The following is a 288,358-nucleotide window of genomic DNA, read 5'->3' as shown; positions in this document are numbered from 1 at the left end:
TGGTAGTCCTTGTTCATTAATTTGAATGGCATTTAGTATGGATTCCTTTTCAGTTGGACTGAGAACATTATCCCACCAACCTTTAAGTTGACCTGTAAACCTAGAAATGATTATTTCTGCTATGGCTTGATCAGGTATGTTCTTGATCCGATGAGCATTGCTCACCATGGTCATTTCTTGGAGTTTGTTAGCCAGATTATAATCCGACATACCATCTATGTTCCATTCATATATGGTACCACTTTGGTAATTTGCTTGGGAAAATTCCCTTCTTTGTTCAATTTGAAGGTCTGGGTAAGTAGGTCTTGGATAATAATTATTGTTCATGTATGGGCTAGTAATAGCATTTACTTGTTCTTGCTCCTCCTCATCACTGGATGATTCAGAGGAATCCATTTGTTGGATGTTCGCCACATTGGAAGCAGAGCTTCCTTGTGTTTCCTTTTGAGGTGTATCAGGGACAATCAAATTTTGCAATCTTGTGGAAATTTGGCTTACTAGATCTCTGTTTTCTTGAGTATTTAAGTTTTTTAAACTCTTGTTCGAAATCGTGAAAGGTTTGAACAGAGTTGTTGTTGTTGTTGAGGAAGTACTAGCTTGATTTAGAGACGTTGGTTCAATAGGAGTGTCTTTTTGAACTAAGTTCTCTATTCTAATTAGTTGACTTCCTATGGTTTGTAAATACTGGTTTGTGTAATTTGTTTGTTCAATAATTTTCTTGGACCCATCAGAAACACCTTCAATGGATCTAAAAGGTGTTGCCAAGATTTTCGTGTTGTTAATTTTTAATTTAACATTTGAACCAGGAGGGTGTATTGTCTCTATGGTCTTGTCATCAGCCAATTTCCAGGTGTGGTATACCTTCTTGCTGGCATTGATGTTTGAAAAGGGTTAAGGAATGTTGTTATTACTTGTATAGATGTCTAAATATGTAAAGAACATAACATCTACTTTGATGGTTCTCATTTTATCATACCAGAGGTTCTTGATTTCTTGTTGTTTTTCTTTCTAGAAGTAGCTAAAAAACCATTCTCTTTTTTCAGCGTTCCTGGGTGAATTGAAATCTGTTCTGAGTTTGGGTTTGTCTATCTCATAGTCTTCTACTGTTATGACAGCAACTCTTGCTTCGTGTTGCATGTCAGTTTGAGTTGGTGAAGCTGGTTCATTTGATGGAGAAGACTTGTTAGACTGTTGTTCATAAATTCCTTGGGTGACATTACTGTTAATTTGAGTATGTAATCCTAGAATATGTAAGGACCTTATTTGTTCTTGTAACCTTTGGTTTTCTAAGTGGAGACTTGTTAGAGAACTAGAGGTTGAAACTCTACTTGGGACTTGACTGAGTTTTTCAAACTCTTCAGGATTTGGTTTTATTTGTTTATCTTTCCTCTGGAATGTTATAGTAACCATTCCGTCCTGATCTTGGTTTATAGATTCAATGTCACTGTTAGGTTCAACAAGTGACTCTGGGCAAGGTGCCTGGAGACACCATTTTGTCGGAAACTTAATGTCTTTCCAGCTCACTGTTTTAGGGTGAACTGTTCTTGAATGGACAAAGTCCGTTTCTATGAACGTGGTTTGTCCTTTGATAGTTCTTCTTAGAGCCTTGGGTCTTAAAGTTCTCATGGCCTTGTACTGGATTCTATGGATTATAGCAATTGGTATAGAACCTTGTTTCATCTTGTAACCACTTGTAAGGATGTTAACTTTTAAGGTATCCAGAAGATTTGCATCATTTAAGGATAAGTTTATGTCTGGGTAACAATTGAAATAAATTGGGCCTTTGTGAAGGCTTGTTTCTATCATCCCAAGAAGGGAATCATCAAATTGCTAACCTTTGATCCCTGAGAGCAAGCAGGAGGGCTACGTTGAGCCCTTCCCTGTGCAGGGGTTTGATGGCTACTTGTATAAGTCCTATATGGATATAATTAAAATCCTTTTTTAACTTGTTAAGATTTGAAGGGTCTAAGAGTTGGATCTCTTCCATATCTGGAGAGTAATTGATAGTTTGTTCTACGGTCTTGATAGTTTCAGTGAAACTATACCATTCTTGTTTGTAAACTTCTTTGGTTGGGACCTTAGGTAAGGTCCAGTTTTGAAGGGACTGGTCAAGGTCACTTGTTAGAACTTCATTACTAATTATTTGACTTGGCGAACTGAAATCGCCGACTAGTCTCGAAGACATGGTTCTACTAAGTCTACTCATAGTTATCGGAACATATCCCCCTAACTAAGGTATACTTCCATCCACCAAAGGGTGAAGGAGATCTTAGTTGCTAATTAACCGCAAACTGGGTCTTACCTCTTTGCCCAACGGCCCTAAAAGCCAACTAAAACTCACAACGCAACTCCCAGAGGACTGCCAGAAAGTAAAATAGAAAAGGAGAGAAGATCTTAGAACTAAGGGTAGCCTAAATAGAGTTAGGCTCTGATACCAGTATATATATATATATATATGTGTGTATTTCCTTTTAGCTTTTATTCCTGTCAGTTTTACTTTCCAATTTGTGGGTGTAATGGTGAATGTAATAGAACAAACTTATGTATGTATATATTATCATCATTCCCGTATCGCTACGCTTTCTCTTTTGTTATTATAATTGTAGTTTATCCGCGACACTCTGATCTTGCTTATGGTAAAGTGATGAATGTGGGATCGTGAATATAATAACTGCTTCTAGATCTGTGGGGTTTGGCGGATTGCCGTTACGAAATTTGGGTTACCTACCCAATCCTCCCAAGGGGTGGTTTGGGGTGTGACAAAAGTGGTGTAGGAAGCGGTTATCATCGAATCTTAGAGTACTTAGTATGGTGTACCTTACCTCCCCGGAGGTAGAGGTACAACAGGGAGTACCGTCGCCGTCTGATTTCACTTCAAACAGTATGCATGATGTGGTTAGTACAATGCAAAAGTCAGCCATACATGTTTTTTACACAAAAATGGAGAGAATATTCTTGCATTTAATGGTTGCATCTATTTTTCGAAAGCTTGACTGCGGATGGCGTTTTATTGCCCAAATGCTTCCCTACCGAAGTCGCCACTGTAAGTGTAGATACTGAATTTTGTCACCCCCCAGCGATGATGACAACAGGACATGGACAGACATTGGTATCTCTCTCAAGAAGGACTCTTGTCCCTACATCTAAACCAAATCACCCTAACATCCATAAAATGACTTATAAGACCCTTTTACCAAATGCTGAAGGAGGTACTGCTCAGCTTCCCCAACCACGGCGGAGCCCCCCAATAGAAAATTTTCTAAAGAGTCAAAAAGGAAAAGAAAGCCCATAGGCCCAGACAGAACCCCAATACTAGAGGAGCCCATTTGAGGCCCAAAATCAAGGAAAATTGGCACTGCGCCCCCAAGGTGCCGTGGACACTCCCACGGCACCGTGGGGACCCACCATGGCACCACTGTACTTTTTCCACGTCATCGTAAAGGGGTGTAATATCATCCTGCTAACGTCACCCATGGCGTCGGGAAAAAGTCCCCCATGGTGCCGTGGAGGACTTATCTGGCCCAGCTTGTGGGACACTCCCCCTATAAATAGGAGGGTCCCCCTCCCTTATTTTTCACAGTTTTTTCGGGCAGAGAAACCCTCCCAGCTCATTTTTATCCTTTTTTCCAAATTCTCTCCCTCTTGAGCGTCTATTGGAGCGAGACTCCAAAGGCATGGGTAGATCCTTCGATTACCCACTCGAGTAAAGTGTGGTTCTTATCCCGTAACTTCGTTATCCCGTCAGTGTACAGATAATGAAAAATCCCCTTCGCAGCCATTATTCTATTTGCATACAGATAACGAGAATCCCTTATATAGCCGTTGCTCTGCCTGAAGTGAGTGACAAAACCCATCTCATATAGTCCTTACTCTGTCCGACAAGAGAGAGGCAAGTCGATCGTCCTTCTCCACCTGAGCCATGGGACATCGCATATTTCGTATTTAGTGCATTCCATTTATTTCTTGTATTTCTTGACAGGTATCTGTCTCTTTCCTTCTTATTATTTTTGGAGTAATGTAGACAATTAAAGTAGTTTGCTTTAGTGTACATAGTAAATGATTTTCTCTTTGTTATGATTAGTGCATCATAACCTAGCCTTGCATGTTAGTATAGAATATATTATTAAGGGAGAATATTCAAAAAAAAGCATCTAGTAGAAAGACCGGTTTATCCGGGCGAGGTAGGTGCCTAACACCTTCGCACTCTCGTAACCTGACTACTTACCCTGAATCTCTGACCAGACCATACGGAATCACGTAGCCCTTTCCGCTAACCCCGGATGGAACTACACCCATTGGGTCCTAGGCCCTAATCCTAGGTGGTGACTCCATTTCTTTATGAAGTATGATCCCAATCCCCATGATGATATGTCAAAACGATACGCCGTTATTCATCGAAGCCAATCCTTGTCGCCATAAGGCTGAGGAACCCTCGTCACAAGGATCACGGTACTTACAGTAAGTACCGCGATCCTCGGGAGTCGAGGTTCCACCTTCGACTTCGGGTGACAGGAATTAGTATCCAATTGTTGTTTGACAACTTATCATGGGGATGGGGGTCATGTTTCATAGGTATGGAGTCACCTCCTAGGATTATGGCCTAGGACCCGATTGGGTAGCCCTATCCCGTGGGAATGGACATGGGCTACAAGATTCCGTATGGTCTGGTCAGAGATCAGGTAAGGGGTCAAGTTACAAGTATGGGAAGGTATTAGGCACCCATCTTGTCCTATTGAATCGGTCTTTCTATTCTAGATGCTGAATGTCAAATATTCTCTCCTCATAAAGTATGCTTAAAATGGTCATACTGGATGCATTCTATTTACAATATATACATCTAAACAGGGAAACACAAAAGATTACATTACAATGATGAAAGATATAATGATTGTACCTTCACACAAAAATTCCTTGAATATCAGAGGTCCCTTGGCTCAGGTGGAGATGGATGGACGTATCGTCGCCAGTTCTTCGGACAGAGTCCCGGCTTGATGGGGATGTTCTTTGTTATTTGTATACAAACAGAATAACGGCAATAAAAAGGGATTCTTATTACTTGTATGCGGACGGAATAACGGCTAGGTTGGGAGGGAAGCACCCATCACTCAAGTGGGATAATCGAAGGATCTATCCATTTGCAAGAATAAACTGCTCACCATGACTCAAAATGGCCCAAAAGGGGGAAAAGGGGTTGCACAATCTATTTAGAGGGCCTCCCTTGCCTTCTACTTCATCCAAATAGAGGTAGGGGGCCCTCCTATTTATAGGGGTGCCCCACAGATGACGGTGTCGTGGTGATTAAGCACGACGTCATGGATGACGACCATGGCGCCGTGAAACATTTTTCCATGGCACTGTAGGACATCACCCGGGTGATGTTTGTCCTTTTCCACGGTGCTGTGGTAAATTACCACGGCGCCGTGCTCCGTGGGCTTTCCTAGGCTAGTTTGGGCTTTTTTTGGGATTCTTAGGGGGTATGGGCACCATGTTTTCCATCTGTATCCTGTTGTCATCATTGCCAAGGGCGGTGGCAAATTTTTAGTGTCTATAGCTGTATTTACTCTTTATGGGGTTTAGTTTATGGGACCTACTTACCTTGTGATTCATGCAAGTGTGGGAGGTCCTCATGCACTATGGACCCCATCTATAACCTACCCTTATAGGTTGGATCATGTGGGTGGGCCCACAAGGCCCAACTTATGTTAAAAATGGGTTTTTAGAATCTTAACTTAGGATTACTGAGTTTTTGGGTTTAAGGGCTAAGGCCAAATAGGCCCTAGGGCTTTCACATACTATAAATAGAATAGTGCCATTCATTGGCCATTACTCAGCAACCTAACTAATTCATTAGAGAGGAAGAGAGAAAGAAGGAAGGGAGGAGAGAAAGGAGGAGGAGAAAGTGGAGGCCCTCCATTGGAAGATCTCCATCTTTAAGGTAAGATCTTCATCTCCCTTTTCCCTCTCTTTGGTTTTGGGTTTTGGGGAATGATTGTGGATGGTTTGAACCTTGAGTTTCATGTGAAACCCAGGTGGATGGCGGAGCTCTTGATGGTGAACCCATCATAAACCTCTACTTCTCTAGTAGACCTTAGTATCCCCTTTGAATCAATGTATGGAGCTTAAGGATCCTTTTTCTCCCAAAACCTAGGGCTAGACTTTGTGGGGAATTCACTCCATGGAACCTCTCAAACCCTTGATGGAAATAGGTCTTTGTGACCCTAGTAAGACCTAGGACACCTCCCCTTAACCTTTGAGACTGTAAAGCACAGTAGGGGAGAAAATATGGGGGTGAAGGCCTTTGAATTTCGGACCTGAACCAAGTCGAATTCTCACATGGATCCTCTTCCAGGAGGATCTACCCAAGAATCCGATATGGGCAGAATCCTACTTAATTTTCTGCTTTTGTTTGATATTCACTTGGATCTTCTCCCAATAGGAACCACCCAAGGATCCACCTCTGATGTCAAGGCATAATCTTAGGGGCAGCATGTGGGGGACCTTTGGGAACCTCCCCTTCTTGTTTTTAACGCTTCTTCACACCACCTTAGGCTTCTACGCAACTAGTAGGTGAGTGGGATTGGGATTTGACTTGATTTTTGGGGGAATGTTTTCATTTTGTATATGATTTGAATGCCAATTATCATGCATCTCTCATTAATGCATATTTACTACTATGATTGCGAACATGTTAGTGATGTGGAATGTATGGATGCGGTGTCTATTAGAAATGCTTGGTTTGGGATACGGTGTCAGGTATGCTGGCACCGAATCCCCCTGATATATTATTTCTTGCCTATCATGTGTCGTGTTATGCTGGTACCCAGGTACTAGATGGTATAGGATGTCAATGCGCCTAGGTTACCTCTCGACATGATAGCTTTATATAGTATTACTGCAGTTAGGGTTTTGATCCCCTTGCTACGACCCTTACCAACAGGGGTTAGGCGTTGGGTAATCGAGGCTCCCTATATGCCTGAGGAGTGATTCGAGGCCAGGTCAAGGATGACCATTGGTTATCGGGGTTTGCCTCAGGGTGGCGAGTGGCTTCTATTGGTGCGAGCCCCAATGTAGCAACTAGTTACGTTGGGGTGATAAGATAAGTGATCCGTGATGTTACCCGAGTTGTTGCAGTAGCAAGAACCTAGTAACTTAGACATGATGCTAGGTGGTTAATTGGTTAATAATCTCATGCATCATGGACTATATGTTATTGCTTATGTATTCCCTATCCCCTTGCTAGGTTCAATGGAGCTTACCCCCTTTGTGTACACCTTTTTAGATATGGCTACAGATGATGGATTTGTGGCGAACCTGGAGGTTCACTCATCTGATTATGATTTTGTTGGCGTGGAGGACCCAGAGCCTGTGACAGAGGAACACGGCGATGAGTGTCCATGTGATGACTATGCCTATGGGGCATACTGATTCAGAGACTTTACTTCTGATTCTTTTTGAGTTTATATCATTCATTGTATAAGCTTTGTTTTGGTAGTTATGTAATGGTCATTTGATTAAACACTGGATTAATGTATTACTTATCACTAGACAGATGAACATTATGTAACTATTACTTTATGCTTCTGTAACTCTGTTTTATCATTCGAAATATAATTTTCCTTTGTTTCCACTTTCTAGTATTATTGTGATGATTATATTAGCTTTTGACTATGATTCGGAACACTGCATTCGAGATCCTGATGGTGTGGGATGACATGTGTCATCCTAGTCATACCTCATTTATTGTATTTTAGCCCTTTTGAGATGGGGGTGTGACAAAAAATGTTGGGAAACTTCCTAACCTAAATACCTTATTTTACTGCATCATATGATGCAAGGTATTCTTAAAAATTGGAATCAATTGTAGATTTCTATTTTGCACTCCTCCATTCACTGACACCACCTCCCATTAAGTAAACCATCCCAGACGTGGGTTTTCTATCATCTTTGTCGGTTTGAAAATCTGAGTTCGTATACCCCAGAACCAATAACTGATCACATCCATAAACTAAGAAGTAATCCTTAGTCCTCCTCAAGTACTTGAGGATGTTTTTCACAGTACTTAATGCTCTCGTTTGGGATTTGACTGGTAACGGCTCACAATCCTTACTGGTTTATTGTGACAAGCCCAATATCCATCTTTGGCGATCTCTCATGAGTTTAATCTCTAGGATGTAGCTGGCCTCTCCGAGATCTTTCATTGAAAAAGTAGTGGATAACCATTGCTTAATCGATGTAAGAAACCCCACATCGTTTTTGATGAATATTATGTCATCCACGTATAGGATAAGATAACACACTATACTCCCACTGAATTTTTTATAAACACATGATTCATCTATGTTTTGATCAAAACCAAAGGATTTGATTGATTGATTAAACCTAATGTTCTAGCTTTTGGAAGTCTACTTTAGTCTATAAATGGACCGTTGCAATTTGCATACTTTGCCTTCTTCCTTCAAGGAAGAGAATCCCTTTGGCTGTGCCATATAGATATCCTCATCGAGGTATCCATTTAGAAATACGGTCTATACATCCATCTACCAGATCTCATAATCAAAGTGTGCTGCGATTGTCAATAAAATCCTGATGGATTTCATCATCGCCATTGGGGGAAAAGGTCTCATCATAGTCAATACCCTCTTTCTGGGTATATCCTTTTGCCATGAGTCTTGCTTTGAATCTTTCAACTTTTCCATCATGGCCCTTCTTTCTCTTGAAGATCCATTTACATCCAATTTGTTTTACCCAAACTAGTGGATCGACTAGAGTCCAGACCTTATTAGAATGCATTGAATCCATTTCAGAGCGCATTGCTTCCAACCATTTAATAGCATCAACATCCTTAAGAGTCTCAGAGTATGTTATCGGATCATCTTCCGACTCAAATCTTCTACTATTTTCTCATCATCTGTGAGAAAAACTAACCTAGTGGGTGTTCTAGATATCCTCCCACTACGTCGAGGTTCTTGAGGTGTTGAGGTTTCAATGGGTACGTTGCTTGGTCTCACTTCAGGGAGTAATGTTTCTGAGTTATCTAATAACTCCTCAATAACTACGGGTTTCGACTTTCTAGTGAGTGTTTCCTCCTCAAGGAAAGTAGCATGTTTAATTACAATGACCTTTTGGTAATTGGTGTCATAGAAGTAACAACCAATCGTGCCTTTGGGGTAACCCTAAGAAATAACATCTTGAAATCCTAGATTTCAACTTATCTGTCTGTTGCTTACGCACATTTACGATGTAACTCCATACCTTAAGATGTTTTAGGCTAGGCTTATGCCTTTTCCACAACTCAAAAAGTGTTTTAGCCACAACTTTAGTTGGAATCCTATTCAAGATATAAATTGTCGTCTCTAAGACAAACCCCCAGAAAGATAGAGGGAGCTCACTATAAGTAAGGATACTCCAAACCACATCTAATAGAGTTCGGTTGCGCTGTTTGGATACATCATTCTATTGTGATGTTCTAGGATTTGTTAGTTGATTAACAATCCCCTTTGATGTGAGATACTCTATAAACTCATCTGATAAATATTCTCCTCCGCGATCCGATCGCAAGGACTTGATATGTTTATCCAACTGTCTTTCGACTTCGGCTTGGAACTCCTTGAATTTTTCAAAAGTTTCTAATTTCTTACACATTAAGTAGACATATTCGTATCTAGAATAATCATTGGTGAATGTTATAAAGTATTCAAATCCATACCTAACTTGTATGTTTATGGGTCCACACACATCAGTGTGTATTAACTCTAACAAATCTGTGGCTCTAATACCTTTATTACTGAAGAGTTTCTTGGTCATCTTGCCTTGAAGGCATGACTCACATGTGGGAAAGGATTTGATTGTTAGACTCTCCAGAGGTCCATCCTTTACTAGCTTATTGATTCAGTCCATATTAATGTGACCTAATCTTAGATGCCACAGGTACGTTAGATTCACATGAACTGCTTTCGAATAGCCATCGCCATGGCTTCAGCTCCAGTGCCCATCCTCATGTGCACCTCATTTCTTTCCAATTTCTTTGTCTCCCTGAACCCTTGCAATATATTGCAAATATGGATAGTGGCGCCAGAGTCCACCAACCACGAATTAGATGGTTCAATAGATAAAATTGATTCATTAAAGAACATTTATATCAATAACTTCTTTAGGAGTATCTGATTCTTTCAACCTCTTATCTTTCACAATAGCCAGGAATGCACGACAATTTCTCTTCCAGTGACCCTCCTTCTTACAAATAAAGCACTTGCCACATGCTTTCTTATTGCCATCATCCCCACCCTTGACTTTCAAGGTTTTACCCTTGTTGCCCTTTTTCTTCTTCTTTTACTTGGAAGAAGTCTTTGAATCAGTGGCGTTCACCTCAGGCTCGTTTCCTTTTAGGGTCTTCTCTGCCTCGATTAAAGCATTGGATAATTCAGTCAATCCCAGTTGTATTTCACTGATTTGATAAGACATCCGGAAAGGAGCATATGACCCTAGCAAAGAGTTCAGAATGACATTCATCTTGCAAAGAAGATCGAATGTTGTCCCCATGGTCTCCAGCTTCTCAAACAGATTTATCATTTTCATGACAAGATTCATTACTGGGGACCCTTGGGACATCTGGGTTTTATGGATCGGGCTCACCACATCATGATGTGCATGACTGAGCTGTCTATTGAACAACTCCGCAAGCTTATCCATTTTACCCTCAGCCATCCTTATGTCTTTAACAGACTCCACTAATGACTTATCGATAGATCCCTGGATATATAGTGAGACTTTGGAATCCCTCACAATGAAATCCTCTTAGAAATCTATGCCTTCATGGTCATCATCCTGGTGGAGTTCTTGGGGAGGATCCTCATCAAGAACACTGTTGAGTCTTATTGCAGTTAGGAGCAACTTAATGCTCCAGTACCAGTCAACGTAGTTGGGTCCAGTCAATTTTGAATCACTTATAAGGGCCAATAAATTTGAATTAATGGTAGACATTGAATTAGAATCTACACATGTACAAGTAAACCACATGCATATTAATAACCATCGATAAAATTTGATCATACAATGTCAATGGTCTTTCATAATATAGGTCTCCCTCATGACCCAAAAAAATGAATTGGATACCTACAACCCTTGCATACATAACTTACCGTGTCAGGAATCATTATACACACCATGGTAGTATGGACTAATCTGTCCGCCTCATGGGCTTCCAATATTTTTGGCCACCTAGGTGTCATGTCCAGTACCTATTGCATTAGTTAAAATCATGGAATCATGAAAGATGGCCCACTGTCGCAGTGCTCTCTCACTAGCCATATCCTAACTTATCTAGATAGAGATAAATATAGATGATCATGTGATAATGAGCATGACAATGTCTTGTCGACGTATGCGGGGTCATATCGCACAACCTCTACACTTTCCTTCAATAGGAGGTCATGGATATGTCTACTAACCTAGACTAATCCATATCATACACGTATTGTCATAAAAAAGGGATGATGAAAAACTCTCACATCATATATAGATAACAATTAACCGTTAGCAACAATTAAAGTGATTATGGGATGGTGGCAATTGTAAATAGAAGTGATAATTAAACCCTCCCATAAAAAACTAAAACTAATGAATTTCTATGTATCATGGGTGCATCATTATGCCAGGATGTTCTAACCATTCCTCGTCCATTTCCTTCGCCCGATCAGATCTTCAAAGTTGGTGATTTGTATCTCCATAATTTTTTAGCACCACATGTGGATCCACATCAGCATGCCTTGGGAGTCCTAACTCCGCTAAATATTACAATGGAAACCTAGGAAAAAATTTTATACACTTTCCATAATGAAGAAACCCCGCATGAAGAAACCAACCCACCAATTGGATTCCCCATGGGGTGGAGTACATTTTCTTATAAAAACAAAAAAAAAAAAAAGAAAAAGAAAGGGGCAGAGAGAGAGAGAGAGAGAGAAAGAAACATCAAATCCACTCATAATCCCATAAAGAAACCAATGCATCACATGCATAAATACGCCATCCATTTTATTAGAAAATCAATCCCATAATCACATAGACAGTGTAACTTCATGTATGGGCCCACAATCACATAGATTATTCTAAAATTAAACCATCACATCTCATGTGACAACATGTACCCAAGCCCACAATTAGAAATTAATTTAATTCCAAGTGGGTAAAGATAAGAATCTCTTTACCCATTTCTTTATCCAACCACAAAACAAAAATAATAAAAATTAAATTCTGTTTTGTTTTTTTTTTTTTTTTTTTTTTTTGGGAGGGAAAAATTCATTGCCAAAAATCACTAGGCAGCACGCACACACTCGCACACCACTGGCAGCAATCCAGGGCACACGCAGCCTGCATAGGGTAGACCGCATGCAAGCTGCAGCCCTACACCGTGCACGCGTGCATGATGCCCACTGCCATGCTGCAGCTGCACGCCATGCGGTCGCCATGCGTAGGGCGCGGGCACGTAGGGACAGCAAGGTGTGCGCAGGGACATTAGGGTATAATTTTTTTTTTATTAATTCTGAAATATTGGGTTTTAAACGCCATGATGAAATAAAAATTAATCCAAAAAAAATTCATCATCTTACATGGGCAAAGTTGTTACAACAATCAAAACCACCCATGTGCACAAGGCAAGGTTGTTACATGAATAAACTACCTTATAACCACCCACGTGCCACATTGGAAAGTTGTTACAACTATATTAACAACCCATGTGCAATCATCCATAACTATATTCTACCACGAATATTTAAATAATAAGAATTGCATCCCATACACAATAATTACATCAAACAATTTAATTATGTGATATCCATGGGTGAGAAAGGTGGCTCTGATACCACACTGTTAGTCAAATAGCAATCCATAGGATCATCTCCATAGATCCCCTAGGAAACCAATAAGAAGCATCATTATGGGTTCACAAGAATTGGAAAGTCTGGATTGCCCTAGGACACCCAATTTAAATTTTAGGCTTTCCAATGGTCGTTCATGGGTGCCGTACTATGACCCTATTTAAATTTAGGGTTACCCATGGTCACCCATGGGAACCTTGGTGTAACCCAATCAGGATATGGTATGAGAAACCATATCCAATCCTTCTCTTTCTCATCCCATAAAACTATGGGATCTATAAGAGAGAAAAAAACTCATCTCTTTTCCATCCCATGGAAAGAAAGATCAATCCCATACCCAAATGTGCAGCGGAAAGAGATCGATTTGGGTTTCTTTTGCATCTCATGATTATCAAATAATTAAAAACACTAGAGGAATCAATAAGAATTTGCTAACCTTTTGAGCCCCAAGTGTTGCTCCTCCAATAGACAGTGGTTCTTCCTCCAATGAGCACACCAGGTAAACAGATCTAAACGTCCAATGGTGCAGCCCAGGTTCTCCAATCCAATCCTAAATCCTCTTCTTCAAATCTTCAAGCACTGATCTAGGTTTCCAAAACCCTAACCCTCAATAGCTAAAGAGCAAGCAGGAGAGAGAAGAGAGAGAGAGAGAGAGAGAGCGACAAAAATCTGGAGGAGGGGAGCACCAAAATTTGCCCTAGGTAAAAATGTGGTGCCCCCTCCACGTTTTGGGTGTTTAATTAAGTAGGGCTTTATGGATAAAACCCAGTGAGAGTCTATTTCTCTCTCTCCTCTTTGACTAAACCTGTTTAAACCTGATGAGCTTCTAATTGGTGAAGAAGCAGAATCTAATAGGGAATAGTTTAATTAATTATTTAATTTATATTTAATGGATAAATAAAAAAAACACCTTATCCAATAAATTAAATAATTAATTAATTAATTAATAAATTCCAATTATACCCCCACATAATAATTTATTATTATGTACCAACCCACCACTAATCAACATCACCATTATGGAATCTAGGGCATGTACACATGTACTGCCAAACCCCATTCCATAGAACATGTCCATATGAGAGTGTCGGTGTACGTGATCAGATCCCGCAAAACACGATAAAATGTTTTCAAATAAAACTACATATAATCTATCATTAAAATAGGTTTTGCAAAAACAATTTCTAAAACGACACTGAATCCATATTCCAATCCAACCATCCACAGACAATCTCTATCTTGATGTTCCCCATTCGGGCAGTGGTGACCATGTTGAGCAACTCTCTCACTCACGAAATGTTCACGTAGTCCCAGAACACAGGCTTTGACTGTCATGATTCTTAGTCATTGATGATCCAAAGAATGTGGTCACATTTCGGGGTGACGAGGTCCTCTCAGGTACAGGGTCTCTGTGACACATGTCTATCATAGCCTACATCTGACAGTAATACATGAGGTAATTGTTAGTCAAATAGCAGTCTATGGGATCATGTATCAAGCTAAGTTCACAAATATTGAATCTAGGTCATCTCCTGGTGACCCTAGGGCAACCAATTATAAACCATACTCCTGAATCTAATGAGTTAAAGTAAACGGTGTTATGGAGGTTGGTCATTCAAAAATGGACTCGGTGCAATTGAAAAAGAAAAAAAAAAGATCAAAAAAGAAATCATTTTCTTTATTCTATAGTGATTCAATGAGAGTTTCATTTATAAATGAAGTTACATGATATAGTTTTTATTATTATTATTTTGATAATAATCAGTCCCAGTCTTAGTATTTTTTTGAATGTTGGTTCCAGTATCCATATTGGCCCAAGCCTCAATATTGGCCTTTTTTATAAGAAAAAAGGGTTTTACACCCCTTGGGTTAACCCATGGCTGCCCATGGGTGCCCTATTGCCCATGGTCACCCATGGGAACCTTGGGGTAACCTAATTAGGGTATATATAATAAACCATTACCCAATGCTTCTCTTTCTTGTCCCATAAAATTATGGGATCCCTAAGAGAGAGAAAATTCATCTCTTTGCCGTCCCATGGAAAGAGGAATCCATCACATACCCGAATGCGCATCCGAAAGAGATCGATTCAGGCTTTTTTCACATCCCATGATTATCATATAATTAAAACAAGAAATTACTAACCTTTTGAGCCTCAAGCATTGCTCCTCCAATAGATAATGGTTCTTCCTCCAATAAGCACACTGGGTAAACAAAAACTTGAGCCTCCAATGGTGCTACCAAGGTTCTCCAAGTTAAACCTAGATCTTCTTCTTCAAATCTTCAAGAGCAATCCTGGGTTTCCAAAATCCTAACTCTCAAAAGCTAGAAAGCAAGAAGAATGAGAGAGAGAGGAAGCCAAAAATCGTTCAAAGGAGGAAGGAGCCGGAACATCCAAGCTCTGGCATCCCCCTCCCCCTTTGGATGTGTTTATATGGATAGGGTCTCTAAGACCCTATTTGGATATTTCCCAGTGTTATCTCTCTTCTCTATGACTTGAACTTGTTTAAACCTGATGAGCTTCTAATTGGTGAAGAAGCAAAATCTAATAGGGAATAGGGTCTCTAAGACCCTATTTGGATATTTCCCAGTGTTATCTCTCTTCTCTATGACTTGAACTTGTTTAAACCTGATGAGCTTCTAATTGGTGAAGAAGCAAAATCTAATAGGGAATGTTTAATTAATTATTTATTTTATATTTAATGGATAAATAAAATTAGCACCTTATCCAATAAATTAAATAAACTATTAATTAATTAGTAAATTCTAATTATACCCTCACATAATAATTAATTATTATGTACCAACCCACCACTAATTGTTGAAGTTCCTCAATAGGATTCAAGGAAGGTTCATCAACGATTCCACACATGTCAACCTTCCCCCGGCACTACCCTCCTTGGAAGAATGAAGTTATGTTCATTTTACATTATTATATTTCCAATTATGCCCTTGGGAAATTGGGTGTGCTAACTCTCTTGATTGATGTCTATTATCACTCACCTCACTTGTTTGGACCCACTCAAGAGGCCCTAACCCTGTAGGACCTTCAAAGTTGTCATTTGCGGCTGGTGGCTCTTACAGCAAGATATCTGGCGGATGATGCATGAGCCGCTAGTACATGAGCCATCAGATGTCAAAATGCTTCTCTGTGAAGCTAAGACCAGCTTGGTTCGACCATGCTTTATCCTAGGGCTTAGCCATTGCCTATTTTAGGCTATTTGGGACCTAAATGACTCAACTAGACCTTAAACCCATAAACATATGGTCTATTTGGGTTACACCATGTACCAAACCCATTTTGGACTTTAAAACCATTCCCAAACCAAACAAGGCCTAAGCCACTTAGCTAAACCCAGCCAAAACCCTACTCTCTCTTCATTTCTCTCATTTCACTACTCCAAGAAGGGGGGAAAACATGGAGAGCAAGAAAGGAAGAGAGAGGGTGCTAGAAGGGAGAAGGGAGAAGGGAGAGAGAAGAAGGGAGGTTCCACCTCCATTGAAGACCCATTGGAGCTCACCTTGCCTCCTAGCTGGCTACCTCCATCCTTGGCCCTTGGAGGTTGTGGGAATAACTATTTGGAGCTCCATTTTAGCCATTGAAGGTTCCCACTTGGTTGTTCTAGCTCACTACTTGGTAAACCCTCCAACCTTAGTGATTTCCTAGCTAGTACATGCTTAGATTTGATTGGAATCCATTCAATCTTGCATATAATCTTAGGGCTTTTCGTACTTGATGACATATCTATCTAATTGCATGCCTACTGCATCAATTGGAACCCTAGGCTGGGCTATTCTTAGTCCTATGGCTATAGTGCCATGAAAGCCCCATTATGGAACTCCATTTTCATGGATTTTGGTGTTTGGGTCAAGTCTTGCTTGGTCGATCCTAATTGGATCAAAACCAAGGGTAGGATAGCTTATTTGGAGACCCTTAGTACCCTCACACTGATCCCAGATGGTTGCTTGGCCATTAGCCAAGGTTTGACAACAATCCATGCCAAATCCTGAATTCTCAGACTCTGGCAGATGATGCAGCAGGCGACTGATGCATGAGCCGCCAGGAAATACAGAGCATGAGATGCCTAGTGCAAAATGTTGTTGTTTTGGGGGTTTGAGCCCCAGACCTTTGACCAGACCTCTTCTCACTTGTTATACATTTGCATATTGTCATGTTAGACTAGTATACACGTACGGGAGGAGCGTGCACTGTGCGGGACCAAAAGATACCTATACTTCGACTGTGAGTGGATCGAACACTTGAACTATTTTACGGCGTGTTTCTCATTAGGCATCAAACTAGTTGTGCATATTGATTTGAATGAATGATATGTATGATTGATCCAACCTTGTCTTGTCTATTAAAGAATTGGATATTAAACATAATGAAACATGATTAGTTATGCATGATGCTATATATGAGAATGAGATATGACTAACATAGGATATTATATATATGAAATTCTTTACAATGATTGATTGATGGATTTGATTCGGGTAGTGACCGATCAACCGTTATTTCGGTATCACACCCGCCGTATTGATACTTATTGTGGGTGTAAGCTGGAGAGAGGAGAGGGTAGTTGGCCTTCGGTTTAGGCATTATGGACTCGATCTCCAGGCTACACTCGCACACGCGAGAATATATATATTTATGCATTCAATAGTGATTTGCTGGCTAGGATGTAATTCACTCAGTGCTACAACCCTTCCGGTAGGGGTGTAGGTGTCAGACAAACCCATGGGTCCCAACTGTATTTTGAGGTAGCCCATCGTGAAGTCACCGCTGTATTTGGGTAGATGCCAGGACCGGGTATGTATTGGGGGCTCGCAGACAGCTCGTTGAGTGAGTCCGGTCTCGCGGGTTTCCTTAGTAACATAAGGTCGACATGGTCGGAATACCATCCATTTCTATGCCACCGTTATTTGTCATCCGTTTATGGTATCGTTTGTCGACGATGCTGCATGTGTTATTATAGTACTTGACCCGACTTAGAATCTTGTTGCTAGGGGGAAAATTGAACAAAAGCATTCATGCATCCTATGTGATGTGCATACTTTAGCATGCATTGATGGTGTACCTATTATGATATGATTGTGATTGATTTGATCGCTCACTGGGCTTGTGTACGCTCATCCCTCGGGAACCTTTGTTTTAAGATATGGATGCAGGAACGGCGTATCCAGTGGAGATTGACCCGGCCTATCTTGGTGGTGAGGATTATGAGGCTTGGGGTGGTCAGCCAGAGATGGAGCATGCATCTAACTACCTATGTGATGAGTGTGCTCATGAAGCACCGTAGTTCGGGCTAGGGGTCCTTTGATTGGGACTTTACTTCTTTCTTATTGGCTAACATTTTGAATTACTGTAACCGATAACCTTGGGATCTTATTTCTTTTCCTTCTTTAGATATTATTAACAACTATATGTGGTATTTAACTATTGGGTTGGAAACTGAAACCGTTATCCATATAAGGAAATTATCATTTAGAATTCCTATTATATTCAGATTGACTATTACATATTATTCCGCTACAACTCTGATTTCTGGTTCTTATGTTCTAAATAAGAACCCGGGTAGTGTACATGACACAGCAAAGCGTCGATCCTGTAGTTCGGTGTGGAATACAGGGGCGTTCCTGTCACATTTCCCCAGGTTGAGCGATGGGCATGTACACATGTACTGCCAAACCCCATCCATAGTACATATCCATATGAGAGCATTTGTGTACGTGATTGGATCCCGCAAAACACGATAAAATATCTTAAATGAAAACTACATATAATCTATCATTTTATGTAAAATAGGTTTTGCAAAAAACCATTTCTAAAACGGCACTGGATCCAAATTCTGATCCAACCATTCACAGACAATCTCTATCTTGTTGTTCCCCAATCGGGCAGTGGTGACCATGTTAAGTAACTCTCTCACTCACGAAATGTTTGTGCATTCCCAGAACACCGGCTTTGACTCTCTTGAATCTTAGTCATTAATGATCCAAAGAATGCGTTCACATTTCGTAGTGACGAGGTCCTCTCAGGTACAGGGTATCAGAGACACATGTCTATCCCATCCTACATCTAGAAGTAATACATGAGGGAATCGACAAATAAGATTCTTTACCAATGCACATTATGATGTGCACTCGCATTCGTACCTTGACATCAACATGTCTAGGCATACCCAATGCGACGACCACATGATAAGGGTGCCCAGCCCAAACCCTAGTCGTGACTACCATTTTAAGTAAAACTTATGGAAACATAATGCTCGAAAAGTTTATATCGCATGTGATAATATTAAACCAAAATGTATAACCGGTTCAATACAAAGTAAACCGGATCGAACCGAAAGAAACCGGGTTTGATGGATACATAAATCCAACACAAATAAGATTCTTCGCCAATGCACATCATAATGTTCACTCGCATTCGCACCCCGATATCAATATGCCTAGGCATACCCAATGTGACGACCATATGATCGATAAGGTTGCCCAGCCCAAATCCTAGTCGTGACTACCATTTTAAGTAAAATTTATAGACACATAATGCTCAAAAAGTTTATATCGTATGTGATAATATTAAACCAAAATGTATAAAAGGTTCAATACGATGCAAATTGGACCAAACCGGGTTTATTGGGCATATAAATCCAACAACTGCATCTACACACAAAGTTCAAATTAGTCATGGTTTGGGTGCAATTGTAACATGAAGCTTTGAGGAGATATCGAGTTGACTTGGGGAACTTTGGTTGCACAAAAAAAGTTTAGGATTGTCTTGTTTGGTGTGCTCGTTGAAAAAAGAACCACTATCTGGAGGAAGAACAACACTTGAGACTCTTCAGGTTAGCAAATCTAATCAACTCTTTTATGATTAGTCTTATATAATATGTTATCATGGGATGCGGAAAAAATCCCGAATCGATCTCTTTCCGCTACACATTCGGGTATGGAATGGTTTCCTTTTACATGGGATGGAAAAACATGTTCTTTTCTCTTTGTTATCTTTTCCCTAATTCTTATGAGATAGAAGAAGAGATTGATGTAAAAAAAAATTTGTTTTACCATAAATCCAATTTTACCAAAAAATTGAATGGGATGGACTAAGAGATGATCCCATGACTACCAACAATTTCTTCTCATTGGAAAGGATGATTAGATTCAATTTCAGTCATCTTCAATCATTTGAGTTGTGCTCTGCTATTTCTTCTTGTTTCTCTGATTATTTAAAAGTCCTTGAAGCAATCGACGCAGGAGTGCAATCCATTTCTCACTTGGAAGAAGTCAGATTAGTGTCCTTACTCTTCGAGTCTTTGGCACATTTAAGCATTTTAGTTTCCAATCTATCTAAGACTGAAAAAGGAGAGAACAAGTGTGAGGGAAAATAACAGCCGAAAACTGATCACCTACAAATAGGACCTTGCCTTAGTGCTTCCCCTTAATAGGCTTTCTTACACATGTAGAAACTTTCTATAATATCCAGATATGAAAACTTCGGCTAGGACTGGCCGGAGAAGGGTTTTTGGACCTTCGAAGGTAACACAGCAGAGCTGCAGATATATTACACTACTTGAAACCAAATCCAATCTATAAAGACTCTTTTATATATGGTTCTTCACACTCACCAGCCCCGAGGGTTTTTGAATCCAATATGCTCTCCGATTCACCTTCCAGACATCCAACAATGAAGCATAGTACGAGGCACTACTAGTGTTATACCCGCACCCCGGGAGTATAATTAATTATTAATTCTTCCCCGTGACGTGTAGTTATCACTGCCACGTATGCCGGTGAGTTGTTCTCACTGGTGGTCAAACCCAGCTATATTGACCATAGTACGAGGTTGCCTGTGGAAACTAGTCGGGACCACGGAGGTTGCACCTTGACGTGTCAGGGGTAAGTAGTTGACCAAATTTTGTTGTGTGCTTACTGCCCTCTCAAAGCCCTCGAAGTGTGGTCCAAAGGCCCTGACCTCTTATGGTGGGAACCACCTTCCTACTCGCATCGGAGGCAAGGTTACTGGCTGCCTCCGACCCTACATCCAATGCTGCTAACAAGGACCCTTGTGGGTGAGACCCTGTGGCTAAGGTGCTATTGGTGCCCTGCCATGTTTGACCCTACCCAAATAGACCCTAGGTTACACTTATGAGGCCTTATCCAAATAGGCCAATAAATGTGATTTCTATATGAGAGAGAGGGGTAAGACTATTCCTTAGTCTTTCTTTTTTCTTTCTCTTTCCTAACCTAATCGTGAAAGGAGAGGAGAGCTTTGAAGAGAGGAGGCGGCAAGGAGGAGAAGAAGGAGAAGGAAGGGAAGAAGAAGAAGGAAATGGCTGCTGGGTTTGGAGCTTTAAAGAGGGTACATCGTGTGTACCTCAAACCAGGTAAGCCAAGTGCCCTTTTCCCCCATTTTTCTCTCTTCCCCCTTGCTCGTTTGAGCTTGGGTGGTTCGTTGGTTGCAGCCCCAAGATGGGGATTTCTTTTTGGAAACCCAAAGGGTTAGCTCGAGCCATGTGTAGTTTCCCCTTGTAGGATGCTATCCCATTTCATTACAATCCTATAAAGACCTCTATTTGACCTCTTGCTGAATCTATTTGATTCTAAAGCTTCAACCACCAAAGAAAACCCCAAATCTGGATTTTTGAGCTTTTGATCCTTTAAACCCCCTTAAATCTTTGAATGTTGGGTGTTTCTAAGACCCAAATAGACTCCAAGACACCCCTCCCTTGTCCCTTGAGGCTTAGAGAACCAAATGGGACGACCCTGGGCTTTTAAAGACCTTGAAATCACACTTGGATTGCATCGGAGGCAAGACTGCGTGAGTCCGATGTTTGCCTCCGATGTGTCCCGAGCTGCAGGGAAGGTCGGAGGCAAGGTCGGAGGCAAGCTCTGAGTCCGACGTTGCCTCCGATGCAGTTTTTAAGGCTTATAACTTATGTAAACTGTGGGGTTTCTCTATGAGGCCTTCCCTACACTCTCTCACACTCTTATTCACTTCCATAGGCGCCAACATATGTGCAATGGAGTGATTTTGAGCGGGAATCGTTGCGCTTATACAAATTCCATTTGAAGTAATTGGTGAGTGGGTTTGGGTGACTGTTTGAGCTTGTTTACTATTGCTTATTCATGCATTTATGAATTATATTGTGACATTATCATTCAAGCATGATTGCATATTTGCATTTATTCTTATTCGATGATGATGATTTGGATGATATGGATTTGTGTTGGGTTACGGTCTTGGAAATCGGCACTCGGAACCCCGTATTACGTGGAATTATATATTGCATCTCATTCTTGCCTGTATGCGCCGTGTTGTGCTGGTACCCGGGTGTTAGATGGAATGGGACGTTGACACACCCGGATGTACCTCTCAACACGATAGGATTCATGTAGTATATCGTGGTTAGGCTCAGTCCCTATGCTACGACCCTTACCAACGAGGGGTTTAGGTGTTGGGTAGCGAGCACCTGCGCTGTGGAGAGTTAGAGAGGCCAGGCCGGGGTAGTAATGGTTATCGGGGTCTGCCTGCGGGTGGTGATGACTACGACCGGCGCGGGCTCCATAGTAATAATTGAGGTTGCATTGTGGTGAGAATGGAAGGATCCACAATGTCTTCCCGAGTTATTGCAGTAGCATATACCCAATGACTTAGCATTGTGTCTTAGGTGGTAAATGAATTAATAATAGCATGCACCATGGACTATTTGTGATTGTGTGATTGTGCATCCCCTTTTCTCTCTCACTAGCTCGGTGGAGCTAACCCCGCGTACACATTCTTTTTAGATTTGGATGCGAGATGATTCTTGTGGAGCCGAGACCGTGGATCGAGGATCATGGCGATGGTTGCCCATGATGATTGTGCCTACGGGTTGTACTTTGTTACTTGGGATCGTTCCCGTTTTATTATTATTTTTGAGCATTGTGCTTTGTATAAACTTTTATGTTTTACCTTTTTGGTAGCTACTTGATGGTCATAGGAATTTTGTAACTATGTTACTTATTATCATTAGCCAATGACATCTTATAATCATTTCATTTACGCTTTCGCAAACTCTGACCTGTCTTGGAATGTAATATTCCTTTGTCTTTCGTACTCTGATATTATTGTATTTTAATATTGGTTTATGACTGTGAGTTGGCCACTGCATCGAGATCCTGGCGGTGAGGTGGGATGACGCGTGTCACCCCAATCATACCCTGATATTGTATTCTATCCCTTGTCGGGATAGGGGTGTGACAACATGGTATCAGAGCAATGATGCTCTGCACCAACCACAGTCTTGCGGACTCTTGATTTACTCTCCACAATTAGGTTCTAAATTAAAAATCTTCAAGAACATAAATGATTGTGTGCAGACATAGGAGAAGACTGATTGTGGTGAAACAAGGACTTAGAAGATAATAGATAACATGGAACTTAGGACTTGAACCATAGGCTGTTAAGCTACAACTATGTAATTGCTTGGTTGAGTCTTAAGTAGGTCATAGATGGGCAACCATATGTTAAAATTCATAAATAATAATGAATCAATTATAATCACCCACAATTATCAACAATGAATTAAACAAGAAAGAATTAAGTAAATACATAGAGATACATATAAGATTAATTACAAATATCAAATTGTTCCAAATTTTCTTGGGAGGCAATCATATCCTTCCTATTTCAACATTCATGATTTCATCTATTCCAATAAAAACATATGACTCCATCCTGCTCAATCAAGAGATACCAATCTAAACACCATAATTGTTCCAGATTCTCTGTTTGGGCATAACTGTGCCTTTCCCAACTCAGAACGCAAGACCCCATTTGTTCCAATTCGAAACTTTTGATTATGGTTATCTCAGATTAAATATACAAGTCTACCATTTCTAAAAGTTCTCAGTTGTTCATTCTAAGATAAGAACTAGAAGAACTGATCTGGGATAACTTCAATTTGTTGAGAGAAAGTTGGGATAGTCATTTGCACCACCGCCACCATTGCGACCAAGAAAGGTGTTGATGTCATCTACCCCTCTCTCGATACCCTCTAGGCACCGAGTCTGGTCGAAGAGTTGATTCGTGACCTCATCGAAGCCATCCACCACTCGCAGGTTCAGCCGCCTGATGGTCGTCAGAATGTCAATACCTCCCACCTGATGAAGGTATAGGGATTCCTTCTAGGTGAACAATAGGTCTTTGCTCCTCCAATGGACATGTTGATAACGCCGACCAACTGTGCTGCAGTGAAGGCTATAGGAACCCCCTTGACATATGAGACAACCCGATAATTTTGTATGCCCGGGTTCTCGGTGTCCAGATTTGTATAGAAATGGCGAATGAGTTTCAAGTAGTATGGTTCAGGAAGGTTGAGAATGTTGGTCCACCCCAATGCCTCAAATCTCTGCCCCACCTTGTAAGCTTGAGATCATCCAACACTACATCCCGCCCTTCCATTATAATTCTGAAGCGGAAATAGTCTCAGTAAAGTTCTTGGCCCTCTATCTTTTGGAACCATAGTGGATCTAGGACAGTTGGTGCAATTTGTTCAACGCATGCACGTCGTGTTCTTGGAGCCATTGATTGTTTTAACCTGCAGCCAAAAGCCAAGTAGATAGCAAATTAATACCTTGAATGCTAAGGCCTGAGTAGATGATCAATGTAAGGTTATGAGGTTTAAAACCTAGCCCTTGATTTTCCCTTTCCAAGCAAATTAAATTACAGCAGGATTCTTAGGCTAGAAATTTCTGATTTTTTTATCAAATTGTGATCTAAGAAGTTGGGGAAAAAGGGAATGCATGGCCAATATGTGAATGCAATCATACATGATAGAGGTTAATAGCCATATTATGCCTAGAAAGTAATATTTTATACAAAACAATGGGTTCAAGCAAGAAATAGGTTTATTCAATCATGGAGCATGCCTTGAACTTCAAAGAAAATTTTCAGATTTTGTGGTTGGAAGTTTGAATCTTAGGAAACAAGTAAATATGGTTTGTGACAACTCAGAGAATGTAAGCTAAGCCCTATCTAGTAAGACCGAATCAAATATGGCAAAAGAGAAGAGGAAAGATTTTAAGGATTTTATCAACAATCATGTATACAAGAAAATATGTTTGAAGATAAGACAATGTGATAATTTTCTATGAGATTTTATGGCATGTAAAAGAATTAGATTTGAACTTGGAGAGTTTTCCCAGAATATTGTGAATTGAGAACTTTACCACAATCAAAACCTGAACATAATCCTAGTAAAATTCAACTAGACTTAATAAACATAGCAACAATCTCTAAAATGCTTGCAAAGACTTGAAAATTTATAAAAGATGCAATAATCAAACAAGGATCCAACAACTTAGTGTCATCGATCAAATAGGGCTTGATTTACACCTAAAAACCCTAGTTCCGACCAATCGGTTTGATATGAATTTGGTGTACATGGCCATGGGATTACAAGCAAAATCAAGACATGATCACAACTTGAGATGATTCATCCCAAATCCAAGAAAGAGAAAGTAGGAATGAGAAGAAAGTCATATCATGAACAAGTAAGAGTTGAACCTTGAGGCTTAAGATTACAAGAAAACCACCTAAGGGGAGCTTGAACGAAAGTCCCTGTAGAGCTTTTTCTCCCTGCGGTTATGTCCTTTTCTTTGGAGCCAAAAATGCGTTTTAAAACTCGTGGCTCTGTTTTGTTAAAATTCTACGAACAAACGAACGAACGGATCCACTTGTTGTGAATCCGTTCCGCACAAAACTCGAAATTATCATTTTAAAACTGTGCGGATCAACGAACAGATCCACACTCATGCATCCATTCGTAGATCCGTTTGACTTCAACTCTCTCTGCCTTTGAGACTTCTGAGACCGGACGAACGAACGGATTTGCATTCCACATCCGCCCGTTAATCCGCTCTACCTATTTTCACGGAGGAGTCACGAACGCACCCGGAATGCTGACGTCGCTTGTGAGTCCACCCGATTTCTTTTAAGATTTTGAGCCTATTTTGGAGACCTTTTGACCACACCTATATGTGATGATCATGTGCCTATACCCTAGATCGACCACCCCTGTTGTGTGACCCATTTGTGGGGACCACTTAAGTCTAGTTAATACCTTTAAATTGAAAGAGGTTAGGACTTGTACCCGACTGGGCCAGCTAATAAGAACTAGCAGGCATTGGTAACCGCTGTGACTCCTCTCTTACCTAAAAGGAGAAGAGTTACCCTTGAGGATGAAGATCCATAGACCCTATGAATGTAAGGACTCAAACCTTATGGATAGGGAAACCTAAATCTATGCGGGTAGAGACCCTTAAGGGGGTGCGTAGAATCTAAACCTGTGGGTAGGTACTAGGAAAGGAGAGTAATAGGCTGGTTTGGGCTGTTTATTTGAGTAAGCCATGAAGGTCACGTGTATTTGGAAGTCACTCATAACACCTCAAGCTAGTGACGACTCTATTTGAACTTTACTTGGTCCATCCAAACCTTGTTTAGACTCATAGAGAAAGTCCTACACCGTGATTCGACTTTCCAAAGAAAGGACTTAGCGAACCGTACCTGAGAACTTCTTGTTCTGGTGGATTGACCTAGATGACAGATATGTCCATAGGAATTTGAATGTAATTATTGAATCTATGCCTACATATTGGTGTGATATATATATATAGTTATCCCTTAGAACCTTGGACTTGTGTGACTAGAGTGATTCTCTGGTACTATAAGTATGACTTACCTCGACCTTGCTGTGAAACTAGTTGGAGCCCTGACCTTGGTTGACCAAACCTTAGGGTAATGAATAATGAATTTAATGACCGAGTAGGTTAATTTATTGAGACCTGCTTGAAGAGTTGACTTAGACCAAAACTATTAAAGGGTTATTGGTTCTCGAAAGAGGACTGATGTGGACTCTTCCTTGTGGGATAACTGTGTAGTAGGTTTAAAGGTTGTGAAAGTTGAAACTGAAGGATGTAACAAGACCTTCTCCAACGACAGATATGAATGGGGTAATGGATCACCAAATGCGTTCCCTCCGTACTGGGAGTGAACAATAGGAGATTCCATCAATATTCCAAATCATTCTAAAGTTGGGTTAGGTAATGAGACAACCAGATGTGAAAGCCTTCAGAATGTAAACCCTATGTTGGGTCATGGACAGGTTAAATCCTGTAACCCAAGAATGACCAGAGTACTGAAGGCTAGAGTGGTATCACCCGATCTGGAAGATCTAGGGAACCTTTGTTCCTTGAGACTTAACTTAGTAGTTGGAACCCTGTTTTCCTAGGGTTATTGTGAACCACACCCCTGTGGTAATGTGACCCTGTAAGAAAAAGAGAGTTGTGGAACCGGACTTGCTGTGACATGTAGGCACTGCCTCATCTTGACCCGACCTTTGACTTAGTTTAAGATGTGGGTGACTTGGGATGTTGTTATCCAACAGCCCTTATCACTTGAGACCCTAGCTGCCTCAAATTTCGGGGACGAAATTTCTTGTAAGGTGGGGAGAATGTTATACCCGCACCCCGGGAGTATAATTAATTATTAATTCTTCCCCGTGACGTGTAGTTATCACTGCCACGTATGCCGGTGAGTTGTTCTCACTGGTGGTCAAACCCAGCTATATTGACCATAGTACGAGGTTGCCTGTGGAAACTAGTCGGGACCACGGAGGTTGCACCTTGACGTGTCAGGGGTAAGTAGTTGACCAAATTTTGTTGTGTGCTTACTGCCCTCTCAAAGCCCTCGAAGTGTGGTCCAAAGGCCCTGACCTCTTATGGTGGGAACCACCTTCCTACTCGCATCGGAGGCAAGGTTACTGGCTGCCTCCGACCCTACATCCAATGCTGCTAACAAGGACCCTTGTGGGTGAGACCCTGTGGCTAAGGTGCTATTGGTGCCCTGCCATGTTTGACCCTACCCAAATAGACCCTAGGTTACACTTATGAGGCCTTATCCAAATAGGCCAATAAATGTGATTTCTATATGAGAGAGAGGGGTAAGACTATTCCTTAGTCTTTCTTTTTTCTTTCTCTTTCCTAACCTAATCGTGAAAGGAGAGGAGAGCTTTGAAGAGAGGAGGCGGCAAGGAGGAGAAGAAGGAGAAGGAAGGGAAGAAGAAGAAGGAAATGGCTGCTGGGTTTGGAGCTTTAAAGAGGGTACATCGTGTGTACCTCAAACCAGGTAAGCCAAGTGCCCTTTTCCCCCATTTTTCTCTCTTCCCCCTTGCTCGTTTGAGCTTGGGTGGTTCGTTGGTTGCAGCCCCAAGATGGGGATTTCTTTTTGGAAACCCAAAGGGTTAGCTTGAGCCATGTGTAGTTTCCCCTTGTAGGATGCTATCCCATTTCATTACAATCCTATAAAGACCTCTATTTGACCTCTTGCTGAATCTATTTGATTCTAAAGCTTCAACCACCAAAGAAAACCCCAAATCTGGATTTTTGAGCTTTTGATCCTTTAAACCCCCTTAAATCTTTGAATGTTGGGTGTTTCTAAGACCCAAATAGACTCCAAGACACCCCTCCCTTGTCCCTTGAGGCTTAGAGAACCAAATGGGACGACCCTGGGCTTTTAAAGACCTTGAAATCACACTTGGGTTGCATCGGAGGCAAGACTGCGTGAGTCCGATGTTTGCCTCCGATGTGTCCTGAGCCTGCAGGGAAGGTCGGAGGCAAGGTCGGAGGCAAGCCTGCTGAGTCCGACGTTGCCTCCGATGCAGTTTTTAAGGCTTATAACTTATGTAAACTGTGGGGTTTCTCTATGAGGCCTTCCCTACACTCTCTCACACTCTTATTCACTTCCATAGGCGCCAACATATGTGCAATGGAGTGATTTTGAGCGGGAATCGTTGCGCTTATACAAATTCCATTTGAAGTAATTGGTGAGTGGGTTTGGGTGACTGTTTGAGCTTGTTTACTATTGCTTATTCATGCATTTATGAATTATATTGTGACATTATCATTCAAGCATGATTGCATATTTGCATTTATTCTTATTCGATGATGATGATTTGGATGATATGGATTTGTGTTGGGTTACGGTGCCGGGAAGTACTGGCACCGGAACCCCCGTAATACGTGGAATTGTATATTGCATCTCATTCTTGCTGTATGCGCCGTTGTCTTGGTACCGGTGTTAGATGGAATGGGACGTTGACACACCCGGATGTACCTCTCAACACGATAGGATTCATGTAGTATATCTGTGGTTAGGCTCGGTTCCTATGCTACGACCCTTACCAACAGGGGTTTAGGTGTTGGGTAGCCGAGCACTCTGCGCTGTGGAGAGTTAGAGAGGCCAGGCCAGGGGTAGTAATGGTTATCGGGTTCGCCTCTGGGTGGTGATGACTACGACCGGCGCGGGCTCCATAGTAATAATTGAGGTTGCATTGTGGTGAGAATGGAAGGATCCACAATGTCTTCCCGAGTTATTGCAGTAGCATATACCCATTGACTTAGCATTGTGTCTTAGGTGGTAAATGAATTAATAATAGCATGCACCATGGACTATTTGTGATTGTGTGATTGTGCATCCCCTTTTCTCTCTCACTAGCTCGGTGGAGCTAACCCCCGCGTACACATTCTTTTTAGATTTGGATGCAGATGATTCTTGTGGAGCCGAGACCGTGGCGAGGATCATGGCGATGGTTGCCCATGATGATTGTGCCCTACGGGTTGTACTGTTACTTGGGATCGTTCCCGTTTTATTATTATTTTTGAGCATTGTGCTTTGTATAAACTTTTATGTTTTACCTTTTTGGTAGCTACTTGATGGTCATAGGAATTTTGTAACTATGTTACTTATTATCATTAGCCAATGACATCTTATAATCATTTCATTTACGCTTTCGCAAACTCTGACCTGTCTTGGAATGTAATATTCCTTTGTCTTTCGTACTCTGATATTATTGTATTTTAATATTGGTTTATGACTGTGAGTTGGCCACTGCATCGAGATCCTGGCGGTGAGGTGGGATGACGCGTGTCACCCCAATCATACCCTGATATTGTATTCTATCCCTTGTCGGGATAGGGGTGTGACAACTAGCTGGACTCCGAGTGGCCAAGGCCATCCAAGTCACCCACCTAGCTATCTGAGTGACTTCTAGCTCATAGTGAATCAGGTGAATGGGGAGTACGAGGCAAAGGATGATCAAATGGCATCATACATAACACGTGCTAGAGAGATGATCGGGAAGTTCGAGAAGTTCAAGATGGTTCGAGTACCAAGGATCGAGAACGCTGCAGTCGATGCCCTATCCAAGCTGGCAAGCGACGAGCTCCGAAACTTGGCCAGTGTTGTCTATGTTGAAATACTGCACGAGCCAATGTACCAGGAGAAGCAGGTCAATGAGAATGAGGAGGGGCCAAGCTGGATGGACCCTATACTCAACTACCTATAGAACGACGTCCTACCAGGAAACAAGGTCGAGGCAAGGAAGATAAGGATGAGAGCTGCAAAGTAAACGATCGTTGACGGGGTACTATACAAGAGAGGGGTCACCGCACCACTACTCAGGTGCCTAGGACCCAGGGAAGCCAAGTACGCCCTGGCAGAGGTCCATGAAGGGAAATGCGGAAGCCACATGGGAGGGTGAGCGCTAGCCTACAAAGTCCTCCGCCAAGGGTTCAAGAAGAAGCCATACAGTATGTCAAAACTTGCGAGCAATGTCAATTGTTTGCCCCAGTACCCCATCTACTTGCCACCAAATTGACATCCATCCTCAATCCCATACCATTGCCCATGTGGGGGATGGACATCCTGGGTGACTTCACGGCAGCATTCGGGAACCCAAAGTACCTGGAAGTCGCCATCGACTATTTCACCAAATGGGTCGAGGCTAAACCACTGATGAAGATAACAGAGAATGAAATGGAGAAGTTCGTCCGTGATAACGTAATCTACAGGTTCGGGGTACCCAGGATCCTAGTCTCAGACAATGGGAAGTAATTCAACAACCTAAAGTTCAAGGCTTTCTAGCAACTCTACAACATTGACTCTCGGCCTGTCTCAGTACCCAACCCACAGGCCAATGGTCAGGTGGAGGTGACCAACAAAATATTGCTAGAGGGAATCAAGAAGAGGCTAGAGGGAGCCAAGGGAAAATGGGTCGAGGAACTTCCAAGTGTTATGTGGGCATACCGAACCACAGTAAGGATGCCCACAGGAGAGCCCATTCCAACTGGCATATGGCACAGAGGCCCTAACACCAGTAGAAGTCCTTGTAATGTCCCATAGAGTCCTGTACTTCAAAAAATGCACCTACGACGATGGGTTTAGAGCGAATTTGGACTTCCTGGACGAGGTTCGCGAGAAGGCACTCCTAAGGAACGTGGAATACCAGTAACGAATAGCCAAGAACTACAACACCAGGGTTAGAGAAAGGCAATTCCACCAGGGAGACCTAGTTCGAAGGAGGGCTAGAGCATCACAGCCAGGGAAGGAGGGCAAGCTGTCAACCAACTGGGAAGGACCCTACATAATTTCCAAGTAGATACGCCCAGGGACCTACCGATTGAAAACTCCGGGGGGCAAGAAGGTAGACCGTGCCTGGAACTCAGAGCATCTGAAGAAATACTACCAGTAGAGTAGCAGCAGTCAACTTTCAGCCACAGTAGACAGTAGTTCACAGTAGGTTGCATTACTGTATTCCATTTACAAAATTCCATTTTTTAAGGATTTTAAAATTTTTTGAAGTTTGAAGTAAATATTTGGTTTTGGGCTACATCCGTCTACTTCTCGGCAGTTGGTCGAACACTTTCAAGCATCGAGGTCAAATGACCACCAAGGCATAATGCCACCAAGGTCCACAAACCACCAAGGTCCACGGACCACCGAGGTCAAATGACCACCAAGGCATAATGCCACCAAGGTCCACAAACCACCAAGGCGTAAGGCCACTAAGGTCCCCGGACCATCGAGGCGTAAGGCCACTGAGGTCAAATGACCACCAAGGCGTAAGGCCACCAAGGTCCCCGGACCACCGAGACGTAAGGCCACCGAGGTCAAATGACCACCAAGGTCCATGGACCACCAAGGCGTAAGGCCACCGAGGTCAAATGACCTAGGTTTAAGGACCACCTAGGCTCAAGGCTACCAAGGTTCAACGACTACCAAGGCCTATAGGCCATATACGAGTGACAAGCAACACACACACAAGAGGCGAGAACTCAATCACAAATATCAAAAGTAGGAGGCAACAATAATTACAAGCCAGGTTTGAAAGTTCCAAGTTCCACACGCACGAGAAAAAATACAAAGTCAAGGAACCTCTGCACTCTCCCCTAGGGGAATCACATCCTCCTCCAGAGGAGAAGCCATATTAGCCTCTGGCAGGAGAGTCACACCCTCCTCGGGCAGAGCAGCGCCCTCCTCAGGTGGAACAGCACCCTCAGGAACATCTACTACACTCGCAGCCACTGTGATCAACGGTATGTAGCCTAAAAATTGAGAGAGATCGTAATCAGGAGTCTCCTCGAGGACGTAGGCCTTCATGTCATAGACCCCCGAATCGTACACCTCTTGGTTATACTCATAGAATAGATCAATGATGGCTCAAGATTTTTGAAACTCTGCCACAGCTCGCTCACTAGCCTGGATCAGCTCAGCCTCATAACCCTGCCTCACGGTCCAGAGCTCCTCCTCCAAGGCACAGACCCTGGCACTCGAAGCTAAGCACTGGGCCTCCAAAGTAGCACTCCTAGAGGACAAGATGCTGATCTCCTCAGCCATCCTCCTCTCCTAGGAGATACCCTCCTCACGAGTGGCCCTCTGCTCCTGAAGATCCCTCTCCAAGCTCCGTAGCTTTCGAGCTTGTTGAATCTCCTGGAAAGCGAATCGCTCCAAGTGGAGTACCGCCTCAATAGTGCGGTGCTGGACCTGCAACCAAAGTCATCGTCAATAAGCCTCCAATGTACGAAGTACCAAATAGCAAGAAATCAGAAGGTACCACTTACCAAAGCAAGATCCCCGTAGAGGGACAGTAGTAGCTCTGTATGGCTCCTCTCCTGTAGAGCCAAACACTCAGTAGGGAGCCGGCCCTTGTCCAGCCACTCTAGCGCGACGCCGCCATCGAACAGAGAAGCACCCTCCTGGAGATCCCAAGGAAGAGTCAGTGGAGATAGAGTGGGCGGGTCCGTAGCTATACTAGAAGAAGAAACCACCCCTTGCCTCTGGAGGGGGGTGGAATGGAAGCACCAGGCACAGTAGTAGCAATAGGGTCAGTCGTGGAGCCTAACCCGGAAAGAGGGCCTCACAATGCCAGGAGGGTCGGGACCCCCTTCCTCTTGGCGCCTACAGCCATGACCACAATAGGAGGAGGAGTAGGGGCCAACAGAGTAGCAGCGTCCCCTACCCCAGCAGAAGAGTCATCCACGGGAATTACGTCCTGAGCCGCATCCCTTTGAGCCGCCCTCCTCCGTGAATTAGCACAGAAAAAGACAGGGTCTGGTCCCAAATCCACTGAACAACAAATAATAGATAAGAATAAGAAGCAAGTCAGCAGCGGATAAGTAAAAATGAAAGTCTAGACACAAGTACCAAGTACAGGCACGAGAACACAAAATTTACCAGGACTTAACTTCCAAAGGAATAGGAAAGACTTCGAGTCAAACTGTCGGATGTTGAACGGACCACGTCCCAAACACTGCTGGAGGGAGTTGCTATCGAAGTCATTCAACTCAAGGGGACAGTTCACACTCTTGAGGTCAATAACCTCCCAGGTGGTCCGCAACAAACATCAGGGGACCGTAGCAAAGAAAAATCAATCGCTCCAATACTTTATCGAATTGGTGAGCCCCTTAAAGAACTCAAAGTCGGCAAAGGGCCCGTTGAGTACACGACGAATGAAATGATACCATTCGTCATCCCCCTTCCTCAATGAATAGAAGTGCGAGAATAAAGGAACAGTGGCGGCACGCCCCATCCGAGCAAAGAATACATAGAAGCCCAAGATAACCCTCCTAGAGTTGGGAGTTAGCTGCCTAGGGGTGAGGTGTCAGTGGTCCAAGACCAACTCAACAAAGCGAGGGATGGGGAGGCAAAGGCCATAAGCAAAGAAAACTCTTTAAAGATAAATCTCATCCGCCCGTTCATAGAAAGCACGGTCGTCGCCCTCAGGGGAGCAAAGGACAACCTCGGGAGGTATATGGTATTCTTGGCGCAGGGATACTAGGTTCGAGGTTGTCAGGATGCTAGAAAACTGAGCCATCCTACTAGCAGGGTCAACAATCGAGGGCGCCGCCCCAGAGGTACTAGGACCCCTACTAGGATCAGAGTCACCAGAGACCCCCTCCTCCTCATCGCTGACAATAGATCTGAAGAAAGCCCATCAGAGGACCCCATAACCTCAGTGGCTGAGTCAAAGTCGCTGGGCGTCATGAACAAAGACGACGAAGGCTACTTACTTGGGCAGTACTCCCCCAATGCTAAGCTGCCAACCCAAGAGAAGAAGGAAAAGAACTGCAACGAACAACAAAGAAATCCGTCAGGCACCATAGAAAAAAAAAAAAAACATATTTTCAGGCCGAGGCGATACCTAAAAGGCCGCAGTTGCTTGCAATGAGGCTGAAGACACAAGGGCCCCAGAGATGCTGAAGGACGTGAGGCCAACGGGCATGAGATGGGCGTGAGGCTGAGGGCATGAGGCCGAGGACGCGAGGAACAACGGGCACGATGCCAATGGGCCGAGATGGGCGTGAGGCCGATAGGCTCAAGACCAATGGATCGAGAGGGGTGCGAGGCCAACAGGCATGACGGGAGGGGGGGCAACGGGCCCGAGACGGGTGTGAGGCCGAAAGCGTGAGACATGATGAGCGTGAGGTCGAGGACGCGAGGCACAACGGGTGCGAGGCCAACGGGCTCGAGATGGGAGTGAGGCCAAGGACGCAAGGCGCGACAAGTGCGAGGCATGAGACGGGTATGAGACGCTGATGGGTATGAGACGCTGACGGGCGTGAGAGCAAGGGCATGAGGCCAACGGGAACGAGACAGACATGAGCCGAGGGCGCGAGGCCAACGGGCTAGAGACGGGCGTGAGACCAAGGGCGCAAAGTACTACAGGCGCGAGGCATGAGACGGGTGTAAGGCTGAACAGGCGAAACGGGCGCAAGGTCGTGAACGGGCACGAGGCACAATGGCATGAGGCAAACGAGCATGAGACAGGTGTGAGATCGAGACGGGAGCGAGGCGACGAGGACTTAAGGACGCAACAGGCACCATAGACGTGATCAAGGTGAATGGACAAGGCTAGGCAAGCCAGCAAATGGACCAAGGGCTAATGGCCAAGGGAAGGAGAGACTATGGCAAGCAAGAAAGAGGCCACACTGTTCATTGTGACCCAAGAGCAAACACTTGAGGGGCGCAAGGAATGGTAACAAAGTCCAAAGCAAGGAAGAAAAAGCCTCCAAGCAAAAGAAAAAGCCAAAAAGTATGAAAGAGATGAGAGAAATGAAAAGTGAAGAATGAGGAGAGAGGAAAGGAGATATAACCAAAAAGAAAAGAAAAAGAGAATGAAAAGGTAAAAAATTGCAGTGGGAGGGATTAGAACCCTCAACCTCTCCCACTTCACTAAAAGATTCGTAGGAACACCCTCCAAAAAGAGTTTATTTACAGTAAGCCCCTCATTGTTGCAAAAATGGGAAAACTACTCTCTTGGATACTCTATTCCAAGAGAGTGGGGGGCAAGTGATAAACCCAAAATCACACCGGCCAATCGTGAACCACCATGTGTCCTGGGCCAAGTAGGACGACCATCCCGAGGCCGGCCACCTTACACCTCACTTGATTAGCCCGGATGGGAAAGGACCAACACGGAAGTCTAGGTACTACGGGCTACTACCATCAACAAAGAAGTCCAAGTACTACAGGCTACTACCATCAACAAGGAAGTCCAGGCACTATCGGCTACTACCATCAATGACCAAGTCCAGGTAATACACGCAGGCTACTACCTCCAACAACAAGATATACATCATCTCATGGGTACAGGGCACCGCCTACCAGCAACATGGTCCCAGATGGACTCATGCACCAAGGACCTTATCCAACACCCAAAGACGTACGAATGTCTACCTACCAGGAACATCCTCCCTACTGGGACTCTATCCCCCATAGGGGAACAACCAACCAAGAGAAGAATCCTACTACCTAGGAACGTCTATCTACTATGAGGGTTACTCGTCATCAACTGGGGCTCTCCACACCGCCACACTCCACTATAAATACGAAGGTACTCTACCCCATCAACCTATCTTGAATTCTAACTATTCATCGGTTTGCTCAGAGAGATCTAACTTAGGCATCGGAGAGTCCTAGGTCGGAACCACACCGGTTCTCCTTTATCACCCAGGTCCTTTTGCAGGTTACGACACTCGAAGGGACCACCAGACGATTTCTTGACGCAACACCAGGGATTTGTGGTGTGGAGTTCTCTGTGGAGGAGTCTTTCAAGATATCTAGAGATTGTAGAAGATCTTTCGTTGTGTTCTCATCTCCGTTTAGGTAAGACTTGAACTGTATCCATAGGATTCGTGATTTCTTGACATTGGTATCAAAGCCATAAGGTTTTGGTTTTTTTCATTTTGGGAAGAAAGAGAGTTTTTTAGGGGTTTTCTAGAGATCTGCAACCTACAGCGGAGCATGCTGTCAAGGCAGCATGTGCATCAAGCATGCACCGTAGCTGGCTGCCATTGCTACACAAAGACCAGCACACGCACACCAGGCATTGTCACACTGTTGGCCCCTGCACACTTGTCGCGATGCCCCCTGATGTGTCTACCCTTGCCACTGTGTGCATCCCCCTATCGCTATGTCGTCATGTGCTGCCATGCACGCCAGTACCCATCACGTCCTGCACCCCTGCTGCCATGGCGGACTGTTGCACCGCGCAACCCGGTGGCCTACTGCAACTCGCAGTGTTCACAGACTGCTAAACCCATGCGACTGTGATGGCTTGCAACCCTGCGCTTGCACAATGGCTGCCTCTCTCTTGTCGGTGTGCCTTGCACTATGCCTGTGCGCACAGTAGCAGCAACAACAGGTCGCGGCTGCAGTTGTCACGGCTGTGTGCCGCTGGATTGCATGTATGGCTACAACAATAGTAGGCCTTAGCCCGCGGCTGCAGTTGTCATGCACAGCCGACCATTAACAAAAAAATGGGGGGGGCAGATTCATAGTTTTTTTGGGTAAATTACTCCCTCTTCCTCTCGATGATGCCCGAATGACAAACCCCACCCCTGGATATTGGGTAATAACTCTGCCCTCCCCTGAACTCAAAAGATTCTATCAACCGCACCCATTCCTTCAAAAATGGCTATTAAGTGATAGAAAAAGACCATATTACCCAAATCGTTGTTAAGTGTTATAAAAAGACTATATTACCCTCTGACCTTCTTCTTCTTCTTCCTGCAACTTCGCCCCCAATTTGTCGATTCAAAAATAGAAAAAATAACTTGGCTTTGACCTGCAACTCCCATCTCGGCTTGGATCATCTACTTCTCGATCGTCGCCTACTTTCATCCACTACTATTAAAAGGGGGTGAACCGCCGTTCTCTCTCTTATCCATGTCAAGCAAATCTCCACACTCTTCATCCATACACCTCTTTCTCTCTCTTAAAACTATTTTGCTTCTGATCTTCCAAAAATAGAAAGATACCATCTGGGTTTCATTTTCTGTTTTCTTTTCTTCTCTCAGATTGTTAATCTCTGTTCAGAAAAAGGTTGAAAGCAAAGGGTTTATTGTTCGTTTCTTCCCGGTTTGCAAATTTTCAAAAAAAAAAAAAAAAACTGGTTTGTTTGGTCTCTCGTACGGGAAGAAATTTGCAGCGGTACAGAGAAGGTCATCGTATAGTTGTTGGGTTCGGATTGTTTCTTCTCTTTGGGGATCTAATTTTTCTTTGGGAACTGTTTAAAGGGGAGAAATTCGAAATGGGTCTGGCTGAAATTGGTCAAATGCCTTCACACATGTTAGATTTACTGAATTTTTCCCTGTAAACATCAAAGTTGAAGAAATTTTCGTTTAATTGGGAAACCTTGAAACAATTTCCAACTTTGGAACCAAATTTTGGTGGGCATTTTCAATTTCTGCAGATGTGTACCTTACAGATACAAAAAATGGGAAGCATCCTTCATGTGATGACACTAATACCATCGATGATGAAGGTGAATTAGAGATCCTTGAAATCACTTCACAAAAGCGTCAAGGCATGTTGTTCCCTACGGTACCAAATCCTCCCTCTAATTACAAGAAAAACCAGAGCTTGAATTGAACTTTCTGGAACAGTTTTACTCATGATATCATCTCTATGTATCTATTCATCAGGGAAGTTGGGAATCGGATGAGTCAATTAAAGAGGTAGCTTTGAGAGAGACAGAGGAAGAAGCTGGTGTAAGACGCCTGTTAGCACCAGAGTGTTCGAACGAAAGGAAGAAGAAGAGAACTTCAGTTCTCTTTTTCATTTTCTCTATTGTTATTAGTGGGGGATATTATTAGAATATCATAAAAATAAGGATATTTTGGGGTTTAAGTGAATATATTTAGGATGATGTCATCACTTAACAGCCATTTTTGACCGACTGGGTACGGTTGATTGAATCTTTTGAGTTCAAGGGAGGGGAGAGTTATTACCCAATACCCAGGGGTGGGGTTTGTCATTCGGGCATCATCGAGGGGAGGGAGAGTGATTTACCCTTTTTTTTAATCTATTTTAGGGTTTTGGCAAGAAGATGGGAGAAGAGAAAATCTCTTCACCCATATTTTTGTTTTTCCCTAATTTGGGGCATTATTTTGTGTTTGTAGACACAAATTTTGGGATTTTAATTGTCTATTGACATTTTAATTTTGCTTTAATACGTTTGGCAATAATTTTTTTTTTTTTGCTTGGGGTTCTTTGAGAAATTTCTTCAATCAATCCATTCAAGAAAAAAATATTTCTTTTTTGAAGACTCTTGAAACCATCACATCCAAGAAAAGAGATGGTGTTTTCTTGTTGTGGGTGCATCTCCCTTATCTTTATTTTCTTTCACATGGGATGGTGCACATTAACAATGAAAATCTTGACAAGAAAAAGAGATGACTTGTTATGGGAAAGAAAGTGGGAAATAAGGGATACTTCCCATATAGATTGGGATTTTTTTTTAGATGATCCCAACCAATCGAGATGTTAATAATACCCTCCCATGGTGGTATAGACTTAACTTGATTTGCTCTAATTTTAGGGATGCGTAATCAATCTTCTCCCACCAACCCATGATGTGCATATTTTTTGGGTGGAGATCTCTATTTTTTATGTTTAAGTAAGTGACAAATTTGTTTGTGTATGTGCGTTAGAGTTAGTATTTGAATGTGATACAAAATGTGGCGATAGTGATGTAGTAGGATTTTATAGGATGTAATTGAAAATATTGTAATCTTTTAAGGGAGAATGTTCTCTGTGTCGCAGCGCAGGCTGTGCCCAAGCACATGGGCCTGCCACTCAGGGGGCAGGATGGTTATTACACCCACCCCCATGTGCCTGGGCACAACCTGCGCTGCGACACAGAGAACAGCGCCCCATCTTTTAATTATATTTTTGAGAAGCCATGTAAAGGGATAGCCACCACACTCGATGTATGGCGTATTATTTTTATGGTTTGGAGACATCCATTCCTCTTTGTTTATTTATTCAAAATCCGTTAAAATCATACGTCCCAAATCCGCACACCCATGAGATTTGATTATGAGCCTAGCAAATTTTTTTGTCTTACTGTATGGAGTAGAGAACCATTAATTTTAACCAGGGTTTCTAGAACAAATTTTTAGATGTGTAATAAATGTCCTCTTTGCGCATTATTGAATGTAGTGATGGCCACCAAAATCATTGTAGCTGACCTTACTATAGGCAATAAGTTGGATTGAACCAATTATGACATATGGCATTGCAAGATTTAATATTTGCTCAATGAAAAAGACCACCAAGAACACCTGACCTCTTAAATGAAGAAACTCGATGAGGGTACAACTGTCCGACACTGTCAAGAAAAGGAAGCCTATGATGCTTGGTTTAAGAAGGATCATAGTGTACGTTTTATTATGCTTAGCCACATGCACGATGATCTGATTGGCACATATGAGAAATGTGAAGCTGCCAAGTCCATGTGGGACCAGGTAAAGTTAGACCATATGGGTATATCAACCCCGAGGTTAATGGCCATGACCTTAAATTTTGAGATGTATGGTAAGGATCCCAAGCATACCATACCTGAATACCTTAGGGTTGTTGTCAAACCTACTCCTGACTGACTGGGATTTTGGATGAAGGAAAGGAACCTGTGACCAGTCACCCAAACACACTATGGAGCATCACTCCAGTGGTTGAATTCAGTGGGGAACTCCCGAGGATGTCATCCTACATGCCTGTTAGGAGATGGGTTGTAGACCCATGTAGCTGCACTACTCATAGCCTGATGTACAGCTTAAACTCCAGGTACTCTCTCTCCTACCCAAATATGTGGTGCCCACACTTGTTCAGATGTGTATCAGACCTTAGAAGAGATGTTGGTGCAATGCCCAAGCCATAGGCCAAGCACCTGTGCAAGCCCAAGGCCAAACCAACAATGTTGTATTCACTAGGTGATGCACTGGGCGATTGCCCCAAGGCCCAGATAATCGCCCAGAGTGGCTGAAACTGTTCATTTGGACTCCAGACACCTAGGGACCACCTATACAGACCATGAACACCCTTTAGGGGTAGATGTGCATTTTAGGAACCATTACCCACCCCTAGAACCATGTGGACCCCACCAGTGCAGCCAGAATGGCCCAAAATGCACTCAAAAATGCATTCTTAAGAAATATAACCTAAGGCCAAACAGGCCTTAGTCAGCCTAGCACTATAAATAGAAGGAATAGCTCCTATTTTCGTCCTTGCTGCTGTAGCTGAAAGAGAAAGAGAGAAAGAGAAGGAGAAGGAAGAAGAAGAGAAGGAAAGGGAAGAGAGAAGAAGGAAGAGGGGACCTGTGCCGCATATTGAGCACTGATCCAGCTGCATACAAACTCCAGGTAATAAGCACAATCACTGTATGCTGCTGTTCCCTATGTTTGATCTCTGATCTCTGCTCCAATGGTAGTATCTCTGACCAGTAATGCCCAGAACACCATGGGAATGCCTAGGGAAGCATCAGATCTAACATGCATGACCATTGCATGTAAGATCTGGTCATAAAATACCAAGATATGCTGCTATTTCTACAGCTGAGACTGAAGTCAGTCTCTATGCTTGACTTCACTGCATAGTTGCACCCAGAATAGGCAATCTGGGCGTGGATCTCTGCATGCAATATGATCCTGGCATACCTTAGCATAGGATCAGTGATTTATCATGAAAATATACGTAAAGACTTGAACTGTATGCATAGGATTCATGATTTCTTGACATTGGCATCAAAGCCATAAGGTTTTGGTTTGTTTTCATTTTGGGAAGAAAGAGAGTTTATTAGGGGTTTTCTAGAGATCTGCAACCTGCAGCGGTGCATGTTGCCAAGGCAGCACGTGCACCAAGCGTGCACCGTAGCTGGCTGCCATAGCTACACAAAGGCCAGCACATGCACACCTGGCGTTGTCACCCTGTTGACCCCTGCACACTTGCCGCGATTCCCCCTGTTGTGTCTGCCCTTGCCACTGTGTGCATCCCACTATCGCTATGTCATCATGTGCTGCCATGCACGCCAACACCCATCACGTCCTGCACCCCTGCTACCATGGCAGACTGCTGCACCGTGTAACCCGGTGGCCTACTGCAACTTGCGGTGTTCACGGACTGCTAACCCAATGCGACTGTGATGGCTTGCAACCCCGCGCCTGTGTAATGGCTGGCTCTCTCTTTCTCTCTCTCTTGCCGGTGTGCCTTGCACTATGCCTGTGCGCATAGTAGCAGAAACAACAGGCCACCACTGTAGTTGTCATGGTTGTGTACCGCTAGACAGCATGCATGGCTACAGCAGTAGTAGGCCTTAGCCCGCGGCTGCAGTTGCCATGCACAATCGACCATTAACAAAAAAAAATGGGGGGGGGGGGGCTGGTTCATAGTTTTTTTTTGGGTAAATTACTCCCTCCTCCTCTCGATGATGCCCGAATGACAAACCCCACCCTTGGATATTGGGTAATAACTCTCCCCTCCCCTGAACTCAAAAGATTCTATCAACCGTACCCATTCCGTCAAAAATGGCTATTAAGTGATAGAAAAAGACCATATTACCCTCTGAGAGTTAAGTGTTAGAAAAAGACCATATTACCCAAATTGTTGTTAAGTGTTATAAAAAGACTATATTACCCTCTGACCTTCTTCTTCTTCTTCCTGCAACTCCGCCCCCAATCTGTCAATTCAAAAATAGAAAAAATAACTTGGCTTTGACCTGCAACTCCCATCTCGGCTTGGATCATCTACTTCTTGACCTTCGCCTACTTTCATCCACTGCTATTAAAAGGTGGAGAACCATTGTTCTCTCTCTTATCCATGTCAAGCAAATCTCCACACTCGTCATCCATACACCTCTCTCTCTCTCTCTCTCTCTCTCTCTCTCTCTCTCTCACTCACTCTCTCTTAAAACTATTTTGCTTCTGATCTTCCAAAAATAGAAAGATACCATCTAGGTTTCATTTTCTGTTTTCTTTTCTTCTCTCAGATTGTTAATCTCTGTTCAGAAAAAGGTTGAATGCAAAGGGTTTCTTGTTTGTTTCTTCCTTGTTTAACTAAAAAAAAAATTGGTTTCTGTGGTCTCTCGTACGGGAAAAATTTGCAGCGGTACAAAGAAGGTCGTCATATAGTTGTTGGGTTCGGATTGTTTCTTCTCTTTGGGGATCTAATTTTTCTTTGAGAACTGTTTAAAGGGGAGAAATTTTGAAATGGGTCTGGCTGAAATTGGTCAAATGCCTTCACACATGTTAGATTTACTGAATTTTTCCCTATACACAGCAAAGTTGAAGAAATTTTCGTTTAATTGGGAAACCCTGAAACAATTTCCAACTTTGGAACCAAAATTTGGTGGGCATTTTCAATTTCTGCAGATGTGTACCTTACAGATACAAAAAATGGGAAGCATCCTTAATGTAATGACACTAATACCATCGATGATGAAGGTGAATTAGAGATCCTTGTAATCACTTCATAAAAGCGTCAAGGCATGTTGTACCCTACGTTACCAAATCCTACCTCTAATTTGTTTACACCCAGATTTTGCTCCACTCTTTCACGCTCAAGAGAAGGCACTTGGCCACAAGGCACCCCGACCAAGTGGGTTGATCGAGGCATCATGGCCCTTTTCGGTAAAGGTTGGTTTCATCGGCCAAGACGATGGACGGTTAGTACCATTGACGATTTTTAGCAGTTTGGGCTAGGAAAGGGTGTTAGCCTGAACATGGCATGGTTGTGGCCGATAATCAAGGTAACCGTTCCTTACGGTTATCCTTACCATATAAAATAAGCAGGAGGAGCAAGGAACAGGGATCAATCAATCACACAACAAACCTATATTTTACTTATCTTTATTTTCCTTGTATGTTTTCTTTTCCTTTCATGATGGTGTGAACTTACAGTTTTTCTTGTTTTTACTTTATGCATCCTTACGATTTGCACTGTAGATTGTTCACGTCAAGTAATTTAAAGTGCAATTCCAGTCCATTGTCAAGGTCATTGGTCTATTATCGTTGAGAAGTCCTCGGAGTACTAGAGCACGAGTAGAACTCTAAGCCGCCACGACTTTGCCAGGTGTCTTGTTCTATTCCAGCCACACCACGCTGGCTGAAGGATTTTCAGTACAACATTTTTTGGCACACCAGGTGGGACACTCGATAGTGATGGTGGATACCAAAGCGAGTCAACGCAACAAGGATAGCAGCACTGATGAGTCTTATGGTGGAAATGCTGATCAACTAATCGTGCAGGGTGAGCTACAGTTGGATGCTGCTGTGCCCCCTTTCGTGGCTGCGCTGTTGTAGGGGCAGGCCCGCACGGCCGCTGAGACACAAGGGTGCCTGCAAACGGGGATAGCTTCCATGGCCCAGGCCTACAATGGCACCTAGGCCCGGTTTGAAGAGTTGGTTATGATGTTTTTGGCCTAACAGCGGCCGCCTTAGGTTACCCAACTCCGTTTAGGTCAAACCCCGGTCATTCAAGTTGGCAGTGCAATAGGGACTGGAATCGGTCTGCCATCCACCCAGGGGGTTTATCCCAGCGTCTTTAGTCAAGCCGGTAGTTCATCCAGCCAGCTAGCACATCCAAGTGGCGCGACGGTTAGGACCTCACCCCCTCAGAATGGGTTACTGCTCCGGCGTTACAGATCGGGAATCTGACTATGTCGGTCACCACGACAGGTCCAATAGCAGGCCCCCAGGCCATTGGAGGATAGCGCGTTGGGCAAGCGAGTACGAGTTTTTATCAAAGGCCGGCGGTGCCCAAGATGAATCTGCCAGAGCCAGAATGGCCGTATGTCGGTCACTTTCCCCCACCTCCCAACGAAGGGCAAGCGGAGGTCCAGCAGAGGTAGCCATTGGTTGTGGATCAAGCCAACCAGGTACTTGTTAATCAGGTAGATTTGACCCAGTTGATCCAAGAGCAAATTAATCCCTTGTTTTGGCCTATTACCCGGCCGGTGTATAGGAAACCTTACCCTGAGCATTACGACCAGTTGGATTTTGGGTATAATAAAAAAATCCTAGAGTTTGCTAAGTTCTCGGGAGAGGACAGTATGTCTATTGTGGAGCACATAGCAAGGTTTGTTGTCCAATGTGGGAACTTCAAGGCTAACGAAGTCATAAAACTTAGGTTGTTCCCAAACTCCCTGACCGGATCAGCATTTACTTGGTACATCAACCTACCTGTTGATTCGATCCAAACTTGGTGTGAGATGGAGGATCAGTTCCATGCCCAGTTTTACCGGATTGACCCCCTCGTCTCCATAGAGGATTTGGCACGCATGTGCCAATTGCCCAACGAGTCAGTCGCTAAGTTTGTCAATAGATTCAAGCTGGCGCGATACAAGAGCCCGACTATTTTACAAGAGCCAGAGTACGCTAAGATGGCTTTGGGTGGGCTTTCCTTCGAACTACGAAAGCATTTTGCTGGTCAGGAATTCCCAGACCTCGGTCAACTAGTAGCCCAAGAAACCAGCTATGATTTGCTCCTCAAGGAGGAGGAAGCCTGAAAGGCCTCGTCCTTAGGAACCTATTATAAGCAATCGGCTTTGGCGATTATGGGGCCTGCTACTCCCAATTCAGTCAACTTTTTGGATTTCGAGGCCAATGAGGAATGCAAGGTTAACATCGCCAAAATCATCTCGGGGAAGCCCTACGTGTGCAAGGCTCTATCTCCCATGGGCGAACGCACGGGGCTAGCCCACTGCCAAAGCCGACTCCGGCCAAGAACCTAGATAGTAGAACTTGATATTCTTACGACATATCCAAGGCCGAGTCAATTTTTGACCACCTCCTTAAGGATAAGCAGATCAAGCTGTCAAAAGGACATCATATACCTTCAGCCGAGGAGATCAAGGGTAAAAGGTATTGTAAATGGCACAATTCTTTCACTCATAATACTAATGGTTGTATTGTTTTGCGCATGGCATTACAGAAAGCTATTAATGACGGGCGCCTGAAGTTCCCAGACAAGGGAAATGGCATCATGCTGGTTGATGAGGACCCTTTCCCGCCGATCAACATGGTGGATGTTGACCTGTCAAAGCTGCGCCTGCTCAAGAGGAAGGAGCCGTTAGTCATGTTGAACCATCTCCAACATTTGTCTGAGGAGAAGAAGAAAGGAGTCGATCCGGAGGCCATTGACCCGCTACCAGACCAATGGTTCCAATGGGAGTTTTGTGTGCATTCCAAGAAGCTGTATGAGAATAAGCCTCAGGCAGAGTCGAGCGCTACTTCAGTGGACGATCAGCCAAGCGGTAGAGAGGCGAAGCTTGCACGGGCTGCAGGGCCTACCAAACAAGTCAGGCTAGGGCATCCCACCACTGGGTCTAATTGCAGATGGTCAAGCGAGTCCCTACGACAACCAGGGGCAAGGTCTGAAAGACGGTTCATTGAAGAAGGCCTGGACCGCCAGCCAGTCAGTAAACTTGAAAGAAGGCCGTGGCCACTGCCATCAGCATTGGCGCCAATGCGTTTACAATCTGCTGTTACCTTGCCAGAGTAGGAGGCGCGAGTGGGCTCACTAAGAAGGTTTTCCAGTCCCTATCCACCTAGGATGGTGATTCCCCAGTCAAGGACCGAGAGAGATTACCATTAGAATGTTGCGAGACATCCAAAGTTTCCTTTCGACCAAGGGAGGAGGATGACTAAGACCTAGAAGCGCAGGTGGCAAAGATAGCAGGAAGTAGCATGACGCCAGCTTGAGGAGCCTCCTAGCCATGTCGGTGTATTCCCATCCAAGGAGGAGCAGAGGCGATAGGCACACAAGGCCTCGAGGGAGAGTGATGAACAGGTAGGGGCCCCGTTCTTCGCAGGCCATCCTGAAGCCGACAAGGGAGTCAGCCAATAGATTGCCAGACCCTCTTCTAAGGGGAAGGAGAAGATATTGGGTGAGCCAAAGCCTATATCTCCCGAGCTGGGTAGGGAGTCTGAGGCGAGTTTCGAAGTGGATCAATAGCTGGCTACAACCTACCTCGCTTCAGCAGGGGAGGAAGGAGGCAGGACTGAGTCGGAGTCTTCTTCCCCTGAGAAGGGAACGCCCAATTATTCAGAGCAGGAGTACACCGATGATTCTAAGCTTCAACGATACATCCAGACCATGATGATCGGTACGGTTCCGGTTAAGACCCTAGTCTCATTGAAGGCCCTGTCCAACATGGTTTATGTCCTACCGCAAATGTACCAGTCAAGTTGTGAAGTGGTGGACATTGTTGATGAGGAGTTCGAAGAAGAGGATGGTGGTCCTCTGATTATGAGTGTTGATCCTGAAAGCGTGGTCGAAGGCCCCGCTTCTTATGGTTTGTTGACGATCGACGTAACCGACCCTGGACCTTTGGCTAAGGGGCAGTAGTCGACCCAGTCGAGCATGAGTTTCGAGAAGCCAAGCAAAGAGATGACACAACATTTAAAGCCTTTGTGCATCAACGTCCAGATGAACAGTAAGTCTGTTTCACGAGTTTTGGTTGATAATGGAGCCGCGGTCAACATATTCCCCTCAAGGATGATGAAGCGTCTGGGCCATGACGAGGCCGAGCTCCTGTCGGCAGACATCTCAGTTACCAACTTTTTGGGCAGGGCTTCCAAACCAAAAGGCATACTCCCGATTGATCTCAGGATTGGGGAAAAAGAATCCTTGACCGCTTTCTTTGTCATGGATGCCGATGCTAACTATAATGCTTTGCTGGGGCGAGATTGGATCCACGCCAACAGCTGCATCCCATCGTCTCTCCATCAGGTGTTGGTCTTCTGGAATGACAAAAGAAAGATCGAGTGGGTGAGTGCCGACAGCAGGCCTTTCCTCGTCAACGCGAATCACGCAGAAGCCAGGCTCTATGGCGGAGAGATCACCCCCATTACATTCATTGGTTAAGACAAGAACAGAAGATCGACAACGATGGCAACGACCTCGAGAGTGGCCGAGGATGCTGAGCAGTTGAGCTACGCCCTTTCTGGGCTCTTTAGGCCATCAGGCGTTGACGAGCTTACACTGAGCAAAGTTAAGTTTGATGGATAGGAGATCTAAGAAGGAAGGCATAGCAGTAGATATAATAAAAAGGCTGAGCCTCTACAGTCTGGAACAACGTTTGGTTCCGGCTCAGGCCCACATGGTCGAGTGCTCTGTAAATGGTAAGGGCCCAAGTCGAGGCTTGGAATTGAAGCACCTCCGGCAGGCGTCACCCAAGATGGAAGAGACGTTAGCTGAGGTCCAAGACCCACTCGAGGAGATTGATTTAGGCTCTGAGGATGTTAAGAGGCCGACGTTTGTTAGTGGCCTACTCGATTCGGGGTTCCAGGCTTCAATTGTAAACCTTTTAATGGAATATAAAGACTATTTTGCTTGGGATTATACCGAATTTCCTGGATTAGACCGGAGTCTTGTAGAGCATCGCTTTCCCATCCTGGAAGGGTGTAAACCGGTCAAGCAACTCCCTAGGCGCATGGCGCCTGAGGTGGTGGCAAAAATTAAGGACGAGATTGAGAGGCTTCTTAAGGTGGGTAAAGTTAGACCATATGGGTATATCAACCACGAGGTTAATGGTCATGACCTTAAATTTTGAGATGTATGGTAAGGATCCCAAGCATTCCATACTTAAATACCTTAGGGTTGTGAAGGACATGATCAGAAAAATAGAGGATGTTGGGTGAACCCTTATAAATGAGTGGCAGGTTCAAGCCATCATCAGGACACAACCTGATTCCTAGGCCCAAATGAAAATAGTTCTAACATACAATGACGGTATCAAAACTCTTAATGATATCGTCGCACATGTAGAACTGAAAGCAGAGCGTTAAGAGGCAAGCTGTACCACAACCCTTGTCACCCAAGTGGGGCAGCGCAAGACATCTAGGTCTAAGTGCAAGAGATAAGGCAAAGCAAGAAATCAGGATAGGGCACAGAACTAGGCACTAAGTGGAGGCAAGTCCATCAAGTGCAAATGTGGCAAGCATGGTGGAAAGAGAGACTTATTCAATGTCAAGTGCTATAACTATTAGAAGATGGAACACTTCACTTGTGATTGCACTGAGCTGAAGCAGATACCATTCCTATCCCACTCTCGTTGTACTTTTGTATGTACATATGTTTTGATTGCTCATATCCAGTCTGATTGGATTGTGGATACAGGAGCACCAAAACATATAACGAGTGTTCGAGGGGGATTTGTAGATTATAGGAAAATTTTGATGGCTACATGGGAAATGGCATGAGTGAAGAAATATGTGGAGTTGACACCTATCAACTCACTTTGTACACTGGGCTCATCTTACTTTTTCATGATGTGCTATATGCACCGAAAGTCCAACATAATCTACTTTCAGTTTCAATACTTTTACCTTTAGGGTACTCCTTTATCTTTAATGGTAGTTTGATGGAAATATGCTTCGATGGTAGTTTGTTTGGATAATGTTTATTTGAGAATGGTTTAATTAGATTTAGTAAATCTTGTTGTTTCTTCTTCATCTTTTGCAATTAATACTGATTATGACTCAAAATCTATCACTTCGCATGCTAGACTAGGTCATAGGTCATGAAAGGATGACCAGGTTAGCTAGAGAATGCCTCTTTGGCTCACTCGCTAAGGTCAACCTAGCGACATGTGAACCTGTTTAGCCAATAACGCCCATTGGAAGCCTTTTGGAAAGGCAATCTGAGCTTCCCAGACCCTAGAGCAGCAAACCAATGAATGTGAAGGCACGCCATGATGCTTCTTATTTTCTTACCTTCATTGATGATTATTCGCAATATGGTTATATTTATTTAATCGCTCACCACTACGAGGCATTGGATTGCTTTAAGCGCTTTGTAGCAGAGGTCAAGAATCAACTAGGTAAGAGTTTAAAAACTCTGCACGTTGAACATGGACGCGAATATTTATCTGAGCAATTTAAAGAACCATGTGAGGAAAATAGAATCATCAGGCAATTGATTATTCCTTACACCCCGCAACAAAATGGTGTAACAGAGCGAAAGGAATAGAACACTTTTAGATATAGTTAGGTCAATGATGGTGTAACCAACCTCCTAATATCTTTCTGGGGGGGGGTGCTCTTTTAACTGTTGCCTACATCCTTAACAGAGTGTCATCACACTCAATTCCCTTCACTCCTTATAAATTGTGGAAAGGTGCAAAATCCACCTTGGGGCACATTCTACCATGAGAATGTGCAGATTATGTTCATAGTACCTCCCATAAGATCTAGAAACTTAGCCCTATAGCTAGAAAATATATCTTTATTAGATACTCTGACAACTCAAAAGGCTACTTTATGTATGGTGAGCACCCTAATGGAGGAATGATAGAGACAGTCACGTAATGTAGACTTTCTTGAGATTGATTTCCCTAGCATAAGTAACGCAAGAAAAAATCTTGACCTTTTTGATATGGAAACAGATGAAAGCATCTCACCTACTCTTGGCAAGGGTAGGGAATTAATAACTCATCTTGTAATTGCCAGAGAGGATGAGAGTGATCATTAGCCCAATAAGAGTGTGCCATTTAGTGACAGTGTACAACCAAACTCTTAAGACACTCAAGATTCACTTGCATGAAGAAGCACACGTGGACAAGTTCCCTGTCGTTGTTTTGAGATTGAGGGGAATGCTCTCATATGTGTTCCATGGGATGAGGATGAGTTTGCTTTTGTAAAAGAAGTGTTATCCTCTCCAACTAAGAAAATGGGGCAAACTATTATAGAAAACAAATTGAGTTCTATAAGTAAGAACCAAGCCTAAGAATTAGTTGACCTTTCGCTTGGGCGTAAGGTCATTGGAAACAAGTGGCTCCTAAAGGTCAAATGCATAACAAACAATTCAATTGACAAGTACAAGGCACAACTTGTGGAGAAAGGATATACCCAAAAAGAGGGTGTATACTATAAAGAGACATTCTCCCTGTTGGTGAGAATGGCATAAATTTGCCTCATTCTAGCCATTGTCGTAAAATTGGATTTGAAACTTTATCAAATGGACGTTAAAACTGCATTTCTCAATGTAGAACTGGACAATGAGATCTTTATGGCTCAATCAGTGGGTTTTGAGGTTAAGGGACAAGAGCACAAAGTTTGCCATATCAAACATGCCATCTATGGCCTTAAGCAATCAACTAGCCAGTGGTATATTAGATTCCATCATGCCATTACCTCCATTGGTTTTGAAATGTTAGAAGATGTCACACCCCCAGTATGACTAGACCTAGTGGGGCCTATGACACCGGATCTAGCTGGGGACTGTGCAAGATACACATAAACATTTGCCTTTAAAGACATTCTATGTATGGATCATAAACATTTCATGAAGTATAAAACTCTTACTAATAATGATATCCATTCAAAATGATCCATAACACATAATCATTTAGAGTTCAAGCGGAAAACATCTAGTTTAGGGCATCGGAGTCAATACCATAAACCATAAATAAAACTCCTAAACCAACCTTCATGTAGCAACACTGTTGGCATCTAAATACCTTAAAATACAATCATCCTTAAACAAGTACAATCCTTAAGTAAATCCCAATAAATGTCCATGAATTTAAATTTAGACCTTAACTAGAACTAGAGAAATATTCAGATCTACTTTAAACGGAGTGATCCTATTCAATCACCACTCCCTTGCCCTTGTCTTATGCTCCTTTTTCTGTAAAAAATTAACAATACTGGAATAAGCTTTAAAACCCAGTGAGCAAGATAAACAATATGCAAATCTAAACATAGACATAATCCATGAATCCATAATCAATGCTAGGTAACATGCATCTTACATTATCCCCATTTTTCTTTAAATCATTAGTTACTCATTTTTCATTCTTTACCTTAGTCTCAGTTCCTCATTGGATATGGTGTCACTTGATGCTGGGCCGTGTCTTGGAAATAGCCTCAACGCCTCTCAAAGCTTTTGTATTGGGCCATGTCTTGACCTTAGCCTCAATGCCTCTCATAACACTTACATTCACCATTCCGAGTCATATATCGACTTAAGGCTTTAACTTACTTTCCTTAACTTTAAACTTTCATTGTAAACATGCATTGTATCATTTCATATACTATTCATAACATCTTGATCATGTATATATTATATAGGAACCTCATCATAAATGCATGCACAACATATGCACACATCCTTCGTATTTTTCTTTTATCTATTCATGGTTCCGTATGATCATGTACTTGTACAGTCATTTACATTATAATAAAGGCATATGGAAGCATATAGTATCATAACCTATTAAAACGTTGCTTTAACATTCCATTCACAATCCAACATTCATACTTACTTGTCATTCTAGCCAATCTCATTATACATAACATAAAAGTCATAATTCCTATCATATTAGGATTTACATACTTGTATAAAATCATACCTTCATTACTCATTTTATGCATACATGGTATATTATACTAGTATTCAACATGTCATCCATTCATTTGCATTATAAATCATATATGTCCAGCTTAAAGCTACATGTCCTAACACATTGAATATCGTTACTCGCCTTTTGTCGTATTCTTAGATTTCCAACTTTGAAAACGATCTTTGAGAGACCCTAAAGGTAATCAAATCATTGAATTATCAAGTGGTTTTGGTGTACAAAGACTGAATAATGTGAGGAACAATGCCATACACTTATTTTTTCAAAAATCAAAATTTGAGTTTTTGAGACCAGTCTGCCCAGAGAAAAATACAGCATGGATGGGATAACTTCACAGGGGTTTTTGGCCCTGTTACGAGCAGATTTAGGAAAATACCTATTTCACAAAACATGTGGCTACAGAAGTATTATTTCATCCAGAACAAAAATCACTCAATTCCGATATGAAACGACTGAAATATGGCATATTTAATGCACACAGGTCAATCTGACCGAAAATAAAATACTACTTAAAGTTTCCAAGCATGCTTTCAAGCAATAACGTAGCAAGAAATCCAAAATTAAAGAAACTTCATGAAAACTCATTCCAATATTGGGGATTTTGATCCCAAGCTTCCAAGCATGCTTTCCCCTACTAATTTCTGTGAAAACACAACTTAAAATCATTTCAATAACCTCTTTGTTTAATCAATTTAGGAAACACATATAACCTACCTTTCACTTAATTGAAAAATCCCCAAATTCCAAGAGTTCTTCACAAAGACCTTCAATCTTGCGTTACAATTTCTTCAATAAAGCAATAACCTAGCATTAGAATCATGTAATCATGCTATTAATACTAACAATCCTCTAAAACCCTCTCTTGAAAACAAAAATCAAACCATTAATATAGGTTTTCTTACCTTCAAATCATGAGCATGGATTTCCTTCTTCAATTAGAGCCTTAATCCTCCAATAGCTCCTTCAAAATGGCCTTGATAATCTTCAAATCTCTCAAATCCCCTCTCTACTCTCTCTACAACACTATTTACTTCACCAGATGAAAATCCCTAATTTGTGAATGGAATCTCATCCAAAGAGATTACTTATAGAGATAGCAAAGGTGTAAATATATGAACTTCTAAGTGAACTTTTCATAAAATCGAACCTAAAATTCTAACCCTAATGCTCACAACCTATAGTGAATTAGTATTTAGAATCTTTTTAGTGAGTTTTCTATAATGTCTTTGTTTCCCTGTTTCAAAATTGAAAAAGTTACTATGCACTTAAATTGAACTAAAAGTAACTCACAATGAACCAATATGAACCAAATAGTAAACCAAACATATATTTCATAAACTTTAAACCATAGTTTATAATTATAAACCATAATATATAAAAATGTACCATAGTATATAAAATCAATACATAGTCTATATACATAGGTCAAGGATTATAAAATTACATAAATACCCATACATAGTCATACATGACCATCAATCATACTCATACTCATATAATTCCTTATAAAACATGCAAAAAAATCATAAATACATGAAAATTTACTGTAAATTGGCAATATCAAACATGAAAATTGATTCCCTTCCAACAAGTCCAGTCATTCTATAAATCAAACAACAAACCAATATTAAAAGTTAAATTCTTGGGTTGGGGTATTACAGAAGAAGATCATTGTACATATGTTTAATAGTTTAAGGCAAGTTTCTTTATCCTATCTTTATATATTGATGACATCTTACTGGCTGGGAATGACATTAAGATGATTGTCAATACTAAGAAGTGGTTGTCCTCTACTTGAGATGGACACGAGTGAGGCCAATTTTGTGTAGGGCATGAAGATTGTGAGGGACTGCACAAAAAAATTCATTGGTTTGCCTCAATGGACTTATATAAAGAAGATTTTTGTGCGATTCCATATAAATTACTCGAAACCCATAGACACTCCAATGGACAAGGCGTGCATGTTAAGCCTAGAATAGTGCCCTAAAACTGATGGAGAAAGAAATCAAATGTCCAAAGTACCCTATGTAGCCACAATAGGTAGTCTGATGTACGCGATGTTGTGTATGCATCTAGACAATGCTTCGTAGTTGGCATGGTCAACCGTTATCAAAATAACCCAAGAGTATGTCACATGTTCGACAGCAGTTCAGGAGGCCGTTTGGCTCTAGAGGTTCCTTTAGAAACTTAGTATTTTTGTTCACTCATGCGATACTGTACTTATACACTGTGACAGCACAGCTGCGCTGACATTTGCAAAAGACCCCAAGTTCCATAGGAAGGCCAAACACATTGAGATACACTATCATTACATTTGGGACATAGTTGCGCAAGATGGAGTAGTCTTGAAGTATATCTACACTAGCACTTCCTAGAGTTGTTTTCATTGTTTATATGAGGAACTTAGGACTGAGGCAGATTTGATATGTATTTTTCCTTCGTTGGAAACTTTATTGGATGAAAATTTATTTGTATTCTTCTTTCCACACACACACACGCACGTACACACACACACACACACACACGGGTGATTCGCCATGGCGCTTGAGGATAGCGAGTAAGATGAGCCTATGAGCATTTGTGCTTTGTGACACCTTAGTTAGAACTAAGATGAGACCTTATCTGGTCGAATATAGAAGATACCACACTTCTATGTAGCTTGTGTAAATTCGGATGTGAAATTTCAGATAGAAGCCATGAGGGTAATTGTGCTAGAAACTCCGGTTAGGCGTTTGCCACAACGATTTAGACTTAGATCCATATGACTTTTATTTTGTGAGTGGCATGCCCATTTCAGTGCGAGTTACGCCATAACATGTATATCATACTGTATGTGCTAGTATTAACCGATAGTGAGTGTGATTGAATGGATCCCTGCTTCATCACTGTGTGTGCTACATGGATCATTTATAGTTGGTTCTATAGTACCCTAATTAACTGAGTAAGTCGGACACTTAAAGGTGGCCCTCCTATTTGTTTCTCTCCACTCCTAGGATTCCTAATTAGAGTGTGAATTTGCAAGGGGAGGGGGGGCTCATTATATATACCTATCTATTTTCAGCCCTAATCCTGGTTGTTGGAATATAATATCTCTCTCACACTCTCAATATTTCTCTCCAAGTTACTATTCTGTTCTCTGTGGGTTTCATTTGCTCCCAGGGATTTGTCGTGTGGAGTTCTCTGTGGAGAAGTCTTTTCAAGATATCTAGAGATTGTAGAAGATTGTTCGAGTTCGTAAAGCTTCTAATAACAAAATCCGTACGGCATCCTTCCGTTGCATTCCCATCTCCGTCCAGGTAAGACCCAAACTGTCTTAACACCCTCAATCACCTCTCTCCCATCACCATCTACGGATCATTATCCTCTCAGGTTCCCTGCCTGGTACAGTTGTCCGGTTCCTCTCATAGAGGGGGGGGGGGGCACAAATGACGACCTAACCCCTTACCCGAACACACTGCCCGGGTGAGGTTAAGTCACCATTTCTGCCCCTCCCCCCCCCCCCTATGAGAGGAACCGGACAACCGTACCGGGCAGGGAACCTGAGAGGAAAAAAATTCCACCACCTACACTGTCGCAAGTGCTTCCAGACATTGTTGTGTTGGCCTCCTCTTCGAAGAATAAAGAATAAATTCGAAAATATATTTTAAATATAAAGAGTTTTTTCATACCTGATTGTGCATGGTGTACGATCGTGCTTTAAACCGTTGGATGGGTATTATCTTGCACAGGACTGCACATGCTGCCATGGTAGATTGGTTTATTTTACTTATTTTGGTGATGTACAAGTTTACTAATTTCTGCAATGAATTTCTTTTTCTTCACAAAAAAATAATTTGATTATTGGTCCCAGCACCAGCTGATCCGCCCCAGATCCTTGAACAGTGCTGGCAAGTAACAGCCAAAAAATATTTGTCCAAAATCTAACCCCTCCTACAGAACAAATCCATAACAGAAGCCGCACAGAACGGAACAGAACAGGCCCTCCGAGTGCTGTTGCCGCATTTCTTGGTTTCTTATCTTTTGATTGCTCACCTTCTCCCTCTGCTAAAGTTGTAATTTGAAGACCTCTCATGAAATAGATTGACCGGTTTTAGATTTTGATAGGTAATTGAGTTGAGTTAGCTGCTTCGTCCTCAAGTCTCTAACTTGGGTCTCTCTGTCACCCATGGCGAAGGAAGAAACGGAGGTTCCTCTGCTCAAATCTTCAACTACAGGGACCGCTTCATGGGCTCAAACCCTTGGAAACATAATCGTTGTCATCATCGGCACCGGCGTCTTAGGCCTCCCTTACGCTTTCAGGGTCGCAGGTTGGCTTGCCGGAGCTCTCGGAGTAACCATCGCCAGTATCCCCGTTTACTACTGTATGCTTCTCCTCGTTCAGTGCAGGGACAAATTAGCTTCTTCTTCATCATCTGATGATGAATCCGATGTAGTACACACATATGGCGATCTGGGTTTTAGAGCCTTCGGAAAAAAAGGTCGGTATCTCACTGAGTCCCTTGTAGTTCTCTCGCAATTCGGAGGTTCTGTAGCTTATCTGATCTTTGTCGGCCATAACTTGTCGTCTATATTCAAAACCCACCAACTCAGCTTCACTTCCTTCATATTCCTTCTTGTCCCAATCGAAATCGCTCTTTCTTGGATTCGTTCCCTATCTGCTCTTGCCCCGTTTAGTATCTTTGCCGATATCTGTAACATTCTGGCCATGGTGATTGTGATCAAGCAAGACCTCCAATTGTTCGAAGGTTTTTCTGAGAGAAAAATGATAACGAGTCTATCTGCGCTGCCATTCGCCGGAGGCGTTGCGGTGTTCTGTTATGAAGGTTTTGGTATGACCTTGGCATTAGAGTCGTCGATGAGTGAGCGGAGGAAATTTCCATGGGTTCTCGCAATGGCTTTCTCAGGGATAACGGTTGTGTATGTATTGTTTGGGTTCTTCGGATACTTGGCTTACGGTGACCAGACAAGAGACATTATAACACTCAATCTACCAAATGATTGGTCTGCTACGGCTGTTAAGATTGGGCTCTGTGTGGGGCTGGCGCTTACTTTTCCAATAATGATGCACCCCATTAATGAGATCATAGAAGGAAAGCTGAAACAAAGGGAATGGTTTCAGAAACTCTGCCATTACCATTCAAGTAGAGGAGCAGGGGCAAGAGAGAGGGTTGTGGTGTATATGAGCAGAGCGCTTGTGGTGTTGGTTGCAGCGGTGGTGGCCGTGGCGGTTCCAGGTTTTGGTGTGTTTATATCGATGGTGGGAAGCACCGTGTCGGCGATGCTATCCTTTGTCTTGCCGACCACGTTTCATCTTATGTTCTGTGGCAGTTCTATGCGTTTGTGGCAGAAGGCATTGGATTTCTGCATCTTGAGTTGTGGGTTGGCTTTTGCTGTTTATGGCACTTACAATGTTGTATCCAAAGGGGACTCCAAAGGTGCATTTTGAGACATCACTTTGAAGCATCATGTATCTCTTCAGGGGTGTAGTTGTTGTTGTGCACTGGTGTTTATACAAGTTTGTTCCCATTACAAAGGATAAAGACACACAACAGAAGTTGAAAACAGAATCAAATTTCCTCTTGTAAGATGCTAGAGTCATTTGTTGGAGGGAAAAGGATTGGATTGAAGGAACTTACAACAGAAGTATTTGACGCAGAATTTGAAAGGTTGATTCATTGACATGTTTTGGTTATCGTTGAGGTCGGCTGGTCATTCTTAGCCTTGTCATTAGCTGAGACATGGGATTGAACCTCACCTTCTTCACTTTGTGATGTACAGAGAGCCATTGCAACTTTGTTAGATTGTTGTAGCTTTCCCTTCCTAGGCAGATCTGGTAGCAAAAGATTGATGCTGACTAGCCTTGGGTTGTTGCCCTTCTATATGTTTTAAAGAATTGCAATCTCCAGGCTCCAACTCCCCAACCCCCCATAGCTATGCAGTGTTCTTTAATTATGATTATACATTTGATGGAAAAGGTAGATGACCGACACCAACCCCCCCCCCCTTCCACTCCCCCAATTTTTTCAGCCAAATTAATCAAGAAAATCTTCCAACTAACTGTTTGCTCCTAAAAACCGTCGGTCCAGATCAGGCCGGGCCAAGGAGCCAGGATGGATGGCCTGGCTGCAAGCCGTAGGAGGATAGATCACTTAAAACACGATCTCATCCCATCACCCAAAAGTCGAGCCACGTGGCAGATGCTCAGAGGGCACTAACAGAGAGCAACGTCGTTTAAGGAACTTGAGAACACAAGGCAAGGTGGGCCCCACCATGGCCACAAGTGGTTAGGAGCAATGTAGGTTTGGTGGGACACGTGGCAAGCACTGGTTGAGGTTGGGAAATATGAGACCTAGAGAAATGGATTTGGTGGGGAGCAATTGCACGGACTGATAGGAAGAAGAGTTTATCCTATATAAGGAGGTTGACTGCTCCAGAAAAGGACAAACACACCTGACAGAAGCTTTATTTTACTTTACTTTGCATTTTATTTGTCTTTCCTTTGCCACTTGCTGGTTTTTGTCGTTTACTTGGTTTGAGAGGATGTACGGTCATGCTTTTGGAGTGACGTAGATGTACTGGCAGAGTCCACGCTCATATCTGGTATGATTGAAATATACATTCATTGTTCAATCTTGTTTATTCTTGTTTGTGTCCGTTGGCGCAGTTCTTTCTGTTGGCAATTTGCTAGTTTGTTCAGTTTGCAACCTACGTTGTTGGCTTAACCCAAAAGACCTTAGAGCTACTCAGGCAAGAGAGAGACCGACTTGCCTGGTTAGGAGTCAGATCAGGGTGTTTCGGCCTTGTTTGAACCTGCGCAAAGGTTCTGGCACGCCTGCGCTATTTGTACCACGTGCACTTTCCCCTGTGTGTGAGTTGTTACGATTTTTCTCGCCAACATTTTGGCACGCCCGGTGGGACCCTCATAAGCCAACGATTGCTATGGTCAAACAAAAGAAGGGACCTGGACGCCCTCGTAATCAAAAAGGAAATCATGGTGGATGAAGAGATGGAAAACCCTACGGCGGTCGAATTCACAGACCAGGCCGAGGACGAACCATCTGGTTTACATGGCAACAATACCAGTCATGACTCAGCGCACCGATTGGCAGTTGTGATGCACGATGCTATGGATCCCCTCACGGATAGCATACAATACCTAGTGGACGTCTTCAGACCCATTTTTGATGACTTACGACACATGATGGCAGCGGTCGATAAATCGGTCGCCAGCCAACAAACCCAGTTCGAGGAGTTTCGTGAAACCCCCCTCGCCCTAAGGCAACAAACCACAGTAGGGGCAAGGCCGCATGTGACGCTTGCCCCGCTTGATGGAACCGTTGCACAGACCGAGGGTGGAGAACTCGATATGGGCCGAACGAACCTGCCCCTACAGGTTGTATACGACGGTAGTTCTAGCCAAAACCCTATCATTGGGGATCCGCCTAGGTTTAGCTTGCCACAGACGACCTTTGTCAACCCCCTATACTAGGCTACCTCCGCCAGTGCCGTCAACCCCATAGGGAGCTATGTGGTAAACAGCCTCCCCTTAGGTGTCCCCAGCAGCGCTAGTTATGCGGCCGCCCTAGGAGCAAGTGGAAATCCCACAATGACTACCCCCATGGGAATACAATGGCCGACTGCCGCGAGTATTGCGCAGGCAGGGGGCACTAGACCCGGTCTTGGCCCAAGCAATACGGTCGCCACAGGGGCAAATGCTATCCCTCTAGGAGGGTACCTCCCGCAAGGCAAAGTAATGGTAGTACCAACACCCCAGGGAATAGGGCTACGAGGATAAATATCAGAGAGAACAACCTCGGATTTGAACAGAGGCTGGAAGTGTACTCAGGGGCCCAACTCGGCCTAACCAATCATAGTGGCCTATGGCCGGCCAACGTGGGAGGACAGACCGTAGCGCAAGGGGCACCGGTGACTATTGACCGAGAGGAGCTGGCTAGAATTATCCAAGACAGCATTAACCCTTTTCACAGGACGACCTTACGTCCTACCTATAAGAAACCCTACCCAGAATACTTTGATGCAGTAGACCTTGAGAGAAACCACAAAATCCCGGAATTCACTAAGTTCTCAAGGGAGGACAAGGTTTCTACTATTGAGCACATAGCCCTTTTCACGGTGCAGTGCGAAAACCTAGGTGGGTTGGAGGCTGCCAATCTTAGGCTGTTCCCCAATTCCTTGACAGGATCGGCCTTTACCTGGTATTTCAATTTACCCACCAATTCTGTGCAAAGCTAGCATGAGGTGGAGGAATTATTCCACACTCAGTTTTACCGCACTGAGCCCGAGGTCACGATAGGAGACTTGGCAAAACTGAGCCAAGAGCCAGGGGAAACCATTGAGAGGTTCATCTCCCAGTTTAAAATGGCTAAGTATAAGTGCCCAACCACCCTGCCCAAGGGCGAGTACGTGAAAATGGCCTTGGTGGGTTTGGGTTTCGAGCTCCGGGAAAGGTTTGTTGGCCAACACTTTGCTGATCTTGGTCAGCTGGTACTACAAGCCGTGCCTTATGAACAACTCCTGAAAGAAGAGAGCCAGTGGAAAACTGTTAAGAATAGTGAATAGTTGTATCAGGGGTATATATGTACATAACCCCTCTGTTGTGTATTCTTTTTGTCATTTGTATGAGGTCAAGGGCCTATGTGTAATAACATATTCTTTTCAATATAAACATGTTAGTCTCTTGTTTTGAGACATAACACACCAGACCAAAACCGTAGAGCACTCTCTATCTCTTTCTTCTCTTCTCCTTCTTCCACCCTAAAAGCTAACATGGTATCAGAGCTGATTCTGCTGTTTGCAAGTGTTTGAAGGAAGATTGGAGTGTGAAAAAGGTCCTCTTTCAATTAGTTGCTACTGCTGTTCCAAGGTCAGGTTAGGTTATCTTCTCCAAGCTATTTCTCTTTGGTTTGGAATCCAAATGGAGTGCTTCTTAGTGCTCTAGTTTCGTTTGGGAGTCCTCTTTGATTCCCTTTACTTCTCTTAAGCTGTTTGCAAGCTTTCATTCAATCCATAAAGATTTCGTGGTTGCTTTTTCGCCTGAATTTTCGCCACCTAGAGTCCGGGTTTGGCTCTGTGGTCTTCAATAGGTCTTTGTTTGACCATTGTTTATGGTCTATTTGCATCTTTTTTTGGTAAGGAACAATACTCATCCTTACTCCGCTACTGTTTGAACAATTTTTGAAGATCTATAAGTGTTTTAAGCTTTTTTTGGCCATTTTTCTGCCCTGTTTGTGCCTACTATTTTGCGCAATATCTGTTTGCTTGAAGTACTGCTATTACCCTAGCCTAAGTGATTGATTTCAGCTTCACTATGGGTGAGAAAAATGTTGAAACATCCTTACCCCTTGTGGAAACAGCTCCACCTCACTCCTCTTCCTTCGAGAGCCCCAATATCCAACTTCCTATTGCCAAACTTGAGAGCCAAAACTATTTGGATTGGTCCCACTCCATGAAATTGATTCTTCGGTGTAGGGGGAAGATGGGCTACATCAATGGTAGTATCAAGGCCCCCCTCCCTACCGAGCAAGGGTACTCCAAATGGGACACTGAGAACTCTCTTGTGATGGCCTGGCTTCTTTTCTCCATGAAGCCTGAGATTGGAAGAAGATTTATGGGCAAGGAAACTGCCAGGGACATTTGGGACAGTGTGGCTCGTATTTTTGATCAAGTTGGGGACTCTACAAAGGTGTACCAACTTCTCCAACCGATTATTAGCATGCGCCAGGGGAATAGAAGCATCTCTAAGTACTACAGTCTTGTTGGGGTCTGTGGGGGGAGTATGATCACTATAGAGACCTTCAGTTATACCCTGATGATGAGGTCAAAGTGCACCGGTTGTTTGAGAAAGAGATGGTCTTATTTCTCCTTGGAGGCCCTAATTATGACTTTGAGCCTCTTAGGGTGCAAATCCTTGGCCGCCCAAGTCTTCCCTCACTGGAGGAGATGTGTGGATATCTACAGAGTGAGGAGACCCGTAGGGGCGCCATGGGGACTGCTCCCACTGTTGTTGAGCACTCAGCTCTTGTTTCTTCCACCCCTTAAGACTCCACAAAGAGAGCTGATAAGGGGGTTGCTAAGGGAACTGTGAAGGGCCGATTCTTATGTGACCATTGTGGCAAGACTAGGCATACGAAGGACTTTTGTTGGGATCTCCATGGGAAGCCCCCTGCTAGTTCATCTGGAGGACCGAGAGGGCAGCGGAAGAAGGGGCCTAAGGCTCATGTTGGAGTCGTTGAATCTGATGAATCCTCTCTTTCCAAATAAGACATTGCTGCATTTCGCCGGATTGTGGCTCATCTGGATGGTTCCTCTGCTACTCCTCCTTCCACTGCACTGCAGGCCTCCTCCTCCTGTACCACACCTTGAGTCATTGACTCAGGTGCCACGGATCATATGACTGGTAGGTCTCAGCTGTATAAGTCCTATTCTGTTTGTTCTGGGAAAGATAAGGTAAAAATTGCTGATGGTTCCTTCTCTTCTATTTCTGGTAAGGGAGATATCCAGGTCGCCCCACTTTTACCTTTGAAGTCTATTTTTCATGCTCTCAACTTTGCCACTAACCTTCTTTCAGTTAGCCAATTGACTAAATATTTAAACTGCCTTGTCACCTTCTTTCCTACCCATTGTCTTTTTCAGGATTTGGTGACGAGGAGGGTGATTAGCAGTGGTCGTGAAGCTAATGGCTTGTATGTTTTGGAGACTGGTGTTTCCCCTGTTGTGCAAGCTTAGTCTTATATTTGTGGGCAAGAAGGTGGATGTACTCAAGAGGATATTTTACTCTGGCATCGTCATATGGGGCACCCTTCCTTTTCTGTTATGAGGGAATTGTTGCCACATTTATTTACTTCTTTTCCTGTCACTCATGTTTTTCATTGTGAACCTTGTCTATTTGCCAAAAGTTGTAAAACAGTTTATGCATCTAATGGTAATAGATCTACTTCACCTTTTCATCTTATCCATACTGATGTTTGGGGGCCTTCCCCTATTACTTCTTTGCGTGGCTTCTGCTACTTTGTTTCTTTCATTGATGATTTTTCTAAGGTTACTTGGGTTTACCTTTTGAAACATAAGAGTGATGTCTATGTTGCATTGAAACAGTTTTATGAGTTAGTGTCTACCCAATTTCACACTCGGATCCAAATTGTCCGCTCTGACAAAGGTGGGGAGTATATGTATAGTGGTTTGAAAACCTTTTTTTCTGACCATGGCATTATTCATCAGGTGGCCTGTGTTGATACCCCCCAACAAAATGGGGTGGCTGAAAGGAAAAATCGCCATCTCCTTGAAGTGGCTAGATCCCTTTAGTTTACCATGCATGTTCCAAAAACTTTTTGGTCTGATGCCCTACTCACTGCTGTCTTTCTTATTAATCACATGCCCTCTAGTGTCTTGAATTTCAAGGTTCCTCTTGATGTCCTCCCCTCAAGGTCTTCTTCTTTTTCTCTCCCTCCAAGGGTGTTTGGGTGTATTTGCTATGTACATATTAGCAAATCTGCCCGCACTAAATTGGATCCTAAGGCTCTCAAGTGCATCTTTCTTAGGTATTCCCCTACCTCCAAGGGGTATAAATGCTATTATCCTCCTACTCGTCGGTGGCTTCTCTCCAAAGATGTTCATTTCATTGAAATCATTCTGTATTTTTGGTCACCCCTTCAGGGGGAGTGTTCCTCTCTTGGTGGTGGTGTTGAGGGTGAAGAGGTTCCCGAGTTTGTGTCATTTCCTTTCTCCTCTCTTGTCCCTATTTCCCCTTTTCAGATTGACAAGGGAAAGAAAAATTATGTGCATACTATTCTTATTGATGAGGAACCTTTTGTGGATACTATTGTTGAGGGGGAGCTTCCTAGTGCACAGGAGAATAGAGAACAGGGGGAGCTACTAGTGTATACGAAGGATAGGAGAAATCCTTCTTTATGGCTTCCTATAAAGAAGATCTACCAAAATCCTTCTTCGTCTCCTCATCCTGAGCCTCCATCCATTGAGACAGGTATACCTTCCTCTACATTCTCAGACTTAGATCTTCCTATTGCCCACCACAAGGGAACTCGGGCATGCACTAATCCTATTGCCAAGTTTGTTTCCTGTGATTCTATCTCCCTTACAGGTATAGCCTTTACTGTGGCTATCTCATCCATCTCTATTCCCAAGAATGTAGCAGAGGCTATGGCAGATCCCAAATGGAGGGAAGCGATGAACACAGAAATGTTGGCACTTGAGAAGAATCACACTTGGGATCTGGTTGAACTCCCTAAAGGGAGAATCCCTGTTGGATGCAGATGGGTATTTACAGTCAAGTTCAAGCCTGATGGTACTGTGGAGAGGTATAAGGCAAGACTTGTCGCCAAGGGTTATACACAGGTGTATGGCATTGACTATCAGGAAACCTTTGCTCCGGTGGCCAAGCATAACTCCATTCGTGTACTTCTCTCAATGGCTGCAAATCTTGATTGGCCATTGTACCAACTTGATGTGAAGAATGTATTCTTACATGGGTGACCTAGAAGAAGAAGTATATATGTACTCTCCTCCTGGGTTCAAGCATCCTAGTGACAATGGGAAAGTGTGTCGACTTAGGAATGCTCTCTATGGACTCAAACAGTCTCCTAAGGCTTGGTTTGAGAGGTTCAGATGAGCTGTCCTGCAAAATGGATATACTCAAAGTCAAGCTGATCACACATTGTTTATACAAAGGAAGGACAGCATAATTACAGCTCTCATTGTTTATGTTGATGACATTGTGGTCACAGGAAACAGTGAAGCTGAGATCTCAAAGCTTAAGCGTTATTTGGCTCGGCAGTTTGAGATCAAAGATCTCGGTCTATTGAAGTATTTTCTGGGGATTGAGGTTTCATGATCCAAGCAAGGGATCAATGTTTGCCAAAGGAAGTTTGTTCTTGATCTACTTACAGAGATAGGCTACTTAGGATGCAAACCAATCTCCTCCCCTATTGAGCAGAACCACAAACTAGGGGAAGATTGTGGTGAACCTCTTGTGGATGCTGAAAAGTATCAGAGGTTAGCAGGTAAGCTAATCTACCTCTCACTCACCCTGCTTGACATCACCTATGCTATTGGAGTTGTGAGTCAGTTTATGCATGCACCCAAGATGGGACATCTTGATGCAGTTTACAGGATCCTCAGGTATTTGAAGTCATGCCCTGGAAAAGGTCTTCTCTTCTCTAGGAATGGTCACTTGAGAATTAAAGTATATACAGATGCTGATTGGGCTGGGTCTATTTCTGATAGAAGATCCACCTTTGTATACTGTACCTTTGTCGGCGGAAATTTAGTCACCTAGAGAAGTAAGAAGCAACCTGTGGTAGCTAGGTCAAGTGTTGAATCAGAGTTTAGAGCCATGGCTCATGGTGTATGTGAAATCTTGTGGTTGAAGAAACTTGTCCAAGAATTAGGATTTGAGACGACTGAACCTATGAGTCTATATTGCGATAACAAGGCAGCCATTAGTATTACTCACAACCCAGTTCAACATGACAGGACAAAGCATGTTGAGGTTGACAGACACTTTATCAAGGAGAAGATAGACTCTAAGGCTATTTGTACTCTTTTTGTGAAGACAAATGAACAAGTGGTAGATATCTTCACCTAAGGACTTGGCTCTAATCACTTTAGTTTTATGTTAGACAAGCTGGGTATGTATGACACATACCACCTAGCTTGAGGGGGAGTGTTAAGAATAGTAAATAGTTGTATCAGGGGTATATATGTACATAATCCCTCTGTTGTGTATTCTTTTTGTCATTTGTATGAGGCCAAGGGCCTATGTGTAATTACTTATTATTTTCAATATAAACATGTTAGTCTCTTGTTTTGAGACATAACACACCAAACCAAAACCGTGGAGCACTCTCTATCTCTTTCTTCTCTTCTCCTTCTTCCACCCTAAAAGCTAACCAAAACGGCCTCTATTGGGACTTACTATAAGGATGCCGCTGGACATGCTTTCCCACTCTTGGGAAATAGTGACAAAAAATAGGTGGATTACGTAGAGTTCGAAGTAGACGCCACCGAGATAGCAGAGGGCAAACCCTACATATGTAAGGCCTTAACCAGGCCGACTGACCAGGCCAAGCAGGCCGAGCAGTCAAAAAACGCACCCTAAAGGACCTTCGATTTGAAAGTAACATACTCCTTCGACATCTTAAAGGTAGAATTGATCTTCGATCAGCTACTCAAGGATAAACAGATCAAGTTGCCGCCAGGGGCACCAAATACCACCCAACCACGAGTTGAAAGACCAAAAGTATTGTAAGTGGCACAACACTCGTACTCATACTACTACTAACTGTGTGGTTTTGCAAAATGCCTAGCAGAAAGCAATTACAAGAGGACGTCTCCAGTTCCCAAAGAAGGAGAAGGGCGTCGTGGTGGTAGATGAAAACCCCTTCCCAGTAAACATGGTCAGTGTTGATTTCTCAAAGTTGGCCGGACCAAGAGGAAGCGTAGCACCAGCCTGGAACTTTAGGTAAAAGAACGAACAAGCCCGGCCAGATCCTTCGGAACAACCATGATGGTCTCAGTTGAACCCTTGGGCAGTTCCATTCCAGAGTAAGGCCAATAATGGCCGCCCAGTGGAGAATTCGTCCACGCAAGAAGGGGCAACCATGGGCCAGACAGCACGAAGTGGAGCCCGAGGATTGATAACCCCACCAGAAAGGCCTAGCGCACCCGTTATAGGCCTGTCTAGTAACCTGTCTACTCAGGGAGAGGGCTGATCTATGATGCCCAGAGGTGGGGGACGTAGCAAACGGCTGGTAACATACACCCGCAGTGAGCCCAACCCCCCAAGAGAGTCAAATGAATGGAGAGAATGGAGGGTTACTACGCCTAAACTGAACGAGGCGCAAAAATTTCACCAGGATGTTTGCTCTAATTGCAGTCAATTGATAGAGGATCGTCAAAGGGGACCCCGGTGCGGTCAGAAAAAACCCTGCTCAGCCATGGCCAACGGCATGCCTCTGAGACTGAAAGGAGGCCAAACAGGGCATCTAAGAGTGACACAGCAGCCGGTTCCTCTCATACATCTTGTACTTCCAGGCCGTCAGCCAAAGACCGACTCGGGAGAGTTTCAGTACGGCAGCGTTTGTCATACAATCAATGCAGGCTAAACAATACTCAGGGGGAATATTCAGAGTGGCTGGTCCCTCAGTATTATGAAGGACACAGGTCGAGGATGGTCCACCCCAAGGTGGATGGAGAAAATTGGAAGGTAGCAAGCTTTGAGCAATTCTTGATTTTCCTCCCTTAAGTTTGAAAAATCCGAAGAATGTGCAACTTCAGAGTTAACCTCTTTAGTGCCAACCTGCACCACCGCCATTCTCTAGGATAATTTCTTTTCCTTTGTTGACACAAGGACCAACCACCTCCTCCCCTGGACCGTTAAAAGCATTCACACCACCCTCACAGCATAAAGCTTCTACATCCTTCACGGGTTTACAAGGCAGATCCTTCAACATCACATTGCCTGTTATCACATGTGTCTTTGTAATTTTCAACGCATCACCACCACTATCATCAGCCACAGCCACCTTTGAAATTGGTTGAGCACCCTCACCAGCAACAGAAATCCCCAAAGAACCAGGTAGATCCCCACGCTTGTTGGCCGGCCTCCAGCGGCCTCCTACCAGGCCTTCGAAGACCACCCAGGTGGTTAACGAGCACACTAGCTTGAGGGCAGTCCCCTCCACCACATGGAAATCCCTCACCTCCTTGAGGTCCCACACCACCACGAGATGACAACACATCTCTATGAGAGGTAACACCACCACGTGAAAGACCCTCACCTCCTTGTGATCCAACACCACCACGAGAAGGACCCTCACCTCCTTGAGATCCAACACCACCACGAAATGAACCCTCACCTCCTTGAGAGGCAACCTCAACCATGCTCTGATGACCAGCCCCATTACCCAAAGTGGCGTTCAACACAAGATCTGCAGTCTGAACAACTGCCTTTCCTTTTGGAACAGCAGGTGCCTCCCCCACCAATTTGTTCTTTGCTAATTTTCTGCAGCCATCACGATTGTGGCCAAGCTTTGAGCAATTCCAACAGCACGAGGGAAGTTTTTCAAAAAGAACTTTTTGATAGAACCAATCCGCTCCACAACCAATCCACAGATTTTAGAAGGCAGCAAAGCTCTCAAGTTGACTTCAACACAAACCTTGACGAAATCAGCGTGAACAGAAAAACACAAAAGCACATGACGAGGATCCAAAGATGAGATGACCACATCCCCTTGCAAGAAAAGCACTTTCAGTAAATAGGTTTTAATGTCAAAAAGTGATGGCTGACCATAGCTACACTTGGCAATAAGTGTTGAACGAAAGGAGACCTTTGATCTCTCCACTACCTCTTTGGAAAAAAATACTGCAGGTTCTCTGTAGAAGCTCGAAGGCTTCTCAATCTCCACTTCAGCAAGCAGTGTGAAAAGGGAAGGCGTAACCATCACAGCAAAAGATACAGGCAGCCCTCCACCCACGGCAGGCTGCAAAAATAGATCTGGTGGGAACTCCTCCTGTTGGGGAGGAGGAGCTGCCATGAAACCCTAATTTTCTTTCATAACAACTTGATGAAATCACTTCTTTCCTTTCTTTGACTCATAGTAAAAATGAGTTTAATATCTACAAATTTACTGAAGAAATAAAACCATGAAAAAATGGATAATATAGTTAGCTTTGGATAAGTAGTGCATGGAGTAGAGATGAATCTATCAAAAAAACATGCCCATTGGAAATTGGAGACTTAATTTAGGCACTTGTGGTTAATATTATGGCTCTATATAGTGACATGCTTTGGACCTTCGAATGTTAAATGTCTTTTAGCCACCTAGGTTGATGAGAGTAACTATTCTTCAAAGTTGTCGATTCAAGAGATATATATATATATATAGATATATATGATACCAGTAGAAAACGAAGGATCTAACTATATTGTGCTTAAGTGTGTGATGAACATACAGAGAAAACAGAGAAAGCAAGCGGAAAATAAAATAATAAACTTGGAAATAAACTTGTGTGTGTGCTTAGTAGGTGCTGCTGATCCAATATGGACCCTTTGTCACACTCAGAGGGGGTAACCCTCAGCAATCTGCCGTTTTGTAGGCAGTCTTCTACTGTGCTTTGAAGGCGGCTGAGCCAGCCAAGTAGATATGAAGATATTTGAAAAATAAAACTTGAATTTTATATTAATGGAGAGATCTTGGATTACAGATGTAAGCTTGGAGATATGGACTTGGATACAAGTAAGGTTGCCGGAATGGTTAACTTACAAGTATGGATGAACAATCTTGGAAGCTTTAGATATAAGCTTCGAACTTTGGATGAACACTTGAGCTTTGGACTTACAGACTTTGATGACGGACTTTGATTACAATATTTGAAATAAAATTAAAAGTCTTGAAGAACTACTTAGTTCTTTTGATGTTTGAAGTTGGAAGAGAGTTGCAAAGTGATTTGCTTCTCTTCTCCCAAAACTTGCTCTCTCTCGAATGTGATCCGTCTTGGTCTTTTAAAGATGGAAAGGAGCAAGGAGCGAGATTCCTGGCGGGCTAAGGGCGGGCCATAGCCACGTGAAGGAGCATCTTGCTTTTGGCAAAGTGGTCTCTGCTTTTGGAAAAGCTGGCCGAACACGACACGGAATCGTGAATCACGGGCTTGCTTTCTTGACTTTGGCGGTGTGTAGGGCAGGGTGCACTGAAAGTAGTCTTGTCTTGGAGTAGTGGGAACACGTGGCATTCCATGTCTGGGGGATAGACTGTTTTCCACGATGTGTTCACACTGTTTAAACTCAAGTATTTAATTGCCGAGTTGTGGCAATAATGTGAGAGGAATCATCCTTACGTCACACCAACGTAGACATCCTTTTCCCAAATGGGTTGCCCGGATTGTCCTTTAGCTAGGATCCATGACCCGGGTCCACGGGTTTTAAAAATAGTCTTTTTATTTTTTATTTTTTATAAGAGCCCTTATAGGGTTTTGGTTGATCTGCGGGCCGGATGGTCAGCAATGTTGACCCGACCTCTTCCACGGCCCCTGTTTGCAGAGTGGGCTGAGGAAACTATTTCTGCTTGTTGGGTAAGCAGGTCTTCATGGTCATCAGGGTCCTGGGCAAACTGTCCCTCATGGAGATGATGGGACAAGGAGTCCATACTAAACCTTTCTTCTTCATCGTCATCTTCCTCGCTGGCTGGACCGAGTCGAGCAAGTTCTTCTTCAAGTTGTTTTCGCCTGAGGCGGACTTCTTCATTGGAACCTTGAGAGTAGGTAACTTTTGGAATGGGTTTTAACCCAGTAATGGCCTTGATGATTTTGTTAGTAGTGCAGTGGGTAATGTTACACCCATCCCACCATTTTACATAAAATATCCTTGCCAGAACTGGCAGGATCACTTCATGTGTTTCGAGGTGTTGAACTTGGTATTCCCAGTACATAATTCAGGCTACGTGACACTGCAGAAAGAACCTGAACAAGTCTGATTGCCTTGGGATTTTTTGGGTGATTTCGCACAACTTTGTAAAAACCTCCACAAGAGATGAGGGAAGTACTTCTTCGATTGGTCCATAAGTGTGCCACCATTTTGAGAACCAATTTGGAATGTTGCTTTTGAACTTGTAATCAAAACAGAAGAATCATGAATGTCTTCCTTTTGTGTTTTGCCAGAGGAAAGCGTGGTGCCAGGCATCCACGTATTCAAAGTAATTGTAACCTTTGGGATTGTAGTGTTGGGAAAAATCCCTATGATGAAGAGGGGACATTCCTCAATCCTCAGCGTTGATGATCTTGAGAATAGTGACTGAGGAGTGAGTCACCAGAGTCTTGTCTTCTTTGTTGAAGTTTTGCTTGATCCTGATGGAATCAGTGTCTACGAGGATGAATTCATAGAATTCTTGAGATTTTGTGGGGTTAGGAGAGTAGAACTGCTAATCTTGGTAGAAGATCCTCTTGGCAATATCATTTGCAGAGGTACATTTTTGGGTATAATAGTCTTCTAAGATGAGGAGATCTTGAAAAATGCCTTCGTTTACATACTGACTTTTTTGGCTAGGTTTTGGTGTTTGTTGAGTGAGCTTTTGAGAAGGAAAATTGGTTGGAGGAGCTTGGTTTTGTGACTATTTGGGATGTCCCTGCAACAATGTGCGAGAATGGGACAATTGATGAAGCTTGGGAGGAGCTCGTTATTTGTTTTGGAGGTGGAGCCTTAGCATACGCAGTCTTGATTTTGATTCTTGAGAGAGGGTTGTCACCTTTGGGAGGCATGATGTGAATGAGATTTATAGTCTTGGGGCCCTGTAGGAATTCTCGGGTGAGAAAATCAGGAATTGAATTTAGTTCTCCTTTTATATATTCAATTTCAAAATCAAAACTGGATAAAAGAGCTTGCCATCTTGCAAAAATTTGTTTTGAAGCAATATTTTGGACATCATTTTTTAAAACTTGTTTTGCAGCACTGCAATCTACTCGGACTAAAAATTTTTTGTTGAGCAAATCTCCTTGGAATTTTTTTATGCATAAAACTACAGACAAGTCTTAATGGTACTATAGTTTTTTTGTGCATTGTTCCATAGTCCAGATGTATATTGAACTAATTTTTCTTTTTCTTGGTCTATTTGTTTGAGGATTCCTCCATATCTAAGGTCTGAGGCATTAGTTTCAACAACCTTAGGAAGTTCTGAGTTTGCTAAGGTTAGGCACGGAATTTCCTTGACCAATTTCTTTATTTCTTGGATAGCTTTTGTTTGTGGCTCTCCCCAAGCGGTGTTTTTTTTCTTGAGCCTTTGGTATAAAGGTTCACAGATCTTGCTTATAGAAGGGAGGAAGTCTCTAACATAGTTTAAACTTCCTAGGAACCTTTATAACTGCTTCCTTTCTAGGATTTGGTCAGGAAACTTTTCTGCAAAGATGATAGTTCTTTCAATGGGAATGATGGTCCCTTGATGTATATAATGTCCTAGAAATCTGATCTTGGTTTGGAATAAATCCATTTTCTTTTTTGAGAGGACAAGTCCATTTGTTTTAACAACTTGGTAAAAGCTTCTTAAATGTTTGAAATGTTGGTCCACCGATTCAGAGAAGACTAAGACATCATCTATATAAACTATGGCATAATGGCCATAAGGGTTGAAGATGTCGTTCATGATATTTTGGAATTCACTTGGATCATTTTTTAATCCAAAGGGCATTACATTCCATTCCATTCGTAGTGTCCAAATGGAGTTGTGAAGGCAGTTTTATAACGGTCTTCTTCGTGGATTTGAACTTGCCAAAATCCAGATTTCATGTCGAATTTTGAGAATATTTTGGCTTGGTGTATTTTTTGGAGTAAGTCCTTTTAATTGGGGATTGCGTATCTAATCCATTGGAGAACTTCATTCAGAGGTTTGTAGTTGATTACTAAGCGAGGGGTTCCTCTTTCTATTTCGGAATTTTTGTTTACATAGAAGGCAGTACAACTCCAAGGGGATCGGCTCTTTCTGATTAATTTTTTGTCTAGAAGGTCTTGAATTTCCTTTTTACAGGTTTCTTGGAGTTCTTGGCTCATTTGGATAGGTCTTGCTTTGGTAGGGATATTTTTCTCAGAAAATTCCTTTTCATAAGGGAGTTTGACTATGTGTCTTTTTCTGTGCCAAAAGGCATCGGAGAATTCTGAACAGATATTGGCCTCAAATTGGGTTTTGAGTTGGCTTATTTGGTTTTGAGTATCTTTCTTTTGTAGTGTTTCAGAAGTTTTTATGTGCATGATTTCCTTTTTTAAATGGTCCAGATGTTTTTCCTTAGATTTTATTGTATTTATGGTTGGATCCTTTGTTATGGCTAAGGATTTAAGGGTTCTTATTTGTTCCATATCGGAAAGTTTTAAGAAGTCGAAACTTATCTTTTGTCCTCCTATCTTTGTGGTTAATCCTTTATTTGTTACTTTGAAGGGTTTTATTAATTCTATGAAGGGTTGTCCTAGAATAACTTCGGCAATCTAGGTTTTTGACTAGTATGAAGGGTTGCTTGAAGCATACTCCTTGATTACATATGTGTACTTCTGGTAATTTATATTGGACATCAAGGTAGGCTCACTGGCGGTGGTTAGCCTCTGTCCAGTTCTTTCAAAGTATTGGATAGGAACAAGTCCTTCTTGAATACAGTTTAGTTGGGCTCCTGAATCGATTAGGACTGTGGATGTGAACTTATAAGATGAAGCTATGGTTTAGTTAATCTTGATAAACCATTTTTGGGGGGAGATGTTTGCTACGAAACTTTGATTTGTTTGTTCAGTTTCTGTTTCTGGAGGTTCAGTTTGTTTGGATTTCCCTTTGAGTCTTACTAATTCTTCTTTGACTTCTTTTATTTCTCTTTTTAATTCTTATGTTGTAACTTCGAGATTTGTAATTCTGGTTTTTTCAGATTTTTCTGTGAATTTTTTGTTATCAAATCTTTTGAAGACTTGGTTGATGTCATAGGGCTTTGTCGTTCTTTGTTTTCCTCCAAGGCTTGTCTAGCTTCTTCTAGGCATTGTTTCCTAACTTGGATATCAGCTGTTTGTTCTATTGCATCGAAGAAAGATTGTCTCATCATATTGATGCTTTTGGTTTTTGAACTATCCTTAGAGGAGGAATAGGTTTTTATAGCAGAAGTGATGCAGTTACATGCCACTGCATCAGGTTCAGAGTCAGTTTCATCACTGGACTCACTCTCTTGATTAATTTGGTTTACTTCATAAAATATTGCATCACTCGAGTCTTCTATGTCTGAGTCAGACTCAACAAATATCTTGAAAATTTGTTCTTGGGTTTTGTGGTCAAGGTTTAGAAGACTTATCTTTTTAGCAGCCTTGCAATATTTTGCAATATGGCCTGTTTTTCCATAATTATAAATTTTCTTTGATCAGAATTAGTAGGTTTATCGTGTTTTGTGTTTTCCTTGGTTCTCTTGGGATGGAACCTTTTCTTCTTAGAATATCTAGGTTTTGTATAGAACTTTTCTGGGGTTGTTTCCTTAGAGTATCTTTTAGACTTGAAATGTTTTTTATGTTTTTTGTCTTTGTTTGACGGAGGTTTTGGGATTGGGAACCCATATTGTTCACAAAACCCTCCTAATTCTTTGTAAGATTTGTTTTCCTTTTTCATTTGTTTTGCTAACCTTAGGTCAGTACACAAGGCTATGCCTTCTTCATGAATGGTATTGATTAAGTCTCCATAGGTGAGATTTTCATAAGGAATTTCACCATTATTTTCTTTTCTAAGTCTTTGTTTTATTTTTTCTGAGAAGATGTTTGGTAATCCAGTTATGAATTTTTCTTTCCAGAAGGGAGAGTTAGCATCTTCCCTAGTTAGGACTTTGGTCATGAATATGTCCTTATACCATTTGAAGTCATGCAATTTTCTGCACCTAAGATTTGTTAATTGTTCTGAGGATCTATCCTTCAATCTGGAGGGATCTCCTAAAAAATATTTGGTAATACTAAAGATGAGGGTATTAACTGCATCTTCAACAACCCTACCATCTTTTAGGATTATTGTTCCATCTTCAGTGGTTTGGACTGCAGTTAAGATTTCAGTTTTTTGGTTAATGGTTAGGATATAGTCCCACCATCCTTTTAATTGACCAGTAAATCCTGAAATCAGGAGATCGGCCACAGCTTGGTCAGAAGTTTCTTTGATCCGGTAGGCATTGGCTACCATGGTCATTTCTTGTAATTTGTTTATTATGTTATACTCAGACATTCCATCTATGTTTCATTCATAGATGACTCCGCTTTGGTAAGAGGCTTGGGAGTAAATCCCTCGATTCTCCATTTGCAAATCGGGGAAGGTTGGTTTTGGGTAAGACCTCTGAAAGTTCTCTTCTATTACATTTATAGAGTTAGGTTTGTTGCTGGTTTCCTGGAGATTTATGACTCCTACTGTTCTAGTTTCTGACAGTTGAGATTGGTTTTGGGAATCCTTTTGGGGTGTTTCTGGGATGACAAAGGAACTTAGTCTTTGTTCAATTTCTCTTAGGGCATCAGTCTTGTTTAGAGCTTTCATATTTCTTTTGTTCATGTTGTGGGGAGTAAACATGGGTCTTGTTTTTGAGGAACTTGGGGCTTCTCTGGTAGCCCTATCACCTGGATCAGGGGGATCTAATTTTGGTTGTACTAAGGTTTCAATTCTAGATAATTGAGTTCCTATTATTAGAAGATGTTGGTTTGTATAATTTGTTAAGCCAATGAGTTTCTTCTCACCTTCAGTGGCTCCGCTTGTTGCTCTAAATGGGGTAGCAGGGATTTCTGCTCCATTAATTATTAATTTGAGGTTGGCAAGTGGAGGGTGAACAGACTCAATGATTTCATTGGAGTCAGTCTTCCAAGAGGTTGTGGATTTCTGATTTGTATTCAGACTAACAAAGGGGTAGTCAAGTTTATGGTGTTTGGCATACACTTCTAAGTAGGTGAAGAAAACTATATTTATTTTTTGGCTGGTTATTGTATTGTACCAGTGTTCTCTAATTTTGGTCCGTTGATCTTCTGTAGTGGCTTCGAAGAACCAATCTTTTTTATCTTTGTTTTTTGGAGATTCAAAGTCTTCTCTTAGAAAAGGTTTGTTTATTTGGAAGTCTTCTTCACAAAGAATGACTCTTATTTTGCCATCTTGGGTAGGTGCTGCCATCTGAGAATAAGATGGTGACCTAGGGGGTGTTGGAGTTGAATTAGACCCTTGAGTTTCAGTTTTGTAATCTTGGTACATTCCAGGTAGAATGTTTCCTTGTTGCCTAAGATTGGTAAGGCGACTATTTTCTGTTTGGTAGCTATAATTTGAAGGTGTGCCGGAGAATGAAGCTCTGGCATGTTGTTCTTTAGATTTGGGGTTTAGTAGGCAGATTTCCTGCATATTTGGGATGTAGTCTACTGTTTGTTCAACGGTGTTGATTGCTTCAGTGAAACTGTAGAGGTCTTGTTTGTAAACATCTTTGGTCGGAACTTTGGGGATGGTCCATTTTTTGAGACTTCCGTCTCTCTTTTGTTCTTCATTACTTATGACGCTACAGTTTGAACTTCAATCTCCCAAAGTACTAGAAGACATTGTCCGACTTAATTGGTCCATGATATGGGTACTATCCCCCCTTTAAAAGTGCATTTTACCTTTCTAAAATGGGATAATGCACTATCTAGTGTTATACCGTTGTCTCCCGAACTTACACTCCGTCGGCCATTTAAACGGTTTAGTGCTAGATACTATCAGTCTCGTCCCACCCATAAAGGGATGTACTAAGAGAGAGGGTGAAGGCACAATATCATGAGCCTGTTCTTTCAGGCAATGGCTTTGATACCAGTAGAAAACGAAGGATCTAACTATATTGTGCTTAAGTGTGTGATGAACATACAGAGAAAATAGAGAAAGCAAGCAGAAAATAAAATAATAAACTTGGAAATAAACTTATGTGTGTGCTTAGCAGGTGCTGCTGATCCAATATGGACCCTTTGTCACACTCAGAGGGGGTAACCCTCAGCGATTTGCCGTTTTGCAGGCAGTCTTCTGCTGTGCTTTGAAGGCAGTTGAGCCGGCCAAGTAGATATGAAGATATTTGAAAAATAAAACTTGAATTTTATATTAATGGAGAGATCTTGGATTACAGATGTAAGCTTGGAGATATGGACTTGGATATAAGTAAGGTTGCCGGAATGGTTAACTTACAAGTATGGATGAACAATCTTGGAAGCTTTAGATATAAGCTTCGAACTTTGGATGAACACTTGAGCTTTGGACTTACAGACTTTGATGACGGACTTTGATTACAATATTTGAAATAAAATTAAAGTCTTAAAGAACTACTTAGTTCTTTTGATATTTGAAGTTGGAAGAGAGTTGCAGAGTGATTTGCTTCTCTTCTCCCAAAACTTGCTCTGCCTTGAATGTGATCCGTCTTGGTCTTTTAAAGACGGAAAGGAGCAAGGAGCGAGATTCCTGGCGGGCTAAGGGCTGGCCATAGCCACGTGAAGGAGCACCTTGCTTTTGACAAAGTGGTCTCTGCTTTTGGAAAAGCTGGCCGAACACGACACAGAATCGTGAATCACGGGCTTGCTTTCTTGACTTTGGCGGTGTGTGGGGCAGGGTGCACCGAAAGTAGTCTTGTCTTGGAGTAGTGGGAACACGTGGTATTTCATGTCTGGGGGACAGACTATTTTCCACGATGTGTTCACACTGTTTAAACTCAATTATTTAATTGCCGAGTTGTGGCAATAGTGTAAGAGGGTCTTTCACAAAGAATTAGAAAAATCATAAATCCCCACCCATTAATTAATGCCTTGAAACTCCCACCCTCTCACATACACGGTTTACACGACCGTGTATGAAAACTTTTCCCATATATATATATATACATATATATTTGTTCTTCAAATTATAACGTTAATATGAACTAGTGGTTTCCTAAGGTCATCTATACTTCAAATTCAAGACACGGATGGGATCATGTCCAGTGAAGATTATATAAGGACGAAGTAGTCTTAACTTGTCATTGAACTGGCTTGAGGTGGATACTGGATACACCATTAGCTAAATCCCCAGGAGACGAGAGAAGAGAGAACGAGTTCTCTTGCCTCTGTCGGTAAATTGCAACTTCTCAAGTCATTAGAGAATTGAAGTCCTGATGCAAGTCACAGAGATGAAGGAGGAGAGGTTTGGTTCAAAGGCTTTCTCAACAGTTATGTTTCAAATATACCGTAAGTGGGGTTGTGTGTTTTAGTGCAAAGGGTAAAATAGTCATTGGAGTTTCATAGGTAACATCGTTAGAAAACAGGGGACGGTTGTAATTTCAGAAACCAAGAGGGGGATGGTTTTAATATTGGGGCTTAGGTCAGGGGAGGGGTCTGTAATTTTCCCAAAATACTAATAAAGTCTTAAACCAAAGAATGGTTTTCATCATCAGTGTGTACTCTCATACATTCGATTTCGATGATTGGTGTACTCTCACTTTGAGTGCGTAAATTCAAGGATTCAACGGTCATTAAGAATGCAAAATCGACCTAGAATGCATTCCAAGAACCACCATCAAATTGTTGTGTTCCGGGAACATAAATAATGCCTGTCCGATTAGTGATAATGTTTGCTGAGCAATAAATCTATGACTTTGAAGACGATTATTACTGAGAGTTCTTCCCTTTTCACTTTTTCTTTATAAACTTAACACGACTGCTCTTTACTGATAATTTTTTGAGCATCGACAACCAATAAAAAAACGTAAAATTGATTGATGTGCATTAGCATGTACTCGGTACAAGGTATGAAATCTCTAGAAGGAACCACCTTGAACTGAGGAAAGAAACAAAGATTGATCAATAGGTGACAGATACTAATTGTAATCTTAAATGAAAAATGAGTAAGCATAGGTGGTAAATTAACATTAATGTCAAAACGTATTGAAATGATATGTTTAAACAATTTGACAAACATACAGTTCAAGTTTACAGTTTACACCACTGGTTTTCTGATTTTATTCAATAAATGCAGCAAGACTGATTTACTCTGTCAACATCACCAGGGAGTGGGAACAATTGAATAATGCTTGCCTAGAAGCAGTTACTAACTACCAAGAAACTGTTAGTACCAAGGGAAAAGTGAAAACAAATAACTGAATAGAAACTGTAAAGAAGTTCCAGCTCTACTCTACATTTTCCTATTTGATGGATATCTTAAAAAATTATCACTACTTTGTTAACAAAGTTCACATCTTAGCTTTGGCCAGGAGAAAATCTACGGCGAATTTTCAGATACCCAAAATGTCCAGCACCTGGTGAAGAGCCCTCAAAAAGAAATGGCAAATAGCCAGTGGCATTTTTGTATCTCTTTTGAATCTGAAAAGTACAATAGAAAAACAATCAGTATCTTGGAAGGCACTAGAGAGAGAGAGAGAGAGAGAGAGAGAGTCCCTTAAATCAAGCATATTGAGCTACAATTAGTAACACTTCAATGCCAACAAATTCAGAGAATCTATGATGGCCTGCCAAAAAAGTAATCAAGTAACTGAGAACTCTTACAAGGAGAAATCATGCCCCACACATTCAAGCGGGTACCTCCATGATCATAAAGGCAAAAAAGTGGAGCCCAGGTATTCATTGGGTTGCTGCCATTATTAGATAAGGTGCCTTTTTTTTGGGGGGGGGGGGGGGGGGGTTGGGTGGGTGTGTGGAGTAGGATTGCTGCTATTATCTGGAGCTACTGTTGCATCTCCATTATGCATTGAAGCTGCAGCGGTCCTTCATCAGTCTGATTCTTCTGGCTATAAAGGGAAGTCTTATTATGGCCATTCATACGGCAATTTGTAAGATCCACTTCTCATACGCCTATGACAATTTTTGTACATGCATAAATGAATCTACATCCATTGATTGGAAACCTGTTAGGTTGATGGGTTTGGATCCAAGTAAAAGAGACTGGCCCCAAGCCTCACCATACAGAAAAGGTTACAAATAGGCTTACTTCTTGTTTCTTGGGATTTTAAATCCGAGGCCTGTAAGAGTGTCCTTCAAGATATCGGGAGTACTGAATTATAGTGATTGCCATAACTATTGATAGATAGGACTTTTGTCTTCCTCTAGGGTGTGAGCTCTACTTCCTTTTACCCCAAAAATTAGTTCTGGCTCAAAGAGGTAAAGAGTGGTGGTCGAACACATTAAGTAAAAGAGCAAACCATGAAATAAACAAATATATTTCCAATTCTTTGCCATTGATAATGTAGACTAAACAGTTTACCTCCAGAATTTGTTCACTGCTCCGTAGGCAGTTCCTCCCAATAACACAAACTGTTCCACCAGAGCCTCCCCCAGTAATCTTTGACCCAAACAAGGTTCCATTGTCATAATTAAATATTTTACTGTGCTGTATTTCCTGCACCAGTTTTACTAGCCTATCTGTTCCATCAGAACCCAGTCCACAAGCACTGTAACTGTGATGGCACTGCAATATATGCAAATTGAATGAGAAAAATATTTTACTCATCCATAAGAGATCGCTTCATTTCTTTTATTTTGATGATCATGAGGTATATTGTGTATTATTCTGAAAAATCTTATAACATTGGTTTCATTATAAAGTGTGGAAGTTGAGAATCCAGAATTTGGAACATGGGGGACATTGATAGATAGCTAGATCAAAGTGATCTTAATAATTTAGCAAAAAGCAGTCACTTAAATACCTGATACATGAGTTCTCCAAGGGAAGAAAGTTGCTCATGTGAACTCTGAGCTGTTAGAAGTGATTTAAACATGTGTGTAAAGAAACACACAGTGAGAAGTAAAATAGTCAGGCATAAAGCATGAGGGTGGCCAACATCATTTTCTGGCCCATGCAGAACGGATTCTGGTCATTACATCTATTTACACAGCTTCCACAAGATTGCAATTAATACATGTCACTTTATATCAAGAATAAACAATACTTTCTTTCCAGCTCCGGTTGCACTTGGTAGAAATTGTAATTTCAGATAATAAAACATAGGTTAACTTTCTAACAAGCAATTGCTAATCATTTCTCTTCTATTGTGTTAAGCATCATTTCTCTCTTCCCTCATATTTACCCATGTAAATAAGAAAAGAGAAAGAAGAAGAAGAAGAAGAGAAGAGAAGGAGAAGAGAAGGAAAAGAGAAGAGAGTGAGGGAGAAGCTGGTTCTCTATCTTGAGAGAGACCAGACCCAAAAAGCTTTATATATATATAACATCATTACAGGGGAAGAAAAAGAACAAACAGAGAGGAGGGGGAAGCCCTCTCGGTATTAGCGCCAGAATGTCTGACGCTAATCCTGAGAGGGGTCTTTCCCTTTTTACACTTCTAACACTCCCCCTCAAGCTGGAGCATATATATCAATCATGGCCAGCTTGTTACAAATATAATCAGACCTCCCACTTACTAGAGACTTAGTGAAAATATCAACAAGTTGTTCTCCAGTCTTGACATACTTTGTAGAGATTATGCCCTGTTGAAGTTTTTCTCTCACAAAGTGACAATCCACCTCATTATGTTTAGTTCTCTCATGAAATATGGGGTTTGAGGCTATATGTATCGCTGCCTGGTTGTCACACCACAATTGCATTGGTGTAGAGCTCTCAAACCCTAGCTCAGTCAACAATATCTTCAACCAAACCAGTTCACAGGTAGCATGGGCCATAGCTCGGTACTCTGATTCTGCACTTGATCTTGCCACTACACTGTTTCTTACTCTTCCATGAGACAAGGTTCCCTCCAACTAGGGATGTAAACGGATCGAATTCGGTCGGATATTGGTAGTATCATATTCGTATCCGATTATATTTGGACGGATTCGGATAATATCCTATCGGTTTTCGGATGGATTCGGATAATTTCCGGATAGTGATTTTTTGAATACAGGTTCTCCTAAATGGATATGAATACGGATCGAATACGATTTTTCAACTATCCGTTGACATATTTACCGTTGTTATGATGAGGATTAGGGTTGAGACTTGAGAGTTTAATAACTACCATTTCTTCTACTCTTCTTAGTCTTTTATTTTCTTACATTTTTTACTTTCGATTTTTTAATAGATATGTAATTCCATGTATCACATTGCATAAAATAATATATATAAACCAATAGCAAATCTAGAAAAAGAATCACATTATCTTAACTTATAAATTTATAAAAATAAGATAACAAAATCTAAAAAGTAACTTAAAAGGTTAGACAAACATAGAGTTATATTTCAGATATTTTATTACCGTCGGACTGCTAAACGAATCGGATAATAATCGGTCGGATAGGGGGATTATCATATTCGTATCCGATTAGTTTCGGACGGATTCGGATTCTCCCAAACGGATACGAACGCGGATCGAATACGGATTTACGAATATCCATTTACATCCCTACCTCCAACAAATACACAGTAGCCTGTAGTTGATCTCCGATCCATCAGTGATCCAACCCAATCGGCATCAGAAAATCCCTCAACTCGTGTATGGCCATGATCAATGTACACCAATCCCCGTCCAGGAGCCTTCTTCAGATATCTTAAAATCCGAATGACAGCATCCCAATGAGGTGTCCTAGGAGATGACATGAATTGACTTATAACACTGACCGGAAATGAAATATTAGGTCGAGTGAATGTCAAGTAATTCAGCTTTCCAACCAACCTTCTAGACCTTTTTGGATCATCAAGGGGATCTCCCTCATCTGAAACAAGCTTGATATTGGGATCCATTGGGTTATCAAGAGGTTTACACCCTAGCATCCCAGTCTCCGTAAGTAAGTCAAGAGTATACTTCCGCTGTGAGAGAGATATTCCCTTCCTGGATTGAGCCACTTCAACCCCTAGGAAATAATTCAACTTTCCTAAATCTTTAGTTTGAAAACTTTGTTGTAGATGAGTTTTCAAACTATCAATTCTTATAGAGTCATCACCAATAATCACAATGTCATTAACATAAACAATCAGAAAAATTCTTCTAGCACTTGTCTGATGGTAGAAGAGAGAGTAGTCACTATTGCAGCGTGACAAACCAAACTCAAGAACCACTTCTGTAAACCAGCCAAACCAGGCCCTTGGAGACTATTTCAAACCATACAAGGATTTCTTCAATCTGCAAACTAACCCAGATTCCCCCTGAGCAACAAACCCTGAAGGTTGCTCCATATACAACTCCTCTTGGAGATCTCCATGGAGGAAGGCATTCTTAACATCGAGCTGATGCAAAGACCACCGATGAGAGGCTGCAATAGAGATCAAGACCCGAACGGAGGTTAGCTTGGCAACCGGAGAAAAAGTATCTAAGTAATCGACAGCATACACCTATGCATAGCCTTTAGCCACCAAGTGAGCAAGAGATCCATCAGCATTAACCTTGATCACATAGACCCAATGACAACCAATGACAGACTTCTCAGGGGGTAGTGGAACAAGGTCCCAAGTGTGGTTATGGTCCAAAGCCTGTAATTCTTCTTCCATAACTGTCCTCCGGCCAGAAATAGATAATGCCTCTGTAATGTTCTTAGGAATAGGATGAGAAGCAACAGTGGAAAGACAGGTTTGAAAGGTAGAAGATAAACCAGAATAAGAAACATGAAAAGAAATTGGGTGTTTAACACACTGACGGGTACCTTTCCGATGTGCAATGGGTTGATCCAATCAGAAAAGATAGGAGCAGGGGTAGGATCCACAGACGGCAAAGACATGGCAGCAGCAGAGCATCAATAGGGGCAGCAACTTCTTCCCTTGGACGAGGTTCATGATGATAAACATGAATGATTGGAGGCTGAACACGAGGCGGCACAGGAGATGGAGCAACAAGAGGCTACACTGGAGGCTAAATAACACAAAGAGGAAGATCCTAATCTAAGGAAAGATCCTCAACAGGCTCATGCACATAAGTTTGAGACTCAAAGAAAGAAACATCCGCAATAATAAAATACTTACGAAGAACAGGAGAATAACAGCGATACCCCTTCTGAACACGAGAATATCCCACAAAAATGCATTTAATAGCCTTGGGATCTAACTTACAAACCAAGAGTATGGTCCCGAAAAAAGCAAACACACCTATAGACCCGTGGGGGCAAGGGGAACAAAGAGTCAGAAGGAAAGAGCAAAGCATGAGGAATGCCCCCACCTAGGATAGAAGAGGGAATCCGATTGTTAAGATAACAAGCAGTTAACGCTGCATCAGCCTAGAAAGACTTGTCCACTTTCATTTCAAAGAGAAGGGACCGAGTCACTTCCATCAAGTGACGATTCTTCCGTTCAGCCACACCATTTTGTTGGTGTGTGTCAGAACAGGAGGACTGATGAATGATCCCACGAGAGGTCATAAAATCAGAAAAAGGGGTAGAAAAATACTCCCGTGAATTATCACTACGCAACACCTTAATATAAGAGCCAAATTGATTCTTAATTTCAGCAATAAATGAAGAAAAAATTGAGAACAATTTAGAACGACTTTTCATTAAGTACAACCAAGTCACACGAGAGTAGTCATCAACAAAAGTAACAAAATATGTAAAACCCAACTTGGAAGACACACGACAAGGACCCTATACATCTGAGTAAACTAAAGAGAAGGGATGTAAGGTCTGTTTGTTGACACGAGGGGAATAACTCACACGGTGGAGTTTCCCAAATTGACACGACTCATAATCTAAAATTGAAAGAGAACGCAAACTAGGAAACAGTTTTTGCAAACTCTGTAAAGACGGATGACCAAGCGACAATGTAGCTGATGAGGGGTAGCGGTGCCCGAACAAGCAAATGAAGATGTGTCCTCAAGAAGTAAAGCCCCCCCGAGACCCTACCTCTACCAATCATCCTCTTCGTCCGCAAATTCTGAAAGACACAAGAATCAGAAAAAAAAAGTTATGGAACAGTTATAGGCATTGGTAAGTTGGCTAATAGACAAGAGATCAAAAGGAAATTTAGGTAAATATAAGACAAAAGAAAGAGACAAGGAAGAAGTGTGCTGAACAGTACCAGTGCCTCTGATTGTAGCACAGGAACCATCAGCTAAGGTAACACTCGAATGAGAAGGTTGTAAAGAGGAAAAGTTACCTGAGATGCCAGACATATGGTCTGAGGCCCCTGAATCAATAATCTAGGGCCTAGAAGTAGAGAGACACGCAGTGGCATTACCTTTCTGGACAAAAGTAGTAGTGGAAGAAATGTCCTGAGCAGCCTTGACCTGGCTGTAGTGAGCATATTCCTCTTTTGTCATAGTCAAAGTCACACTGCGGTCCTCAACAGGTACAAGTGGGGCTACAAGGTCAACACTGGCAGTGTTAGCTATCTTGGACTATTGAGGTTTGCCATGTAGCTTTCAACAATAACACTGAATGTGACCAGATTTGCCACAATGATGGCAAGTCCTTGGAGGACCAGATTTCTCAGACTTCTCAGATGAGTCATGGGTACTAGCAGAAGGTGCAGTTGCAGGGAACTTGGCAGGCTGACGACCCCCACTGTGGCCACTACTCACAAGAGTAGAACTATCACCAGAAGAGACTCGAGTAGTGTCACGAGACACAGGAAGAACTCGAGAAAAAGTGTCTGCAAGAGATGGAATTGTAACACCTCTAAAAATCTGAGACCGTACTGAGTCAAAGTCAGGGCCCAAACTGCCCAAGAAACTCATAACTGCTAGTTGCTCACGCTGTTGTTGCATCTGGGTAACATCAAAAGTAATGGGCAGCAAAGCATTCAACTCATCATACATCCTCTTAAAATCAGCAAAGTGTTAGGTCAAGGGTCGACCCTTCCTATCGACTCGATAGAACTCTTGGGAGAGTTCATAAATCCTTGAGAGGTTGTTGTGTCCAGAGTATAAAACAGCCAGATAATCCCATAGATCTTTAATAGTGTCAATATGGGTCACAAGGTCTACAATATTACTATCCATAGAATTTAACATCTGACCCAAGACACGAGCATCAACAACCTCCCAAGCATCATCATCCACGGTAGCAGGTTTCTTTCCAGTCAAGTGATGTTTCTCACCCCTTCCTGTGAGAACCAAGGTCACAATCTTGTGCCATTGCTGAAAATTCTGACTTCCTTCTAGCTTCTTAGAGGTCAGAAAATTTGGGGATGAGGATACAACCTCGGGCACAACCTTTGTATCCTTCGATGTCTCACCCATAATTACCACCAAGAAAACCCCAAAGAAATAGTAACAGCCCACAAACAAGCACTGGAGATAAAGGCAGCAGATTAACCGAAGCACAAATGGGCACTAAAGAGCCAGCGAAAAGAGTAGAGTAGATCAGCCAAACAGTACACAGCTTGGAAATATCAAGGACATTGACTCAGGCATTTAATCAAACAGTTCATAGCCCATACAACTCAAGAACATCCATAACAGTTCAAGATCAGTGACTCAAGCATTCAATCAAACAGTTGATTGCCCATAACGGTCCATAAAACTTCAATAACATCCATAACAGTCCATATCATATCACAACAGTCCCATAAAAATCGATCTAAGAATCGATATCAAGGCTGGAAATACTCCAGCAGCAGAAATCAGGTCAAAAAATGGATCCAATCACCCACAAATCCATACAAAAGACATCAAACCTGAGATGAAGGTCTGACCGATGTCTTCAAACCATTGGAGCAGCCTTCCAAACACTTCAACACTTCAGAAATAGGGTAAGATACCCCTTACAGCAGAGAAGAACCCTTGAGACTGCAAACAAAGACTGAGTAGAGCCCTCTTTCTTCAATCGATTGTGCTAGAAAGGAACTGAGAGGAAGAAAGAAATGGAAGCAAGCCCTTCTTGATCAGATTAGCTCTGATACCATGTAAATAAGAAAAGAGAAAGAAGAAGAAGAAGAGAAGAGAAGGAGAAGAGAAGGAAAAGAGAAGAGAGTGAGGGAGAAGCTGGTTTCTCTATCTTGATATATATATATATATATATATAAGATCATTACAGGGGCAGAAAAGGAACAAAAAGAGAGGAGGGGGAAGCCCTCTCGGTATTAGCCCCAGAATGTCTGATACTAATCCTGAGAGGGGTCTTTCCCTTTTTACCCTCCAACATACACTTCTAACAACCCAATATGATAAAATCCATATAAAAATGAGTGAATATGTATAATAAATCATGAGAAGAAGCATAAGAAATGAACCCATGGGTGTTGAGTATGAGGGATGCTTCGAATCCCATAATCTCAGGACACAATCTGGATAGAATTCAATGTTGTTGTATCTGGTATGGTTTTATGTCCGCAAACTTTTTGCAATAGCAGTCTGCATATCACTGAATTTATGCTTTATAACTAAAATTATCATAATAAAAAGCATTGATCGATCAATTAAATACATAACAAATTCATAAACTCATAAATCAAAATTTCATACCCAAAAAACTTTTTCAAGTAAATTCTAAGGACAACTGCTACCAAAGACTTTAGTGTTCACACCAAATATATATCGAGTATCAGACAAACACTTACATCTTACAAGTTGAAAATTGAGTAGTTACAACCAAAGATGAAAAGAAAGAACAATTACAACTACACCAAGAACTAACCTGGACACGGAACTTTTCATAGATAGGATGTTGAGCTGGTGCTTTCACTCCATAACTGTGCTTGTGATCAATTACTGTGACCGAGTCATTGTGATCGCTGTACTTCTCAAGGAATTTCTCACCAAGCATTGACTCAGGAAGCCTCTTCGCATAGACAGATTCATATCTGTGGTCCAAAATAAAGAAAACGGAAAAGAAAAGAGGTGATGCAGTTAAATTGCCTAAATGCGCTTATTTTATTGTAAATAAGCCTGGATTACTCTAATAACCCTAGTTTAAACCAAAATTGATTCTACTGAGGAGGAAGTATTATAATTTCATATAGTATTACTAAAAACCAGTGATGAAATGAATGTTCACTAGAATAATCTTAAAAATCATAAAATGCAAGAAAATGGTTAAATAACAAGAGACATTACGGTCTGAACAAAGTTTCCTTCCAGGTCAGATGCCTCTTCGTCAACCTGACCACCTCCACTTTCTGGCTATCTGCTCTTTCCGGTAGCCTGCCGGCGAACAGAATGCCTTCCCTTTCTCCCCCCTCAATCCCTGACCCTCCCTCTTGCCCTGACCCTCCCTCTGAACCGCCCCGTTGGAACTCCTTCTTCACTTCTCCTAGCAGTTCCTCCCCTTCGACTGAAGGTCTCCCTCTGCACTTTGTAGCCCCAATCGTCGTGGGATCTTCCAAACGTGCCGCCTGCTCTCCGGATGTCTTAGATGATGAAGCTAAAGTCTGGGAATCCTGTTTAGTGGGCCATTTTTTAGGATCCAGACCCTCTTTTCACATTGTCAAAGCCTCTCTCTCCCGCCAATGGAAACCTCTTGGCTCTCTTGACGTTTACCTGCTGGATAATGGCTTCTTCATCTTCAAGTTCTCTGATGAAAATGACAAAAACCGAGTGCTTGAGGGTGGGCCTTGGCAAGTTGGAAGGAAACCAATTTTTCTTCGACAGTGGCATCGCTACCTGCAGCTTCGCCGTGTTGATCTCTCCTCCATTCCTCTTTGGGTGTCGCTCCCTGGTCTCCCCCTTCACTTCTGGTGTACTGAAGGACTTAGTGCTGTCGGTTCTGTGCTGGGGAAACCTCTGTTCTCTGATATGCGAACCATGAGGAAGCTGAGACTGGCTTACGCTCGTATCTGTATTGAAGTTTCTGCTGAGGAACCTCTTCCATTGTTTATTAGTGTGAACGACGAGGAGGATCATACTTTCGAACAGGAAGTTCACTTCGATTGGAAGCCTCCCCATTGCTTAGTCTGCAAGAAATTTGGACATGATTCATCCCTTTGTGAGCCAACTGCTATTTCGCAGCCATCGGAGACTGGCCAGGAGCAAAGTTCTAAGTTGCCTCATCCAAGGGGTCGTACCAGGTTGAGAGCTCGCCGGCGCCGGAATGCTCCGACAGTAAATCAAGGCAGCATTCTTGGGTTTCCCCCTTTGTCCATTGGGCAAAACCGATTTGCAGCTCTGCGAGATGACATCCATACGGACTCTGGCCCTTACACCGTGCAGAACCTCAACTCTGCAGTCCCTCGAAGTCGCTCTCGCATGTCGCTAGCTGGAGATGACTGTGCTGCTACCTCTGATCCTCAGACTGAACCTCCTCCAGCCGCCTTGTTGTCGGCTTTGCAGCCCCTGCACCCTGATCCTGGTCAGCTACCCTGTGAATCGCCTGCGGAGGATCTCGCCTCTCCTCTGGTTTGCTCCCCTTCTCTCTTGCTTTCCTCTCCTCTTCCCGATGCTTCCCTTCCCAATGCTATTCCCCTTTCTCCCACTTTGATAGACTCAGATCCCCTTTTATCCATTTCTCCTCCAACCATCACTGTTTTACCCATTTTGCCCTCCACTAAAAAAGGCAAATCCAAAAAGAAAGAAAAGAAAGAGAAAGAGAAGAAACGTAAAAAGTCGTCCCTCTCTGGGGCCCACCCTTCCCTCTCGCCCAACTCTTCACCTATTCCTGCCGGGTCGGGTAACTGTTTACCTGACCCAGATCCTGTTGCAAACTCTTTCTCTCCTCCTTCGTCCGAACCCGAGCACATTCTTGGCTCTAACTCCTGCATCTCCCCTGCTCCTTTGATCCCAACTAATCCTTTACCCCCTGCTCCTTCGATCTCTGCAAAATCAAAACCCCCTGCATCCTCTTATAATTGAAGGCAACGCAGCTCCTTTGCTTCTCGCAGCGCTAGTGTTTTATCCCGTTTCTCTGGGACTGAGTTGCAATCCTCAAATTCTCCTCAATGAATCTTGGCATTTTGTGGAATACTCAGGGTCTCAATTCCCCTTCTAAACACGCTGCTGTTCGCTCCCACATTAGACATCTCCATGCTACTTTTTGCTGCTTACTTGAGACTCATGTCAAAGAACCAAATGCTGCTCGAATCTCAAATTCCATAGTCCCTGGTTGGTCCTTCCTTTCCAACTACTCCCACCATCCTGATGGCCGTATTTGGATCATCTGGGATCCCTCAAATCAAAATTTCTCTGATCTCCTCTTCAGCCCAATTCCTCCATCTAAGCTTCTCTGATAGCTTAAACCAATTCTCCTTTTTCTTCACTGTTACCTATGCCTTCAACTGCCCTGTGCTGAGACAAGATCTTTGGACAGACCTCTGTAACCTTGCGGGTTCCATAGATTCTCTCCCCTGGGGTGTTGGTGGTGACTTTAATGTCATCAGATATGGCTATGAAAAACAGGGAGGTGACCACTTGGATCTTGAATCAATGGCTGCTTTTAATGATTGTATCGAGGACTTGAGCTTGGATGATCTCAGATGGACAGGTCCCCCCTTCTCCTGGAGCAATAAAAGGGCTGGTCCTGTAAGAATAGCCTGCAAATTGGATCGGATTTTAGTAAATGAATCTTGGCTGACTTCCTTTCCTTCCTCCTCTGCAAATTTTGACCCCCCTGGTATATCTGATCACAGCCCCATAGCTCTATCCATCCAGCCTTATAACTCCTTTGGCCCAAAACCTTTTAAATACTTTGATATGTGGTCCAAACACCCCTCTTTCCTGTCCACAGTCAAGGATGCTTGGGACAAGCCTGTGCAAGCTTTCTCCTCCCCTCTTTTAGCCTTGGCTAGGAAGCTCAGGAATGTAAAAAATACTCTCAAATCCTAGAACCTCAGCACCTTTGGAAATGTATCCCAAAATGTCAAGGACTGCAAGGATAAGCTTGCAAATATTCAGAATCAAATTCAGATGGACAACGTCAATGATCAATTGGCTACCGATGAGAAAGCTACTGCCCTTGAATTATCTCTGCTCCTCAATCAAGAAGAAAGCTTCCTGAAGCAAAAATCCAGGATTAAGTGGCTTGAACTTGGGGATTCCAATTCAGCTTATTTTCATCGTTCTTTGAAATCAAGAACCAATCATAACTCCATAATTCAGCTAGCTGCTCCTGATGGATCTCCAGTTACCACTGTAAATGGTATCAAAGATATGGCTGTCAATTACTTCAAGAATCTCTTCTTGGGTCCTTTGGATGAGACTGAACATGTCCCTGATAATGTGCTCAACAAGTTCATCCCAAATGAACTCATTCAGTCTTTTAATGCCATTCCAAATGAGGAGAAATTATTGCTGCAATTCATTCCACCAAGCTGAATCGAGCTCCCAGGCCAGATGGATTCAGCATGGGGTTTTTCTTAGCTACTTGGGATATCATTAAGGATGATCTTATCAAAGCAATCACTAGTTTTTTCCTCAACCCCAGCCAGATCAACGAGGTGAATCACACTTTTCTTTGCCTCATTCCTAAGAAGGAAGGAGCCTCAGTGATGACTGATTTCAGGCCCATAGCCCTCTGCAACCTGATCAACAAATTTATAGCTAAGATCCTTGCTTCCAGGCTCAAGAAAGTGGTGGATCTGCTAGTTAGTGAGAACCAGTCAGCCTTCATCCCGGGTAGAAGTATTTGTGATAACATCCTTCTTTGCAATGAGATTGTCAGAGAATTTGACAGGAAAAACCATTCCCCAGCTGCTCTTATGAAGATTGATATTCACAAAGCCTTTGACTCTCTGAGATGGGATTTTATAGCAAATGTCATGAACAAAATGAGATTTCCAGCAGTCTTCATTCATTGGATCCACTGCTGCATCTCCACTCCAAAGTTCTCGTTCTTATTAATGGCAGCCCAAGAGTATTTTGGCTCCACTGTAGGGATTCGACAAGGCTGTCCTCTTTCTCCCTACCTCTTCACCTTAGCCCCGGAATTCCTATCCAGGGAAATTCAGCTTTGACGACGAATCTCATCTCTCCCATTCCCAAATGCAAAACCCTCAAACTCTCACATTTGGCTTTTGCTGATGATCTCATAATCTTCTCCAAGGCCTCCATCACCTCTTTTGAGTCCATCATGAACTGTTTGCAGCACTTTAAAGCTTTATCAGGGCTCCGCATCAACCCCCATAAGTCCCTTCTCTTCGTAGCTGGTGTCCCGGATGATTTCAAGGCTGCTTTGAAGGATATTTGTGGCTTCAGTATTGGTCATCTCCCAGTGAAGTACTTGGGCCTGCCTATGATTCCAGCAAGACTTTCGCCCCATCACTGCACTCCTATGCTGGATCTTATCAGGAAGCGTCTACAACTCTGGAAGGGCAAGCTTCTCTCCTATGCAGGCCGATTGGTTCTTGTCAAGTCTGTTCTCCAAGCCTCCTACATCTACTGGTCGGGTATCTATGGCTTGCCTCAGTCCACCATTTAGTCTTTGGAGACCCTCATGGCTTCTTTCCTTTGGAAAGGCACTGATGCCACTAGATTCCTCCGGCCTATCAGCTGGAACTTGATTTGTCATCCTTTAGAGGAAGGAAGTTTGGGAATTAGAAGGATCAAAGATGTGAATTCTGCTGGCATTATCAAGCTTCTTTGGAAGATTGTTTCTAGGGCCAAAAGTATTTTGGTGGATTGGATATATTCAGGTCTTCTCCGCTCAGACTCTATTTGGTCGGTCCAAATACATTCAGATGCTTCTTGGACCTGGCACAAGATTCTTGAGAATAGAGTTCTGACTCTTGGATTTATATGTTCTCACATTGGTAATGGGAATACCACCTTGCTCTGGCTGGACCACTGGCATCCTATGGGCATTCTGCTTCACCAAGTTACCCCTAGAATGATTTATGACTCGGGGCTTCCTAGAAATGCTTTGGTGGCTGATATTCTAAATGAAGATGGATGGGACCCCCCTGACTCCACTTCCCCTACTCTTACTTCTATTTGGGCTCTCCTTCCTACAATCTCCAGAAGACCTTTCATCAGGGAAGATTGTGTCTCTTGGATGCCTAGCACTTCGGGAAAGTTCAGCACTAAATCAGCTTGGGACCTTGTCAGATCTAGCCTTCCGCTTGTTCCTTGGAGGAAACTTGTCTAGTACAAGCACCACATTCCAAGACACAGCTTCACGGTCAGGAGAGTCTTATCCAACTGCCTCCCAACACAAGCTTTCCTCAGACACCGGCACATTATGGTCTCCCCCAACTGTGGCCTTTGTTGGAATGGGACTGAAGATACAAATCACCTCTTCTCTGGCTGCCCCTTCACTCGCTCTGTCTGGAAAGGCATCCTTTCCAAATGCTGGCCGTCAAACAGGAGGATTCTTCCTTTTGATTGTGAGTGGATTTGGGTTGATATAACTTTTGGTGGCTCTACTATCTATGATATGATTGGGAGATCGGCTTTCTCGACGGCTATCAACCACATTTGGATGGAGAGAAATCTTAGCAAATGGACCTCCAAATCGAGATCTACCAACCAGATTTGGGATTCCATCTCTTTTGAAATCAAAACTAAAATTAGTTTAGCTGCTCCCTCTACTTGTATTGACACCCCAAGGAACAGATTCATTGTTGTATCCTGGGGCCTTTCTTCTATCACCCTTACGCCAGCGGGCTCCGCTGTTTGAGCCTTTTCTGTTGGTCCTTGTCTCTTGTTTCTTCCCTCCTTTTTGAGGGCTGCTTTTAGTAATGAATTTTTTATTCAACCAAAAAAAAAACGAGAGACATTACCTATGTGGCTAAAGGTTACACAAGGAATCCAATGAAGCTTCAGCTTCAAGATGTTCAACATCATCCTCTTCAAATTCATCACGGTTAATCCCATTACCATCCACTAGCTGGTGAGAAATCTCACTTGACAATGAACGGAATAGTAGTGAAGATGCCATAGACTTAATCATCTTCCGACCCATAAAGGCACCTATTCTCACAGATCCATAGTCAGTGCCACCGACACTGCAAATGTTTCCAATAAAAAAATTAGTGATATACAAGAGAAATGATAAACCAAAAAGTCATTTAATTTGTTGCAATATGTTCCAATAAAACACCTATGGTATTTTAGTCTTCTTTGGACAATATAACTGGAAATTAAAAAAACATTACATAAAATGCGTGATCACAATCAAATAGTGCCATTCTGGCTGTTATCATACATATCATTGCAAGGAAACCACTTCAACCAAAATCATCCAAAATCCCTAGTTTGCTGAATTCTTCCTCCATACAATTAATAGAACTACTTCTAACAGATTAGATTACTCTAGTTGCATTTAATTACAAATTAGAGTAATTTGAAGAGAAAGCATAATATAGAGATCACACCTGTGTCTTATTCCAGAATCAATGCCCCAAAATCGTACATGAGGAGGAATGTCAACAAGACCTATTACTTCAGCAGGCTGAATGGAATTCAAAAACAATTTGATGTTAGTGTTTCACATTTAGAAGAGAGTAAAGAAGGTTATGACTTACAGAGCGTACCTGGCAGATCATTGCAAGAAGTTTATTGGCTTCACCACATGCTGATGTCATCTGGTCCATTACACCACAGGGAGCACCAACGACATGATTCTCCACCTGCAAGGTAAGAAATCAGATGCCAATCTATGTATTTTTCTGAAAATTCTTTTAGGCAAAGAGTTGTGCATATGTTCGTGCCTTTTGACAAAGCAATGCAAGATCTCTCGGGGTGATGTTCAATCCTAGAGAAAAAAAGAGACCCAGGTCAAGTTATTTTCTGTGAGGCAGAATATAAGCATCTACACATATTGCTGTGGGATAACATGATCTAAGGATTGTAGATGAAAAATTAAAGAATGTGCTAGTTTTCATAACTGCTTTTTGTTTGCACAGAAATTTAATATTAACTGCAGAGTGCAGATGGTTAGTGTTAGAAGTAAGGGAGAGAGGGGGAGTCGTGAATAGGGAATAGCGTCAGCCCCTATTCACGATTCCCCTATGTTGGGGGTATTTTTGTCTCTTGGTGTTATTTGTCTTTTACCCTATTTAATAATATGTTTTTGGGGCAGTCCTTCTTACGGCTGCAGTCCCAATTGTGCAGTTCTTCTTTCTCCTCCTCTCTTCTTCTTTCTTCTTCTTCCTCTTCACTTAGTCTAATATGGTATCAGAGCTAGGACTGTAGGAGTCAATTTAACATCCTCGAACCTTCTCCATTCTCTTCGTTTGGATCAAAACAAGGTTGCGACATTGGAGACCTAAAGCTTTGAGGATTTTCGTGATCTTACTGTGAAGGGGATGCAGCACCCTATGCTGCAACTTTGTGGAACTGTTTGAGACTAGTTCATGTCTACATAAAAGAACTAGGTCTCAATTTTTGGTATGTATGAAGGTTAAGATCGATTCAGGTGCTGTTTTGAGATTTGGACACTGATATTGTTCTTTTTTCTGAATCGATTTATTGGAGGGTATTTATTTTGCTGGCTGGTGTATTGGTTTCACTACAAAAATCAATTCCAGAATTTTTCGTGGTTGATTGAAGCTCTTATCTTCTTGCTGGCTGGTGTTTGTTGGTTGTGAGTGATTGAAGATCATATCACCCTGCTGTCCTACAGTTACAGAACTGTTTGCAATTTCAGAAGTGTTTGCAAGTTGAGAAGTGCTTGCTGTCCTCTGTCCAAGACTGCTCTGTGAAGATTCAAGGTGTTTAGTTAAGCATGGGTGATGCAAAGACGACTGTGACTGAATTGTCCTCCTCTTCTCATCGCATTACCGAAAGGAAACTTGAAGGGATTTCTAATTTTCAGCAATGGAAAAAGGTGGTTCGATTGGCCTTGACGGGGCGTGATCAGCAGGATCATCTCACAAAGCCAAAGCCTGAAGGAGACACGACATGGGATACAGTGGATGCACGAATATTGAGTCAGATGTTGAACTCAATGGATAATCAGATTGCAGACCTAGTTACTCACATTGACACAGTAAAGGATTTATGGGTGAATGTCCTCTATTCTGGGAAGGACAACTTGTCTCGGATTTATGACCTGTCCCAGCCATTTTATAAAGTGGATCAGAAGACTCTAAGTGTAACCCAATATTTTGAGGAATTCAAGCGACTATATGAGGAGCTGAATTCTATTCTTCCTCTCACGTCTGATGTGAAGGAGATGCAGCAACAGCGAGAGCAGCTAGCTGTTATGGTATTTTTGGGTGGACTTCGAAAAGAATTTGAACCAGTACGGTCTCAAATTCTTGGTGTGGATAGAGTCACCACAGTTCTAGAAGCTCTTTCTCGCCTGTTACGGGTTTCTCGTGAGAACAGCCAAGATTCCACTCAAGGTAATGAGAGTTCAGCACTTGCAGCCTTTCCCAACCGTGGGCCTAGTGGTGGGACAGGTACTGGCAGCAGTAGTGGTGGCCGTGGTCGTGGGGCAGGGAACAGTAAAGCACCCACATCCGGTACTTCAGAGACTTCAGGACAGGTGCGCACTTGTCATTATTGTGGCAGAGCTGGTCACATTCAGTGCTTTTGTTTTATGCTTCATGGTAAACCACCTTAGTTTGCAAATTCAGCCAGCAATGATCCGAGGTTACCCCTCCTTCTAAGCCTGAGGGTAAAACAGTGACTATGTCTGATGAAGACTATGAGCGGTTTACGCAATTTCAGAATTCTCAGTCATCTCCGTTCTCCACTGCTACCCTAGTTCAGCCATGTAATGCTATTGCATGCCTATCATCTACTTTTCGTCCGTGGATCATTGATTCAGGTGCTTCAGACCATATGACTGGAGCATCAGGTATCTTTTATTCATTTCGTGAATCTTCTTCTGATGTTGTGTTAGCCGATGGGTCTCTTGCTAAAGTTCGGGGTACAGGCACTGTGCATGTTACCCCCTCTTTGTCGTTGTCTTTCGTTTCTTACTTGCCCAAATTTCCTTTCAATTTATTATCTATTCGCGAATTTACCAAAGCTAACAATTGTTCGGTTACCTTTATTCCTGATTATTGTGAGTTTCAGGATCTCCAGTCGAGGAAGACGATTGGTAGAGGTCGCGTATCTGGGGAATTGTATCTTCTTGACGACGCATCCACTGTGGCGTGTTCGAGTGTGGCACTTCCTCATCAGATTCACTGTCGTTTGGGTCATCCTTCATTGCAGAGTTTGAAGATTTTAGATAGTCGATTTCAGTCCTTGTCTAGTTTGCAGTGTGAGTCTTGTCAGTTTGGGAAACTTCACCGTGTAAGTTATCCCCCTCGAGTCAGTAATAGGGCTGTCCAACCCTTTTCTTTAGTTCATTCGGATGTGTGGGGTCCATGTCCTGTTTCGTCTGTGTTGGGTTTTCGTTACTTTGTCACTTTTGCAGATGACTTTTCCAAAGTTACCTGGATTTATTTAATGAAGGATCATTCTGAATTATATTCCATTTTCTGTACTTTTGTGCTTGAAATTCAGAATCAATTTACTACTTCTTCGAAGTAACAATGCAAAAGAAGATTTTTCTGCTCCCTTTAATGAGTTTATGGTTCAACATGGGATCATTCATCAGTCCTCTTGTGTGGATACACCTCAACAAAATGGTGTAGCTGAGAGGAAGAACAAACATTTGATGGAAGTTACTCGATCTTTTTTATTTGAGATGAAAGTGGCTAAAGTTTTTTGGGCTGATGCTGTTTTGACTACGTGTTATCTTATTAACCGCATGCCTTCTTCCGTTTTGAGTGGTGGCATTCCATATTCTTTGTTGTTCCCTTCCCATCCGTTGTTTGTCTTAACACCACGTGTTTTTTGGTGTATTTGTTTTATTCGGGATCATCGTCCTGGTCGCTCTAAGTTGGATCCTAGAGCTCTTAAATGTCTTTTAGTGGGGTATTCTAAAACCCAAAAGGGTTACTGGTGTTATTCTTTTGATCTGCGAAAGTACTTTGTTACCGCTGATGTCTCATTTTTTTTAATCTACTCCATTTGTTGCATCCTTGTTGCCTGCTTCGGAGATGGACGATGATCTCCCTCTTTATGTTGTCGATACTTCTTCTCTTGTGCAGGATCCTTTGCCTACGGTGCCACCTCCTACCAAACCACTGGATGTTTTTCATCGTCGCCCACCTGATGCACCAACACATCGCATTACACCTATGGAGAGATACAGTACCCAAGCAGCACCATCTACCACGTTATCCTTGCCTTCAGATTCTACTTCAAGTACTTCCTCCTCTGTTACTGTACCTCCTATTTCTGATCTTGATGTTCCTATTGCTACCCGTAAGGGGGTTCACAGTTGTACCCAGCACCCTATTGATCGTTTTGTGTCCTATGCTCGTTTGTCCTCTTCTTTTGTTGCTTGTTTATCTACTATTGACAGTTATCCTATTCCTAAGTCAGTGGTAGAAGCCTTGGCTCACCCTGGGTGGAGGGCTGCCATGACTGAGGAATTATCTGCTCTGAAGGCCAATCAGACATAGGAGCTTGTTTCTTTACCCTCTGGTAAGTCTGCTATCGGTTGTCGCTGGATCTTTGTGGTGAAGGTTAATCCTGATGGGTCTGTGGCTCGGTTGAAGGCCCATCTTGTTGCAAAGGGCTATGCCCAGGTGTATGGTGTGGACTATCTGGATACTTTCTCTCCGGTTGCAAAGCTTACTTCTGTCCGCATTTTAATTTCCTTGGCTGCTATATACATCACTGGTTATTATTTCAGCTAGACGTCAAGAATGCGTTCTTGCATGGGGACTCCTGGTTTTGTTGCTCAGGGGGAGTCTGGTAAGGTGTGTAAGCTGAGGAAATCTTTGTATGGGCTGAATCAATCACCACGAGCTTGGTTTGGCTGCTTTACAGATGTTGTGTTGGAGTTTGGTTTGACTTGGTCTGAGAGTGATCACTCAGTGTTTTTTAGGCAGTCAGATGTAGGGAAGATATTTTTGGTAGTTTATGTAGATGATATTGTTATTACAGGGGATGACTCTTTAGGTATTGAGAGCTTGAAGACATATTTGGGACAGCAATTCCAGACTAAGGACCTGGGACGACTAAAGTACTTCTTGGGTATTGAGGTAGCTCACTCAAGGAAAGGGATTTCGCTCTCACAGCGAAAATATGTGCTTGATTTACTTTCAGAGACAGGATTACTGGGCTCTAGGCCTTTGGATATTCCTATGGATCCAAATGTGAAACTCATGGCAGAGGATGGGGATGTTCTGGCTGATCCAGAGAAGTATCAAAGGCTTGTAGGGAAACTCAACTATTTGACTGTGACTAGACCTGACATCTCTTTTCCTGTCAGTGTACTGAGTCAATTTATGTCTGCTCCTAGGACAGTTCATTGGGAGGCAGTTATAAGGGTGTTAAGATATATTAAGAAGGATCCAGGCCGTGGTCTCTTGTATTCTAATCATAGTCATAGAAGGATTGAAGGATTTACGATGCAGATTGGGCGGGATCTCCTATTGATAGAAACTCTACTTCGCTACTTGTGGGAACCTAAGGAAGAATTGTGTCTGTTAGAGCTGGAACCTTGTTTAAACATGGAAGAGTAATGATTCTCATGCATTGTGTAGCTGAATCGTGTTTAGAAGCGAAACACTTGAGGTCGGATATCTGGGCTCATGGCTCATGGCACTTTTGAACTTTCTGAGATTAAACAATTGATGACGGAACTTGGATTTGGTTCGTGAGAAGCTGCAGCAAGGGATTATTTCCCTCGCCATATATTCGCACTGGGGAGCAACTTGCTGATTTGTTCACCAAGTCTTTAGGAAGTATGAGAGTGAATTACATTTGTACCAAGCTGGGCATGATTAACATCTATGCTCCAGCTTGAGGGGGAGTGTTAGAAGCAAGGGAGAGAGGGGGAGTCGTGAATAGGGAATAGCGTCAGCCCCTATTCATGATTCCCCTATGTTGGGGGTATTTTTGTCTCTTGGTGTTATTTATCTTTTACCCTATTTAATAATATGTTTTGGGGGCAGTCCTTCTTACGGCTGCAGTCCCAATTGTGCAGTTCTTCTTTCTCCTTCTCCTCTCTTCTTCTTCCTCTTCACTTAGTCTAATAGTCAGCAATTTGCCCAATTAACATGATAAGTCCCTACATTCTCCTTTGTATATTCTTTCTTTTTGTTTCTTTGTCCTGCCCCCTCCTGGGGTAAGGTAATACATATTATTCACCCAAAAAAAAATAAACATGATAAGTCCCTACATGCACCTTATCTGAGGGAACTTCCTCAATGTGCAATCTGCCAAGTAATAGCTGTTACAAGCAGAAAGTTTATAAATGCACCACTTTCTTCATCTAACGTTTTTTTTTATGCTTATTAAACTTTCAAAGTGGCCCCTCAAATTGTGTAAATTTTCAGATTTCAAGACATTTAAGAGGACCAGTAATTAATCCCATGATGTTTGTTACTTCCTGGAGCTTGAATTGTTTATTTTCCATTCCAGTCTCACCCATGGACCAAACTAACATTGGTACTTATGATAACAATACTAGTGGAAGCACTCTGATGCTTGGATGAATTTCAACTAAATTATTTAGAACCTGGCACAATGAATGGTGATGCAGGAAAAGCAGCAGCAAGTTCTACAGAAAAGAGAGAAAATCAACAAAGCTAGGAAACAAAACGGGGCTGTAATTTGCTATGGGCATGATGAATGTGTTTAGATGATTACTTAAAAAAAATTTCTTCAGAATAAGTGTAGTGTGTGGTGACTTTTTTGAATAGAATGCTTTCACAAAAGCAAGAGGGACATAAGCGTTCAACACTAAACACGTGATGGATTAATCTACAACATCTAGATGGATGTATCTTTTATGTGATATCTATACTTGGCAAACGCGATTTAGGTGGTCACAGGTTCGAGTCTGGAAACAGCCTCTCTGCAAAAGCAGGGGTAAGGCTGCGCACATTATGACCCTCCCCAGACCCTGCAGTGGTGGGAGCATCGTGCACAGGGTACACCCTTATTTTTTTTTATTCTATACTTGGAAAGCGAGATTTAGTATTTGATTACATACAAGACACTATACAAAATTCACAGCATAAATTACTGTAAATGATGCAGGAGAATCTTGGACCGGGCCGATCCAACTGGTGCACTACCTTGGACCGACCCAAACCCAGTTGAACCGGGTCCAGATTGAGTGTTTGGATCTAGTAGGATTTTAGGAATTTATCTTATTTGGGGAAATAATCTTTTTTAGTTTATTTTATTTTAGAACTTAGTTATGTAGGATATTTGATTTTTGAATTGTTTTAGTTTTCCTCTTTAGATAAGTTTTAGTTAGAGGGTGAGTTTTTTTTTTTTAGGAGTCTTTTATTTTTCTTTATATCTGATGTAATCCCCATCATTGACAGAGTGAAAGAATGAATTGAAAAGTGAGTTTGTGCGTGTGCACTCCCCCCCCCCCCCCCAATCATTCTACTGCTTCTTCTTCTCAAGGTTTCTTCTCTTCCCCCCTGCAATTCCAATTTCTTCCTAACTTTTCCTCTTCTCCTTCCCAGTCCCCCATTATTTGGTATCCCCCCCCCCTCCTTCTAATGCTTCTTCTTCTCACGGTTTCTTCTCTTCCCCCTTGCAACCCCAATTTCTTCCTAACTTTTCCTCTTCTCCTTCCAAGATTCTCCTGCATCAGTAAAGAATTCCAGAACCTGTAACCAGTGCCTGGCAAAGAGAAGAGAGAAGATAGAAAGAGATTAAGGGAGAAGAAGAGAGAACAACGGGAGAAAAGGGCTGTGCAATAGATTGTCTATCGTAGCAGCCAACGTATATTTATATTAAACGAAAACAGAATTACAAAAGGATAATAACTCTTACCTAGTTAAGCCTATAGCCTAAACAAGAAACTTACTTAGACAAGGAAACTAACTGTAACAAAATCGGGTTTGGACCCGAGGCCCATACCCGCGCCCACTTAGTGCAGCTGTGGGTCAAGAGGGCCCACTAGGGTTAGGGTTAGAGGAAGGGGGCCAAATGGTGGTCCCCCCATTTATATATATTGAATGAGAGGGAGAAGCGCATACACAACAATTGAATTGCCGCTCCTCTCATTCCCATGTTCCCTCTCCCTCACTCTCTCTCTCAGCTTGCTCTCTCTCTCCACCGTGAGTGTGTTCCCAAGAGGCTTCCATCACTGCCTCTGGTCTTGGAGTGTGGATGACCAAGTTGTCTCGATCATCTATCGAGTGCACCGCCGCGAGTAAGTCGCTCTCTTCCACTGTTCATTCGGTCGTCAATCAAGAATGTCTCGATCCTCTTCTGCTGCGTTGTGTATATCACGCTACGAAGGTAACGATCGATATCCTCTTTCTTTTGTTTTTATAGTAACAATTAAAGACATAAAGCAATAAAGGAAACCACGATAGGGGGACTCCCACTATCGTGTTACATATTTTAACACTCCCCCTAAAGATGGAGTATACATGTATCAAAGGAAACCTCCATCTTGGACCAACAAGAACAGATATGAAAGGCAGCACCAGTCTTGAACACATGTTGTAGTCATAGATGCCAACGACTCAAAGCAACACTCCAATCAATAAATTCATCAACAATAGCGGTCCAAACAAATCCAATCAGCAACAGCAACACACAAACACCAAAAGCTTTTCCCAAGGAAGACAACAAAATGCAGCACCCAACGACTACATCAAACGTCCTTCCCAACGAAGGCAACAAAATGCAAGTAGTAACCTCCTCAAACAAAGACAGATAAAAGTGCAACTCCAATGGCTACACGCAAGGTACTAAAACTCGGGTCTCGATGCCAACTCGACTCTTGGAAAAACCGAGACGAGTTGAGATCTCGCCGAGTTGGCGCATTTTTTTTTTTTCAACTCGAAGCCTCAACTTTGGATCAACCCGAGATCTGGACCCGAGATCCGAGATCTGAGATCTTGCCGAGATATGTCGAGTTTTGTCCAATTAGGTAAGGTATTTAAGTGGTAGGTGGGTTAAAATAAAGGGTCGAAACCGAGATCCAACCGAGATCCAACCAAGATCCGAGATCTCGCCGAGATAATGCACTTTTGAAACTCGCAGGCAATCTCGCCTCAGGATTTCGAAAATCCAAGAAACTCGGCGAGATCTTGCCGAGATCTTGCGAGTTCTCGAACCTTGGCTACACGAAGCAGTAACCTGCTCAAACAAAGACAGATAAAACTGCAAACTCCAACGGCTACACAAAAACCCATAAAAGTACAACTCCAGTGATTACACAAAAGCCCATAAAAGTGCAGCTCCAATGACTAAACAAAAGCCATAAAAGTGCACCTCCAATGGCTACACAAAAGCCTATCTTGAGGAAGGCACTCCAACAACAATCGCAACTCATTCCCTAGTCTCAATCAGACTCACTCTTGAGCTCCAAATCTCAGATAAAATTGCTTGCAGTAGACATCTTCACAGGTAGTAAACATCTTCAATCTCCCCCTCAAGTGTAGCATTACATTTGAACAAATAACAAACAATAATCAACATCTCAAAGGACGGGCATCTCAACAAATCTTATAAGCATGAGTACCAACAAATAAGATCCCAATAAATTAATCTTCAATTACCCCCACACGATTACAAAAAAAATCCCAATAATAATTCCCAACCTCCCCCTCATGGTAAAATGCTAGACAAGCACAATCATCACTCCATGCAAATTCTAAAATTAATCAATGCAATCACTGGTTGAGTCCAAGAAAATGTATCAAATAATGTAATCTAGGTTTCAAAAACCTGGTTCGAATCATTGGATCCACCAAATCAACAAAACGATAGGCATTAAAAGATAATGGCAGTTTCATAAATAATCAGAATTTTTTTTAAGGGCTATTGGTAAATAAGAAAGTAATGGGTCATGAAGGGCTATCGGTCGACTTCACCGCCTCCGTCCACCGCGACCATCTTTGGTCGCCGTGCTGCTTTCATAGCGACCCATTCTTGGTCCCCGTGCCTCCTCGCAGTGAGTCGCGACCTCTCGGTTGCCCTCACTGCTGCCTTTGTGACCCTTGGTCACTGTGCCTACTGCTTCTGCTGGCCTCCTCCTTGCCGCCTTCTCTGGCGTGACCTCCCTTGGTTGCCGCACAGCCATCCTCCAGCCTCCTCTACTACCGCTGCCGCCCTTTCTACCGCGACCCCTCTCAGTCACCGCACCGCCGTCTGATGGCCTTCTCCGTTGCCACCTTCATCGCCGTGATCCTTAGGTCGCCGCACCTCCTAGATGACCTCCTTGTCGGTGCCGCCGCAACCCATCAGGTTGCTGTGCCTATGCCGCCAACCCTTTACCGCCGGTGTTGACTTCTCGCAGTGATTCATACAGTCGCTGCGCCTTCTCCGCCACCGGTGTTGCTGCTGATTGGTTATTGCCCCTAGACCCGTATCTCCTCGGTCACCATGGGCGACGAAAATACCAGTACACTCTCTTTAGGCACCATTGTGGGATAACCTCTGGGTCGATCCAGTATTAATGGCAATGACACTCTCCAACCTGGTCCCATCAAACTGACTAGTCAAAAATATCATACTTGGTCACGGACATGTCTTCTCACACTCCGTGGACACAACTATTCTAGCCTTGTTACAGGCAACACTTCTATAGAGATGCTGATTGGGCTGGTTCTCCTGACCTCAAGTCTATCTCTGGGTACTGTACTTTTGTAGGTGACAATCTTGTCACTTGGCACAGTAAGAAGCAGAATGTGGTAGCTCGTTTAGTGTTGAAGCAGAATTTCGTGCTATGGCACAAGGTATTTATGAGTTACTATGGCTCAAGGGTTTATTACAAGACATTGGTGTTCCTGTTCATCTCCCTATTAAGTTGTATTGTGATAACAAGGCTGCCATCAGCATTGCACATAACACATAATCCAGTACAGCATGATCATACCAAGCATGTTGAGGTGGATAGGCATTTCATCAAGGAAAAATTGGAAGAAAGACTGATTTGTGTTCCCTCTGTGAAGTCTGCTGATCAGCTTGCTGATATTTTCACCAAGGGGCTGCCTGGAAAGTTGTTTCATCCTGTTTTAGTCAAGATGGGCATGTTTGACATATATGCTCCAACTTGTGGGGGAGTGTTGAATAATGTATACCAGAATACCATGGGGGTATTCTAGACTTTTTAGGGTCTTGTTTTTATGTACCGCCGACTCCCTTAGTAGAGTCTGCTAGGGTAGGGACAATTCTATCCTTTTGTAATCTCTTTACTTATTATAATTAAATGGCTTGACTGATCATTCAAGCATTTGGCAAATTTTGTTCTACTAACACAGACTAGAATCATGCTCAAAAGTCTTACACACTAGGCAGTGGGGAGATTTCCAGTCATAATGGACTTCTTCAAAGGAAAAATCATCTCCTTTTACTGTAATGAAGGAGGGCAAGGGGTCAGCCACTGCAACTTCAACACAGATTCTCGCAAACGCCAGGCATTCTTTCTTCATGGTTCTAACATCAGTGAAGTGAGGGGTTTCCAGAACAGACCCCACAGTGCTAAGTCCTTCGGTACACCAATAGTGGAGAGGAAGCCCTGATAAGGAAACCAGAGTGGGATAGTGGAAAGATCAACTTGCTGGAGTTGGTGCTGACGGTGCCATTATCGAAAAAAAATGGGTTTCTTCACAACTTGCCAAGGACCTCCTTCAAGAGCTTGAACCTTGTCGAATTCATCAGAGAATTTGAAGACAAAGAATCCATTATCTAGAAGAAAAAATATCAAGGTTTCCATGGGCTCTCCATTGCTTAGAGAGAGAGAGCTTGACAATATGGAATGGGGGTCTTGAACCGAGAAAGTGCCCGACCAAACAATTCTCCCATATTTTTGCTTCATCTTCGAGGAAACCTGGAGGACAGAGAGCTACTTTTGTAGAGCCAAAAATGGAGAGAGCAATAAAGTGAGGAGGAAGACCTTCATTCGAGGAAGCAGGGGCGGGACTGAATAGGATGCTCCACTTAAGGGGTAGAGCAACAGGGGGAAGGTGGATGAGCAGGAGGGGGATAAAGAGGGGAAGGAGAGGAAGAGGCCCTAGGAGAAGACGACATCCCTCCAGCAGAAGAAACAAGCCTTTCAGACCAGCCAGGGTGGCCAACACTCAGGGAGGCAGAAGAATATTGTTAGTTGCTACGACAAGAAACTTACTTAGACTAGGAAAATAACAATTCAAGGCATAAAGAAATAAAGGAAACCACGATAGGGGGACTCCCACTATCGTGTTACATATCTCAACAATTACTAATAAAAAAAAATCTATTATCCTTTTTTTTGGGGGGGGGAGTGGGAAAAGTTTTGTAGATGGCCAACCTAGAGGGTTTTCTAGGCAGTCCAAATATCGGCCACATGGCAGCTAGGATGGGGCCAATTTTATGGCCCGCTAAAACCCTAGGTCCCATATGACATGTAAAGTTTCATCCCAAACAGTTTTGCCAAGTGGCAAAATAAGGAATCAAAAGAAGGTGCATGGAGCACAAAAGGGTGTATGGACATAAATGGGAGGGTATATGATTGAATTTGAGCCTGGAATTTTGAAATGTGGCCAATCTAGACCGTTCCCCAGATATCCAACAGTTTGAATTTCTATCAAGGAACTAAAACTCGGAACTCGACCAAGTTTCGACCTTGGGAAAAACTGAGTTGATTCAAGATCTCGAGTTGGCATATTTTTTTTTTTTCAACTCGAAGGCTGGTTTCGGTGGGTTTTAGACCTAGTTTGGGTCTGAAACTTGGTGCTCAGCCAATTTTAGGCCACTTAAACACAATGACACTATCAGATTTTGCAAAAACAAAGTCCAAATAGGAGTTTCACTTAGTAGGAGACCAGGACAGACACTTATTTATGCCTAATATCATTTAAGTAAATGTTTTTACTTAATTGGATCCAATAGAAATAGTTAAAAAAATCAAATTCCAAAAGGAAAATAAGTCAACTCCCTAGTTCAAAAACAAAAACTAGATTTTCGACGGTGCAATTTTCAACTTTCTAATGCTGAGGTTTTTCTCAAATCTTAAAGTTCAAATATCTTAATATGGTAAAACATTGCTAAAAACCAAAAGTGTGGTAAAATATTCATTTGTTTTGATGTCCAAAAAAATATTTTCATTCAGAGCGATTTTGACAACATTTGCGCACACCAAATTAAGTTTGATCGGTACATAACTCCTTCAGTATAAATCAGATTTAAGCAATCTTGGACTCGTTGGAAAGTTGGAGCAATACCAACCCTCTTGATAAAACAAGAAATGCGGTATTGCTCCTTCAACTTCAACAACTCGTATACACTAAGATGGAGTTGCGAGCGTTATGTTCATGTAGAACTTCCATACCAAGGTTAGCATGGTTGATGATATCAGCCCAAGTGTTAATTACATGACCTTGACTGTCAACTATAGATTGTTTGAAATTGAAACCATTTAGGTTGAAAGCCATGGTGCTAATACCTAAAGCAGTGAACCAGATACCTACTATAGGCCAAACAGCTAGGAAGAAATGTAGAGAACGAGAATTGTTGAAACTAGCATACATATTGGAAGATCAATCGGCCAAAATAACCATGAGCAGCTACGACACAAAGCTTTCCAACAAGTCCAAGATTGCTTAAATCTGATTTATATTGAAGGAGTTATGTACCAGTCAAACTTAATTTGATGTGTGCGAATGCTGTCAAAATTGCTTTGAATGAAAATATTTTTTTAGACATCAAAACAAAATGAATATTTTACGCATTTTTGGTTTTTAGCAATGTTTTACCATATTAAGATTTTTGATTTGAGAAAAACCCCAGCATTAGAAAGCTGAAAATTGCACCTATTGCTGAAAATCCAGTTTTTGTTCGTGAACTGGGGAGTTGACTTTTTTTCCTTTTGGAATTTGATTTTTTAACTATTTTTATTGGATTCAAATAGGGGGTATTTGCTTATTTATGAATAATATCTTGAGTAAAATCATTTGCTTAAATGATATTAGGCATAAATAAGTGTCTGTTCTATGTCTGTATACCAAGGTTTGTATAGATAGGTGTCTGTATACCAAAACGGCAGTCTCAGTAGATGTCCTGTATATAAGTGTATGTCCTGTGTTTGTATACCAAGATTTGCATAGATAGGTGTCTGTATACCAAAATGGCAGTCTCAGTAGAACTCGACAGAGAACTCACGAGATGTGTCGAGTTCTGGAAGTCTTTAAAGGAAAAAAGAGCTGGGTTGGGTCGAGATCGATTTCGACCCAAGTCGAGATCTCGACCCAAGATATTGCACTTTTTTAACTCGGCTGCCATCTCGTCTCTACCTTTAAAAAAACCGAGATCTCGCGAGTTTTAGTTCCATGATTGCTATATCACTGTTCCACATGGCACAAATAAGGTGGGTAATGCAGGCCCAGTTTAAATTTGGGAAGGTTTTTGTATAGGTTTGGTTTGGGCCGTAGTTTTTGAGATTTATCATTGTAATGGACTGAATTATAAAGCCCAAAAGTGAGGTGGGTTAAGGGAGTGCATGGGAAATTATTATTTTATTAGTGGTCCCCATGTCTAGAGTCCAAGTTTATCTTAGCTATACAAGAGTCCTACTTTTAGTTATTTTAGGCGATTTTTTTAATTTTGGTTGTTTATTTAAAAAAAATTAAGAGTTATTAGTGAAGTTTATTTCTGGTTTTGGGTTTCCAATCTTTCCTTATATATGTAAACACCCCCACGATTGAGGGGAATAGAATGAACGGAATTTGGTTTTGATGTGGTAGTTACCATTTATGGCTGAAAGTGTTTTCTCTCTCTCCACCTTGACACCTAATCAACTTTTCTATTAATCTATTTTGGATATTTTATTTCTGATTTTTGTTCCTGAAACCAATTATTCAGGTCTGGTATTTAATCTCTTGACATCTGCCTGTTAGATCTGAGATCGGATCTAATCCAAATATAGCCTTCAGATTAGAATCTTCTTCGTCCAATCATTGAGTGATTTTTAGATCCAACAATCGACCTACATCAACTTGGTATCAGAGCCTAACCTGGACATGGGTACCCTATGTTTTCAAGACTAGAGTTTGCTTGCCAAATAGAAGAACTGCCGTTTTATTCGTAGATGAGGGACAGTGAGAATTTTGTTTTTCGGTCTGTGGTAGAGGTGTTTTCTATGACAGATGAGATGATCATTGAATCCATAGTTCAAAATTTCGGTTAAAATACTGACATTTTGATGAAATATTTCAGTTTTAACACTAGTCGAAACGAAATGGCATGCGAATTTAGGGATCTTCAATGTTTCGATCTTTTCACTGAAATGGACCATATTTCAATGTAAATTTCAACCATTTTGGCGAATTTTGGTACCATATTTTGGTGTCATTTCAGTGATATATTTCGGTTTCGAAATCTTGCCCCTTGATTGAATCTAAAAGTGATGTTTTCATCGAATTTCCAGCTTCTTCCTACTTTGATGGAGCTATATGTCATGTATTTCCTTCTCCCAAACATGTCATCATAGTTGGTCAATCATGGATGTGGAAAAGATGTCCTTGATCGTGAAGGGATGCAGCATGATAGCTCTTTAAACTGGATGGAACAGAAGTATGTCATGTATTTCCCTCTCATCTACTACACACTATTGTCTTGAAAGGGTTGCACCGTGATAGCTCTTTAAAGCTGATTGAAGCGACATCACCAGTGCATCCACAAGAGGAATTAGTTGATGGTCTAATTGAAGATATGGAGCCCCAATAAAAGATTCCAATTAGAGAGACACCACTTGGCATTGTTCGTAAAGAGATCGGTGATGGTTGATTTTCTTCTTCCTCCACAGAACCTGGACGTTTGGAAGCAGACTGTTGCTGATTTTTATGAGATGTGTTGGATTGCCATCAAGTCAAATAAAGTGTTGTTCAATGCCGATTCAAATTTTAGTATAGGTTTGAGTTGGGTCTAGTTTGCGGTTTTATCATTGTATTGAGATAAATTATAAAGCCCAAAATTGGAGGGGTTAAAGGGATGCATGAAAATTATTATTATATTTGTGGATCCCATGTCTAAAGTACAAATTTATCTTAACTATACAAGATTACAAGAGTCCTGTTGTTATTAGGCTCGTAAAAGTTCTATTAATTTTCGTTGCTTATTTAGAGTAGAAAGTTGAGTCCTTAGTGGAGTCTATTCTGCTTAATCTTATCTTTTATGGATCTATTTCTGGTTTTGGGTTTCTATATATATGTAACCATCCCCACAAATGAGGGGAATAGAATGGATGGGATTTGGTTTTGATTTGGTTGTTGCTATTAGAAGAGTTTTCTCTCTCCACCATGCCACCTCATCAAATTCTATAGTTTGGATATTTATTTCTGATTTTTATTCCTGAAATCAATTATTTAGGTCTGGTATTTTATCTTTTGAAATCTGCCCATTAGATCGGAGAGATCAGGTCTGATCCAAATATTGCCTTCAGATTAGAATCTTCTTCCTCCAATCATTAAAGTGAGCCCATCACTTGCAGATCCAATGATCGACCAGGCATCCGTGGGCCATCAAGAGATTACTTTCCAGGTGGGCTATCTAGAGAAGCTTTTCCCTTACTAGCATTTTTAAGACCAGTTAGATGATTTATTTACAATCCGTGTTGTAATGTTTCAGGAGTCAAACTAATAGGTTCACTCAATGAGGTTTTATCTGAGTGGGGTTCACAAATCAATGTTACATGTTGACGAATATAAATTAATTTATTCTAGAATTGCTTATGACACTTGAATTCTTAATCCCAACGGATAGAGCAGTGCTGTTCTTTATGTTTTCAGTTAATCAGTATGTTATTTTTTCAGTCTAAGACTATATACATTTTACACATCAATTTTATTTATATTTCACTCTAATTACATGCATGTACCTAGATATATTTTATGCATATATCCATAAGACCATACTTATACATAAATGTGCACCATATTTTAGGTAGAACAGACATATGATTACGTTTGATCCAGTTCTCATAAAACTATAATAACACTTGTAAGAACAAAAAAAGTTTTAGGTGGAACAACTTTAATCTAGTTCTGGTGAAATAATCAACCAAAATATATATTTTTTTAAATAACAGAATTGAAGCTCATTAAGCAGTGTAGAAGAGTGTAGTAACCATGAGCAGCGGCTATTGCAGACATGCTAGCAACCTCCACTGATGCAGAAGAACATACACCTTTGCCTTCAGGAACTGCAGCAGAAACCTGAAAGGTATAGGGATAACATCAGAGCTGTTTAACAACTAATGGGCTGCAGATGTAACTAATAACTTCTTTGAAGGTTGAACCAATTGAATCTATCATAATCAGAGCAATATAGGATAAGATAGAATTGCAAAAAGAAGAAAATTTAAAAAGGTTTACATGGAAGCAACGGCAAATCATACAGAACTACAGAAGAGGATGACCTAGCAGGCCTTTGGCTATATTGGATTATGATGCCATAAATATATACTTTTGGACTAACTGTTACATAAATTTCTGCATGTAACAATCTTATGTGCCATAAATGACATTTCCTCTATCAATGCTGATGACCCAAAAATTTAGCATAACAACAACAAACTCAGCCTTATCCCAACTAAATGGGGTTGGCTACATGGATCCTTGCAAAACAAAGTCAGGAAAACTGACTGAAAGTAAGAGGAATGAAGAAATGCAGAAATTAATAAATGAAAAATGGAAAGTGAGAAATTAGAAATGAAAGTAAGAGGAAAGAGGCACAGCCCAATAAGAAAAATCTCGGATAAATGGGGTTGGCAACCTAGATCCTTGACCTCCAATAGGCTCTATCCGAGGTCATATAAGGCCTAGACTACGCATGTCGTTCCTTATAACCTCTCCTTGTTCGAGTTTGTGTAGGACGGGTATTTTAGGAACTAGAATGTTAATTAGTTGCCTTATATTGTAATTTCTTTTTATTTATCTTTTACCTCCCTAGGGAGGCGTATGTAATTTCTTTCATACTATTAATGAAGTAATTTAGGTGTGGAGGAGATATCTCTCCAACAGACAATATTCCACCATCTTCTCTTCTACTCTCTTCTTCTCTTCTCTTTCATCTCCTTCAACCCTCTTTCTCCGTCTTTCTCCTTGTTCTTTACATTTGTTAACTTCCAACTTGGTTGTTGGTTTGAGAGTCGAGTCTGCTTCTTGTCCCTTCATCTCTCTCTCTTTGGAACCCTAGGTTACAAAGGGGTTCCAAGGAAGAGAATACTATGTGAAAAGATTTGAAGAAACCATGATATGAACATGTTTGAAGCTCATTGGAACTTCAAGAGGAGGGCTCACATGAAGATAAAGAGGTTTTGAAGCTCAAACAAAATTCTGGCAGCTTCTTCCCTTTACCGCCAGATTTTTTTTCAAATGCCCAAATCTCTCATCAGGCTGCCATTGAAGCTGGGATAGGATCCATTTGGATCGCCCAGTCAATGATCCACGTAGAGGTAGTGGAAGGACCAGATGTAGAGCCTTGCAAAGTGGAAGCCGAAGAATCTGGCACTGCATATGTAGAAAGGAGCTCAAAACCTTGCGAAATGCTACAATCTCATCCTGCATGGAGGCACCGGTGTCTGTCTGTAGTCCATATGGAGATCCCATAGGTGCAACCTGTTAGAAGTTGTGAATATGGTTCTCGGTATTAGCATCTGGACTAATACCGAGAAGGGTTTATGTAAGGGTATTTTGGACCTTTTGGTCCTCTCTTTGTATTTTGGTTACCCTATCATATATATAAGAAATAGGGGAGAATAATACGATAGATTATTCTCCCCAATAGCTTGCAATTTAGTCTCTTCTTCTTCCTTTTCTCTCTTTTCTTCATCTAATTCACTGATATTTACATGGTATCAGAGCTAGGCTCTTAAGAATCAATTTAATTCCTTAAGATCTACTCTATCTTTTGGTTGAACCGTGGGTCAGAGAGAGGGAATAAAATAATGGAATGGCTTGTTGTATTGATAGGTAAGCCCCTCTATTTATAATAGAGGGGAAATTGTAAATAGTCTAAGCTAGGCGATGTGGGACTAAAACCCACATAGCCGACATAAGCTAAGTACACTTAATAACATAAAAATACCCCAAAAGGACCAGAATACCCCCACGGTATTCTGGAGTACATATATTCTAACACTCCCCCTCAAGCTGGATTATACAAATATTAAAGAAGGAAGATCCAGCTTGGACTAAAGAAAAAAACTCCATAACAATGCTAACACTCCCCCTCAAGTTGGCACATACAAGGTACTAATGCCCAACTTGAATAAAATGGGAAAAGATAAGTTGTACCAGAATCCAACTTCAAGATGAATGCAGCTCCCAAATAAACTTTCAAGAACTTGTAAAATTAGATCTTCAAAACTTGGGCAAACTTGATCAGTAAACTTTCACCAATCTTCAGCAGCTGTCTAGTGATGAATCTCGGACTGACAATCTTGAAGATTAGTGACTAGGGTAGCAAGCAGATGTATCAGGCAGCAGTAAAGAGCAAGCAGCAAAAAAAAATAACACAACTGTAGAACCTCATATAGGCAGGCAATAACCAAACATCTTCAAAATTTTAAGACCAACCTCCCCCTTGCGGCAAACTCAACCCAATAACAAAGTAGATACCCATTGGCAATGGTGAAACCTCTGACCTTCTATGTTTTGCACCAAGTATTCCTGCAAGTTCTGCTTTCTGCAATGGCTGCAGGTATACTGTATATAATCCCCCCCTCACGTGTAATACATGTGGACATAACAGGGATGATGGAAGATATAGGGCAAAACATAATATTCTAGAATTTTCCAAGAGCTGCCAAGGGTAATGGAAAAAGAAGAAATGGCATTGAAGAGAATACCATTAACTTCCAAGGTGGTTATGGGTTATGCCAAAGTTATGGTTTGGGAGGTGGTGAAGAAAAAAGCAGTGGGATAATGAAGTACGGAGTAAGTAATGCAACATATAAATCTCCAACCATCTTCAAACGATCAAACAAACACTTTTGATGGAAACTCCTACAGGGGAGAAACTCTTAACTCCAATATTCAAATCTAACAAGTACACAGATCTAATTTGAAGTAAGGAAAGCTCCATTCTTCAAGGCTTGATCAATCTTCAAACAAGGAGGAACAAGTGTGCAAAAAACCCCAATGTATAAACTCCCACATGCTTAAAAGAACAAACGAAGATATCTGGACAGCAATGGATTGTTGAAGCTTCAACAAAAATTGGATCAGATCTGAATTAGTAACAATGCTAGGATTCAAGCTCCAAGGTGAGCCAGATATGAACCAGAAAAGCTTCACATAACTGAATAGGTTCGTAGTTGCAACCAAGAACTGTGAAACACACTGTTGTAGTCCCAAATAAACTGATCTCCAAGATAGCAGATTCGAGTCTTCAAGAATGAAAGAAATTCGATCTCCAATAGAAGAAAACTCAGTCACAATAATAGGGCAGCAGTATACCACATAAAAGGCAGTAGTAACATATCAACCAGTCATGCTTACAGAAGCCAAACAATAATACCAGCCATGTAGGTAGTAAAGCTCAAACTAACCAGCAAATGTAAGATAAATAACCAGACAGATCCATAGGTAGTTGAAGCAGCCAGCCATATAGGAAGTTAGGAACAAGTAAGAAAAATAGGTTGATAATTGGAGAAACCGAGCCATAAGAATGAACCTGAATTTTTCCAAAAAGAACTAATGAATGATGCTGAAATAGGGGCTGAATACTCCTCTGATGTTTATAAAACTCTTCTAAAAAAATCAGCAATAGTGGATTGCCCTAACCCTTAGATCGATTATAGTCAGGGTTTTGTAAAAAACCCTGAAAGGGAAGATCGATTGTAGGGAAGAGGGCTTCAACAAAGTGATGATGACTTGTCAAAGGTGATGTCTTCTGGTAATAGATGCTGACCACCACTGCTGGAATGGATCTCCAGTTCGAATAACTAACCATCTTGGTAATTGAGACTTGATCTTCACGTGGGAGAAACACCAAAAAATTACAGAAAAATAGGGCAGCAGCTATCATGTGCAATAGACCTTCTTCAAGCCAGGAATAGTTGAAGTAGAATGTCCTTCTTGATGGTAGAAACACCTCCAAAAAACTCCAATAGCAGCAATCAACCCTAACCCTAAAATCGATATTTGTAGGATCTATTGGGGTTAGGGGTCTTCAAACACTTGGAAAGAGGCTGAAACTGAGGTCGAGTGATCCTTGTAGGTGGAGTAAGCATCTCTCCAAAAAGGCAGCAAAAACTGAAACCTGTAACCCTAATGTCGATTTGAGTCAGGGTTTTAACAGGTAACCAAAAATAGCAGGTTGAGAAGGTTTTGCTGTAGGTATAAATCCAGCCATCAGATAGTGGCCAAACTGAGGTCGATTAAGGCTGGTAGTAGTAGGAAATTATCTCTGAAAAATTAGCTGCATCTGACAAGGGAAGCCCCAAAATCGATTGGAGTCAAGGTTTTGAAAAAAACCCTGACAAGGTGAGATCGATTTGGGGATTATGGCTGGAAAACTTAATAAAAGATGGAGAGAGAAAAAAGGGAAGTTAGGTTTTGGAATAGGGCAAAATAGGGCTGGAAAAGGCTGCATAGGGTGCTCCAAAATTGGAGGATCAGTTTTCATTAGGTGATAGAGATCTGATCTCCAAAGAAAAGGGGAACTCCAAATCGCAGATGTGGCTCCAGCAGGGTTCGAGCAGATTTTTTAATAAAAAAATAGAAAGGAAGGTGGGGGGGGCAGCAACTAAGTTTTCGATATTCTCAGTTTACCTCATTAGTGCAGCCCCTTTATAGGCTGAGAAGAAGAAGAACTGGAGAAGGAGAAAACCAAGAAAGGGAGAAGAAGAGAGAGATCGATGGAGGAGTAGGGAGAAATAGGGTTTTTTTCTTCTCTCTAACCTAGATCAGACCAGCTCTGATACCATGTTGGTTGAACCGTGGGTCAGAGAGAGGGAATAAAATAATGAAATGGCTTGTTGTATTGATAGGTAAGCCCCTCTATTTATAATAGAGGGGAAATTGCAAATAGTCTAAGCTAGGGGATGTGGGACTAAAACCCACATAGCCGACATAAGCTAAGTACACTTAATAACATAAAAATACCCCAAAAGGACCAGAATACCCCCACGGTATTTTGGAGTACATATATTCTAACACTATCACTCTCGATTATCATAGGAATTGCGATCTAAAGTTTCTCCAGGTTTGAAGTTCTTCGTGGATTTGGTTTGAAGAGGCTGCAACACCCTATGCTGCGATTTTTGGAGGATGTTTGAGACTAGTTCATGAATATATAAGAAGAACTAGGTCTAACTTTCGTGGATTTTTTTTATCGATTCAGGGTTATTATTTGAAGTTCGATTAAGAGGAGCATTCAGTTTCAGGTTTCGGTGTTGGCAGATTTTTTTTTGGAAATCTTTCCCTGGATCGATAGATAGAAGGTTAGTTGAGAAGGTAAAGCCTGTGTAACAAGTGGGTCACCATCAAGCAGGTACAATCCACCATGCACCTTACCCGATCCAATCGTCTTCCCCGAGTCCAGATCCTGAAAGACACAATGAGATGGAAAAAAGGTCACTTTACAATTCAGATTTTTTGTAATACTACCAATAGATAGAAGGTTAGTAGTGAAATTGGGAATATACAACACAGAAGACAAGGTAAGAGAAGGGGAACAACTGATGGATCCTTTCCCAGAAATAGATGAGAGGGACCCATCAGCTATTTTAATCTTATCCTTTCCAGAAGTAGGGGAATAGGTATGAAAAAGGCTAGAAGAACATGTCATGTGATCAGTGGCACTGGAGTCGATGATCCAGGGAGTAGAGACAACCGATGCACAATGACCAGCAAAGGGAATACCTGAACGGGCAAAATGAGAACCTGATGGTGTGGAATAACTGGCAGTAGATGTAGTAGAGGCAGTGGAAGTCTGTAACATACACCTGAGAGCCTGAAATTCTTCCTGGGAGAAAACCAGTTCAGTAGTAGGGGCTGTACTTACACTTTCAGTGTGATTAGCCTTGCGCCTTTAGGTTTACCACGGCCACGTTTGGTCTCAAAAACAGCGGGCTTCCCATGTAATTTCCAGCACTGAGCCTTAGCGTGATAGGGTTTGTTGCAATGATCACACTTGATTGGCTCACGTGCAGGAGCAGCAACAACAAAAGCACTACTCTCAGTAGTAGTAGAAGAGTTGGAACCAACGGCCTGTAGGGCTGATCTCTCAACTGTAGGAGTCAACATCATAGCAGCCCGACGTGTCTCTTCAGTGTGAACATAAGAAAAGGCCTGCTCCATTATGGGGAAAGGAATCCGAACAAGAACTTGCACTCAAATTGGATCATATTCAGCATTAAGACCAACCAAAAAATCATAAACCCGTAACTGATTTACATACTTGGAATAGGCAGTAATGTCGTCAGGTGTACAGGGCTGAAAATGAGCATAGTGATCCAATTGTTGCCATAAGCTCTTGAGGACAGCATAGTATTTGGTAACTGACAACTCCTTCTGAGTAGTGGTATGGAGCGTCTTCCGAATGTCATAAGCTTGTGCATCATTCCCCAATTGTCCATAAGTTCCCTTAACAGCAGCCCATATCTGTGCGGCTATGAAGGTACTGGCTGGAGAGTACTTGAGGCATGGAGTTCAAAACAAAGGACATAACCATAGCATCATTGGCATTCCATCTAGCTTGAGAAGGGCCCTCTTCAGTGGGCTGTTTAGAGGTGCCAAGAAGATGGCCACTGAGTCCTTTTCTAGCCACAGTCAAAGAGAGAGATCTGGCCCACATTAGATAATTGGTGCCATCAAGTTTAATGGAGGCAGCATAAGGGAGGAATTCAGTCCTGGACTAACCATCTCCTCCAGAAGTAGCCATGGTCACATCAGAGTCTAGCATGATGAAGATAATCCTTAGCAGCAAATCAGAAGTAAAAGACCTTAAAAATAAGGTTAAATGATCCTCTTGGCAACAAAAAAGCTTTAAAAGTAATAGCAGCAACAAGCAGCCCTATCCCCCAAAAATGGATAAGAATTAGGGTTTTGAAAAAAACCCTGAAATAGAAGATTGATTAAGGTTAGGGGTCTTCAAACAAAACTCGAAAGGGGCTGATAGTAATGTCGAGTCCTCCTTGTAGTAGTATGAATGAGATCTCCAAATATTAGCCCAAGCAAAGAACAGAAAACCCAAAAATCGATAAAAGTCGAATTGAGATCGATATTGGGTATAGACTTCAAATAGTTTGAAATTGCTGTAGTATCTGCTGTCCAATACTGCTATGATCAATCTCCAATAGGTAAAAACAGCTTCCAAGGCAAAGGAGAAGCTAATCTTCAAGGAGGGGAGATCTCCAAAAATTGTAGGAACAAGGGCAGCAGCAATCGAACTTGATTAAACCATCTGTTGAAGAGGTGGAATTGAGGGCAGCATCTAGATCGTATGATCACCTCATTAGATCTTCCCTAATAAGAGAAGCAAACCAAAAAGAAGGAAAGGAGAAAGAGAAGATCGAGTGGGAGAAGGTGGAAGAGAGAAACAATGGAAGGTGGTGGGGTTTTGAAAACCAAGATCACAGAAAGTGGCTCTGATACCATGTTAACAAAACAGAATATGAGAGAATGCTTGGATGATTAATGATCACCCCCAAGCCTGTATTTATATTGATGAAAATAAAAGACAGAATTACATGTGAGCAATGTGGGACTAAACCCACATTAGAAATAAAAATAAAACATTAAAAAATACCCCCCACGGTATTCTGGCCCATATAATCCAACAGAGATCCTTCTTGCTAGCTCTAGTATCTTTCCATAAGCCTCCCTAGTAGGTAAATAACTTCTGTCGTGGATCTACCTGGCATAAAACCAAATTGGTTGTTCGAGATATGAGTCTCTTTTCTAAGACAGGCTTCAATAAACTTCACCCATAGTTTCATTGTATGACTGATTAGTTTTAAGCTTCTATAGTTGTTGCAGCTCTAAATATTGCCTTTATTTTTGTAGATCGAAACTACAATGCTTGTCCTCCATTCATATGGCATTTTCCTTGCGTTCATAATCTTGTTAAACAACTTAGTTAACCAATATACTCTACATACTCCTAAGGCCTTCTACACTTCTATTGGGATCTCATCTGGGCCCAGAGTCTTGCCTACTTTCATCTTTCTTAATGCTTCCTTAACTTCGGCTACACCAACCTTTCGTACATATCTATGACATGTGTTGTCTTGATGAATAATGCAATCATCCGGGTCATTTGTATTCGAACTATTTCCATTTAATAGTTCACATATATACTCATTCCATCTCTTCACAATGTCCTCATCCCTTACCAACACTCTTCCATCCTCCCTTTGATACATCTCACATAGTTGAAATCTCTACTCTTCCATTCTCTCATATTAGCTATCTTATAGACAGCTTTTTCACCTTCCATTGTGTTCGGATTAATATAGAGATCTTCATATTTATTCGCCCTAGCCATCCGCACAATCTTCTAAGCCTCATTTATGGTCTCATTATACCTCTTTTTATCTTCTGTTTCTTAAGTCTGTTGCCATGTCTTAAAACTCTCTTTCTTGGTCTTGATGGCTACTTAGACCTTGTCATCCCACCACCAAGTCTCCCTAGGGGCTTGACGACTACCCTTCGCTTCCAATAGGACTTCCTTGGCGACCCTCTTGATACAAGTCATCATCTTGTTCCACATCACATTAGTGTCTCCCTCAAATTCCCATTTTCCATGTTGGACAACATTATCGGTAAATGTACGTAGGGACTCCCTTTTAATCTCCACCATCTTATCTTAGGATACATAGGTTCCCTCCTCCTATGCTTCTGTACCCTGAGGCACATATCTAGGGCCACCAGTCTATGTTGGACAGTTAGACTCTCCCCAGGGATAACCTTATAGTCCTCATACAACATTCTAAGAAATCTATTTGACTGGTATGATTTCCACTTTTGTAGGTAACTAAGTGCTCCTCTCTTTTTTTCAAAGAAAGTGTTCACAATGCATAGATCATAAGCTACCGCAAAGTCTAAGATTGAGGTCCCCTCCTCATTCTGTCCCCAACCCCGAAACCTCCATGGACACCTTCATAGCCTCTACGATCACTCCCAACGTGTCCATTCAGGTTACCTCATTTGATAATCGATTCATCATGACCAAAACCCTGCACTAAGTCATCCATGTGATCCCAAAATTGGCACTTATTACTTTCATTTAATCCTATTTGGGGTGCATAAGCGTAAACAATGTTGAGGTTGTCAACATTGTTTGCGAAACATGGTTAAGTTTGATACAGAGATGGTTAAAATATTTGAGTTTCTATAAGGTAGATACATATCGATACGTATTGATACACATGCCTTTTTTCATATATTACACCAAACACGAACCAGAACCCCCAAATTTTTCGGATCGCGCCACAAAATATGTTGGTTCGGGTCGGATCCACATCGCACTTGAAGGGAAAAGGTAGGTTTGTTTCAAAAAACTTGATCTTTTGCTTCAAATCTTGCATTTTTGTTCTTTTTTTTTTTTTTGCTATGATTCAAGGAGAATAGGTTCAACTAACTATTAGATGCATGCTTTGTATACATTTGCAAAGATTTGAACTCAAATCCATCATTTTTCACCCAAAACCGAAAATGGCTTCCTTAAGAGTCAGTATTGTGTTTATGTTCGGTCAGTACACAACATCATCCTAGTTGCTCTTATTCTTGAAGACCCTTACAGACATGAGTTTGATCCACCCCGACATTCTTCATGGCAATAGAATGACTCTGCATGTAAGAAATCTCATCTTTTATAACAATTTAGAAGTGTCGCACTTGTCTGGTTATACATTATTCACAATTCTTAGTGTATGTACATGATATATGACATATATTGCTTGTTTATATTGTTTTTTGTGTCCAAAAATGTATTTACATTTGTGTTTTGATCATTTTCATGCGTTTCTGCACTGATCTATACGTATCTTCGATATGATACAATACAATACGTCTCTTAAAATCACCCGACCAATACGATACCCGATACCGATACTTTAAACCTTGACCACAACTGTTTTCTTCCTTTCCTGCTTCTCATGGTTTTCAGTGTGAACCATGTATCTTTGCCAAACATTGTCGTTCGTCTTATCTATAACATGGTAATAGATCCATTGTTCCTTTTCATATTGTGCATTCTGTTGTATATGGTCCTACTCCCACTGCTTTGTTGGTTATCGTTACATTGTGTCATTTGTTGGTGATTATTCTTGGTCCGCCTAGATATTTAATGAAGTATAACAAAAAAATCCTATCAGATGATTTGCACTCAATTTGAAACTATAATTAAAATTGTCCGTTCCGATAAAGGGGGTGAGTACATGTACGGTGGACTGCAAAACTGTTTTTTTAATTGACAATGGCATTATCCATTAACTTGCTTGTGTTGACACACCCCAACAGAATGGGGTAGTTGAAAGGAAAAATCGCCATTTAATGGAAGTCGCTAAGAGTCTACTATTTGGCATGCATGTCCCTAAGACTTTTTGGTCTCATGCCCTCCTTGCTGATGCCTTCTTAATTAAGCGCATGCCCACTAAGCTCCTTGGTTCCAAATCCCCTTTGGAAACCTTGTATCCTCAGGGCCCTGCTGTCTCTGTTCCCCACAAGGTGTTTGGGTGTGTGTTATGTCCATGTTAATAAATCTCTTAGGCCTAAACTTGATCCCAAAGCACTCAAATGCCTCTTCCTTTGGTATTCCTCCTCTACAAAAGGATACAAGTGTTACCATCCCTCTTCCAGGCTCTAAAGATGTCACCTTCTTTGAATCTGTACCTTTTTTTACTTCTACATCCTCTTCAGGGGGAGAATAATGGGAGTAAAGAGGCTGCTGATATCACCCCTCTCCCTACACCGTTACCCATTCCTCCATTTCTGTTTGATGTTGGGAAACATAAAGAAGTGGATGTTGTTGAGGTTGTTCATCATTCAGAGAGTTCTGGTAATAAGGAGTTGCTTGTGTACCAAAGAAAGGGAATGAAGACCTGCCAAGAGTCCTCTTTGGATCCACATCATGAGATCCACCTCTCTCAATCAGGTAACACTTCTTCACCTCCTCCTGATTTAGATCTTCCCATTTCTATTCGAAAGGGAAAGAGAGCTTGCACTGATCCAATAGCCAAGTTTGTTTCCTGTGATGCTATCTCTCCTACAGGTGTTGCCTTTTATGTTGCCCTTTCCTCCACTTCCATTCCCAAGCATGTCATTGAAGCCATGTCTAACCCAAAGTGGAAGGAAGCCATGTCTGAGGAAATGATGGCACTTGAGAAGAACTATACATGGACGCTAGTTAATCTTCCCAAGGGAACAGTTCTAGTTGGGCGTAGATTGGTTTACACAATCAAATATTAATCAGATGGTATTGTTGAGAGTTAAAAGACCAGGTTGGGGACCAAAGGATACAATTAGGTGTATGGAATTGATTATCAGGAGATATTTGCGCCTGTAGCTAAACACAATTCGATAAGAGTTCTCTTATCACTGGCAGCTAATAAAGATTAGTCATTGCATCAGTTGGATGTGAAGAATGCTTTTCTCCATGGTGAATTAGAAGAGGAAGCGGACATGCAACCTCTCCCCAGTTTCAGGTTCCCTTCAGCTAAAGAGAAAGTGTGTCTTCTCAAAAAGGCAATATATGGCCTCAAACAGTCCCCAAAGGCTTGGTACGAGAAATTTAGACAGCCATTCTTAAGAATAGGTATTCCCAGTCAAGTTGACTACACTTTCTTTACCTGGTGAGGTAATGGTACCATCACAGCTCTTACTGTCTATGTAGATGACATTGTGGTGATTGGAAATGTCAGAATTGAGATATGTCGACTGAAGTCATACTTGGCCCAACAGTTTGAAATTAAGATCTTGGACCCTTGAAGTATTTCTTGGGGATTGAAGTGTGAAGGTCTAAGAAGGGTATAAATATTTGCCAAAGGAGGTTTATATTTGATTTGTTGAAAGAAACATGAATGTTGGGTTGCAAACCAACAACTCTCTTATTGACCAAAACTACAAGCTTGGAGAAGATTGTGATCCATCCCTTGTTGATGCAGGGAAGTACCAAAGGCTAGTGGGGAAGCTGATCTATCTCTCATTGACATGCCCAGACATTACATATCCAGTTGGGGTGGTAAGTCAAGTTATGTATGCCCCCAAAAGTGGGCACTTGGATGCCATATACTGCATTCTCAGGTACTTGAAGTCTACCCCAGGGAAAGGACTATTACAAGCCAGGTACAACCACTTCAGGATAAAGGGCTACACTGATGCTGATTGGGCTGGTTCAATTTCTAACAGACGGTCTACAACAGGCTATTGTACATTTGAAGGTGGTAATCTGGTCACATGGAGGAGCAAAAAACAGTCTGTGGTGGCCCAATGTAGTGCAAAGGCAAAGTTTAGGGTTATGACACATGGAGTTTGTGAACTCCTTTGGTTAAGAAGGCTGGTCCTAGAGTTGGGGTTTGATACTGAGGCACCTATGAGACTCTATTGTGATAACAAATCTGCCATAAGTATAGCCCACAAGCCTGTGCAACACAACATGACCAAGCACATTGAGGTAGATCAGCACTTCATCAAATTGAAGATTTGACTCAGGCCACATATGCACTCCTTTTAAGTGGACTGGTGATCAGTTGGCTGACATTTTCACCAAAAGGCTTATTCCTCATTAGTTCAGTACTCTTCTGTGCAAGTAGGAAATGTATGACATTTATTCTCCAACTTGAGAGGGAGTGTTAGAGTTCATGTAATAAGGGTACTTTGGGTATTATGACATAATGTGTTATGTTGTATTGTGTTTTTCTAACCTTCTAATCCTTTTTCCTTCCTTTACTAGATTATGTTAGTATGTGGGGCACAATTGTAATTTCTCCAATTATTGGCCAAGTGAATCAATGTAGGGGACAGAAGTCTACTCTCTCCCACACATGTTCTACTTCCACCTCCCTCTTTTTTCTTCTCTTCATTCACCATAGAGCATCTTTTAGTGCAAAGTGGTTTTACTTTTTCTTGTAGTAAAATGATTCTAGTTCTGCTTTGTGCTGTCGAGCTCTTCTTGTACATGCAATGTACTACACATAGAAATCACTGCAGTTATCATATAATTCAAACAAATGCATAATGCATGTCCGCATTGTTGTAACATAGGTCAGACCGGTTATAAGTTTAGTTTTGTTCCATTCCAAATAAAATTATAAAAGAACCATTTAAGAAATAATAAGCAATAAACTAGAAATATCCTGCATAAATTGGACTAGCATTCTTGCAGACGTCCAAAAATATTAGAATATAATCAGAGTGAATACAAATGGAGGGTATACCAGCATACTGATACTATTATCAAAACGAACTCCCAACTCAGTCATCAAAACAAGGATTGTCCCAGCAACATATGCTGCCCACCTGAAATGGAGCACTTATTAGTAACTGGTCGTCTTAAACTGAAAAGAAAAAGTTTGAAGTCAAGAAGAAGAATGACCCACTTTTGGGATGGATCTCGGGAAAAAAATTTGTTTGCCTTTTCATAAGACATAGGCTTGTCACCATCCATCAAATCAGACAAGTCCATATCAAAAGTTGGTCCACGATTACTTAATTCCGATCCATATGATACCTGAGATGGACGAAGTAGGAGATAAAATACAGAACACATTAGTTTATGAATAGAAATACTCCAATTAAAGAGGACATCAAATCCATTGCTAAGTATAGATGTAAAACAAATAGCATGACCTACTAGTAAAATAAGAGTGATGGAGTATTGCTTTTGTAGACCGGGTTCAAATCCTATCAAATACAGACCACGAAAAGGATCTAGATTTGGTTGGGTCTAGTAGGAAAAATTAGATATATATTTTCTTTTTTAGGATTATATGTAATCTTTTATTTATACTATTTGGTAAGAAATAGCTATGTAGGGAGGTAGTAGTGTCCTAGTTGAATTTTGTTTCCTATTTGGAGTTGTTTTCTAATTTTTAAGAGTTCTAATTTCTTACTGATGAAATATTAGAATGGAGAGAATGACTTGTGTCAATGTGACACAGGCCAGCTTTATTTATAATAGAATAGGGGAACATTCCAGAATAGAGTACAAGACTAAGATACCTTTATGACAGTTCTACCCTTGTACCCTTATTACAACACTCCCCCTCAAGTTGGTGCATATATATCTATCATGCCCAACGTGCTAACAATAGAAACAAATAACTTAGGACTCAAGCCATTGGTAAAAACATCTGCAAGCTGATCATCTGAAGGAACGAAGGTAACGCACATCTGACCACTATCAAGTTTCTCCTTGATAAAGTGACGATCTATCTCCACATGCTTTGTTCGATCATGATGAACATGATTATGAGCAATGCTGATTGCGGATTTGATGTCAAAGTGCAACCGCATAGGCATCTCAACCTCAATCCCAAGATCTTGCAACAAACCTTGAAGCCAAAGAGCTTCACATATACCCTGGGCTATAGCCTGAAACTCGGCCTCTGCACTAGAACGAGCCACAACAGTTTGCTTCTTGCTCCTCCAGGTGACAAGATTCCCCCCAACATAAGTACAATAGCCAGAAGTAGAACGCCTGTCATCAGGTGATCCAGCCCAATCTGCATCTGTATATGTTTCAATTTTCATGTGACCATAGGGAGAAATAGAAATTCCTTTTCCTGGAGCAGCTTTCAAGTACCTCAAAATTCTATAGACAACATCCAAATGTGTAGAATAGGGGTCATGCATGTACTGGCTTACCAGACTTACTACAAAAGAAAGGTCTGGACGAGTGTCGGACAAGTAAATCAAACGTCCTACCAGTCGTTGGTACTGCTCCCTATTTACAGGTTCACCTTCCTTTAGCCGAAGGTGACAATTAGGTTCAACAAGGATGTCTACTGGCTTGCACCCCAACATACCTGTCTCAGACAATAGATCCAAGGTGTACTTTCTTTGAGATAATGAGATTCCTTTGTTAGAGTAGGCAACCTCAATACCCAAGAAGTACCTAAGCTTCCCCAGGTCTTTGATCTCAAACTCAGTGCCCAGAAATTTTTTCAAAGAATCAATCTCCTCCTGGTTACTCCCAGTAATGACTATATCATCAACATCTACAATCAACATAGTCACATGTTTGGTAGTCCTCCTAATGACTAAAGTGTGATCTGCATTCCTCTGCTTGAACCCAATGCAGACCATAGCTTTATGAAACCTACCAAACCATGCCCGGGGAGACTACTTCAACCCATAAAGAGCTTGATTGAGCTTACACACCTTTCCCTGAGTCTCTGGAGAATCAAATCCTGGTGGAATATCCATGTAGACCTCCTCAGTCAACTCACCATGCAAGAATGCATTTTTTACATCAAGTTGAAATAAGTTCCATCCCTGATTTGTTGCATAAGATAGGAGAACCCCCACAATGTTCATCTTAGCCACTGGAGCAAAGTTCTCCTGATAGTCAATTCCATACGTCTGGGTGAAGCCTCTAGCAACCATCCTAGCTTTGTATTGCTCAATGTTCCCATCAACCTTGTGTTTAACTGCAAACACCTATTTACACCCTACAACTCTCTTTCCCAGTGGAAGCTGAACCAAATCCCACGTGTTATTTTTATCATGGGCTCTCATCTCTTCCTTCATAGCTTCTTTCCAATCCAAGTGTGCCATTGCCTCCTACCAAGAGTTAGGAAGAGAAACAGAGGACAGGGAAGCAAGAAAGGTCTGAAAGGTAGGAGATAATGAGTCATAAGAAACAATATTTGAAATTGGGTGCTAAGTGCAACTATGCTTACCTTTACTAGCAGCAATAGGAAGGTCAAGAGTAGGATCTGAATCAGAAAGAAGAACAGATGGAAGATTACCAGAATGTTCAGAGGTAGTAGAACTTCGAACCGATGCAGTCAATCTTAGAGAAAAGATGGTAGTAGGCCTATTCTGGTCGAGCTTTCCCTTCCTGTCATATGTCAGAAGTGACTCATCTCCCTGAACCATTTTTCCATTACCTAGCTCATTACTAAGCGATATAATGGGTTCAATGGGCATAGTAGAGGACACGGGAGTCTTCCCCTGAACAGAAATCTCACTTTGCTTTTGTTCCTGACTAGTAACCCCATCCTCAAGAACATCCTCTTCTTCCCAAGGCAGATCTATGGGAATTTGAAGGACCTCTTCCTGGTGAACAGACTCCCCCTGAAGAGCGATAGAGTAAAAGGGAACATTTTCCTGAAAAATAACATCCATGGAAACAAAAATTTTCCGAGAAGAAGGATGGTAACATTATAGCCTTTTTGGGTAGTTGAGTATCCCAAAAAAATACACTGAAGACCCCTCGGATCTAATTTCCCATGCACATAATGATTCCAAACAAAAGCAACATAGCCAAAAACTTTAGGTGGAACAGGGAAAGTGACACTACCAAGAAGATTTTCAATGGGGCTCTTATTATTAATAACACAAGACAACATCCTATTAATAAGAAAGGCCGCCATGGTGATAGCATCACCCCAAAAATGAACAGGGACATTCATAGCAAACATTAAAGACCGAGCAACTTCTAGGAGATGACGGTTTTTTCTCTCTGCTACTCCATTTTGAGGTGGAGTATCTACACAGGAAGTCTGGTGAACAATCCCATGGGCAAAAAAATATGACTGAAATGCCCCAACCGAATATTCAGTGCCATTATCAGACCTTAGAATTCTGATTTTAGCATCAAACTGTGTTGAAACCATGCTATGAAAATGCTGAAAAATAGAAAAAACATCACTCTTCTGGTGCATTAAATAAACCCAAGTTTTTCGACTAAAACAATCAATAAAAATCACAAACCAACGAAAACTAGAAGAAGAAACCACACGGGCAGGGCCCCACACATCAAAATTAATTAAACTGAAAGGAATGAAACTACGATTATCCAACACTGGGTATGTAGATCTGGTTTGCTTTGCAAAAATGCAAGCATCACAATGAAAATTGTTCAAATTACAATCTTCAGAAAAACTAGGAAATAAGTTAGTAAGAGTTCTTAGCGGTGGGTGTCCTAATCTACGATGCCACGTGTGTAAATCAGCAAGTGCTTTAGATCTAGATCCTGGGAGAGAAGCCACGGTAGATAATGCAGTAGGAGGCTGCTCTAACAGGTACAGGCCACCTTCCATCTTACCACATGCAATCGTACGGCCCGTTTCCAAGTCTTGAAGGACACAGTGAGAAGGAAAGAAAGTAACTTTACAATTGAGCTCATGTGTAATGCTACTAATGGATAACAGGTTAGTAAAAAAATGTGGGACATGAAGAATAGAAGATAAAGAAAGGGAAGGTAAACAATTTATAACTCCCTTGCCAGATATAGGAGAAAAAGATCCATTAGCAACCCGAACTTTATGATTACCAGCTAATGTATAATACTGGGGAAAATGTTTTGGAGAACTTGTCATGTGGTCGGTAGCACCAGAGTCAATAATCCAAGAAGTGGATTTGACAGAGGAGCTCTGACCACAAAACAGAATACCTGTAGAAGGACTGGCAGAGGAAGGTGTTGTAGTGGCAGAGGCAACACAAGCATGGGCTGAAGGTGCTGAAGTAGTAGATTCCAGCCTTGACATCAAACTCCGCAAGTGGGTCATCTCATCTGTAGAGAGAGGTATACTAGAAGAATCATCCTCAGAGATGGACTAATGGGCAGCACTTCCTCTAGATTTTGGCTGACCATGCCCCCGAGACTCAGGTGGACAACCATGAAGCTTCCAACAATGATCCTTGGTGTGACGCTCTTTCCCACAGTAGTCACACTTAACAGGAGGTCGCCTAGATGGCACAGCAGAACCACGATTCTGAATAGTAGGAGAAGCCGCAAAGGAAGTCAAAGCCCCTTTAGAGGGAGCTGTATAAAGGGTAGCACACTTCACAGTAGGAGGGTGTACCATAGCCTCACATCGGCATTCTTCAGAAGCAATAATAGCATATGCCTGGGCAAGGGTTGGAAAGGGATCCCTATTCAAGACATGTGCATGAATGGGATGATACTCCATGTTCAGTCCAGCTAAAAAATCATACACCCGAAGCTTTTCTTCCCATTGGCGGTTAATAATAGTGTCAGCTTGACATGTAGCAGTAAACTTCCCATAGAAATCCAAGGTTTGCCAGATACCTCTCATGGCATTGTAGTACTGGCTAAGAGAAAGATCCTTTTATTCCATCTTATGTATCTTTCGACGGAGTTCGTAGCACTGGGCAGCATTACCAACCTTAGAATAAGTTTCTTTGGCAACACTCCAGACATCGGCAGCAGTCTCCAACAACAGATAACTCTGAGAAATCGTAGGATCATTAGAACTGAGTAGAAAAGACATCACCAGGCACTCATCGAGATCCCATTTATCCTGGGCCTTCCCTACAACAATTGGATGAACAGTGGTACCCATTAGATAGCCGTTCAAACCATGGGAACCAATGGCAAGCAAAACAGACCTCGACCACATGAGGTAATTATTGCCATCCAGTTTAACAAAGTTATTCTGGAAACTAGGGAAATCCATCTCACGATGCACAGAGGTCCCCCTTGTCCAGATTCCAGAAGAGATGTCAGAATTTTCGTCATTAGACATGGCCGCAGGGAAGAAGAAAAAATATCATAATGCTTCATTCACAAAAGAAGCACATAAAAATTTTCCAAGAGTAATGGGAGATTTTACTACATAGTAGAAGAGGAAAAGGGCCCTCGGTGGGATACACTCACCACCAAGGGAGGCGAAAGAAGGGAGGCAGGGAAAAAAAAGGAACCCTACTGCTGTGGTTGTGGAGGCGGAAAAAAGAAAGGTGGGTACTCCAGAGTATCAGTCTTAGTCTGAAGATGATGAGGAATCTAACATTGTAGGTGTAGAAGATGAGCTTCCAAACTGTGACATGACCCTGTGAAATGCTGCAATATCCTCCCTAGTGAGTAAGCTAGAATCAGCCTGTATGTTAGGTGGGTCTCTGGAGTATCAGTCTCAGTCATCAAAGAATGTGCTCTAGCTCCCCTCTATGGCCACCACGCACACTGGTAGATCCACCATGTATACCAGGAAGATGGCCATGAAGAACCCAACACCTCTCTCTAGTGTGCCCAGGTCTCCCACAATGGTTGCATCTGGGCCTATCTCTATCATCTCCACAGGGTGGCCCTTGGCATTTGCCACCACCATGCCAATCTCTCTGGAAGCTAGAAGAAAGAGAAGATGGATCAAGGGAGGAAGTAGGTTCTATGGCCACCCTCTGAGTCTCCTCACTCTGCAAATAATTGCACACCTCATCTAGGGATGGAAGAGGAGATATGCCCAAGATTTGTATACGGATTGGCCCATACTCCGGGTTCAAGCCACCAAGAAGAATAAGAACATGCTCCTTCTCAAGAGTTCAGCAAACCTTAACTTCATCTTCTAGGTGAGATAGTTGAAGATCCCTATAATAACCATACTCTTCCCAGAGTCCTATCATAGTATTATAGAATTCAGAAATAGTTTTATTCCCTTGCTTCATTGTAAGGATCTTTTGGAGAAGCTGATACACCTTAGCCGAATCACCAACACGGTCAAAAGTCTTGGAAATACTATCCCAGATATCCTTGCCAGTTTCCTTCCTTAAAAATCGTCTCCCAATCTTAGGCTTCATAGAGAAGATCAGCCAAGTAATAACCGTAGAATTTTCAGTTTCCCATTTTAGATATGTTGGGTCGGTTGGATTTGGGGCTTTAATGGTGCCATTAACATACTCGAGCTTCCCCCTAATTGGAGGGAAAGCTTCACAGAATGTGCCAGTCCAAGTAGTTGGTATTGTCCAACTTCACAATGGAAATCTGGGTATTCAGGTTGTCAAATACCATCTGAGTAGAAGAAGTAGCACTCGAGAGAACCTCTGTAGTGTCAATGCTTCCAGACATGATGAAGAAATATACTCACAAAGTAGAGTTAACAACCAAAGTTAAATGGGGAGTCACTGCTCAACCCAAAAAGCCTTTCAAACACTGGTAATTACAGTCCAGCAAGCAAGACAGGCAAATAATTCAACAAAATCCACCTCCACCATATAATCAAAGTATAATGACATCATACAACAACATGAGAAGCTCAAACAACACAACTCACCAAAACCAAGCAGCGGGAAATATCACAGTCCATCTTTACAAGCAAAACAGACTGAAATAGAGGCTGGCGGTACCATATAATTTAAGAGAAAGAAAAGTTGTGGAGCAACAACTCTTAGGAACATGGAACGAGACCATGAGGGTACCCTAGGGCGATCCAAGTGGGCTAAACTCCAGCTCCAATACTAGCCAGATGAAGAAGAGAAAGAAATTACCAATCAAGGGGTTACTTGATTTGAGCTCCAAACCCTATTTCTTCAAATAAAATCCTCTTTTGGTGTCTTCATGGTCTTCATTTATGCTCCTTGCGAGATATCTTCAAGCATTTCACATAATAATCCCTTCCTTGGAACCCCGTTGTAACCTAGGGTTCCAAAGAGAGGAAAGAAAAAGAACAAGAAGGTAACTCGACTCTCAATCCAACAAAGTGCGCTCTGATACCAAGTTGGAAGTTAAGGAATTCAAGGAAACAAGGATAAAGATGAATGTAGAAGAAGAAGATGGTGCAATGTTGTGTGTTGGAGTATTGTCTCCACCACACTTAAATTACTTCACCAATAATATGAAAAGAATTTACTTACACCTCCCTAGGGAGGTAAAAGGTAAAAAAGACAAATTACAATATAAGGCAACTAAACAACAAACTAGTTCCTAAAGTACCCTTATTACATAAACTCTAACACTTCCCTGGAGATTACCATGGACGACTGTGCAGGAGAGGTCAAAGAGGAAGAGTTTGAAGTAGTTGTGGAAGATAAGGCCAAGAGTGAGGACGAAGTCAAGAAAACTTGTCAAGATCCAATATGCTGTTATTGAAGAGATAGAATTTGTGTTTACCGCCTCATTTCTTCGACAAGGAAACTCCCTGGGTTGAAGACTTTATTCCTAACATCCCCGAGCTGCAAGATTTCTATTATGGTTTGAAGATGGAGTTGGTACCTTGGCTTTGATAAACTCGAGGTCGAGTTTCTTCAAACCGGGGATAATTGATACAGATAAATCACTTAAATGGGTTTATTTTATTGGAAATAAGCTTTGGGTTGAGTAATGTACGTGTTAGGCCTTTGATCCAATGGGTTTTCTTTGTAACGGGCCACTTTAATGGGCTCATAACATGGGTAGAGGTTAGGCATACGGGATTAGTTAATTAAGTGTCTTTATTTGTTTATTTTAATGGTTATTAAATGTTTTAGTTAGACGGGATTAGGATTCTATTCAGTCCTGTCCTGTTTTGATTCAAATTCTTTCATTATTTTAGTTTCTTAGTTACTTTATGTTACCTAATTAATTTAGGATTAAGTTAGGCCTTTCCTTTTTAGTATTTGAGTCTATTTTTGGGTCTTCGATATAAGTTTGTAAGCGGCTACAGCCTTGTACACGAATTTGATTAATGAAATTTTGGCATGAGCCTATTCTTTACTTTGTGAGATTCAAATTTGCAGTGAGATGCGGGGTTACGTGGTGGGATACCATTAATGGCTAGTGGGATTCCAATCGAGGCTAGGTGGGATGCTTAATCATATCTTCTTCTTCATTCCTCCTTCTACATCAATATTCAAGTACTCCATTGTTTTCTACAACTCCATATCCTGTCTAACGAGTTCAATACAAGTGTTTTTTTATTTTTTTTTCCCGTTAATATCAACATTGGCTACATTACTCCAAATTAGACATGCACAATACAGAAGGTTCCCTCCCTATCTATCCAATGGTGGTAACCTTGAATGTGGCTCAAATCAGGAGCCAAGCCAAGATTATCTACATGCATATATATGCAAGGTTATGGTAAGATATAATCACAAAACCATATAAATGAGTCTTAAAATAGAAATAATAACAAAATGAAAATTGTCTTCTACAAAATAATGAATAGACAAATAAACAGTGTTCCTCAAAACAGGAGTGACTTACAATTTGTAGCAAAGGAGCTGATTCTTGCCCTTTCGCAAGCTGCCGAGCTTGTGCATGTTTCCATAGTTTTTGCTTACTTGGATGAATCTTCTGAACAGCAACATGGCAGGCTTCTCTAATAGGCATCTGAGAGAGAGAGAGAGAGAGAGAGAAAGAGTCATCTTCTCAATACCATAATTTGTTTTGTGTATATGCTTCATTTATCTCTTGTTTTACAATGGAAAGAGATTCAAAAAGGAAGAATTAAATTCAGGGTGTGTGGCTCAGGGGCTGATAAGTTGGAGATAGGAGGCCCCCCGGGGAGTGGTGGGGGGGAGGACATAGATTAAACACTCAACGAGGTATAACTGTATAAGAGATGTCAGTGAATGATAAACCAACACTTAATTGTGTGAGACGCCACAATTTGTTAAGGAGGACTAAATTGGCTTAAAAGAATAGGCTTCTCAGATAAGAAACACTTCAGCTGCTGATGATCAGTGAAACAAGGAGTATTAAACCATCTACATATTGAAATGTCTCGGTTAACATGATATTTACACTCCCACTGATGATTGGTGAAACAATGAGAATTTAAAACCTCTTTGCAGAGTGGACCACAATACAGAGGTTTAGAAAATTCTTAGAATTGTGCAGATAATGGGAACTAAATATGAAAATTCTTCTTGAGGTAGTGAAATTTAAACAGACAAGCTAAAATATTAGATAATAAATACTGGAGGGAAATGATATGATAAAATCAAACTTAAACCGAGTCACACTGTAATAAGATGTTTACTGGTTTGGCCCCCTTCTATCTGTATCTAGAATTTCTGCTAATTCAGAAGAGGCCATTGACAAGTATGCATTGTACAATCATCACAATTGATTTTATTTATGCATAAAAAAAAAAAAAAAAAATTTTTGCTACACATGGAACCCAATAAAAGAAGCTCATTGTTTATGAAAAGTAAAAAATACAAGAAAAGAATAGAAAGGGGACACTGATTGAAGTTTCAAGACAGAAACAAACAAGGCAGCCAAAATCCATTTTCCATGGAACTGAGGGGAAAAAAACATCTGCATTTTGGAAAAGACAACACATCTGGAGAAGGTTTCCTTGATAGACACAAACTACAGAAGCAATGAAAGAGAGAGAGAGAGAGAGGTTGACCTGTAATACAAGGCTTCCTGAGTAATCTGCAATACCTCCCACTACATCCAACCTCCCAGGTGCTCTTGCTACAAATATTTCGTCCTGCGAGACAGAATATTCATACAACTAAAACCATAATTTCAAATTGAAATAGAAACTTAAAAAACAAACACGAACACACTATAAATTCCATTTTCATAACCAAAAGTGTGTTTCACAATGAAACTCATCCGGCTAGCACTTTCAATACATCAATTCGATGTGGAACCTCAGAGATTAGCAGACGTGATCCATTTAAGGTGGAACCAGCTAATGGATTCAATCTAACACCATATTAGATTTCAGAATCCCACCCACAAGCTGAATCATAGGGCTCAGACCAGCAGGGAAGTCAACAACTATAACCTTCTATCTAGGGTTCATATGAACCCCAAACTCCTACCAAGTATAGTTAACTACTAGAACTTCAAACTCTCAAAGTAGAAGATCCAATGACTAGATTCAAAGTTATCGACAGGAGAATGAATAATAGCAACTAGTTCCAGATTTAGAAACATTGCTGTAACTTCACATCAACACAGCAGATCATCATCAAACCATCAATACATTCTCTACTCATTAGATGGAAAATAATTCAATAAACTCATCTTAATCCAATGGCCAGAATGCATAAACCAGAAACCTGATAAAATTAGTAACTTATGCGCCAAATAGAAACTAATAGTATTCTTCAACCGCAGGCTAGATCAATCCACCACTTCAGTTGTAGCAAGGTTAGGACTATCTATTAAAGACTTCAAACCTCACCATAAAGCTGTTGGTAAGATGTTGGAGTATCAATACCCTACTGCCACTGGCCATTAATGACAGAAATAGCAACTGTAGGCTTGTATCAATCAACATATGTGTAATGGCAGCATGTATATGGAACCAACAGTCATCAAAGAGTAACAGAACAGCAGTATTCAACTTGAGAGGAAACTTATATGCATACAGGGGGTTTCGAAACCAGAAAAGAGAAGAAATATAGGACCTAGGCTTCCCACTGTAGACCTTAGCAAGCAACACACAGAGTAGTCTTGCATCTCACAAGGAACAACGACAGCCATAGGGTTTTTTGTCAAAATCGTTGGTAGTGGGTATGATCCCCTACTCTTTATTTTTATCTTCATGAAAATAATCAAAATAAGAAACCCCCACGTATGGTAGGGAGAATCCCCAACAGTTTAGTCTTCTTCAAAATAGAAACTATTCTAGAACCTTAACAAAATAGAAACTAACTACTTAGTCCCATATAGGACTCAAATCCCTCATATTTAGGCTTATAGAATTGACTCATTACAATAGAAAACCCAAAAACACTTACTTCATGGCCCATATAACCCATTGGACATTAAAACAAAACATATTGGTCAATTCTTGCATCACCAACAAAATTGTTTTTCTAATGATTAAGACATGAATGAGACAGTTCTGAAGACTATTTGAGGGCATTTCATGGTTTTTAATTTAGAGGCCAGAAGAGGTCTAGTCATGTGCAAGTTCTGGTTCAGCTTTACTCTTTAATCCTTTTTGCTAAAACAAAACACATCTTTTAAAGTCATAAAGTTAGTATTAAAGTGGAAACATTGAAAATGTTGGTACAAAAAGTTGGTACTTTTCCTTGTGCCCCTAACCCCACCTTTTTGGCGAGGATATTTATTCTATTATAGATTGGGTCTAGCAATTCCTTTTCCCTGCTAGCTCTAAAGCTATTAGACATTTAAGTTATGAAGATGTATCATTGTTTGGATGTAAGTCCCCCTGATGCAGATTCGAAGTTCACCCACAAATTTTGTCATAGGAAGAAGACCAGGCCTGAATAAGGCCTGCCAGCTCAAGTGTTGCTGGTTGGACCACTTTTTGGTCCACTTTTCGTCTACGGGTTAACTTACTAGTTCTTTCCTAAAACCAGATCTTGGGGTCTTGTTTTAAGTTTTATTTTCTTTAATTATATTGTTTCTAGAAGGCTGGACATGTGTCATAAGTTCCAGCCCTCTTAGTTCTATTTTATAGTCGTGCTGGAGACTTTCTAAATTGGTTGTAAGATCCTTCTTTTTAGAGCTCGAATAGAAGGCTACTAAATTATGTCTGTTGAGATAAGGCTACGTTACCCACTAGGGGTAACCTAGTCCTAGTTGGCTTTCCTTTCTTATTTTAGTTTGATTAGTTTTTAATTGTTTTTTCCCTGTTTTTCTCCCCTATACGATTCCTATTTGGGATTCCTAGTTATAGTGGGAATTCCTAGTAGGAATAGGATTGGGGGGGGGGGGGGATTCCTATCTTTGCTGTAATTTGTTTTTATTATAAATAAGAGGCTGGGATGATTGATCAGATCATCTAAGCATTAATTCCAAGGCTGTTTACATGGTATCAGAGCCTAATCTGATCTAGGAACAGCTACTCTCGATTTCTGGTTCTCTCCTCTCTCTTATTTCTCAGTTTTTTCTTTTTTTCTTCCTCTCCACCACTCTCGGCCTCTTTCTCTCCATCAGGGCAGCAACTATGAGGTGATAGAATGCAAATTTAGTTGCTGCCCTCAATGTCACTTCATTGAAGATCAAAGAACAGAGGTGTGACCTATTTCTGCCGGCAGGTTTTTTCCATCCTTGGAGATCGAACTATTTTTCAACTGGAGTTTGATTTCTGCACTTATGGAGTTTGGTTCCTACTATTATTGGTCTGCACCAGTCCTTGTTTGAAGACTGCAGCATTGGTTTAGATCCAATTCTGCATTTTTTTCTGCATCTTTTTCCTGCAATCAGGGTTTCAGCAATCAGATTTTATTCCTAAATTTGGCAAAATTTTAGGGCTTTTTATTGGCTTATTAGAAAGAGCTAATTTTTGGCAGATATCTTCCCTGCTACTAGAAGGAAACTCGACATCAGTTTCAGCCCATTCTGCAAGCTGAAAATTCTGCAATTTCAAAACCCATTATTCACACTCGAATCAGGTTTTTTCAAGATCTGTTTTTTACTACTGCTTGGCTGAAACATGGGTGACTCAGAGATGACTACTGCTACTTTTGGAGGAGATCAAACAAGGTCTGATTTTCTCCCTTATGTTGCTGCCATCAAGCTTGATGGTACAAACTACTTAATTTGGGCCAGATCATTATCCCTAACAGTGGCTGGAAGGGGACTCACTAGCCATCTTACTGGCACCACCAAACAACCTACTGAAAAAGGGGCTGTTCGTACTAAATGGGCTGCCAATGATGCAATGGTAATGTCCTTTATTCTAAACTCTATGACCACTGACCTCTCTAGTCAGTATCTTCTCCTTGACACTGCTACACAAATATGGACAGCTGTCAATGGCATTTATGGTCGTTCAGGTAGTGGTGCTCAGGTTTATGAAATTAGGAAGACACTCCAAAACACTACTCAGAAGGAGAGGTCTGTCACCAAATACTATGCTACCCTCAAGTGTTTATGGCAACAATTGGATCACTATGCTCGGTTTCAGCCTACTACACCATCGATATTACGCCTACCACACCTATGTAGACCAATTCCGTGTCTATGATTTCCTGGCTGGCCTCAATGATGACTATGACCCTATTCGGGTGCAAGTCCTTGACGGGTTCCTTTCCCTACTCTAGAGGAGACCTTTTCTTATGTTCACAGTGAAGAGACACGTAGGGCTGCCATGATGATTACTCCCAAAGTTGAGAGATCAGCCTTCCAGACTACTGGTTCCACTCCTGTTGCTTCTGCTGACAGTGTTGCTACTTCTACTACTACTACCGAAGAGCCTGTTAAGTGTGAGCATTGTCACAAACCATATCACACTAAGGCTCGGTGTTGGAAATTACATGGGAAGCCAGTTGATTTTGAGGCTAAATGTAGTCGTGCTAAGTCTAAAAACAAAGCCAATCACACTGAAAGTGTAGCTCCAACTCCCACTGCTAACATCGGGTTCTCCCAGGAAGAACTCCAGGCTCTATGTCGTATGCTGAACACATCTGCTGCCTCTACTACGTCTGCTGCCAATTCAGGTTCCTTCTTTGCCCGTACAGGTATTTCCTTTGCTGGTCATTGTGCATCAGTAGCATCCACTCCATGGATCATAGACTCTGGTGCTACTGATCACATAACAGGTTCTTCCAGTCTTTTTAATACATACTCTCCTGCTTCTGGTAAGGATAAATTTAAAATTGCTGATGGGTCCCTCTCCTCCATCTCAGGGAAAGGATCCATTCGTTGTTCTCCTTCTCTTACACTGTCATCTGTGTTGCATATTCCCAAATTTACAACTAACCTTCTTTCCATTAGCAGTATCACTAAATCCCTGAATTGTAAAGTGACTTTTTTTCCCATTCACTGTGTCTTTCAAGAACTGGACTCGGGGAAGACGATTGGATCGGGTAAAGTGCATGGTGGATTGTACCTACTTGCTGGCGATCCTAAACATACTCAGACTTTACCTTCGGCATCTTTCTCCTCTGACTTACATAAATGGCACTCTAGACTAGGCCATCCCCCCCTTAGGTACTTTATCCAATTTATTTCTTGCATTAGTTAAAGACTGTACTAAGGAAGACTTTTTTTGTGAGCCTCGTGTCTTGGCTAAACAGACACGTTCAACTTACCCTATTTCTAATAAAAGATCCTCTTCCTTATTCCATATTGTTCATACTGATGTGTGGGGGCCTAGTAGGAAAGCTTCCCTGACTGGCCATCGGTGGTATGTTACTTTTATTGACTGCTATTCTAGGTTCACTTGGGAATACCTTATGCACACAAAAAGTGAAGTTTTTTTATGTTTTCAGCACTTTCATCAAATGATTAAGACCCAATTTAATGCTACTCTTCAAATTTTAAGGAGTGACAATGGGAAAGAGTATGTGGAAGGTCAGTTCCAAAAATACCTTGCTGCACATGGAATCCTCCATCAGACCAGCTGTGTCGATACTCCAGCCCAAAATGGTGTGGCTGAGAGAAAAAACCGCCACCTCTTGGAGGTAGCTAAGGCTCTTATGTTTGCTCGCAATGTCCCTTCCCTTTATTGGGGGGATGCTGTCCTTACTGCAGCCTATTTAATTAATAGGTTGCCCAGTCGGGTTCTTCTTTCGCAAGCCCCTATTGAGCTATTACTTGGCTCTTTTTCCTTTATAGTCCCACCTAAAGTTTTTGGTTGCGTTTGTTATGCCAGGGATACAAGGTCCCCTGGTAAACTTGACCCACGTAGCCTCCGCTGCATTTTCTTGGGATACTCGGCTACCTAAAAAGGGTACAAATGTTACTACCCTCCATCCCGCAGGACTTTTGTCAGCATGGATGTTGTCTTTCATGAAAATGTTCCATTTTATGTGTCGCCACCTCTTCAGGGGGAGAGTGTTAGTGAAGATGTACTGACTATTAACTCTCCACCTCCACTTCAGTCTGTTTACCATGAGTCTGAACCAGTTCGGCCTGCCCCTGGTACTCCCCCTGAGTCTGGGGGAGAGGTTCCTATACAGGGGGAGACAATTTCTATTCAGGGGGAGCAAGCTACCCTGGTCCAGACTCCTGTCCAGAGGACTATTAGTGAATTTTAGAGGAGGATTGATGCCAGTAATATGAAGGCCTATGCAAGGAAACATAAGCAGGTCCAATCAACTGTTGCTCCAGCATACCATCCAATTGCGAACCCGGATCCGGAACCCGCCTCTCCACCTGGTAATGTTCCCGATTTACCTATTGCTCTTTGCAAAGGTGTCAGATCTTGCACTCAGCATCCGATATCTCATGTTGTTTCTTATGATTCCCTTTCCCCATCCTTTCGTGCCTTTGTTTCCTCTCTTTCTTCTGTTCGTATTCCTAACAATTGGCAGGAAGCTTTATCAGACGGAAAGTGGAAGGCAGCTATGATGGAAGAAATGGAAGCCCTGAAAAAAAATAACACATGGGAGCTTGTGGTTCTTCCACCTGGGAAGAAAACCGTTGGATGCAAATGGGTGCTTGTGGTGAAACAGAAGGTGGATGGCACTGTGGATAGGTATAAGGCACGACTCGTGGCCAAAGGGTTCACTCAGACATACGGCATTGATTACCAGGAAACTTTTGCACCTGTTGCCAAGTTAAATATTGTTCGTGTGTTATTATCTTGTGCAGTCAACCTTGGATGGGATTTGCAGCAGCTAGATGTAAAAAATGTCTTCCTAAATGGAACACTGGATGAGGAGGTGTATATGGACATTCCACCAGGATTCTCTTATGACAGAAAACAAGGAAAAGTATGTAAATTGAAGCGTGCACTTTATGGGCTAGCAGTCACCTCGAGCATGGTTTCGGCGGTTCCACAAGGCCATGATTTCTGTGGGCTATAAGCAGAGTAATGCTGATCACACACTCTTTATAAAGAGGGTTGGTGAAAAACTCACTGTTCTTATAGTCTACGTTGATGATATAGTGGTTACTGACAATGATGGTGATGAGATCAGACGGTTGAAGACCTTCCTTGGACAAGAATTTGAGATTAAGGATCTAGGGAAACTACGATACTTTCTTGGGATTGAAGTAGCCAGATCTTCTAAAGGCATTTTTCTCTCCCAGAGGAAGTATGTCCTAGATTTATTGGTTGAGACCGGGTTGCTTGGCTGTCATCCTTCAGATACTCCTATGGACCCTACTGTTCGACTCAAGGAGAAAGAGGGTGAGCCTGTTGATAAAGACCGGTACCAAAGACTTGTAGGGAAGCTGATTTATCTTTCACACACTCGTCCTGACATTGCTGTCGCCGTGAGTACTGTGAGCCAGTTTATGCATGATCCCTACTCTTTACATATGGAGGCTGTTCTTCGTATCTTACACTATTTGAAGTCAACTCCTGAAAAATGAATTCTTTTGTCTACGCATGGTCATCTACGGATTGAAGCATACACCGATGCTGATTGGGCTGGTTTTGCAAATCGCAAGTCTATTTCTGGGTATTGCTCCTTTGTAGGTGGAAATCTTGTCACGTAGCGTAGTAAGAAGCAAAATGTTGTTGCTCGTTCTAGTGCCAAAGCTGAGTTTCGAGCTATGGCACAGGGGATTTGTGAGTTACTCTGGCTTAAAGGGCTGCTACAAGATCTTGGTGTTCCTATTCGCCTTCCTATGATGTTGTATTGTGACAACAAGGCTGCAATCAGCATCGCACACAACCCAGTACAGCATGATCGTACCAAGGGCATTTCATCTAAGAGAAATTAGAAGAAGGGTTGATTTGCCTCCCCTTTGTGACGTCTACTGATCAACTTGCAGATATCTTCACTAAGGGATTGTCTGGGAAGCTGCTTCATCCCAATCTAGTCAAGTTGGGCATGATCGACATCTTTGCTCCAACTTGAGGGGGAGTGTTGAGATAAGGCTACGTTATCCACTGGGGGTAACCTAGTCCTAGTTGGCTTTCCTTTCTTATTTTAGTTTGATTAGTTTTTAATTGTTTTTTCCCTGTTTTTCTCCCTTATACGATTCCAATTTGGGATTCCTAGTTATAGTGGGAATTCCTAGTAGGAATAGGATTGGGGGGGATTCCTATCTTTGCTGTAATTTGTTTTTATTATAAATAAGAGGCTGGGATGATCGATCAGATCATCTAAGCATTAATTCCAAGGCTGTTTACAATGTCCTATTTCAAGATTATATATAAAGAGCATGGCCTAGACCCCCCCTCTCCAACGACTTACCCTCACATTCAGTCATATACTTGCATTGTTTCTGTGAGATACAGACTACAAAGAGCTCCTGTAAGATGCAAAAGCAGCCTTGGTGGGATGCCAAGTTGGATTGGTGAGATGCTAGTCGAGTTCTAGGTGGAAAGCCTAGTTCATATCTCTATTTTCCCTATTGCTTCTCCTCTAAACTACCAAGTTCAGATTTCATATTTCTCCCGTTCATGCGCATATCAGTTTTCAGTCCTGTCTTGTTCTCCTAAGTTGTAATCTGTTAACTAGCTATTGTGTCACTTTCTTCTCAGTTTTCTTAGCAGATCTTAGTGCTGATACAGTATTCAACTCTGTCCATCAATCTCTATTGTATCACTACAGTCCTTTCTATTTCTATTTCTGCCAGTTTCTAATTGCTGAACTTACATGTTATTATCTGCCCAGTGTAGTTTCCAAATCAGATCCTTGTTTCTATTTGAGTTTGACTAGCTATTTCTTGATTCCTACTTGCTATTTTCTGTTAGTTACTAAATCCGGTTACTATTTTGGTGACTTTCTATTATTGTGATTTCATGATAAGTTAAGATCTGCCCATGGGATTTGAATCAAAGTTCGTTGAGATTTTACCTATCCCAACTAGACTATTCGACTACAATTGGATCCAGATCTGATCAATTTTGACCTGGTTATTTGGTTTTCTCCAGTTCGCCCATTTGTTCCTTACCTGTGGTTCTAGATTATTTCTTTTTTTTCTAATCCCTAATCCTTAGGAGACTTGAGACCATTACCTCCTCCAGCAGCAGATTTCAAGGTATGAAGGAATCAACCCAACCAGCAGTTCCAATGCCCTGATGCTGCATTACTAAGAAAGGTGTAAGCTACATGCTGAAGCTAAATTTAGTATGGTAAGTTTTTGGCAGCTTAAAACCAGAGATCAAAGTGTGATTTTCCTTAATATCATGACTCCATGCACTAGGATCACCCTGTTGCAACTTTTCCCAGTAACACACTTTTCTTACAGGTGCCATATTCTCTTTTTCATTTTGAAAGATTGTATCTTAAAGAAGTTCTCCATTGGCTTCCATTCAATTGGATGTAGATCGCTACACCCTATTATTGCTCATTTGTCCATCTGATTCGCATCAAATAGCCAGTTTCTCGATATCAAGTATCATTTAATATCTGGGCCAAAAAGAAATTTTGGTATGTTGTGGGAAGCTGCTCAAATTATAATGCAAACATACTTTTTAGCGTAAATTGTCACAAAAACACAAACTATCACTACAATTTTAGGAAGACATTGACAGATTATCTTCCTTTGAACTCATAAGGGTATTTTCAGAATGCATAAGAAAGAGAATTCATATAATTTCTACCCACATGAATGGTCATTTTCTACCAAAAATAACTTTGGCAAACGCAAAACATAGAAATGTGGTGACTACTATGTGAAACGAACAAGACCTCCCAGCTAAAGAGTCCAGTTGCAGCAATATGCTCCCTCATTCGACGCTTTCCAGTATTCTTTCCTGGGTCCTGCATGGTACTTAGTTCTGCCAAACTCTTTAAGAAACTCATTGTATCTGATAGGCCATGAAGATCTCCATGAAGAATCTCAAAGTCTTCAGTGCATCTACCAAAAAGAAAGAGGAAGACAGTTGTCAAGCAAAGTACATGTGTGATAATATGATAATGCACATTCATTGGGATTTAAAGAGAAAAACTAATCAGAAACTTACGACTTTGCAAGAGAGCTTTTCTCAATCATTTCAACACTAGGCATTGCTTTGCGAAGGCCAAGTTCATTTTCAGCAAGTGAATACCATTCTGGTATGCTGATATCTCTACCTGGGACTCTTTGTAGTTGAAATCCAAGCACTATGGCATCTCGTAATCTCCGTACCCCACTAAGCTGCATTTGTAAAGAGAAAGGAACAAAATATCAGATTCAGTAATAGGGTGTAAATTTTAATAGCCGCATGACCAAACTGCAACTCGATTTCATATTTTCTGGCATTGACATTCTGACATCCAGGATAGGATTAATTATTAGCAAGGAAATCAAATGGCTCTGTATTAACACGAAGTGTATAATTCTTTAGAGCAACATATAATGGAAGAATCAACTACTCTAAATATACTTGTAGAGCTACTGGTGAGTTACTGGTGTATGTGACAACCTGCAAGCCTCCCTTCTTTTAACAAGAGCATACTTTGCAATGAAAGCTGACAGTCTGACACTGACTTTAAATTCTGCTTTATAAGTAGAAGGGATCGTTCACGCAGAGGCATCCACAATCGATCAGTCCTATGATATTTGGACCCTTCATTTGACGGGGTTTTGGGATCTTCCAAATCTGCACCTATTCTTTTTACTTTGTAATTTTTGGATTAGGTGTGTGACCATTATTTGAATATGCACCCAACATAAACTATGTCCTGACATTCTAACAAGACCATGTGCTTTTTACCTTCATATTTCAGTTTTAGTAATTAGTACACAAATTCTTACAACAAAAAGTGCATATTTGTTGCTAAACATTTCTGTTAGTGGGTATCTAGAATGCATTTAGATTATTAGATATATCCATATTATTTCCCCAGTAGCAGAACTATATCAGCGCAGTTCCCACATCCTAAGATTTAATGGTTATGCGGAAGTGTCTCCAAGAGACAATTAAGACTGACACCTGCACCTGGACATGTGTCAAATGTAGTTTATAGGGCAAGGTTTTTGTGATCGTGGTAATTTCATTGGAACCGATATGGGCTTCTACTTGGGCCTCTGACAGTTCAACCACAAGTGAGCTTCACACTTGGACCTTTGCCATGGTGTACCCATTGGCCCATAACCCATTTTATCTGTCTGATATTGCTACATTGAGTTCCACATTTTCAGGCTTCAGGAAAAAAAATCTGAGAGTTCTATTGTCTCTATAATGGAGGACAACTAGAGAATCTTTTATGCTGTATCTTTGTCGACCAGAAACAATTCGGAGACCTATAATAGCAAATATTTTATCCAGTTGCAGTTTTTTTGTATTTCATTAAACCCTAATCTAATCTATACTAAGCCTTCTGTTACCCATACTGTTTTTCCTCTTTTTCTTTTTTTTTTTTGGTTTTAGTTTTGGGATAAATGCCTTGACCCTAACTCTTCTCCAACTAACCCCAACCAATATTCTCTTATTCATCATTTTTTATGTTTCTATCTTGGTCAATCTAAAGGAATATTTTTTTTTCTTTATTCACCTAACCCACCATCCTCTCCTCATGGTGCAGCCACAGATTCCCAACACTAGGTTCCCAACATCATCTATCCAGGGAACTGTTGAATCAAATTTCAAATGTCAATCCTTAAAATTTAAGCATAGATACATATGAATGTCAATCACCGGTTCATTTCTTTTTACAATCAGATCCTTTAAAATAAGATGGATGAAGTGGAGAGGCGTGTCTGGAGTGTTGTCTGATCGATGTAATCCTTTAAAACTTAAAGAAAATTTTTATAGGGCAGTCATACGACCGGCTATGATGTATGGTGCAGAATGTTGGGCAGTTAAGAAACATCATATAGATAAACTTAAGTGTAACTAAGATGAGGATGTTTAGATGGATGTGTAGTACAACTAGAAAGGATAAAACAAGGAATTGAACAAATTAGAGCTGATTTGGGAGTAGCTCCGATACATGATAAGCAGCGAGCATGCCATGTACAATGGAGGCCTTTAGATGCTCCTGTACGGAGGAGTGATTTGTGTTAGAATATTGGAGTTTTTTTCTTATTAGTTAAAGCTGGATCTTCTTTCTTTACTTATTTGTATAATCCAGCTTGAGAGGGAGTGTTGGAATATGTAATCCAGAATACCGTGGGGGTATTCTGGTTCTTTTGGGCTTGCTTAGTTGTTAAGTTATTAGGATTAGATTGCTGCTCTTATTGAGTCAGCTAGTTAGGGGTATTTTTGTCTATTTATGTCCCTTTGTAATATTTCCCTCTATTATAAATAGAGGGGCTTACCTATCAATGAAATCCAGCAATTCCATTCTCTCATTCTCTCTTTCTAACCCACGGTTTTGCTAACATGGTATTAGCGCCAAATCTGATCTAGGTTAGAAAGAAAGAAAAAACCCTTCTTCTCTTCAATCGACTTCTCCCTCCTTTTTCTCTTTCTCGGTTTCACCTTCTACTGGTTTTTCTTCTTCTCATCCTTGTAAGGGGCAGCACTAATGAGGTAAAAACCTACTATTGAAATTCTACCGGAAGCATACATGCGATTTGGAGTTTTTTTTTCCCAGAATTCCTTGAAGATCAGCTTCCTATCACTATTGAAGGTTGATCTTCCACCATTGGAATTCCCTTTGCTTTCATTCACCTTTCCAGCCTAAATACCCTAATCAATCTCAACTTGTCAGGGTTTTTCAAAACTCCGACTCCAATTGATTCTAGGGTTACAGTTCTCTGTTCAAGTTGAACTTTTGTGGGTTCCTTTCCTCCATCACAAGGACCACTTGACCTCATTATTGCACATTTCCAAGATTTTTGAAGACCCCTACCCCAATCGATCTCTACTTTTCATGGTTTTTCAAAACCCTAAAACAAATCGATTTTTGGGAGAGGGATGTTTGTTGCTGCTGAAGTGCTTTGGAGGTTCTACCATTAAAAGTGACATACTCCTTCATCAATTCATGGCTTGAAGAAGTTTTATTTATTGTGATAGTTGCTGCCGTAATTTTCTGCAACTTTTTTGTGTCTCTCCCTCTTGAAGATCAAGTCTCATTCCAACTGGAGATTGGTTGTTCGCATTGGAGGTCCCATTCAAGCAGTACTAATCAGCATCTATTGCAAGTTTGCATTAGAAATTACAGCCCCCTTTCCCTATATCGATCTCAATTTCAGGGTTTTCCAAAACCCTGACTAAAATCGATTTTAGGGTTTGGGCTATCCTATCAAGCCAATTTTTTTAGGAGAATCTTATACATATCAGAGGAGTATTTGACCCACGTTTCAGCATCATTCATGGAGTTATTTTGAAAAAAATCAGGTTCACTCTTATGGCTCGATTTCACCAACAATCAACCTATTTTTTTTCTAGTTCCTATGTGGCTGGCTGCATCACTTACTATTGGATCTCCTGAGTTATTATCTTATACTTGCTGGTTCTATTGATTGGCTTCTGTAAACATGACTGGTTGACATGTTACTGCTGCCTTTATGAGGACTACTGCTGCCCTGTTCTTGAGACTGAGTATCCTCCTATTGAAGATCGAATTTCTTTCATTGTTGAAGACTTGAATCTACTACCATGGAGATCAGTTTATTTGGGTGTGTTCCATAGTTATTGGTTGCAACTACGACCCTATTCAGTTGTGTGAAGTTTTCTCTATTAATTCAAATCTAGCTTACTTTGAGAGCTAGATCCTAGCATTGTTCACTAATTCAGATCTTATCCAAGTTTTTTTTTAAGTTTATTACATCAATTCTGCCCAGATATCTTCATCAGTTCTATTTAGCATGTAGGAGTTTACAAATTGGAGTTTTACACACTGGTTCTTCCATGTTTGAAGATTGATCAAGCCTTGAAGATTGGAGTCTTTCCTTACTTCAAATCAGATCTGTTTACTTATAAGATTTGAATATTGGAGTTAGGTGTTTCTCCCCTGCAGGAGTTTCCATCTAAGGAGTTTGTTCGATCGTTTGAAGATGGTTGACAATTTATATGTTGCATTGTTTTTTCTCCATGATTATTTATCCCATTGCTTCTTCCAATACCCATCTCCCATACCATACCTTTGGCACTTACCAATCACCACCTTGGAAGTTTATGGCTTACTCTATTTTGCCATTTCTTTTTTTTCCATTCCCATAACACCTTTGAAAATTCTGGAAGATTATACTTTTGCACTATCTCTTATATCATCTCTGTTATGTCCATGTGTACTACTACACGTGAGGGCGAGATTATGTACAGTACACCTGCAAACATTGCAGAAGCAGAACTTGCAGGAACACTTGGTGCAAAACATAGAAGATCAGTGTTTCCACTATTACCATTGAGTATCCTTTGTTATTGGGTTGAGTTTGCCGTAAGGGAGAGATTGAAGTATTAAATTATTGAAGATATTTGGTTGTTGCCTGCCTATTTCAAGATTTGTTGCCTACCTATATGAGGATTTACAGTTGGGTTGATTATTTCCGCTGCCTGAATATCAGTTTATTCCGCTGCTTGCTGCCCTAGTTCTACACTTCAAGATTTTATGTCACTGTGACAATCTAAGATTCATTACTGGACATTTATTGAAGATTGGTGAAACTTTGCTGATCAAGTCTGCCCAGGTTTTGGAGATCAATTATTTCAAGTTCTTGAAGATTTATTTGGGAGCTTCATTCATCTGTCAAGCTGAACTCTGTCGCAACTTAGTTTCTTCCCATTTTGTTCAAGTTGGGCATTAGTGCCTTATATGCCCCAACTTGAGGGAGAGTGTTAGAATATTGGAGTTTTTTTCTTATTAGTTCAAGCTGGATCTTCTTTCTTTACTTATTTGGATAATCCAACTTAAGGGGGAGTAGTGGAATATGTAATCCAGAATACCGTGGGGGTATTCTGGTCCTTTTGGGCTTGCTTAGTTGTTAAGTTATTAGGATTAGATTGCTCCTCTTATTGAGTCAGCTAGTTAGGGGTATTTTTGTCTATTTATGTCCCTTTGTAATATTTCCCTCTATTATAAATAGAGGGGCTTACCTATCAATGAAATCAAGCAATTCCATTCTCTCATTCTAACCCACGGTTCTGCTAACAATTTGATTTAGATTGAAGGATCTAAAGAGCCAGGGGTAGACCTAAAATGACTAGGAAAGACATGCATAGCTTAGGCCTTGTAAAAAGTATGGTGTTGAGGTGAGCTGATTGGAGAGTAAGGATCCATGTAGTTGAACCCATTTAGTTGAGATAAGGGTGAGTTGAGTTGAGTTGAGTGGAGCCTTTAATATCTAGCCAAATCTGAATTGTGCACCTATTTTATAGTTTATATTTGACATAAACAACACAACTTTATCTTCTCATCAAAAGTGTTAGAATATGTAATCCAGAATACCGCCACGGTATTCTGGTCCTTTTGGGATAGTTTAATTGTTATTCATTAGGTATAGACTGCTGTTCTTATAGAGTCAGCTAGTTAGGGGTATTTCTGTCCCCTTTGTAATTTTTCCTCTATTATAAATAGAGGACTTACCTATCAATGATAATATACTAGCCATTCTCTAATTCTCTCATTCTTGGTTCTGCTAACATGGTATCAAAGCCTCCTAATCTAATCTAGGGTTACATAACACCCCCCTCACCATCGTTTCTCTTCTCCCTCCTTTCTCTCTCTCTCTCGGCTTCTCCTTCTTTTGGTTTTTTGGTTCTCATCCTTCTAAGAGGGCAGCACTAATGACGTGATCCAATGATTTAGTTGCTGCCCTATCCCCAATCTACCTTTTTTTTCATAACCTAAATTCTAATCGATACTGTTGGAACCATACCTGCAATATTGGAGCTTTCCAGAAATTTTTGAAGATCGGATTCCTCACTCATGAAGGCTGATCTTTCATTGTTGGAGCTTCCTATGCAACCATTCCTAGCACCTATCTACCTTCTTCCATCTACTCCCCTCTTCTTACTTTTCCAGACTTGATTCACCCAATCGATCTCACCTTTTCAGGGTTTTTCAAAATCCTGACGCGAATCGATTTTAGGATTCCTCTTTTTCAATTGCTACTGATTTTTTAAGGGTGATTCTCTATAACTACGAGGACTACTCGACCTCAATATTAGCCTCTTTCCAAGTGTTTGAAGATCCCTAACCCCAATCGATCCTTATTTTCAGGGTTTTACAAAACCCTGACACATCGATTTTAGGGTTAGGGTTGCTTGCTGCTGCTGGAGTTTTTTGGAGGTGTATCTACTATCAAGAAGGACAATCTACTTCCTCAATACATGGCTTGAAGAAGTTCTATTTCGTGTGATAGCTGCTGCCCTATTTTTTCTGCAATTTTTTGGTGTTTCTCCCTCTTGAAGATCAAGTCTCAATCACAAAAAGAGGTTGGTTATTGGTATTGGAGATCCATTCAAGCAGCTGAGGACAGCATCTATTACAAGACATCATCAATCTTTGAAGTCATCATCACTTTTATGAAGCGCCCTTCCCTACAATCGATCTCAACTTTCAAGGTCCTTTACAAAACCTTGACTATAATCAATCTTAGGGTTAGCGATGTCCTCTCTTGCTGCTTTTTTTAGGGAGGTTTTATCAACATCAGAGGAGTATTCGACCCAAATATCAGCTTCATTCTTGGAGTATTTATTGAAATATTCAGGTTTCATCAATCCAACTATCAACCTATATTTTTTCTGGTTCCTTTGTGGCTGGCTGCATCAATTCCTAATTTCCTATTGGATCTGTTGAGTTATTGTCTACTACTTGCTGGTTCTATCGAGCCTTAATTCATCCCTTGCTGGTTCTGTTGATTGGCTCCTGTAAGCATGATTGGTTAACATGTTAATGCTGCCTTCATGAGGACTACTGCTGCCCTAGTCTTGAGATTGTGTCTGCCTAATATTGGAGATCGAAGTTCTTTCACCTTATTGAAGAATCAAATCTACTACCTTAGAGATCAACTTCTATTTGGGATTACAACAGTTGTTCCGTGGCTATTGGTTGCGACTACGAATCTATTCAGTTGTGTGAAGCTTTTTGATGAGCATATTTATATGTGAATTTATTGCCTTTATTTATTGTATTTTAATTATTAGAACTGTGCTACTTGAGTTATTTTTCTGTATTTTCAGGTATTAGATTTATTTTGGCTGAAATTGGAAAATTCGAGCTTAAAAATGTGAAAAACACCAATACAAGGCCAAGATCAAGAGAGTTGGACCTTTGTGGGCCAGAACCCGTCCCATCTTGAACCAAGTTTTGAAGACCAAAGTGCAGCCCATATTTCCATTGATTTTTCAGAGGGTACTTTTGACCAAGGTCTAATTGTTGGTGACATCTAAAATTCCAGATTTTTGGAGCGAAGACCAAGTTAAAGCTAGCAACCGAATCATGGGAAGAAATCTCTCCTCCCTCCCACATTTTCTCTCTCTCCCATCTCTCTTGCTTTAAAAATAAAATAAAAAAAAACAATATAGGCAGAAAACGTGGAGGGGGGGGAGATATTTCTTTTTGGATTTTCTCTTCCTTTTTTCTCTCTCCACGTTCTTTTCCCTTTTTTTTTATCTCATGCCACCTCAACTCCTCCCTCCAACGTTTTTGGCCCCTCCCTCTTCTATAAAAGGGTCAGCCCTCTCATTCTATATTTCATTATTCATTATTTTATTCTTCTATTCTCTTCTCCTCTCTTCTCCCTAGTCTCTCCTATTGGCTTTGTCCTTGTTTTTTAATTTTTAGGCTTTAGATTTATTTTCGGCATTTATTTTCATGGATTTAATTTCAGTTCAGTGATGTAATTTTTTATTTATAGTTGATTTAAGTCTTAGGCTAGTTTACTTTCAATTCAAGTTGTAATTTCATTCAAGCTTCAAGTTGCAAGCAAAGCTGGATTTTCTTCTACTTCATCCTCTAAACCTCTTCACATCAGGGAAGTTCTTGTCTTAATTTTTATTTTTCTGCATTTATTTTCAATGTTGCTTCCATCAATCCTATCTCCTTCTTGTGTTTTCTTCATGGCCAACTAAATCCCTCAACTTAGGGTAGGATGAAGCCATGAGAGAAGGAAGGGTTGGTGTTCTACATTGCTTTTGTGCTTTATTTGATTAGAATCTTATGATGGAATTTATGTGCTTTTGATTCATTCACATGATACATGTCAGCCCCCTAAGTGTCCATATGCATACTTGTCGATTTCTTTAGATCCACACTATGTATGTCAACATTAGAGCCCATATGCATGTTTGTCAATGCATCTCATGTAGATCCTCATATGATCATTATTGTTCTATGCTAGTTTAGTGCATTAACTCATAGGCTATGACAGCCCATTGGCCCTTATACCCTATTGATCTAGTTCATTAGCATGCATTGGAATGGTGATGTTGAGCATTGATTTTACCTATCTCATGGTGGAATCTTTTCCCTAAGTTATCTTTTCCAAATCTAAATTTTTCTTCATCGTAGTTAGATTTACTTTCATTGCTTGTTAGTTGATTTCATTGTTAGTATCTTTTATTGCTTTCATTATCTTGTCTTTAGTTAGTAGTTAGAGACACTCCTCAAGTCTCATTGCACTTTGCCTATATTGAGAGTAAAGACTTAAGCAACCCGACCTCCCTGAGTTAGACTCGTAGCTACAGCTGATACTGTGCGCTTGCGGTTATTTTTCTTATCAAACACTTTTCTACCGGTTCATATCCAGCTTACTCTGGGAGCTTTTCTACAGGTTCATATCCACTAATTCAGACCTGATCCAAGTTTTTCTAGAAGCTTATTACATCAATTCTGCCCAAATATCTTCATCAGTTCTATTCAACATCTAGGAGCTTATAGATTGGAGTTTTGCACACTGGTTCTTCCTTGTTTGAAGATTGGAGCCTTGCGTTGCTTCCAAATCAGATCTGTTTTCTTATTTAGATCAGATCTGCAAATTGGAGTTTGGTGTTTCTCCTCTGCAGGAGTTACCATCTAAGAAGTTTGTTTAATCAATTGAAGAAGGTTATGATGCATTGTTTTTTCCTCCAAGACTCTTTATCCCACTGCTTCTTCATTTGCCCATATCCCATACCATACCTTTGGCAATTACCCATAACTACTTTGGAAGTTTATGGTATACTCTAATTTGCTATTCCTTCCTTTTCCATTCCCATAGTTCCTTTGGAAAATTCTGGAACATTATCCTTTTGCCATTATCTCTTACATCATCTCTGTTATGTCCACGTGTACTACTACACGTGAGGGGGAGATTATGTACAGTACACTCGCAGACATTGCAGAAGCAAAACTTGCAGTAACATTTGTGGCAAAACATAGAAGATCAGTTTTTTCCACCATAGCCATTAAGTATCTTTTGTTATTGGGTTGAACTTGTCGTAAGGGGGGGATTGAAATATTGAAGCGTAGTGAAGATACTTGGTTGTTACCTACCTATTTAAGGACTTTCAGTTGGGTTGATACAGTTCTTTTCCGCTACCTGATTCAGTTTGTTTCCACTGCTTGCTGCCCTAATTATTTAACTTCAAGATTTATGTCACTATGACAATCTGAGATTCATCATTGGATAGCTATTGAAGATCGTTGAAAGCTGCCTTTTGTGGAAGAAATTTCAGTCCTAGTTTGCTGATAATGTCTGTCCAGGTTTTGAAAATCAATTTTTTTAAGCTCTCGAAGGTTTATTTGGGAGCTTCATTCATCTGTCAAGCTGGACTCTATTGCAACTCTGTTTCTTCCTATTTTGTTCAAGTTGGGCATTAGTGCCTTATATGCACCAGCTTGAGGGGGAGTGTTAGAATGTTGGAGTGTTAGCATTTTTTTTTATTAGTTCAAGCTGGAGCTTCTTTTAGTATATGTATAATCCAACTTGAGGGGGAGCATTGGAATATGTAATCCAGAATACCCCCACGATATTCTGGTTCTTTTGGGGGTAGTATAATTGTTATTCATTAGGTATAGACTGCTGCTCTTATAGAGTCAACTAATTAGGGCTATTTCTGTCCCCTTTGTAATTTTCCCTCTATTATAAATAGAGGGCTTACCTATCAATGATAATATACTAGCCATTCTCTAATTCTCTCATTCTCGGTTCTGTTAACAAAAAGGCACACATCATTCCAAGGGAAGAAAATCCTGGACCAGATTGTAGATTTAAAGGTAGAATCACAGCTAGAAATTTGTATTCCAACTCAATCATGAAAATCAACATGCAATGTATTCATAACTTACCAGTGACATATATGGTAAAGTAGACCAGAGCTAAATTAAGCGAAAACCAGCACTAGAAACTCTAGAATTGACTAAGAGATAACAATATTAAAACACGATATCAGATTTCTCCAAGTTTACCTTGTCTGAAGCATAGTTTTTGCCAACAGCAGTATCCTGTAGTATGCGAGCAGCTACCTGAAATTTTACCAAGGTATGCCTACACACATTAATTGACATGATGAATTCAAATGATACAGTTATATCATTTCAGGAAAGGACAAAAACAATGTGATAACAAATCTGGAATAAGATGATATCTTTTGGTTGGAAAAATAAAACTCTTTATCGTACCAAACAGAATCACATCTTCGCAGGTCAACCATAAAATGGTTAATTAACATTTTAGGACTCTATCCTAATTCCTAAAGGATCATATATTCATATCATCTCATGTATTAGCCATTTTTTTAGTATGCTACCATGGACGAAAGAAAATGTAGAATTTTTCACGGAAAAAAAAAAGAATTCAACAATATTGCGTCTATGCTCACTGATCACAGACTGGGTCCCAATTTTTCCAGTTAGCGATCTAGAAAGATATTTTAAGATTTGGCATCTATACTTATTTTTTTTTTGATGAATAGAAAATTCAATACTGAAATAATATAGAAGAAGAAAGAAGAAGGAATGGAGGGAGGAAGAAGAAGAAGAACTACTGCAACTCTTGGGAGTCACAACCGTGAGGTTAAGACTCCCCATCGATTTCATTAAATAATAGGGTAAAACCCAAAAAACACAAAAGGACAGAAATACCCCCAAAGGGAATCGTAATTAGTATTAGCGCTAATCACAATTCCCCTCCCCTCTTACATTGAGACTTCTAACACTACCTCTCAAGCTGGAGCATAGATGTTAATCATGCCCAGCTTGTTACAAATATACTCAACCCATTCACTTCCAAAGACTTGGTAAACAAATCAGCAAGTTGCTCCGTTGTTCGAACACGACGAGGAGAAATGATGTCTTGTTGCAGCTTCCCACGAACAAAATGACAGTTTATCTCAATGTGTCTCGTCTTTTCATGAAAATACAGGATTAGTAGAAATATGGATAGCTGCCTGATTATCACACCACAAAGTCATAGGAGAATTGCCAACAAACCCAAGTTCAATCATCAACTGTTTCACCCACATCAGTTTACAAGTACCATAAGCCATAGCACGATACTCGGACTCTGCAGTAGATCGAGCTACAACGGTCTGTTTCTTGCTTTTCCATGACACCAGGTTCCCTCCAACAAACATACAATAACTTGAGTAGACCTCCGATCAACAAGAGATCCTACCCAGTTAGCATCTGAAAAACCCTCAATCCTTCCATGACCATGGTCAGAATATAAGAGACCATGTCCAGGAGCCTTCTTGATGTATCGTAGAACCCGTATAACTGCATCCCAATGAGATGACAGAGGAGCAGACAAAAACTGACTCAGTACACTGACAGGAAAGGAGATGTTAGGCCTAGTCACAGTCACTGTCCTCTCTACAACGGATCTTCAGTTGAGTCCAACCACCTATTTCTAACTTGCTCTTATTCAAGAACCATCTGGACCACCACAGGCTTTGCCTTCACCTTGAATAGCTCCTCTATTATTCAAAACTGGATCGCACACATATTGGCATTGAATTTTGATAAGCATCACCGTGAATGGATGGGTGCTTTCATGGCCAATGTCATTTGGCATATTTAGCTGGCATATAACAATGCCCGCTTCCGCAATGAGCTGAAATCTCCATTTGAAGTTGCCCATAACAGCAAGCACTTTGCCATGGAATTCTGCACAGTAACTAACAGAAGCGATCCTGTTTTCCACACAATCCATATCTCTTAGACTCCCCCTCCAGATAATTTTATTAAAGCTAACGTCGATGGTTCTTGTCTTGGCTCTCCAAGTCACGCCGACACGGGAGGTGTCTTTAGGGATCACTTTGGTCGATTCATTTCTGGGTTTTCTGAATACGTGGGCTATACATATACAAGCTCTTCAAATTGCAGTCCAGTGTGGCTACCAACGAGTCATCAGTGAGAGCAACTCCCTTTTAGTGGTTAATCTTCTCAACGGCTCAACTGAAGCACCTCCGTGGAGAATTGCCTCCATCATCTGCGACTGCCGTTTTCCTCATCTCAAGTTTAAATAATTAAGTTTCCCTATAATTCTCCGATACTTCTCAGGATCCTCAAGAACATCACCGTCATCTGCCATAAGCTTTAAATTTGGATCCATAGGAGTATCCAGAGGTTTAGCACCCAACAACCCTGTCTCTAAAAGCTAGTCAAGAACATACTTTCGTTGTGAGAGCGAAATTCCTTTCCGTGATTGAGCAACCTTAATGCCTAAAAATTAATTCAGTCTTCCCAAATCTTTAGTCTGAAACTGCTGTCCCAAATGTACCTTCAATTTCTCAATACCAGAAGAATCATCTCCTGTGATGACAATATCATCCACATAAACAATCAAATATATCCTTCCTGCATCAGATAGCCGAAAAAACACCGAATGATCACTTTCAGATCGTGTCAGCCCAAACTCCAACACAACATCAGTAAATCAACCAAAGTTTGCCCGAGGCAACTGTTTCAGCCCATTCAACGATTTCTTCAGTTTACACACCTTACCAGACTTCCCTAAGCAACAAACCTAGGAGGTTGCTCCATATATACTTCCTCATGGAGATCACCATGTAAGAAGGCATTTTTCACATCCAACTGATATAAAGGCCAATGATGTGTAGCAGACAAAGAAATCAATATGTGGACGGATGTAAGCTTTGTAATAAGAGAAAAAGTATCCAGGTAATCTACACCATATACCTGGGCTTAACCCTTAGCAACAAGTCTGGCCTTCAAACGAGCCAAGGAACCATCAGGGCTGACCTTCACCACAAATATCCATCGACAACCAATAGCAGACTTACCACATGGTAAGGAAACAAGGTCCCATATTTGATTCTCTTCCAGTGCAGATAATTCCTTAGACATAGCAACTCTCTACCCAGGACTAGACAAGGCTTCTGCAATAAACTTAGGAAGAGGATGATGCTCAACAGTAGACAAACAAGCAATAAAACTAGAGGACAAACCAGAATATGAAACAAAGTTAGAAATGGGATGCTCGGTACAACTTCGAACAGCCTTACGAAGAGGAATCGGAAAATCTAAATCAGAAGTATCAGGAACGGTAGGAGAAGAGGGCAGGATCAGGATCTGCCGACAAAGAAGGCGAGGTAGAAGCATTCAACTAAGCAGTGTATCTCTCTGTAATACATGGTGCAGCCTCGTTTGGAGTGCGACGCTGAAACACAACAAGAGGTTTTGTAAAACTAGGAAGCGGAGCAGATGACAAAGGAACCTGCAAACCAGGAGAATTTTCGACAACATATATGGGCAAATCATCATCCGAATCAGAAGAAACTATTGGAGACTCAATATAAGGAGTAGACTCAAAAAAGGTAACATCAACTGTCACAAAATATTTATTCAAATCAAATGAATAACAGTGATAACCCTTTTGAGTTCTAGAATACCCAACAAAAAGACATTTAAGAGCTCTAGAATCCAACTTAGAACGACTAGGACAATGATCCCGAATAAAATAAACACTCCCAAAAACATGTGGTGGTAACACAAACAATGGTGCAGAAGGGAAGAACAAAGAGTATGGAATGCCACCACCCAAAACCGAAGAAGGCATGTGGTTAATGAGATAGCATGCAGTCAAAATAACATCAGCCCAAAAAGGTTTGGCCACTTTCATCTCAAACAGAAAAGATCGAATGACCTCCATTAAATGTCTATTTTTCCTCTCTGCCACACCATTTTGTTGAAGTGTGTCCGTACAAGAGGACTGATGAACAATCCCATGCTGCATCATAAAAGCACTGAAGGGAGCTGAAAAATATTCTTTAGCATTAGTACTACGAAGGATTTTCAAAGAAGTACTAAATTGATTCTGAATATCAAGAACCAAGGCACAAAAAATTGAGAACAACTCATAACGGCTTTTCATTAAATAAATCTAGGTAACTCTGGAGTAATCATCTACAAAAGTGATAAAATAACGAAAAACCAGCTTAGACATTACCGGACAAGAACCCCACACATCTGAATGAACTAAAGAAAAGGGTTGGTCAGACTGTTTATTGACTCTAAGGGGATAAATTACACGGTGAAGTTTCCCAAATTGATAAGACTCATACTGTAAATTGGACAATGACCGAAAACGACTATCCAAAATTTTTAAACTCTCCAATGAAGGATGACCCAAATGACAATGAATTAAGTGAGGAAGCGTCACACTCGAACATGCCACAGCTGATGTGTCTTCATGTAGATACAACCCCCTAGATTCACGGCCTCTACCAATCATCTTCTTCGACCTTAGATCCTGAAAAACACAATAGCCAGGGAAAAAAGTAACAGAACAATTTTAAGTTTTAGTGAACTTTTGAACAGATAATAAATTGAAAGGAAATTTGGGCAAATAAGAAACAGAAGATAATGACAAAGAAGGGGTAACATGCACAGTGCCTGTACCCTGGACTTTTGCTAAAGACCCATCAGCTAACACAACATTTGAAGAGGACTCACAAAATGAAGAAAAAATAACTGAAACCCTAGTCATATGATCCGAAGCACCTGAATCAATGGTCTAGGGACGATAAGTGGACGAAAGACACGCAGTAGCATTACCTGTCTGAACAAGTGTAGTAGTGGAGAACTGAGATTTTTGGGAATTCTGAGATGACTGGGAATTCTGAAATTGAGTAAAGTACTCATACTCTTCATCAGACATCTTCACTGTCTTTCCCTCAGACTGTGGAGATGAAGCAACAACCGAAATATTACTAGCTGAATTGGCAAACTGAGTTGGTTTACCATGATGTTTCCAACAAAAACGTTGGATGTGACCAGGCTTGCCGCAATGATGGCAAGTTCTCACAACCCCCAAAGCCTCTGAAGTAGTCTGAGTACCAGACACTGGGCCCTTAGCAGCCCCACGACCACGGCCAACACTACCAGTCCCAACACTGCCCCCACGGTTGGGGGTGAAAGACGCCAATGCAGAAGTTTCCACAAGTGTGGTATCATGTGTATTCTCACGTGAGACATGTAGAACACGAGAAAAGGTCTCCGAAAGTGTGGCCACTTTATCGCCACCAAGAATTTGTAAACAGACAAAATCATATTCTTTACCCAAACCACCTAAAAATCCCATGACTGCGAGTTGCTCTCGCTGATTTTGCATCTGCTGTACGTCAGAAGTAATAGGAAGTAAGGAATTCAGCTCCTCATACATCCTCTTGAAGTCTCCAAAATATTGAGTCAAAGAGCGACCCTTCCGATCAACCGATAACAGTTTTGAAAAAGCTCATAAATCCAAGAAAGATTGTTCTGTCCAGAATACAGCACATTCAGATAATCCCACAATTCCTTCACAGTATCGATATGGGTCACCAGGTCAACAATATGATGATCCATACAAATTTAACATCTGTCCTAACATCCACCACTGTCCATGAAGCATCAGTATCATCCTTGGTTTGAGTCAAGTGCTTCTCATGACCAAGACCAGTTAAAACCAGCCCAACAATTTTCTTCTATTGTTGAAAATTGTTGGCTCCTTCCGACTTCTTTTTTACCAACTTGTTGGAAGAAATTTCAGTAACACCAGATTTATTATCACCCATTGATCCTGATAATCAGTCCAAATAAGGCACAATATATGACCAGACTTTGCCCAGAAATCAATGTAGAGAATCTGCCCAGAAAATGATGCAGAATCTACCCAGAAAATTGATCCAAAAACTTGATCGATATAGCTTCTTTAGAAACCGATGCAGAAAATTGTCCAGAAAACTGATGCTCGGATCTGCGTGGAGGTCTCTGCCGAGGCTGCTCCTCCCTCGATCATCACAGTTGTTGAAGATGACAGGTTTAGCTTCGCTCAGCCCGTCAAGTTCGATTGGATACCCCCTCGTTGTGAACACTGCAAGATGTTTGGACACTCTTCGAAGACCTGTGCCGCTGCTGCTCCTCTCTCCCTTGCAGCCTCTCTGGATGCCATCCCTCTGTCTCCCCTCTCGGTGGCTCGAGATGCAGCCTCAGACCCTGTGTTTGTTCCGGCTCCTATCATCGAGAGTTCTGAGATTGCGCCTGCCCAGACTTCGGTGGTAGCGTCTGCCACTGTTTCTGAGTTTGCACCTGCCCCCGCTTCAGAGATAGAGCCTGCTTCTGCTCCAGAGTTTGCTCCTGCACCTGCTCCTGAAGCTTCGTCTTCGCCCCGTCGGAGCAGATTGTCTTCCCGTCGCCGCCGCTCAGATCGTCCAAAGCTCCGCTGTGTGCAGGTCTCTTCGGTGAAGCCCTCGATTCCTGCTACTGGAATCTCTGCTTCCCCTGCTGGCCTGACCTCTGAGACTGAGCCTGCAACCCTTCGCGACTGCTGGTCCGGTCAACCTGCAAAAGCCGATGAAGCTAGTAATCTGCTGCCTGTGATCCCTGATCAGTCACTGTTGTCGCCTCCCCTTTTGCACTCTGAAGAACTGGCTGAGCTTGGCATCCTCATCGAAGGCCCTCCCATTCCAGATTTGGGTGTCTCCGAGTATGATTTGGTCTCTGAGACCTCCCTGAACCGAGAAGTTAACCATTCGAGTGAAAAGCCTCTGGACGCTGCGCCACGGTACAACCCCCCCTGTTTGTCGTCTTTTAAACCCCCATCCCTCTCACACAATTTAATTACTAAATTACCCCCTCCTACCTACCCCCCCCCTTCCACGTGGCTTCCCACACGTGACACATATTCCCTCTTGTCCCCCCTAGCTGGAACCCCCGCTGTCCACCCTCTTTTAAACCCATCTTTACGGCCCATCCCCACCTCCCAGCCCATTTCCTTGGCCCACCCTCCTTTAAATCCATCTACTCGGCCCATCTCCACCACCCAGCCCATTCCCTTGGCCAACCCGAACCCATACACCCAGCCCAAATCCTTTTTTACTTACAACCTACTCATCTTTCAACCCCCAGCCCACCTCTACCAAAAATCCTACCCCAACCCTCTTCCCTTTCCCTTCTCCTCCCACCCAACCCTCTCCCGTTCAACTTCGGTACCCCTCTTTCCTCCTTTTGAGTCCCCCCACCATCACCCCCTCACCTCACCACCTTTGTCCCCCCCTCCCCTACCCAGCTGGCCTTATCCGCCGAATTCCACCCTTTCCTTCCTGGGGTTGCGCTGCCCCTCCCCTCTAGTAGGCCATTAGTGAGAAGCCCGGCGGTCGCCTATGCCCGTAGGCGACACAAGAGTTCCCCGCCCCAGGTTTGAGTTGCCCCCCTCTTCTTAGTTCCCATGCTGTCTGGCTTTATCTAGAATGTCTGTGGCCTCAACTCCCTAGCCAAGCATCCTAAGCTTCGTTCTTTCATCAAATCCTCCAACTCCTCCTTCTGTGCTCTCCTTAAGACTCGTGTTCTCCAGGATAATGCTTCCCACATTGCCACTTCTATCGCTCCCTCCTGGTCCTTCCTCTCTAATTACACCCACTCGCCTTCTGGCCGGATCTGGGTTCTCTGGGATCCATCCAAGCTCCATATCTCCTCCACCCACTCTTCTTGCCAATTTGTCCATCTGTGCCTCTCTTTTCGCAGTTCCCCCTCTCCCTTCTTTATCACTGTGGTTTATGCTTCCAACCATGTTAGTGATCGTCTTTCCCTTTGGGCTGATCTCTCCCTCCTTAAGCCCGGATTGGATTCTCTCCCTTGGGGAATTGGTGGGGACTTTAATGTTGTCCGCTCTCAATCTGAAAAGCCGGGTGGCAAGCCCATCAATCTCTTGGCGGTCAACCCTTTCAATGACCACATTGAGGATCTAGGCCTTGATGATCTCCGGCGGTCAGGCTCCCCTCTAACCTGGCACAATCGCCATGTTGGCCCTGAACGCATTGCCTGCAAACTTGATCGACTCCTTGTCAATGAAGTCTGGCTCTCATCTCTCCCCCATTCCCATGCCTCCTTTCTCTTCCAAGGCCCCTCTGATCATTGCCCCTGCCTCATTTCCCTCCAGCCTTACTCCTCTTTTGGCCCCAAACCTTTTAAGTTCTTTGACATGTGGACCTCCCATCCCCTCTACTTGGCCACCGTCAAGAAAGCTTGGCGTTTGCCAGTTTCTTCTCCCTCTCACCCTCTGATCGCCCTGGCTCGCAAACTCCGCAATACAAAAGCTACTCTTCGAAGGTGGAACCTCTCCACCTTTGGTAATCTTCCCTCTAGGCTCTCTTCCTGCCGATCCGACTCTCTCAAGTCCAATTCAAGCTCCAGTCCGACCCTCTTAATTCGATGTTTGCCGCTGATGAGAAGCGTCTCTCTGAAGAGCTCTCCTCTCTCTCCCTGTTCAAGGAGAGCTTCCTCCGTCAGAAATCCCGTTCCAAATGGCTGGAACTATGTGATTCAAACTCTGCCTATTTCCATCGCTCCCTGAAAGCTAGGCACAACTCGAACTCCATCACCCTTCTCATTGGTTCTGATGGGTCCTCTCTCTCCTCTCCCTCTGATATCAAGGAGGCTGCCTCCTCTTTCTTCTCCACCCTGTTCAACCCCTCTCTCCCCCACCCTTCCCCTATTCCCCCTGCACTCATCGATAAATTCATTCCCCCCTCCCTTTTCCATTCCCTCATCACCATCCCCTCTGATGAGGAAATTTCCTGAGCTATCCTCTCCCATAAGACCAATAAGGCTCTGAGCCCTAATGGCTTCAGTATGGGCTTCTTTCTCAGCTGCTGAGACTCTATCAGAGGAGAGGTCCTCAAAGCCATTCGCAGTTTCTTTTTCAAGCCGGGCCAGCTTGCTCAGATCAATCAAACGTTCATCTGCCTTATCCCAAAAAAGGATGAGGCCTCTTCCTTGACTGACTTCCGGCCCATCTCCCTCTGTAATCTCATTTACAAATTCATTGCCAAAATTCTTGCCAACCGGATCAAGGCGGTCATTCCCTCCCTTGTCAGTCCCAACCAATCGGCCTTCATCTCCGACCGTAGCATTGTGGACAATGTCATCCTTTGCTCTAAGATCGTCAGAGGCTTCGACTGCAAATCGCATTCACCGGTAGCCCTCTTAAAAATTGATCTCCATAAAGCTTTTGATTCCATCCATTGGGATTTCATCTATGATGTGCTCTCCCTCATGGGTTTCCCTCCAGCCTTCATTCGTTGGATTTATGCCTGCATCTCCTCCCCTTCCTTCTCTGTTCTGGTCAATGGATCCCCCACTGGCTTTTTCCACTCTAAAGTTGGAATTCGACAAGGTTGTCCCCTCTCCCCTTTCCTCTTCTCCCTTACCTTGGAGGTCCTCTCTAGGAGCCTCCAAACCAAAACCGACCTCCACCTTATCTCCCCTCTACCTAAATGCAAGCAGATCAATCTTTCCCATCTGACCTTTGCTGACGACCTCATGATCTTCTCCAAGGCGTCCCACTCCTCCATCTCTGCCATCATGGATTCCCTTCATCTTTTTAAGTCTCTCTCTGGCCTCCGTGTCAATCTCCTCAAATCTGAAATTTTTCTCTCTGCTGTCCCGAACTCTACCAAAGAATCCCTTCGTCTCTTAACAGGCTTCTCCATCATGTCTCTCCCTGTCTCCTACCTTGGCCTCCCCTTGATTCCTACCAGACTCTCCAGCCACCACCGCACTCCTATGCTTGACAACATTTGTAAACGCCTCCAACTCTGGAAAGGCAAGCTTCTCTCTTTCGTGGGAAGACTCGAATGTATCCATTCGGTGCTCCAAGTAACCTATATTTACTGGACTGGTATCTTCCACATTCCTAAATCCACCATTCAGGCCATTGAGCGCATCTTCTGCGCCTTCCTTTAGAAGGGTAGTGACACCCCCAGATTTCTCCACCCTGTTAGTTAGAAATCTATCTGCCTCCCCAAATCCGAGGGTGGCCTCAGCCTCCGCCGTATCCGTGACTCCAACATGGTGGGCATTCTTAAGCTTATCTGGAGAATAGCTTCTCGTCAGGATTCTATCTGGATTTCTTGGGTTCACTCTCATCTTCTTAAATCTGACTCCATTTGGACTGTCCCCATCCATGCTAACTCCTCTTGGATTAGGCGCAAGATCCTCTCCCTCCACCCTCTGGCCCTCCGTGGTATCTCCTCTTCCATCACCGATGGCGCCTCCACCTCTCTCTGGCTCGATCCTTGGCACCCCTTAGGAATCCTCTTTAACCTTCTTGGCCCCAGGGCTATCTATTCCTCTGACCTCCCCAAGGCCGCCCTTGTCTCCTCCCTCATTTCCTCTGGTTCTTAGACCCCACACCCATCCCTTAACCCAGACATCATCTCTCAGGTCTGGACTTCCCTTCTCCCGCTGCCTCATACCCGCTCACCCCGTGCGGATAAGGTCACCTGGCTACCCTCCCCCACCGGCACTGTCTCCTCCTCTTCGGCCTGGCACCTTTCCAGAGACCCCTGCCCCTCTGTCCCCTGGCACAACTTAGTCTGGTTTAAAGGCCACATTCCCCGCCATAGCCTAACTGTTTGGAGAGCCCTAAGACTCTGCCTGCCCACTCAAGCCTTCCTTATCCACCGCACCATCCCAGCCCCCCCTCCTGCAACCTTTATTGGATTGGCCGTGAAGATATCCCCCATCTCTTCTTTGACTGCTCCTTTACCTCCACCATTTGGAAACCTCCATCTGGCCATGTTGCAAAAGGTTCAGAAGCTTTGATCATGAATGGCAATGGTTGCTCAAAACCTTCTCTGGGAACTCTACTTGTGACACTATAGGGAAGTTTGTTTTTAGTGCCGCTATTCATCATATCTGGATGGAAAGGAACCTCAGGAGATGGACTTCCAACTCTAGATCGTTTGATGTGATTTGAAAATCCATCTCCTTCGATGTGTCCACCAAGCTCAGCAGTATTCGCCAGAGGCCCTTCTCAGACAGCCACAGAAACAGGCATATTTTGACTTATTGGGGCCTTGATTCTGCCCTTTTGCGGTCCTCCTCTGCGTAGGCTGGTCGATCGGCCCCCCTCTCTATTTTTCTTTCTTCATCCCCCCCTCTCCTCTCCCTTCTTTCCTTCTTGTATTTTGTTTCTCTGGTTCGCTCTTCCCTGCCCCCTCTTGGGGTTCGGAAATATAATTTTTACCAAAAAAAAAAAATCTGCCCAGAAACTAAGAAAACTGATCCAGAAAATTGATCGATATAACCTTCTACCATAAAACAACCACCAGAAAAGAGAGACCTAGTTCTCAATTCCGAAGCATGAACTAGTCTCTAAAAGCCTCCAAAATATAGCATAGGGTGTTGCACCCCTTTAAATGAAAAAACGAAAGAAGTCGCAAACCACCAACCAGAGATGAGTCAACCAAAAATTGGTTGAAACCTTGAGAAAGAGGAGAACAAGATGCTATGGAATATATAGCAGTCCTAAGGATCTTGCTTTGATACCATGAAATAATACAGAAGAAGAAAGAAGAAGGAATGGAGGGAGGAAGAAGAAGAAGAACTACTGCAACTCTTGGGAGTCACAACTGCGAGGTTGAGACTCCCCATCGATTTCATTAAATAATAGGGTAAAACCCAAAAAACACAAAAGGACAGAAATAACCCCATAGGGAATCGTGATTAGCATTAGTGCTAATAACAATTGCCCTCCCCTCTTACATTGAGACTTCTGACAAATACCAAAGGACAATGTCTCCCAAACTTATGATAGAGTGGGTGACTCTGCTAAGGTCTATCAGCTTCACCAAAAAATTAACTCAATGAGGCAAGGTGACAGGACCATTTCTGTGTACTACAATGCTTTTCTTAGTCTTTTGGAGGAGTATGACCATTACAGGGATCTTCACTTGACCAACCCAGAGGATGAAGCAAAGGTGTATCAGACTCTTGAAAAGGAGCATGTCTTCACTTTACTTGGTGGTCTGAACCCTGACTATGAGCCAATCAGGTTCCAGATTTTAGGTCGGTCTCCCCTTCCATCTCTTAGTGAGGTCTGTAGTTACTTACAGAGTGAGGAGACTCAGCGTGTTGCTATGGAACCAACACTAGCATCATCTGTTGAGAGGTCAGCTCTCAATTCTAGTTCTTTCCTGGACACCAGTGGAGGTGGTAGAGGCCAAGGGCCTAACCGTGAAGAAGACAGAGCAGTGGAGACAGCTGGTGCCAGTGGAGTTGGGAGAGACAGGTTTAAATGTGATCATTGTGGGAGAACTAGACACACCAAGGATAGGTGTTGGTCTCTTCATGGTCATCCTCCTGGCACATGAGGTCATGGTGGTCGTAGAGGGGGAGCTAGAGCACACTCTATGATGACTGAGGCAGATCCTACATAGGATGACTCCACTTTGGCAAATGTAGTATTTCACAGGGTCATGTCACATCTGAGCATATCTCCTGCACCCATAGTGGCCAGCTCTTCTTCATCCTTAGCTTTACAGGTCTCTACCTCCGCTTCTACTACAACCCAGTCTTGGGTCAGTAACTCTGGTGCCACTGACTACATGACTGGTACGTCCCATCATTATGATTCCTATACCATTTCCTTTGGTAAGGATAAGGTTAGGGTAGCTGACAGCTCCCTTTCCTCCATATCTGGTAAGGGTAGTATCCCTATTACATCATCTATTTCTCTTACTTCCGTTCTTCATGGCCTTAACCTTACACTTAAATCTTTTATCTGTGAGTCACTTGACTAAATCTCTGAACTGTTGTGTCACATTCTTTACTTCTCACTGTCTTATTCAGGATTTGGTGACGAAGAGGATTATTGATAGTGGACGTGAGGAGCAAGGCCTTTACCTTTTTTACCTTTTTTCCCATAGCTCAGTCCTATGTGTGTGGACGTAATGATAGTAGTTCTGCCGAGTCTGTTATGTAATGGCATCGTCGTCTTGGCCATCCATCTTTTGTTGTAATGAGGAAAGAGTTGCTTCACTTATTTTCTTCTATTGCTTCTTCTCATGTTTTTCAATGTGAACCATGTATGTTTGCCAAACATTGTCGTTCTTCTTATCCAAATCATGGTAATAGAACTGCTGCTTCTTTCCATATTGTGCATTCTGATGTTTGGGGACCTTCCCCTACTACCTCTTTATTTAGCTATTATTACTTTGTGTTACTTGTTGATGATTTTTCTTGTGCAATTTGGACTGTTCTTATGAAACATAAAAGTGATGTTCGTGATGCATTTCAGAATTTTTATCAAATAATTCTTACTCAGTTTGATACTCGTATCAAAATTGTTCGGTCTGATAAAGGAGGAGAATACATGTTTGGTGGCCTCCAAGCCTTCTTTACTAATAATGGCATCATCCATCAGTTCGCGTGTGTTGACACACCCCAACAAAATGGGGTTACTGAGAGGAAAAATCACCATTTATTGGAGGTCACCCATAGTCTCTTATTTGGCATGCATGTTCCCAAGACCTTCTGGTCTGTAGCTCTTCTCACTGCTTCCTTTCTCATTAATCGCATACCTACCAAACTTCTTGCTTTCAAATCTCCCTTAGAAATCTTATCTCCACAGTTTCTGCTTTCTCTCTTCCTCCTAGAGTCTTTGGCTGTGTTTGTTATGTGCATGTTAACCAATCACATCGTACTAAACTTGATCCCAGAGCTCTCAAGTGTCTCTTTCTTGGGTACTCTTCTATAACCAAAGGTTACAAGTGCTATCACCCATCTTCTCGCAAGTGCTTCACCTCCAAAGATGTGACTTTCCTGAGTCTGTCTTTTTCTTTGCACCATCTCAACATCCTCTTTAGGGGGAGAATTATGGAAGTGAATAGGCAGCTGATTTCCTTCATTATCCTCTACCTATCTCTCCCTTTATGCTTGAAATTGGAAAGCACAGGGCTGTGGATGTGGATGTGAATACAGATTTAGTTGTTGATAGTGGTTCTAGTAAGGAGAAGGATTACCATATTAAATACAAGAGAGGTGAAGGCTTGCATAATGAAGGAAAGAAGACCCACCAAGAGTCCTCTTTAGATCCGGATCCACATCCTGATTCATTCTCCTCAATCGGGTGATATCCCTTCTCCTCCATCTGATTTAGACCTTCCTATTGCTGTTAGAAAGGGGAAAAGAGCTTGTACTAATCCTATATCCTAGTTTGTTTCCTATGATGCTCTTTCTCCTATAGTTCTTACCTTTATTGCTGCTCTCTCTACAGCTTCTATTCCTAGGAATGTTACTGATGCTATGTCTGACCCAAAGTGGAGACAAGCTATGTCTGAGGAGATGATGGCTCTTGAAAAGAATGGTACTTGGAAATTGGTGGATCTTCCCAAAGGACGTGTCCAAGTTGGATGCAGATGGGTCTATACAATCAAGTATAAATCTGATGGCACTGTTGAGAGACACAAAGCAAGGTTGGTAGCCAAGGGGTACAGTCAAGTCAATGGGATTGACTATTAGGAGACATTTGCTCTTGTGGCTAAGCACAACTCTATAAGAGTTCTTTTATCATTAGCTGCCAATAAAGATTGGCCATTATATCAGTTAGATGTGAAGAATGTCTTTCTTTATGGTGACTTGGAAGAGGAAGTGTACATGCAACCCCCACCAGGCTTTAAAATACTTTCAACTGATGGGAAGGTGCGTCTCCTCAAGAAGGCACTATATGGACTCAAACAGTCACCAAAGGCATGGTTTGAGCGCTTCCGACAGGCTATTCTGAAGAATGGATATTCCCAGAGTCAAGTTGACCACAATCTCTTTACCAAGTGGGGCAATGGTACCATCACAACCCTCATTGTTTATGTTGATGATATTGTAGTCACTAGAGATGATATGGCTAAGATAGATAAACTGAAAATCTACTTGGCTAAACAGTTTGAAATCAAAGACCTGGGTCCCTTGAAGTATTTCTTAGGCATTGAAGTATCAAGGACCAAAAGAGGAATCAACATATGTCAACGAAAGTTTGTGCTTGATTTGCTGACAGAGACAGGGATGTTAGGCTGCAAACCAACAAGTTCTCCTATTGAGCAGAATCACAAACTAGGAGAAGATTGTGGTCCTTCTCTTGTTGATGTGGGAAAGTACCAGAGGCTAGTTGGGAAGCTTATTTACCTTTCTATGACACGCCCATATATTTCTTATGCAGTGGGAGTAGTGAGCCAATTTATGCATACCCCCAAGAGTGGCCATTTAGATGTTGTGTATCGTATTCTTAGATATTTGAAGTCGTGCCCAGGGAAAGGACTGTTGTATGCCAGGCACAACCACCTGAGAGTGGAAGGTTTTATTGATGTTGATTGGGCTAGATCCATCACAGACAGTAGGTCTACCTCCGGCTATTGTACCTTTGTGGGACGTAACTTGGTTACATGGAGAAGCAAAAAATAGCTAGTTGTAGCTAGATTCAGTGCCGAGGCAGAACTTAGAACTATGGCTCATGGAGTGTGTGAACTCATATGGTTGAAAAGAATAGTTCAGGAACTGGGGTTTGACACTGAAGGCCCTATGAGACTCTACTGTGACAACAAGACTACCATCAGTATTGCCCACAATCCAATATAACATGACAGAACCAAGCACATTGAAGTTGATCGACACTTCATCAAGGAGAAGATAGACTCTAGCTGCATTTGTACTCCTTTATTAAAGACTGGTGATCTACTGGCAGACATCTTCACCAAGGCACTTACCTCTCTTCAGTTTGGTACTCTCCTATAGAAGCTGCGAATGCATGACATTTATTCTCCAGCTTGAGGGGGAGTGTTAGAGTAATTAGAATTTATGTCCTAGGGGTACTTTAGGAACTGGACCTTATCTAGTTCCCTTATTATGTAATTTCTTCTTTTTCTTCTTTTTACCTTTTACCTCCCTAGGGAGGTTGGATGTAATATGTTAAGAGTTGTTATTTGAGTAATATAGGTGTGGAGAGAATAATCTCCAACACAACACATTACAATTGATCTAGTCTCTCCTCTCTTCCCTCTTGTCTCCTTCTTCTTCTCTCTTCCATTTCATCTTCTCCCCATCTTACTTACATAACCTAAAATCTAACTAGGAAGCCCGGGTGGTTCGTTGGTAGGATTGGTGATTGATCCAATTAACACCTTGCGGTGTGAAACCCGAGTGGTTCTTTTGAAGCTCTCCTTCAAATTCTTTGAAGATCCCCTTCAAGTTCTAGTTAAAGTTTCAATTTTTATTCAAGTTTCTCAATTAAACAAGCTGTTGCCAAGGGAATTCTGCAACAACATTCAGATCCTGGTTATTGGCTGCTAGTTGGATCTCTTCCAATCTAGGACTACATTAAGTGGTATCAGAGCTAAGGAGAGGCAGTAGATAAGATCAATGGTTGTTGCATTCTACTTCCAATTGAAGATTCATCATGCAAGTCAGATTCGGCATCTCGACCAAACTCGAGGACGAGTTTTTTTTTTTCAAGCTAGGAAGAGTTGATGCAGATTCATCACTAAGTAGGGCTTGTTTGCTCAGAAATAAGTATAGGGTTGGGTTATATACATGTTAGGCCTTCGACCCCAAGGATTTTCTATCTGATAGGTCACTTTTATGGACCTAAAGTATGCATAATAGGTTGCATACGGGATTAGTTGTTTTAGTTCCATAGTTATTTTTATGTTTTTGTTCATAAATTGAACCGGTTCAACCAATCGTTCAATTTAAGTAATTTTAATAGTTTTCTTTTAAGTGCTTAGTGGGGCTGGATTAGGACTCTGTTTTGAGTCTATTTATGTTTCTTAGTCAGTTTAAGTTACTTATTAGGTTAAGGATTGGGTTAGGCCTTTCTTTTTTAGGGTCTTTTTGGTATCATTTTTTATTTTTTCATTTGTTTGGTATCATTTTTTAAACTTGTTTTTATTTAAAATAAATGAAAACATCCCCAAAATCATAATAGACTCAAGAGTCTATAATGGATTATGGCCAAAAATGTTTTCCTTCATTTTTTTGCTCAAGTTTAATGACCACGTGCTCATAAGACCCAAATATGAGAGGTAAAATAGACATTCGCTTTTATTTTTAGAAATGTAAGCCCCCTCCTTTGTGGAAATCTGTGAATACTGGCTTGATCAATGTGATCATAGCCCAACCTTTATTTATAATATTGAAATCATATGACAAAACTATAACTAAGCAATGTGGGACTAAAACCCATATACAAGAATACCCCCACGGACAGATTTACCCTTGGACCCATATTGCAACACTCCCCCTCAAGTTGGTGCATACATATCAAACATGCCCAACTTGCTAATAATAGGAAAAAATAATTTTATACTAATTCTTTTGATGAGGATATCAGCCAACTGTTCACTAGACTGAATAAATGCAATATAAATAATTCCTTGTTCCAGCTTCTCTTCGATGAAGTGCCGATCAATCTCAACATGTTTAGTCCGATCATGTTGGACTTGGTTATGAACAATGCTGATTGCTGACTTGCTATCACAGTAAAGATGCATAGGAAGATCAGCACTCATCCCCAAATCTTAAAAAAGCCCTTTGAGCCAAAGAAGCTCATAAATACCCTGTGCCATAGCTCAAAATTCAGCTTCAGCACTAGATCGAGACACAATAGCTTATTTTTTGCTTCTCCAAGTAGTTAGGTTACTTCTAACAAATGTGCAATATCCAGATGTGGACTTCCTATCATCAGGACTCCCAGCCCAATCTGCATCAGTACACGCCTCTATCCGAAGATGGCGGTATGGAGAGAACAATACTCCTTCCCCCACAGCTGACTTGAGGTAACGGAGTGTTGTAATATGGGTCCAAGGGTAAATCTGTCCATGGGGGTATTCTTGTATGTGGGTTTTAGTCCCACATTGCTTAGTTATATTTTTGTCATTTGATTTCAATATTATAAATAAAGGCTGGGCTATGATCACATTGATCAAGCCAGTATTCATGGAATTCCATATGGTATCAGAGCCAAAAATATTCCGGGGATATGGGAAGTAAAATTTTTTCGTTTTTTTCTCTCTTCTTCTTTTTCTTTTCCGCCATTCTACCCTAAAACCACCCACCGCCAGCCCCTCCACCACTTCCGCCAACCACCAACAGTCAACACCATCCACCGCCAACCCTCCACCGCCCGCCAGCTACTGCCAACCATCGCCGGCCCTCTCCCTTCCTCCCGCCACCTCCGCAGGTCCCTCCCTCCTTTTTCCGCCACCTCTACACACCTCGGGGGGGTTCCACCTTGTTCAAATTTTTTTTTTCATCCCTTGGTGGCGAGTTGACTCCCACCAAGGGTTTGTTTTTTACCCTATACATGTTCGAATTTTTTTGGGGGGATTTATCTCTGCCTATTTTTCTCCAACCACCATGCCTGACGAGTTCGAGATCACGACTGGTTCTGACGATTCCAACCAGTGGGACTTTGTTCCCTTTCCGGTGAATCCCATAAAGTTGAATGGCAGCAATTATCTTCTGTGGTCTCATTCTTGTTTATTTGATATTGGTTCCCGTGGGCTCTCTGGTTATATCACAAGCACTAAGGTCAGGCCTACAGAGGAGGGATCGGCTCAGGATCGATGGATGAATTTCAATTTTTTGGTGATGTCCTATTTGGTTAATTCCATGGACCAGACCATTGCTGGTCATTATCTACTCCTTGACACTGCTGCAAAAATTTGGAAGACGGCTCATGACACATACTCTCAGGTTGGGAATGCAGCCCAATGCTATGAACTCCTTCAGAAGCTCCATACTACCAAGCAGTTGGAGTTGCCTCTGTCCCAATATTACAATACCATGTGCACACTGTGGCAAGAATTGGATTTTTTGGGCACATTTAAGACTACCACGGATGTTGACGCGACGGCCTTCAGGAAGTGGGAGGATGGTTTACGACTGTTTGATTTTTTGGCCGGCCTCAACGTTGAATTTGATAATATCAGGTCCAATATTTTGAATCGAAATCCGCTTCCTTCTTTGGAGCAGGCCTATGCCATACTTTTAGCTGAGGACACGAGACGCACTGCCATGGTTCATCCTGTCACTCAGGAACGATCAACCCTTGTTTCTGGTTCTCAATCTTCTAGTGGAAATTCCTCTCGTCCTCCTCCTACTGATCGACCATCTAGTGATCGCCCGCCTATTAAATGCGATCATTGTAGAAAGGACTGGCACACCAAGGACCGATGTTGGAAGCTTCATGGTCATCTTGCGGATACTCGTGGGGGTGGAAAGGGGGGTTCCAATCAGCCTAGTTCCTCTCATGCTAATCAGGCTGCTACTGAAGATCCATCTGAACAGTCTCTTTCCTCTATGATGGCTGAGTTGCACAATCTGCGGGATATGATGAATTGCTTGGACACATCTTCTTCGGCATCTGTATCGCCTTTAATGGTGGCTTCGGCTTTGTCTCTACTTACTCCTTCCAATGCACCTTCTTCCACAGGTATTTCTTTTGTTGGGAATTGCACCTCTGTCATGCTTGACTCTTGGGTTATTGACTCAGGAGAAACCGACCATATGACAGGTTCTTCCTCTGTTTTTACCACATATACTCCTCTTTCAGGCCAATCAAAGGTTTGGGTTGCTGATGGGTCTCTTTCTTCTATTTCTGGGAAGGGATCCATTCAGTGCACCTCCTCTCTCACTCTTTCCTCTGTTTTACATGTTCCTAAGTTTACTACTAACTTGCTGTCCATTAGTAGTCTAACTAAGGATTTAAACTGCGCAGTAGTATTTTTTCCAACTCATTGTTTATTTCAGGATTTGGAAACGGACAGTACGATTGTATGTGGTAAGGTGGTTGGTGGTCTGTACGTGCTTGAAAGTTCCCAGACAGCATTGACATCACAGTCGGCATCTTCTACTTTTGATTCTGCATTGCTTGAGTTGAATAATTGGCATCGTCGTTTGGGCCATCCCTCGATTGGGGTTTTATATGTTTTATTACCTAATCTAGTAAAACAATGTAACAAACACAATTTTTCTTGTGATGCTTGCACTTTGGCAAAGCAAACTCGGAGTATTTTTCCTATTTCAGACAATAGAAGTCTGAGTCCTTTTGGTTTAATTCATTTTGATGTTTGGGGCCCTGCCCGTTGTGTTTCTACCTTTGGGTTTCAATGGATTGTCACATTTATCGATTGTTTTAGCTGGGCGACTTGGGTATACTTGGGTATATTTGATGCATAGCAAGAGTGATGTGTTCAATTGTTTTATGTTATTCCACAAAATGGTCCAGACGCAGTTTGATGCCAAAGTGAAGATTCTTCGCTCAGATAATGACAAGGAATATATGGATGGTGCTTTCTGTTCCTATTTGGACAGCCATGGGATCATACACCAGACTTCTTATGTTGACACTCCCACTCAAAATGGAGTGGCTGAACGCAAGAACAGACATCTACTGGAGGTAGCTCGTTCCCTTATGTTCACAATGTCTGTCCCTTCTCATTTCTGGGGTGATGCCGTGCTTACAGCTACTTACCTCATCAATCGGCTTCCATCTCGTGTCTTGGGTGGCCGCTGTCCCTTGGATATGTTTGTTGGAAAATCCACTTTGTGGTGCCCCCAAGAGTGTTTAGCTATGTTGTGTTTGCACGAAATCACCACGCCCATGGTAAGCTTGATCCCAGAGGATTACGGTGCATTTTCTTGGTTACTCACTGACTCAGAAGGGCTATAAATGCTACCGTCCTCCTAGCAGAAAGGTGTTTGTCACCATAGATGTTGTCTTTCGGGAGTCGGAGGCTTACTTTCCACCGCTGGTACCTCTGCAGGGGAAGACTAAAAATAATGGAGAGGTCCTGCTGATTGCTCCTTTACATGTTGAGATACCAACCATTGAAGATGTTTCTATTGAACTAGAGGATGGAGTTATAAGTCAAGAACAAGAAGTGGGACAGATTGAGCAACAAGTGCAGGGGGAGAGACTTGTGAAACAGAAATACACTCGGGGAACTGATTTTCCTATAGATGGTCCTCGGTACAAAGAGAAAGAAACCACCACTACTGCACCACCTATTCAATTGGCACTGTTCCTACTCTAAATCTTGCTCCTAGTCATACTTCGGGTAAGCCCCCTCTTGATCCTAGTCTTGATTTACCCATTGCTGTTCGCAAATAAAAACAGAAGTTGCACTCAACATCCTATCTCAAACTTTGTGTCCTACAACTCTCTAACTCCTACCTTTCATGCTTTCATATCCTCTCTGTCCTTTGTCTCTATACCTAACACTTGGCAGGAAGTAATAGCCGAACCAAAATGGAAGGAGCCAATGAATGAAGAAATGTTTGCCCTTGCAAAAAATCAGACCTGGGATTTGGTAAGTTCTCCACATGGGAAGAGGCCTGTTGGTTGTAAATAGGTCTTTGTTGTGAAGCACAAGGCTAATGGTTCTGTGGAGAGATACAAGGCGAGATTAGTCGCCAAAGGGTTCACTCAAACCCAAGGAATCGATTATCAAGAGACTTTTTCTCTTGTAGCGAAGATGAATATTGTACGGGTCATCATTTCTTGTGCTGTAAATCTAGGATGGGAACTTCAACAACTCGATGTGAAGAATGCCTTCCTACATGGAGACTTGGAAGAAGATGTCTACATGGAGGTACCCCCAGGTTTTACCTCTTCAGAGACTCGGGGGAAAATGTGCAAGTTAAAGAAGGCCCTGTATGGTCTGAAGCAGTCCCCAAGGGCTTGGTTTGGCCGATTTCCCAAGGGCTTGGGGACTACTTCAGACCATACAGGGCCTTTTTTAACTTGCACACTTTCCCCTGAGTCTCTGAAGAGGTAAAACCCGGGGGTACCTCCATGTAGACATCTTCTTCCAAGTCTCCATGTAGGAAGGCATTCTTCACATCAAGTTGTTGGAGTTCCCATCCTTGATTTACAACACAAGAAATGATGACCCAGACAGTATTCATCTTCGCTATAGGAGCAAAAGTCTCTTGATAATCGATTCCTTGGGTTTGAGTGAATCCTTTGGCGACCAATCTCGCCTTGTATCTCTCCACAGAACCATCAGCCTTGTGCGTCACAACAAAGACCCATTTACAACCAACATGCCTCTTCCCATGTAGAGAACTTACCAAATCCCAAGTCTGATTTTTCGCAAGGGCAAGCATTTCTTCATTCATTGCCTCCTTCCATTTTGGTTCGGCTATTGCTTTTTGCCAAGTGTTAGGTATAGAGACAAAGGACAGAGAGGATATGAAAGCATGAAAGGTAGGAGTTAGAGATTTGTAGGACACAAAATTTGAGATAGGATGTTGAGTGCAGCTTCTTTTTTGTCCGCGAACAGCAATGGGTAAATCAAGAGTAGGATCAAGAGGGGGCTTACCAGAAGTATGACTAGGAGCAAGATTTGGAGTAGGAACAGATGCTGATTGCGTAGGTGGTGCAGCAGCGGTGGTTTCTTTCTCTTTGTACTAAGGACCATCAGTAGAAAAATCAGTTACGCGAGTGTATTTCTGCTTCACAAGTCTCTCCCCCTACACCTGTTGCTCAATTTGTCCCACTTCTTGTTCTTGACTTGTAACTCCGTCCTCTAGTTCAATAGAAACATCTTCAATGGTTGGTATCTCAACATCTAAAGGAGCAATCAGCGGGACCTCTTCATTACTTTGAGTCTCCCTCTGCAGAGGTACCAATGGCAAAAAGTAAGCCTCCAACTCCCTAAAGACAACATCCATGGTGACCAACACCTTTCGAGTAGGAGGATGGTAACATTTATAGCCCTTTTGAGTCGGTGAGTAACCAAGAAAAATGCACCGTAATCCTCTGGGATCAAGCTTAACATAGACGTGGTGATTTCGTGCAAACACAACACAGCCAAAAACTCTTAGGGGCACCACAAAGGTGGATTTTCCAACCAACATATCCAAGGGACAGCGGCCACCCAAGACCCAAGATGGAAGTCGATTGATGAGGTAAGTAGCTGTAAGCAAGACATCACCCCAAAAACGAGGAGGGACAGACATGGTGAACATAAGGGAACGAGCTACCTCCAGTAGATGTCTGTTCTTGCGTTCAGCTACTCCATTTTGAGCGGTAGTGTCAACACAAGAAGTCTAGCGTATGATCCCATGGCTGTCCAAATAGGAATGGAAAGCACCATCCATATATTCCTTGCCATTATCTGAGTGAAGAATCTTCACTTTGGCATCAAACTGCATCTGGACCATCTTGTGGAATAACATAAACAATTGAACACTTCACTCTTGCTATGCATCAAATAGACCCAAGTCGCCCGGCTAAAACAATCGATAAATGTGACAAACCATCGAAACCCAGAGGTAGAAACACAACGGGCAGGGCCCCAAACATCATAATGAATTAAACCAAAAGGACTCAAACTTCTATTATCTGAAATAGGAAAAATACTCCGAGTTTGCTTTGCCAAAGTGCAAGCATCACAAGAAAAATTGTGTCTATTATATTATTTCACCAAACTAGGAAATAAAGCAGAAAAAACCCCAATCGGGGGATGGCCCAAACGACGATGCCAATTATTCAACTCAAGCAATGCAGAATCAAAAGTAGAAGATGCCGGCTATGATGTCAATGCTGTTTGGGAACTTTCAAGCACGTACAAACCACTAACCACCTTACCACATGCAATCGTACTATCCATTTCCAAATCCTGAAATAAACAATGAGTTGGATAAAAGATTACTTTGCAGTTTAAATCCTTAGTTGGACTACTAATGGACAGTAAGTTAGTAGTAAACTTAGGAACATGTTAAACAGAGGAAAGAGTGAGAGAGGAGGTGCACAAACGGATCCCTTCCCAGAAATAGAAGAAAGAGACCCATCAGCAACCCGAACCTTTGACTAGCCTGAAAGAGGATTATATGTGGTAAAAACCAGAGGAAGAACCTGTCATATGGTCGGTTGCCCCTAAGTCAATAACCCAAGAGTGAAGCATGACCGAGGTGCAATGCCCACAAAAAAAAAATACCTGTGGAAGAAGCCGCATTGGAAGGAGCAGGTAGAGACAAAGCCGAAGCCGCCATGGAAGGACATACAAATGCCGAAGAAGATGTGTCCAAACGATTCATCATATCCCGCAGATTTTGCAACTCAACCATCACAGAGGAAAGAGACTATGCAGATGGATCTTCAGTAGCAGCCTGATTAGCACGAGAGGTCCCATGAGTATCCGCAGGATGACCATGAAGCTTCCAACATCGGTCCTTGGTGTGGCAGTCCTTCCCATAATGATTGCATTTAATAGGCGGACGATCACTAGTTGGCCGATCAGTAGGAGGAGGACGAGAGTAATTACCACGGGAAGATTGACAACCAGAAACAAGGGCTGATCATTCCTGAGTAACAGGATGAACCATGACAGTGCGCCTTATGTCCTCAGCCAAAAGTATAGCATAGGCCTGCTCCAAAGAGGGAAGAGGATCCCGATTCAAAATATTGGACGTGATATTATCAAATTCAATGTTTAGGCCTGCCAAAAACTCAAACAGCCGTAAACCATCCTCCCACTTCTTGAAGGTTGTAGCATCAACATCCGTCGTAGCCGTAAAAGTGCCTAAAAATCCATCTCCTGCTACAGTGTGCACATGGTATTGTAATATTGGGAAAGAGACAATTCCAGCTGCTTGGTAGTATGGAGCTTCTGACGGAGTTCATAGCATTGAGCTGCATTCCCAACCTGAGAGTATGTGTCATGAACCGTCTTCCAAATTTTCGCAGCGGTGTCAAGGAGCAGATAATGACCAGCAATGGTCTGGTCCATGGAATTAACCAAATAGGACATCACCAAAAAATTGAAATTCATCCATCGATCCTGAGCAGATCCAACCTTTGTAGGCCTGACCTTAGTGCCTGTGATATAACCAGAGAGCCCTCCGGAACCAATAGCAAATAAATAGGAACGAGACCATAGAAGATAATTATTGCCATTCAACTTTATGGGATTCACCGAAAAGGGAACAAAGTCCCGCTGGTTGGAATCTTCAGAACTAATCGAAGCAGTCGTGATCTCGGACTCATCAGGCATGGTGGCTGGAGAAAAATTGGCAGAGACAAATCCCCAAAAAAAATCAAAACATGTATAGGGGGAAAAACGAACCCTTGGTGGGAGTCAACTCACCACCAAGGGATTAAAAAAATTCAACCAAGGTGGAAGCCCCCCCCCCAAAAGTGTGCAGAGGTGGCGAAAAAAGGAGGGAGGGACTGTCAGAGGTGGCGGGAGGAAGGGAGAGGGCCTATGGTGGTCGGTGGTAGCTGGCGGAGGCGGTGGAGGGTTGGCGGTGGCTGGCGGAAGTGGTGGAGGGGCTGACGGTGGGTGGTTTTAGGACAGAATAACGAAAAAGAAAAAGAAGGGAGAAAAAATCGAAAAAAATTTACTTCCCATATCCCCAGAATATTTTTGGCTCTGATACCATGTGGAATTCCGTGAATACTGGCTTGATCAATGTGATCATAGCCCAGCCTTTATTTATAATATTGAAATCATATGTCAAAACTGTAACTAAGCAATGTGGGACTAAAACCCACATACAAGAATACCCCCACAGACAGATTTACCCTTGGACCCATATTATAACATTCTTCTTCTTGCAACGTGCCTCACCGATCCACTATGCAATCAGTTGAGAGGAAGGTGAAATTTGGGATTTTAGGGTTTCGGTGGCAATCGGCGAGGTTGGCCCCATTAACGAAGTTATAGACGAGGTGGATGTGATCGCCGAAAATGGAATCCCCGAGAAGGTTGATCAAGTTGGCGTGGTGGCTTCTACAAATCAAGGAAAGGCGCTTGCAGAGCTTATGCTGGAAGATGATGACGTCCTTGCCGTGGAGGGAACAATGCCAAGCGGCAAATGAAGAGGGGAAGCGTTTGGCCAATAAATTGTTGGTGGCTGTGCAGATTTCAGAAAAATTGTAGATGTGGGGGTTTTTGGGCAAGGATTCTAGGATGCTGGAAATTGAAGCTCTGAGAAGAGCCATCCTGACACTCGCACAACAGATCACTGTTCACTCAGTGAAGGATACAGCCGAACGCGGTGTTCCTCTCTCCCTTGTCTATGATTTCTTTGATGCCAGTCACCGCATTGGCTCTTCTCTCCCTCTCCCGCTCCGGTATCTCCTCCCCTTCTCTGCCTCTCTCCATTCTCTCCTCTCCCTCATTCCCATCTCTTTCTCTCGCCTGAAACTTATCCAAAGCAATTATCAATCACCGATTGTCGTCATTTCTTATCTCCCATGATCAGTTATCATTCTATTCTCTAATCCTAACCCCCTTCGAGTACATTGATGGAAACCCAATTCCAGCAATCATCTTCACAGGCTGGCCGACAACCTTTCATGCTTTCCTGATAGCTCTCTGTTTGGCTCTGTCTCGGTCGAATCTCTGCAATGTGGCTCCGTGAACTGTACCAGAAGATAACAAGCTATTGCTGTTCTTTAGCGGTTGCTTCAATAGTCATAATTTTTTCGATCACTGCGCCTTTCAGTTTATTGTCATGGGACTTATCTGAACTAAGCTAGAATTAAAATTATTGAGTATTGTTACCTGTTTTTTTTTTTGGGTAATAAATATTGTTACCTGTTGAGTTACGTAACAACCGAAAGGGTATTTTGGGTATTTTTGTGTTTTTCCCCATAGCTAGTAGAGTCGGCTATGTGGGGGTTATTTTGTAATTATGCCCACTTCTTAAAGTTATAAATAAAGATGCTTGGTGATCTCATTGATCATTCAAGCCATTCTCTCAAAGCTGTTTTGTTAACATTACCGATCCTCCAATTTGGGTCATCTCAAAATTGAGTAACTCAAAAAAGAAAATAAACTGTAATCAAGCTATCTTATGAGAATAGACTATAAAGATAAATTAGAAGTTCTTTAGGCTTTTCATGGTCAGAAGTTATGGGTTACAATGTCTCTGCATAATCTATCTATTGATCTGTAGGCTTTTCATGGTCAGATAAATTATGGGTTACATGTCTCTGCACAATCTATCTATCGACTAAACCCTTTTCTGAAATATTTTTGTTTGTTGTTAAATAATCATAGATGCAATATGGGTTCCTCTTTTAGATGCAACTGATTTGGGTAATCTTCAAATTTCTCGTTCATGTAGTTCCCCTTTAGTAAGTCTGGTCCTTCAAATCAGGTTGGTTCCAATCTACCATTTTGGTCTTCATTCATATCCGTTGTTCCCTTGATTTCCTTATGTTTGGAGAATCTTAGTCTATGGATAACTTTTGAAGGGGTTGCGAATTTATTCACAAAATGGTTTGTCCACCTCCATGATTCTTACAATGGAACGGATTCAACTGAAAAAGGCTTAAGTACCTTAGTCTATTAAATGTTTGTGAAAATTCCTACTGTAGAAGCAACTGGAGTGTCTCTTTGATATCGAGCAAAGGCAACTCAGGACCTCTGATTTATGTGGCTCAGCTATGTGGCATGACAAGTGTGTTAATCTGATCTACTGATCCCACTACTCCATTATCCAATTTCTGTTACAACCATTTCTCTAAAAAAAGTCTAATTTCAATGCTGAATTTCCATGACTTGGGCCTATTTGTTAAAAAATGTTTTAAAAATTATTTACACATAGGTAGTTACCAAATTTATTTTTCATTGTACAATCTATTGTGTTTAATAGTTACCAAACGATTTTTATTTTTTGATCAAAATGATTTTCAGTAATGATTTTTTTTCTAAATAGGCAAAAACAAATGAAAAATGATATAAAAAAGACCCTTAGTGTAGGAGTCTATTTTTGAGTCTTTATATATGGTTGTAAGGGGGGCAAACATTGAACATAAATTTTGATATTAATGAAAAGCTTTTTGCTGCTCTTCTTCTCCATTGAATATTTTTTTTCTTGTGTTTGATCATGGCCGGTGGGATCGGTGTGTGATCCGATTGACACTTTGCGGTGGGAAGCTCAGGTGGTTCGTTGGTGGGATTGGTGTTTGATCCAATCGACATCTTGCGGTGTGAAGCCCAGGTGGTTTGTTGGTGGGATTGGTGTTTGATCCAATCGACACCTTGCGGTGTGAAGCTCAGGTGGTTCTTTTGAAGCTCTCCTTCAAGATTTTTGAACATCTCCTTCAAGTTTTAGTTAAAGATTCAATTTTTGTTCAAGTTTCTCAACCAAACAAGCTGCTGCCAATGGAATTCTGCAACAACATTCAAACCCTGGTTATTGGCTTCTAGTTGGATCCCTTCCAATCTAGGACTACATTAAAGTGGTAGAGAAGAAGAGGGAATAAAAGAGATATCTCTTTGAGGAACACTCTTCCAAAGGTCTATTTCAGTTGTAATCTATAGAGTAGTCTTCTAGGAAGAGAACAGCAACAATGCATAACAGCAATGGCAACAATGCTTCAATATCTTCTCAGACACCAGGTTGCTGCAGAATATTAAAAATAGAAACAAGGAATTGATGGGGGCAGAAGAGGGATATGTAGGTATCTTACCCACTGTAGAGAAGGTCTCCCACCTCTCTTTACCAGGGCATCCCACCCAAGCTCTATCACAACAGCTAAATCTCCTTGCCAAAAAAAAAAAAAAGAAAATAGAAAAAAAAACACAGCTGAATCGCACAGAAAACCAGCATAAGCTTTATTTTTTTTCAAACACAAATCATGAGGACTGAAGTACAGCCCCTCATCTATTTATAGGTCCAAAATCCTCTTCTTGCATGGAGGAAATTCACTTACCAATTGGAAACCAAATAAATTAGAAACTATCCTAGATTGCAATCTAATTCCTAGTTACATCAAAATAGTAACTGAAACCTAATTAATACCTAGTAACAGAAATAAAAACTAAATAAAATCCTATCATTGTTTTAACTAAATTACACAAAATAGAAAATACTAAATAGTAACTAAATATAATATCATATCTCTTCCTAATCAGCTCCATATCTTAAGGAAGATACGCCACGCAAGTCATGAAAAAAGATCTCTTATTGGGCTTAAATCTGGCCCACTAAAATGGTCCAAAGGCTGGCTGGCTGGACTGGTTCGATGGGTTGGCAGAACCAGACTTCTTTCTTTCCTCCTTCAATCTATATCAGACATACTTGAAAAAATACTGTTTCTCGATACTATAGAAAAGTATCTATAGAGCCTCATGTTCTCAACTCACTACAAAGATATCCTATAGCTGTATAGCAAACCATGTTCTCAATCTCCAATAACAAAACACGCATGTAAGCCACACAGTATACATACTAGTAAAATATTGAATTTAAGTATGACAAGCAGTTGTAAAAAGCATAGGATACCTCGCCACCATTAATGCCTCCCTCATAGCAAGGTTTCAAACTAACTGCACGATCAAGGTAAGGTTTCCAGCGTCCAGTAAGCAAATCCCTCCTAATCATCTCAACACCACCTTGGTAATACTGATAAAAAATGCATATTTAAACGACAATGTAAGATTCCAAATAAATTTTAGCAAAGTAGAAAAGAAAAGAGAAACTAACCACATAACATTCAGACTAGCTGATTGTACCTCAAGCATGTTTCTCAAAAATGGTTCCTCGTTGAAATAATCTCTCCTAACAAAAACAAATGGTAACTTGTATGCCAGTGCTTCACTGACTGTCCCAAAGCCAATTTTTCCTAGATGAAATATGTGGGTAAAGTATAAAAACCCCGTCTTTCACGCATAGAAACAGCTTGAACCCTAACAACAAATTTCATCACATTACCAAGCATGCAGTCAGATGCTGCTATTAGATCAGGCGTATAGGCATCCTTTGGAAGCTTTATGAAATTTGGCGGAACTAATTGGTCCTCAGATGTACCACAAACCTATTAAAGAGAACAGTAGGCACACTAACATCAGTGCAAGTTCACTAGCAGTCTCCATTAAATATAAACACAGATGATACTATTAAAAATTTATGCCCCAGAAAGCATACCAGGCACAGCCAACCATCAGGTAAATATTCCATCTTTAAATTCCAGCCTGCTGGCTGCAAATGAAAAAAACAGAGTCAGGATTATTAAAGAGATTGATTAGTTGTTTATTAATTATTCTAAAGGTAATATAATCAAATTTAAAAATGATAAAATAATAAATTAGGGGTTGTCAAAAGAATACAATGCATGGGTTATAAAAGAAAAACTTATCATATAAGGATATTAGGTACACTATGAGAGTTATGTATTAAGAGTACTTTGGGAACTATTTTATTTACTTATTGTCTTACATTGTATTTGTCTTTTTTATTTTTCACCTCCCTAGGGAGTTGTATGTAATTCCATATATTATTTTAGTGAAGTAATAGGTGTCGAAGAGAACATTCAATAACACAACATTCTACCATAATCTCTTCTCTTCTTCTTTCTCTTCTCCCTCTCTTTCTCTCTTCTTCAACCTTGTACCCACATCTTTCTCTCTTGCTCTCTTGTTCTCTTGTAATCTTTAGATTCCAACTTGTTATTAGAGCTCAAAGTTTAGGTTTGAGAGTCATGCTTCGAGTTCTCCGCTCCCATTTCCTCTCTTTGGAACCCTAGGTTACAAAGATAGATGACTTTTAAAGTTTTATCCCATTCTTGCCTAAGTCTTCCGCTAATGTTTTACAGATGTTTAAGTTTAATGATATAGTTATGGATACTTTTACCCTGTGCGATCCCAGTCGGGAACTGGTGTCATGGACCCCATTAGGCCCATGGATGTGGTTCGTTACAGTCTTGGTAATGTGAAAGGTTCAAAGAAACAATGAAATGAACTTGTTTGAAGATCATTGAAGATTTTTGCCTTTTATTTATGTTAGTGTTAGCGCTATTCACGATTTCCCTCCTGCTTCGAATTCTCCGCTCCCATTTTCTCTCCTTTCATCCCCCTGTTTTTTCTGTTTTTGATGCAAGATTGATGGAAGATTGATTGATCGATTCAAATAGATGATCAGTCAAGGTTTGGGGTGATCGATTTTCAGGATCTGTTTGTGATCGATCAGAGTTTCTTTATTTTTTTTTATATCTGGGATTGATTTCCTATTGGAATCAATTGGGTTTTTGTGATTTGGAATCGATTTTTTATGCTATTGCTGTTTGGATCAATCCTATCAGTAAACTTGGGTAAAAAACCACAAGTACCATTTTTGAGTGTTTTTTGTGTGAAAATAGTTCATGCATTGTGTTTAGAATGTCAAAAATAGGCTGTATATAAAAATTAAGATAAAAAAAAGCATTTATGGGCCTCGAAACCACCAGCTCGAGTTGGCTGGGAAAAAAACACAGGTTTCGACCAGTTTCGACCATACCTCGGTTTATGGCTGGTCGAAACCCGAGTTTTAGAACCTTGACAACCGGCGAGCAACGGTTGCACCTGGGCAGCCATCCGGCGAGTCCGTATTGGGCAAATCTGGATCCAAATAGCCCTGTGTTGCTGATTTTTTGGTCTTTTTGACTCCAACTCTTATCTTTTAACCAACCCTCTGACCTATTTGGGTCACTTTTAATGGTCTTCTAATGTCCTTATATGATATGTAAGCTATGGTATTGATTCCTATTGTTTATTATGTAAGTGATCTTTAATTTTGCACCATTCTTGAGGACTTTGAGGCATTGGATCAAAGGAGAAACTAAGGAAGACTGAGGTGGGGGGGGTTTATGAATATTAAGTGATGTAATGTTTATATGAAAGATGTATGTTTGTGTTGTAAAATGAGTTCAAGGGTAAAATTGTCATAGGGGTAATATTGTTCTTGTACCTATTTCAGAATGTTCATTCTCATAAATAAATAAAGAATGGCTGGAGTCACTCTGACCAAGCCAGTATTCACGGACTTCAACATAGCATCAGAGCCAAAAATTATCCGAGAATATGAGACAATCTTTCTTTCTTTTTTCTCTTTTTCTTTCTCTCTTTCGTGATCTCGCTCTAGAAGCATCACCGCCCCCCCCACCACTCAACTTCCGCCTGCCTCCACCACTTCCACTAGCCTCCGCCAGCCTTTCCGCCCCCTCTGCCAGCCCCGCCAGCCTCTGTCAGCCCTCCCCTAGCCTTCCTCCTCTCTTCCTGTCTCTCGCGACCTTCCTCCCTTTCTCGCGGGAGCCCTAGTCACTTTTGCAGCCTTCTATTTTCCACCTTTGGTGGTGAGTTGACTCCCACCAAGGGCTGTTTTTTGCCTCCCTATGCGGTGATATATTTTTGAGTTTTTTTTCTCTCTGTTATTGGGAATTTTTTTCACCAGCCACCATGCCTGACAATTCTGAGATTACATCGGCTTCCTCTAGCCCCGATGGCATGTCACAACATGATTTTGTTTCGTTTCCAGCCAGCCCCATTAAATTAAATGGAAGCAATTACCTGTTGTGGTCTCATTCTTGTTTGTTTGATATTGGCTCCCATGGTCTCTCTGGCTACATCACCAGAACCTCTGCCAAGCGTAGTGCTGCTGGTCCTACACAAGATAGGTGGATGAATTTTAATTTCTTGGTCATATCTTATCTGGTTAATTCCATGGACCAAGAGATTGTCGGACGCTACCTTCTTCTTGCTTTGGCTGCCAAGAACTGGAAGACAGCCTAAGACACCTACTCTCAGGTCTAGAATGCTGCCCAATGTTATGAACTTCGTCAGAAAATCCACTCGACAAAGCAGTTGGAGTTGTCTCTCTCTCAATATTACAATAAGATGTACACTATGTAATAGCAACTGGATTTTTTGGGGACCTTTACTGCAACCTGTGATGTTGACGCCATAGCTTTCCGGAAGTGGCAAGATGGCTTACGGGTTTTTGATTTTCTGGCTGGTCTTAATATAGAGTTTGATCCATAGTTCGAGAACTCGCGAGATCTCGACCAAGATCTCATTTTTTTGGGAGGTCGAGTCGAGTTGTCATACGAGTTAAAAAAGTGAAAAATCTCGGTCGAGAACTCGTCGAGATCTCGAAATCTCGACCCAAAATCCTTTATATGAGTGCCAGATCTCGAGATCTGGGCGAGATCTCAGTGGGAAATCTTGGTATACAGACACCTATCGATATCTCACCGAGATCTCGAAATCTCGACCAAAAATCCTTTATATGAGTGCCAGATCTAGAGACCTGGGCGAGATCTCGGTGGGAAATCTTGGTATACTGAGAAATCTTAGTATACAAACACCTATCTCTTGGTATACAGACACTTTTTTATGCCAGAAATCAGGACGAACACGTATTTATGCCTAATATCATTTTCATTTACTTAAGATATTATTCATAAATAAGCAAATACACCCCTATTTGAATCCAATAGAAATAATTAAAAATCAAATCCCAAAAGGAAAAAAAATCAACCCCCCAATTCAAGAACAAAAATTGGATTTTCGGCAGTAGGTGCAATTTTCAACTTTCTAATGCTAGGGTTTTTCTCGAATCTAAAAATTCTATAAATCTTAATATAACCAAAAGTGCGGTAAATTATTCATTTGCTTTGATGTCCAAAAAAATATTTTCATTCAGAGCGATTTTGACAGCATTCGCATACACCAAATTAAGTTTGACCGGTACATAACTCCTTCAATATAAATCAGATTTAAGCAATCTTGGATTTGTTGAAAAGCTTTCAAAAGAAAGGTGACATCTTTGGAGAGAAGACACCAGTTAGTATTTATAAATGGAAGGATTCAAGAAATGGGACAAGATACACAGCAAGAAGAAGAAGAAGAGAGTTTTGGGGAGAATTGAATATGTGTGTTGAGTGATTCTCAACACACATATTCATTTCATTAAACACTTCTAAGAATTGCATAGACCTCCCTAGGGAGGTAAATAGAAATAAAGAAGAAATAACAAAAAATACAATTAAATACAACTTAGCCATGTCTAATAATAAAACAATGACAAAACTACCCTTACACAACTATTTTAATAACTCTAACACTCCCCCTCAAGCTGGTAAATAAATGACATACATTCCCAGTTTGCACAATAAGGTACTAAATAGACTAGGAATGATTCCCTTAGTGAAGATATCTGCTACTTGATCACTTGTCTTCACAAAGGGAGTACAAATGCACCCAGAATCTAGCTTCTCTCTGATGAAGTGTCGATCAACCTCAATATGTTTGGTTCGATCATGTTGAACCAGATTATGGGCAATGCTTATAGCAGCTTTGTTGTCACAATAAAGTCTCATTGGCCCTTCAGTTTCAAAACTCAAGTCTTGAAGAAGTCTCTTTAGCCATATAAGCTCACACACTCCATGAGCCATGGACCTAAACTCAACCTCTGCACTGGATCTAGGTACAACTAGTTGTTTCTTGCTCCTCCAGGTAACTAGATTACCACCCACAAAGGTACAGTACCCAAAAATAGAACTCCTGTCAGAGACTGAACCAGCCTAATCAGCATCGATCATGCCTGGTGTTATCGTGAAGTGTGTATGGCTCGGTATTAGTGCCTTCACTAATACTGAGATATGTGAGGGGTATTTTTGTCTAGGTCCTTATTATGTTTATGTCTTGTGTATTCCTGTTTTACCCTTCACTAAATATATAATGAATTATTGAGGGAGATTACACATATCGTGTAACTCCCAAGTTGCACATCTTCTCCTCTCTTCTTTGTCTTGATTTCTCTTCTTCTTCTTCTTTTTCTTCAGTAATTTACATGGTATCAGAGCTGTAGGTATTGTTACAGCTTTTGGTTGCATCCTGCTTCTCTTTTCTACAGTCTACAACCAAGATTGAAGTGTATTAGAGGATTTGAAGGCCTTGTGGTTTCTTCTACTCTTTGTTTGAAGGGGTGCAGTACCCTATGCTGTATTTTGGGTTTGTTTAGAGACTATTTCATGACATAAATTAAGAACTAGGTATCCTTTTTATTTGTGGAAGTGTCTGAAGGAATTGGATGGAGTGAAGATTACATTAGAGGCTCAAGCATCAAATCGGCAGCACTTGTCAGGGTTTGAGATTGATTTCTCTAGGGAGAGAAAAATCGATTTTTACAGATTTTTTGAAATCGTTTTTTGTTTCTTTGGCTTGGTTGGATTTTCAAAGGGTGTTGCCTTTTCTGTGGCAGAATTTAGGAGAATAGTTTCTGGTTGCCTGCCTATTGGAATCGATTTTTTGTCAGGGTTTCCGGCAAAGTCGATTTTTGTCAGGGTTTTTGGAGAATCGATTTTTTGGACACCTTTCCAGAATTTTTGGGACTTTTATCTTCACGTCATCAATCCGATAGTACATGATGGGTGATGGTTCCAAATCTGTAATGACTACAGAGATTTTCTCTTCCTCCTCCAATTGTATCACTGAGAAGAAATTGGAGGGGATCACCAACTTTCAACAATGGAAGAAAATTGTTAAGTTGGTGTTGACGGGATGTGATCAGCAGGATCACCTGTTTAAACTTAAGCCCGATGATGATCCATTATGAGACACAGTTGATGCTCGAATCTTGGGACAGATGCTGAATTCTATGGAGCACCAAATAGTCGATTTAGTGACACACATTGATACAGTGAAGGAGTTGTGGGAGTACCTCAATGTTTTGTATACTGGACAAAACAACCTTTCCCGTATTTATGACTTGTCCCAAGAGTTCTACAGGGTTGATAGAAAGGGTCGTCCTTTGACCCAATATTTTGCTGATTTTAAGAGGATGTACGAAGAGCTTAATTCCCTACTTCCTATTACATCTGATGTGGAACAAATGCAAATTCAGCGGGAGCAACTTGCTGTTATGGGGTTTTTAGGAAGACTTAGGAAGGAATTTGACTCAGTCCGTTCCCAAATTCTTGGTGGTGACAAGGTAGCTACTTTGTCTGAAACTTTTTCAAGGGTTCTTCGTGTTTCTCATGAGAGCACTACTGATGTTGACACTTTAGCTTTGGCTTCTTTTCCATCTGTTAATGTGCTTTGGGCACTGTTCACGTGAATAGTGTTGATTACCATATACTATTCATGTGAACAGTGTCGTGAACAATACTGTACACTGTTCACGTGAACAGTAACTAGAAGATGAGAGTTGTTAGGCAGGGGCAGTTTGGGAATTTCTCTTGTGTGTTAGCTCTACCCTGTTATTAATAATATTGGTGAAGAGGGGAGAATAATTTCATTTAATAGTTCTCCCCAAAGGATTACAACCACTTCTCTTCTTCTTCATCTTCTTCCTCTCCATCTTCTCCATTAAATCTGGTTTTATTTACATGGTATCAAAGCTAGGATCTTAGGAGTCAATTCTACATCCTAGGACCTACTCGATTACTCTCAAATTGATCAAGACAGTGTTGCGATTTTGAAGGCTTCACATTTGAAGGTTTTCATGACCACAGTTTGAAGGAGCTGCAGCACCCTATGCTGCATTTTGGTGGAGTTTGCTGAGACTGGTTCATGATTATATAAAGGAACCCAGTCTTGATTTTGTGGTGATTGCTTGATATCGATTCAGGGTTTTGGGAGGTGATTATTTTTTTTGATTTCAGTTCTTCTTTTTGGTGGTTTAAAGGTTCTTTGTAAGGTTTTCCCTGAATCGATCCTTGCTGGAAATTGAGATTGCATCGATTTTTGTTCTAAAATCGATCTCTGAATTTTTCGTTGGCTGTTGGCGATCGTGTTTGCTTGCTGGTTCATCACTTTTGCTCAGTTTTTATTAGTTTTTGGTGAATTTCTGCACCGATTTGCTTGATCGAGATGGGTGACCCAACTAAAGATTCTAAAGGTGTTATCTCTGAGGTTGTTTCGGGCTCTTCCAAATCTATTACAGAGAAGAGATTGGAAGGGGTAAGTAATTTCCAGCAATGAAAGAAAATTGTGTGGGTTGTTTTGATTGGTCGTGGCCAACAGAAACATCTTACAAATGCCAAACCAGAGGATGATGAAGCGTGGGAAATTGTAGATGCACGCATTCTGGGACAGATGTTGAATAGTATAGATTCACAAATTGTTGACTTAGTGACTCACATAGATATTGTGAAGGAGTTATGGGATTACTTACATGTTTTGTATTCTGGACAGAATAATCTATCCAGTATATATGAGCTGTCACAGGAGTTCTATCGTGCTGATAGGAAGGGACGTCCGCTGACCCAATATTTTACCGATTATAAACGAATGTTCGAAGAGTTAAATGCATTGCTGCTTATTAGTTCGGATGTGAAATAGATGCAAGATCAACGTGAACAACTTACGGTCATGGGATTTTTGGGAGGACTGGGCTAGGAATATGACTCAGTACGCTCCACTATTCTGGAGGAGATAAAATTGCCTCACTTGCAAAAACTTTTTCTCACGTTCTTCGTGTTTCTCGTGATAGTTCCCATGAACCAGCAGCTGCTCCTGGTGAGAGCTCTGCCCTTGTTGCTTCTAGTCAAGGGAGAGGTAATGGTGATGGGGGCCGTGGTGGTGGAAGAGGCAGTGGAAGTGGTAATGGTGGGGAAAATTTTGGTTCTGTGAAGACTTGTAATCATTGTGGTCGACTAGGACACATCTAACACTTTTGTTGGAAACTTCATGGGAAGCCACCGCAACAGCAGTATGCTAATTCAGCAGCTAGTACCGAATCTCCTGCTACACCTTCTGAGGGTAAGTTGGTGAGGTTATCTGATGAGGATTATGCTCAGTTCACACAATTTCAGATTTCTCGGCCTTCTACATCTTCCTCCACGGCTACTTTTTCCCAGATAGGTAATGCCACTGCGTGTTTCTCCACTTCTCGTCCATGGATCATTGATTCAGGTGCTTCTAATCATATGTCTGGTGTGTCAGGTAATTTTTCTTCCTTTCGGTCTTCAGAGTCTAGTGTTACATTGGCTGATGGTTCCCTTGCCAAAGTCACTGGCACGGGGGTACTATCAACCCAACTAAGTCCTTGTCCTTGTCTTCTGTTCTCCATTTACTTGACTTCCCTTGTAACCTGCTTTCTGTTAGTAAAATTACTAAAGCCTACAATTGTTCAGTGACCTTTTATCCTGATTCCTGTGTTTTTCAGGATCTTATGACGAAGAAGATGCTTGGTAGGGGATATGAGCAAGGGGGGTTATATCATCTTGAAGACTCTCCTTCAATTGCTTATTCCAGTGTTTTGTCTCCACACTAAGTTCATTGTCGGTTGGGCCATCCGTCTTTGCAGAGTTTACAGAAGTTGGATCCTCGTTTTAGTTCCCTCTCTAGTTTAGAGTGTGAGTCATGTCAGTTTGGAAAGCTCCACCGTGTGAGTTATCCCCCCAGAGTTAATAAACGGTCTACGTACCCTTTTTCTTTAGTGCATTCTGATGTATGGGGGCCTTGCCCTATTACTTCTAAGATGGGATTTAAATATTATGTTACTTTTGTTGATGACTATTCTTGAGTCACCTGGATTTATTTACTGAAAAGTCGTTCTGAGCTGTTTGCCATTTTTCGTGCATTTGTTACTGAAATTCAGATTCAGTTTAATAAGAATAGTTGTGTTTTACGTAGTGATAATGCCCTTGAATATTTTTTTGTTCTATTTAATTCTTTTATGGCTTACCTGGCATGTTGCACCAGTCTTCTTGTTCAGATACACCCAAACAAAATGGTGTAGCTGAACGGAAGAATAGACATTTAATGGAAGTGACCCGTTCAATTCTTTTTGAGATGAAAGTACTAAAAATCTTTTGGGCTGATACTGTCTTGACTGCCTATTTCCTTATAAATCTCTTATGCCATCTTCTGTGTTACAGGGTGGGATTCCTCGTTCTCTTTTATTTCCTACTGAACCTCTCTTTGTTTTAGCACCTAGAATTTTTGGGTGTGTTTGCTTTATCCGTGACCATCGTCCAGGTCTGTCCAAATTAGATCCCCGGACTATTAAATGTATTTTCTTGGGTTATTCACGCATTCAAAAAGGTTATCAGTGTTATTCACCAGTTCTTCGAAAGTACTTTGTCTCTACTGATGATATATCTTTTATTTGCTCGGAGTTGGATGAGGATCTTCCTTTATATGTGGTGCAACGTACTATTTCCCATGGTCAACCGGCTGCTGCTCTGTCTCTGCCACCTCCGCCTCCTCCTGTTCGGTCTGCCCATCCTCCTGTTCGGTTCACATTTGTTCTGCGTCCTCGAGATGACACAGCACCCCCGATCTCTACTGATCCTCCAACTTCAACTTCGCCTACGGATCCTACTCCTCAGTTAAGTATTCCTTCTTCTGATCTTGATATCCCCATTGATCTTCGTAAGGGTGTTCGTAGTTGTATTCAACATCCTTTGTCTCATTTTGTTTCGTATACAGACTTATCTGCTAACTTTACTGCTTGTCTCTCTACTATTGAGTCTTATCCTACCCCTAAGTCTGTTTTAGAGGCATTATCCCACTCTGGCTGGAGGACAGCTATGAAGGAGGAATTGGCTGCCTTGGCTGAAAATCACACTTGGGACTTGGTACCATTACCTGCTGTGAAGAAGGTTGTTGGTTGTCGGTGGGTATCTGTGGTTAAAGTGAACCCTGATGGTTCTTTGGCTCGTTTGAAGGCACGCTTAGTTGCCAAAGGTTATACATAGGTTTATGGAGTTGATTATCTTGATACCTTTTCCCCTGTTGCCAAGCTTGCATCTATTCGTCTGTTGATCTCTCTTGCCGTATCCCATCATTGGCCTCTTTTTCAGTTGGACGTGAAGAATGTTTTTCTTCATAGTAATCTCCATAAGGAGGTTTATATGGAGCAACCTCCTGGGTTTGTTGCTCAGGGGGAGTCTGGTTTAGTGTGCAAACTTAAGAAGTCGTTGTATGGTTTGAAACAATCTCCCAGGGCCTGGTTTGGGAGATTTTCAGATGTTGTTATGGAATTTGGGATGACTCAGTGTGGCAGTGATCATTCGGTGTTCTATTGGCATAGCAAGGCTGGCAGAATATTTTGGTGGTATATGTAGATGATATAGTCATCACTGGTGATGATATTGAAGGCATTAAGCAGCTTAAGTTACATTTGTAGTGTAAATTTCAGACCAAGGATCTTGGTAAATTGAAGTACTTTCTTGAAGTTGAGGTAGCTCAGTCTAGTAAAGGTATTTCTCTCTCCTAGAGGAAATATGTTCTTGACCTGCTTTCTGAAACAGGTATGCTTGGGTCTAAACCTTTGGATACTCCAATGGACCCAAATTTGAAGTTGACAGCTAATAGTGGTGATGCTCTTGATGATCCGAAAAAATATAGAAGACTTGTTGGAAAATTAAATTATCTCACTGTGACTCGACCGGATATTGCCTTTTTGGTTAGTGTAGTAAGTCAATTTCTGTCCTCTCCTAGTACATCACATTGGGATGCTGTGATTCGAATTCTGAGATACATCAAGAAAGCTCCAGATCGTGGTCTACTCTACACTGACCATGGTCATGGACGTGTTGAGGGATTTTGTGATGCTGATTAGGCTGGTTCTCCTGTGGATAGGAGGTCTACCACTAGGTATTGTGTCTTTATGGGGGGAAATTTGGTATCAAGGAAGAGCAAGAAACAGTCAGTAGTAACAAGATCTAGTGCAGAGGCAGAGTATCGGGCTATGGCACAGGTTACTTACGAGCTGATGTGGATGAAGCAGTTGTTGACTGAGTTGAAATTTACGAAGGAGTTACCTATACAGCTATGGTGTGATAATCAAGCTGCTATCCATATAGCTTCCAATCCTGTGTTTCATGAGAGGACGAAGCATATAGAGGTTGATTGTCATTTTGTTTGAGAGAAACTACAAGAAGGTTTTATTGCTCCACAACATGTTCGTACAGGGGAGCAACTTGCTGATATTTTTACTAAGTCCTTGGGAACTGTGAGAATTGATTATATTTGTAACAAGCTGGGCATGATTAACATCTATGCTCCAGTTTAAGGGGGAGTGTTAATGTGATTTGGGTACTGTTTACGTGAACAATGTCGTGAACAGTACCATATACAATTCATGTGAACAATTTCGTAAACAGTACCGTATGCTGTTCACGTGAACAGTAACTAAAAGATGAGAGTTGTTAGTCAGGGGCTGTTTGGGAATTTCTCTTATGTGTTAGCTCTACCCTATTATTAATAATATTGGTGAAGAGGGGAGAATAATTTCATTCGATAGTTCTCCCCAAAGGATTACAACCACTTCTCTTCTTCTTCATCTTCTTCCTCTCCATCTTCTCCATTAAATCTGGTTTTATTTACACCATCAAACCGTGGGCAATAGTGGAGCTAGTAATGGGGGTAATAGTACTACTAGCGGTGGTCGTGGTCGTGGTGGTGGGGCTGGTTCGAGTAAAGCACCTACTTCGGGTACTCAAAGTAATTCTGATGGTTCTAGTGGTTTGGTGAGGACTTGTCATCATTGTGGTCGCCCAGGACATATCCAACGTTTCTATTGAAAACTTCATGGTAAACCAAATCTGCAACAATTTGCCAACTCTGCTACTATTACTGAGTCTCATGTTTTTACATCTACACAGCCTGAGGATAAGAGCATGAAGATGTCTGATGATGAATATGCCCGTTTTACACAGTTCCAGATTTCTCAATCAGGCCAACCTCCAACTGCCACCTTTATTCAAACAAGTAATGCCACTGCATGCCTTTCAACTGCCACTTCTCATCCCTGGATCGATTCAGGGGCCTCTGAACATATGACTGGTGTTTCAGGTATACTTTCTTCATTACAGAAATCTTCCTCTATTATCACCTTAGCTAATGGTTCCTTAGCTAAAGTGACTGGTACTGGTACTGCTCATGTTACACCTTCTCTGTCTCTGTCTTCCGTCCTTTATGTGCCTGATTTTCCTTTTAATCTTTTATCTGTTAGTCGGTTTATCAAAACCCATAATTGTTCTGTAACCTTTTCTTTCGATTCTTGTCTATTTCAGGATCTTTTGTCGAAGATGATGATTGGTGGAGGTCGTGAGTCGGGGGGACTTTATATACTTGAGGACACTTCATCTATAGCGTCACCCCACCAAATTCATTGTCGTTTGGGTCATCCTTCGTTGGAGAGTTTGAAGCTTCTTGATAGTTGTTTTCGGTCACTTTCTAGTTTAAATTGTGAGTCGTGTCAGTTTGGGAAGCTCCACCGTGTGAGTTATCCTCCTAGAGTCAATAAACGGTCTAACCAGCCTTTTGTGTTAGTTCATTCAGATGTTTGGGGTCCGTGTCCTATCATTTCTACTTTGGGTTTTCGTTATTTTGTAACTTTTGTTGATGATTATTCCAGGGTTACCTGGATTTACTTAATGAAAAATCGTCCTGAGTTATTTTCTATCTTTTGTGCTTTTGTGAATGAGATAATTAATCAATTTCCAAATCCTTTGCGTGTTCTTCGTAGTGATAACGCTAAGGAATATTTTTCTGCCCCTTTTGCTGAATTTATGACTCAACATGGTATTATTCATCAGTCATCTTGTGCTTATACCCCACAACAAATGGTGTAGCTGAGAGGAAGAATAGACATTTAATGGAGATTACTCTCGTTCTCTTTTATTTGAAATGAAAGTAGCTAAATCCTTTTGGGCCGATGCTGTTTTAACTTCATGTTACCTCATTAATCACATGCCTTCCTTTGTTTTATGTGTTGGTATTCCCTATTCTTTATTATTTCCTTCTGTGCCATTGTTTGTTTTGCCACCACACGTGTTTGGTAGTGTTTGCTTTATCCATGATCATCGTCCTAGTGTTTCCAACTTGGACCCCAAGGCTCTCAACTGTATGTTTGTTGGTTATTCTCGTACCCAAAAGGGTTATCGTTGTTATTCTTTTGAGTTGCAAAAATACTTTGTTACAGCTGATGTTTCTTTCTTTGAGTCTACACCGTATGATAGTTCGCCTTTTACTGTGTCTGACTTGGATGATGATCTTCCCATTTCTATTATTCAGTCCATTGTTCACCATGTTCCACAGGCTGCCTCACCATCGGCACCTCAACCTACTGTGTTTAAACGTCACCAAGGGAAAGTATGTACTTGGACCCCCGCGACTGCGACTTCAACCCCATCTCCTTCTTTGCCGGTAGATTCTGCAATAGGTAATGATCCTCCTCCTTTGAAAACTCCTTCTGATCTTGTTGTTCCTATTGCTCATCGTAAGGGGGTTCGGGCTTATACCCAACACCCCATTTCTAGCTTTGTTTCCTATGCTGGTTTGTCTTCAACCTTTCATTCTTGTTTACACACTGTTGAAAATCATCTTGTTCCTCAGTCTGTCGTAGAGGCATTGTCTAGTCCTGGTTGGAAGGCTGCTATGAATGAGGAATTGTTGGCATTGGAAGAAAAACAGACTTGGGATCTTGTTCCCTTACCTTTAGGTAAATCGGCTATTGGTTGTCAGTGGGTATATGTGGTGAAAGTGAACCCTGATGGGTCCTTGGCTCACTTGAAGGCCCGCCTTGTGGCAAAGGGCTGTGCCCAAGTATATGGTGTTGATTACTTGGATACCTTTTCTCCTGTGGCGAACCTTACTTCTGTTCGGATTTTGATATCTCTTGCTGCTACGTACCATTGGCCTTTATATCAGCTAGATGTTAAGAATGAGTTTGTTAAGTTATGTAACCCAATAAGGGTACTTTGGGCATTTCCCTTTGTTATTTTGCTTCTTTATTTCTCTCTTTAGCTCTAATAGTCGGCTATGGAGGGTATATTTGTAATTCTGTCCTAATTAATGAAATCTATATAAAGGGACTGAGGAGAGACTTAACTCTTAAGTCATTCTCTCATTCTCAATTTAGCTAACATGGTATCAGCGCAGGTAGGGGTCACGGTATCGAGTCCCCCTGAAAGCGGGCAAGTGTTGAAATTATTTATCCACCCGTGTCCCCCTTTAGATAGTCCGTCGTGTTAGAGCTCCTGTATGATATACATATTGTTTCCTCCCTTTCCTACAAGGTCGGCCTTTTAAAGGAAGCGGTTCCAACACGGTATTAGAGTCCGCTACTGTACCACTTCTCCAACCGTCAAAACCTGATCCAGATCCAGATTTTGCTGCGTTGCCTGGTAAGGATCCCTCTCTTGATTTACCTATTGCTACCCATAACTGCCATAAGGGCGTTAGATCTTGCACCCAACATCCTATCACAAACTTTGTTTCCTATGATGCTTTATCCCCTTCCTATTATGCATTTGTGTCCTCTCTTTCCTCTGTTTCTATTCCTAAAAAATGGCAGGAGGCAATAATAGATCCAAAGTGGAAGATAGCCATATTGAAAGAGATGATGACCTTATCAAAAAATGAGACATGGGAGCTGGTGACTCTTCCTTTAGGCAAGAAAATAGTGGGTTGTAAATGGGTGTTTGTTGTCAAGCAAAAGCCTAATGGAACAATGGACAGATATAAGGCCAGGCTAGTGGCCAAGGGCTTTATCCAGACCTATGGCATCGATTATCAGGAGACATTTGCCATAGTGGCAAAGTTGAACACTGTTCGAGTTTTGCTATCATATGCTATCAATCTCGGTTGGGATTTGCAGCAATTGGATGTGAAAAATGCATTTCCTCATGTAGGACTGGAGGAGGAAGTCTATATGGAGGTCCCTCCAGGTTTGTCTTGTGGCAAGACTCATGAGAAGGTTTGTAGACTAAAGAAGGCATTATAGTTGAGATTTAGGTAATGGATGTAAGGTAAGAAAGAAGAAGAAGATAGAAGAAGAAGAGAAGAAGCAGATGAAGAAATGGAGAGAAAGAGAATTCGGTGGAAAAGTTGTGTGTCAAAGAGAATGTCTCTCACACACCTATATTACTTCACTAATGAGAATAGAACAAATTACATACTCCTCCCTAGGGAGGTAAAAGGGAAAAAAGAGAATTACAACATAAGGCAACTAGTAAACTAACTAGTCCCTAAAATACCCTTACAACATATAAACTCTAACACTCCCCCTCAAGCTGGAGAATAAATATCATGCATTCCCAGCTTGCATAATAGGGTACCAAACTAAAGAGAAGAAAGCCCTTTGGTAAAGATGTCCGCCAATTGATCACTTGTCTTCACAAAAGGAGTGCAAATACAGACGAAGTCTATTTTCTCCTTAATGAAATGCCGGTCCACTTCGATGTGCTTAGTTCTATCGTGTTGTATCGGATTGTGAGCAATGCTTATAGCTACCTTGTTGTCACAATAGAGCCGCATAGGATCATTTGCAGCAAACCCTAACTCTTGAACTAATCGCTTCAGCCATATAAGTTCACAAACTCCATGTGCCATTGCCCTAAATTCTGCCTCTGCACTGGATCTAGCTACAACAGGTTGTTTCTTGCTTCTCCATGTAACCAAATTACCACCAACAAATGTGTAATAACCAGAAGTAGATCTTCTGTCTGAGATGGATCCAGCCCAATCAGCATCTGTAAAGCCCTCTATCCTCAGGTGATCATGCCTGGCATACAATAGTCCATTCCCTGGGGAGGACTTCAAGTATCTAAGTATACGGTATACAGCATCCAAGTGCCCACTCTTGGGGGCATGCATAAACTGACTCACAACTCCCACTACATAAGAAATATCTGGGTGAGTCATAGATAGGTAGATGAGTTTCCCCACTAATCTCTGGTACTTCCCTGCATCAACAAGAGGGGGACCACGATCTTCTCCTAGTTTGTGATTTTGCTCAATAGGAGAGCTCGCTAGTTTGCAGCCCAACATCCCTGTCTCTTTTAACAAGTCAAGAACAAACTTCCTTTGACATATGTTGATGCCTTTCTTGGACCGTGACACTTCAATTCCCAAAAAATACCTCAAGGGACCCAAATCTTTAATCTCAAACTGTTGAGCCAAGTAGGACTTCAGTCTAGCTAACTCAACACTGTCATTACCAGTCACAATAATGTCATCAACATAGACTATAAGGGCTATAATGGTACCATTACCACTCCGAGTAAATAAGGTATGGTCAGCTTGACTTTGAGAGTATCCATTCTTCAGAATAGCTTGCCTGAACCTCTCAAACCATGCTTTTGGAGATTGTTTGAGACCATATAAAGCCTTCTTGAGGAGACACACCTTGCCTTCAACTGAAGGGAACTTGAAGCCAGAAGGAGGCTGCATGTATACTTCCTCCTCTAAGTCACCATGGAGGAATGCATTCTTCACATCCAACTGGAATAGGGGCCAATCCCTATTGGCTGCCAATGATAACAGAATCCGAATAGAATTGTGTTTATCTACAGGAGCAAATGTCTCCTGATAATCAATCCCATACACTTGACTATAACCTTTGGCTACCAATCTTGCTTTGTACCTCTCAACTGCACCATCAGACCTATACTTGATTGTATAGACCCACCTGCATCCTACTGGAACTCTTCCCCTGAGAAGATCTACTAATTTCCAAGTACCATTCTTCTCAAGAGCCATCATTTTCTCAGACATGGCTTGCTTCCACTTTGGGTCAGACATAGCTTTAGTGAGATTCCTGGGAATGGAATCAGAAGAAAGAGCAACAGTGAAAGCAAGACTTGTGGGAGAGAGGGCATCATAGGAAACAAACTGGGAAATAGGGTTAGTACAAGCTCTCTTTCCTTTTCTAACGGCAATCGGAAGGTCTAAATCAGAGGGAGGAGAAGGGATATCACCTGAATGAGGTCGGTGGAGCTCAGGATGAGGATCCAAAGAGGGCTCCTGGCAGGTCTTATGTCTTGTATTATGCAAGCCTTCACCTCTTTTGTATGTAATGTGGTAATCTTTCTAATTACCAAAACCATTTTCAACAACAATAGCCCCTTCTATTTCATTGCTAGCATCATCACCTAAATGAGTATCAGTATCAACAACAACCCCTTCTTTGTGTTTCCCAATATCAAACAGAAACGGAAAAGTAGGCAAAGGTGGATAGAAAGGGATAGAAGCAGCCTCTTCATTTCCACTATTCTCCCCCTGAAGAGGATGATGAGAAGAAGTAAAGAAAGGAATAGATTCAAAGAAGGTAACATCTTTGGAGAGAAATGTCCTTCTGGAAGAAGGATGGTAGCACTTACACCCCTTGGTAAAGGAGGAGTATCCAAGAAAAATACATGAGTGCTTTGGGGTCAAACTTGGTCCGAGCACATTTATTGACATGGACATAGCAGACACACCCAAACACCTTAGGAGGAAGAGAGAAAGCAAAAGTTTGAGGAGACAACAAGTCTATAGGGGATTTGGAGCCAAGAAGTTTAGAGGGCATGCGATTGATTAAAAAGGTAGCAGTAAGAAGGGCTGCAGACCAAAAAGTCTTAGGAACATGCATGCCAAATAGGAGACCCCTAGTGATTTCCAACAGATGGCGATTTTTCCTTTCTGCCACCCCATTCTGTTGAGGGGCGTCAACACAGGAAACTTGATGGATAATGCCATGATCAGTAAAAAACTGTTGAAGCCCCCCATACATATACTCCCCCCCTTTATCAGAACAAATAATTTGAATGTGAGTATGAAACTGGGTACAAATGAGCTGATAAAAATTTTTAAAAGCATCATAAACATCATTTTTTTGTTCCATCAAGTAGGTCCAAGTGGACCTAGAATAGGCGTCAACAAAGGAAACAAAATAACGATAGCTAAACAGAGAAGTAGTGGGAGATGGTCCCCAAACATCAGAGTGCACAATATGGAAAGGAACATCAAATCTATGACCATGATAAGGATAAGGAGAATGACAATGTTTGGCAAACAAACAGGGTTCACACTTAAACACATGGGAAGAAAGAATGGAAGAAAATAGGTGGGGTAATTTTGCCCTCATAATACCAAAAGAAGGGTGACCCAAACGCTGATGCCACAACATAATAGAGTCAACATTACTATTGTCATTACGCCCACATACATATGACTGAGCAGTCATAAGAGAAGATGGACCTGTATCAAGAAGGTAGAGCCCATTTTCCTCACGGCCTCTGCCAATTACCCTCTTTGTCACCAAATCCTGAAAAACACAATGAGATGGAAAGAAAGTAACAGAGCAATTCAAGGATTTGGTTAGATGGCTCACAGATAGGAGATTAGTATGAAACTGAGGAACATGTAGAACAGAGTCAAGAGAGAGAGATGAAGTAACACAGACACTACCTTTACCAAAAATGGAAGAATAGGAACCATCAGCAACTCTAATCTTTTCCTGACCATAAATAGGTAGAGTAAGAGTCATAACACTGAGATATGCCGGTCATATGGCCAGTGGCTCCAAAGTCAATGACCCACATAGAGGTAGTAGAAGAGCCAAATGTAGAGGCCTGTAAAGTGGAAGCTGGCAGTACATCAGTGTCTGTCTGTAGTCCATATGGAGATCGCATAGGTGTATCCTCAGTCAACAAGGTACATGCTCTGGCCCCCCCTCTTCTGCTGCCTGGTATACCAGGGAGATAACCATGAAGTGTCCAACATCTCTCTCGCGTATGTCCAAACTTCCCACAGTGGTCACAGCGGAACCTATCTCTGTCATTTTCTTGGGTAGGACCCTGGCCTCTTCCACCAAGAGCTGACATAATGTAGGAATGAACAAAGAAAAGGAAATGATACTCAAATCCAATGGGGAGTATATTCTCAACCCAAAAAGAAATTTTCAAACACTGGTAATTGCAGTCCAGGTAGCAAACCAAGCTAATACTTCAACAATATCCAATTCCACCATATGCTTCAAAGTGTAATGGCATCATACAACAACACGAGGGACTCAAACAACACACCTCACCAACACCAAGCAGCTGAAAGTATCACATACCATCTAGGTTGGTAGCTCCCTTCTTCACCAATAGCACCTTCTATCCATTATAAAATAACCCATAATCTTGAAACAATATAACTCAGCAAATAAAACCCATCAAATAGGTTCAATACAGTAGTATATCACAAAATAGTCATTATTTCAACAACTGGCAGCATTATAGAGCATCATAGTTTGGAGTAGCAGAGAAAGAGGGCTAGATATCACCAGCTGAGCCTATATAGGCTTGAAAATAGACTCCAAAGCGACTCCACAGGACCTGATTTCATCTCCAACTGACCTTGGATGAAGGAGAAACAAGAAAAACTTCCCAAAGCAGTGAGTTCTGTAGCGGCGACATAAAAAGTGAGTTGCGGACCTTGGGCTTTCCTCTTTTGCAACCAATGTTTTGGGGGTTTGAAAGGGGACCCTAGGGCGACTCCAATGGCCCAGGTCCAAGTTTCAACAAGCCAAGATGAGGGAGAACAAGGGCTGTTTCAGAAAAAGGAAAAGTAATTTCTCAGGTTACTGTTCACAGAACAGTATTCTGGGTTGTCTTTCATTGATTTGGGCTTCAAACAGCCAAGTCTTCACATGAAGACCTATCTTAGTGCTTCCATAGGCTTCATCAAGAGATATGGCATGATTTCTTCAAAGTTTTCACATATCAGCCTCTTCCTTGGAACCCCTTTATAACCTAGGGTTCCAAAGAGAGGGAAAGGAGGCAGAGAGCTTGTAGGATGACTCTCAAACCAGAAATGAAGGGCGCTCTGATACCGAGTTGAGATTTAGGTAATGGATGTAAGGTAAGAAAGTAGAAGAAGATAGAAGAAGAAGAGAAGAAGAAGATGAAGAAATGGAGAGAAAGAGAATTCGGTGGAAAAGTTGTGTGTCAAAGAGAATATCTCTCACACACCTATATTACTTCACCAATGAGAATAGAACAAATTACATACTCCTTCCTAGGGAGGTAAAAGGGAAAAAAGAGAATTACAACATAAGGCAACTAGTAAACTAACTAGTCCCTAAAATACCCATACAATATATAAACTCTAACAATTATATGGGCTGAAACAATCTCCTCGGGCTTAGTTTGGCAAGTTCCATAAAGCAATGATCTCTGTAGGGGTATTTTTGTCTAGGTCCTTATTATGTTTGTCTTATATTTTCTTGTTTTACCCTTCACTAAATACATAACGAATTATTGAGGGAGATTACACATATCGTGTAACTCCCAAATTGCACATCTTCTCCGCTCCTCTTTCTCTCGATTTCTCTTCTTCTTCTTCTTCTTTTTCTTCAGTAATTAACACCTGGCAAATAGAAGACCTTTTCCTGGACAGGATTTCAAGTATCTAATGATGCGATACACCGCATCCAGATGTCCACTCCTGGGAGCATGCATGAACTGACTCAATACTCCAACTGCATAAGAGATGTCTGGTCGAGTCAAGGAGAGATAGATTAGTTTTCCAACTAATCTTTGGTACTTACTTGTATCTATAAGAGAAGACCCACATTCATCACCAAGCTTATGATTCGGATCAATGGGGGAAGTTGCTGGTTTGCACCCCATCATGCCTGTTTCTTTCAAAAGATCCAAGACAAATTTCCTTTGGCAGATATTAATTCCTTTCCATAATCTAGATACTTCAATACCTAAGAAGTATTTCTAGAGTCCAATGTCTTTGATCTCTAACTATTTATCTAGATAAGACTTCAACCTATTTATCTCAGCAACATCATTCCTAGTTACCACAATGTCATCAACATAGACAATGAGAGTTGTAACTATACAATTATCTCTCCTAATAAATAAGGTGTGGTCAGCTTGACTCTGAGAATACCCATTCTTTAGGATGGCTTGTCTAAATCTCTCAAACCAGGCCTTAAGAGACTGCTTAAGGCCATAGAGAACTTTCTTCAAGAGACACATTTTCCCTTCAATTGAGAGACACTTAAAACCAAGTGAAACTGCATGTACACTTCTTCTGCTAAATCTCCATGAAGAAATGCATTCTTCACATCTAGTTGGAACATTGGCTGCCACTGAAAGAAGAGCCCTGATTGAGTTATGCTTGGCTACAGGGGCAAAAGTCTCCTGTAGTTAATGCCATACACTTGACTATACCCTTTTGCAACCAGCCTAGCCTTATATCTTTCTACTGTACCATCTGATCTATACTTGATTGTATAAACCCATCTACATGCAACTGGAGTTCTCCCCCTGGGAAAATCAACTAGGGTCCAAGTATTGTTCTTCTCTACAGCCACTATTTCCTCAGACATTGCTTGCATCCATTTTGGATCGGATAAGGCCTCTGTGACATTTTTTAGGAATAGAAGAAGACTCAAGGGCAGTGGAGAAGGCAATACCTGTAGGAGATATAGAATCATAGGAGACAAACTGGGCTATGGGATTAGTACAGGCTCTTTTCCCCTTTCTCATAACAATGGGAAGATCTAATTCAGAAGAAGTGTTACCTGACTGGGGAGGATGAGGCTGAGGATGTGAATCCAAAGAGGGGTTTTGGCAAGGCTGGTCTCCATTTCCCTTCAAGCATTCACCTCTTTTGAATGTAACATCTTTGAATCTTCCCTTGTGCTCTTTTTTCTTACTAGCACCACCACTAGCATCAATATCAATAACACCATCAGCATCAACAACATCCACTTCTTTGTATTTTCCAATATCAAATAGGAATGGGGAAGTGGAGGTAGGAAAGACATCAGCATCATGCTCACTTCTAGTACTTTTCCGCCTGAAGAGGATGCTGAGGGGAAGAAAAGTAAGGAATAGACTCAAAGAAGGTACATCTTTGGAGAGAAGTCGCCTTCGAGAAGGAGGATGGTAGCACTTATACCCTTTGGTTGAATCAGAGTAGCCCAAGAAGATGCACTTGAGAACTTTGGGATCAATCTTGGTGCGAGCTAATTTGTTGACATGAACATAACAAACACAACCAAAGACTTTTGGAGGCAAGGAGAAGACTGAGGATTGAGGAGAAAGAAGAGCCAGGGGAGATTTGGAGCCAAGGTGTGGAGTTGGCATCCTGTTAATAAGAAAGACAACAGTAAGAAGTGCATCAGACCAAAAAGTCTTATGCACATACATACCAAAGAGAAGACCCCTGGCGTTTTCCAACAAGTGGCGGTTTTTTCTCTCAGCCACCCCATTTTGTTGAAGGGTGTCAACACATGCCAGTTGATGGATGACACCATTATCAGTAAAGAACTATTGGACCCCCCATACATGTACTCACCCCCTTATCAGACCTAATAATTTGAATTTGAGTACCAAACTGAGTATGGTTAAGTTGATAAAAATCCTTGAAACCATCACAAATATCACTCTTTTGTTTCAACAAAATAGTCCAAGTAGACCTAGGATAGTCATCCACAAATGAAACAAAGTAACGAAATCCAGACAAAGATGTAGTAGGAGAAGGCCCCCAAACATCAGTATGTATAAGAGAAAAAGGAGTAGTAGATCTATTACCACGATAAGGATAAGATGTGTGACAATGTTTAGCAAAAATACAAGATTCACATTGAAAAATATAAGGAGGAAAAAAAGTAAACAAGTGGGGTAACTGTCTCCTCATAATAACAAAAGAGGGATGACCCTCCAAAGGTAGAACCAGTAGTGGACCCTCCAAAGTGAGACATCAGCCGGTGAAGGGCTGCAATATCATCCTATGACAGGGAATCAGGAGCAAGCCGGGATCCAGATGTCTCAGACTCAGATGTCACAGAGTGAGCTCTAGCTCCCCCTCGCTTGTCTCCACGGGCACTAGATGAACCACCACGCATACCAGGGGCCTGCCCATGAAGATCCCAACACCTGTCCTTGGTGTGTCCAAGCTTTCCACAGTGATCATATTTAAATCTCTCACAATGATCTCCACGAGTTGGCCCTTGGCCTTTCCCCCCACTTTTCCAGTCTCTGTGGGAACTAGAAATAAGAGCAGATATCTCTGTTGATGGTGCAACATTCGTAGTTGTTCTCCTGGTTTCCTCACTTTGCAAGTAGCTGCACACTTCATCCAGAGATGGAAAGGGAGATCCCCCTAAGATTTGTAGGCAAAGAGGCTAATATTCTGGGTTAAGACCACCAAGCAAAATAAGGATCCTTTCCTTTTCGTGGCTCCTGTAGACCTTTGCCTCATCATCAGAATAGGACAACTGGAGGTTGTTATAGTGATCATATTCCTCCCACCTATCACCCTGTTTCATATGGATGATTTTTGGAGGATTTGATACACATTTGTTGCATCACCAACTCTATCAAAAACCTTGGAGACACTGTCCCAGTTATCTTTCACAGTCTCCTTACTCATAAACCTCCTACCTATCTCAGGTTTCATGGAGAATATCAGCCAAGTCATAACAATGGAGTTCTCAGTCTCCCACTTGAGATAGCCTGGATTAATTGTAGCATGAGCCTTGATAGACCTAATAATGTATGCCAACTTTCCCCTACTGCGTAGAGACAACTTCACAGAACGGGACCAATCCAAGTAGTTAGTATTGTCCAATTCACAACAGATATTTGAGTGTTGGGATTGTCAAAGAAAGCCATGTGGGGAGGACACTAGCCGAAAGTGGTCCACTGACCTCAGAATCAGCCCCAGACATAGTAGACATGGTACCAAAATACTCAACAAAAATAGATTGGTGTCTTGCACAACTGGGGAGTAACCTCTACCCACACACAAGCAAGAAATCCAGCAAACAAAGGGAACAATACACTGCCCAAGCAGTTCTAGCAGCAAAAAAATAGGTAAATCCTGAAGGAGAACTTAAATCAAACACCTTGGGTGCATCTCATAACCATCCAATGTGTTGGCTGCCAACAACGGGAAACAACAAGTAGCAGCCCAGCTAACAAGTAACCCGAAAGCACATCCTTGATGAAAAAGTGTAACAAATACTCAAAAGAGATTTTGGTTCCATTCCACAATAACCAAAGCACCCAAATAGATGACAAAAGAGACTATTCCACTCATTACGACTACCAAAGCACTCAGAGGAAGGAAGAACCCGAATCTGTCGGTACCTGAAGAGCAGCACAGATTGGACTTATGCTCCTCAATCAGCTCCTCTTAGGAACTGAGCTGTTAGGGGTCTAAAAGGGGACCCTCAGGCGATTCAACGACTTCAAACCTCATCCCAATAGGTGAAGAGATGATAGAGAGATGGGCAGAAGACTCTCCAGGCTAGCGGTAGTGTTCTGTCCAGCTTCTAGGGCTTCAAATGCTCTTCATAAGCTGAGAATCTTCCTCCATTTTTTGTCGGTTTGAAAGAAAAAGCTCCAAAGAATGAAATATGTGAGGTATTTCACATGATACAACCTCTAATGGAACCCTCTACCTTTCTAGGGTTCCAAGAAGAGGTGAAGAGGACAGCCAAGTCTTAGTCGACTCTCAAACCAATGAAAGAACTGCTCTGATACCAAGTTAGTTTTTATAAATGGAAGGATTCAAGCAATGGGACAAGATGCACAAGAAGAAGAAGAAGAGAGTTTTGGGGAGAATCGAATGTGTGTGTTGAGTGATTCTCAACACACATATTCACTTCATTAAACACTTCTAAGAAAGTGAAGACATGCTCCTTTTCAAGGGTGCGATGCACCTTTGCTTCATCCTCAGGGTTGGTCAAGTAAAGATCCCTATAGTGGTCATACTCCTGTAGAAGACTGATACAAGCATTGTAGTATTCAGAAATAGTTTTGTCACCCTGCCTCATCGAATTAATTTTTTGGGGAAGCTGATAGACCTTGGCAGAGTCACCTACCCTGTCAAAAGTCTAGTACGAGCTATGCGCCTATTCCCAATCAAGTCAAGTACGAGCTAGAAAATCAGGTATTGAGCCAGCTAAAAAAAGTACAAGCTAACATCTCTATCCGGGGATTATTGATGGCCTCCCCATTGCATCTGAAAGAAATTCCAAAAGCACTCAACAAGGTTTAAGTACCCATAGAAATGGGTCCAAAAGAACTCTCACACATTGTAGGGGCTACCTACGCCATGCAGTCTCTCTCCTTCTTGGAAAATGATTTCCTGTCTGGAGGAAAGGACCATAATTAAGCTCTGCACATTACAATAGAGTGTAATGGGAACCGAGTCCCTTAAGTTCTGATTGACAACAGGTCGGCTCTCAATGTCATACCTCTCAAGGCTGTAAGCTGTATAGGGTTGGATCTGACCCAAATGAAGCCCTCTGCTCAGACAATCCGAGCATATGATAACATAAGAAGAAAGGTATTGGGCATTCTGACCATAGAAATATGAGTCAGACCGACTTTGTTCACTATGGAATGTCAAGTGATTGACATCCAAGCATCATTTAACATGCTGTTGGGATGGCCTTGGCTGCATTCAATAGGAGTAATAGCCTCAAGCCTGCATCAGAAAAAGAAATTCATCTATAAAGGAAAAATGATCACTATCTTTGGCGATCTAGAGATTGTCTACACCTTGGCAAGTATCGAAGTAGGTGGGGAAGCTCCTGTAGATCAGATGGAAAGATTTGAGATTGGGGTAATTAGTGTAATGGTCTCAGAAATGAAGGAGATAATTACATCCAGTTACCCATCTGCATGGAGCGGAACAATTCTGAAGATGATGAACAACATGGGATATTTTTCAGGACTTAGATTAGGAAGGAACCAACAAGGGATTCCGCAATTCCCTGACTTTTTGACCTACAACAACCATCAAGGGCTAGGATACAAAGCACCAAAGAAAGGAAGTTATCCTAAGCACATGAGCTAAGAATGTTAGAAGGCCCAGAAACCATCTCCATACTTCAAGACTTTGAATGGATATTTATCAAAGAAGGCGACAGCTTTCCTTACTGCAGAAATATTGAGCCATGGTTCGATCATGATAGTGGAAGTCTCCAGCCAAGTTTTGAAATCTTCTTTCAGGAGGACATCGATTGGATCGACCTCAAAGTAGAACAGATGAAGTTGAAATCTACTGAAGAAGAACTGAACATCGAAGGACTGTTTGAGATAGCTATAATCTCTACAGGGGAGGAAGAAGGGCCAAAACTTTATCTGTTAATTCACCCTATTTAAGAGCCAATTGTGAACTGGATTAGTGTCTCTAAAAGGTTTAGTAAGATAGAGTCTCAGAGAGTGGTCAGCTCCGAGTTAGTCCTATCTGTCAATGAGTCTATTGTAATCAAGGAGGGTAGTACATTCCAGTCTGTTGAGTCTGCTTGTATTCCTGCTCTTATCATGAATGAAATCAACCATTATGAGTATGTCTCCTCTCCATCTGATTCCTCTTTTGATTCTTTTTTTGATGATGAGGATATCCACGAACATCATCATTTAATAAAGCAATTAAAATAAAGAAAAGCCCAACATGTCCGAGAGGAGATATGCCCCATAAATTTGGGAACTGAACAATGCCTACGAATGGTTAAAATTGGTGACTCACTCAACAAAGAGGAAGTTGGTCAAATGACAGCCCTGTTGAAGGAATTTCAAGAAGTGTTCGCTTGGTCATACGAAGATATACTCGACATCGATCTAGAAATAGTGCATCACCAGCTACCTACTTATCCAGATGCACGATCGATCAAGCAAAAGCTCAGAAGGACGCGACCTGAATGGAGTGAGAAAATCAAGGAAGAAGTCATAAAGCAGTGGAATGCAGGATTCCTACAAGTGACAAAGTACCCTTAGTGGCTGTCTAATATTGTCCCCGTTCCCAAGAAAGACGGGAAGGTGAGAATGTGTGTGGATTTTTGAGACCTCAACAAAGTCAGTCCCAAAGACGACTTTCCCTTGCCACATATTGACATATTGATCGACACCATAGAAAAACACGCCTTGTTATCATTCATTGTTGGATTCTCCGGATACAATCAAATCAGCATGTGTCCAAAGGACAAAGAAAAGACAACGTTTACCACACCATGGGGAACTTATTGTTACAAGATAATGCCCTTTGGTTTGAAGAATACTGGGGCAACATATCAAAGGGCGGCAATGCCTATTCTCCATGACATGATACACAAAGAAGTGGAGGTGTATGTGGATGACATAATTGTCAAGTCAGTCACTCGACAGGGGCATTTTGCGGCATTGAGAAAGTTCTTCGAACGAATTAAAGAGTAAAAGCTAAGGTTGAACCCTCAGAAGTGCGTGTTCGAAGCAACAACAAGGAAACTCCTAGGATTTCTAGTCAGTGAGAGAGGGATAGAAGTGTATCCTAATAAGATAAAGGCCATAACAGAAATGCCAGCACCAAAAACAAAAAAAGAAATCCAGAGTTTCTTAAGATGAATTTAGTACATAAGTTGGTTCATAGCTCGACTAGCCACCATATGTGAACCCATCTTCAAGCTCTTAAAGAAAGAAGAACCAAAGCAATGGAATGATAAGTGCCAAGAGGCGTTCGTAAGGATAAAATAATACCTAATGAATCCACCCGTCCATGTTCAGCTAGCATTGGGTGAACCACTGCTATTGTACTTATCTATTGGCAAAACATCAATGGGATCCATGATGGAGCAACAAGATCAGAAAAGTGTGGAAGAACACGCGGTTTACTACTTAAGTAAGAAACTGTTGGAGTATGAAACTCGCTATACCCCATTGGAAAAGACATGCACTGCTATGGTTTGGGCGACCAAGAGGCTGAGACATTACATGGTCGCACATCAAATCCGGCTCATCTCAAGGATGGATCCGATTAAGTATCTCTTTGAGAAGCCAGCATTGACAGGAAGGATGGCCAGATGGTTGTTGCTGTTGTCAGAATTTGACATAACATATGTCAATCAGAAATCCATAAAAGGACGAGCAATCTCAAACTATCTAGTTGCATACCCGACTGGGGTAGATTCACAATCCGCTAGAAGACTCATTCCCAGATGAGGATTTGGCATATGTAGAGGAAGAAGACTATGAAGACTAGTGGCAACTGTACTTTGATGGTGCAGCCAATCAGAGAGGATATGGGGCAAGAATATTGTTGATAACCCCAGATGATCTCTATTTGTCGTCTGCATTCCAACTAGAATTCCCTTGCACCAACAACATTGCAGAGAATGAAGCATATGCAATCGGTCTCAAAGCCACTGATCATGTCGTAAACCGGTCAAAAATAAAATCCTAAATTAATCTAGCAAGTAGCAAGTAGCAAGTAAGGGGTCAATCTATGGGGAACTAGAAGGCTAAATTACTAAGATGATTAGATGAAAGTGATGAAAATTAAAATGCAATAAATCTGATTTTAAACTACGAACGAAAAAAACAAATCTAAGCTAACAACGATATGTAAATACGGGAGAAGACTGTCTTTAGGGTTCGAATCCCCAATGAGTTGTTATACAATTCGGTTGCATGCTTCGATTTATTATAACCACAGGCCTACTAACTCCACAGAATGTAGGGTTCTTCCTAGGTATGGACTATCTTGACGAGTACTATCGTCCTTTGCTACAGGGTTTGGTACGCTTAGTTCGTTCAGCTATAATCCATCATTGGTACAACCATATAAGAACAAAATACTATTGCTTGAATGAAAAAAATATTAAATCACAGAAACAAAAATTCTCAACTAAATACATCAGTTAAAATCATCCAAATAGGGATGGGGTCTCAACATCAAGCAATTAAGAATGCAAACCAGAATTTTAAATAACAACTACCATTGGTTCATCTACACCTGAAGATAGAGAAAACTTAGCCGCTCATGGCGCTAAGAGACCACGAGCTGCACAAATTCCTCATAGCATGGACAACGCAGATGATGAAGACGATTGGAGAACAATGGTGATGGAGATCGAACTGCAACCAGCCGCCACTTCGAATTTGTTCAACAACCCAAAAGAAAAACAGCCAAGAACTAGAAGCCAAAACAAAAGAGAGAGAGAGAGAGAGAGAGAGAGAACTAGTCCCCCTTCTCACATTTCTACCAACATATATAGAGGAGGAGTACCAATTCGGTGGAGAGGAGAGGGCGTATGTGGGTTTTGGAGATATTGGATAGAGATAACGTGGAAGAGTTTAAAAGGAATGAGAGAGATATATTAGCGGGGGAGATAGGAAAGAGAATTTTAATAGAGTTGGGTAAGCCGTGGGAGAGAGATATGGTGGGATTTTAGGAGAGAATAGGATGTAGAGCCGTGGGGAGATGGGAGAGAGATGTGGGCAGCATGTGAGAGAAGAGGGATTTTGGGAAAGAGGGAAGACATAGGAGAAAGAAAACAGAATTGAGAGACATAGGAGAGATGGGAATCATGTAAGGGTGATAGGGAAGAGATTTGGAAAAAACAAAATAAAATAAAAAAAATAGAAAAATGAATTAGAAAGTGGATGGGAGAGTCATAAATATCTTTTTGGAAATATCTTTTCATAATGGATCCAGATGGACCCAATCCGAGAATAAAGTTGCTCCAATTAATATTTCGGACGATATGAGCCCAATATTGGATATCTTCTGAAAATTTTTCAATTTTATGAAATTATGGTCATGCCCTTGGGACCAAATTCAGTGGAGATAGGTGGGGACCACCACCGAACTCAAAAATACAAGAAGTCTTCATTGAGCCGGGCTTGTGTAGCATTGAACTCCTCCAACTTGTTTTTCTCAATTTAGGCTCTAAAAGTGCACTTGTCATCCAATATTTTTAATATGCCAAAAATACCCCTGTACCCTGAAAATACAGAAAAGTACCCGAATAGCTCCATTCTAAGTAGATAAAAATGCAAAATTAAATGGGATAATTTCACACATAAATGTGCTCATCAAATGCCCCCACACTTAGATTTTGCTAGTCCTCGAGCAAAAAGAAAATAAAGAAAACAAAAATCCTAACTCACTTTCGTAGGAATCATGGTTGCACTTAGCATGTGCAACAAGCCTTTAAACCCCTAGGTTACCCCTAGTGGACGAGTTTTGTCTCGTGAGTGTTTGCAAGGAATATACACAAAAAATTCATGATTGCAAGTTTAAATTTTGATAATGGGTAAGAAGCATACACCAAACTCGAAATTAAGATGTTCTACTTAAGATAAAAAAGACAAAGGTACCCCCACACTTGAGCTCTTATTACCTAGTATTGATTCTAGAAACAGGCACACATTTTAATCAGGGAATCTCCTCATATCTTCCAAACACCATCTCACCCTAAAGTAAGACCACTCATGACGTCAAGGACACCAAGGACTTTGGCTTCGGAGCATTTTTTACTATACAATTACACCAAGGCAATGGCATTTCTTTCTTTCTCTTTTTTTTTTTTTTTTTTTTTTTTTTTTTTTCAGAACTACATTTGTTACTCCACTATTGTTCCTCAAATGCCATGCAGGGTCACTACACAAGACACTCGAGTTACTTGGTAGCTTTGCTTCTTACATATATCCACAAGGATAGTGATGCTAGAGTTCTTTTTCAGAAGTTTTATCCCAAGGAGTGTCGACCAAGTCACCTCGCTTCCTAAGGCGGAATGCCCTGTCTAGCTCTAAGGAATTCAACTCTTACTTTTATTATCTTCTTCCTTTATTTATTATATATTTTTTATTTTTTTTTATGTCATGCCAAAACTTGGTCTCAGCTAGCTCCTAACCAAAAGCTCAAGGAATCACAAGACAGACAGGCGGTCTGTCCATTCAAACAAGATGGGGCTCTTATAGTTTGAGTCAAATCCCACCTCAAGATACATACTAGCTACCGTCCTCTCAACAGGGTTTTTATTACTCCAAATTAGGGTTCCTAAGTCTCTCTCTCCTGCGTTTCGCATCAAAGTAACAGAGAGACATGTAAAACTTACCAAAAGCCAAAAAATAAAAATCTGCCAATCAGTCTCACCCCCCCCCCCCATTTAAAATATGTAGTGTCCTCAAAGCATGCAGAAGAATAAAAACAGAGATAAGGGAAGGAGTGTATCAGAAAACAGCAATATATGGCAGAACAATGCATCTAGCCATCAGGAGTAGCTACCTAAAAAAAACACAAACAACCACAAGAAAACAAAAGAACTAAAGGAAAATAGTGGGTTGCTTCCCACAGAGCGCTAAGTTTAGAGTCTTCAGCCAGACTCAAAATAACTCAAGGAGAGTCAAGGATCACATCATGCAACTCTAACGATTCAATAAGTTGGCCATCAGCAAGGCCATCCACATACGGCTTCAGTTGTTGGCCATTGACCTTAAAGGTATGTCCAGTCTGAGGGTTACGAACCTCCACAACACCATGAGGGGAAACATCTACTACCACAAAGGGGCCATCCACCGAGATCTAAGCTTTCCAGGGAATAAATGCAACTTGGAGTTAAACAACCACACTCACTAATTAGGCTCAAAGGACTTTCGGACTATATGTTTATCATGAAAAACTTTAGTCCGGTCCTTATAGAGGAGCCAGTTGTCATAAGTATCATTGTGCAATTCATCCAATTCAAATAACTGGAGACGACGAGTGGAGCCAGCCTCGGACATGTCAAAATTAAAGATCTTGATAGCCCAAAATGCCTAATGCCCCAACTCAACTGGGAGATGAGAGGCTTTACACAAAACTAATCGATATGGAGACATACCAAGAAGTCTTATAAGCAGTCTGGTAAGCCCATCTTCTTCTTCTTCCACCAGCACCACCATCACCGCCACCATTGCCGCCTCCTATTCTCTTCCACCTCCAGCACCACCGCTAGCACGGAAACCCCTCTGCATTCTTATTCTCCCGCCAACACCACCACCACCACCACCGAAACCCCTTTGCGTTCTTATTCTTCCGCCAGCACCACCACCACCACCGAAACCCCTTTGCGTTCTTATTCTTCCGCCAGCACCACCACCACCGTTCGAACGGATTTTCAAATTTCTTCTTTCTTTTTTTTTTTATGGATTCTTTCTCGTTCCTGCTTTCCCCTTTTCTTCTATAAGATGGGGAATTCATTCATGGAGTTCCTCTCACTTTCGTTCCACTCTTTCCCCTTATTAAAGTCCTTTATGGCAACTAAAGGGGAAATCTTAGTGGGTTCCCATCTTCCTGCTACCCCAAAAAAATGAAAAAGAATATGAGAATCAAACGGAGCTTTTCAAGAATGCATACTTTCATTTCATGATAGAAACAGAGAGATTACACTCTCTGACTCTGTAAAAATTCAAAGAGGAGCTGCAAGTTAGAATATGACAAATAAGTTCTCCATGATGATTTCTTAAGGAGAATTAAATTTGATTTATGAATGCATCATTCGGCCCATGAATCCATGATGGTAGGACCATTGTTTACACTGACTTAATTTTCTGGACAAACAACTGATGACCCAATAAGTTGAAATCAAACAGGAAGAACCAGACAATAAAAGAACTACAAATCTTAAAAATTATTGGACAAAAAGTGGAAGCTATAGAAGTTAATTGGTTGGATTCTTGAAGTTCTGAACAAGGAAGAACAATATTAAATCACAAATATTTGTAAGAAAGAAGAATAGAAACTGAATGAAGAGAGGAACAATCAATTTAGTGGAAATAGAAACTGAGTGAAGAGGGGAAAAATCGATTTAATGAAAATGGAAACTGAATGAAGAGGGGAACAGAAATAGAAATTGAATGAAGACAGAAGAGGAAAATGCACAGAGAGGAACCTAGAGTACCCTTATATCCAGAAGTCCGATCGAGTTGTCCGTAATCGCCCCGTCTGCAGACTGAGTTCGAAGACTCTTCCATGGCCAGGCAGCACTGATCTATTACCTCTTCCTTCAGTGCATGCGACTGGTCCTTCACCAGCAACTCCTATTAGGGCGGAGATGCCGGTGAGATTCAAAACAGTGGCAGCGGCATTCAGCGAGGTTGGTTCAAAACTTCAAGAATCCAGCCAATTAACTTCTATAGCTTCCACTTTTTGTCCAATAATTTTTAATATTTGTAGTTCTTTTATTATCTGCTCGTGGAGGTACTGCCTTGCCCTTTGGCAGTGGTGGTCGTGGTGGTGCTGGAGGCAGAAGAAGAAGAAGAGAAGAAATGAAGAGAAGGGTTTTGTTGGGAGTAAAGAGGGTAGTTTGGATATTACAATTTAGTAAGGGTAAAATGGTGTTTTTGAAAATTTGGACATGTCTACGTCATCAGATAATGGAGTTTTCTAACAATAGGGTACGGTTGATAGCAAGTTTAAAAAGCAGGGGAGGGGAAAGTCGTTTTTCAAAACTTAGGGACTGGGTTGATATTAAGGAAAGTTAGAGGGGAGGGGGATGATATTTTCCCTAAAGTATAACATGTCACACAACAGTTGTTTGGTGCCTACTGCAGGCTAATTGTATAGTTTTTATTTCTTCTTTTTTGGTAAAGAATGTCACAAAACAGTTGTTTGTTGCCTATTGCAGGCATTTGTATATTTTTTTTCCTTCTTTTGGAAAGAATTGTTGTTTGCTCTGTTTATGTTTAGATTCATTGCTTTGTATTATACCCCAATTTTTAAAAAAAAGGGGTAAATTACACGTCACCTCCTGGTTTTCAAATGAAACTCAAATCATCCCTTAGTTTTTAAAAAAACTCAAATCACCCCCTCTAGTCTACAATAACGGTGTTAGTTTACTGTTAGTTATTGGTCACCCCCTGGTTTTCAAATGAAACTCAAATCATCCCTTGGTTTTTAAAAAAACTCAAATCACCCCCTCTAGTCTACAGTAACAGTGTTAGTTTATTGTGTGTGAAAGGATTATTTTACCCTTGTACTAAAATATTAGAATTAAATTTACAATACACTGCTAAAGGGTAGTTTAGGGATTTAAATTTATTTAACTGGGTGACATTATCACTTAACGGCATAAAACTAACATTAGGGAAACTAGGGGGTGATCTGAGTTTCGTTTGAAAGCCAGGGGGTGATGTGTAATTTACCTAAAAAAAAAAAAAAAGAAAGGTGCAAGGATACAAAATTGAACTGATAATACATACTAAGTTTATTAAAAATCGATTTGTCATAACATTCTTATTTATGCTTTTATAATTTGTGTTCTAGAGTGGATTTGCACCATGTAAATTAATTTAAATTGCTTTAATTCCTAGCTTTACTCTTAATTTGTGCTTAGATATCGTGGTACAAGTCCAACAATGTCAAATTTCTTTATCCGGATTCGAAAAACGGTTCATTCTCAAATTGGTCGCAGAATATTTTAACTCGAACCAAAAACAAAATCGTTACTTTAAATCGATACTAAACTAAATTGATAATAAGTACTCATCAAAAAAAAAAATTGATAATAAGTGAATTTTGAAACTGATGACTCAAACCAACAACAAAACTGAAACTGAAACCAATAAAACCATTTAATTGGAATCATTTTAGAACTGTCTGACCGCGGAACTGTTTATTAATTGCTTTCGATATGAGATATTGGATTTGTTTAATAAACATTTCAATTTCAATTTCTACATGTCATTACCTTAAACAGAACTGATTAACAACCTTACATCCAAATCATGTGTTGGCACCACCCATGCAGGCAAGAATTAAAATGAAAAATAGAACAAATAAAAAAAATTTCGTGGACATGATTTCCACATCATCATCATCAATTTGAAAAGATTTAGAACTCCGGTTTAGGAAGGCATCAGGAGAAAACAAGGCAACCAGCTCCATCAACAAAGCAATAAAAATAAAACACAGAACTCCTTTTTAGAGATACTGAATTGCAAGAGAGAGAGATATTTCGTTTGAACATAGCACTTCTATGTTATAGAAGTGGAGCACCTCTTCTGAATAGACATATCTAATCATTTTGTATTTAGACCATTAGATCGATTGCCGTCCGATCTAACGGTCCAGATTAAACCAGAGATGACATGAACCTGTTCCCAACAGTCATATCCTATCAAACGTGACCGACAGATCTTCTAATCCGACTGATCTGATTATTTCAAAAAATCAACATACCAGATCAGATCGCTTGCATTGCGATGCACGCGTGCTAAGTGCATGCGTACTCCACTAACACCTCTACAACCCACTATCCATGCCGCGCATGGGCGTGTGCGGACGGCGCCGTCCTCACGTATACACCGTAGAATGTCTCCCTTTTCTGATTTAATTCAAGAGATAAAGAAGGTAATATAATAAATACCATTTATAATTCTTGTTGTTATACCCACACCCTGGATCATAATTAATTATTGTTTCTTCCCTACGACGTGTAGTTATTACTGCCACGTATGCTGGTGAGCTGTTCTCACTGGTGGTCAAACCCAGCTATAAAATTTGAACCACAGTACGGGTTTGCCTGTGGAGGAAACTATTCGGGGTCATGGGTAACAAACCATGTCGGCTAAGAAGTAAGTTCTAGCCTTTAATTTCACTTATTTACCCTTTCTCTCGATGCCCTCGAAGTGAGGGTCGAGATTTGGACCACCTGGGCTATTTTAGTTGAGTTGGGAATATTTTATTTATGGGTCCCACTTACCTCGAGAAACATGTGAGGGACTTGTGTTCTATTATTACGTGGACCCCACCCTTTAATAGACCCTTTGATAGACTTCTTTCCTATTTAGAACTAATGAGTGACCCATTTAACTTAAAGTACCCATATGGTTTAATGACCCATTTAACTTAGACCGACCCATTTAACCTACTTGACCCGTTTGACTAGTTGAACTTAAAAATGGGTTTTTATTCTATTAGTACCCAACCAAATAGACCCTAAAGCATCACTTGCCTTAAATAGAACTAAGGGCTTTTATTTTTCATTACTTCTCCACCAAGCCTAAAACGTAGAGGAGAGAAAGAGGAAGGATAGAAAGGAGAAGAGGTGTGGAGGAGCTTGAAAGGGGAGGCTTCACTACAAGAAAAGGCGTCTTTTGCGGCGTTTTGTAAGTGCCGCCATAGCTTACAAAAACGCCGCTATATGATTCAGCGGCGTTTGTAATAAACGCCGCACATATGTCGTCAAATGTACAGCCGGAAATGTATCACGGCGTTTATGCGATATGCCCGTGTAGGTATACTTTCGCCGACGTTTGTTAGTAAATGTCGCCATATATACTTTATCACGGCGTTTTGGGACACGCCGCTATAGATTGGTAAACGTTGGTATAATATTATTCATTTGCGGCATGTTTACATAAACGCCAGTAAAATACCCTATGGCGGCGTGTCTTAAACGCCGGTATATGTTGCTAAATATATGTTGTTTGCGGTAGTTGTTTATAAACGCCGGTAAAACATATGGCAGCGGCGTTTCATAAACGCCGTCATATATGGGGGCTTTTATTATTGCGACATTTGTTATATAACGCCGTCAAAAGTAATATTTTTTTTTTTAAAGAATCTGTTCTCTATGCTGCAGCACAGCCTGCATGACCACCCTACACCCCCCCTGTTTCATATATAATATATATTCATTTTAGACCATAAAAATACACATTAATCCACAAAGCAGTAATTTTACTAATGCCCAACATCCACTAATATGAAATACCAAACATTAAAAAAGTATTAATTCAATCTCAACTTAACAAGAAAAAATGATAAAACCCTCTTGGTTCACAACCACCAACAAAAAATAACTGTATTTAGTCCATTCTAATTATCAACTACAAATAACAAAAGGGAAAAATAAAAAGAAAGGTTCCCATTGATCGACTCCAGGTCAAAAACCTCAAACAATATATCTTTCAATTCTTAGTGCATTAACATAATATGACTTCACATACTCCTGGACGATATTAAGACCCTCAAATTCTTCCCTATAGTCCTGCACATCAGTAGGAAGATGGGAAACCATAAGAGAAAGAAATCAGATTTATGCTAAACTAGAAAATGGGTTAACATGAACTTCATTGTAGTTTTTACTCACCTTTACAACGACACAGCAGGAGCAACCAACCACCTCTCTGACCTTGCCCACTGAGTCAATCTTACGCAACGGCATAAGAAAAAGAGAAACACAAAAGAAACAATCTGTTAGTGAAAGGTGATGTTACAATGGCATTCAATGCATTTTAAAAACTAGTTAGAGCCACAATCAAGGTCACTCAACTACTTTGAAGATGGGGGAGAAAAAGGACAAGCAGAAAAGGGCATAAAAATCCTCTCTTTAAGGGAATAGAGTTCTAGTAGTTCTTAACTTCTGTTTTAGGATATGATTATGAGTCTTTTTTTTTTTTTTCTTCTTTATATAAAATTGTAACCCATTGAACATACTTGAGTTGAATGGATTGAATCAATTGTTTGTTTAGTATCTGTGGTGCATGTCCCTGCTCAACTCAGGTATGAGCTATTCATCACAGGTGTGAACCTGCTGTTCTTCTCCATTCTAATTTCTTCTGTCCTCCTTCTTGCCTTCTTCTCGTACTTCTTCCTCTTTACTTCTTGGCTTATCTGATTCCAAACCAAGCACATACCCTGTTTTTCTGTCAATTTCCAACCTGCATCATTTGACAATATCTTATTCATATTAGTTTGGTCTCTTCTTAGATTTGGTGTTTATGTTGCTAATCTCTCTTGAATCCTAACAATAGTCTAATATTTTTTATCCTTATCAAGATATATGAATTACAAGCAACCAGCCTACGATACCTCCTCTAGCCTTATTAAGATATTATTTTCTGGCCTGGAAATCATAAGTAGACCCAAGCAATTCTATTGCTTTGAGTTCTGATCAGCTTAATTAGAGTTTCCTAAGTTCGGACATCTTTTAGAACCCCTGTTTATTTACGTCTCTTCTTCCCCTCTCTAATTTCTAAAATCAGTAAATTATTCCCTCATGAATACAATCATTGGGTAGTGTTTAGTAAAAACAGAAAAACCATTTTTTTTAAAACTGCATTAAATTTTTTGAATCTATTTAGTTTCTTAGTTTTCTTCAAATCCTTCAATCAGATCCTGGTCCTACGTGTGGTCCTATCTTCTTTTTTTGATAACAGCTGGTTGTCTTTAAACTGAATATAAATAGTAGCTTGTCAAGATGTACAATAAGGAAAGCAAAAACTGCAGACATTTCCAAAACCCCGTTGCACAGCATAGGAAACTTAAGAAGTGTAGAAAGAGGTAACCATATAGTCTGAGTTGTATAAGTGTCGAATGATACCAAATTCTGAATTTCTAGTAACTACCACTTTATGGAATAGAATATGTCGAATCCAGGAGTTTTAGAACAGACTACATACCCAGTACCCTGACTGCTGCCTTCTTCAGCATAAGGTTGAGATTTTGACTCTTAAAGCTCTCACCTACTACTTATGGGAATCAAGAGTGGTTATGAAAGAGACATGATGGCTTATAAAGAAAAGCAAAAAAAGGCAATATATAAACAGAAGGGTGGGGGGAGGGAACTGAGTTGAGAATGGAAAATCTACTGTCAAGCATCCCATTCTTTTGGTTTTTGGGTGAGGATTTCTAGTTTTCTAGTAGAAGTATGAAACGAGCCATCAAAACCCATCTTCAGCTACTAACAAGCAACCAAGAAAGGCCCTTGAGAATATCAAGGTAAAAAAGTTCAGAAGGGGAAGGACGGAAACATATTGAACTATGATAGGAAAAAGCTAATAAACAAAATGAGCAGAAAGCACAGATTTAAAGAATCTATATCTAGAGAACCAATTAACAAGAACTTGATACTTCCAATTTTTGCCATCTTGGAGAGTCTCATATCATTCATGCTCTGCGTTTTGGAGAGACTTAGAATGGATAAGGACAGAGAAATAGATTGCCTACCATGGCAGGTGAATTATCATCATAATATAGTGAAGGGTTCAATGTCATCAAATCAAAATGAAAAAGGATTTTAAAGTCAGAACCCCTATAAGCAATCAGATTAAAAAGAAAACATTTTAATCTGATGGTGGATTGTTGTCATTCAACCCATATTGTTTCCATAACCTAAGAATCTCTTGGCAATAAATAGCAATTGTATTAGCAATCATCCCCTAGTAAGCTCCAGAGGAAGGGCTTTTTGAAACAACTCATTAACCAATTCACTCACAATCAACATTCTAGATTGCTTTTTATTAGTCTCTGCTACAAGATACTCTTCATGAGATCAAGGAGTCCAATAGCTGACAAATACTGTTTCATCCTCCAATGAAACTACGGTTTCTGGTACACAGGAAATGAAGAGAATATAATATGATTCATGAACTGAGAGCAATTTCTTCTTGAGGAAGAAGCTAATTAACATCACTTGGATGCTCACCTCTTTCCCATACATACTGCTGATCTTAAATCTAACAGTCAGTTTTTTATGTTGATATGGCCAGATCTGAATCTAGATCTAATGGTTCAGAATTTAAGCAATAATTGTCTGATATAAATAATTCTTACAACAAGAAATCAGACATAAAAAAACTAAGTATTTGAAATTGATGGATTAAGTTGATTGGAGAGAGTTGATGGGTGAAGTTGATTGGAGAGAGAGAGAGAGAGAGAGATAAGTCTTTCCTAAAATAGGATTTGAGCTTTAAACCAATGGATAGGATGGAGAAGAAAAGAAGATTAGTTTAAAGAGAAATAGTAGGAGCAAAGAAGGGGAAAAGAGTAATAGCTGTAGGAGGGGAATAGAGAAGTTAATGAGAGGGAGATACCAACTTAGAGCAAAAAGGATGAAGAGAGCTATTGTGGTTGAGAGAGAAATATCTTAACCAAGCCAATTCATTCCACTCATACCCCTTATCACTCTCTTACTCCAAGGCCGTGTTTGGTTACACTCACTGAAAGTAATTTTATTGTTTTCTTGCTCACAAAAGCAGATTGTGAGCAGAATTGCATTTGGCAAGCTGGTCTGTTTTTCTACTCGGAGAGAGTAGTTCTGGGTCAAAAACTGCTCAGTGAGCACATTTGGCAGGGCAAAAATTTATTGCTTTTACTGTTTATGAACACTTCCGTCAAAAGAAAAAACAGGACTTTATCCGGTCCCCACTCCCGACTCCCTCGCCCTCGATTCTGTCGCAACACACCATCTCCTACAATGGTGCTTTCACCATATAACTAAAACACAGACGAACATATCTGAACAAAGTAGAAGTCTGAAACCAGCGAAGGAAGGAGCTAGCAGCAGAGAGTCAACTCAGAAGCAACGAGAAGGAGAGCAGCGGTGATCAAACAAACAGAGAAGAATGCCAGAACGATTATGGGATTCTGATCCTAAAAAGAACATTTAGATAAAAAATGAAGCTAGACATTCAGATCTGAAACGCAACAGAACACTCAAGAAAGCAGGAACGAAGCAAAGCCCCATTACTGAGAGAAATATGCAGGGAAGAAGAAGGAACCAGTTCCAAAACGAAGTAGAACACACAAATCTGAAACGAAACTGGAAACGCAGCAGGAATGATTAAGTTCATAAAAGAAGAACCAGGGAATCAAGAAAGAAAACATTTAAAAATAAAAATAATGTCACAGAAATATATAAAACTCTCTTCAAGTGAATGAATAGGATTAAAGCATGGAACCAAAAAATAAGACCAAATAAATCTGCTTAAATCTCAATAAACGAATACAGAAATAATTTTCTCAGAAACTGAATGGAAGAAAATAAAGCAACCCGGGATTTCTGCTTATTGCCTTTATCCCTAAATTGTTAGTTCCTATATTCCATTTAGACTCCATTTGTTCCAAGTAAAAACCCCGGAAAAGAAAAATTTTGAGGATAAATTTGTTTGAAACATATAATGCCAGAAACAATGCAGCCATGGTCTTGAAGACACCACTTCCTTCCATTGATTTCACATTTTGTTGGCAGTACACTGCCTATTCATTAGTTCTGTTGCAGCAGTACTACTTATTCTAAATTTATTTTCTGCTATCTAGTTACAATTTTCCAGTCTCACTAACTAATTTGTCCTTCATTGTTACTAAAATTGTCCTATGTTCTAATATTGATCCTTACTGTCTATTTTCTACAAGGTTTCTAAATTTGTTTTTCAAAAAGTCTCTATTTTCTAGGCAGTGCTACAACTTCAGATCCAACCATTGGATTGGAACCATATTTTGACGGTTTATTTCCCTATTCCATATTGTCCTCCAACCTAGATTACAACCCCATCAGATTCCTCAGTTTCAAGTTATTTCAGATCTCTCTATTCTGGTTCCTAAGGATTTGTCCTGCAATCTTTACTTGTGATATATTTTTAGTCTCAACCTAACATAGAATTGATGGATGTAAGAAAGAGGGCCTGAATTATCAGCTGTTCAAATTAATTTGTGATCAAGATTAATCTATATAATACTTAAGATAAACAAACGAATAAAATTTAATAATTTGTAACTTACATAAGTTAACTGAACACTGTGAACTACCTCTACCCAAGAGCCCTTGGGTGATAATTTCTATTTGGCGCTTCATTGCGTCCATTTCTGTCAACCTTTCTTTCAAAGTATCCATTTCTACCAACTTTTCTTTCAAAGTACCCATTTCTGTCAATTCTTCTCTCACAGTTCTAAGCTCTTCCCTCAATTCTCGTACTTCTCTTTGCGATTCTTCTTGCTGTCGTCTTGCCTCAATATTTCTGGGTGTGGTGCCAAAAGTAGTCGGCTTTACACCTAAGCCTTGACCAAACACTCGGCCACTTGAATCTGGGCCGACCACTGCCACAAACGCTTTATCTTGGACAGGTTTCATTTCTCTCATTTCTGGGGGTTGTTCCTCCAATTTCTCATCAATCTTGTTCTACAAACCAATGTAAAATAGGTTGACATCAGAATAGAAAAGAACATACATTCCATACTTAGTACTCATTCCTCTCCCTCTTTCTCTATTTCTCCTTCTCTTTTTATTAAATAATCATAAAAATTTCATTGATCTCGAAGACATACAAATATGAGACAAGAAAGAACTCCGAAAGGAAGAACCAACAGAGAGAGGGAGGAAAAAAACATGCACAAAAAAGGAACATATATGACTCACTCGGAAAAATCTCAAGCATCACAAATTGAGAAGAGAAAAAGGAAAAAAATAGGGTCCCAAAATCTGATAATGAATTGCTTTCAAAAAATACAGCAACAGTGAATGAAAGGGGTTGAGATTACTATCAAACAACAGCCTTGGAATACTTACTATGATTTCTCTCGCAACCTGATCTATGATGCTGCCATCTCTCCTTGTATGAGTTCTCTTAAATAATTGTACTCTGGAAGGTCCCTCGCCATCTGGGTCTTCAACCCTCATGTCTTCAGCCACCTGTGCAAAGCTCCTCCTGCCGGCTGTATGAGACATAGTTTGTTTCGATCTACTCTCTTTATTCTTTTTAGATTTATCCTATCATACATAAAACCCATAAGCAAAATATGTAACATAATTATTTCAATCAAATGAAATTATGTTAATACATTGATTAAAAAAATCATATTACCTGCCATTGTGAAGATGTCCACCTCCCAAGGAGGTACTCCCACTGAGTTTGTGGAATTTCTACAGGATTCATAGGGCGAGGGGCAATCAATAGATTAGGATATTTTTCCTCTGTCATTTTTTTCAGTTCTCCCTTGTAATCCCGCCATGAGTGGCCAATTCTCATTAACACAACATGTTGGGCTGAGTCCGACACATTATACTTTTCCTATTAAACATATTGAATTAGTAGATAGAAGTATAAACTCATCAACAATAACAACATATATATCTATGCATTCTTAGTTCCTTTATACATACATATAAGATGTGATATCACCATACCTTAATCCTATCCCATGTATCTTCTTTGTAATGCTTCGGAATCAATCTCCAATCATGATAATCTAATGGTAGTAGTGTTGGGGTCCTAGCAAGAGTACCACAGAATGTGGCAAATTCAGCTTCGTAATCACCAATTATAACATCAAAATCATTTATCCGCATATCTTTTTTATCAGTACTTGGCCTATTATAGACATGGAAGGCTCTTGTATGGCCTCTCTTACGCCCTACAATAAAAAAACTATGACATTATTAGTAAGTAAAATGGTATTCATTTAGTAATTAGCATAATTATTATATTTTTAAAATTAGAAACTGAAAGTTATACTTCTAGATAACGATGACGAACTATGGCCCTCAGAATTAATACTAGGGCCCTCAGAATTAATACTAGGGCCCTCAGAGCTAGTATTAGGGCCCCCGGAACTCTGGTGCTCATTCATCTCCTAAACCTGCATTGGAACAAGATCACAATCACAGTAAGTATATCAGATATATCAATTATGAACTTACATAAATAAATAAAAGTTTAGCACAATAAACACCTTGCCTTGAAAAGTCATAATAATAAAAAGATATACAATCCATAAAATAATTATCAAATTATTATTGGAGAGTTGCATCAACTGTTGTTCCTTCTAAGTCTGTCCTTTCCCAACTAAGATCAACACCACCAATATTTACTCGTCTCAGATCCCTAGTCTGCATGTTCATATGTTGATAATCTTGAGTAAAGTATTCTTCCACAACAACATTCGTATCAAACACATCGCGCACTGATGCACTGAGAGCAATAGCCCAGCCTTTGTTGAGGGGGTCTGACACATAAAATACTTGCTCTGCTTGGCTAGGAAAGACAAATGGGTCATCAGATAAATGTCGACCGGTATGCATTAAATGATTGAAGTTCACCCGTGTAAAGCCAATAGGTTCTTTGAACACTGCCCCATCCCTTGTTTCAACCCAATCACAATGGAATAGCATTACTTTTAGGTCCGCTGAATATTCCATCTCAACAACTTCCTTCAACACACCATAGTAATGCACATTTCCATCACAAGGTCGAGTATCTCTACGACGAGGGTTGCTTGATGTTATTGAGGTTACTAAGACGCCGCTATTTTGGGTTCGTCGATTAGCTTCACGATCCTTGGTGTGGAAACGTATACCATTCAATATGTACCCCTTATACTTTTTTACTTCCCGATTGGGACCCTGGGCTAGCCTTTGAATAATGGGAGGTATGATTTCTCCACTTTCGCGTAGCTTGTCCACCTATTTGATTCAACATTAGTTGTTATGGAGATAATCAACTGTATGTTTTTTCAATATTAAATAGATTAAAGCAAAAAAATTTAATACTGCTTACATGACTTCTAAACCATTCTATGAATTGCTCTGCATGCACCGTATCTCTTTGTTCTTGTCGAACCCTATGGCCTAGGTTCTCTTTTAGCTCTTCCAAATGGAGCCTACAATTAGAGAATTCTTATTAAAGTTGGAATAAAGACTTGAAGTGAAGTAACATTAATCATGACACTTACTTTCGATATGTATCAATGGGTTCGTAATGCAATAGAACATATCGATGCGCTTGTACAATCTCTTTCCACTCTAATCGCACCATCGCAGCACGCCCTAATGGTCTACCTTTGCATGAGAATACCCAATGTTGCTGCTCTACCTGTAGATGTTCGTTATCAACATTCCTCTTTGGACGGGTTAATCGGGTCTCGAGTCCTTTGATATGCGGAGCACAAAATTGCAAACATTCATTTGCAATGTATCCCTCTGTAATAGACCCTTCTGGGTGCCTTGCATTACGCATGTAATCCTTGAGGGTCTTGTTGAACCTATTGATACGCATAATTAGTACATGGGAACAAAAATGTAAAAGATAAAACAAACATGTGAACTTGCAGCAAGGATATTAATGACTAACCTTTCAAAAGGATACATCCACCTATAGTGGACGGGTCCACCCAATAATATCTCCCGTGGTAAATGAACCATTAGATGAACCATAACATCAAAGAATGTAGGAGGAAAGATCCTCTCTAGATTGCATAGGGTTTAAGCATTACTGGCTTCAAGTTGGTTCAAATCTTCGGTTTTAGCAACTTTCGCACATACACATCGAAAGAAAGCGCACAATGACAACAACACCAACTTAACATTCTTCGTTGGATGTACCCGTATTGATAGAGGAAGGAGTTGTTGCATTAAAACATGACAATCATGGCTCTTCATTCCAGACATATCCCTTTCAGTAACTTTCACACAACGTGATAGATTTCCAGAATACCCATCAGGCACCTTCAAACCATCTAAAGCTTTGCAAAACTGTTCTTTTTCTACCTTAGACATTGTATAGCTTGCTGGAGGTATAATCACTTTAGTTCTCCCCTCTATCCTCTGCGGATGCAAAGATGGTCTAATGTTCATGTCTTGCAAATCTAGTCGGGCCTCCAACTTATCCTTTGATCTATCTTTTAATTCCAACAGTGTACCAATGATGTTGTCACACACATTCTTTTCTATATGCATGACATCCAGATTATGACGGAGTAGATTATGCTTCCAATATGGCAACTCAAAGAATACACTTCTCTTCTTCCAATTAAAAGGTAGTTTAGTTCGACCTCCAACTCTCTTTCGTTTATCGGTATCATTCTTATCAGATCCCTTACCAAATGTAGGAAATTCTACACCTTCCATTTGAGCTAGCGAAGCAATGCCTGAAAGGGGCTGTGGTGCTACCCCAAACTCAACACAACCATTGAAACCTCTCTTATCCAATCGAAATTTATGATTTCCTTCTAGGAATCGACGATGGCCTAGGTAACATTGCTTATGGCTGTGTTTCAACCAAGTTGACATGGTCTCTTTGTTGCAACAAGGGCACGCCAATGCACCCTTGGTGCTCCAGCCTGAAAGATTGGCATATGCAGGAAAGTCGTTGATTGTCCATAAGAGGCAGGCACGTAAATGGAATGACTCTTTCTTCAATGAATCATAGGTGTCAACACCATCCCACAATAATTTTAATTCATCAATCAAAGGCTGTAAATAAACATCTATATCATTTCCAGGCTGATTTTTACCTGGAATTAGTAATGTCAACATGAACGATGTTTGTTTCATGCACTTCCATGGTGGCAGATTATATGGCACCACAATAACAGGCCAAATGCTATATGAATTCTTAATATCATTAAAAGGATTAAATCCATCACTTGAAAGCCCCAACCTAACATTTCGGGGATCCGCACTAAAAGTTGGATGCAGTCTGTCAAAATCCTTCCATGCTTCTGCATCTGCAGGATGACGTATTTTTCCATCATCCATACGTCCATCTTTATGCCATCTCATTTCAGATGATGTTACTGATGACTTATATAATCTTTGAAGCCTTGGTATCAGAGGAAAGCGGCGTAATGTTTTTGCTGGAGCTTTGGATTTGGGTGAATATCTTGATGCCCCACATTTGAGACAAGACTTATCATTAGATGCATCCTTCCAATATAGCATACAATCATTGGGGCATGCATCGATCTTGTTGTAACTGAGTCCCAAATCTTTAAGCATCTTCTTTGCTTCATATAAAGAATTTGGCAAAGTATTATTTTGTGGTAGTGCTTTCTTCAATAAATCCAACAACATAGAGAAGGACTTGTCACTCCAATTGCATAGGCACTTTATGTGATATAGTGCAACAGTAAATGACAATTTTGTGAACTCGTTGCATTCTGGATACAATGCCTTCTCTGCTTCTTGCATCAATCTATCCAATTTTTCTAACTCATTTCCTATTCCCTCTATGTGTCCACTTATGCTACTACCACCAGCTCCTTCAAAGGCTTCACCAGGAAACACATCTTGAAGTATGTCATTTATGTTAACAATCTCTTCATCTTCTTCATCTTCTTCATCAACCACAATATTTTCTATTATTGTGGTATTTGAAGGTATAACTTCCCCATGGGAACTCCACACCGTATAGCCAGCCATAATTCCATCAACTATCAAGTGCTCAAACACTTCATCTCTTGTTCCCAGTCGTCGATTAATGCAAATTATACACGGGCATGAAATCTTCTCCCCTATGGGTACTGTGGAAAAAGCAAAGTCCAGGAAACCATTTACACCAGCTTCATATTGATCACCCGCACGGAATATACGATCTCGTGATCTATGAATCCAACTCCTATCCATTTGATTGTAGCCTAACCACCTCACAAAACCTATTACAAGAGAATGGTATCATACAAAATGTAAATGAGACCAGATGACCAGATTCTAAAGATTTGGAATCTTTAACAAGTTGTCTTTAAGAGAATTAAAGACATTAAGAACGTAAAACAAGTGGACGTTAAGAACGTAAAACAAGTGTAAAAAATAGACATAAAATCTTAAATGGTTTCTTTTTGTTTGTTTGTTTGGGATTTTTGGATTTCTGTTCCAATTTTTATCTATTTATTTTGGATGGTTTTATGGAACTACAGATGGACAAATGACACCCAATGAGAAATAACTGTATGTAAAATATAGCAGCAACATAGCATAGGGGAAGAAATAGTGAATCTCTTTATTTAAGGTTGTGCACCCAAAAATTTTCAAAGTTTGAACCAGAGGCTGGATTCTATATTTGTCTTTTGGTGTTTCTTTGTATATAATTGATTTAATACAGAATTGTTTCTCTGTACTCTATGCTTTAAAACCTAAGATGAATAGAAATTGCAAAGATACATACAAGTGATATTTAGTTCCAACTTCCAATCCCAATCTTGATCTTCTTAGGCCAAGATGGGAGAATTAAGGGGCTGGGGGTGCTGGTGTCAAGCTGTAATGAGGCTGCCACCTTATTGAGTCCAAGGTGCAATCTCTTAAGGAGGGCTTGTCTCAAAGTCTCATCCACATTCAACTTCTCATCCACTGCAATGCAGAGATCTTGAACTTTGCTTCAATGTGGCTCTCAATACACTTCCAACAACACCGGTCCTTTCCTTCATGGCCAACCTTCTCTCTCAAATGCTCTCATTGCAAAGACAAGAGAGCTCAAGCACACCAGGAGGAGGGGTTGCATAGAACAGCAGCAGCAACAACCTCTCCTTGCCATTAAGGTAGCACTAGAGCAGCTCATTATATCCATTTTAGATGACCCTAGTGTTAGTAGGGTAATGAGAGAAGCTGGATTCTCCAGTACAACTGTGAAGAACAACCTAGAGGACGTTTCAGCTTGTTCTGTTTTTCAGTGCTATAGCAGCTCTGGTGGGGGATTCTCTCTTCTGCTTGTTCTCCTCCTATTGAAACTCATAGAGAGATTAGCAACCACAGGAGTTTCTAGCAGACCCATTTGTTGAACTGCTATTTTGAGCAAAACCCACTTCTCTTTTCTACTCCAAAGAAGCCTTTAAGTTCCATCTTCACTGATTCAGCCACTGAAAAGGAGGATTTCAAGTTGGTTTTGGAGGTTCTGATGAGGAAGAAAAGAAGGAATACAGTGATTGTTGGGGACTCCATTTCAACTACTAAAGGACTGGTTGCAGAGCTCATGGGGAAAGTGGAAAGAAGCGGGGTACCTGACGAATTAAGATTGGCCCACTTTATTAAATTTCAGTTATCCTCTGTCTCTTTGAGGTTCATGAGGAGAGAGGATATGGAGATGAAGGTTGCAGACTTGAGAAGGAAGGTGGGTTCTCTTGTAACAGGAGGTGGGAGCAATCATCTATGCTGGAGATCTCAAATGGGTAGTTGAAGGTGGTGTTGGTGAGAAAGAGGGAGGATTCTCAGCAGAAGTATGTAGTTATAATGCTACTGATCATCTGGTTGCAGAGATACGAAGGTTGCTCTCAGACTATAGCTGCTCAAACAGTAAGGTATGGTTAATGGCCATTGCAAATTATCAAACTTACATGAGGTGCCAGATGAAGCAACCCTCTCTTGAGACTCAATGGAATTTTCAAGCTGTCTCTGTTCCTTCAGGTGGATTGGGTTTGAGCCTCCATGCTTCCAACTAAGCCAACCATCAATAGCTTCACTCAAATGCATTAAGTTTTAGATTTATAATGAAATCCTTGAATTTTTGCTTGGATTTGTGTTTCTAATATTCATTGTTTTGATTTTTTGATTTTTTTTGATTTTTTCCAAATATCTTCTAATTTTACCTTCTCAAAGAGGGTCCACTTATTAAATTCGATCTGGTTTCTTTATTTTATCATTTTATTTATACATTCTATTTGTTCATTTACTTATTGATCTAATTGTTTATTTTCAGCTAAACCACAAGTTTATTTACCATTTTAGTTTGCCCTTTCCCTTGTTTAGAATAGATCTGGAAGAAATTTTCTTTTGATAATCACCAAATGTGAATAAAATACAGTACCCACAATAAATAGAAAAATAAAAACAGAGCATTAGTTACTATATATGAAATTCATTTACCATATCTATATTGACTGGAAAATTTAGAGATTCTTCTTTCTTTTTTTTTAAATTCCTTTTTTGCATTAGATTTAATCTTTTCTTTTCTTTTTTTCATTCTTGTAGTGCCCTTGACTCAAAGGTATCTCTCTCTCCAAACACATCTCTAGTGCCAAAAACAAAACCTTTCACTCCTAAGGAAGAACCAGACAGTCTCACCTGTTGTGCTGATTGTATCTCCAATTTTGAATCAATAAGCAACATAATTACCTTTAAAAAAAAATACTCAAATGAATAAACTGCCCAACCTACCCTGGGGTAAGACCAACAACAGCTAGGTTGAGATTAGGACTTGGATGGCTAGGTCCAACAACAGCCAATGAAGGATTCTAGTCGTAGGCCTTCGAACCTTACAGACACCCCCTAGCAAGACAAGAAACACATCGTTAAAATGTAAAACTACCAATTTTTCTCACGTTAAGCTCGGTTAAAATGTAAAACTACCAATCCTTCCCACGTTAAGCTCAAGCACTTAGGTGATTACCATCCAAAGACTAGTATCTTGACATTAGATTAAGATAGAATTGAACCGAACGTAACCAGGTCATGATAATAAGCCAGATCTCAGTATAAACTAAACAGACTTATTCAAACAGATCTGTATAAACTACAGCAGACTTATTCAATGAATTAGCACAAATACAGAATTGTTTTTATGTACTCTATGTTTTAAAACCCAAGATGAAAAGAAATTGCAAAGATACATACAAGTGATATTTAGTTCCAACTTCCAATCCCAATCTTGATCTTCTTAGGCCAAGAGGGGAGAATTAAGGGGTTGGGGGTGTTGGTGTCAAGCTGTAATGTTCATATATGACATTAGGGTGATTTACTAAAAGGAAAGGGGTCATGGTCTTGACCTTATAATGAGAGACCATTATTAATGGATCTTAATTAAAAAGGTAGGAATAAGTCACCCGGTACAGCCCATAAAGTCAGAATCAAGACAAAACCCATTGGAGAACTTTCTTTAGTTGGTTTTAAAACATATAAGAATCTGTGAATGGTTGGGATTTGGGAAAAAGTTCAAGAGTTGGAGGTAACAAGGAGAAGAGGGGAGATAAATCCATTAATATCAGAAACTTAGAGAGGTGACTGAATATATGGAGAAAAGCAGCAAATTTAACAGCAAATCTGAGAAGTATCAAATATCAGTCCCTTCCCCTGTTAAAATATTTTTTTTAGGTCAATGTCCAGCTCTACAATGAGAGGGAGTTAGAGATTGAGAGTAACAAACAGGGGAGGAAGATGTATAGGGGGGTGTTGAGATTAGAGAGTTGAGAAGCTTTCATCATTTGTCAATCTGTCCACACATATGAAGCACTGTTTAGGTTATCAATTAATGCAGTATTTGCAAAGCACAATTTAAATCACCTTAAGCAAAGACAGAATCCAAAGTTTCCCAACATCTATTCATTAGCTTGGGTAACTAGTCAAAGAATAAGGTGTTAGTTTGGTGATCAACACATGCACCACCCAAGTTTCATCATTTAAAGGACTTGAACACTATTTTGAAGAGATAGTGAGAAGTACAATCAATGTCAAAATCTAGAGAGTTTAAACAAAGATAAACTGCTTTGGGGCTATCAATATCCACTCAATTCCATTTAAAATTGTAATCAAATAAATTAAATGCCATTGATTTTGATTAATGAATATTTGGAAGAATGAAAGATATTTCTTTTAAGTTTCTTATAGTCGGCTTAGCCTTGTACGATATTCGTAATTTAGGGTTACCTCAACCCCACTTCCATTTTAAATAAATTCTTTCTTAGCTGATAAAAACAAAAATGAGAATTGAAATGGTAAATTAATGTTATCTATAGATATCTTTCACTACTCCTTTCACAAGGATTATTAAAGGTACTTGTTCTATTACTCTTCTCAGCCATGTTCATGGAATACCAAACTCCTACAATTCTTGCCACAACCATAAACCAAGACACAACTAATTTATTAAAATTTAAAATTCAATCATGGCCATACTATATATATATATATATATATATATATATATATATATATATATATATATATCAATTAAGGAATCAAAAGTTTGGACCAAACTGTAGTTATGCTTTTATATTTGGTTTTTCCATAGAAATTAACATCTGATCAACTAGCAAGAACACAAATACATAAAAAATTAACACCCCCCCCTCCAACACACACACACACACAAAAAAGAATATAAAGTAAAATCATTAGATTATACACGGATTACAATTAATAATTGCAGCCAGGATCAGGTTCATAGAAGATTTCAATCTTTACTTAACTACAGATTACAACTAACAATGACGAGTACATAGACAAACAACATCACATATATGCATGATTCTCTCTTATGCTTCTACTTAAACGTTTGTGTGTGCATTATTTTCACTAATATGTAGTGTGGTAGAAAATGCAGATGAAGATCTTTAGATCTTCACTTCTACTAAAGCATAGGATGCGCAGAATCAAACAAAGACTCGCTTGGTTTTTACTAATTAATATTTTAAAGTCCCCTCTATAAATTCAATTGAAAAAAAAAATTAAATTAAAGTGAGGCAGTAATATCTTGAGCAAAACTTCCATGAGTTGAGAGATGGACCTTCCAATCCACTTGGCACCAGCATTGAATCACTGAGGCTGATTTAGGTCTCTCATCTCCCCTACGTCTCAGTTCTCAATCAACAACTAAAACATAAAAAACCAAGAATCCCATACAGTCCAACTAATAAATGGTTTTGGGATTCAAACCTCAAGGAACCTTTATGCAAGGAAGACCATAACTAAATATTGAGGTTAATGGGTGAATGATGATTCAAATGGTAATTATTAGACTGAGGAATTAGTCTCTCTATTATTTTCATAAGCTAGCTTGTCCAACCATTGGAAAAAAAGAAGAAGAAGAAAGGAATCAGAGACAACAAACTCATTTTGTTTAGGTTGATTTAACATATTTCCTACCCACTTTAGATTTACAAGAGAACATCAATGGCATAATGTAAACTAGACTACAACAGTACATACTTTAAAGGTTTGAGAAAACTCCAGCTAATTAAACAAATAGAGATTACAGATTATATAAGTGAAGGATGAGCAGATTATGCACTTCTGTAAGGCTTTTACATGATCTGATCCAATTTTTATTGGGGTTAAAATTTTGGCCATTTCTCTGCAAAACAGAGACAATCTTTCGGCCTTTTTTTTCCCCCCTCAAAGCAAAAGTGTATTAATCAATTATCATTGGTTAACTTTCATATAGCAAAGAGATTGAGATTTCATTATGTGAATTCGAGGGCCATCATGAACCATATATTCCAGGTTCTATGCAACATCAATATGATATCAAAGCAAACCAGGAATGGCAATGGAGGGGTTCTAGACTCCGTAGTCAAAGGGTGAACAACAAGGAACTTAGAGCATTATACCTACAGGACCAAACCTATCCTTAAGCATCAGGCATTACATCCTTGTTATAACACACCCAATAATTCCTAAAAAATGGTTTCTCTCAACAGAATTATGTGCTTGGTATGTCATAAGTGTAGTCTGCCAATTTGAGTAAGTCCAAATTGGTTTGCACCTGAACACACTGATGCGATTTCACATAGACAACCACAATATAAATAGAAATCCAAGAATAAAGGCTGAATAGAAGAGTTAAATGCAAAATCCAGTAGCACAACATGAGCGCAAGACAACCCACAATTCATCATCATCGACTACAAAATCAGTCAAATAGTGTTCACATTGAAGGAGAGAGAGATAGAGACAGATCAAAGAGGAATAAGAAGAGTAAGAGCTCACTACGTACCTCAGAGTAGGAGATGCTCCCCAAGCAGGGAGGCCAAGAGCAACACCACCGTCAGCTACAGCAGGCTGGAGCTCTTGACAGTGGTAGCCAGAGCAACACCAACCCTAGAATCTTCCCCTTGATCCTCAATCGGTTGTTTTAGCCCCAAATGGTCCACAACGGTTGCAGTGGAGAGAGGTTGAAAGAGATTTAAGAGAAATCTGAGAGAGAATGTGGGAGATTGAGATAGATTTGAAGAGAATGTGAAGATTAGAGAGGGACACAAGGACGGTGATCAGTGAACAGTTTGAGTTCTTTGCTGAAGCCACAAATAGTCCTCAGCTTGCAGCGGCAAGAGAGTGAAAGAGACTGTGGGATGATCAATCGTCCATGGCCATTGTTAATCAACAACCCAAGCCAACATCAATGGGTGATCTGTTTTGTAATAACTGAAGAGACAAGATAAAGGTTCTTTATCTATCAATCGGACATTGTTCAACAATAACAAAGAGAGCGATTTGAGGGAGAATGCGAGAGATTAAGAGAGAAACTCAGGGATTGGGATTTGAGGGAGAACGATTGTGATAGATTGAGAGAGAAACGTGAGGGATTGGGATTTGAGATTTTAGAAAGGGTCGATCAGTTAGCGCGCGGCAAGAGGCGGGAAATGAATAGAGTTCAGAGTTTTTTCGTGAAAAATAGTAGCGGCGATTATCAATAAACGTGGCTATATGGTTCCCCATCTAACGGCGTTTTCTTAATAAACACCCGAAAACACATAACTACAATATGATATTACGGCATTTAAAAATAAACGCCGTTGTATTGTTTCATACCCCGGTGGTTTAGCACAAACGCGCGAAAAAAGCATTATATTAAGCGGCGATTATCAATAAACGTGGCGATAGTTCCCCATCTAACGGCGTTTTCTTACTAAACGCCCGAAAATACTTATGGGAGGAGTACATCTAATATGATATTACGACATTTATATGTAAACGTCGTTGTAGTGTTGTATACAGCGGCATTTCAAAACAAACGCCCCTAAATATGTATATGTAGCGGCGGTTACATGTAAACGCCATGATTTCTACTTATTATCCTTTATACACCGACGTTTGGTGGTAAACGCCGGCGAATATTCATATATACCTGCGTTTATAGATAAACGCCGCCAAGGCCCGTCAAAAAATGCCGCGAAAGACCCTTTTTCTTGTAGTGCTTGAGGATCTTACTTCTTGGAGCCTCAACGTGGGTGCTACTTCCTTGAGGTAGGTAAGCCTTTAAGGCCCTCCCTTCCTTCTATATTTGGTTTTTTGGGGTTGGGAGATGGTGGAAAATCGATCTAGGGTTTACTTTGGAACCCAAAAATCGATGGGAACTCATGGCCTTAAATTTTATGAAGCTATTTGACTCTATTGGCTAACCTCAAAGCTCCCAATCCCAACCCAATCGATAGACATAGGGTTTCTATTCTATTATGCTCTAAATGAAGTTCTCTTGCTTTCCCCCTCTTGAATCCTTGGAATACATAGACCTAATGAGGTCTTAGGATCTTAATGGACCAAGGAGGAAGCTCCCTTGGTGTTCCCTTTCCTTCAATCCACTTGGGAATGGAAGCCTTGGTGAATAACCCTTTAATTTTGGAGTTTAGAGCCACGTGGTTTTACCTGCGGTTTCAAGACCTACGAGAAACCGCCCCTTCAACCACCCTGAGACCATCTTCTTAAGAAGCTCTCTGTTGAAGTCGGCTTTACCTGCGGTTTCATATCTGAGGTAAAATCACACGTAAAACCGCACCCAACAGAACCTTTCCTAAGCCCCTGTTAAGGTTGGTTTTACATGTGGTTTTAGGTTTGGGCATGAAACCACCCATAAAACCACCCTACCTTTAAAATCTACACCTTAGGTAATTTGTGGGGGGACCTTTTGGGAACCCTCCCCTTTGAAATTATTAATCATATTCTCACTCTTTCATTAGGGTAAATCTCTCATTCTTGCAACGTGTTACTTAACCGCGGCGGCAACTCATAACTACGGGACATAACACATAAGGTGAGTGGGTTTGGTTGTTTGGGCTTGATATTATTATTGCATTGTATATTATGTCATCATTATAAATTATTAAGCATGCTTGCGCATATTGCATACTTTTATATATGATTGTTATGATATTGGTTGGAGATGCTTTACTTTGATGGGTTACGGTGCCGGTGGGTGCCGGAACCTCGGATACTATATATATTTATGAAGTAATTATGCTGAATATCATATTGAACTGTATGCGCCGTGCCGTTCTGGTAATCGGACACTAAACCAGATGAAAAATTGATGCGCCCGGATTACCTCTCGGGACGATAGGACTTGTATGTAGTATATCTGCGGCTAGGATTTTACATCCTTATGCTACGACTCTTATCAACAGGGGTTTAGGTGTTGGGTAATCAGTACACCGGATTCTGTGGAGGTGGGAGAGGCCAGTCATGGTAGTATTGGTTATCAGGGGTCTGCCACTGAGTGATCTTGGAGGCTTCGATCGGCGTAGGTCCCAGGTGACAATTGAGGTTTCATTGTGGCGATAAGTTAAGTGACCCACAGTGTCTCCCGAGTTGTCACAGTAGCATATACCTCTGACTTAGTTGTGTGATAGGTGGAAAAATAGAATTAACATGTGCATGCATCATTGGACTATGTGAATTGTGAGTTTGTGCATCCCCATCCTCTCACTGGCTTAGTGGAGCTAACCCCCTCGTATATACATTTTTTTAGATTATGATGCAGGTATGGAGGAGCCGAAAGCTGTGTTAGAGGAACATGGCAATGGGTGTCTTTGTGACGATTGTGCCTACAGGCCGTGAGAATTCTAGGGACTTGTTTCCCTTTTGTTTATTTTAGGGCGTAGGCCCATGTATAAACATTTACTGTTATACCCTTGTTGATAGTTATTAGATGGTAATAGAAAATGGATTAATTACAGTATTTATCATCTAGGCTTTGATCATCTTGTAACTATTTGATTTTATACGCTTCTGTAAAACTATTGATCTTTTGGAATGTAATATTCCCCTTTTCGCACTCTGATATTATATTGTTTTAATATTAGTTATGACTGTGCGTTGGGACACTGTGTCAGTGATCCTGGCAGATTAGTAGGATGACACGCATCGTCCTAGTCACCCCTTGTATTGTATTTTATTCATTGTTGGGATGGGGGCGTGACAGAGTATCAGAGTAATGATGCTCTGCACCGACCACAGTCTTGCGGACTCTTGATTTACTCTCCACAATTAGGTTCTAAACTAAAAATCTTCAAGAACATAAATGATTGTGTGCAGACATAGGAGACGACTGATTGTGGTGAAACAAGAACTTAGAAGATAATAGGTAACATGGAACTTAGGATTTAAACCATAGGCTGTTAAGGTACAACTATATAATTGTTGGTTGAGTCTTAAGTAGGTCATAGATGGACAATTATATGCTATAATTCATAAACAATAATGAATCAATTATAATCAAGCACAATTATCAACAATGATTTAAACTAGAGAGAATTAAGCAAATACATAGAGATACATATAAGATTAATTACAAATATCCAATTGTTCCAAATCTTCTTGGGAGGCAGCCATATCCTTCTCATTTTAACATTCATGATTTCATCCATTCCAATAAAAACATATGACTCCATCCTGCTCAATCAAAAGATACCAATCTAAACACCATAATTGTTCCAGATTCTCTGTTTGGGCATAACTGTGCCTTTCCCAACTCAAAATGCAAGATCTCATCTGTTCCAACTCAAAACATTTGATTCTATTTATCTCAGATTAAATATACAAGTCTACCATTTCTAAAAGTTCCCAGTTGTTCATCCTAAGACAAGAACTAGAAGAACTGATCCAAGATAACTTCAATTTGTTGAGAGAAAGCTGGGCTAGACGTTGCACCACCGCCACCACCGTGACCAAGAAAGGTGTTGATGTCATCTACCCCTCTCTCGATACCCTCTAGGCGCCGAGTCTAGTCGGAGAGTTGCTTCGTGACCTCATCGAAGTCATCCACCACTCGCAGGTTCAGCCGCCTTATGGTCGTCAGAATGTCACTACCTCTCGCCTGATGAAGGAGTAGGGATTCCTTCCAGGTGAACAGTAGGTCTTCTCTTCCCCAATGGAGACATTGATAATGCCGGCCAACTATGCTGCAGTGAAGGCTATAGGGACCCCCTTGGCATATGAAACAACCCGATAATTCTGTATGCCCGGGTTCTCGATGTCCAGATTTGTATAGAAATGACAAATGAGTTTCAGATAGTATGGTTCAGGAAGGTTGAGAATGTTGGTCCACCCCAATGCCTCGAATCTCTGCCCCACCATGTAAGTTTTTAGGTCATCCAACACTACATCCCGCCCTTCCACCATATTTTTGAAGCGGAAGTAGTCTTGGTAAAGCTCTTGGTCCTCTATCTTTTGAAACCATAGTGGATCTAGGACAGTTGGTGCAATTGTTCAACGCGTGCACGTCGTGTTCTTGGAGCCATTGATTGTTTTAACCTGCAGCCAAAAGCCAAGATTGATAGAAAATTAGTACCTTAAAGGCTAAGGCCTAAGTAGATGATCAATGTAAGGTTGTGAAGTTCAAAACCTAGCCCTTGATTTTCCCTTTCAAAGCAAATTAAATTACAACAGGATTCTTAGGCTAGAAAATTCTGATTTTTATCAAATTGTGATCTAAGAAGTTGGGGAAAAAGGAAAGGCATGGCCATTATGTGAATGACATGATAAATAATGAAGATTCATGGTCATAATATGCCTATAAAGTAATGCTTTATGCAAAACAGTGAGTTCAAGCAAAATATGGACTTATTTGATCTTGAAACATGCTATAAACTTTAAAGAAAATTTTTAGATTTTGTGATTGGGAGATTGAATCATAAGAAAGAAGTAAATATGGTTTGTGACAACTCAGAGAATGTAAGCTAAGCCCTATCTAGTAAGACCGAATCAAATATGGCAAAAGAGAAGAGAAAAATTTGATTAGGTTTTGGTTTTTCCAAAATCCAACCCAAATCCTTGGATTAGATGCCATAGTTGGGTGCAAGCCCTTGTATAGGTTGCTTGTGGTGAGAAAATGATTAAGATTAGGTTACAAACAACCTATTAGGCAAAAAGAAAGCAAAAACCCCAAGTTTTCAAAACCTGAATCGTGTTTTGGGGTTTCTCCAAGAGAAAGAAATCGATGGGAGAGATAGAGATCTTACCTGAATGCGATTGGATGTTATTGAGGAGTGATTTGGAGCACCAAAATCCTCCAAGGAGTGAGGAGAGAGCAAGTACGATCGCAGTTGGGGTTTCTCCAGAGCTTTAGAGTTGTATTTTGAAAAAGGGAAAATAAGCCTTTAAATCGCGGACTTTAAATTTAAAGAAAAAGGCCCGACGATTTTACATACGATTTCAGCCCAGGTAAAAACCACCTGAAAATCCGTACTTAGCCGAGGCTGTTTATTCTGGTTTTAGTCTCAGGCGGATTTACTTGCGATTTCATATTTGAGTAAAACCAGGCATAAAACCGCCCAAGCCAGAAAGGGTTTTCTTGCCCTGTCTTGATGAACCAACCTACGTTAGGCTTTTATTTTCTTCGTTTGATGTTTCCTTCGCCCCTTGTGACCTATCTTACCCTGGTAATTTAAGCTCTATGCTTGGTAAATAAAAGTATAGAAGAGAAATGTCTACAAGATGTGGAAATTATATTATGACAAGAGCATATAAGGGAAATGAGACATAATAACCATAGGAAGATGTTTGGAGTGAAGAGAAATGAATAAGATCAATGCACATGTAAAATCCATGTGAGATCCCTGATGCATGGATGTGAATAATGAGATCAATATGAACAACATGTACTTTTGGCTACTATACATTCCAAGCAATGCCAATCAAACAAGTTACTGGATGAAAATACCTCAACAAGAGACAAGAATTATTTATCTGAAGAAAAAAGGAAAGATTCAAGGATTTTATCAATAATCATATATACAAGGGACTATACTTGAAGATAAGATAATGTGATAATTTTCTATGAGATTTTATGGCATGTAAAAGAATTAGATTTAAACTTGGAGAGTTTTCCCAAAATATTATGAATTGAGGATTTTACCACAACCAAAACCTGAACATAATCCAAGTAAAATTCAACTAGACATGACGAACATAGCAACAATCTCTAAAATGCTTGCAAAGACTTGAAATTTTATGAAAGATGCAATAATCAAACAAGGATCCAACAACTTAGTGCCATCGATCAAATAGGGCTTGATTTACATCCAAAAACCCTAGTTTCAATCAGTTTGGTATGAATTTGGTGTACATGGCCATGTGATTACAAGCAAAATCAAGACATGATCAAACCTTAAAATGATTCATCCCAAATCCAAGAAAAGAGGAAGTAGAAATGGGAAGAAAGCCATATCTTGAACAACTGAGAGTTGAACTTTGAGCCTTGAGATTACAAGAAAAACCACCCAAAGGAAGCTTGAACGGAAGTCCCTATAGAGCTTTTTCTCCCTGCAGTTATGTCCCTTTCTTTGGAGCCAAAAGTGTGTTTTAAAACTCACGGCTCTGTTTTGTTAAATTTTTGCGAACAGACGAACGAATGGATCCACTTGTCGTGAATCCGCTTCGCACAAAACTTGAAATTATCATTTTAAATCTATGCGGATCAACGAACGGATCCACACTCATGCATCCATCCATAAATCTGTTTGACTTAAACCCTCTCGGCCATTGAGACTTTTGAGATCGGACGAACGGACGGATTCACATTCCACATCCGCCCATTACTCCGCTCTCCCTATCCTAGATTGGATACCCCGTTGTGTGACCCATTTGTGGGAACCACTTAAGTCTAGTTAATACCTTGAAATTGAAAGAGGTTAGGACTTGTACCCGACTGGGCTAGTTAATAAGAACTAGCAGGCATTGGTAACCGCTGTGACTCCTCTTTTACATAAAAGGAGAAGAGTTACCTTTGAGAATGAAGACCTTAGACCCTGTGAATTTAAAGACCCGAACCTTATGGATAGGGAAACCTAAACCTATACGGGTAGAGACCCTTAATGGGATGCGTAGAATCTAAACCTGGGGGTAGGAACTAGGAAAGGAAAGTAATAGGCTGGTTTGGGCTGTTTATTTGAGTAAACCATAAAGGTCTCGTGTATTTGGAAGTCAGTCATAACACCTCGAGCTAGTGACGACTCTATTTGAACTTTACTTGATCCATCCAAACCTTATTTAGACTCATAGAGAAAGTCCTACACCGTGATTTGACTTTCTAAAAAAAGGACTTAGCGAACCATACCTGAGAACTACTTGTTCTTGTGGATTGATCTAGATGACAGATATGTCCATAGGGATGTGAATATAATTATTGAATTTATGCCTACGTATTGGTGTGATAAATATATATAGATATCCCTTAGAACCTTGGACTTGTGTGACTAGAGTGATTCTCTGGTACTACAAGTATGACTTACCTCGACCTTGCTGTGAAACTAGTTGGAGCCCTGACCTTGGTTGACCAAACCTTAGGGTAATGAATAATGAATTTAATTACCAGATAGGTTAAATTATGGAGACCTGCTTGAAGAGTTGACTTGGACAAAAACTAGTAAAGGTTGTTGGTTCTCGAAAGAGGACTGATGTGGACTCTTCCCTGTGGGATAACTGTATAGTAGGTTTAAAGGTTGTGAAAGCTGAAACTGAAGGATGTAACAAGACCTTCTCCAACGACAGATATGAATGGGGTAATGGATCATCAAATGCGTTCTCTCCGTATTGGGAGTGAACAATAGGAGATTCCATCAATATTCTAAATCATTCTAAAGTTGGGTTAGGTAATGAGACAACCAGATGTGAAAGCCTTCAGAATGTGAACCCTATGTTTGAAAATGGACAGGTTAAATCCTGTAACCCAAGAATGACCAGAGTAGTGAAGGCTAGAGTAGTATCACCTGATCTGGAAGATTTAGGGAACCTTGTTCCTTGAGACTCAACTTAGTAGTTGAAACCCTGTTTTTCTTGGGTTATTGTAAACCACATTTCTTGTGGTAATGTGACCCTATAAAGGAAAAGAATTGTGAAACCTAACTTGCTGTGCCATGTAGGCGCTGCCTCATCTTGGCCTTTTGACTTAGTTTAAGATGTGAAAAACTTGGGACGTTGTTACTCAACAACCCTTATCACTTAAGACCCTAGCTGCCTCAAACTTCGGGGATGAAATTTTTTATAAGGTGGGGAGGATGTTATACTCGCACCCTGGATCATAATTAATTATTGTTTCTTTCCTACGATGTGTAGTTATCACTGCCACGTATGCTGGTGAGCTGTTCTCACTGGTGGTCAAACCCAGCTATAAAATTTTAACCACAGTACGGGTTTGCCTGTGGAGGAAACTATTCGGGGTCATGGGTGACAAACCATGACGGCTAAGAAGTAAGTTCTAGCCTTTAATTTCACTTATTTACCCTTTCCCTCGATGCCCTCGAAGTACGGGTCGAGATTTGGACCACCTGGGCTATTTTAGTTGAGTTGGGAATATTTTATTTATAGGTCCCAGTTACCTCGAGAAACGTGTGAGGGACTTGTGTTCTATTATTACGTGGACCCCACCCTTTAATAGACCCTTTGATAGACTTCTTTCCTATTTAGAACTAATGGGTGACCCATTTAACTTAAAGTACCCATATGGTTTAATGACCCATTTAACTTGGACCGACCCATTTAACCTACTTGACCCATTTGACTAGTTGAACTTAAAAATGGGTTCTTATTCTATTAGTACCCAACCAAATGGACCCTAAAGCATCACTTGCCTTAAATAGAACTAAGGGCTTTTATTTTTCATTACTTCTCCACCAAGCCTAAAACGTAGAGGAGAGAAAGAGGAAGGATAGAAAGAAGAAGAGGTGTGGAGGAGCTTGAAAGGGGAGGCTTGAGGATCTTGCTTCTTGGAGCCTCAACGTGGGTGCTATTTCCTTGAGGTAGGTAAGCCTTTAAGGCCCTCCCTTCCTTCTTTATTTGGTTTTTTGGGCTTGGGAGATGGTGGAGAATCAATCCAGGATTTACTTTGGAACCCAAAAATCGATGGGAACTCATGACCTTGATTTTTATGAAGCTATTTGACTCCATTGGCTAACCTCAAAGCTCCCAATCCCAACCCAATTGATAGACATAGGGTTTCTATCCTATTATGCTCTAAATGAAGTTCTCTTGCTTCCCCCCTCTTGAATCCTTGGAATTCATAGATCTAATGAGGTCTTAGAATCTTAATGGACCAAGGAGGAAGCTCCCTTGGTGTTCCCTTTCCTTCAATCCACTTGGGAATGGAAGCCTTGGTGAATAACCCTTTAATTTTGGGATTTGGAGACACGTGGTTTTACCTGCGGTTTCAAGACCTACGAGAAACCGCCCCTGCAACCACCCTGAGACCATCCTCTTAAGAAGCTCTCTGTTGAAGTCGATTTTACCTGCGGTTTTATATCTGAGGTAAAACCGCACGTAAAACCGCACCCAACAGAACCTTTCCTAAGCCCCTGTTAAGGTTGATTTTACATGTGGTTTTAGGTTTGGGCATAAAACCACCCATAAAACCAACCTACCTTTAAAATCTACACCTTAGGTAATTTGTGGGGGGACCTTTTGGGAACCCTCCCCTTTGAAATAATTAACCATATTCTCACTCTTTCATTAGGGTAAATCTCCCATTCTTGCAACGTGCTACTTAACCGCGACGGCAACTCATAACTACGGGACATAACACATAAGGTGAGTGGGTTTGGTTATTTGGGCTTGATATTATTATTGCATTGTATATTATGTTATCATTATAAATTATTAAGCATGCTTGCGTATATTGCATATTTTTATATATGATTGTTATGATGTTGGTTGGAGATGCTTTACTTTGATGGGTTACGGTGCCGGTGCCGGAACCTCGGATACTATATATATTTATGAAGTAATTATGCTGAATGTCATGTTGAACTGTATGCGCCGTGTCGTGCTGGTAACCGGGCACTAAACCAGATGAAAAGTTGATGCGCCCAGATTACCTCTCGGGACGATAGGACTTGCATGTAGTATATCTGCGGCTAGGATTTTACATCCTTATGCTACGACTCTTACCAACAAGGGTTTAGGTGTTGGGTAATCAGTACATCGGATTCTGTGGAGGTGGGAGAGGCCAGTCATGGTAGTATTGGTTATCAGGGGTCTGCCACTGAGTGGTCTTGGAGGCTTCGATCGGCATAGGTCCCAGGTGACAATTGAGGTTTCATTGTGGCGATAAGTTAAGTGACCCACAGTGTCTCCCGAGTTATCACAGTAGCATATACCTCTGACTTATTTGTGTGATAGGTGAAAAAATGAAATTAACATGTGCATGCATCATTGGACTATGTGAATTGTGTGTTTGTGCATCCCCATCCCCTCACTGGCTCAGTGGAGCTAACCCCCTCGTGTACACATTTTTTTAGATTATGATTCAGGTACGGAGGAGCCGGAAGCTGTGTTAGAGGAACATGGCAACATGTGTCTTTGTGACGATTGTGCCTACGGGCTGTGAGAATTCTAGGGGCTTGTTCCCCTTTTGTTTATTATAGGGCATAGGCCCATGTATAAACATTTACTGTTATACCCTTGTTGATAGTTATTAGATGGTAATAGAAAATGGATTAATTACAGTATTTATCATCTAGGCTTTGATCATCTTGTAACTATTTGATTTTATACGCTTCCGCAAAACTATTGATCTTTTGGAATGTAATATTCTCTTTTTCGCACTCTGATATTATATTATTTTAATATTGGTTATGACTGTGCGTTGGGACACTGTGTCAGTGATCCTGGCAGATTAGTAGGATGACACGCGTCGTCCTAGTCACCCCTTGTATTGTATTTTATTCTTTGTTGGGATGGGGGCATGACACTTGTAGTTTTCCGATGTGGGACTAAAGCACTTTTTTCAAAATAACAAAGTATTTATTTAATCTCTCATTTTATTATAATCTATCTAACAGATCCTCTACGGCGCGTTGCCGACCTGTAGAGCGGCGTAGACTGAGCCACGTGCGCAAAGACCGCTTTACCCCTACCCAAACGCCTTGTCCGAGAGGGAGTAAGGCGGTCATTGCGCCACACAGGCCGCAACGGGCAACTACGCCATAGACGATCCAAATTGTATAGATAATGCTCCCTTTCCCTATGTTATAGTAAGTAAGAAATCGGGGTAGATTAGGCGGTTTATAACTTCCATAAAAGTGATACAAGAGGAAGTCGATCTCTTGCTTCTTCTGGAGAGATTTGCATGTTAATTAAAACCTTTACATTCTCGAGTTGGATCCGACTCTATAGAAGTAATGGACTCTGGCGAAGACAAAAACAGGGTATGGCAACTGCAATTGATTTTGTGAAGTCGATGCTGCCCTTCTTCATGTGTCTTGTAGTAGTTTTCTTGCTCTACTGCTTGCTATGGTGGATCTCCAGACACAGACACAGACACAGACACCATGTGGGCTCGATGGAACTCGCCCTTCAACTGCGAACAATGCACTCTAGTGGTGATGAAACAATAACAACAACAACAGCAACATTAACAATCTCTAGGGGTCTGTATCCAGTCATTGCATCCTTACCGATATTTGTCTATGGAGAGAGCAGCGATGGCCGTGGGACGAGAGAATGTGCTGGTTGCATAGGCTGTTTAGAGGATGAAGAGATTGTTACGTTTCTACCCAACTGTAAACATATGTTCCATGCACAGTGCATCATTATATGGTTGAATTCCCACACTACTTGCCCTATTTGCCGCATCGATGTTGAACCTCATGCTCTTCCTTGAAGGACTAGGGTTTCTCTATATTATACTGCGCATCGCATGAGATCTATATATAAGGTACGTGTTATTTGTTAAAGATGAGATGTGTGTAGGGTTTTATAATATCGTCATCAGAATAGTGGAAGCTCTGGCCGGTTTTGCTCAGCCATGGACGAAAATTAAACCTGTCTTGGGTGAAACAGGCAAATTTGTTTTCTATGTGTGTGATCTCCTCTTTTTCATTTTTTCTCTTTTATTAATTATTGTGTTGTAAATCTCACCACACCCGATCACACCTTGTACACCTTGTTAGATAAAATTCTTTGTGTCCAAACAGGACAGAATTTTATCTAACAAACCTTGTATGTTAGCTGTCATTCTTATCTTGTACGTCATCTTATATAGGGCTTAATTATAACAGTTGTAGTAGCTTCCCTTATATAACCCCAGAATCAATCTCTATCAATTAGTTCCTAGTAATTAGCGTAGAATCTTATCTTTCCCTTGACCTATGCCTGATTGTGTTCCTTCAATTCTTAGGCTGATATTTTGGTCAACCTAAGAAGCTTATCAGGTCAGGCTCATGGATTACTAATTAGTCTTATTAGGTAAATTACGGATTCGGGTCCTCTGTAGCGCGACACAGTATGTAACGCATCATCTGACTGCCCGGCCCTGTGTGCTCAGACATGCACGTAACCCAACACACAGTAGGGTGTTGGGCTGCATGCCCAAGCACACAGGGCCATTAGATGTGCGTTGCTACACACTGTGTCACGCTACAGAGGAGCCGGCCAACACGTAAATTACTGTCAGCCCTCCTTCCCGGCCTCCCCCCACCCTACAATAAGTTTAATATTCTTAAAATCAACTAAATTCATTAAAGTGGTAAATTTTTTCATTTCTTTTGTATTTATCAATCAAAGTTCCTATTTAATGCTATATATATCATGGGTCTATATATTTACCAATTCTAACATGCATTAAGCGTTAGTAGAGGATATTTAGAGAGGATATTGCCAAATCCCCAAATCACTTTTCCTATATATGTTATAATAAGTAAGAAATCAGGGTCGATCAGGCTGTTTATTCCTTCCATTAATAGTGATATAAGAAGGACTCGATCTCTTGCTTGCTAGGCTGCTCAAAGCTTGGCTTATTCCATTTGAATTGTTACATGTCATATCTGATCAGAAAGCAATTCAAGTTATATATGATTTGTTTTCTGTTTTTTTTTTTAATTTTATTTAATCAAAATACTTATCAGGTTGCTTGTGCGCTTTTTATATGTAGAAACCGTTTAATTATTATGATAAAAATGTGACAACCGGCCATAATTGGGTGCGCGTAGGCTAGCAATGAAGGTTTTGACTAACTGTAGCCCATTGGGACAATTTAATTAATTCTCATGAAGTACTGATGATTTTTCCCTAATGTCGGCGGTCCCTCTTGTAGGAGATCGGAGTACTAGGTTTGGAGGTTGGAGGAGGAGCCTGTTATGTGCTTAATATATGGGGCCTATATATTCTAGTGTATGGACGTTAGATTGATCAGTCTAGTATGAGATAGGTTAAATGCCTTAATTTAGGATACGTGTTCCATCAGTTTCGGAGCTTTTGATGTATCCATCAAGTACCCAACAGAACCCCCAAATTGAATTTTAGGATTCGTTTATATTGGGACATGCAGTTTTGTACTTTCAGTGCTCTATATTATACGTACTGCAGGAAACGTTATATATAGCTTGAAATCTTGAAGTGGAACCCTAGATTCTTTATATGGAGGTTGTTATCAGAGATCTCCAATTAGAAGATGAGTCATAGATAGTATTAAAACAAAGCGTGAAGGCAAACGAAGGGGTCATTCACATAATAATGACTGGATTTGATAGTTACTTTGAAAGGTACAAGCATAACAAAATTTCAAGCAGACACGAAATCAATCAATAATTCAAACATGGATAGAAAGAAGTGAGAGACAAAAAACAGAGAAACGATCCTCGATCAGTTGGGTCTGCCATGGCTATAGTCTCAAATAGAAGGATCATTATAGCAGTCTTCGGTATAATTGCTGTCTTATTGTTTCTCATCCTACTCTATAGGCATGTAGAGCACCTTGTTATGAGCCAGTACTATGCCATGGCCATGCGTGCGTGGCTCTAGAACCGATCAGGGACTCGAAACCTGCAGGCAAGTGCAACCACGCCAACCATTCCATAGAGGCCTTGATATATCAGTCGATCGATCATCGCTAACCTGCCGGTCTTTGTTTACAAAAAAGCCGATCAGGTGGAGGAGAATGGTACAAGAGAATGTACGTGTGGTCTGCTTGAGCGATTTCGAGGAGGAGGAGATTGTCATGCTTCTACCGAATTGTAAGCACTTGTTCCATGCGCAGTGCATCAATATGTGGTTCAGCTCACACTCCACATGCCCGATTTGTCCAAGGAAGAGAAGAGTAGTGTGTGTTGGTTACCATTTACGGCTATAGAATTGGATTAATTTCTTCCACCTCTCATTACTCTTTAAGTTCAGAGGGTAGTGGCCAGTGGATACATCATAGGATGCTTCTGCACAATCTTCTAAGGTTGGAAGACAATACCCTGAACTCAACTCCTTCCGGAGACTCGTTGGTGGAGATAGTTCAGAGAGGAGAATTGATCAGCCTTTTGTTCAAACAAGATCCAGAGAGGCGGTGACTTGGCTACAACAATACTTGTACAACTCCCTCTCTCTCTCTCTCTCTCTCTCTCTCTCTCTCTCTCTCACAACACGCTTGTAGTTTTCTAGTTTTCTTAACTATCTCATTAAGTCATCATCAATTATTTGTTATTAGTAACACGAGACACTTGTATTTCCAACCCAAAAAAAAAAAAAAAAAAAAAACACGAGACACGTGTATGATAAATACAAAGAACTGATCCTCTCAACTTGTAGTATCATTCTGTACTGGTAAGAAAGAGCGCTGCCAAGCCGCATAGCGTACAAGAGAATGTGTGCTCTCTTCACACAAAGGGTAGATATGTCATTTCATAGAGGGGAGGGGGAGGAGAGAGATGAACACAAGAGGTGCTAGTATATGTTACAAGTGACTCCATTTATTTCTTTCATCTCACAATAAGGGCAAATATGTCATTGCATAGGAGATGGGGAGAGTCCGGAGAGAAAGAGATATAAGGAGTCCCCAACGTATGCTCTTGACAACCTTCTTCTTTTTCCCTTACACACATACAGAATCACTATAAACTATAGAGCAAATCATTCAGACCTCCCCTGACCTTTTTGATAATTCAAGAAACTTCCCCTGTCCTTTTGACAACTACTCAGACCATCCTTATTTTTCGAACTTGATTTCACTTAGCCCAAGTCTGTTAACGGTGTTAGTAAATTACCTGTTGTGACCAAAATGCCCTTACACCTTTCCCTTTCTTCTTCCTCTTCTTCTTCCTACCATGGCCACCGCCAGTGCTGCCACTACAGCCATCACCCCACCATGTTCTCCCTGCCCCAACTCACCCCCTCTATCTGCAAACTCCATCCCACCAACAACATCAATTTGATCCAAAACCCAGATTAAACCCATCCACTAGAAAAGAGGGGGCCGGGGGGGGGGGAGAAGGAGAGAGAGAGAGAGAGAATCTGGAAGTAATTAAAGTAGTCCATACCAAAATTTATAGTTATGACTTAAAGCGAAATTGCTAAGAATTGAGAATCTGTGAGGGAGACAGTGTCAGGCCAAACCAGGCGACTAAACCAGGTTGGACTGGGACAGTACGGGTCATCGGATCGGCTTTTTGGGTTTTTGGTTCATGTCCTTGGATTGGTCAACGAGTAAGTCAACGACTTTCGAGTTGGTCAACGGGTTTTTGATTCGGTCAATTAAACCGATGTGAATCAAGTCAACTGGGTTCATTTCTTGGGTCACCCGAAACGACATGAAACGGTTTGATTTTGACCAAGTCAAGCTGAGCTGTTTACAAATCCTTTTATTTATGGGATAAATACGCATACCCCCCTAAGTGGACCAAAAAGGACAGATGCACCCCTAATTTTTTGACAATGCCACCTGGACCCCTCGAAATCCCAGCATACACCCCTAATTCACACGATAATGGCATTTTGGTCCTTTCCGTTAAATGCAAACGGAAATCACTAACTGGACTACTATGAAAAGTTGGTTTTACCCTTTAATGAAATAAAGAAAATAAAACTTGAAAAACGAATTTGTATTATGAAATACCCAAAATACCCTCCCTTATTTCCCTTTCATCTCTCATCTTTCCTATCTCACTTTCCCTTTCACGATCGGCTGAAACCTAACTAGAGAGCTCTTCTCTGCAACTCGCCATTGTTCGATCGATGTTCCTTCGTTAGGGGTTTGGTTTCGAGTTCCACGGTGCTGCTACTCGACTGAGACGAAGAACAGGGACATTCGTCTTCTCCGCAGTTTAGTGGTGCCCCCCCATTCGTCTTCTCCGATCTGTAAGACATTCGGTGGAGCAACCTTGAGCTCGGCGGCGCTGCTACTCGCCGGAGTGTACCCAAGTAAGCATCTTTCTCTCCGCTTCGTCGTCTTACTCGCTCCCAACAATTGCTTCAAATCTCTCCTTTTCTCTTTCAGATTTTGACCTCCGCGAGCCTGCTTTCTCAGAGAAAGAGAGAGGTACGTATTGGCTTATTCCCATTTCCTCATTGTTTCCGTTTCTTTCTTTCTTTGTTTCATTTATCTCTGTTGCTATAATGATTTGAATGTTGATCTCGTTAGGTTATCTGCTAGATCGTACACAGATACGGCTTATTCAGTCAATGCCTGTTCTTCATATTGTCTTAGGGGGGTATGCGTATTATCCCTAAAAAAAATGTCAATTTTATGTTTCACCTGTGGTTGTGGACATGGTCAAATATTAAATTATGCAATCATGTTAGGTTCTTATTGTAGTCCTTTGTTTCAGTAAAGTAAATATATGAGAAGATTTAAGGGGTTACTCAGTCAAATCAAGCCCTGGTGGTGGTAGGTATCTGGGTGAACCTAGTATTGGTGGTACCTTTTCGTTTGTTCCTTAAACTTTATCTTGTTATGTTTCTATGACACATGCTAAACTGATAAGAAATGTCAGATAAGAGCATTGACAGTAACACAGCCTATCCCCCATAGCATTCATACATTAGTTTTTGTGTTTCTGATGGAACCATAGTGTGATAAGCAATCTTTTTGACATTCACTTTATCTCCCAATTTCCAGCTCTGGGGGATGAAATACCAGAGCCTTACCATTGAGCACACATTGGTATCTTCAAACTACTTTAGGTCCTTATCTGTTTGGGTATTGTCCAATCATTTGGTCATACACTTTATTATATGCTATTAAGTAGTTAAGCATTTCAACTAGTTGATGTCTTCAAGAGTCGCATGATTTTAAAGAACATCCAGGGCAATGTAAAACTGCTAAGTGAAGGCTGGAAAAGATGTCCTGATTGAGTATAATTTTGGTCCTAAGAGAACATGTGATGGTTGGATTTCCATATGGCTCTTCTGTGTGGTTTTTTATTTTCTCTTGTAAATTTGCTAAATCCCATTTTTTCATCCTTTTTCCTTGCTCTTTATAGCAACCATCAGGATTCCTTTGGGGAACATCTTAGGGTCTAGTTTATTGGGGATATTTTTATGTAAAATTCATAAAGGCAAAGGAAATGAAAGGTTCCCTACATAGGTATGAATATGTTAGTTACTTGGCTAGACAGAGTTTGGAGGTGCGGAGACTTTACAAGCCTGATTGAACCTGAAGAGACATGGTATTTTTGATAGTTAGTAAGGAACTTTAGGTTTTGAAGACTAGTTCCAGAGGTTGGAGTGACAGCCATGGAAGCCAATAAAGTCGTGTTTCATTGGGTGAAGTACCAATTTATCATTTTCTGAGAGCTGTTCAGAATGTGTGTATATAATCATGGAAATTTATCCACTTTTGAGATATTCGAATAAGAAATCTTTCTTCTGTTTCTTCGCAGCTGAAATTTTCTGGGACAGGTCAAGTTCTAAGTATATATGACTAGGATTTTATAACAGTAGTGGGAGAAAGGATACAAGCACCAGAGACCTATGTTCCTCGAGTGAGATAATTAATGGAGGCTGGAGCTAGTTAGGGTCGCAGTCGTCGTTGCCACTGAGGGCTCTTGTGCAATTTACCTAATTAAATATAGTACTCGGCTGGGCTGTTGGGAATTGCGGTATTGCCTTTGCCGCAAATGCGCCAACACTTCAAATTCCCCCTTCTCTTGCTTCTACTTGTGTTTAATAGCCTCTTTGCTTATCTATTGAATCTCACTTGCAAACCTTACTAATCTTCTAATTATTTGTACTTTGAAACTGATGAGACATGTACTGTTGTGATTATATTGCTCCTTTTGTTGTGCTGTTTTCTACAGAATGGAAGTATGCAAGATATGGTATCAATATGCAAATAACCGCCATTCTAAAATCATAGATGTGGAAAGGTTTGGGTATTTGGACATGATAAGTGACATCTATAATACAGTGCTGACATTTATACCTAAAGGAAGGAATGTGAGATTCAATGTCAAATATAAGACACCTGGTAGTATTATAGATGAGGAAGTGATGACTGATGCTGATGTATTGAGACTGTTTACCATTATGAAGGACTCGGATTGCATAGACTTGGTCATATATAACCTGGATGTAAGTGAACCCACTGACAATGTGACCATCAATGGCCATTCACTGAGAGTGTTGGGTGGTGATACTGCTGTTACAAGACCAAGTGCATCAGAGCCCTTTGTGGATCCCATTGATCATCAAATTGTAGAGTTCCAAAGGAGTGGTAGTAGTATACCAATATTGGCAGCCTTAAATGGCAGTACAAGGATGGGAAGTGACAGCCAAAGCAGCCAAAATGTGAAACCTACTACTACTAAGATGAGTCCTAGCAGTACTGTGAGGCATACAAGACCAAGAAGTCCTCATAATGTGAGAATGCAGCCTACTTTTAGGAGTCCTCATATTCATACAAATCAATCTACTTTGAGGAGTCAGCCTAATATGAGGAGTCCTAGTAGTACTGTGAGGAGTAGCTATGATTAAAGTGTTGTTCTTGAACAGAGTACATGAACTCCTGTTGGAGTAACATTCTACAATAAGACTAAGGCAATGATGAATGCCGCTGGTAAGTCATTTGTTGATGTGGGTACTTCTAGTAGAGTAGTGGGCAGTGGACAGTTTGGTTTTGTTAGGTCTTCTACTCAAAGTAATACACACATAGAGGATACAATTACAACTCCAATACCAACTCCAACTCCAACACATGTGCATCATGTTGATCCAATCAATGAAGAAAATTCAGATAGTGAGTCATCTGATAGTGATTTTGTGGCTGAAGAATCAGATGAACTCAGTGAGAGTTCAAGCAGTATGGAAAGTAGTGAAAATGAAGAAAATACAGTGGAAGATGAGGAGGTAAGAAAAATTAATACAGAAGATGAAGAATTAGAATGTAGATCAGATGTAGAGGGAGATCCTGTTAAAGGAGGTATTGACCAAAAGATCAATTTATGTGTTGGTCAATCATTTAGATCAGTCAAACATTTGAGGGAAGTGTTAAGGGATTATGAAATCCAAGAGGGATTTCATACTTTGAAACAGAAAAATGAGAGAAGGTTGACAGGGATATGTGAACAAAGGGGGTGTCCATGGAGGATCCATGCTTCAGTAATTTCAGATGGGATCACTGTTGTGATCAAGTCTTTTGGTCCAGACCACATTTGTAAGGGTGGTCCAAGTAAGAAGAGAATAAATTCTGTTTGGATAGCGAAAAAACTTGGACCTAAACTTAGAGCAGATCCAGGTTTGAGTAATGAATCTATGTTTCAGATGCTTGATGAGCAGTATGGAGTACATGCCCACCCAAAACAGCTTTACAAGGTAAGATCACTTGCTAGGGAAGAAAATGAAGGAACCCATGGCAACTCTTATCAAAAGTTATGTAAATATAGGGATATGGTAGTAGAAAGTAATCCTAGGACTTCATTTGGGATTCAATTTGAGAATGGGAATATCTATGGACGTGTGGATGCTTATGGAGATGTGATAGTGCAGCCACAATTCAAGAGGGTGTTTGCATGTTTTGATGCATGTAAGGATGGGTTTTTAAAGGGCTGTAGGCCATTCATAGGCTTGGATGGTTGCCATCTCAAAGGTCCATATGGTGGAGTTTTATTATCTACCATTTCAATTGATGGAAACAATGACATATTTCCCTTTGCCTATGGTGTTGTTGAATCTGAAGGAAAAGATAGTTAGCTATTCTTCTTGTATGAATTGCGAGAGTGTATTCAGACAAACTTAGCCACTGCTACAACTGGAGGATGCCCATTCACTTTTATGACAAACAAACAAAAGGTATTATAGTTGTTTACTTTACTTTGATTCTTTTTTGTTATTTATATATTGTATAATCTAAGGTATTATAGCTGATTCGAACTGTATGTTTGTATACTCTTATTTAGGGACTTATCGAAGCAATGGGTATAATATTTCTAGAGGTCAACCATAGGCATTGTGCTCATCATTTATACAATAATTTCAAGTCAAAATGGGGTGGTGGAATTGGACTGAGGTCTTACTTTTGGGCTGCCAGCAAAAGTTACACCAAGTTATAGTTTGGCATGGCAATGAATGGGTTGAAAACTGCACATAAACAAGCTCATGACTGGCTGATGAAAAATGCACCATCAAGTTGGGCGAGGCATGCATTTGATCATAGGGCTAAGTGTGACCAAATAACCAACAACATATCAGAGTCATTCAATCAGTGGATTGGACCACTGCGAGCCAAGCCTATTGTGACCTTAATGGACCAAATCAGGCATAAGCTGATGAAAAGATTGCAATTAAGGTATGTGAATGCTTGCAAAGAACAAGGACAAGTAAGTAAACTCACTCCTAGAGGAAAGAAGAAGTTGGATGCATTACAGGAAAATGTCAGATTTTGTAGAGTGACAAGTTCAGGTGGAAATAAATTTGAAGTCTTGGATGGTAATGGTATGAGACATGTAGTGAATCTTACAGATCGTACCTGTGATTGTGGTGTATGGGAAAGCTTCTAGGTTGCCTTGTAGACATGCAGGAGCATGTATACGTGATAATAGGGGAGAAGTGGACGACAACTGTGACCCGTACTTCTATTTATCCACATATATCATGGCTAATGAGAAGATGATTCAACCATGTCCTGATATCAATAGTTTGGAGAATATTCCATTGCTGCCACCTAAGTTGAGGAGAAAATCTGGGAGACCGAAAAAAGATAGGAGGAGGGAACTTGATGAGCCAGCCAAACAGTACTGGAGATCCAAATCAAATATTTGTCCTAGATGTAAAGAGGTTGGCCATAACATCAGGACTTGCAAAGGTGGTCCAGTTAAGGACAAATCATCTTCAAATAGGGTTGGTATGAAGGTAAGATAGTGTGATTTAATTTGCTTCCAATATGTTTATATAATAAATACGACTTTTTCCATATTTGATGTTTTCTTCATACATTTGTAGCGAAAGAGAAGGAATGACACAGATGATGATATCACCTCCTGCCAGAGGGTAACTAGATCATCACAGAATTCATGTACAACTCAAATTGATTTAGAACAGCAAGATCATGTGATTGAAAAATTGGCAAAAAATGCTGTCAAAGAGAGAGAAAGGAGAGCTGCCAAGAAACTCAAAGCACAAGCACAACCACCCAAGTGAACTGATATTTGGTGAGTTGCAGGCCAACATAAGTGATTTTATAAATTTACATTCAATTCTTTGCCATAGGATAGGACTGACTGACATATCTGCTTTATATGTATCAGGTGCTGCACGTGAGTTAAAGGGAGCTTGAAGGAGCAAAAGATGTACATGATGGCTTCTTGGATTGTTGGTTTGCTTTATGTTGAGGGGATGGGAGTTGGTGCTGGTTTTACAGTTGCAGAGGACATGGGTTTCTATGTAGGATAGGATTCACATAGTTCTGTTATGTAGGATGATGGGTTTGTAATTTTAAAACAATGGTTTTGTATGGCATAAGATAGTTGTATGATCCAGATGAAACAATATGTTTGAAGTGGTTGCACTTGGTCTGATAAATGGTTTTTGTTTAATTATCATATTTTGTTCTCCTCTATGTTTTTAAATTTCAATTTAAACTTTGATCAGTTGTATTGTCCTTGTCTCGTTTGTGTTTATTATTCTGTGATGCTTGATCTTCTTAGGTTGTACTGGCAATGGTTTGAGATAGCTTGTACTAACTCAGTGCAAGCACAGACCAAAGCTTGGGTGGTATTATACTTCTCCTTGTCAGAATTGTTAGTTTAATCTCTCTTTGTCAAAAATTTTGGATTTCATGTCTATGTAGCAGGATTCCTTTGTGACATAGTTCTGTTTGGGAAAAAGAGAGGGTATTGGATTGTAATGCCTCAATGTCTATGTACATGGTCATAGTGGGCTCAATTAGAAAAACCTATTTCATAATAATCTGGAGTGCAGTGTGATAATAGTGCTGGAGCTGTGATTGCAATTGATCTCCACAACCCACATCCATATAATAGTTCTGATTCTTCTAACAGGTATGGGTTCTAGAACTTAAGTGGAAATATTGATCCCGCTTTGTTAGGACTCAAGTCATTGAGGCACTTGGACCTAGGTCTCAACACATTTGATGGAATCCCAATTCCTGATTTTCTTGGTTCTTTGCAAGAATTGCAATATCTAAACCTGTCGAATTCAGGTTTTAGTGGTGTAGTTCCTCCTAGCTTGGGAAGCTGGAGAAGCATTGAGATACTTAACTTATCTATGAACAGGCCATTTAAAGGAAAATCTTAAATTTTAGCTGCATATAAGCGCAACTGCATGATAATTTTTGCTCCACCAAATGAAAAGGAAAATCTTAAATTTTGATAAATTTTCAGACCATTTATCGCCCCCCCCCCCCCCCCATCAAAGAAAAGCTTATTTTGATAGCCCTATTCTGCATAATTTAACTTTCAGATATGCAAGTTACAATGGAATTTATTCTGCATAATTTTGTTTGTAGAGTTGTATCACTCCAAATAAAAAATAGTTATATTTCAATAAAAACATGTATCCCAACAGAATTTTTGTTCAATTGCAACTACATTTTTCACTCTAGTTTGTGCATATCTTTCTCTCCTTCTCTGCTTCTTCTTCTTCTTCTTCTTCTCTGCTCCTTCAACTGCTGAGCTTGGTGCATTGCGACCTGTTGATCCACATTGCATAAAAATCCTAACCCCTTGTCATGCTCTCCACCCATGCTACTTCACTTGTTAAGATCATTCATTTTCTTCATCTACAAAACTAACAAAAGAAATGACTTATGAGATAGTAATTAAACTTGGAAAGAAAATGTTGTAAACATAAGTAATACCTCCATCTTTGTGGGATAGTAGTCACCAATCATCATCGTCAGACGAATTGCTCCAGCTTCCTCCAAGATGTTCGAACTGTGATAAGAGGAAGCCACCATAATAGTTTTCTTTGATGATATGGTCCAGCCGTGGATTTTGAAGAGTGTTTTGTAAATCCCATGCATCAAGGGTGGAATAGAGTAAGCATGCAGGGACTGTAGCTGGGCTAATATTATTCAGCTAGCACATGTGGAGCATCTGGTTCATCCATTCTTCGGAATGGTCATTTCGATCTTTGATCAGGTGATGTTCTGAAATAGATAACAGTTCAAAGGAGGGGAAATACTGGACAGTGCGGTATAAGTTAGGGTGGAGGATGAGAGAAGGGGGCCTATAGAACACAAGGTTAATGAACGCATCTGGATGAGAGTCAAAGTGGGGAGTAAGGAATGTTAGCCAATATGTCGGAGATCCAAAGTAAGAGAGAAAAGTGCCAAAATGTTGCTGGTTTAGTTGGATAAGGCCTTCGGTGGGGCGGGCAAGGTAGTTGTAAGTATCACTAATATGAAATCCAATGGTGATCCCAAAGATTGATAGAAGATGCCAAAATAAGCAAACATATTTCTTTTCAAATATAAAATGCTTATCAATGATAAAGGGGGTAAGGAATGGGAAGTTTGGGTGGCAATAGAGGAAGTCATATTGGATTCCATTTTCTTAGATAACTAAACCTAGGAGTTGATGGAAGGTAGTGCGACTATGACTTACAATGGCTCTGGTGGCAATGGTATTGTTGACATCGGCCGGTAGGAAGCGGTGGAGTGTGCAACAAGAAGTTGGAGAACCAGAGGATGATGGTCCTAATGGGGTGAGGGGAAAAGCCATTGGAAAGTGCAATATATATGTAGATAAGGGTGATCTGATCTGACCTTGCTAGACAATAATACTGACCCTGCTTCTGTCAGAAGATAGGTCTCACTTGTCATCTTTCTCAATCAAAAATAGATGAAATTAAAGTCTATAATGCAATGCCAATGTGAATTGTAAGTTGTGGTCCTCACACATATTCTTTACTTAGCAGAAACATTGAAGTAAATACAATGGTATTAAACAGTTGTGGTCACACAGATTCTTTACTTAGCAGTTGTGGTCCTCACACAGATTACTCTTTCATTGATCGTCAAAATAACATACATCAAGGGAGAAGGACTACAACAGAGAAATAAGTCATCCATCAAGTAAAGGAAACAAGCTACCTCAGAGCATAAAACTAAGACTCTGTTCATCAATACATAATGGGATAAATATGCACAGACACCCAATGCTAAAGGCTCATTTGCCCACTCAATTAAGGTAGTAGTGACAACACTAAAGGTGTTTTGGAAAACAGGGAAAATTAGCTGCTTGATGTACACCAATATTTTTCCATGTTTCTTTGATAATTCCCTCCATGGAGTGTGGGTATTGGTTGGTTCTTCTCAACTTGAAGTACTATTACAATAGACTGAAACCAAACCCCTAACGAAGGAATATCGATCGAACACTGGCTGAGTTCATATTTGATGTAACAGATCTCTACTAACCAGATTTTAAAGAAATAAATTCATCCAGCAGATACATAATCAGGTAAAAAAATTGATGCATCGATAGAGAGAAGACTTTACAACGAAACAAAGAAGAAGTAGAGGAACTAGAAGAAGATAAAATTAGAGAATAAGGCAAACACTTACAATCGGAATGTCTCTGTTCTTCGTCTCCGGCGAGTAGCAGAGAAGAGCATCTCCACACCTCCACACAGATCGAACTCCGTTTTAGGGACCTCCACCAAATACGTTTTAGGGAAATCTGTGGGAATGTCTTACAGATCAGAGAAGACGAATGTCCCTGTTCTTCGTCTCAGTCGAGTAGCAGCACCGTGGAACTCGAAACCAAACCCCTAACGCAGGAACATCGATTGAACAATGGCGAGTTGCAGAGAAGAGCTCTCCAGTTAGGTTTCAGCCGATCGTGAAAGGGAAAGTGAGATAGGAAAGATGAGGGATGAAAGGGAAATAAGGGAGGGTATTTTGGGTATTTCATAAATATTACAAATTCGTTTTTCAAGTTTTATTTTCTTTATTTCATTAAAGGGTAAAATCGGCTTTTCATAGTGGTCCAGTTAGTGATTTCCGTTTGCATTTAACGGAAAGGATCAAAATGGCATTATCGTGTGAATTAGGGGTGTATGCTGGAATTTCAAGGGGTCCAAGTGGCATTGTCAGAAAATTAGGGGTACATCTGTCCTTTTTGGTCTACTTAGGGGGTATGCGTATTTATCTCTTTATTTATTTATTTATGAAAACAAATATAAAAAATTATGGAATATTCCATCTTTTCTTCAAACCAACTCCCACAGGTGCACGATTCTATAATGTGTTTTAAAATCCGCAAACTGCTGCAGCTCATTTTGGGATTGGTGTGTGATTTGTGTGATTACACTTTGTTTCATCGAAAAAAAAAAAAAAAAATGCAAACCTTTAATACTATCTTTTCTTAAATAGGCAACACATGGCATGGTGGTTAATAAATAAGGTGAAAGGACTCAAATGTCCCTCACATTATCTTAAAATTTTACCCACTCAAATTACTGATGTAAACCTTTAGCCAACAACGGAGTGCCACTTGTAATGATGGTTATAAACACCCTTAGAAGGACCAAGTGGTCCTTAAAATTTTACAAAATCATTAAGAGAACCCCTGTCTTCATTGCCACAACCGAAGGCACAAGACAATCGGCCATAGCTGCTGCCATGCCCGCTGCCCACATGGGCGACGGTTATGACGGCTTCCATGCCACCGGTCGCGGTCACTCCGATCATTGGTCAATACCAGTGCTCGTTGACTGTCCTTTCTCCTTTTCTATTTTAATCAAAGCTGCGGCAAACTATTGTAGACAAAGCTTACGATCATTACTATTAAATATTCTATTTTGTCTCAATTTTATCCAGTACGTGTCACCATCAGCAGCCGACACATGGCTTAATTTCTTCTAATTGAATACATAATCAGAGGCGACATGGCTCACTGTCCTTGGCCAGGAAAAGGCTTCTCCAGCCCACCCAAAAAAAACAAAACAAGCCTGGTGTAATACTGACCTTTTCTACTGTCCAATGGCAGGCTTGGCCGCCCATTAATGGCGGCTTTGGCTGCCCTTACAATCAAAAAATAATAATAATAAAAAAATAAAAAATAGACATTGTTGTCAACACAAATCTTTAAATTTTTTTTAAGAAAGTTATCAGTGTCACACCCTGATGTTGGCCTATATTTTAAAGCACACCCGTTAATTACCATAATATCAATTATTATCTATTTTTTAACGGCATTAATCTCTGAAATTTTTGTGATCAAAATACCTTTTACATTAAAACATTAAAAACCTAGATTGATCCACTGACTGAGAGAGAAATATTACCCAATTAGATTGTTCCAATAAACAAAATTCTCCTAATTTTTAAATTAAAATTGATTAAAAAAATATGCAACATCCACAAGTTACCCAGGGTGCATGTTAGTGGACATCACCATAAACACAAACACTACAACAAAGCTCATCAAACCATTTCTCACAAAGAAAACAAAAGGGTTTGTTTAAGATTAATATCGAAAAATTAGAATAAGAGAAGGAAAAAATCTACGCTTGGGAAGAGGTGCAATACTGCAATGGATGATTGCTGAGGGATCCACATCCTCTACTTCCAAGACCTGTACTTCCATCCTACTTCCAACGCCTCACATTGTCCCACCTAGCATTAGAACCATCCAATGGCTGGAAGTTATAAAAATTCAAAAGTTTTTGAAAATCATGTCAGGCCTTTCGAACCAAGTTAAATCCTAAAACAAATATAAATCGATCGATTCAAACTCACTCAAATCGGATCATCAACCCTCAAACCATCGAATACCCTAACTTTTCAATCGATTACCCCAACTAGGAAACCAAAAATCCCGAAACCTGAGAGCTGAACTCCTCCTCTACTTCATCTAAACTGCCGCCAAGGTTCACCGGAAATCTCCTCCTCTACTTCATCCAAACTGCCACCAAGGTTCATCGGAAATCGTAGGGAGAATGCTCTTCCATTGCGCAGCCAGATCCTCCGTGAGCTCCCACGGCGTTGTGAGAACCTCCTTCTCTGCTTCATCCAAACTGCTGCCAAAAACCTCTACCCATCGATTTCCTGGTTATGGAAATTCTGAGTTATTGAGCCTTCTTTTTGTGAGGTTAATTAATATCAACAACCAAGATTTTTTTTATCATTTCACTGATAACGATAAGCTTGCCTTCTTGGATCAAATCACATTAAAAAAACGAAAAGATGAAAGTCATGAGAACTTCTTCAGTTAAAAAATTGGGGAAGAGTTGGCTCGTAATTGTGACTGTTCTCTTTCCATCTCTCTCAATTTTATTAAAAATCAATTATTTTTCCAAAGATTTGGGCATGATTTCATGGAGCTTGTGGGTTTTTGATTATACAAATGGTAGTTAACTCGTTCGACTCGGTGATGGGTTTTGGGGTAGCAACTCTTTACATGATCTAGCTTAGAAGGCGATGTCACGACATTTCAGATGCCTTTAAGGACTCCATAGCAGCACACTTGAAGCATACATGTGAACTTCTGGGTGAGAACGCCCACGAAGTAGGATGCAGCCGTTTCAGAACTTGACTGCAACTGGGATCGAGTTTGAAGCACCAGTGCTCTGTTCGATCGTGATCTTCAGTGCGCCATGGATGTGTTTTGAGTTTGGCCGCCTACGCGTGATGGTATTGCTCTGGATATTCGGAAGAAGAGGAGAAGGTCAGTGCGCCATGGAAGAGTTCTATCTCAGGAACTCTTCTCATCTTCTGAGTTTTCAGAAGAAGAAAACCTATGTTCGTTGGAGGGGTTGGGTTCACAGATTTGGGGATTTTTGCATCCTAAACGATTTGAGCCCTGGTTTGGTTTGGGTGAATTTGAACCGGTGGGTGGATTTATTTTGGGGTTTAAGGTGGTTCAAACAGGTGTTTGTATTTTTTCAAAAACTTTTGAATTTTTTAAACTCCCAGCCGTTGGATGGTTGAAATGCCAGGTGGCACCATGAGAGGCCTTGGAAGTAGGATGGAAGTGCAAGACTTGGAAGTAGAGGATGTGGATCCGATTGCTGAGATGGGCTATGGAACCTAGGGAGATTCTAACCGTTATCCGAAATCTGATCCTTCTCTCTCTCTCTCTCTCTCTCACAGCCCTCTTCGACCATGCAGGGCAGACCTTCCACACCCAACCCCATACCTCATCGATGCCGTTGGCGTGCTCAACCCCAAATCACCCACCGTAACCAATGCCGCCATGGCCCATTGAAGAATTCAGAACCTACAAAAGAACAAAAGGGAAAATATCTCTACTAGTAGAATAGATAGTATGTCTGGAATTCTTTATGGATTCTTAGATTTTGGTAGTTTGAGACTTCAACTTTCAACCACTACTTTCTCTTAATTTAATGAATAATTGCAGTGTGAATAATTTTAAATTTGATTTTTGGGCGGTGGGGAAAATTTAATTTTTCTCCCGTTTCATCATTAACTGGAGGAAATAGAAATGAGACGATGATCATGGGTGACGTACGACCTATCTATCACCTCTGTTATTGCAAGAGGAGGAGGAAGAAGAGACGGATGGTGTTGCAGAAAGAAGAAGTAGAGACAGAAGGGTTTCGATTCCTTTACTAACCTAAAACACAGAACATCGTTGGAAAAGAAAAACAGAAAACCCATTTCCGGGGTGAAACAAGCAATAAACAAAGAAGGGCAGATTTGGTTACCGGAGTAGGTCTCTTTTCAGAAGATGGTAGGTTGTAGTGGATGTTCTCTATGGTTGTCGGCTGAGTGTGAGGAAGAAGAAGGGTTTATGGGTGTTCTAATTGAAAGGGTAGATTAGGTATTTTGCCACTAACAAGGGTAGAATTGTCTTTTAAACTGCTGACATCACCACTTAACAACTCTTAACTAAAGGTAGGGTGTCTGTGTGGAATTAGTTTGGTAAAACAGGGGGTGGCACTGATATTATGGTAGTTAGTGGGTGTGCTTTAAAATATAGGTAAACGTCAAAGGGTGGCATTGATAATTTCCCTTTATTTTATTACTAACGATTGATGAAAAAAGCACGAGAGAGGAAAAAAAGCATGAACACATGCTTGGTGACTAAACTTTCATTTGACACTTATATCCTTCATTCTTAATAAGAATTATACTTTTATAGTCTTTACCTTTTTGTCATCTTTTTTAATAATTACAGAATCTTTGGTACCCTCAGTATTTATTATTGTGTATACTTAATATTATTTAATATTAATTTCATTTAAAACCCATTTGTTTTTACGTCAACTACTTTTCATCTCCCTAACAAAACCCACTCCCATCTCATCCCACTTCCATAAATATATTTATAGCTTCTCTAGAATACTAGGAATCCTGTGATTTGTTGATTAGAGCTTACATCACTCAACCAATAGAAAATAAGAGTTCCAAACTAACCTAATACATTAACAACCAATAAGAAAAAAGCAACCAAATCAAACTTGAATAAAATAATCCCAATCCAAGATAATCTTTACAATAAAAAGAAAAGGATAGAGAATAACTTATCGAAAAACCCCACAATTATAGTTCATTCTTAATAATAATAAACTGTTCATTTATTATTATATTATATTATTTAAATCAAAACTGTTCGTTTATAGGTCATTCTTAATAATAATATTTAAAGCAAAAAAACTAAACCTTTTCGTTTCCCACGGAAAAAACTAAGTTCATTTCTTTCCTCCCTAAACCCTTTCATTTTTTCTTTAGCCAGTGTTTGTAGACAATAATATGATATTACATAGAGAGCTCATCTTCTCCATTTCTTATTTGTCTCTGACTTGGAGAAAGTGAAGGATCGAAGAAGTATCATTCTCTTCGTTTGATCGAGTGTATAAGAGGAAAACGTAGCGGTACATCTCCTTCTTCTTCTTCTTTACTCTTCTAATCAATAGAATTTCAATTTGGTTAATGTATTTATGCTCTTCTCCGTTTGATCGAAGAAGAATATTTTTGTTGACCACTACGTTCATTTTGTAGGTTAATTATCGTACATCTAATGGATGTAGGGACCGGTAGTTTTAATTAATTTCAGAATAGTTTTGACTTTCGATGAATTGTTGCTTACGGTCCTTTTCCGTTTTGGACTGTTTTCTCTTCGGCATTTTTTGATTGGAGTTATTGCACACTCAAAGATTTTTTTTTCTTCTTTGTATATCTGTTTTTGTTCTCTACTTCCTTTAATTTGGAGGATATTTGGTATTTTTAATTAGTTTCCTTTTCTAACTTGTAGACTGTCCTGTTAACTGGTGTTTGTCTGTAATATGTTGACAAGTTGGATTGTGCTCCTCTTGCTGTCGTTGCTAGCTCCACTCCCAAATCTAAGATAACACCACCACCAACGCACTTACTATTAAATGGTAGTGGGTTCATCTTTCGTTGATTGAAAAGCCTGTAGATATCCTTACCAAAAAAAAAAAAAAAGCCTGTAGATACAACTTTTTCCCCTTAATGGTTGATCTAATTAAGACACTCAGAAGGATACACTATTGTGTTACTTTGAAAACTTCAGGATTATTCAACCAAAATTTTCAGAGCTTTAACTACCAAGATCTATTATTTACTTAGGGGGTTTTCTGGGCTGTATATGGGTGATGATGATATGAAATTTTCACATTTGTGAAATTAGGTTTTTCCATAAAATTATTCTATTCTCCAGTCAAGAGAACCTTAATCTGACTGGTACATGAATGAATCTTTTTCAACCTCTTTCCATTTTTATCCAATATTCTTAAATCCGGCCTGCTGTCCCAATATCTCCACAATTAGGGGGTTGTTAACTCTTCTACGCTCAGTTGGTCTCTAGCATTTTGTTTTTTTGTTTGTAGATTATAGATTTCTGGATGTATTTGAATCTAGATAACCTCTGGATTAGTTGAACCCAACCATTTACAGAAAAAATTCAAAATTAAAGGAGTTCTTTGGTAGATCTTTAAATATATCTAGATTGTAGAGGAAATTTTCTATTTAAACAGAAAATACAAAGCTTCAGAACCGGTCTCGGTCCTATCCCGGTTTGTTAGTGGGTTCAGCTGGTTCAACTGGTCATCAATATCACCCTAAACCGTCAAACGAAGTCAGCGGACTCTTCTGGATTAGGGAAAAACAATTGGTTTTTATAATTATTCTTCCTTTGTTGACCAGTTTATTTATTTGGTCATTGGTCGAACCGGATGATCCATCCGGTCTAGGTTTGCTAATGAACACACTAGCAGGGTTCTAGACTAGAAGGTTATTATTCACTGTTGTATCTATGCTTTCTATACCTGGTGTAGAGTAACCGTTCTCTTAATATATATAATACCAATATGATCAACGAAGCTTAAAGCTTGAGAATTCAAACATTCTTCTGATTGATTGGATTGAAGGTAGCTAATAATTTGTTTTTTTTTTTTTTAAAGGAATAAGTTTTTCTTTTAACCTACTTTATACCGATCAATATTCCTTTTCTGATACAAGGATAATTCCCCCTCACCCCACATGAGGCGTGATTTAATCATTCAATCACTGGTCTCTGTACCAACGTTTGGGGACCTTACCTCCAAGCCATGGTTGTCAACTTGTTTCTACATTTTTTTGTAAATTTCTTTTTGAATTATTTGGTTAGATTTGTGAATGGTTGATTTTTTGTGTGTGTATCAGATTTAGTTTGGAGCACCATGAGACCAACCCAGCCAGAAAACTAAGTAAAATATTGCAGCTTCGACTTATATCCAAACATCAGTTACAATGTCAACTGAAAATAGCTTGGGGTAATAAAAAAAAGGAAAAGAGATCACTGCCAGGGCCTTTACAGCCTACACGCGTGGGCTGGCCAATGGTAGCACGCACAAGCATCGCCCTGGATGGGATTTTCACCTTTCCACGGGGCAGCATTGTACTTTTGCGCACTTCTGTAGGATGATGAACAAAATCCCTTAACAGATAAACAGTTATCTGCTTCCAATTAAGACCTAAGAGTAGATTTTTTTTTTTCTTTCTTAATTATTTAAACTTACCATTTAAAATTTTCTAAGAAACTTATGTGATTATCTAATCAAATGAAAGGAGAAAGGGTTCTATGCTTATGATGCATCGAGCAAATAAGATGAGAGACGAGGAGATCAAAATACACTAAATATAGTTATTCCTCCATGTAACAATGACACTTCATTTTTTCAGAATTCAATGAATTTTATGGAAGACTGAGTTCTCAAGCACGGAGGAAAGGCTAAACATATTTTTATTGTGAACCCCGGGATCAAGGCATTGGTTATCTACTTCAGCCATACTGTTTACTGAGTTTGTGTTAACAACATATGACACCGAACGCCATTCTCTACTCAATCCTATATCTCTACAATACTCTGATTTGGTCCAAGTTTTCTATGCGTAAAAACTTCTATCATAATTTGTTCATTTTTTCATAGTTTCACTCCATACTTTGACCGATTACTTATGTCTTCTAACTTTGTTAGACACCATAGACCCTTTGTGTTAAAATTGCTTGGGTTCAAACAAAGAGCCATTATCTTTTCTACTGCAGCCTATTGCAAGGTCCATCGCACATGCATAGGGTTGTGGGACTAACTTGAGATTTCAGCCACAGTTGGGACCCGTCAGGATCTCCACTCAACTAGAATTTCAGCTCCATTTACATTCTGGTTCTGAAGTTGTAAAGTTCTACATATCTTGCCCTATTTTCAATTTATTTTAATTTTTTTGTTTTTGTTTCAATCTGTACTACATAGTTGTATTTGTGACTTTTTGTTTCATGATTTCAGTTTTATTCTGCTATCTTGGCTCAGTTTGATTATTTTTGACATTCAAGACCTTATTTCCCAAATCAAACCTCAAAAGATTTACAAGCAATGGTGAAGGAGACCACAAACACCATTTTCCCATTATTTTTTATGATATGCATCAATATTTATTGAAAAATAGTTTAGTATTTCATACTATTTTGCACATTGAGAAAGTCTCATTACCTTATAAAACCAAAATAATTTTCTCTCCAGCACTTAACAAATGCTTACACGTGCATTTTTACTAGTATATATATATATATATATATTATTCAATTTGGGCATGTACCCGAACATACATAATTAATTTTTTTTTTGAATATCGCACAAGGGTTGTACCTTTATTCATGCTTTATTGGTAAAAAAAAAAAAACCAAAATCTGATACTGTTTGCTACTGGTCGACCAGTGCATCGGGCAGGTTATAATCCAACTCGCGATTCATTTTTCCTCACTCTAACTTCTGTTTTGGCTGAGGGAGGACTCCAAGAACGACCAATAGGGCTTGAACTCATCTTCCCCTATCATCCCAAGGTGTTTTCCAAGGATTATTGCATCCAGTCCAAGAATCAAGGTGAGTTTTCATGACAACCTAAGATTTTTCTCCATTCATTTGCTGTTTTTCGTTTCCTCCTTGTTTCTCTCAAATAATCCTAGGGTTTTTGCATCTCTACTTTGTCTTCTTCCTTTCAATCACTTGCCTATGTAAAACCTATGGTTTTGTTGCTTTGTTTTAATTTATCTATGCTCTCTTTTTTTTTTTTTCTATTTACCTAGATGTCTACACGCCAAGCTCGTGGCAAGGGTAAGGGGGTTGTGCCCAGCAAGCGCCCAAGGGTTGAAACCGAGTCTTTAGCATCGGAACCACCATCTTCAGAACCTGAGGACAACTCTTCTGAGCATAACTCCTCATCAGAAGAAGGAGAGTACGATGATTTTTGGTTCTCTAGCTACCAACGTGCCCGAGATTGGAAAGATTTCAAGGACAAGAAGATCGAAAATGGTAAGGTAGTGAAGACAGAAGATTTTCCCAGGTTTAAAGTGTATGAGAGGTTCAATGCGTTGGGTTGGGCACCAATGCTAAACCCAGAGCTCCCCTGCTATCCCAATCTGGTTAGGCATTTCTATTGCAACCTTAGGGAAGCCGATAGTGATAAGTGCCTATGGCCTTGCTAGTTTGGTAAAGGGGGTTAAGATTGTGTTCAACTGTGCAGAGTTGGCTGCCTTGTTACGGGTAGCCAATAGGGGTACCAGATTCTACTGTAGACCAAGAGCTGGCACCTCAGAAAATTTTTCCATGGATTCCTATAGGCAAATGTTTAAGGCATTGACTGGTAGGGAGGCATTTCCTGAATCAGAGGTTGACGTCAAACCATCAGCCCGATTGTTGAGCAGGTGTGTACAGTACAACATCTGCCCTAAAAGCGGAAACAGACGGGGTGTTTCTATGTTATAGGCCTTTATCACCTACTGCTTGTATAGAGAGGGCACAGGGGGTCCAGAGATTTGCTTGCCCTATCTGATTATGCAGGTGATGATGTACCATGCCCAACACCCGTTAGACTGCCACTTGCCATATGGCAGGCTCCTTTCCCAGGTGTTTAGACACTTTGAGGTCAACTTTGCCGATGAGGGTGAAGGCAGTGAAGGTAAAGCTCCTATTGGCAAGACCACCATTAGGAAGATGGGACTACTGGATACTCCAGGGAGTGATGAGGAGGTTAGGAATGTGGGCCAAGAGAGCAATTAATGTGAAGCTAGTCTACAACCAGGAGGCATTCCCGGTGTGGGTCAGTTTGTACCTTCGATGTCACACCCCAAACCACCCCCTGGGAGGATTAGGTAGGTGACCCGAACTGCATAACGGCAATCCGCCAAATCCCACAGATCTAGAAGTAGTTAATCCATTCACAAACACACATCCATAGTAATACAACATGTAACTGAGAGTGCTGTAGAAAAACTATATATACATTGAGAAATAAAAGAAACGTAGCGGTACGAGAAATGAAGATATATACATACGTAGGTTTGTTCATTCCCCCACACATACCCACAAACAGAACAGTAAGAACTAATATATACATAAGCTGAAATAAAAAGAAAATATACATAGGGCGAGTTAACTCAAGCCCCAAAAAGGAAGTAAGAAAACTAAAAACAGAGACGGGGATAAACTTCTGACAAAGTAAAAAAAGAGTCCCCAAGACAAAAAGCAGCATCAGCATCCATGTCAATACCCTTCATGGGTCAGTCCTCAGTAGTCACCAAGAACACTCGGACCATCAGCATAACATCTGTCGGGGTCCACATCAATATGGTCATAACCACCAAGGCTCTCTCTGCGTAATAAGCCTCCTCACCACAGTGACATCCACCTATACAATCATCTAATAGAAAAGCATATATAACAGAGTGTTAGCCCCACTGAGCCCGTGAGTAAAACATATAATCATGCATGCATATGTAACTACAATCATATGGATCCTACATGAAAATACAGTCCAGTTATTTATTAGCCACCTAACATCACAACTAGGGCAGGTTAGTGCTACTACAATCCCCAATACATGTATCCCTGGTGCGGGCTTTTAATCCCTTCCCATGATATACCCATTGAGTTGTCGGAGTGAACCAGTCAGCTTCCGCATTCGTTCACTAAGGTCAACTCGACCAGCCCTCTATGATTAACCTGTGAGACATCCGTCCCTTTTTTCTTTTCTGGCTTAAAAGCCCGATATATAGCTCATAATCACATTTCTTTTTTTTTTCTGGCTTAAAGCCCGACATATAGCTCATAATCACATTTCTTTTCTTTTCTTTTATATACGGTCACTCCCACAGGCATCTAACACCTTAACCCCTATTGGCAAGGGTGCGTAACACAGGTGATGAAACTCTAACCCCATGTCTATATGGCATCGTATGAGTCGGGCGGTGTCAACCGTATCCCATTCTATGGGCTACCACATACCTCATTTCCAAGCCGACTACAGCATCGAGTCCAGCATTCACATTCAGTATAGAATATTCAAACAGAATTGGCCAACAGTCAACACAGTGTTGTAATGAATTTGTAAGATTTGGATTAAACATATAATACAATGTTGATATTATAAAAGTTTAATTTCAGCATGTTATTCATGTTACACGTACATACACGATGACATTCCACTCACCTTGGCCTGGTTCTATAAGATCAGTTGCTGTTTCAGTTCCGACTGCAGTCTGGCAGTGCACCTCGAGCGTGGGATCAAATCCTATAGTATAAATCAGAATTTTGTTATTTGATATTCCAAACTGTTTTTGGATGTCCTAGTGTTGATCTAGGCTCACTGGTCTGACTCGGTGCTCAGTATGGTATCACTTGGAATTCTCTGGGTCTTGCACTGGGCTTTAGGTCTATATCCCGGTGCATCATCCAGAGAATGTGGTTCAGGGTCAGTTTGGTATTTTACCACTGTAGTATATGGTTTATAGTCCCAACAGTCTTATAATATAGTCCCTAGGTCAGCAGTGTTGCAGGACCAACACAGACAGGGTTTCCAAGCTCTGCGGGGCCCACTTGGGTACCCAAGGTACAAATAAATGTGGACAGATGTGAGGAGGGGTATTTTGATCATTTACCACCTCCTTACACTGTTTACAGTCCATTGGTGGAAACCCCCAAAGTCAGATCTGCAGAATAGTCATTTTTAATTCTCTGGTCCTTGTACTGGGTGATGTGTGCATAGCCCAGAGCCTGTTTAGAACGTGAACAGGCTCAATTTCTTGGGTTTTGCACCACAAGCAGTGCCATGGTCGATCCCTTATGCATGTTAGGTCACTGTGGACCCCATGTGGAGTACTTTGCAGTGGCCCACATGGATCATGACCCTATCCCACCACTTGGCAGCCAGGAGCTACCCAAACAGCCCAGGGAATAGTAACCCAGCTGTGTTCCAGCATACAGCCTTGGATTGGGCTGCATGCAATGGTGATCCTACGTAAAATAGGGTGGTCTGAGGCTGCTGTAACACAGGGTTAGCCTGAGGGCAGCCTGTGTGCACAGATCCCAAGCCCAGACTGCCTACACTTGGTGCAACAGTGCAGTGCAGTCTAGCACAGAGACTGGCTTCAGTGTCAGATGAACACTAGCAGTAAAATCATTCAAAAATCCTAAGATCTTCCATGCAATCTGTTTGCATGTTGGATTTGAGGCAGTACATGGCAGCCCCCAGGTGATCTGGGCCGCCCATGACCAGAAATGCTTCCAAAACACCAGAGATCCATAGAGAAGAACAGTAACAGCAGTATAGCAGCATGTATAGGTATAGTGTTTATACCTGAACTTGGTTTGGCAAGCTGCTGGAGCTGAATGGGTGCTAAGGTATGTACTCTCTCCCTTCTTCTCCTTCCTTTCTTCTTCTTATTTTTCCTCTCTTTTCTCTCTTCTTTCTCTCCCACGATTTGAACAGTAATAGAGGTTCTAAAATTAGGCTAGGGTCCTCTATTTATAGACCAGCCCCAACTAAGGCCTGTTTGGCAGCCTAGGCCCATTCCAAGAATGCATTTTTTAATCAAATTTTGGGCCATTCTGGCCACTCTGGTGGGGTCCACAGGGGTCCAAGGGTATTTTATAGTGCCCAAGACTCCCATTTGCCTCTGGGGAGTATTCATGGCCAGTATGGGTGATCCCCACACATCTGTTGATTAAAGTACTCATTTTTACCACTCTGGGCGATTCACTGGGTAATGTGTGCATCGCCTAGTACATCACCCAGAGAATACAGCAAAGTTGTTTCTCAGTGGGGCTTGCACAGGGGTTTGGCCCAGGGTTTAGGCCTTACACCTACACCTCACCTAGGGTCAAATGCACCCCATTTCAGGTGTGGGCCCTACATTTATGAGGAGGAGAGAGAATATCTGGAGTCCAAGCAATACATTATGCTGTGTGCAGTGTAGTAGCATGGAACTGCAATCTACCTCCTGGCAGCTATATAGGAGGTCATTCTCATAGGGTCAGCTACTGGTGTGATGCTCCACAGAGTGCTTGGATGATTGGCCAGGGTTTCCTGTTCTTCATTCAAATTCCTTGCCAGTCAGGGGCAGGTTTGACATTTGACTTCCCAAGCAACACCTCCTTCTCCAGAGACCTACAGTATGAGAGACATGATGATGGAGCTTCGTACCATGGGTGGCCAGCTTAAAGCACTTTCTACTATAGTACAGCGGGGTTTCTCATCATTGGATGGCAGGTTGGGTATTATGAGCTAGAGACTGGACTTCTGGGATGCTCGCGCCCATGTTGTCTCGCATCTACCACAGCTGCCACATGATCCAACACAAGAGTAGTTTATTTTGATCTTACTACAAAATCTAGGACCTTACCTACTATTAGTTTTTACTTTTGTTCTTCAAGCTTGCTAGTTGTACTTTCTTTAAACCTTTCTATTATGTATTTTGGGAAGTAGTACTTCCAATTTTGCTGTAATGGCTGAAAGCCCCTTTCTAAGTATTATGTAGTTTAGACTTATGAATCTAAACCAGCTATCTATTATGTCAATCTAATTTCTCGTTGTCTGTCTATCTCAATGTTCTTGTTTCCTTATATCTAGTTTGCTTTAATCCTATTTCTGTTGTCTGAGTTTAGAGAGCTTCTCGCTCTGATACCAAGCTCTGTTACACTCTAAACCACCCCTTAGGAGGGTTAAGCGGGTGACCCGGATGTCAAACCACATCCGTCAAATCTCCAGGATCTAGAAGCAAACACCACCCACAGACACAAACAACATTCACAATAAAATATTGGAACAGAGTGCAACGGAAGCTAAAGTTTCATATATGTACATAATGAGCTACCAATTACATGGTTCAGCCGTAGCTCACAACCCACAGTGTTTAGTTACATCCTTGACATTTTCTAAGCATTAAAGCAGAGTTATAAGTTTAAGACAAAAGATACATATATATGTAAGCTATACAAAAAGAAAATGCCCTCAGGTTATCCACAAAAAGAATGCTCCTAGAACATCGAAAAGAAGGATAGCCCGCTATCAGGTCATCTCTCCAAGCTAACTCTGATCACCCACATTAGAGGGATCACCTCCTAGGGGTCCACACCAGAAATGTCACCACAACCATCACCATCCGGTCTGAGAGGATCCTCCCATTCAGGGAGACATCTACCTGCAAAATCATCTAAAAGAAATATTCCACGAGGGATGAACTCCACCGAGTCCAACAAGTAAATAATAATCATGCATGCAGATGCAACACAACAATATGAGTCGACATGCTTGAATTCAGTTTTATTACTCTAGTCCACCAAGCAACACAACTAAGTCACTAGGTATATGCTACTTGCAATGACTCGGGCAACAACCTCAGTTGCTTCTTTTTGGTTCTTTGGTTGCCACCTCAATCATTGCGGGTGGAACCCACGCTGGTCCGGGAGCTCCGACTCCCTCCCTTGGCAGACCCCAAGATAACCATGACAACCTATCCTGGATTCTATAACTCCTCGGCTTTCAGAAGGCCATGATCACCCAACAAATGCACCCCTGTTGGTAAGGGGTGTAGCATAAGGGTATGTTCAACCTAGCCAAATGATCTACATGGTAAGTATGAGTTGAGTGGTGTCAACCGCATCCCATTCTATGGGCTACCACACTCCTAATTTCCAAGTTTGAAGTGTACAGTGCTCCCGCAGTCCATACTATAGATCACTATACCATTCATTTCCAAGCCGACTACGGCATCTAATATCATCAAGTATCATATCAGCATATCCATAACCAATTCCACAGTCATAACATTGATTCCAATTTTCCATAAGCAATTAAATAGAGATTTGAATTTGTTATCAACAAAGTTACGTATTCAATTATCTTCAGAGTGTTCAACAGTGTTACACCTATAGGAATGATTCATGTCCACTCACCTTGGCTACGCTCCACTTGCTCGAAAGACTCTCGGTCCTCAAAAGCACCTTGATATGTGTCACTCGGCAAATAGTCAAAACCTATGGTAAATAAATTAGAAAACTATGTTAATGCACACTAAATTACCCTAGGACACTAGGGGTAACCTTGGTCTAGCTCCCAAACCAAGGTTGGACTCAAAAGTGCCAATTAAGACAGCAGTACTGGTCCATCCAATGGACCAGTGGCAATGGACCAGTAGGGCTGCAGCAATAAAATTTGGGAAAAAGCTCATGATTTCACACCAAGGGGTCCTTGGTACATTTCTAAGAAATTTCAGGTGCTAAAGTCATATCTTACAATCATGGATCGCACTAGTTGATTGGACTGGTCCATCCAAGGGACCAATGGCAATCAACCCATTGCTAAAAATAAAAGAACAGGGTTCGGTTGGCATGGTTTACCATATGGACCACACAAATGGCCTCCAAAATGGTGTTCTAGACCTTGGGGTAGGTTAGAGGCAACACAGGGTTAAGATCCCTGCAGTGGCTGATTCATAGTGGTCGACCAATCTACCACTGGCAATCGACTGGTGCAAATACAACTCGAGAAATTTAAAAGATGACACTGCTTTGGCTTAGATCTTTTGGTCTATGGCTTGCATGGATGATCAGGAAGCATTATTGGGTTCCATGCATGATAAGCAACACATCCATGGTGAAAAATCAAACATGCATGGGGTCTTGAGGCTTTTGGTACCTATGGCTAGCATGCATGGTTGTTTTTGTTTTTTTAACCCGAATGTTCTCTGGGACCCGGGGCAGCCCCTAATCTATTATTAAAATCAATCAATGGAATAGTAATTACACGGGGGGACATGCCCACCTTACCCCAACCCAGACATAAAAGAAACACTCTACCACTCATTTACACACCATCCCAACCCGCCTAAACAAGCTATTTCCTTAAAACTGGCAGATCACAAGCATCCTCACGTGTAATCCTCCGAAGGTTGGGAGGGAGCTTAGTCCCTCCTTGAAATTTCATATCCACCGCTGAGTTGCATGCCAAATTTACCAAACAGTCCGCTGTCCTGTTGCCTTCCCTGAACGTAAAGTAGATCATAGGTTTTAAAACCCTGACCAGCTCCATCATTTCTTGGAACCAGTACCAGCCCTTCCAAGATCCACACCTCCCCTTTGCGATGCTTTGGATTGTTACCATCGAATCCGAGTTGACCATGATCCTTGTCGCCTCCAGCTTGGTACAAAGCTTCAGACCATCATTCAAAGCCCTCAGTTCGGCAATGGTGTTTGTACACTCTCCATAAAATTTTGAGAAGGTAGCTATGACCACGCCCTCCTTATCTCTAACTATACCACCTCCCCCAACACCCGGGTTCCCTTTACAGGCACCATCAATGTTAATCTTCACCATATTAACTGGGGGTTCCAGTACACAAGTAAAGGCTGCCTCCTGGTGGGGGAGTGATGCGACGCAAATAGCTTAGAATGAGTGTTTCCCTCAATTTTGGTTGTTTTGTACTCGTTGAATAGAAGAGAACCTCCCCAATCCAGAGTTTGATTGTTTCAATAATCGAACTCGCCGGGCGAGCCCTTTCTCCATGCCGTCTATTGTTCTACTGTTTCCACAGTTCCCACACTATAAAGGAAGGGAGCAGCCCAGTAATAAGACCACACATGCACTTGTCATTAGCGTGCCCTTGCCAGAAGAGAATTTTCTTCCTCACCCCTTGGAGAGGCACGTCCTCCACCTCAAGCATTCTTGAGACGAATGACCACACCTTAGCTGCTGTCCCTCCCCACGCCAAACAATGTGAAGTTGATTCACATCTAGGAACGCCACAACACATGCATTTAGAGACCATAGGGATGTCCATCTTTCTCACGGTGTCATCGGTGGCCACCTCCCCACATAGCAGCTGCCAAGAAAAGAACCCCACTTTGGTTGGGAGAGTACGATTCCATAGCCATTTAGCAAAAGGTTTCTTCGTAGAGGCAGTCCTCACTACGTTTCAAGCAGATTTAGTTGAAAAAATACCATTCCGAGTTGGGGTCCATACCATCCAATCCTCCTTATTCGAGACAAAAAATTTCCCCCTTCGCAAGTCATTGCAAACCAAATCTGAGTCAATGGAGTTGAGAAAGTCACCATGCCACCCCCATCAGGGTTTAAGACATCCTTTACCTTGCATGCCCGAGAGATCTAGGTGAAAATCCCCGTCAACCCAGTCCATTAGAGGGCCCCAGACAAACCAGTCATTAAGCCACAAATTTATCTCACCCCTCCCAATCAGCCAACGTGAGTTCGAAAGCAGTATGTCTTTGTGTGACAAAACCCGATGCCAAGATAGTGACCCAGATGCCCTCGGTTGTGCAAGAATCATATGTTCATTCCCTAAAAAATTGGCTTTGAAAAAATCGCACCATAAGGAGCTTGTTGATAACACTCGCCACAATCCCTTTAGCCACAGTGCCAATCCAATGTCTTCCAAGCGTCTAATACCCAAATCATCTTCCATCATCGGATGGCAGATTTTTTTCCACCCCACTCAGTGGTGACGTTGACCCCATTATGAAACACCCCACAAAAAATTCGCGCATAAGCTGTCAAATTTTCTACCCACCGTTTTGGGAATTTCCATGGTTGAGATTATATGGATTGGTAGGGAAGCCAGAACATGTTTTAAAAGAATCACTCTGCCCCCTGATGATAGCAATCTTGCCTTCCAGCTAGCAATCTTCTTACACACTTTTGCTAAAAAGCCTTCGAAGAAATTTACACGAAGGCGACCTGCATAAAGGGGGGCTCCAAGATAAGTGATAGGTAAGTGCCTTCTCGTAAAACCAGTAACCTGTTCAATCATTCGACACCTGTGATCAACAGTCTTATGACCAACTACAAAATAGCTTTTGCTCCTATTAACAAGCCGCCCTGAAGCTTCCTCATATCTTCCAATAAAGCCTAAGATTTGTTTTAGAGAACTCTTCCACCCCTTAAAAAAAATTATAGTGTCATCGGTGAACAAACTGTGGGACACACCAGGGCAGCCTCTAGGTAATTGGTAGATCTTTGCTCTACCTTCCACAAATAGAGAATGCAAGCCACGACTCAATACCTCTTTCGCAATGATAAAGAGAGATGGGGAAAGTGGGTCACTGTGTCGCACCCCCTAGTAGATTTGAAGAACCCAGATGGTCCCCCGTTGAGCACGATCAAGAACCAACAATTTTCCATTGTTCTTCTTATAAGAGCAACCCACTCTTTAGCAAAACCAAGTTTGGCCAGGACTTTGTATAGAAAGTCCCATTCCAAGTGATCATACACTTTGGCCATATCAAGCTTCATGACAACATTGCCACCACGGGTACTTCTATTGATGTCATGAACCACCTCTTGGACCAACGGGATATTTTCATGGTGTTGCGACCCTGGATAAAAGCACCTTGTTCCTCGGAGATAATAGCAGGGAGAATAGAAGACAACCTCACAGAAATAATCTTAGAGATGATTTTATAAGATAAGTTGCATAAACTGATAGGTCAGAAGTCAAAAATTACCTCTGGGCTTTCTTTCTTTGGGATTAAAACCAAGTTGGCCAAGGTATAAGGTCGTGGCAGTCTCCCCCCAGAGACCTCGGAGAAAAAATCTGTTATCGGAGCCCAAACATTAGTGCAGACTATATCCCAGCAAGCACTGAAAAAATGGCCTGAAAAGCCATCAGGGCTAGGAGCATTGTCTTTTGATAAACTGAACACCGCCTGTTGCACCTCCTCCAACGTTGGAACAACAAGCAACACTACATTGTCTGCTTTAGTAACCAGGTTCGGAATTATTTGTAATAAATCCTCATCCTGTTGACAGTCCTGGGAGGAAAAAATGTCAGAGAAAAAACAGATTGCTTCAGCTGAAACACCCTCCATACCAGAAATCTATACCCCATTTTCATTCTTAATTTTCTCCACCCCCTGATTCCTCCTACAGACTTTAACCAAAGTGTGAAAGAATTTGGTGTTTCGCTCCCCCTCTTTTAGCCAACGCACATGTGACTTTTGTCTCCAAAAGATCTCTTCTTGGAGTAAAACATTTTGGAGTGCCTCACTAGCCTCCTTCAATTCCTGCTGAGCTGTAACAGAGGGGTCCTAATCAAACACAATTTCGGCTCTACTTACTTTATCCTCAACATTTTTAACATTTTGGTGAATGTTACCAAAGACCGTTTGGTTCTAAGAACGAAGGCGACATCTGAGAACCTTCAGTTTAGAGTATAAAATCTGAAGTGGAGAACCAAAACAAGGCAAGTCACAACATTGTTTAACACAGATCATAAAGTCGGGATGAGAAATCCACATTTGCTGGAATTTAAAGGGAGATATTCTATTTACCACCTGAGCAGAGAACTCCAGTAAAATGGGGACATGGTCCAAGCATACACGGTTAAGGTGACTTACATTGTTGCTTGCAAAAGTTGTGGCCCAAGCACCGTTAAACAAGAACCGGTCCAGTCTTGCAAGGACCTTACTAGCACCATCTTGATTTTTAGTCCACGTGAATGCATTCCCCTTGGAATTTTTCTCCTCTCAGGTTCCCTACCCGGTCAGGTTCATAGGTTCCTCTCATAGGGAGGGCGGAAATGACAACCTCACCCCATCCGGGTAGTGTGTTTGGGTAGGGGATAAGGTCGTCATTTTCGATCCCCTATGAGAGGAACCTATGAACCTGACCGGGCAGGGAACCTAAGAGGAGTTAAGTCCTTCCCCTTGAACCCTCCATCCACTAAAGTAGCCCTATCCACAAAGTTCCCAAAGTCCTCAACCAAAATTGAACTAGCCGATCTCCCAACCTTTTCCATCGGATCCAGGATCGCATTGAAATCCCCCCCACCAGCCATGGCATATTATGTGGGTGTTCCTCCTCCAATAAACCTTACCAAAGCAGACGACGTTCCCCGACCGAACATAAGGCATGAACAAAAGAAACACAAATGGTAGGCATGCTCTTCACACTGCATTGTAAAGATATGGACTGCTCAGAGCTTTTAACCATAACAGCTTGAAGACCCCTTATCCAAAAAACCCAGATTCTGTCCGCAAACTCCGCACCATTAGATAACATATGATCCATTCCCAGCTTCCTCTTAATGCAATCAGCTTTCGAGAAAGGTATTTTAGGTTCCGCAATAGCAACCAGCCCCACCTTCTCTGATAAAATAACAGCCCTTAACCGCCTAATCGAAGGCTTGTTTCCTAACCCCCGAATATTTCAAAAGAGAATATTCATAAACACACCTGAGAGTGGAAATAGAGGATCTCATGGACCTAGTAATGCGTCGCGAAATCGAGGTTGTAACAACCTCTCCTCCATCAGTAATGTCTGGCGACTAAACACAGGTAATCTCCTTCTCCTTCAAGGCCAAGCCTTCCTCATTCAACCGAGCACGGAAAGAAAGAAAACTTTTATCAAGAACACCCCTTGCATGGCGCAGCTCTGTGAACACAGCAGCCCGTTCTACCTGAAACTTACTTTTGCCTACCTCCCAATCATCCACCGTGGTGGCCCCCCCAACAGGAAAACACCGAGAGTTATTATCACATGTGGTAGCCTGGCCACGCCAGTAGGGAAAACCTGCGACTTGAAGCCAACTGTGGCTTCCTCCTCCGCCAAAGCCTTAGTCTCAGAGTCCTGCGATTCCTCTGAATCAGACCCTGCATCCTCCGCCATGGACCTGGCGTCCCTAGCTATCACCCCTTGAGTTGTCAATTAAGATTCTGCCCGTAGGTCGCCATAGGCGACTAGAGTTTGCCTCCACCACCTCTGTAAGCGTCCTCTTCGATGTTTCCCCTTGTGTCTTCGAGTGCAAGCGCATGTCAGCACCATAACCTATGTTTACAAGAGTCCTACCATCCATCAAAACCTCCTTTCCCTTGAGAGACACCCCTACCACACCCATACTGCCTTCAACCACTTTTTCAATATGGTTTCTCGCATCATCTTCAACTTCTTCAACCCTGCCATTACTCGGCTGAGCCTGCAGTACGACACCATGAGCCACCTCTTTGTTATTTCCAGCGGCCTTCTTCATACAGTTATCCACAACATGTCCCAACTTTGAACAGCCAAAGCAGAAGATACGTAATCGTTTGTATACCACTTTCTGAAAGAAGCCGGACGACCCACAACCAATCCAGACCTTATCTGTTAAACAAGAACGTAAATCAACCTCCACACAGGCCCTGGCAGCCACCGTACGTGAACAGGCCGAGGTTGCACCGTCCACCTTCAACACTTTGCCAATCGTGCCCGCCACCGATCGGAAAAAGTTCCCTTGATACAGATTTATCGGTAGGTTGGGGAAGGACACCCACACAGGGACTATTGGTGATTCGAGCCCAGCCTTAAAACTCCTTGTCCACTTGAAGAACCTGAATGGAAAACCCTTGATGGATGTCTGCTCCTTAAGCCAAACCCTAATGAAGTCTGAGTGATGCAAGAAACGTAAGAGGAGATGCCTTGGGTCCAAAGAAGAAACAAGAACATCTGCCGTTAGATGAAACGAAGTTTGTAGAGCACGCTTCACCTCAAACAAGGGGGGTCCGCCATGAGGGCACTTCGCAATCAAAACCAGTTGCAGAAAACCTTCGGAGCGAGAGATCTCCTCTTCCGAGAAAAAACCGCCGGAGATCCCATATGCATCGAGGGAGTCTTCAAAGGGATAGTAGGCGCCTCTAGCACGTTTGATCTAGCCACCATCGTGGCAAAAGTCACCACCGTCGACTGTCCAGGGTCCGACGGATGATCCCCCAGCAGGGGAAGATCGGCCATGGAAACCCTAAAAAGAAACGGTGCTAACGTACACCTCAAGAGCCTTCCCCAAATCGCCTATGCTAACATGCACCTAATTAATGGAAGGTACTATTTGATGTTTTGAGCATGCATGGCTGTTCATATGAGAATACAAAGATTAACCAAGACAGAGTTCAATCAACTCGAAATCAGTTGTGTCATGGGCATAAGGTCATGGGTTTCATCATGCATTCAAGTAAAAGCATGCTATACATCATAGAGCTTCATTCTAAACTTATCATATGGCATGAAGATTGTCATTCCTAAGCTAGAATGATCACTATGACAATTCTGGACACAAGAGAAGATAGAGAGGGGTGTAGAAGGACAGATCTTCACATGCATGTAGGAATATCTTAGTGTTTCATGCTAAAACTCAAGCATACTATCAACCAAAATGGTAGATCATAGGTAAGAGGACTGATCATGGTCACTGCCTGGAAATGGCTAGGAAATCAGTATAGAATTGCTGGGTTTGAGGGTTACCTTGTTGAATCCCAAGCACAAGGGGTGGGCTCAAGCTCCCCCTTTCTCTTTCTCCTTCTCTTTCTCTCCTTCTCCCTCTCCATCGGAATGAATAGGAGAGGGTTTCGGTTTTTGAGTTGACTTATATAAAAGCTGCCATAGGACCTGTTTGGCTAGAAACCATTTTGCCCAAAAACCCATTCTAAGGTTCCTTTTAAAGGCACATGGGCTATTAGGTGGGTCCCACTTGGCCACATTGTCGGGACAATATTCTCACGGGTCTATTTAAGTACGGGGAGGTGATTCAGGGTGCGAGACACTAGGCCCCACCCATCTGAAGTGGATTTTGTGTAGGACAGCATCACTGATCGATCCAATTGGTCGATCCAATCGACCAGTAAGGATGGACCAGTAGGTGAATCCCTATTGTTTTTGCATTTGGGGTCCACAGGGGCTTAGGCCATGGCTTGGGTATTAGTCATGCATGATTTTCAGGCCTCCTGCAGTGTTGTAACATTTATAAATAATTAAAATCCTAAAACAATTAGGGAACAGGTTTACCTTGGGCTGTGCATCAGTTGATGCACAGAATAGCTGCATGGGGGTGGTATCTTACTCCTAGTTGGTATTTATGAAGTTACCACTGGACTTCCTTCCTCCCGGACGATTACCCGATCAATGCACCACAGGTTGCTAGAAGTCATGACCTTGGTTCACCGGGTTTCAAACCTACATTCAGAGTTCGGGTACAGATGTAACAGTATACCTTTAGGAATGACAAGCCGTGAATCAAACCCAAGCTCCGTCTCATCTTTCCTTCTTCTTCTCCTTCCTTCTCTCCTTCTTTCTTCCTTTCTTTCTTCCTTTCCTCTCCTCCAACGTTTTGAACAGTACGTGGTACGTAGCTTCTAAAACTAAGCCATCTATTTATAGGCCTAAGTCCACTAGGGCCTGTTTGGCTAGGGCTGTTTCTAATATAAACACATTATTTTCCTTGTTTCTCCTAGCTTCTCTAAGTGTAAGGCTACGTAGGTGGGGCCCACATGGATTCAAGGCTGGGGAATAGTTCCTACATGTCCTAGGGGATGTATTGGAAGAGTCCATAAGTAAGGAACAAAGTTCCCATAAGTTTGGAATGAAAAATACATAATGCAGCAACTCTGGGACTTGCAATGGACATTTGATGCATCTCCCAGTGCATCGCCCAGAGAATCCTACCTTTGCTGATTTTTGTTGATTTTGCTATAATTCCACAAGGCTGGGGCTTTTGCTTGGGCACCTTCCCTCACATGTTTATTAAGCTACTACATGCATGAATGTGGGCATGGCCCTCAGGAATATAATATGAAGTTGTTACCTAGAGTTGTACATCAGATGATGAATTAGGCATGAGTCTTGCATCCGTCCTTCCATTCGATCCAAGAGGAAAGACACTTCCCACCTTAAGAGGTCAAGGTTTTGGTCCGCACCTCGAGGGCTTCAAGAGAGTAGTAGTCACACAATAAAAACAGGTTAGTAACCTACCCCTCGATCGTCACGGTGTATCCCCTGTGACCCCAAAGAGGTTCCTCACTGCGATGCTAACTTCATCGAAGGACAAAGTGTCGATATGGCATGACACAAAGTGTTCCTTTCGGTACTCCTCGCTCTTAGTGCTTGTACTAGGAGGATAGTCGATGAAGTCTCTATCGACGAATTTCCCCCACTCCTGATTGAGGAATCTTTCTTCGACGGGTAAACCGGTACCAAAATCAATGATCTTGTGACTAGGCTTGACAACCATTGCAAACAGCTCACCATCATACATGGTAGCACCGTCTACACATCGCGAGAATAATTTATAAACAATTAGACTCTAGGGTGCGGGTGTAACAAAACCAATCCAATAATCCTTACCCTAAGCCTTCCAATCAATAGTGAATCACTTTAGGGTATTTAGTTAGGGTCTTTCCTATTATGCCCTTGGTTCTCTAGCCTAATATTGAACTAGACCAAAATCACTTAAAATGAACCAAGACATGAACCAATCATCAAACCAACATTGAACCAAGAACATAAGTGAATCCAACAATATATAACATATACCTAGGTCACCCAATTATATATCTTCCATCATTAACTATAGTGTATAAAATACAACCATAGTGTATAAAATCACATCATAATCTATTAAAATAAAATCATGGGCTATAAATCAACATAAATGTCCATATAGGACCATCAATCATACATATGCCCAAAAATCATCATAAATCATGTAAAATCATAAATACATGAGAATTTTACCATAAGCTAGCAACATCATACATAAGGCTTAGTGCCCTTCCGTCCAGTCCAGTTATTCTGTAAATTCAATAATAAATAATTATTAAATCAATAGTTCTAGAATCAGGGTATTACAGAAAACATCACAAATAACATGAATCAAGCATCTATTGCATCAATCTTGGTCTATTTACAAAACCAAATCAATTCTACCGAATTTACCTTGAAAACCCTTGTTCTTGACCTCAAAACTTGAATACCTTCAATCCAATCCAAAATCTCTCCAATGGAAGTTACCTTAAGGTGTAAAACACTCCCATTACAACATACTAAGGCTAAAACACGAAAATAGAACAAATCCCTCAAAACCATATGAGTTTTTGAGCCATTTACCTTAGGAAACCCTTAATATGAACTCAAAACTTGGAAGAACTCATCTCCCACACCATCCTTAGCTTCAATCTTCCTTTGGGTGCTTCAAATAAACCTCAATCACTTGATTTCTGCATCTTCCCTTCAATCCTCCATGTTCTCCCTTCTCTTTCTTTTTCTTCTTCTCTTTTCTTGAATGTGAAGTTCTAAAATGAGCTTCTCAACACTTAGACTATTTGCCTACATAGTAATGGTATACTTGTAAATAATATCAAGTCTCCAATGGACTTCCAAATAAACCAATAAATATTTCATCTCTCCTCCTCCTATAGACCAATAGGATTTAAACACAAGGTTCACCAACTCTTCACTTTCTAATCTTACCCTTAATCTCATCTTCTAATTACACCTCAAATCAAAAGATTCACTTAAATCAAACCATGGGTCGAACCCATGAACCAAACCATCAAACCAAACCTCAAATAAACATAATCACATTAATCCCTCAATAAACCATTGCCTTAAATCAAACCATATAAATCCAATTAAAATAAATCAAATAACATAGGATATAATACATAATATAATCCAATCAACATAGGTAATAAAATACTATTAAAATATTAATTAATCCATAAAATATATTAAATCCATAAATAATCTCTTAAAATCAAGTAAAATACGTAAAAGCATAATCCACATCGAAAATCCTCTCCAATTCTTGGCATGAATCTACCAACACAACGAATAAATTATATAAATAAAAGAAATGAAAATGAGGGGCATCATAAGCATATTATTTCAAATAATGTTTAATCGCATTTTTGGTCATCCAATTATGATCACTTTTTGAGTTGATCCATGTTGACAAGACCTCATAGGTCTTCCTCATCTAGGTTTATAAGACGGACAACCCTTCCTGGCGGGATCTCCTTCACAATATATGGCCACTCTAGTTAGGCCTGAATTTACCCCTTGGGTCATGCAGTGGAGCCCTTTGCTCCCGGAGAACCAGATCTCCTATCTCAATGTTGCAGGGACTAACACCTTTGTTGAATGCTCTTGCTATTCTTTGCTGATATTTTTGAGGTTGTCCATGGCTTTCATTCTCTTTTCATCCAAAAGATTGAGTTCGCCATATCTGGCCTGTACCCATTCTCCTTCGGGTAAGTTGCTGTCCAGAAATACTTTAAGAGATGGCACTTGTATCTTTATAGGTAGCACAACTTCCATTCCATACACTAGAGAATATAGGGTTACCCCAGTTGAGGTGCGGCTTGATGTTCAATAAGCCCATAATGCATATGGAAGCTTGTCGGCCCAATCCTTTTGGGTATCAGCCATAGTATGACCTTTATATTTTTGTTGGCTACTTCCACCGCCCCATTGGTTTGCAGCCTGTAGGTTATGGACCTATGTCTCTTAATGCCAAATTTGGTATAGATTTCATGTGCCTTTCCCCATAAATGTGTGCCCTGATCGGATATGAGATCTTAAGGCACCCCGTATTTGCACATGATAAATTTTGCTACTTTTGCAGTTGTCAAGACGGCATATCGAGCTCCTCTAATGGCCTAATCTTTGCCTCGATGTCCATTATCGTGGCCAAATAGCCCTGACATCCTTCGTCCAACAACTTTCGTGCTTGGAGGGCGGATAAGGTTATCCTCTTGGGTTTCTTCATCGGTTCACTTTGATAGGTGAAAACCGAGCCGTCCTTCATCTTAAATGAAATCTTCTTCTCCGCACACATGATGTTTGCCCCATAAGCGGACAGCCAATCCATGCCTAGTATTGCATCAAAATCCTTCATATCAAACTTGATTAAGCAGGCTGTCAGGTTCTTCCCACAGACTTCCACTAAACAGGGGTCGTAAACTTCTTTTAGACTCACAATGCTTCCAGCCAGAGTGCTAACTACCACATCATGCCCCATATCCTTTGGTTGGATGGTCATCTTATCTGCAAAAGCAATAGATAAGAAAGAGTGGGATGCGCCCGAGTCGAACAACACTCGTGTGGGAGCGGATGATATAATCAACGTACCTAGGGTTTGTATAAAGATAATGATGCAATCAAATTTTTTGCACCCAATTGGTTTGTTTCCTACAATTTAATAGTGTTATGTACACATACCTATCATTACTTCTGGGTTCGCCTCCGCTTCTTCATTGGTCAGTGCAAACACCTTTCCTTGCGTCCGGTTGTCCCGAGGCTGAAAGGGTCGAGTAAAAGACTGGATTGGCGAGTAGGAGTTATACTTTCGGCTGGCGTACTCCGTTGCTAAGTGTCCAGTCTTGTTACACACGAAGCATCTGTTGGGCAGTGCAGTGGCAAGAGAGACTTAGCTTGCTTGGCTTGTTGCTGGTCGGGGCGGTGGAGCAGTAGTCGCCACTTGACCCAGTGTGGGTTGGGTATAATAAGCAGTCCGATTAAAAGCAGGGTGGAAAGGTTGAGAAGCTTGGCCCACTTCTGGTTGCCAGTACTGTATTGGGTTAGGACTCGAGCTAGGTCCTCTGAAAGCCTTGTTTGGTCACCCAGAGTTTTGGAAATTGTTTTACCTTTTCCTAATTCCTGACGACACAGGGGTCTTTTCCTTCAATCTATCTTCCATGGTCTTTGCCTTATCGACCATTTGTGCGTAGTCTCGAATGTCTAGTACTGACAGAGTGGATCCAATCTCCGACTTGAGTCCTTTTTCAAACTTCTTCGTCTTGCTAGCTTCCCCCTTCATGTGCTCCGATGCGAAATGGAGCAAATCCTTAAATTGCTGCTGGTAATCCAGCACAGTCTTTGATCCTTATAGGAGGGCAGAGAATTCAGCTTCCTTCTTGTCTTTGAAACTCTCAGGGAAATAATTCTTGAAGAATACTTCCTTAAACTGATCCCAAG

At 41.1% G+C, this 288,358-nt stretch overlaps 2 protein-coding genes, 1 long non-coding RNA gene and 2 pseudogenes across 3 annotated transcripts; 3 read left to right on the top strand and 2 right to left on the bottom strand.

Moving 5' to 3' along the window:
- Window positions 1-55,985: 55,985 nt before the first annotated feature.
- On the top strand, window positions 55,986-57,394 carry LOC122657315 (amino acid transporter ANT1-like). Its single transcript, XM_043851978.1, has one exon. It carries the CDS (start codon window positions 56,064-56,066, stop codon window positions 57,342-57,344), a length of 1,281 nt encoding a protein of 426 aa, XP_043707913.1. The 5' UTR covers window positions 55,986-56,063; the 3' UTR covers window positions 57,345-57,394.
- A 21,170-nt stretch (window positions 57,395-78,564) lies between these two features.
- On the bottom strand, window positions 78,565-182,937 carry LOC122660250 (annotated as a pseudogene).
- LOC122660251 lies at window positions 106,457-125,397 on the top strand. The gene is made up of 3 exons (XR_006332655.1): window positions 106,457-106,560; window positions 124,123-124,130; window positions 125,387-125,397. It is a non-coding gene; the product is annotated as an uncharacterized LOC122660251 (long non-coding RNA).
- Window positions 182,938-227,178: 44,241 nt separating the features above from the next.
- LOC122659367 lies at window positions 227,179-229,320 on the bottom strand. The gene has a single exon (XM_043854480.1). The coding sequence runs from the start codon at window positions 229,318-229,320 to the stop codon at window positions 227,179-227,181; it is 2,142 nt and encodes a 713-aa protein (XP_043710415.1).
- Window positions 229,321-229,628: 308 nt separating this feature from the next.
- On the top strand, window positions 229,629-254,340 carry LOC122659366 (annotated as a pseudogene).
- Window positions 254,341-288,358: the final 34,018 nt, after the last annotated feature.

The sequence above is a fragment of the Telopea speciosissima genome, chromosome 4 (assembly GCF_018873765.1).
Source record: "Telopea speciosissima isolate NSW1024214 ecotype Mountain lineage chromosome 4, Tspe_v1, whole genome shotgun sequence".
In the NCBI taxonomy this organism is placed as follows: domain Eukaryota; kingdom Viridiplantae; phylum Streptophyta; class Magnoliopsida; order Proteales; family Proteaceae; genus Telopea; species Telopea speciosissima.
Note: the sequence above shows the minus strand (reverse complement) of the source record. Positions and strands in the feature narration are given on the sequence as shown.

What these genes read in the sequence shown, in the direction of transcription:
- LOC122657315 (XM_043851978.1), top strand. Translation starts at nt 56,064, where the DNA reads ATGGCGAAGGAAGAAACGGAGGTTCCTCTGCTCAAATCTTCAACTACA.
- LOC122659367 (XM_043854480.1), bottom strand. Translation starts at nt 229,320, where the DNA reads ATGGATAGGAGTTGGATTCATAGATCACGAGATCGTATATTCCGTGCG.